The 288,358-nt window shown below is 48.7% G+C and overlaps 2 protein-coding genes and 1 long non-coding RNA gene across 6 annotated transcripts; all 3 read right to left on the bottom strand.

Moving 5' to 3' along the window:
* Window positions 1-46,473: 46,473 nt before the first annotated feature.
* Window positions 46,474-141,194, bottom strand: LOC146026860 (cytochrome P450 4B1-like). Its single transcript, XM_083157906.1, has 13 exons — window positions 141,020-141,194; window positions 140,763-140,980; window positions 127,200-127,344; window positions 95,177-95,221; window positions 93,813-93,940; window positions 86,471-86,595; window positions 84,058-84,209; window positions 82,565-82,671; window positions 79,364-79,554; window positions 69,940-70,073; window positions 56,638-56,702; window positions 53,103-53,185; window positions 46,474-46,813 (listed from the first exon to the last, which is right to left on the bottom strand). Exons 2-13 carry the CDS (start codon window positions 140,952-140,954, stop codon window positions 46,636-46,638), a joined length of 1,545 nt encoding a protein of 514 aa, XP_083014032.1. The 5' UTR covers window positions 140,955-140,980; window positions 141,020-141,194; the 3' UTR covers window positions 46,474-46,635.
* Window positions 141,195-150,869: 9,675 nt separating this feature from the next.
* Window positions 150,870-153,212, bottom strand: LOC146026859 (uncharacterized). The gene is made up of 2 exons (XR_014454561.1): window positions 151,957-153,212; window positions 150,870-151,833 (listed from the first exon to the last, which is right to left on the bottom strand). It is a non-coding gene; the product is annotated as an uncharacterized LOC146026859 (long non-coding RNA).
* Window positions 153,213-157,107: 3,895 nt separating this feature from the next.
* Window positions 157,108-257,122, bottom strand: LOC146026858 (cytochrome P450 4B1-like). Of its 4 annotated transcripts, XR_014454558.1 has the most exons (13): window positions 256,797-257,122; window positions 229,375-229,519; window positions 227,307-227,351; window positions 226,363-226,490; window positions 209,206-209,330; window positions 198,160-198,311; window positions 196,311-196,417; window positions 171,708-171,898; window positions 161,682-161,815; window positions 161,519-161,583; window positions 160,894-160,973; window positions 157,781-159,155; window positions 157,108-157,746 (listed from the first exon to the last, which is right to left on the bottom strand). XR_014454558.1 is itself a non-coding variant. In XM_083157904.1 (12 exons), exons 1-12 carry the CDS (start codon window positions 256,977-256,979, stop codon window positions 158,969-158,971), a joined length of 1,542 nt encoding a protein of 513 aa, XP_083014030.1. In that variant the 5' UTR covers window positions 256,980-257,122; the 3' UTR covers window positions 157,108-158,968. The 4 variants fall into 4 exon arrangements, 1 of the variants encoding a protein (XP_083014030.1); XM_083157904.1 differs by having other exon boundaries at window positions 157,108-159,155; XR_014454559.1 differs by lacking the exon at window positions 157,108-157,746 and having other exon boundaries at window positions 159,013-159,791; window positions 159,824-160,973; window positions 256,797-257,120.
* Between the last annotated feature and the right edge of the window lie 31,236 nt (window positions 257,123-288,358).

The following is a 288,358-nucleotide window of genomic DNA, read 5'->3' as shown; positions in this document are numbered from 1 at the left end:
CAGTATAGCTGTCACATCTAACTACACATAAACTGCTCTATTATGCTTCAATACTTACCATTTTTTATGTATCCACAGGACAATCACAACTAGGGCAACACCCCACAACATCATCACAAGTGGTTAAAGGAGATATGGAAATCATTCTACAGCCAGTGGACTCCTGGGCACCTGAGGAAGAAAGCATGCCGACATCACAAACTCAGAATGCTGCAAGTGTGGTGACCTCCAGTTGCGCCCGCAGGGGGGGTTCCCGAGTACCCGGAAACCCCCCAGGAGTCTAAGGATGCTAGGCTGAAAGCTGAGAGTCTCCTCTTTCCATGGGTACAAGAATTTTAAAAATCGGCCCTTGGGAACCGGAGATATATGACTTCAAAACAGTGGTCCCCATCCAAGCCTGTTAATTGCTCTTCCCAGTCAGATAAATTAAGGTTCTGTCTGACCTAAGGCCCCCATACACTATGCGATTTTGGTCCGATTTCATCCGATTTCGGCACTTTGTGGGCCGCGGGTGCGGTGAGCGCTGCTGACCTGTACTTACTTACACATAGCAGCAGCGGGGACGGGCAGTGCAGTGGCGGCTATTATATTTTTAAAATACTTGTCAAATGACCGGCCGCTCTCTGATTGGCTGAGAGCTCTCCGGCCAATCAGAGAGCGGCCGGTCATTTGACAAGTATTTTAAAAATATATTAGCCGCCACTACGCTGCCCGTCCCCGCTGCTGCTATGTGTAAGTAAGTACAGGTCAGCAGCGCTCACCGCTGGCGGCCCGCCCCCACCACCGCTGGCGGCCCGCCCCCACCACCGCTGGCGGCCCGCCCCCACCACCGCTGGCCGCCCCCCAGCACCACCGCTGGCGGCCCGCCCCCACCACCGCTGGCCGCCCCCCAACACCACCGCTGGCCGCCCGCCCCCACCACCGCTGGCCGCCCCCCAACACCACTGCTGGCCGCCCCCCAACACCACCGCTGACCGCCCCCCAACACCACCGCTGGCCGCCCCCACCACCGCAGCCACTGCTGCCCGCCGCCGCTGCCCGCCCCCACTACAGCCGCTGCCCGCCCCCACTACTCCTCACCGCCCTGCAGCTCCCCGGGTTTTTTTTAACATGGGATAAATCGCATGCGATTTATCCCATGTAAAAAATGGCACATCAACTGCCAAATTGTATGTGAGCCTCCCGGGGAGCTGCCGGGCGGCTCGCAGGTAAATTGGGTCCGACTTGTCCCTAGGACAAGTCAGCCTAATGTATGGGGGCCTTTAGAGTTTTTCTGAGGGAATATTCCAAAAGCTGGGACTCTCCCCCTTTGATGGACACTAGTAGCTTGTCTCTACTGTTCCCAAAATCAGAGATATCAGCCTTTTCAGCAGCTGGTTACTGCTCCAGCTCCACACACCTGGTATGTAGTTTTATATACTCGTTGGCAGATTGCTCTGCCTCCTGAACTCTGATCCCCTAGTCCCCAATACCATTTGGTAGGTGGGATCCTCTAGTTTTTATTTACATTAAAATCTAAGAAATCTATTCCCGGGTACTGGAGATATCTGCAGTCAAGCAAGCTGTCCTCCCACCAGAAAATTATGAATAATAAGCCCACTCCACTATACACCCCTCCACTGCGTATTAAACATCCTCTACCGCCCTGGAAGTTATGTATCAGGGCCCCTTCATTCAGCCCAATGTCCCCTTCTCCCACCCCATCCCCCACCATCTGTGCAGTAAAGGGGTAATTAGCAGGGGTGGATTTCGGGATGACGGTGCCCCTAGGCACAACAATAACGTCGTACCCACCCCCTGTCTATTATTTTTATTGATTACTTATAAGCACTCATTTGATAATAGCCAATATAATGGATTTATAAAAAAATCCACTAACTGACATGTTCTTTTATTATGAATACATATGTACTAAGTAGGAGAGTTTACAGGGGCAGAATCTGCCTGTCCTATCCATTTACACTATGTACGATGGATATTTTGCAGTTATTGGTACATTTTGAGCTAACAGTACTATCACATGCATCCAAGTGCCGCCCCCAAACATGTGCCGCCCCTAGGCACGTGCCTCACGTGCCTAATGGGAAATTCGGCTCTGGTAATTAGTGGAAATTACTGATCCAGGCCCTACATGCTGAGCGGTTGATATAATACCCCCTACCACCCGCGGGACATCAAAGCTTCCCCCACCCCTACCGCTGGAGGATCAGTAGGGGCCCCAATACATTGCTATAGCCAGGGGTCTAGACTGCTGTTATATATATATATATATATATATATATATAATCCCAAGTTCTGTGGTGTCACCAAGGGACCCAAATAGAACAGAGAGCGGCACTCAACGGATTTAGAAGAAAAATGTAATGATCAAGGTGGTACAAGTGGCATCATATGGGCATCATCGACGTTTCAAGGCAGGTCGCCTTTTCATCAGGATGCGCTCAAAGTGCATATAGTGCTGGGGTGTGTGAATAAAGCAGAGCATGCAGCTCTCTTACCTTTATATCCTAGCGGAACTGTATGTGTCTCTGACACGCCGACACTGCGTCTGCGGGTGTCGCTTCCGGGTGCCGCGGCTTAGCCCCGCCTTCCTGTGACGTGCGGCCGTCACCGTGGATACCATAGGAAGCGTCTGCTCCGTTTCTGCAGGGAGCGTGTCACTGTATAACAAACAAGCAAAACGTAAAAACTTTTAGGACCAACAAAATAGTTAGTTGGATAGTGTGTATCAAACAAAAAACTGGGCCGTTCAGCTACTGTTTGTATGTGAGTGCAATAAGTAATATTTAAAAAGAGATACGGTAAAAGCATATGTAAAAATGTGCACTGTATATATTTCAGTCAGATAGCGCTCTGACGATCACTATTGGCTAAGCACTATGTGGACTCATCGGCACTTATATTGTACATTTCAGTTATAGGTCACATAAATAACAATCATACATGAGAACGCAGTACGATGTAGCAATCATTTGTGAGAGGGCAGTACAGTGTAAGAGGACTTTTTTCACTTTTGTTCATACTATTTAAATAATCACATTCCAGGCTATCATTTCATTTAACCCATTGGGGGCTAATGAGTTCAATCTGAAGATCCAATGGGATTCTCTTTGTGACAATATTTTTTGCCTGTCACCCCCCCGGGACAGGGGAGGGACATGGTCAATGATTTGGCATTTCAGATCTGATAGTGTGTGTCCACAGGATTTGAAGTGTCTGGCTACTGGTTGGTGGATGTTTTTTCCTTGCAGGCAGGAGGTTATTGCAGAACGATGTAGTGCCATTCGCACTCTCAGATTGACTATGGTTTGTCCCACGTAGTATTTGCCGCATGGGCATACTATTATATAGATGATGTACGGGGTCTTGCAGTGTACTACATGCCTAATCTGGAACACTTTGCCCGTGGTAGGGTGTTGAAAAGTTGACCCTGATGTCACATGGCTACAAGTTGTACAGGAGGGGCATCTATAGCACCCGGGTTTCTTTGTTTGAACATTAAACAATGTAGGAGCTGGATTCTGTATTATATTGGTCTTAACCAGCATATCCCTCAGGTTGGGATGTGGAAAAAAGGAATAAATTCCTTTTAGGAGAATTGCGCTACAAGGTTTAGAGCAGCTGTCCTTATATCCCTCAGGTTATTTCCTCTTTTGTAGCTGGACATAATGGTTTTGTTTTTGAATCCTGGTAATTGGTTATCAACCTTGACCACAGGCCAGACTGCATTTAGTGCCCTGGGTAGCACTCTAGTGGCTGGACCATAGGTGATTACAAATGGTATTTTATTTGATGGATCTGAACGGGTCATCTGGAGCACTTCTGTTTTCTGTTTTATCAAATCGGCATGGTTGTACCCTCTTGCTGTAAATTTGGAGATCATCCTATCCAGTTCTTGTTGCAGCTTGGTGTTATCGCTATTAATACGGGCTGCTCTCAGCATTTGTGATTTTGGCAGACTCTTCTTTAGGGCCGGGGGGTGGTTGCTGCTGTGTATCAGGAAGGTATTTTGATCTGTGTCCTTATGAAAGACTAAAAAAATGTTTTTATGGACGCATTGGTTGATGGTGGGTCACACGAGGAGTTCATCAAAAAACACGCTCACTCATCTTTTGACCCACCATCAACCAATGTGTCCATAAAAACATTTGTAAAAATCATTGATGAATCAGTCCAGAGATTCGATATTAATTCGCCGAAAAACTGGTCTGATATGAACAAGAGGGAAACACAAGCCTTAAAAAATCTGTCTCAAAATTCAAGCATCACTATACGCCCCGCTGACAAAGGCGGGGCTATAGTACTACAGAACACAGATGCATACATAAAACACCTGAAAACCATAGTGGCTGACACCACGACTTACAGGAAACTGCCCGCAGATCCTACTAACACCTTCAAAAAGGAATTGGACATAGTTCTTACACAAGTGCACCAACGAGGCCACATCAGTAAAAAAGTGTTAAAAACATTAACCCAGGACGATCCTATAAGCCCGGTGATTTACACCATCCCAAAAGTCCATAAAGACCCGGTAAACCCCCCCGGGCAGACCCATTATCTCTGCCCGGGGGTCGCTATTTCAACCTATATCTCAATTCCTGGACTGTTTAATCCAACCATACATCGTGACGCAAAAGTCTTTCCTCAAGGATACAACACAACTACTCATGAAAATCAATGAACTACAAGATCTACCTCAACAAATCGCACTGTGCACTTTAGATGTCAAGAACTTATGCACGGTCATACCTCATGCACAAGCACTTTCAACTATGCCAACGTTTTTGCACAAAGTACACTTTTCAGCTTTGGATATACCCCTCTTCCTGGAACTTTTGGAACTGACCCTAACTAGAAATTATTTTATCCACAATGGCGCTTATCATCTTCAACTGTCTGGCTGCTCCATGGGGTCGAATGTTTCCCCGTCATTAGCGAACGTTTACATATTGGAGCAGGAAAATAATTTATTTTTTTCAAATACCACCATTAGCCAAGAGATCATCATGTACACCAGGTACATAGATGACCTGCTAATTATATGGGCTGGAACCAATGAAGCACTCATCAATGTGATCAATTACATCAACACATATGACCACCCAATAAAATTCACATACAATATAGACAACCACAAAGATGTCACACATATCTGGATGTCACAATTGAATGGGTCAACCACCAATTGGTAACGTCAGTCTTTCATAAGGACACAGATCGAAATACCTTCCTGATACACAGCAGCAACCACCCCCCGGCCCTAAAGAAGAGTCTGCCAAAATCACAAATGCTGAGAGCAGCCCGTATTAATAGCGATAACACCAAGCTGCAACAAGAACTGGATAGGATGATCTCCAAATTTACAGCAAGAGGGTACAACCATGCCGATTTGATAAAACAGAAAACAGAAGTGCTCCAGATGACCCGTTCAGAACTATTACAAAATAAAACTTCCAGAATAATATCAAATAAAATACCATTTGTAACCACCTATGGTCCAGCCACTAGAGTGCTACCCAGGGCACTAAATGCAGTCTGGCCTGTGGTCAAGGTTGATAACCAATTACCAGGATTCAAAAACAAAACCATTATGTCCAGCTACAAAAGAGGAAATAACCTGAGGGATATGCTGGTTAAGACCAATATAATACAGAATCCAGCTCCTACATTGTTAAATGTTCAAACAAAGAAACCCGGGTGCTATAGATGCCCCTCCTGTACAACTTGTAGCCATGTGACATCAGGGTCAACTTTTCAACACCCTACCACGGGCAAAGTGTTCCAGATTAGGCATGTAGTACACTGCAAGACCCCGTACATCATCTATATAATTGTATGCCCATGCGGCAAATACTACGTGGGACAAACCATAGTCAATCTGAGAGTGCGAATGGCACTACATCGTTCTGCAATAACATCCTGCCTGCAAGGAAAAAACATCAACCAACCAGTAGCCAGACACTTCAAATCCTGTGGACACACACTATCAGATCTGAAATGCCAAATCATTGACCATGTCCCTCCCCTGTCCCGGGGGGGGGGGGGGGGTGACAGGCAAAAAATATTGTCTCAAAGATAATCCCAATGGATCTTCAGATTGAACTCATTAGCCCCCAATGGGTTAAATGAAATTAAAGCCTGGAATGTGATTATTTAAATAGTATGAACAAAAGTGAAAAATGTCCTCTTACACTGTACTGCCCTCTCACAAATGATTGCTACATCGTACTGCGTTCTCATGTATGATTGTTATTTATGTGACCTATAACTGAAATGTACAATATAAGTGCCGATGAGTCCACATAGTGCTTAGCCAATAGTGATCGTCAGAGCGCTATCTGACTGAAATATATACAGTGCACATTTTTACATATGCTTTTACCGTATCTCTTTTTAAATATTACTTATTGCACTCACATACAAACAGTAGCTGAACGGCCCAGTTTTTTGTTTGATACACACTATCCAACTAACTATTTTGTTGGTCCTAAAAGTTTTTACGTTTAGCTTGTTTGTTATACAGTGACACGCTCCCTGCAGAAACGGAGCAGACGCTTCCTATGGTATCCACGGTGACGGCCGCACGTCACAGGAAGGTGGGGCTAAGCCGCGGCACCCGGAAGCGACACCCGCAGACGCAGTGTCGGCGTGTCAGAGACACATACAGTTCCGCTAGGATATAAAGGTAAGAGAGCTGCATGCTCTGCTTTATTCACACACCCCAGCACTATATGCACTTTGAGCGCATCCTGATGAAAAGGCGACCTGCCTTGAAACGTCGATGATGCCCATATGATGCCACTTGTACCACCTTGATCATTCCATTTTTCTTCTAAATCCGTTGAGTGCCGCTCTCTGTTCAATTTGGGTCCCTTGGTGACACCACAGAACTTGGGATTATATTACATTATTGAGGGCACCACGGTAGCTGATCTGTTTGTCCGGAGTGCCGAGCAACACCAGAATCTATATCTATATATCTATATATATATATATATGTGTGTGTGTGTGTGTGTGTATGTGTGTGTGTGTGTGTGTGTGTATATATATATATATGTATGTATATATATATATATATATATATATATATATATATATACAGAACAGGGACAGAGTGCGCTAAGAGTGAAAGTACACAACTTTTTCCACAATATAAAAAATTTAATAAAAACCAACAAAACGGCTTATACAAGATACAGTGTTTATACGGTCAAATATTGGAATCAATTGATGATATCTGTGGTGGTTCAATACAACAGCAGGCCCAACGCGTTTCGTCAACCACGTGACTTCATCAGGGGCATTAGGCAACTTGATTAACAAAGCTGCAGTTGCTCTAAAATAACAATAGAGTATATCAGAGAAAACTAAGAGAAAGACATGTATATCTCATTTTAGACTAAAGAAGAGTATCGAAAAGGAGAAAAGGAGGACAATGGAGAAGCAAAAATTGAAAACCAATACAGATTACTGTTTAAAAAAAGACACGTATCTTTTACAACAAAAAGTCATAGACTTACAATCATCACCGCCATACCGAAATGACAGAAATAAACCATTATCTATTTAAAGGATCAATTCATCAGGATCGAATAATAATCAAATATACAATAATACTAAATTTTATACCCAATTAAAAAGTTCACAATAGATACATAAAATATACATACAAAAATTACATATAGAGAGAATACATATAATACATATAAAACGGTACCTTCTTGCAGTGTCTCAAATTGACTGAACACAAATAATTAATGTAGACAGTGATCTAGATGGAAAAATATATACAGTCGGAGGATTAGATTTACTCCCCTTTCATGTTGTTGAAACCTTCACCATCACCAAAAAATGTGTGGATCATGTGTGGGATGGAAAAAATTAACACTTACATTCCACCCAATGACAGAGCTCTTGTCAATTTTTGTGGTCTAATTTTCAAAAGTCCCACTCAATTATAGATGCCAGCAACACAATACGATCAAAAATCCACTTAAAGAGTAAAATATAAATGTCCAATCTATAAGTGTACATACAAGAAAAACAATATAAGATCATGATTACTAGCAGGAGCTTTTAAAAATATCCATTAAATACTCACATAATACAGGGTAACCGGGAAAAAAGCTACTATGTATCCTAGCAGCCGAGTGAAAGCCTATACTGACAGATAGCTATATATAGGCCAGGACTCATGACGTCATATCCTGCCAATTAGTGAATGAGGAACTTCCTCAAAGAATACTAAAACGGGACGTTACCGGCCTCAGAAAAGAAAAAAAGGCCATTACTTACAGGGTATAAACTCTACCCTTAACCCCCCAAAGACTGGATGCCCAGGAGTGCGCTGTTTTAGGGTTAGAACGAACGGCGCGAACGGCGTGCGTTCCAAAGCGGCGCCATATTGGCTGAGGTGGAACGCAAATGCGTCCTCTCTGCGCTCATTGAAAATCGTCACAGCAAGAACGCTGTGCGTTCCAAAGTGGCGCCATATTAGTAGCAGTGGAACGCATAGCGTCTCCACAGCGCTCGTTGTATATATCCTATAGTATAGTTGGCCGCTTTCTACTACTAAAAACCGGACGCTCCCACAATGAGCTGTCCCCAACAATTCATACTAACAATAAAGAAAACGTGATAATGCATAATAATCTTAGAATGCGTTCCAAATCACCGCCATATTAGGCGTGCTTGGAACGCACAAACCGGATGTGAGGGGTGCACTGAAATCCCTAACCAGAATAAACATACAATTCATTCCCTCCTGATTAAAGTGATCCTAAAGCACAGTGATATCAAAATGGGAGAACTATACTAGGTCCTCATAAATGTAAATATATAATATAACTCCAATGGGACCCTATATCCAATTAAAAAAATATAGTTTAATGCATTATTAACCCTTATATTATCATGAAAAACCTTAATGTTCATATATTTAATGATATTTTGATGTGTTTATTTATAATTGTTTTTTTATTATTACTATTAATTTTATTTACTTTTGTTTCCTATTTAGTGCAAAAATATGTATAATAGGTATTTATTTTATATTTTAGTGATCTATATTCATTATAAACGTGTAGGGCTTTACGGTTTTAACCGTACCCTAATTAATTCCCCAGTGATTTATAGGATGTCTCATTATAGTGGTAAAAAAAAAAAAAAAAAAAAAGGGGAGGACGTCATGGAACAAAAATAACCATGAGGTGCCCAACGGGTGAACTCCTCTATGGTGGCCTTATTAAAAAAATATCCCTAGAAAAATTCTTAAATAAAAAGCTCATGCCAGTGAATCAACATCTTATTTCCATCGAGATCTTTAAGCCCTATTATGTTGAAAAATAATTACAAAAATAAATATACAAAGAGGGGCTTATATGTATAAAGACAAGGAAACAGAAGACAGGAAAAATAAAAGGAAGGAGTGGGGACTACAGGAAGGCCACTATGTCCACGCCCTCGTTCAGTCCTCTTGGTGTCAGAGAATTTAAGGAATAGATCCAAAAGCTTTCCTTCCTAATCAATTCCCGGCCTCTGTCTCCACCTCTAGGATTTAATGGAACATGCTCCAGAATGGTGAATTTAAAATTCTCTCGTGAAACCAAAGAATTGTGTTTCTCCAGGTAATGCCTGGGTAAGCTGTGTACTTTAACTTTGTTCCTGATGTTACGCATATGTTTTTGTATCCTCAATTTGATCTGTCTTATGGTCTTCCCGACATATATCAAATTGCAGCTACAGGTAATTTTATAAACTACATGATCAGAGTTGCAGGTCACCGCATCTTTAATTTTATACTCCCTGCCGTTTTCCAAAGTGTGGTGAAAAGGGGCTTTCTCCAAAAAGGGGCAACAAATACATTTGTTGCAAGGTAACGTCCCTGGTTTTTTATTCAAAAAATGGGCTACCTTTGGAGTAGAGGGGGGTAGTGGTTTCATTCTACTCGGAGCCAAAATTGATTTTAGATTTTTAGCACGTCGATAAACCAAATTAGGCCTCGAAGGTAGATGTGGACCAAGTACCGGATCGCGAAGGAGGATGGACCAGTGTTTTTCAAGCACTCTTTTGATTTGATAATTCTCGCAATTAAATTGCGTCACGAAAGGTCTGCTTTTAAATTCTTTTTGAGGTTTACTGGTTTTAGATAGTAAATCATCCCTCTGATGCGAAAAAGCTCTCACTCTAGCCTCTTCTATAAACTCCACTTTGTATCCTCTTTCTACAAAACGGTCAAAAAGTAATTGTGATTGGGACCAGAGCTCACTGTCGTCATTACAGTTACGCCTGATCCTCAAAAACTGTGCGTATGGCACACTATTCTTCCAAGCAGGAAAATGGCAACTCGTTGCGGGAATGAAACTATTGGCATCGACAGATTTAAAATGTGTGCGGGTGGAAATTTCTTTGCCTGGTATTCCTTCCAATTCCAAATCCAGATATTCAATTTTCGTGGGATTAGATTTAAACGTAAATTTAAGGTTGAAGTCGTTGTCATGTATATGTGACATGAAGTCCTCAATACTAGACTCATCACCATGCCAAATCAGCAGAAGGTCGTCTATGTATCTCTTGTACAAGATTATATTTGCTTCAAAACGGGATCCATAGACGAACTGTTCTTCCCAGGCACGCATATGGAGGTTCGCATATGCTGGAGCGAACTTCGTCCCCATAGCAGTGCCCTGTTGTTGAATGAAGAATTCATTATTAAACTCAAATAAATTATGAGTTAAAATGAACTTCATGCTGTCGACAAGAAAAGATATTTCGGAATCGGTATTTTTTGGGTCACTTCTTAGGATTTTTTCAACAGACTCCACTCCTTTATTGTGAGGAATTGACGAATAGAGGCCTTGCACATCAATATTGAGCCAACAGTAATCCATTGACCAAATTTTTCCTTTAAGCAACTGTAGAACAGAAGAACTATCTTTCAGATGAGAAATGTTTTGCATAACATAAGGTTGTAATTTCAAGTCAAGAAAGTGAGAAAGGTTAGCGGTTAGCGAATTGACTCCAGCTATTATGGGGCGTCCCGGAGGCCGGTCTTTATCCTTATGGACCTTCGGAATATGATAAAAAATGGGGAGTACTGGAAATCTTACATTGATATAATCAAATTCCTCCTTACAAAGTACCCCATTTTGTAGGCCTGAAAATAGGAGTGATTCCAGCTCACCTTGAAAGACCATAGAAGGATTAACAGATATTTTCTTATAGGTGGATTCATCACTTAGGATTTTCTCAGCCTCAATTAGGTAATCAGTTCTATCCTGAAGAACAACGGCCCCACCTTTATCCGCACTTTTGATAACTGTATTTTCATCATTCTTCAATGTTTTCAAAGCCTTGTTTTCTTGAGGATTTAAGTTTTTAGGCAGATGTTTATTCGGTTTTATAGTCCTGAATTCTTCACTGACAGCTTCATAGAAGATATTCAGGTGACTCCCTCTGGATTCCACCGGATAGAAATGGGAGATGGGGGCCACTAAGGGCCTATCTTCGGTGGCTTTGATGGCTTTGATAGCATTGGGTTGGGTCTTTAAAAAGTGACGCTGTACTGTGAGGTTTCTGATGTATTTATTCAGGTCAATAAACAGATTAAAATGATTTACATGGCTGTCTGGCGCAAATTTTAGGCCTTTATTTAGTAGCGTGCTCTCTTCAATAGATAGTTCTTTCGTTGAGTTGTTAATGACTCCGGTCCTGGTGGTGGTAGTACTGGACCTCTTTTCTTCTTTGGGGAGCCGCTTACCCCCTCTGCACCCTCTGGGTCTCCATTTAATCTGCGCTTGAGGCCATGTGGGGATTCTAGACGGGTATATAATTCTTCCCTCACGGTACGGTGGGGAGGGCCCGAATCCTGTTCCACATCTAAAAAATGTTTTTGATTTCGGTGAGGAGAAGGAGATCTGAATCTATCATTCCGCTGTTGTTGGTAGGAATCCTGATAGGATGGTACTCTATCTCTAAACCTTCTTCTTTGATGGTAATCATCCCTCTGATCTCGATACTCGTGTCTTCTGGGCCTTTCATTAAACCTTTCGGTCTGCCTATGACCATGATAATTATTGTGAAAATAATTTAAATTTAAAGGTCGATGAGTATTTTCTTCTCTGTCCCAGAATGGACCCCGTCTAGGTTCTCCCAATTTGAATTGTTATTTGCAGGGCGAAATCTTCTAGTTGGTATATCAGGGATCCTGTTTTCGTTGGGCCAAATATGTATGTGGCCATTGATATAATCCCTTTTGTCTCTAATGAACTTTTTTTGTTTCCGCTGGATGATTTCTTTTTCCAGGGTATCCAATTTCGACTGCAAATCTGATATATCCCTTTTGAATTCCTCACTTGAGTCAAATTTAACCAAAATGCCTTCAATTCTACCCATCTCACTTTCCAATGTTACTAACTCGGCTTTTCTTTCATTGATCAATGCTGTCATTAGTTTAGCCGAACACTCATCTAAAGTGGAGTTCCAAATTTTGAGGAAGGCTGGGTTGTCGATGCCATATGTTGGTGTTTTCTGAAGGTGTAAACCTCTCGGGATTCTATTAACCTCGAGGTATTTTTCCAGCGTGGCTATATCGTACCACCCTTTGAGTTCTTTAATGGCTAATTTCTCCAGAGCATTAAGGTGCCCGAAATAGTCATCTCCATCGTCCTCCATATCCAACTCGAACTCCTCTTCATCAAAAATGCTCTTCACATTGTAACTCCTTTTAGTTCTATCTTTGAACAGTGGCATATTCTAGCGGCAGCAGTTTTTGGGTGGCTAACAGAAAATAGAAACACAAAAGACAAAGATACCCAAAAATCTGCGCCCCAATACAGAACAGCAGCAACTCTGAGAGTCCCCCGTTAGCTGAGACCCAGAACAATAGAAATACAGAACAGGGACAGAGTGCGCTAAGAGTGAAAGTACACAACTTTTTCCACAATATAAAAAATTTAATAAAAACCAACAAAACGGCTTATACAAGATACAGTGTTTATACGGTCAAATATTGGAATCAATTGATGATATCTGTGGTGGTTCAATACAACAGCAGGCCCAACGCGTTTCGTCAACCACGTGACTTCATCAGGGGCATTAGGCGACTTGATTAACAAAGCTGCAGTTGCTCTAAAAATAACAATAGAGTATATCAGAGAAAACTAAGAGAAAGACATGTATATCTCATTTTAGACTAAAGAAGAGTATCGAAAAGGAGAAAAGGAGGACAATGGAGAAGCAAAAATTGAAAACCAATACAGATTACTGTTTAAAAAAAGACACGTATCTTTTACAACAAAAAGTCATAGACTTAGACTAACCAGGGACGTTACCTTGCAACAAATGTATTTGTTGCCCCTTTTTGGAGAAAGCCCCTTTTCACCACACTTTGGAAAACGGCAGGGAGTATAAAATTAAAGATGCGGTGACCTGCAACTCTGATCATGTAGTTTATAAAATTACCTGTAGCTGCAATTTGATATATGTCGGGAAGACCATAAGACAGATCAAATTGAGGATACAAGAACATATGCGTAACATCAGGAACAAAGTTAAAGTACACAGCTTACCCAGGCATTACCTGGAGAAACACAATTCTTTGGTTTCACGAGAGAATTTTAAATTCACCATTCTGGAGCATGTTCCATTAAATCCTAGAGGTGGAGACAGAGGCCGGGAATTGATTAGGAAGGAAAGCTTTTGGATCTATTCCTTAAATTCTCTGACACCAAGAGGACTGAACGAGGGCGTGGACATAGTGGCCTTCCTGTAGTCCCCACTCCTTCCTTTTATTTTTCCTGTCTTCTGTTTCCTTGTCTTTATACATATAAGCCCCTCTTTGTATATTTATTTTTGTAATTATTTTTCAACATAATAGGGCTTAAAGATCTCGATGGAAATAAGATGTTGATTCACTGGCATGAGCTTTTTATTTAAGAATTTTTCTAGGGATATTTTTTTAATAAGGCCACCATAGAGGAGTTCACCCGTTGGGCACCTCATGGTTATTTTTGTTCCATGACGTCCTCCCCTTTTTTTTCTTTTTTTTTTTTTTTTACCACTATAATGAGACATCCTATAAATCACTGGGGAATTAATTAGGGTACGGTTAAAACCGTAAAGCCCTACACGTTTATAATGAATATAGATCACTAAAATATAAAATAAATACCTATTATACATATTTTTGCACTAAATAGGAAACAAAAGTAAATAAAATTAATAGTAATAATAAAAAAACAATTATAAATAAACACATCAAAATATCATTAAATATATGAACATTAAGGTTTTTCATGATAATATAAGGGTTAATAATGCATTAAACTATATTTTTTTAATTGGATATAGGGTCCCATTGGAGTTATATTATATATTTACATTTATGAGGACCTAGTATAGTTCTCCCATTTTGATATCACTGTGCTTTAGGATCACTTTAATCAGGAGGGAATGAATTGTATGTTTATTCTGGTTAGGGATTTCAGTGCACCCCTCACATCCGGTTTGTGCGTTCCAAGCACGCCTAATATGGCGGTGATTTGGAACGCATTCTAAGATTATTATGCATTATCACGTTTTCTTTATTGTTAGTATGAATTGTTGGGGACAGCTCATTGTGGGAGCGTCCGGTTTTTAGTAGTAGAAAGCGGCCAACTATACTATAGGATATATACAACGAGCGCTGTGGAGACGCTATGCGTTCCACTGCTACTAATATGGCGCCACTTTGGAACGCACAGCGTTCTTGCTGTGACGATTTTCAATGAGCGCAGAGAGGACGCATTTGCGTTCCACCTCAGCCAATATGGCGCCGCTTTGGAACGCACGCCGTTCGCGCCGTTCGTTCTAACCCTAAAACAGCGCACTCCTGGGCATCCAGTCTTTGGGGGGTTATGGGTAGAGTTTATACCCTGTAAGTAATGGCCTTTTTTTCTTTTCTGAGGCCGGTAACGTCCCGTTTTAGTATTCTTTGAGGAAGTTCCTCATTCACTAATTGGCAGGATATGACGTCATGAGTCCTGGCCTATATATAGCTATCTGTCAGTATAGGCTTTCACTCGGCTGCTAGGATACATAGTAGCTTTTTTCCCGGTTACCCTGTATTATGTGAGTATTTAATGGATATTTTTAAAAGCTCCTGCTAGTAATCATGATCTTATATTGTTTTTCTTGTATGTACACTTATTGATTGGACATTTATATTTTACTCTTTAAGTGGATTTTTGATCGTATTGTGTTGCTGGCATCTATAATTGAGTGGGACTTTTGAAAATTAGACCACAAAAATTGACAAGAGCTCTGTCATTGGGTGGAATGTAAGTGTTAATTTTTTCCATCCCACACATGATCCACACATTTTTTGGTGATGGTGAAGGTTTCAACAACATGAAAGGGGAGTAAATCTAATCCTCCGACTGTATATATTTTTCCATCTAGATCACTGTCTACATTAATTATTTGTGTTCAGTCAATTTGAGACACTGCAAGAAGGTACCGTTTTATATGTATTCTCTCTATATGTAATTTTTGTATGTATATTTTATGTATCTATTGTGAACTTTTTAATTGGGTATAAAATTTAGTATTATTGTATATTTGATTATTATTCGATCCTGATGAATTGATCCTTTAAATAGATAATGGTTTATTTCTGTCATTTCGGTATGGCGGTGATGATTGTAAGTCTATGACTTTTTGTTGTAAAAGATACGTGTCTTTTTTTAAACAGTAATCTGTATTGGTTTTCAATTTTTGCTTCTCCATTGTCCTCCTTTTCTCCTTTTCGATACTCTTCTTTAGTCTAAAATGAGATATACATGTCTTTCTCTTAGTTTTCTCTGATATACTCTATTGTTATTTTTAGAGCAACTGCAGCTTTGTTAATCAAGTCGCCTAATGCCCCTGATGAAGTCACGTGGTTGACGAAACGCGTTGGGCCTGCTGTTGTATTGAACCACCACAGATATCATCAATTGATTCCAATATTTGACCGTATAAACACTGTATCTTGTATAAGCCGTTTTGTTGGTTTTTATTAAATTTTTTATATTGTGGAAAAAGTTGTGTACTTTCACTCTTAGCGCACTCTGTCCCTGTTCTGTATTTCTATTGTTCTGGGTCTCAGCTAACGGGGGACTCTCAGAGTTGCTGCTGTTCTGTATTGGGGCGCAGATTTTTGGGTATCTTTGTCATATATATATATATATATATATATATATATATATATATATATATATATATATGGGTACAAGAAAAAAGGGGACAGTCAGCGCCAGGTAATACAACAGGTGAGTGCGAGACTTGATGCTTACTCAAAATAAACTGGTCCCCCTACTGGTATTAAGGGGTGTCTGCTCAGGTCCTAAGAGAGACAGTGGTGTGCTGTCTCTATAGGTACGGGGTAAATGAGGAAAATATTTTTAGAACCCGGCGACTTCAGTTAATATAAATATGTATAAAAGTAGGCTGTATGTTAAAAATATTAATACATTTATTGGGTTATACAATAATACAATATATGAGGAAAAAATGGGGGTGGGGTATCTCGTTAGAGTAAAAAATAAAGAAACTTTAAAAGATAAATATGAAAAGTACAAAACAAAAAAAGGAAAGGGAAAATATCTCTTTAAAACCTATGTATCAAGATGATTGCGAATGTACAATAAGATCAAGGTAAAATAAATATATGGAATCGCTTAGCTTTTTAGTGTAGGGAGCAATAAGCTCAGAAGTTGCCCGACATGTTTCGTCTATGATAGACTTCCTCATAGACGAAACATGTCGGGCAACTTCTGAGCTTATTGCTCCCTACACTAAAAAGCTAAGCGATTCCATATATTTATTTTACCTTGATCTTATTGTACATTCGCAATCATCTTGATACATAGGTTTTAAAGAGATATTTTCCCTTTCCTTTTTTTGTTTTGTACTTTTCATATTTATCTTTTAAAGTTTCTTTATTTTTTACTCTAACGAGATACCCCACCCCCATTTTTTCTCATATATTGTATTATTGTATAACCCAATAAATGTATTAATATTTTTAACATACAGCCTACTTTTATACATATTTATATTAACTGAAGTCGCCGGGTTCTAAAAATATTTTCCTCATATATATATATATATATATATATATATATATATATATATATATATATATATATATATATATATATATATATATATATATATATATATATGTATATATGTGTGCAAATGGGGTTTTGACCCTGAAAGCGCTTCCAATTATACAAAGCGACTACCTCCACAAAATCTCCCCTGCTAGTGGGAGATGAAGACAGAAACCAGAAAGTGAAATGTGGAGGGCGCTACTGAGATTTCCACCACCTTGTCAAGTGCTCAAATTAGGCAGATAGACAATTTAACATTCTTAATGACAATTTATGAAAAATATGGATAAAATATTGACAATTTTTGATCTTTGATCTCTTCGGAGACGAAACGCGTTGTTGTCTATCATATGCGGTTTCAAAGATCAAAAATTGTCAATATTTTATCCATATTTTTAGTAAATTGTCATTAAGAATGTTAAATTGTCTATCTGCCTAATTTGAGCACTTGACAAGGTGGTGGAAATCTCAGTAGCACCCTCCACATTTCACTTTCTCATATATATATATATATATATATATATATATATATATATATTAGGTGATTCATTGCGCCCTACGGGCGCTCTTCACACCGTAGTAAGGGGCTGCGCCCCCTTAATTTGTGAACATTTGTATTGTGAGAAATATGGTTAGAATTGTATGACAGATGCCTGTATTGCAACTTCAGTTATAGGTGAAATGTGTTAAATAGAGAGCATATGATGTGGAAGGGGCTGTGTATTGTTTTGTTTAATTAAAAAGCGGTTACAGAGTAAGATATACATTGATAGTGTGGAGGGTACAGTGACATTTGTGGGTGTGGGGGGGGGCTGTGTGTGCATGTTGTTTAGGTGTGGGTGTGTGTGTGTGTGCAATAGTATAGTAGGGTGTTTTTGAGTCAGCGGCTCCCCACTGGCGGAGGTCACAACACAGGAAAACAGGAGGCTGGGTAGTGATAGGGGTGTGTGGGCATAATGTGGACTAAAGAGGAGGGTGGGAGATACTGTGCAGCTTCTGCCAGTGGGTGAGGGTCCAGTGTGGCAGTACAGGAGTACAGGATGGTGGCCCTGAGTCAGTGTCTCCTCCTACTGGGTGGGAGTTAGTGTCCATGAGAGCAGGAGGCTGGGCTATGAGGCATGATAGGGGCATGTGGGCAAAACAGCGTCAGCGACTCCCCAGTGATGGAAGTTACGGTTCAGGAGAGCAGGAAGCTGGGTAGTGATAGGGGTGTGTGAGTATACGGGGGACTAAAGAGGGGCTTAGAGGTGCCGTGAATTGTGGGAGGGGCGTGGGGGGTGCCGTGAATCAAGTGAGGGAGGGGGCGCAGGTGTCCGCGAATCGCGGGAGAGGGCGGGAGTCTGCAAAACGTGGGAGGGGGCGTGAATTGCGGGAGGGGGGGTTGCGAATTGCGGGAGGGGGGTGTGCGGGGGGGTGACGTGAATCGTGGGAGGGGGCGTGAATCGTGGGAGGGGGGGTGCGCGGGGGGTCTGTGAATTGCGGGAGAGGGGGGCACGGGGCGCGAAGAATCACCGTTGGTTATATATTCTTGTAGAAGGATGGTAGGATGTTGCTGTCATTCAGAATGCATTTACATAAACAGTAATAGTAGCAGTAAAAGATCTGACTTAAAACACCTACAGTAAAACAGAACAGGTGTTATATATTATACAAAGAATTGGTTGATGATGTGTAGGTTGACGTGCACATAGTTGTCACTGGAAAAAAATTGCTACAAGAAAAAATCAACACAGAAAGGTCAACACATGTAAATGTTGACATAAGTGTGGCACTTCCTTGGTGTCCATGTCAACACATGAGAATGAATATGAAAACTTTAAAAAAAGAAAAATAAATCTTCAAAAACTCATGTCAACCTTTTTCATTGTCGACCATAGCCGTGTCAGTGTTTTGCATGTGCCATTTAATCCTGGGGTGGCCGTGAATTGCGAGCGGGGGGTGGGGGGGAGGGAGGAGGGGAGGAGTGTCTGCGAATCACGGGAGGAGGGGTCGTGGGTGGATGCCGTGAATTGCGGGAGGGGGGGTCGCGGGGGGGTGTGGGTGCCGCGAATCGTGGGAGGGGGGATGCGGGGGGTTGCAGTGAATCGTGGGAGGGTGAGTCGTGGGGGCGGGGGGTTTGCCGCAATGACAGGAGGGGGGTCAGGGGGGGAATCGCGGTAGGGGGGGTCGCGGGCGGTACCGCAAACCGCGGGAGGGGGTGCCCAGGGGGTTGGTGCAAATCGTGGCAGGGGGGTTTGCGGGGTGTCACGGGGTGGGGCCGCAAATCGCGGGAGTCGCAGCGAATTGTGGGCGGTGTGCTGTGAATCGCGGGAGGGGGGTCGCCGGGGGGTGCAGCGAATCGCCACAAGAAAAAATCAACATAGAAAGGTCAACACATGTAAATGTTGACATAAGTGTGGCACTTCATTGGTGTCCATGTCGACACATGAGAATGAATATGAAAACATTGAAAAAGTGAAAAATAAATCTTCAAAAACTCATGTCAACCTTTTTCATTGTCGACCATAGCCATATCAGTGGTTTACATGTGCCATTTAATCGTGGGGTTGCCGTGAATGGGGGGGGGGGGGGGAGGTGCATACCTCCCAACATGACCCTCTCCCTATACATTGCTCTGTTTCTGGACTTTCTTCTTAATTTATGGATTACCATCACCTGTGCTTAAACACCTTTCTTATCAATTACCCTTTTTAAAACAGGTGATGACAATCATATATTAAGATGGAAGTCCACAAACAGAGCATTCTGGAGGTTATTCTGATCGGTGCGGCCAAACGTGCGTACGTTCACTATTAACGTACGATAGCCGTACGCGGCCGTTGGGGTTAAGTCCACCCACAAATCAGCCGCTTACGTACGGGCAGAAACAACGTAGAAGGGGAGTGGCGTACAACTGAGCGTACGGCAACGTACGCGGCCGGCCCAGCCCTTACACTCCGACAACTGGCGTACAACTGAGCGTATGCAGGTACATATATCACTTTTGGTGCTTGCTGATTGGTCTAAAAAATTGTTTGTTTGGTATTAACTTTATTAATCCTTCTTACATTAACAAACTGGATGCGAATAGAAACTTACGCGGACCGTTCCGATATACACAGACCAAAACCAACAGCAAGCATTCAATGTATAGAGAGGAACTGTATATACAGTGTGCGAAAAATAATACACGCAACCGTCTACTTATAAATACGCAGCTTAAAGGGGGCACAATACACCGATTTCCATGGAGAGCCGTACTGTATATACAGTGTGCGGAAAATAATACACGCAACCGTCTACCTTATAAATACGCTGCTTAAAGGGGCACAATGCAACATGTTGGTGTATGACAATTTCATACTCATTACATATGTAAGGAAAGCATTATAACGTGATGTTTTGAAATGTGACTCACAAAGCATACACGAACTCCAACAGATACCAGCTGACAACACTCATCATTGGAATGACAGGTGCACACATTTCACGCTGCAGAACACAATGCTCCACAACCTGTGTATGTGCATATACAGGTGATTGATCAGGTGCGTGGAGACCTGCGTAATTTAAGCGGCAATTATCGGCGGGAAATATCGGCGTAAATGAGCAAGTACATTGCGGGGAAAAATATACGCCCCCTTGTTCATGGCGGGAGATTAACATATAAATATTCAGTCAGATGCAGGCCACAATTGCTGCAAACACGTCTAGTTCAGACGATTCCGCAGCTGAGGACGCTCTCCAGAGAGCCAGAGCAGAATCCTTGCTTGAAAGGTTGAGGCAGAGGGAGCAGGAGAGGACAAGGAGGACCCAAGACCAAGCGGGCCCCTCAGTAACAGGCCCTGTTCAACCTCCACCAGCTCCACAAGGGCCAAGCAACCAGCCAGAACAAGAGGTTGCATCTCTCCAAACAGGTGTGACCCAGCAGGTGCATGGTGAGAGAACTGGGGCCACCAGAAAACAAGCTGCAACATCGAGGGTGAGGACTGAGCAGGATACCACCACCAGAAAGAGAAACCCTGCATTTGTAGAGGCCGAATTAAGAATTTTAGTGCCCAGAGCACGCGAATGGATTGAATTGCCAATCAGGAAGCCGGGTGCCAGTGCAAGGAGAAACCTTTGGGACAAGATAACAGAGGAAGTGAACCAGGTGTCACCAGTGGTCAGAGATTGGCAAGCGGTGAAGAAAAGGCAAGTGTGTTTGCCCCCCTGATAATGTCATATGTGTGTACATATGTTACATGTATGTTTGGAGAATAATAGAAAGGTGTGTTTGTAGATAGTGCTACACTTCAATGTCACATGTGAACACAACCATGTCTAATAACCCACATTGATATATGAAACATGCACCATTGGTGTGATGTGAGGTTATGGGCACAGTTCTGCTCATGTGAAGTATGTGATGGGACAAGAGAAAGTGTGTTTTTGAAAGAGTTGTTGTAAAGGTGCCCATACACGTTACAATTATTGTATACAATATTGTATACAATAATTGTAACGTGTATGGCCACCTTTACATGTTCCATATGATGCAACTGAAACAAGAATGAGCAAACTGTGCACATGTAGCTGGTGAGAAACTACACATCCCAGTATGCCATCCCATAGTTAAATGACTCCATAATAACCACACTGTCAAGCTATGGTGGAATGTGTAGTTTCACAACAGGTGGAGGTGCCTAATTTGGCCAGGGATGATGTCATTTCTGCATAGTGATCTATGTATGTGCATTTAGTGGCCTAATGAATGAGATGAGACACTGAAATGCCTCCTAATGGAGACATTAATGTGTGTGTGGGACACATATGGATAAAAAACATAAGATCACCCACACTAGGAAATGTAACGTAGTCATGATGTTCACTAGCACAGTGGTGCACATATCTCATGGTGATATTTGTATTTTTAAACTTGTAGGTGGACCGACTTCAAAAGTACACTGAAGAGGAAGATGACTGACCGGTGCAACCACAGCATGTCCACCGGGAGAGGTCCTATGCCCGATACTTTGGAGTATACCCCCCTGGAGCAGGACGCCTTGGACGTCATTGATATGGGCGAGGTCAGGGGGATCTCCAATATGGACAGTGAGCTCCCGGCGGAGGTCTTTGATGCTGCTTTTGATGGTAAGTGACAGTAATGCATTGTATTTTGAAAGAGAATTTTTAGTGCGTATGTGATGGTGACATTGTTTTCAATTATTATCCTAGCAGAAGCAGAAAGCCAGGATGTACCGGCAGCATCTTCCTCTGCAGAGCCACAGGTGGAGCAAGTGGTCCAGCCTCCACCAAGACGTCGCCCCCAGCCCCAGCCACAGGAGACATGGGATGAGAGCGTGTTGGTGATGCTGGAGAGGATCGAGCAGCAAGGGGTGGATGCTGCGATCCGTCAACAGCAGGTGGCGGAATTTCTGGCGGAGTGGAAGGCCACAAACAGGCTGCAGTGTGAGGCCTTGAACTGCATTAATGACACTCTGGCGGCTGGCATGCTAAGCATTGGCCAACACCTCAGCCGCCAGAATGAACTTCTTGCGGAGCAGCTGACCACCGCCAGGTCCCTAAGGGACAATTCCCCATCTGCTGGCCCACCCCAAGCTGCTCCCCAACCTTCCACCTCTGCTGACCCTCCTGTGTCCACTAGGGGAAGACGCCGCAAGCCAGCTGACCCAAAGGCCCCTGTCCCCAAGGCCCCATCTAAAAGGGGGAAAAAAGGGCCCAAATAATGAGACCTGGTTCACTTCCTCTGTGGTTGGACCCCAAATGTTTAAATTGCACTGGACATCCACTTCCTGAGTTGGCCATCGATCCATTTTCGTGCCATGGGCATTAAAGTTCTTATTTTGACCTCTACAAATGCAGGATACATTTTTGGTGGTGTGTATCTTGCTTAGTATTCACCCTGGTTGTTGCAGTATGTATTCTGGTGTCCCCATTTCTTTCACCATTGCATTTGCAGGGTAACACATGTTTGGAGATATGCAACCTCTTGTTCTGGCTGTTTTTTTATTTTTGTGTCTATTTGATTTGTTTATTTGATTTCTGACATTAAAGTGTTCACACTTTAAGCTGTGATGCTGAACAGCAAATAAATTTATTTTACAAATTAAATCAAAATTGTTGTATGTGTAATTTCTTGTGTGAAACAAATACTAGATTTATGTGTACTTACTGACCAGGGTATTTTTGAACATTTGTTGAAGTGTGGTCGAAGTTTCCCATGTGTAACCCTCTCCATGGCCATTCCCATGTTCCTATCCAACTTTTCCCTGCTAATTAGTTTGTGTCAGCACATGTGCAGAGCAACTTAATAGGTGAGAAAGCAGTTTGTGTGCAGGTGAGGTAGCTCCTACAGTAGTAGGTAAAAGCAGGTCCAGAACAATGCTTTCCTCATGGAGTGGGTGAGGCAGACAAACAAGGGTGAAAAGGTAAATTTGTGTAGGAATGCATATGTGTCCTCCCTAAAAAAAGATGTGTGAATGGGCCAAACATGATAAAATTGCTTGTGAACAAACATGTATAAGTTTTTACATATATATGATTTTAAAGTGTCATAAGCAGATGTAGGAATCCTTTGTTAGAGAGATGTGAGTGCAATAATGTTATTGGTGGCATCTTACATCCAGAGTGTAGTCAAATCCAATTCATAGCAGATGAGATAGTGGTAGAGTTCTGTATTTTGGGTACTATACAAAGATTGTGTGCAAAATAGTGGTCATGGGCTTAAAACATTGCTGAAACATCCTTTGTAGGTGTTAGATGTGGTTTATGTTATTGTATCCTAAATACAAAACCTATGTTTGTATTAGAGTGAACACGTTGACACATGTCGACTTGTGTAGATTGAGTGTGCTACTGTGTAAAGTCTATGAAAGCACGTAGTGAATGTGTCTAACTGTTTAGCAAATAGCTACCTTAGCATAAATAAGGAGGTCTTCAAAAGATTCTTACCTTAAATTAAACAAACCTTTAAATGTCGAGAAGTATAGAAAGATAACCTTCCAATGTGTTTGAGTGCTGTGTGTGGCTTGCAGGTAGTGAAATCATGGTTTGGACTTAATAGACTGCAGCATTGCTTATTACATTCAGGTGTATGTGTTTGAGTAGGAATCAGCGTTAATTAGCAAACTCAGCCGCACGCTGGCATGCGGTATCTGTAGGGGTGGTTTGAGATGGCGGTTGGCGGCCGCCTGTTTGGTGTCCGAAATGAACGGTGCCTTAGTCGATCGTGCGGTAGTAGCACCGCTCATTTTTGGTGCATACCCCCGTGTACGCCCATATTTACGCCCATTTTCCCTCATTATTTCGGCCGCTCCCCTCAACACGCCCCTATGCCGCCCCCAATACCCGTACACTCGCGTACAGGTTTTTTCGCACGTAGAGACCCGTCCGTAAGCGTTGGTGAGTGGTCGCGCCTGCGCATTGGCGAATGTACGCATGCGCAGATCATAAAAAACCCCGGGACGTACGCGTACGGCCCGGCCGCTCCAACCAGAATAAGGCCCTCTGTCCCTCCTGGAGAGGGTCATGTTGGGAGGTGTGGGGCGCTCACCTGGTGTGTATGGTGAGTAGCTCTGTCTTTGCTGTGTAACATGGAGAGGCAGAGGGTGTCTGGCACTGTGGGCTCACTGGGCTGGTTCTCTGTCATGTGAGTCAGTCATGTGAGTCAGAGGCTCCACCCAGCGTTACAGCTTCAGACACACTTTGAGTGACAGATGTAGCCAAATATATAACATATATATATATATATATATATTTATTATTATTATTAATATACATTTGGTACTGTATAGCTATAATACTTTAACTGACCTGGCATATACTGGGTCACCTAAGTGTCCATCTCCGTGCTTTGCTCCGCCCCTCTGGAAACCCACTTCTGAAAATCCTGCGTTTGCCCCTGACCCCAGCACAACCCACACCAACCACATCGAACCACACACCAATTACACCCACAGAAATTGCTAACTCATTGCATACTTTTAAAAATAGGCAGCTTGAGTTCATGGCGATGCAAAGTCACCAAATAGGCAACATCCAAGGCTACATTCGTAACTTGTTCCAACAAGTGAAAAGATTAGGCAGCAGTGCCCGTGTGGCTGTGGGCACACAAGTGCGGATGGCTAGTACCCTAGACACCCGTTTGTCCGAAACAAGTAATGGCATACAGAAGCACAATACTCATATTGCCACCCTTACTGAAACCATTATTGGGCAAAATCAAGCTCTAACTGCGCAAACAAATGCATTAATTGCTATGCAGGCGCAAATTACCCATATGGACCTCAATTTGGTTGGGGCACCTACCTCTACTGTTAGTAGTGTGTCCAGCACAGCAGTAAGTGGCTCGCCCACTTCTCCCCTACGTCGGAGTGTTAGGACCAAGGGGCGGCCTGGGCTCAGGCGCCAAGGGAGGGTGTGCGCGTGCTCAGCCATCCCAAAAATAAAGCCCTTTATAATGCATTTATTATCACATTTATGGGATAGTTTATACATGTATATTTTTGATAATTTGTTGACATTTTTCAAGTAAAAATGACATGCATCAAACTGAGGTGTCTGTGGTCAATTTTATTTACATATTTTGTGGCTATGCCAGAAAAGGTTTCATGCTATAGAAATGGTCAAAATGTCACCACTCCCTTACCTTGTAAGTGTAGTAGGTATACAACTATGGAGTTGCGGTCATGGGCCTCCAGTTGCTGTGGAAGTACACATTCCAGCATGATCTGGCACACCTTGCATACAATGGATTGCTTAAACAGTGCCAGGGCATGCTGGGATGTGTAGTTGATCAGCAGCTGCAGACCCATGAGTGTGATGCCACTGTTATATCCAAATGCAATAATGTACTTATCAGCATGCTGTCACCAAGGGAAACGTCAGGATGAATGATTGTCATCAACAGGCCTCTGACTACTCCCCTATATATTGATGAGAAAGTATGGTATTTGGGTCAGTTTATGCATGCACACTTACAGGCAAGGTACAGGGTAGGTAAAAATACACATTTACTTACCTGAGAAGTAGCGGCTGATGATCTCCATGCGCATCAGATTCCCCCTCTGCGTACCCCGTACTACCGTTGCCAAGGTAGTTTGAGCTTCCTGCACGACTGCTGCATCGGCATCCTCCACATAGGAAGGTTGGGCCAGGGCAATGTTGTGTAACATGCAGCAAGCCTGGACGATCATCACTACTTTTGCTGGATGGTAAAGCAGTATTCCTGATGACCTGTCCAAACACCTGAACCGACTTTTCAGCACCCCAAAGGTGCGTTCCACAACATTGCGGGTGGCAACATGTGAATCGTTATAGCGGTGCTGTGCAGGGCTTTCTGGGGATCGCAGAGGTGTCATGAGCCACGGAAGACACCCATATCCTGAGTCACCTTCACAGAAAAGATGCGGTCAGTGCAGTATATGGTAAGGTATGTGCATTGGGCTAACATGAGTAAGTGGGACAACAGCTATCAGCATATGTGACACACAATTAATGGGCATTGTAATGTTAATGAGGATTTAATGAAGTTGTGGGTACATTTCACAGACTATAGGGACACCACAGGAGTAGATATAGAAATAATTAAAAATGTCCTTACCAAGTAGCCAGCCCTTTGGCATTTGCTGTTCCTGGAATCGGTCCCAGAGGGCCGAGTGCCTCAGAATATAGGCGTCATGGCAGTTCCCCGGGTAGCCTGCAACTACACTTAGGATTTTGAGGCTGGCATCACATACCACCTGCACATTGAGGGAGTGGCTCCCACACCTATTGACATAGACGTGGCCCCTCACGTGCAATGCCCAAAGCCCAATGTGTGTGCAATCTATAGCTCCCAGCATGTTAGGAAAAACTGAGAGCCTACAGAAAGCCACCTTAAGGTCCTGCCACCCGGACTCACAACGTGGGAATCTGATGTATGTGCGCCACAACTTCTTTAAAGCAAGTAACACTTGAGTAAAATGCTTTGAGAAAGTGGCCTGTGATACCCCCAAGGCCCATGAGGTCACAGACTGAGTGGAGCCTGTGGCCAAGTAGTAGAGGGCACACATTAATTTCTGCATCCCAGACACTGCATAGTTTCCCCCCCCCCCCCCCCCCCCCGTAAGGGTCCAAATCATCTCTCACCTGCTCATATAAGTCCAACAGGTTATTGCGGTTCAGCCTAAACATCCCCACAACCTGTTGATCCGAGAGGGAGTCCAGGTACATCCTAGCACGATACCTATGTGAAGCACGCAGTACTCGGGGTACCTGGATCTGGTGCGCAGCTTCCTCCCTCCTCCTGCGCAGCTCCTCCAAATGGGCATAATCACATAGAGCCAACTCTAAACTACTCTGCAAAATCTCCATCTCTGAAACCCTCACAGGTGTCCTTAATGATGTTGGGGTATATGTGGCGGAGTTTCTGAGTAAAAATGAGGACACCTGTGATGAAATTAACCATTAGTGCACTTGACCAAAGTTAGTTGTGGGCCAAATCGCCAATCAGAACCTGGTCTGAAAAAAGTGCGATTTATATCGACCAAAAATATGCGATTTCCGTTTGCGCATGCCATTAAATAAGCGATTTGTATACTTTTCTGTGCGAAAACATCTAGATGCGAATTAAGTGCGATTTTTTTACCCACTTTTAGAAAGTGCGATTTATCGGCAAAAAAATGCGAAAAACGGGCCGTTGCGCACCCTATTAAATATGCGATTTGGCCAAAAAAATGCGAAAAAAAGAGAGATCACCGTTTCTATGTGAAAATATCGCAAAAAAACCAGAAATTGGCTCCTATTAAATGTCACCCTTCAGGTTCTGTCCTACTTATGCTGCTTTCAGGCCGCAAAACTGGCTTTGACCAGGTATTTTGAAACGTTTCTAAAAACGGGTCTGCCAGGTAAAGCCCCTTTAACACCGCATCTCTTAAACGGGATATTACCGTTTAAGTGCCGGTTTTTGACACTGGCAGACCCGTTTTTGGAAACTTTCCAAATACAGGATCAAAGCCAGTGCGGTCTTCAGCAACCCCCCCTCCCCCCCTGTAACACGCTGTGTGGCAGCGTGTTACAGTTTTAACACCCCCCCCCCCCAACCAATAGGGCTAACACACACACCCCCCCTCCCAATGTGTTTAAGAAAGCCCCCCCGAGCAGCCGGTACCTCGTGCCTTGCGGATCCCGGCTGTGCAGACTCCTGCTGCTTATAAGAAAAGTGACTTTCGGAAAATGCCTGGCAGTATCTCCGGTTCCCGGGGGGCTAGCGACGCGGGGCTGGACTCGTTGGAAAGCCCTGGCCATCAGCTACAAAATGGGCCTATTTGGAGAGTGGGCCTGGAGCTATAGCTCCATCAGGTCCATTGTTAATCCGGCCCTGTCCACGGCTAGCAGCAGCGCAGCACATCTATACAGCAGGCGGCGGGCTACAGGTTAATACTCGCGAGATGATGACATCATCATCTCGCGAGTGCGTCTGTCAGGCTGCGGAGGCAGTCCTGGCAGGCGCTGCGGCAGGTTGGGCACTGGGGACGTGAAGAGGCGGCGAATAGGGCAGGGAGGCTTTTTCTCCCGGAATCCAGGAAACTGAAAAAGACTCCTGGAGGGTTGCCTCCAAATTCGGGAGATTCCAAGAATTCCGGAAGAGGTGGCAAACCTACCTACCACCCCGGAAGTTATGTATCAGGACCCCTTCATTCAGCCCAATGCCCCCTTCTCCCACCTCATCTCCCACCATCTGTGCAGTAAAGGGGTAATTAGTGGAAATTACTGATCCAGGCCCTACATGCTGAGTGGTTGATATAATACCCCCTACCACCCGAGGGACATCAAAGCTTCCACTCATAGCACCCCCCACCCCTACCGCTGGCTGATCAGTAGGGGCCCCAATACATTGCTATGCCCAGGGGCCTACACTGCTGTATTATTATTATTTATATACATTCGGTCTATCTATAATACCTTAACTGACCCGGCATATACTGGGTCACCTAAGTGTCCATCTCCGTGCTTTGCTCCGCCCCTCTCTGGAAACCCTTCTGAAAATCCTGCGTTTGCCCCTGCGCAAATTGCCGGCCAAATATGCCTGGAAAATACACTCAGATCCATCATATCAGTCAGATCCATCATATCAGTCAGATCCGTGCAGACTGCAGTGTGTAAAAATAGAAGAAAAAAAAAACGGCGTGGGGTTCCCCCCCACGACCATAACCAGCACCAGGCTGAAAGAGCCGGGTCGGGTTTTAAAAAATCAGGAAACCGGCCACATAGGGCTTCGCTGTATTTTTTTAAACCAGCTCCAGGGCCAGTTATTTAACTATTTCTTTCTTCAGCGCAGATAACAGCTTCTGTAGGCTGTCCCAGTGCTACAGAGGCTGCTAGCGTCTTTGGCTCATGCGTCTCCATGCGCCAATCAGGGCTGAGCTATGCGTCTCCATGGAGATGCATCGGCCAACCACGCTAGCAGCCTCTGTAGCGCTGGGAAAGCCATAAATTTGCAAAAATCCCATCTTTGCATCTCATTACATGTAACCCTAAGTTTCACTGAAAGGCTAAAAATAAAGCCAGTGAATATTTGAGTTTACAATGGACAGACCGCAATCATTTCATATACACACCACAGACAACTTACCCCTGCAAGTGGTGGACATGGAACAGCAGCGGCAATACATGTTGTAATCTTGAAATTTTACTGTATTTTATTATTTCACCATTTTATTGAACATTATTTAAAGTTACATTTTATGTATCATTATTTGACTTTCAGTGTATATGAATAATTACCTTTTCTTGTTGTTAAGAGTACCTGGTGTGTGTTTGTGCCCCTGCTGTGCTGCTATGTCTCATACATGTGCTATAGCTTTACAGTACCTGGCGTGTGTGTGTGCCAAAGCTGTGCCGCTATGTCTCATACATGTGCCATAGCCTTACAGTACCTGGCGTGTGTGTGTGCCCCTGCTGTGCTGCTATGTCTCATACATGTGCTATAGCCTTACAGTATCTGGCGTGTGTTTGTGCCCCTGCTGTGCCGCTATGTCTCATACATGTGCTATAGCCTTACAGTACCTGGTGTGTGTTTGTGCCCCTGCTGTGCCGCTATGTCTCATACATGTGCTATAGCCTTACAGTACCTGGCGTGTGTGTGCCCCTGCTGTACCGCTATGTCTCATACATGTGCTATAGCCTGTGGAGCCTACAGGGTGATCCCTCTGTTTACGGAAACACCCTGTCATACCATCCTTTGGCTCCACCTCGCCATCTGGGTAAGGAGGATAGTACTATTTTCTCATTTGTCAGGAAAACCTACTATTTTTTGATGCTTGTAAATTTTAAAAAATTTTGATGTTTTAATTATGATGAAATAAAAGTCTTTTTAAAGGAACACCAAGTGCGCTAAGAGGTTTTTCTCCTATTATACACTTCCTGTATTTACCTTGGGTGTTTTGAGAAAACACCAGGAAGAAAAACCACAGCAGCAAAAAAGGGGGTGCGCAGGGGCACTCTAAGTTCATTTTTTCTTCTAGTACCTGACGTGTGTTTGTGCTCCTTCTGTGCTGCTATGTCTCATACATGTGCTATAGCCTTACAGTACCTGGCGTGTGTTTGTGCCCCTGCTGTGCTGCTATGTCTCATACATGTGCCATAGCCTTACAGTACCTGACATGTGTTTGTGCCCCTGCTGTGCCGCTATGTCTCATACATGTGCTATAGCCTTACAGTACCTGACGTGTGTTTGTGCCCCTGCTGTGCTGCTATGTCTCATACATGTGCCATAGCCTTACAGTACCTGGCGTGTGTTTGTGCCCCTGCTGTGCTGCTATGTCTCATACATGTGCCATAGCCTTACAGTACCTGACATGTGTTTGTGCCCCTGCTGTGCTGCTATGTCTCATACATGTGCTATAGCCTTACAGTACCTGGCGTGTGTTTGTGCCCCTGCTGTGCTGCTATGTCTCATACATGTGCCATAGCCTTACAGTACCTGACATGTGTTTGTGCCCCAGCTGTGCCGCTATGTCTCAGACATGTGCTATAGCCTTACAGTACCTGACGTGTGTTTGTGCCCCTGCTGTGCTGCTATGTCTCATACATGTGCCATAGCCTTACAGTACCTGGCGTGTGTTTGTGCCCCTGCTGTGCCGCTATGTCTCATACATGTGCCATAGCCTTACAGTACCTGACATGTGTTTGTGCCCCTGCTGTGCCGCTATGTCTCATACATGTCCTATAGCCTTACAGTACCTGGTGTGTGTTTGTGCCCCTTCTGTGCTGCTATGTCTCATACATGTGCTATAGCCTTACAGTACCTGACGTGTGTGTGTGCCCCTGCTGTGCTGCTATGTCTCATACATGTGCTATAGCCTTACAGTACCTGACATGTGTTTGTGCCCCTGCTGTGCCGCTATGTCTCATACATGTGCTATAGCCTTACAGTACCTGACGTGTGTTTGTGCCCCTGCTGTGCTGCTATGTCTCATACAGTACATGTGCCATAGCCTTACAGTACCTGGCGTGTGTTTGTGCCCCTGCTGTGCTGCTATGTCTCATACATGTGCCATATCCTTACAGTACCTGACATGTGTTTGTGCCCCTGCTGTGCCGCTATGTCTCATACATGTCCTATAGCCTTACAGTACCTGGTGTGTGTTTGTGCCCCTGCTGTGCTGCTATGTCTCATACATGTGCTATAGCCTTACAGTACCTGACGTGTGTGTGCCCCTGCTGTGCTGCTATGTCTCATACATGTGCTATAGCCTTACAGTACCTGGCGTGTGTGTGTGCTCCTGCTGTGCTGCTATGTCTCATATGTGCTATAGCCTTACAGTACCTGGAGTGTGTTTGTGCCCCTGCTGTGCTGCTATGTCTCATACATGTGCCATAGCCTTACAATACCTGGCATGTGTTTGTGCCTCTGATGTGCTGCTATGTCTCATACATGTGCTATAGCCTTACAATACCTGGCGTGTGTTTGTGCCCCTGCTGTGCTGCTATGTCTCATACATGTGCCAAAGCCTTACAGTACCTGGAGTGTGTTTGTGCCCCTGCTGTGCCGCTATGTCTCATACATGTGCTATATCCTTACAGTACCTGACGTGTGTTTGTGCTCCTGCTGTGCTGCTATGTCTCATACATGTGCCATAGCCTTACAGTACCTGACATGTGTTTGTGCCCCTGCTGTGCCGCTATGTCTCATACGTGTCCTATAGCCTTACAGTACCTGGTGTGTGTTTGTGCCCCTGCTGTGCCTCTATGTCTCATACATGTGCTATATCCTTACAGGACCCGGTGTGTGTTTGTGCCCCTGCTGTGCTGCTATGTCTCATACATGTGCCATAGCCTTACAGTACCTGACATGTGTTTGTGCCCCTGCTGTGCCGCTATGTCTCATACATGTCCTAAAGCCTTACAGTACCTGGTGTGTGTTTGTGCCCCTGCTGTGCCTCTATGTCTCATACATGTGCCATAGCCTTACAGTACCTGACATGTGTTTGTGCCCCTGCTGACATGTGTTTGTGCCCCTGCTGACATGTGTTTGTGCCCCTTTGTGCCCCTGCTGTGCCGCTATGTCTCATACATGTCCTATAGCCTTACAGTACCTGATGTGCATGTGTTTGTGTCCTTGCTGTGCCGCTATGTCTCATACATGTCCTATAGCCTTATAGTACCTGGTGTGTGTTTGTGCCCCAGCTGTGCTGCTATGTCTCATACATGTGCTATAGCCTTACAGTACCTGACGTGTGTTTGTGCCCCTGCTGTGCTGCTATGTCTCATACATGTGCTATAGCCTTACAGTACCTGGCGTGTGTTTGTGCCCCTGCTGTGGTGCTATGTCTCATACATGTGCCATAGCCTTACAGTACCTGACATGAGTTTGTGCCCCAGCTGTGCCGCTATGTCTCATACATGTGCCATAGCCTTACAGTACCTGACATGTGTTTGTGCCCCTGCTGTGCCGCTATGTCTCATACATGTCCTATAGCCTTACAGTACCTGGTGTGTGTTTGTGCCCCTGCTGTGCCGCTATGTCTCATACATGTCCTATAGTCTTACAGTACCTGGTGTGTGTTTGTGCCCCTGCTGTGCTGCTATGTCTCATACATGTGCTATAGCCTTACAGTACCTGACGTGTTTGTGTGCCCCTGCTGTGCTGCTATGTCTCATACATGTGCTATAGCCTTACAGTACCTGGCGTGTGTGTGTGTGCTCTTGCTGTGCTGCTATGTCTCATACATGTGCTATAGTCTTACAGTACCTGGAGTGTGTTTGTGCCCCTGCTGTGCTGCTATGTCTCATACACATGCCATAGCCTTACAATACCTGGCATGTGTTTGTGCCTCTGATGTGCTGCTATGTCTCATACATGTGCTATAGCCTTACAATATCTGGCGTGTGTTTGTGCCCCTGCTGTGCTGCTATGTCTCATACATGTGCTATATCCTTACAGGACCCGGTGTGTGTTTGTGCCCCTGCTGTGCTGCTATGTCTCATACATGTGCCATAGCCTTATAGTACCTGGAGTGTGTCTGTGCCCCTGCTGTGCCGCTATGTCTCATACATGTGCTATATCCTTACAGTACCTGGCGTGTGTTTGTGCTTCTGCTGTGCTGCTATGTCTCATACATGTGCCATAGCCTTACAGTACCTGACATGTGTTTGTGCCCCTGTTGTGCCGCTATGTCTCATACATGTCCTATAGCCTTACAGTACCTGGTGTGTGTTTGTGCCCCTGCTGTGCCTCTGTCTCATACATGTGCCATAGCCTTACAGTACCTGACATGTGTTTGTGCCCCTGCTGTGCTGCTATGTCTCATACATGTGCTATAGCCTTACAGTACCTGACGTGTGTTTGTGCCCCTGCTGTGCTGCTATGTCTCATACATGTGCTATAGCCTTACAGTACCTGACGTGTGTTTGTGCCCCTGCTGTGCTGCTATGTCTCATACATGTGCTATAGCCTTACAGTACCTGGCGTGTGTGTGTGCCCCAGCTGTACTGCTTTGTCTCATAAATGTGCTATAGCCTTACAGTACCTGACATGTGTTTGTGCCCCTGCTGTGCTGCTATGTCTCATACATGTGCTATAGCCTGTGGAGCCTACAGGGTGATCCCTCTGTTTACGGAAACACCCTGTCATACCATCCTTTGGCTCCACCTCGCCATCTGGGTAAGGAGGATAGTACTATTTTCTCATTTGTCAGGAAAACCTACTATTTTTTGATGCTTGTAAATTTTAAAAAATTTTGATGTTTTAATTATGATGAAATAAAAGTCTTTTTAAAGGAACACCAAGTGCGCTAAGAGGTTTTTCTCCTATTATTCACTTCCTGTATTTACCTTTGGTGTTTTGGGAAAACACCAGGAAGAAAAACCACAGCAGCAAAAAAGGGGGTGCGCAGGGGCACTCTAAGTTAATTTTTTCTTCTAGTACCTGACGTGTGTTTGTGCTCCTTCTGTGCTGCTATGTCTCATACATGTGCTATAGCCTTACAGTACCTGGCGTGTGTTTGTGCCCCTGCTGTGCTGCTATGTCTCATACATGTGCCATAGCCTTACAGTACCTGACATGTGTTTGTGCCCCTGCTGTGCCGCTATGTCTCATACATGTGCTATAGCCTTACAGTACCTGACGTGCGTTTGTGCCCCTGCTGTGCTGCAATGTCTCATACATGTGCCATAGCCTTACAGTACCTGGCGTGTGTTTGTGCCCCTGCTGTGCTGCTATATCTCATACATGTGCCATAGCCTTACAGTACCTGACATGTGTTTGTGCCCCTGCTGTGCCGCTATGTCTCATACATGTCCTATAGCCTTACAGTACCTGGTGTGTGTTTGTGCCCCTGCTGTGCTGCTATGTCTCATACATGTGCTATAGCCTTACAGTACCTGACGTGTGTGTGTGCCCCTGCTGTGCTGCTATGTCTCATACATGTGCTATAGCCTTACAGTACCTGACGTGTGTTTGTGCCCCTGCTGTGCTGCTATGTCTCATACATGTGCCATAGCCTTACAGTACCTGGCGTGTGTTTGTGCCCCTGCTGTGCTGCTATGTCTCATACATGTGCCATAGCCTTACAGTACCTGACATGTGTTTGTGCCCCTGCTGTGCCGCTATGTCTCATACATGTCCTATAGCCTTACAGTACCTGGTGTGTGTTTGTGCCCCTGCTGTGCTGCTATGTCTCATACATGTGCTATAGCCTTACAGTACCTGGAGTGTGTTTGTGCCCCTACTGTGCCGCTATGTCTCATACATGTGCTATAGCCTTACAGTACCTGGAGTGTGTTTGTGCCCCTACTGTGCTGCTATGTCTCATACATGTGCTATAGCCTTACAGTACCTGGAGTGTGTTTGTGCCCCTGCTGTGCTGCTATGTCTCATACATGTGACATAGCCTTACAATACCTGGCATGTGTTTGTGCCTCTGCTGTGCTGCTATGTCTCATACATGTGCTATAGCCTTACAATACCTGGCGTGTGTTTGTGCCCCTGCCGTGCTGCTATGTCTCATACATGTGCTATATCCTTACAGTACCCGGTGTGAGTTTGTGCCCCTGCTGTGCTGCTATGTCTCATACATGTGCCATAGCCTTACAGTACCTGACATGTGTTTGTGCCCCTGCTGTGCCGCTATGTCTCATACATGTCCTATAGCCTTACAGTACCTGGTGTGTGTTTGTGCCCCTGCTGTGCCTCTATGTCTCATACATGTGCCATAGCCTTACAGTACCTGACATGTGTTTGTGCCCCTGCTGTGCCGCTATGTCTCATACATGTCCTATAGCCTTACAGTACCTGGTGTGTGTTTGTGCCCCTGCTGTGCCTCTATGTCTCATACATGTGCCATAGCCTTACAGTACCTGACATGTGTTTGTGCCCCTGCTGTGCCGCTATGTCTCATACATGTCCTATAGCCTTACAGTACCTGGTGTGTGTTTGTGCCCCTGCTGTGCTGCTATGTCTCATACATGTGCTATAGCCTTACAGTACCTGACGTGTGTTTGTGCCCCTGCTGTGCTGCTATGTCTCATACATGTGCTATAGCCTTACAGTACCTGACGTGTGTTTGTGCCCCTGCTGTGCTGCTATGTCTCATACATGTCCTATAGCCTTACAGTACCTGGTGTGTGTTTGTGCCCCTGCTGTGCCTCTATGTCTCATACATGTGCCATAGCCTTACAGTACCTGACATGTGTTTGTGCCCCTGCTGTGCCGCTATGTCTCATACATGTCCTATAGCCTTACAGTACCTGGTGTGTGTTTGTGCCCCTGCTGTGCTGCTATGTCTCATACATGTGCTATAGCCTTACAGTACCTGACGTGTGTTTGTGCCCCTGCTGTGCTGCTATGTCTCATACATGTGCTATAGCCTTACAGTACCTGACGTGTGTTTGTGCCCCTGCTGTGCTGCTATGTCTCATACATGTGCTATAGCCTTACAGTACCTGGCGTGTGTGTGTGCCCCTGCTGTACTGCTTTGTCTCATAAATGTGCTATAGCCTTACAGTACCTGACATGTGTTTGTGCCCCTGCTGTGCTGCTATGTCTCATACATGTGCTATAGCCTGTGGAGCCTACAGGGTGATCCCTCTGTTTACGGAAACACCCTGTCATACCATCCTTTTGGCTCCACCTCGCCATCTGGGTAAGGAGGATAGTACTATTTTCTCATTTGTCAGGAAAACCTACTATTTTTTGATGCTTGTAAATTTTAAAATTTTTTGATGTTTTAATTATGATGAAATAAAAGTCTTTTTAAAGGAACACCAAGTGCGCTAAGAGGTTTTTCTCCTATTATACACTTCCTGTATTTACCTTGGGTGTTTTGAGAAAACACCAGGAAGAAAAACCACAGCAGCAAAAAAGGGGGTGCGCAGGGGCACTCTAAGTTCATTTTTTCTTCTAGTACCTGACGTGTGTTTGTGCTCCTTCTGTGCTGCTATGTCTCATACATGTGCTATAGCCTTACAGTACCTGGCGTGTGTTTGTGCCCCTGCTGTGCTGCTATGTCTCATACATGTGCCATAGCCTTACAGTACCTGACATGTGTTTGTGCCCCTGCTGTGCCGCTATGTCTCATACATGTGCTATAGCCTTACAGTACCTGACGTGTGTTTGTGCCCCTGCTGTGCTGCTATGTCTCATACATGTGCCATAGCCTTACAGTACCTGGCGTGTGTTTGTGCCCCTGCTGTGCTGCTATGTCTCATACATGTGCCATAGCCTTACAGTACCTGACATGTGTTTGTGCCCCTGCTGTGCTGCTATGTCTCATACATGTGCTATAGCCTTACAGTACCTGGCGTGTGTTTGTGCCCCTGCTGTGCTGCTATGTCTCATACATGTGCCATAGCCTTACAGTACCTGACATGTGTTTGTGCCCCAGCTGTGCCGCTATGTCTCAGACATGTGCTATAGCCTTACAGTACCTGACGTGTGTTTGTGCCCCTGCTGTGCTGCTATGTCTCATACATGTGCCATAGCCTTACAGTACCTGGCGTGTGTTTGTGCCCCTGCTGTGCCGCTATGTCTCATACATGTGCCATAGCCTTACAGTACCTGACATGTGTTTGTGCCCCTGCTGTGCCGCTATGTCTCATACATGTCCTATAGCCTTACAGTACCTGGTGTGTGTTTGTGCCCCTTCTGTGCTGCTATGTCTCATACATGTGCTATAGCCTTACAGTACCTGACGTGTGTGTGTGCCCCTGCTGTGCTGCTATGTCTCATACATGTGCTATAGCCTTACAGTACCTGACATGTGTTTGTGCCCCTGCTGTGCCGCTATGTCTCATACATGTGCTATAGCCTTACAGTACCTGACATGTGTTTGTGCCCCTGCTGTGCTGCTATGTCTCATACAGTAGATGTGCCATAGCCTTACAGTACCTGGCGTGTGTTTGTGCCCCTGCTGTGCTGCTATGTCTCATACATGTGCCATATCCTTACAGTACCTGACATGTGTTTGTGCCCCTGCTGTGCCGCTATGTCTCATACATGTCCTATAGCCTTACAGTACCTGGTGTGTGTTTGTGCCCCTGCTGTGCTGCTATGTCTCATACATGTGCTATAGCCTTACAGTACCTGACGTGTGTGTGCCCCTGCTGTGCTGCTATGTCTCATACATGTGCTATAGCCTTACAGTACCTGGCGTGTGTGTGTGCTCCTGCTGTGCTGCTATGTCTCATATGTGCTATAGCCTTACAGTACCTGGAGTGTGTTTGTGCCCCTGCTGTGCTGCTATGTCTCATACATGTGCCATAGCCTTACAATACCTGGCATGTGTTTGTGCCTCTGATGTGCTGCTATGTCTCATACATGTGCTATAGCCTTACAATACCTGGCGTGTGTTTGTGCCCCTGCTGTGCTGCTATGTCTCATACATGTGCCAAAGCCTTACAGTACCTGGAGTGTGTTTGTGCCCCTGCTGTGCCGCTATGTCTCATACATGTGCTATATCCTTACAGTACCTGACGTGTGTTTGTGCTCCTGCTGTGCTGCTATGTCTCATACATGTGCCATAGCCTTACAGTACCTGACATGTGTTTGTGCCCCTGCTGTGCCGCTATGTCTCATACGTGTCCTATAGCCTTACAGTACCTGGTGTGTGTTTGTGCCCCTGCTGTGCCTCTATGTCTCATACATGTGCTATATCCTTACAGGACCCGGTGTGTGTTTGTGCCCCTGCTGTGCTGCTATGTCTCAAACATGTGCCATAGCCTTACAGTACCTGACATGTGTTTGTGCCCCTGCTGTGCCGCTATGTCTCATACATGTCCTAAAGCCTTACAGTACCTGGTGTGTGTTTGTGCCCCTGCTGTGCCTCTATGTCTCATACATGTGCCATAGCCTTACAGTACCTGACATGTGTTTGTGCCCCTGCTGACATGTGTTTGTGCCCCTGCTGACATGTGTTTGTGCCCCTTTGTGCCCCTGCTGTGCCGCTATGTCTCATACATGTCCTATAGCCTTACAGTACCTGATGTGCATGTGTTTGTGTCCTTGCTGTGCCGCTATGTCTCATACATGTCCTATAGCCTTATAGTACCTGGTGTGTGTTTGTGCCCCAGCTGTGCTGCTATGTCTCATACATGTGCTATAGCCTTACAGTACCTGACGTGTGTTTGTGCCCCTGCTGTGCTGCTATGTCTCATACATGTGCTATAGCCTTACAGTACCTGGCGTGTGTTTGTGCCCCTGCTGTGGTGCTATGTCTCATACATGTGCCATAGCCTTACAGTACCTGACATGAGTTTGTGCCCCAGCTGTGCCGCTATGTCTCATACATGTGCCATAGCCTTACAGTACCTGACATGTGTTTGTGCCCCTGCTGTGCCGCTATGTCTCATACATGTCCTATAGCCTTACAGTACCTGGTGTGTGTTTGTGCCCCTGCTGTGCCGCTATGTCTCATACATGTCCTATAGTCTTACAGTACCTGGTGTGTGTTTGTGCCCCTGCTGTGCTGCTATGTCTCATACATGTGCTATAGCCTTACAGTACCTGACGTGTTTGTGTGCCCCTGCTGTGCTGCTATGTCTCATACATGTGCTATAGCCTTACAGTACCTGGCGTGTGTGTGTGTGCTCTTGCTGTGCTGCTATGTCTCATACATGTGCTATAGCCTTACAGTACCTGGAGTGTGTTTGTGCCCCTGCTGTGCTGCTATGTCTCATACACATGCCATAGCCTTACAATACCTGGCATGTGTTTGTGCCTCTGATGTGCTGCTATGTCTCATACATGTGCTATAGCCTTACAATACCTGGCGTGTGTTTGTGCCCCTGCTGTGCTGCTATGTCTCATACATGTGCTATATCCTTACAGGACCCGGTGTGTGTTTGTGCCCCTGCTGTGCTGCTATGTCTCATACATGTGCCATAGCCTTATAGTACCTGGAGTGTGTCTGTGCCCCTGCTGTGCCGCTATGTCTCATACATGTGCTATATCCTTACAGTACCTGGCGTGTGTTTGTGCTTCTGCTGTGCTGCTATGTCTCATACATGTGCCATAGCCTTACAGTACCTGACATGTGTTTGTGCCCCTGTTGTGCCGCTATGTCTCATACATGTCCTATAGCCTTACAGTACCTGGTGTGTGTTTGTGCCCCTGCTGTGCCTCTGTCTCATACATGTGCCATAGCCTTACAGTACCTGACATGTGTTTGTGCCCCTGCTGTGCCGCTATGTCTCATACATGTCCTATAGCCTTACAGTACCTGGTGTGTGTTTGTGCCCCTGCTGTGCTGCTATGTCTCATACATGTGCTATAGCCTTACAGTACCTGACGTGTGTTTGTGCCCCTGCTGTGCTGCTATGTCTCATACATGTGCTATAGCCTTACAGTACCTGACGTGTGTTTGTGCCCCTGCTGTGCTGCTATGTCTCATACATGTGCTATAGCCTTACAGTACCTGGCGTGTGTGTGTGCCCCAGCTGTACTGCTTTGTCTCATAAATGTGCTATAGCCTTACAGTACCTGACATGTGTTTGTGCCCCTGCTGTGCTGCTATGTCTCATACATGTGCTATAGCCTGCGGAGCCTACAGGGTGATCCCTCTGTTTACGGAAACACCCTGTCATACCATCCTTTGGCTCCACCTCGCCATCTGGGTAAGGAGGATAGTACTATTTTCTCATTTGTCAGGAAAACCTACTATTTTTTGATGCTTGTAAATTTTAAAAAATTTTGATGTTTTAATTATGATGAAATAAAAGTCTTTTTAAAGGAACACCAAGTGCGCTAAGAGGTTTTTCTCCTATTATACACTTCCTGTATTTACCTTGGGTGTTTTGGGAAAACACCAGGAAGAAAAACCACAGCAGCAAAAAAGGGGGTGCGCAGGGGCACTCTAAGTTCATTTTTTCTTCTAGTACCTGACGTGTGTTTGTGCTCCTTCTGTGCTGCTATGTCTCATACATGTGCCATAGCCTTACAGTACCTGGCTTGTGTTTGTGCCCCTGCTGTGCTGCTATATCTCATACATGTGCCATAGCCTTACAGTACCTGACATGTGTTTGTGCCCCTGCTGTGCCGCTATGTCTCATACATGTCCTATAGCCTTACAGTACCTGACGTGTGTTTGTGCCCCTGCTGTTCCGCTATGTCTCATACATGTGCTACAGCCTTACAGTACCTGGTGTGTGTTTGTGCCCCTGCTGTGCTGCTATGTCTCATACATGTGCTATAGCCTTACAGTACCTGACGTGTGTGTGTGCCCCTGCTGTGCTGCTATGTCTCATACATGTGCTATAGCCTTACAGTACCTGACGTGTGTTTGTGCCCCTGCTGTGCTGCTATGTCTCATACATGTGCCATAGCCTTACAGTACCTGGCGTGTGTTTGTGCCCCTGCTGTGCTGCTATGTCTCATACATGTGCCATAGCCTTACAGTACCTGACATGTGTTTGTGCCCCTGCTGTGCCGCTATGTCTCATACATGTCCTATAGCCTTACAGTACCTGGTGTGTGTTTGTGCCCCTGCTGTGCTGCTATGTCTCATACATGTGCTATAGCCTTACAGTACCTGGAGTGTGTTTGTGCCCCTACTGTGCCGCTATGTCTCATACATGTGCTATAGCCTTACAGTACTTGGAGTGTGTTTGTGCCCCTACTGTTCTGCTATGTCTCATACATGTGCTATAGCCTTACAGTACCTGGAGTGTGTTTGTGCCCCTGCTGTGCTGCTATGTCTCATACATGTGACATAGCCTTACAATACCTGGCATGTGTTTGTGCCTCTGCTGTGCTGCTATGTCTCATACATGTGCTATAGCCTTACAATACCTGGCGTGTGTTTGTGCCCCTGCTGTGATGCTATGTCTCATACATGTGCTATATCCTTACAGTACCCGGTGTGTGTTTGTGCCCCTGCTGTGCTGCTATGTCTCATACATGTGCCATAGCCTTACAGTACCTGACATGTGTTTGTGCCCCTGCTGTGCCGCTATGTCTCATACATGTCCTATAGCCTTACAGTACCTGGTGTGTGTTTGTGCCCCTGCTGTGCCTCTATGTCTCATACATGTGCCATAGCCTTACAGTACCTGACATGTGTTTGTGCCCCTGCTGTGCCGCTATGTCTCATACATGTCCTATAGCCTTACAGTACCTGGTGTGTGTTTGTGCCCCTGCTGTGCTGCTATGTCTCATACATGTGCTATAGCCTTACAGTACCTGACGTGTGTGTGTGCCCCTGCTGTGCTGCTATGTCTCATACATGTGCTATAGCCTTACAGTACCTGGCGTGTGTGTGTGCTCCTGCTGTGCTGCTATGTCTCATACATGTGCTATAGCCTTACAATACCTGGCATGTGTTTGTGCCTCTGCTGTGCTGCTATGTCTCATACATGTGCTATAGCCTTACAGTATCTGACGTGTGTTTGTGCCCCTGCTGTGCTGCTATGTCTCATACATGTGCCATAGCCTTACAATACCTGGCATGTGTTTGTGCCTCTGCTGTGCTGCTATGTCTCATACATGTGCTATAGCCTTAAAATACCTGGCGTGTGTTTGTGCCCCTGCTGTGCTGTTATGTCTCATACATGTGCTATATCCTTACAGTACCCGGTGTGTGTTTTTGCCCCTGCTGTGCTGCTATGTCTCATACATGTGCCATAGCCTTACAGTACCTGGCGTATGTTTGTGCTCCTGCTGTGCTGCTATGTCTCATACATGTGCTATAGCCTTACAGTACCTGGAGTGTGTTTGTGCCCCTACTGTGCCGCTATGTCTCATACATGTGCTATAGCCTTACAGTACCTGGAGTGTGTTTGTGCCCCTACTGTGCCGCTATGTCTCATACATGTGCTATAGCCTTACAGTACCTGGAGTGTGTTTGTGCCCCTACTGTGGCGCTATGTCTCATACATGTGCTATAGCCTTACAGTACCTGGAGTGTGTTTGTGCCCCTGCTGAGCCGCTATGTCTCATACATGTGCTATAGCCTTACAGTATCTGACGTGTGTTTGTGCCCCTGCTGTGCTGCTATGTCTCATACATGTGCTATAGCCTTACAGCACCCGGTGTGTGTTTGTGCCGCTATGTCTCATACATGTGCTATAGCCTTACAGTATCTGGAGTGTGTTTGTGCCCCTGCTGTGCCGCTATGTCTCATACATGTGCTATAGCCTTACAGTATCTGACGTGTGTTTGTGCCCCTGCTGTGCTGCTATGTCTCATACATGTGCTATAGCCTTACAGTACCTGGTGTGTGTTTGTGCCCCTACTGTGCCGCTATGTCTCATACATGTGCTATAGCCTTACAGTACCTGGAGTGTGTTTGTGCCCCTGCTGTGCCGCTATGTCTCATACATGTGCTATATCCTTACAGTACCCGGTGTGTGTTTGTGCCCCTGCTGTGCCGCTATGTCTCATACATGTGCTATAGCCTTACAGTACCTGACGTGTGTTTGTGCCCCTGCTGTTCCGCTATGTCTCATACATGTGCTATAGCCTTACAGTATCTGACGTGTGTTTGTGCCCCTGCTGTGCCGCTATGTCTCATACATGTGCTATAGCCTTACAGTATCTGACGTGTGTTTGTGCCAATGCTGTGCTGCTATGTCTCATACATGTGCTATAGCCTTACAGTACCTGGCGTGTGTTTGTGCCCCTGCTGTGCCGCTATGTCTCATACATGTGCTATAGCCTTACAGTATCTGATGTGTGTTTGTGCCCCTGCGGTGCTGCTATGTCTCATACATGTGCTATAGCCTTACAGTACCTGGTGTGTGTTTGTGCCCCTACTGTGCCGCTATGTCTCATACATGTGCCATAGCCTTACAGTACCTGACATGTGTTTGTGCCCCTGCTGTGCCGCTATGTCTCATACATGTCCTATAGCCTCACAGTACCTGGTGTGTGTTTGTGCCCCTGCTGTGCCTCTATGTCTCATACATGTGCCATAGCCTTACAGTACCTGACATGTGTTTGTGCCCCTGCTGTGCCGCTATGTCTCATACATGTCCTATAGCCTTACAGTACCTGGTGTGTGTTTGTGCCCCTGCTGTGCTGCTATGTCTCATACATGTGCTATAGCCTTACAGTACCTGACGTGTGTGTGTGCCCCTGCTGTGCTGCTATGTCTCATACATGTGCTATAGCCTTACAGTACCTGGCGTGTGTGTGTGCTCCTGCTGTGCTGCTATGTCTCATACATGTGCTATAGCCTTACAATACCTGGCATGTGTTTGTGCCTCTGCTGTGCTGCTATGTCTCATACATGTGCTATAGCCTTACAGTATCTGACGTGTGTTTGTGCCCCTGCTGTGCTGCTATGTCTCATACATGTGCTATAGCCTTACAGTACCCGGAGTGTGTTTGTGCCCCTGCTGTGCTGCTATGTCTCATACATGTGCCATAGCCTTACAATACCTGGCATGTGTTTGTGCCTCTGCTGTGCTGCTATGTCTCATACATGTGCTATAGCCTTAAAATACCTGGCGTGTGTTTGTGCCCCTGCTGTGCTGTTATGTCTCATACATGTGCTATATCCTTACAGTACCCGGTGTGTGTTTTTGCCCCTGCTGTGCTGCTATGTCTCATACATGTGCCATAGCCTTACAGTACCTGGCGTATGTTTGTGCTCCTGCTGTGCTGCTATGTCTCATACATGTGCTATAGCCTTACAGTACCTGGAGTGTGTTTGTGCCCCTACTGTGCCGCTATGTCTCATACATGTGCTATAGCCTTACAGTACCTGGAGTGTGTTTGTGCCCCTACTGTGCCGCTATGTCTCATACATGTGCTATAGCCTTACAGTACCTGGAGTGTGTTTGTGCCCCTACTGTGGCGCTATGTCTCATACATGTGCTATAGCCTTACAGTACCTGGAGTGTGTTTGTGCCCCTGCTGAGCCGCTATGTCTCATACATGTGCTATAGCCTTACAGTATCTGACGTGTGTTTGTGCCCCTGCTGTGCTGCTATGTCTCATACATGTGCTATAGCCTTACAGTACCCGGTGTGTGTTTGTGCCGCTATGTCTCATACATGTGCTATAGCCTTACAGTATCTGGAGTGTGTTTGTGCCCCTGCTGTGCCGCTATGTCTCATACATGTGCTATAGCCTTACAGTATCTGACGTGTGTTTGTGCCCCTGCTGTGCTGCTATGTCTCATACATGTGCTATAGCCTTACAGTACCTGGTGTGTGTTTGTGCCCCTACTGTGCCGCTATGTCTCATACATGTGCTATAGCCTTACAGTACCTGGAGTGTGTTTGTGCCCCTGCTGTGCCGCTATGTCTCATACATGTGCTATATCCTTACAGTACCCGGTGTGTGTTTGTGCCCCTGCTGTGCCACTATGTCTCATACATGTGCTATAGCCTTACAGTACCTGACGTGTGTTTGTGCCCCTGCTGTTCCGCTATGTCTCATACATGTGCTATAGCCTTACAGTATCTGACGTGTGTTTGTGCCCCTGCTGTGCCGCTATGTCTCATACATGTGCTATAGCCTTACAGTATCTGACGTGTGTTTGTGCCAATGCTGTGCTGCTATGTCTCATACATGTGCTATAGCCTTACAGTACCTGGCGTGTGTTTGTGCCCCTGCTGTGCCGCTATGTCTCATACATGTGCTATAGCCTTACAGTATCTGATGTGTGTTTGTGCCCCTGCGGTGCTGCTATGTCTCATACATGTGCTATAGCCTTACAGTACCTGACTACTGTTTGTGCCCCTGCTGTGCTGCTATGTCTCATACATGTGCTATATCCTTACAGTACCTGGTGTGTGTTTGTGCCCCTGCTGTGCTGCTATGCCTCATACATGTGCCATAGCCTTACAGTACCTGGCGTGTGTTTGTGCCCCTGCTGTGCTGCTATGTCTCATACATGTGCTATAGCCTTACATGACCTGGCGTGTGTTTGTGCCCCTGCTGTGCCGCTATGTCTCATACATGTGCTATATCCTTACAGTACCTGGTGTGTGTTTGTGCCCCTGCTGTGCCACTATGTCTCATACATGTGCTATAGCCTTACAGTATCTGACGTGTGTTTGTGCCCCTGCTGTACTGCTATGTCTCATACATGTGCCATAGCCTTACAGTACCTGGTGTGTGTTTGTGCCCCTGCTGTGCCGCTATGTCTCATACATGTGCTATATCCTTACAGTACCTGGTGTGTGTTTGTGCCCCTGCTGTGCCGCTATGTCTCATACATGTGCCATAGCCTTACAGTACCTGACGTGTGTTTGTGCTCCTGCTGTGCTGCTATGTCTCAGATGGTGCTATAGCCTTACAGTACCTGGAGTGTGTTTGTGCCCCTGCTGTTCCGCTATGTCTCATACATGTGCCTTACAGTCCTGGATTGAACCTGACTGGATATGAAAGTTATTGAGGTTCCTATCACTACAAAAAGAAAGACCGGCACAAATTACAGGATTTTAATGTATATAATTATACAGTACGATGTCTATACAATTACACAGTGCGGCATGTATACAGTTATACAATGCGATGTGTATACAATTATACAGTGCGACGTGTATGCAGTGCGACATGTATACAGTTATACACAACAGTCTGGGAGGTTCAGGTTGTTCTCTGTACTCTCCTCAGATTCAGGTGAATGCCGTTCAAAGAGCGCAGCACTAACTGAGGGATTTTCAATGGTTCTTTTTCAGGACATGGACTCAGCGCAAATCTCTGTAATGTCAGCGCGATGGCGACTTTCATCTCATTCATGGCAAAGTTCTGTCCAATGCAGTTCCTGGGAAGTAGGATACAGAGGTTATAGTATACCCATACCCTCCAACATCTTAAGGGCAAAAAACGGTACACATTAGGAAAGGGGCGTGGTCAATGTGTAAAGGGGCATGGTAATGGGAAAGTGTTGTATGTGTGGCCACGCCTGCTTTCTGACCCCCCCCCCCCATTAGATATATATATATATATATATATATATATATGAACTTTCCGTTCGAATCCCTTTCTCTGATCTCATCCCGGTGACACAGCTCAACATTGGGATGTAGGAGGGTCCGAAGGAGCCAGGCACCTATGCTAAAGACTTGAGGCAGGCTCCTCCCTCCTGCATCCCGGATATCTTCAGTTTCAACTTCTAAAGCCCACTAGGATTCAGTACAACGCCTGAACATATCAATATAGTGGCGTAACAATAGCACCGCAGCCCCCGCGGTCGCGGGGAGGTGCAGTGTAAGTGCGGGTGCCGGGGGGCTGCGGTGCTATGGTAACGGTGCGGTGGGAGCTGGGATGCCTGTCAGCGCTGCAGCGGTCCCGGCTCCCGTCCTGGCTTCATTCTGATGAAATGAAGAATGGACCATCATAAAATGTCCGCCCCCATACAGCAGACAGTTCTCTGAAACTGTCTGCTGTATGGGAGCGGACATTTCGCAATGGTCCGTTCTTCATATCAGAATGAAGCCAGGACGGGAGCCGGGACCATAAACGTACCATAAACGTACTACTACTACTACTATTGATCTGTAGGGAAGATTCCTCCCTGGACCATAGACCCTGCAACCTTGAGCTCAGAACCACCGCTTCCCAACCTCGGAGACTGGCATCGGTGGTAACCACCAGCCACTCCCAGGACAGGAGAGAGCGTCCCATCTGAAGAGACTCCACGTCGGTCCACCACATCTATGAAATTCTCACCTCTGTCGTCAGCAGAACTTTTTCCATCTTCATGGTTTTGGGATTTCCTGACCAACACTCCAGTATGTTCCACTAGAACAGTCTGGAGTGGAACCTGGCGTATTGTAGCAACTCTAATGTCGCCACCATTTTCCCCAAAAGTCTTGAACAAAGACAACGTGGCAGATATACTGTCCACCTGTAAGATGTTCTGTACCAACGTACGAATGTCCTTGGCTTTTGTGTCTGTAAGAAAAACCCGGTGTGAGTGTCTAGAAGCACTCCCAAAAATTGTAGTCTGTTATGTTGCCCTGGCTTGGGCACCAGGGATAATACGGGTTCCAGACGAAGAGATGATAAGGCGTGAGCCCACAGCCGGGACCGCCGGTTAGGACGGCAACAGCGGGTCCTACACTCTCTCTGTTGAGTCCCCGAGGCAGGTGGCAAACCCCTGCGGAGCTAGGCTTCACCTGTGGCCGCCGCATTCGAAGGAGCGAGTTAAGCCCGCTCCGACCCCGATGCAGCCAGGTCTTATGTGGTGACAAGCGGTAAGCGACCGCCACGGGGAACACTCAAGAGGATAAGCTGACTACTGGTCCTAACTGGAAACTGGCCCCTAACTGCCGGCACCAGGCCAAGACGGGGAGTGCGACCTAGTCGCAGACACCAGCGGATAGAAGGGAGTCCCCGAGAATACTCCAAAGGGACCGTGACTCCCAAAGCAGGGATCTGGAAGAACGGTGACACTCCTGCCTAACAGAACACTAATGGCAGACGGGGGCCAGGGAACACATACATAAGGACGGGGACAAGGAAACAAAGAAGATAACAAAGGACAGTCCCACGGAGGGGCTGGCCACGGAGGGCCAGAGAACCAAGGAAGATAAAGACCAGAGCTCCACTGGAGCACTTATGTGACCCACGAAGATGGAGACAGTGGGTCCGCTGCAGGCTCACAGGCTGATGGAGGAATACAGCAGAGGAGTCCGGTGAAGTGCTGGAAACGAGGGATCCACAGGAACAAACAGCTGACAGGCTGGGAGACAAGACAGGCTGCAATGGAGATCTGCAGCCAGGAGAACTGGGACCAAGGACCCAGGGGACCGGAGAGAAGCTAATAGCAACAATAGCAAAAAGCTATAACCGGCGTCTGTGCCCAGCAGACGCCGGCTATTTATTCAAATCTCGCGCCGCCTGACTGACGTCAGGCGCGCGCGTTGCTGGCTGCCGGGCGGAAGCTCGGGGACGTTGCCTAGCAACGCCCCGACGCTTAGCCTCCGAGCGAGGCTTGGGACGCTGCTAGGCAGCGTCCCCCGCCGCGTCAGATGACGCTGCGTCTGCAGCGTCTGATGACACTGTGCTCGCCGTCCGTCCGGGTGCAGGGACACCCGGACGGCGTGCAACATAGTCTTTGCGTGGAAACCAGATTGGACTTCTTCAAATTCAGAAGCCAATCATGGCTCTGTAAGAACTGAATAGCTACCGACAGATTCCTTTCTAATCTTTCTGGCGAATCTGCCTTGAAGAGCAGGTCGTCCAAATATGGGATGATCACCACCCCCTGAAGTCTGAGCGCAGCTGCCATTACTGCTCTTATTTTTGTGAACACTCTTGGAGCTGTTGCCAGTCCGAAAGGTAGAGACCGATACTGCAGATGTAGATCGCCTATCGCGAAATGCAGTAAAGATTGATGTTCTTCACAAATAGGAACATGCAGATAAGCGTCTTGAATATCTAACGATGCCAGAAACTCTCCCGGCTCCAGGCTGAGACGTACCGATTTCAAAGACTCCATCTTGAAGTGATCCACCCATAAATTAAGGTTTAAAGACTTTAAATTGAGAATGGGGCGAAAAGACTGATCTGGTTTTGGTACTAAGAACAGGACTGAGTAAAAGCCCCTTCATTTGTTCTTTTTGAGGTACAGGTACCGCTACACCTTTGCTGACGAGTCCTCGCCGCCCCCAAAAGGGCTTGTCTGAGGCGAGCCTCCCAGGACGTAGGAAGAAATCTCTTTGGAAGAACTCCCTTCAGATTGATCTTGTATCCCTGGGAGATCACATTGAGCGCCCAGGGATCCTGACAGGACCGTGCCCGTCCCTGTACAGCAAAAGGCGACCGACCCCCCCCCCCCCCCACTCAGGGCAGGGAGCATCCAGCCCGTCAAGCGGAAGGTTTTACCTCACTTTTGGAAGCCTGCTTTCTAGAAAAGGCGCCAAAACGGGATCTGCGACCTCCTACCTTTTCCAGCGGGAAACCTGCCCCTAACTGAAGAACCTCTGGTCGCTGCACCTCCTCTAAAGGAGGGATGAAAGGACTGCCGAAATGCAGAAAACCTAGAAGAGCTGTGTTTTCCAAAAGATAACGGTAAGAGAGTACTTTTACCCCCAGGGGCCTGCTTGATAAGATTTTCCAATTCAGAGCTAAAAAGCAATTCCCCTTTAAAGGGAAAAGACTCTAAAAAATATTCAGAATCATTATCAGCGTCCCACGCCTTAAGCCACAAGGCCCTCCTGGCTGTAACCGACATGGCAGACACCTTGGAAGCCATTTTGACTCCTTCTCCTGCTTCGCAGGTGTACTCAGCTGCCACTCTCAGTTTTTCAGCCAATGCAAATTCCTCAGAATCCGGCTGTAAAAGAGAACACAAGGTGGACGCCCAAGCAATCATAGCTTTAGAAACCCAGGCTGAAGCGATTACTGGTAAAGCCCACACCTTCAAAAATGGCTTTTAAACAGCCCTCCAATTTTTTATCTACAGGGTCCTTAAACACTGCTCCACCTTGAACTGGCAAACTGTAGCCTTGGACAGCCTAGCCACAGGAGCATCCACTAGAGGTATGGCGTCCCACACTTTAATGCGGTCCTCTGGTAATGGATATAAAGACAGAAACTTTTTGGGCATAATACACTTTTTATCCAGAGTTTTCCAAGCTCTGCTCAATAATTCCTGCATATCCTCGTCTGAAGGAAAAGTGACCGCATCTCTGCGCTGTCTTTTATATACCCCCTGAGGAGGGGCCTGGTCCCCCTCAGACAAGTTTAAGGTCTGATTAACTGCTATGATCAAATCATCCACACCTGGGATAGAGACCTCCTCCCCAAAAGCAGCAGCACCCTTTCATTAATGTTAAAACACACAGTGCAATTAAGTTAGGCTTCAGTACCAAGGCAATATATGCAGTGTACTTGGCTGTCTGCTGCAAGACCCTCCATGGTCCCGGGGATGGTGTCGCCTCAGGGAATCCAGACACTCTGTAGCAATGAGAAATCTCTCCTCTCAGCTCCATGCAGTGCAGATAGAAAGGCGCCTAACAGCAGAGTGAGGGAAGAGACCAAGTCTCTGCTGCAGCGGGGAGAACCAGGTTTTGGCACCTAAACTCCCCCTGCAAGCCGCTCCCACTGAGGATTCCTCTAATCCTGTGACTCCCCTACTTAAGGGATCACATGGATGTGCCAAATAGATGAGCTCCTGTACCTGGCTGCAGCTACCGAGGAGTTCAGCCAGGAAGCCCTTTCCAAAATGGCATGCACCATCGTGGGTTTGCCCGTTACACAAGATCCCCCCCTATACAGGGAGCCGGCTCCGGGGTCCCCCAGGGAGAAGTGCTGCACTGAGAGACCAGTGTGCAGGGAGCTGGCAGGACGTGCTCACACTGTGCCTGCCCTAACTAAGTGTAAAATTTATATAAAAACAAACCCCCTAGCTAGTTCTCTCTGTGGCTGCTCCAGCAGCCCTTCAGCATAACACCCACTCCGGTGGGCACCTAAAACGAAACTGAAGATATCCGGGATGCAGAGGGGAGGAGCCGGCCTCTCAAGTCTTTAGCATAGGTGCCTGGCTCCTTTGTTACCCTCCTACATCCCAATGTTGAGCTGTGTCACCAAGATTAGTGAAGAGAAATATTTATTACACATCAATAAGAGAGGGAGTGGGGCTAACAGTTTCAATAGCACTGAATACAGGAGATAATATTATATATATATGGCTTATTGTCTGAGGGTGATAGGTCATAAGGACATTCAAAATGTGTAACAGTGCCCCCATGGTGAGCCTCACTCACCATTCCCCACCACGGAGATCGCACTGCCGCCGTGTCTGGAAATTATAAATGCGCATGCACGGCAGCCAAAATTGTATGGACAAAAGCCCCTAAGTGCGGAAGCGGTGGCGTGGGCTGCGTAGTGCATACTGACGAAGCGCTTGCTGCCGGGACTGCAAGGGAGCACTGGGACCGGGCAGAATCAGAGGTGCCCCAGGAATCGTCTGAAGACCGGTACATTCGGAACATTCGGTACATTTATTTTTAGCCGGTTCAGTCTGTTAAAAAAATGGTACTGTACCGGCTTAATCGGTACAGTTGGAGGGTATGTATACCCTGTGTTATTATGTCCATTATGTCCCCTATCACACAGCAAGGGGCAGCTACACGCAGTGCCGGCAGCCATTTTGTGAGCTGCACTTATATTGGTAATTCTAGCACAGTCACGATAGGCTGCGGAGCGATGGGTTCTGGTGGGGTCGCTGTATCAGAGAGAACGTTGGGTTACGTGGGGGTCGCTGTATCAGAGAGAACGTTGGGTTACGGTGGGGGTCGCTGTATCAGAGAGAGCGATGGGTTCTGGTGGGGGTCGCTGTATCAGAGAGAGCGTTGGGTTACGTGGGGGTCACTGTATCAGAGAGAGCGTTGGGTTACGGTGGGGGTCGCTGTATCAGAGAGAGCGATGGGTTCTGGTGGGGGTGGCTGTATCAGAGAGAGCGTTGGGTTATGTGGGGGTCGCTGTATCAGAGAGAACGATGGGTTCTGGTGGGGGTCGCTGTATCAGAGAGAAGGTTGGGTTATGTGGCGGTCGCTGTATCAGAGAGAGCGATGGGTTCTGGTGGGGGTCGCTGTATCAGAGAGAGCGTTGGGTTATGTGGGGGTCGCTGTATCAGAGAGAGCGACGGGTTCTGGTCGGGGTCACTGTATCAGAGAGAGCGATGGGTTCTGGTGGGGGTGGCTGTATCAGAGAGAGCGTTAGGTAACGGTGGGGGTCGATGTATCAGAGAGAGCATTGGATTATGGTGGGGGTCGCTGTATCAGAGAGAGCATTGGATTATGGTGGGGGTCGCTGTATCAGAGAGAGCGTTGGGTTACGGTGGGGGTCACTGTATCAGAGAGAGCAATAGGTTCTGGTGGGGGTGGCTGTATCTGAGATAGCATTGGATTATGGTGGGGGTCGCTGTATCAGAGAGAGCAATAGGTTCTGGTGGGGGTGGCTGTATCTGAGATAGCATTGGATTATGGTGGGGGTCGCTGTATCAGAGAGAGTGATGGGTTCTGGTGGGATCACTGTCTCACAGGTGATGGAACAACTACTGTAGCACGTGTTGGATGGGAGTGGCTTAGAAGGAACGGTACCTCGGTCCGGCTGAAAAGGGAATGAAGCTGTAGGCGTTCCTGTTGGATGTATTCTCAGGCGAAAATCTCAGAGGGTCAAAAACCTGCAAATAACACATGAATATCACCAGATATGGGAATAACAATCCTTAAGCTACGTACGAAGCAGAACTGAATTTATGAAGCATGTGAAACACAGGATGTAATTGGCAGCATGCATGTAACAGTGAGTACAAACAGAAATCGGTGCAGTCTGAATGGATGCGAGAAAAGCACTAAAGCTTTGGAGAGTGATACAGTGAAGAGAGAAAAAGCCTCCACCTATTAGATACTTAGGAGCTGATTGGTTGGTTCTTTTTTTCTCTCCATTTTACCTTTCTCCAAGGCTTCGTAGATCTGACCCATAAATGCCACTTGTAGGATATATAATCAGTAAATCAGATCAGCTCTTACGCGCATTTCGCAATCAGTGGTTGTCCGTCAGCAATACCCCAAAATTTATCACAGTTATAGTTTATGAATACCCCCCTTCACCCCACCAAAAAGAGGGTAAAGTTATTTTGCCTGATTTAGACCTTATCGCACAGTGTCCGATTATCAATACACTGTACATGCGTGTGGTTCACAGTACAGATGCGTGGGGCCGTCCTGCGATCAAATCCTGCAACTATTTCTGTGCGCTGGCCGTTCACAAGGAGATTGACAGGGAGTGGGCGTGTGTGGGAGGAGACAGGGAGTAGGTGTGTGGGAGGAGACAGGGAGTGGGCGTGTGGGTGAGGAGAAAGGGAGTCTGCTTGTGTGGGAGGAGACAGGGAGTGGCATGTGTGGGAGGAGACAGGGAGTGGCGTGTGGGGGAGGAGGCAGGGAGTGGGCGTGTGTGGGAGGAGACAGGGAGTGGGCGTGTGGGTGAGGAGACAGGGAGTCTGCTTGTGTGGGAGGAGACAGGGAGTGGCATGTGTGGGAGGAGACAGGGAGTAGGTGTGTGGGAGGAGACAGGGAGTGGGCGTATGGGTGAGGAGACAGGGAGTCTGCTTGTGTGGGAGGAGACAGGGAGTGGCATGTGTGGGAGGAGACAGGGAGTAGGTGTGTGGGAGGAGACAGGGAGTGGGCGTGTGGGTGAGGAGACAGGGAGTCTGCTTGTGTGGGAGGAGACAGGGAGTGGCGTGTGTAGGAGGAGACAGGGAGTGGCGTGTGGGGGAGGAGGCAGGGAGTGGGCGTGTGTGTGAGGAGACAGGGAGTGGCGTGTGTGGGTGAGGAGACAGGGAGTGGGCGTGTGGGTGAGGAGACAGGGAGTCTGCTTGTGTGGGAGGAGACAGGGAGTGGCGTGTGTGTGAGGAGACAGGGAGTGGCGTGTGTGGGTGAGGAGACAGGGAGTGGGCGTGTGGGTGAGGAGACAGGGAGTCTGCTTGTGTGGGAGGAGACAGGGAGTGGCGTGTGGGTGAGGAGACAGGGAGTCTGCTTGTGTGGGAGGAGACAGGGAGTGGGCGTGTGGGTGAGGAGACAGGGAGTGGCGTGTGTGGGAGGAGACAGGGAGTGGCGTGTGTGGGAGGAGACAGGGAGTGGGCGTGTGGGTGAGGAGACAGGGAGTGGCGTGTGTGGGAGGAGACAGGGAGTGGCATGTGGGGGAGGAGGCAGGGAGTGGGCGTGTGTGGGAGGAGACAGGGAGTGGGCGTATGGGTGAGGAGACAGGGAGTCTGCTTGTGTGGGAGGAGACAGGGAGTGGCATGTGTGGGAGGAGACAGGGAGTAGGTGTGTGGGAGGAGACAGGGAGTGGGCGTGTGGGTGAGGAGACAGGGAGTCTGCTTGTGTGGGAGGAGACAGGGAGTGGCGTGTGTGGGAGGAGACAGGGAGTGGCGTGTGGGGGAGGAGGCAGGGAGTGGGCGTGTGTGTGAGGAGACAGGGAGTGGCGTGTGTGGGTGAGGAGACAGGGAGTGGGCGTGTGGGTGAGGAGACAGGGAGTCTGCTTGTGTGGGAGGAGACAGGGAGTGGCGTGTGTGTGAGGAGACAGGGAGTGGCGTGTGTGGGTGAGGAGACAGGGAGTGGGCGTGTGGGTGAGGAGACAGGGAGTCTGCTTGTGTGGGAGGAGACAGGGAGTGGCGTGTGGGTGAGGAGACAGGGAGTCTGCTTGTGTGGGAGGAGACAGGGAGTGGGCGTGTGGGTGAGGAGACAGGGAGTGGCGTGTGTGGGAGGAGACAGGGAGTGGCGTGTGTGGGAGGAGACAGGGAGTGGGCGTGTGGGTGAGGAGACAGGAAGTGGCGTGTGTGGGAGGAGACAGGGAGTGGCGTGTGTGGGAGGAGACAGGGAGTAGGTGTGTGGGAGGAGACAGGGAGTGGGCGTGTGGGTGAGGAGACAGGGAGTCTGCTTGTGTGGGAGGAGACAGGGAGTGGCGTGTGTGGGAGGAGACAGGGAGTGGGCGTGTGGGTGAGGAGACAGGGAGTGGCGTGTGTGGGAGGAGACAGGGAGTGGCGTGTGTGGGAGGAGACAGGGAGTGGCGTGTGGGGGAGGAGGCAGGGAGTGGGCGTGTGTGTGAGGAGACAGGGAGTAGGGGTGTGTGGGAGGAGACAGGGAGTGGGTGTGTGGGGGAGGAGACAGGGAGTGGGCGTGTGGGTGAGGAGACAGCAAGTATGTTTGTGTGGGAGGAGACAGGGAGTGGGCGTGTGGGTGAGGAGACAGCAAGTATGCTTGTGTGGGAGGAGACAGGGAGTGGGCATGTGGCTGAAGAGACATGGAGTATTCTTGTGTGGGAGGAGACAGGGAGTCTGCTTGTGTGGGAGGAGACAGGGAGTGGTGTGAGGGGGAAGAGGCAGGGAGTGGGCATGTGTGGGAGGAGACAGGGAGTAGGCGTGTGTGGGAGGAGACAGCAAGTATGCTTGTGTGGGAGGAGACAGGTAGTGGGCATGTGGCTGAAGAGACATGGAGTATTCTTGTGTGGGAGGAGACAGGGAGTGGGCATGTGGGTGAGGAGACAGGGAGTCTGCTTGTGTGGGAGGAGACCGGGAGTGGCGTGAGGGGGAAGAGGCAGGGGGTGGGCGTGTTTGGGAGGAGACAGGGAGTGGGCGTGTGTGGGAGGAGGCAGCGAGTATGCTTGTGTGGGTGAGGAAGCAGCGAGTGGGCGTGCGGTGGAGGAGGCAGGGAGTGGGCGTGCGGGGGGAGGAGGCAGGGAGTGGGCATGCGGGGGGAGGCAGGGAGTGGGCGTGCGGGGGAGGAGGAATGGAGTGGGCGTGCGGGGGAGGAGGCAGGGAGTGGGCGTGCGGGGGAGGAGGCAGGGAGAGGGCGTGCGGGGGAGGAGACAGGGAGTGGGCGCACACATCCACACGCGCGGCGCACACATCCACACGCGCGGCGCACACATCCACACGCGCGGCGCACACATCCACACGCGCGGCGCACACATCCACACGCGCGGCGCACACATCCACACGCGCGGCGCACACATCCATTTGCAAAGTGGGTTTTCACTGGAGCGGGTGGAGGCTGAACTGATCCCTGGCCGTACCAATTCGTGGCCCTGCGATCAGGTCTGAATCAAGCCCATTGTAAGACGCAGCCTCAGTACCTCTGGGTCGTCCCACATGCTGGGATTTCTGTTAATGCAGAATATACTCAGTAACACGGTCGCACCTATAATGGGACAAAACCAAAATTAGTTACAGCGCAGGCGGAGACGGGAATCTGGTCATTATCATACATCAGTAGCTGTGTGTGTGTGTGTATATATATATATATATATATATATATATATATATATTATACACACACACATACACAGCTGTTATTCTGCATTGGCTACAGCAGCGCTCAGCCTTGGGCATGTGTCTGTGTATATATACAGTATATAAGCCTAGTATATATGTTCAGACCTTGGGTGTGTATATACAGTATATAGGCCTAGTATATACGCTCAGCCCTTAGGCGTGTGTGTCTGAGTGTATACAGTATATAGGCCTAGTATATATGCTCAGCCCTTAGGCGTGTGTGTATAGATACAGTATACACGCCTAGTATATACGCTCAGCCCTTAGGCGTGTGTGTGTGTATATATATAGTATACACGCCTAGTATATATGCTCAGCCCTTAGGCCTGTGTGTGTATATACTATATATACAGTATACATGCCTAGTATATACGCTCAGCCCTTAGACGTGTGTGTATATATACAGTATACACTCCTAGTATATATGCTCAGCCCTTAGGCCTGTGTGTGTATATACAGTATACACGCCTAGTATATACGCTCAGCCCTTAGGCGTGTGTGTGTATATATACAGGATACACGCCTAGTATATACGCTCAGCCCTTAGGCGTGTGTGTATATATACAGTATACACGCCTAGTATATACGCTCAGCCCGTAGGCCTGTGTGCGTATATATACAGTATACACGCCTAGTATATACGCTCAGCCCTTAGGCGTGTGTGTATATATACAGGATACACGCCTAGTATATACGCTCAGCCCTTAGGTGTGTGTGTGTATATATACAGGATACACGCCTAGTATATACGCTCATCCCTTAGGCGTGTGTGTGTATATATACAGTATACACGCCTAGTATATATGCTCAGCCCATAGGCGTGTGTGTATACATACAGTATACATGCCTAGTATATACGCTCATCCCTTAGGCGTGTGTGTGTATATATACAGTATACACGCCTAGTATATATGCTCAGCCCGTAGGCGTGTGTGTATATATACAGTATATAGGCCTAGTATATATGCTCAGCCCTTAGGCGTGTGTGTATATATACAGTATACACGCCTAGTATATACGCTCAGCCCTTAGGCGTGTACCAGGGGATCAGTGAGGAATCAGTAAAATACTGTTATACAGGTAATGTCACAGATTACACATGTACTGTATATAGCCCCCTCCCCCATTCTCCCCCTAAGGCACACACAGCCCTGCTGACCACAGACGGCCCATACCTGGGCCCTGTACTACTGTACATTGTGGCCCCAGAGATTCTGCATATCTTCTACCAATACAAGTTACTGTACAGGTAACGTCACATTCATCCGTGTTCACATCTCATTATTAGTAACAACACTCAGTGCAGGCAGAAGCCGTCAATGAGACAGTGACAGACATCGACTCAGCCGTCCATGAGACTGTGACTGACAGCGACATCAGCCGTCCATGAGACTGTGACTGACAGCGACTTCAGCCGTCCATGAGACTGTGACTGACAGCGACTTCAGCCGTCCATGAGACTGTGACTGACAGCTACTTCAGCCGTCCATGAGACTGTGACTGACAGCTACTTCAGCTGTCCATGAGACTGTGACTGACAGCGACTTCAGCCGTCCATGAGACTGTGACTGACATCCACTCAGCCGTCCATGAGACTGTGACTGACAGCGACTTCAGCCGTCCATGAGACTGTGACTGACATCCACTCAGCCGTCCATGAGACTGTGACTGACATCCACTCAGCCGTCCATAAGACTGACTGACAGCGACTTCAGCCGTCCATGAGACTGTGACTGACATCGACTCAGCCGTCCATGAGACTGTGACCTGACAGCGACACAGACGTCCATGAGACTGTGACTGACATCCACTCAGCCGTCCTTGAGACTGTGACTGACAGCAACTTCAGCCGTCCATGAGACTGTGACTGACATCCACTCAGCCGTCCATGAGACTGTGACTGACAGCGACTTCAGCCATCCATGAGACTGTGACTGACAGCGACTTCAGCCGTCCATGAGACTGTGACTGACAGCGACTTCAGCCATCCATGAGACTGTGACTGACATCCACTCAGCCGTCCATGAGACTGTGACTGACAGCGACTTCAGCCGTCCATGAGACTGTGACTGACATCCACTCAGCCGTCCATGAGACTGTGACTGACAGCGACTTCAGCCGTCCATGAGACTGTGACTGACATCCACTCAGCCGTCCATGAGACTGTGACTGACAGCAACTTCAGCCGTCCATGAGACTGTGACTGACAGTGACTTCAGCCGTCCATGAGACTGTGACTGACAGCTACTTCAGCCGTCCATGAGACTGTGACTGACAGCTACTTCAGCCGTCCATGAGACTGTGACTGACAGCGACTTCAGCCGTCCATGAGACTGTGACTGACAGCAACTTCAGCCGTCCATGAGACTGTGACTGACAGCAACTTCAGCCGTCCATGAGACTGTGACTGACATCCACTCAGCCGTCCATGAGACTGTGACTGACAGCAACTTCAGCCGTCCATGAGACTGTGACTGACAGCTACTTCAGCCGTCCATGAGACTGTGACTGACAGCGACTTCAGCCGTCCATGAGACTGTGACTGACAGCGACTTCAGCCGTCCATGAGACTGTGACTGACATCCACTCAGCCGTCCATGAGACTGTGACCTGACAGCGACTTCAGCCGTCCATGAGACTGTGACTGACAGCGACTTCAGCCGTCCATGAGACTGTGACTGACAGCTACTTCAGCCGTCCATGAGACTGTGACTGACAGCGACTTCAGCCATCCATGAGACTGTGACTGACATCCACTCAGCCGTCCATGAGACTGTGACCTGACAGCGACTTCAGCCGTCCATGAGACTGTGACTGACAGCGACTTCAGCCGTCCATGAGACTGTGACTGACAGCGACTTCAGCCGTCCATGAGACTGTGACTGACATCCACTCAGCCGTCCATGAGACTGTGACTGACATCCACTTAGCTGTCCATGAGACTGTGACCTGAGAGCGACACAGACGTCCATGAGACTGTGACTGACATCCACTCAGCCGTCCATGAGACTGTGACTGACATCCACTCAGCCGTCCATGAGACTGTGACTGACAGCGACTTCAGCCGTCCATGAGACTGTGACTGACATCCACTCAGCCGTCCATGAGACTGTGACTGACAGCGACTTCAGCCGTCCATGAGACTGTGACTGACAGCGACTTCAGCCGTCCATGAGACTGTGACTGACAGCGACTCAGCCGTCCATGAGACTGTGACTGACAGCAACTTCAGCCGTCCATGAGACTGTGACTGACAGCAACTTCAGCCGTCCATGAGACTGTGACTGACAGCAACTTCAGCCGTCCATGAGACTGTGACTGACAGCAACTCAGCCATCCATGAGACTGTGACTGACAGCGACTCAGCCATCCATGAGACTGTGACTGACAGCGACTTCAGCTGTCCATGAGACTGTGACTGACAGCAACTTCAGCCGTCCATGAGACTGTGACTGACAGCAACTTCAGCCGTCCATGAGACTGTGACTGACAGCAACTTCAGCCGTCCATGAGACTGTGACTGACAGCAACTTCAGCCGTCCATGAGACTGACTGACAGCTACTTCAGCCGTCCATGAGACTGTGACTGACAGCAACTTCAGCCGTCCATGAGACTGACTGACAGCAACTTCAGCCGTCCATGAGACTGACTGACTGACAGCGACTCAGCCGTCCATGAGACTGTGACTGACAGCGACTTCAGCCGTCCATGAGACTGTGACTGACAGCGACTTCAGCCGTCCATGAGACTGTGACTGACAGCGACTTCAGCCATCCATGAGACTGTGACTGACAGCGACTTCAGCCGTCCATGAGACTGTGACTGACAGTGACTTCAGCCGTCCATGAGACTGTGACTGACAGCGACTTCAGCCGTCCATGAGACTGTGACTGACAGCGACTTCAGCCGTCCATGAGACTGTGACTGACATCCACTCAGCCGTCCATGAGACAGTGACTGACAGCGACTTCAGCCGTTCATGAGACTGTGACTGACAGCGACATCAGCTGTCCATGAGACTGTGACTGACAGCGACTTCAGCCATCCATGAGACTGTGACTGACAGCGACTTCAGCCGTCCATGAGACTTTGACTAACAGCGACTTCAGCTGTCCATGAGACTGTGACTGACAGCGACTTCAGCCATCCATGAGACTGTGACTGACAGCGACTTCAGCCGTCCATGAGACTGTGACTAACAGCGACTTCAGCTGTCCATGAGACTGTGACTGACAGCGACTTCAGCCGTCCATGAGACTGTGACTGACATCCACTCAGCCGTCCATGAGACAGTGACTGACACCGACTTCAGCCGTCCATGAGACTGTGACTGACAGCGACTTCAGCCGTCCATGAGACTGTGACTGACATCCACTCAGCCGTCCATGAGACAGTGACTGACAGCGACTTCAGCCGTCCATGAGACTGTGACTGACAGCGACTTCAGCCGTCCATGAGACTGTGACTGACAGCGACTTCAGCCGTCCATGAGACTGTGACTGACAGCGACTTCAGCCATCCATGAGACTGTGACTGACAGCGACTTCAGCCGTCCATGAGACTGTGACTGACAGTGACTTCAGCCGTCCATGAGACTGTGACTGACAGCGACTTCAGCCGTCCATGAGACTGTGACTGACATCCATTCAGCCGTCCATGAGACTGTGACCTGACAGTGACTTCAGCCGTCCATGAGACTGTGACTGACAGCGACTTCAGCCGTCCATGAGACTGTGACTGACAGCTACTTCAGCCGTCCATGAGACTGTGACTGACAGCGACTTCAGCCATCCATGAGACTGTGACTGACATCCACTCAGCCGTCCATGAGACTGTGACCTGACAGCGACTTCAGCCGTCCATGAGACTGTGACTGACAGCGACTTCAGCCGTCCATGAGACTGTGACTGACAGCGACTTCAGCCGTCCATGAGACTGTGACTGACAGCGACTTCAGCCGTCCATGAGACTGTGACTGACAGCGACTTCAGCCGTCCATGAGACTGTGACTGACATCCACTCAGCCGTCCATGAGACTGTGACTGACATCCACTTAGCCGTCCATGAGACTGTGACCTGAGAGCGACACAGACGTCCATGAGACTGTGACTGACATCCACTCAGCCGTCCATGAGACTGTGACTGACATCCACTCAGCCGTCCATGAGACTGTGACTGACAGCGACTTCAGCCGTCCATGAGACTGTGACTGACATCCACTCAGCCGTCCATGAGACTGTGCCTGACAGCGACTTCAGCCGTCCATGAGACTGTGACTGACAGCGACTTCAGCCGTCCATGAGACTGTTACTGACAGCGACTCAGCCGTCCATGAGACTGTGACTGACAGCAACTTCAGCCGTCCATGAGACTGTGACTGACAGCAAATTCAGCCGTCCATGAGACTGTGACTGACAGCAACTTCAGCCGTCCATGAGACTGTGACTGACAGCGACTCAGCCGTCCATGAGACTGTGACTGACAGCGACTCAGCCATCCATGAGACTGTGACTGACAGCGACTTCAGCTGTCCATGAGACTGTGACTGACAGCAACTTCAGCCGTCCATGAGACTGTGACTGACAGCAACTTCAGCCGTCCATGAGACTGTGACTGACAGCAACTTCAGCCGTCCATGAGACTGTGACTGACAGCAACTTCAGCCGTCCATGAGACTGACTGACTGACAGCTACTTCAGCCGTCCATGAGACTGTGACTGACAGCGACTTCAGCCGTCCATGAGACTGACTGACAGCAACTTCAGCCGTCCATGAGACTGACTGACTGACAGCGACTCAGCCGTCCATGAGACTGTGACTGACAGCGACTTCAGCCGTCCATGAGACTGTGACTGACAGCGACTTCAGCCGTCCATGAGACTGTGACTGACATCGACTTCAGCCATCCATGAGACTGTGACTGCCAGCGACTTCAGCCGTCCATGAGACTGTGACTGACAGCGACTTCAGCCGTCCATGAGACTGTGACTGACATCCACTCAGCCGTCCATGAGACAGTGACTGACAGCGACTTCAGCTGTCCATGAGACTGTGACTGACAGCGACTTCAGCCATCCATGAGACTGTGACTGACAGCGACTTCAGCCATCCATGAGACTGTGACTGACAGCGACTTCAGCCGTCCATGAGACTGTGACTGACAGCGACTTCAGCCGTCCATGAGACTGTGACTGACAGCGACTTCAGCCGTCCATGAGACTGACTGACAGCAACTTCAGCCGTCCATGAGACTGTGACTGACAGCGACTTCAGCCGTCCATGAGACTGTGACTGACAGCAACTTCAGCCGTCCATGAGACTGTGACTGACAGCGACTTCAGCCGTCCATGAGACTGTGACTGACAGCGACTTCAGCCGTCCATGAGACTGTGACTGACAGCGACTTCAGACGTCCATGAGACTGTGACTGACAGCGACTCAGCCGTCCATGAGACTGTGACTGACAGCGACTCAGCCATCCATGAGACTGACTGACAGCGACTTCAGCCATCCATGAGACTGTGACTGACAGCGACTTCAGCTGTCCATGAGACTGTGACTGACAGCTACTTCAGCCGTCCATGAGACTGTGACTGACAGCGACTTCAGCCATCCATGAGACTGTGACTGACAGCGACTTCAGCCGTCCATGAGACTGTGACTGACAGCGACTTCAGCTGTCCATGAGACTGTGACTGACAGCGACTCAGCCGTCCATGAGACTTTGACTGACAGCGACTTCAGCTGTCCATGAGACTGTGACTGACAGCGACTCAGCCGTTCATGAGACTGTGACTGACAATGACTTCAACCGTCCATGAGACTGTGACTGACAACGACTTCAGCCGTCCATGAGACTGTGACTGACAGCGACTTCAGCCGTCCATGAGACTGTGACTGACAGCGACTTCAGCCGTCCATGAGACTGTGACTGACAGCGACTTCAGCCGTTCATGAGACTGTGACTGACAGCGACTTCAGCCGTCCATGAGACTGTGACTGACAGCTACTTCAGCCGTCCATGAGACTGTGACTGACAGCTACTTCAGCCGTCTATGAGAGACTGTGACTGACAGCTACTTCAGCCGTCTATGAGAGACTGTGACTGACATCCACTCAGCCGTCCATGAGACTGTAAATGACATCCACTCAGCCGTCCATGAGACTGTGACTGACAGCGACTTCAGCCGTCCATGAGACTGTGACTGACATCCACTCAGCCGTCCATGAGACTGTGACTGACAGCGACTTCAGCCATCCATGAGACTGTGACTGACAGCGACTTCAGCCATCCATGAGACTGTGACTGACAGCGACTTCAGCCGTCCATGAGACTGTGACTGACAGCTACTTCAGCCGTCCATGAGACTGTGACTGACAGCGACTTCAGCTGTCCATGAGACTGTGACTGACAGTGACTCAGCCGTCCATGAGACTGTGACTGACAGCGACTTCAGCCGTCCATGAGACTGTGACTGACAGCTACTTCAGCCGTCCATGAGACTGTGACTGACAGCGACTTCAGCCGTCCATGAGACTGTGACTGACAGCTACTTCAGCCGTCCATGAGACTGTGACTGACAGCGACTTCAGCCGTCCATTAGACTGTGACTGACAGCTACTTCAGCCATCCATAAGACTGTGGAAAAATAGCTACATTGGTATATTCATTACCTCCACCCCTGTGTCAAGGATGCCGTGTGATAATTTAAACACACAGCCCTCCGATCCACAGATAGGGGGAGGAAAGAAAAAACAAAAAAAATTAAAATCGGGCGCACAATATAGAACAAAATAAAATAAACGGTGTCAAATCATTAAGGTGTCACCTGCAGCTCTCAGCTGAGGACTTCGTGTCACTCAAGAAATTCAAAGATATTGTTTTTAAACACAGTGGGTGAAATTTAATAGGATGAGAGATTCAGAAAGTGAGAGATTTGGTAAGAAATCTCCAGTTTTTCTAAAGCGGCAATCACTTACACTGCAAAACCATTTTGATTTTGCAGTGTAAATGATTGCCGCTTTAGAAAACCTGGAGATTTCTTACCAAATCTCTCACTTTCTGAATCTCTCATCCTATTAAATCTCACCCTATATGTTTTAAGAGAGCGCACATATGACACCTATATATTTTGTAAACACTGGTATTATTTATTAATCTATCACGTAAAATTCAACATGAATAAAAAATCACAATTAAAAAGAAACCAGGAAAAGTGGTGAGAGGTATTATCCAAGCACAAATGGACTTCAATAGTGGACACAGTCTCTGAAGTGGGACGATTATTAGCAATCACAGAGTCCATGCAGCGATTTGCTCCAATAGGCAGGCGCCACACAATTAATCTGATAGTACTGATACTTCCAATTAGTTATAATTGTAACTTCCGTTATGATGTTGTAACATTGTGCACAATTCCTTCAGTAATTAATAGACCCAGTCTTGTGGATATGGTTATAAATAGGTAATACTAGCCATTTGGAATGATGTTATAAACATACCAAGCCCGATTTGTAGGAAGCCACAGGGGACCAACAGACGGTGATTTGTAGTCCTTGGTCGCAGGGGACCACATGGGATAGGTGGGCGGAGGGTTGCTGTGGGATATGCAGACTGCAGCGTGAGACCAGCTCACTTCCAACTGCGTCTGCGAGTAGTCTTGTTACCACTGCTGCCTTATATTCTCCCGTTCCTCCGCAATAGTACCTGTGTGGATTCACCGATGCTGAGGCAGATGTTAGCCGGGTCCAATGCGTGTGGCTAAATACAGATGATGATCTGCCAATAGTTATAGTCCATACCACAACTAACAATTCCTTGGTATTTTAGTGGGTCTTGACGCGTTTCTCCGCCGTGTATTTTGGCAGTTTCTTCAGAAGATTTGGACTCTGGATACCAACACTCATTCCCCTTGAACCAGCGACTCCTCTTGCCCCCCCACGGACCCACCACATATCCTGCTGGCACCCCATAACTGGATGTACAAATTGGGATAACCACCACCTGCTGATTTCTGGAGCCTTCTTTCCGAGAAGTGAGGTATTTCCATCTTGCCCACCAGTGGAACCAAAGATCAAGGTCTCCAGCAGGGAAAATTGGACACCCACATGTACCAGCTGAATCCGGATCCCCCCCCCCATATCCCAGCCCCCCTCTCATCATCCCACGTGGGGACTACAAACATGTAACAAGTGGAGAGCACCATCCAGGAACAAGCGGGACTCACTTAAGTATCCATTGTCCTTATAAAGTCATTAATTAACAACAAGCGGTTTGCTGTATGCCCTTCATCATTTATCCTAAGTGCAATATATTCTTTTTTTATGTGTAATTTTATGCGCATTTATATTAATTGTATTTTTATAATTATTCTTATTTTATGTGATAATTAAATGAATTTATTTTTTGTGATACCCAATTGATCAAATTTATTATTAACTATAACTTTATCCAATCTATCTAATTTTCAGAGTACACAAACGAAATAAGTGACACTCGGAGGCTGGCAAGTGGTGAAGATAACAGGAATATTTATTCCTTGTGCAGGATTTTTCAGAGTATATAATTTTCAGAGTATATATATTGATTTAATTTTTTGAGCGCTCCACAAACCCCCCCCCATTTTTTCACTTCAGAGATTGTGTCCAATACCTCTCACGACTTTTCCTTGTTTCTTTTTAATTGTGATTTTTTATTCATGTTGAATTTTACGTGATATATTAATAAATAATACCAGTGTTTAGAATATATATAGGTGTCATATGTGCGCTCTCTTAAAACATATAGGGTGAGATTTAATAGGATGAGAGATTCAGAAAGTGAGAGATTTGGTAAGAAATCTCCAGGTTTTTTTAAAGCGGCAATCATTTACACTGCTAAACCAGTTTGATTTTGCAGTGTAAATGATTGCCGCTTTAAAAAAAACCTGGAGATTTCTCACCAAATCTCTAATTTTCTGAATCTCTCATCCCATTAAATCTCACCCAAGGGGTGACATTCTATGCTTGCACATAAATGCGCATGTTTTTTTTGCGCACCACATCGCTGCAAATCGCACTTTTTAAATTCGCACTTTTCTGTCAAAATTCGCATATTTAATGTGATGCGTTTTGAAAAGTGCGAAGTGGTGCAATTTGCGGCAAATTGGTGCGCTGTCTTTAGTCCTGAAAATGTGCGATTTTCATGTCTGAAAATCGCACGTTTTCAGGAAAGCGCAAATAAAAAAAAATAAAAAACGAGCACGGGGTCCCCCGCCCGAGCATAACCAGCCCCGGGCTCACTGAGCCTGGTGCTGGTGACATAAAATCAGGGTCCCCGACAAATAGGGGTCTTCTTGATTTCATGAAACCAGCACCAGGCTCAAGGTCCAGCGCTGGTTCCCAAAATACGGGGGACAAAATGACTAGGGGTCCCCCGTATTTTAAGAACCATCACCGGACACAACCAGCCAGCAGGGTAATGCCATAGCGGGGGGAAACTTATTATATAAGCTCCCGCGGCCAAAGCATTAACCCCCTGGCTGGTCAGCATGGGCAGGGGTCCTGGGGAAGTGGGGACCCCCCCAAATGAAGGGGTCCCCCCCCTCCAGGACTTACCAGCCCATGCTGATAGTCCGGGGCTGTCCCCGATGCCCCTGGGCGGTGGGCATCGGGCTGATGGCTTGTGTAAAAAAAAGAATAAAAACTATTGTTTTGTACTGGCGAACTATGAGTCCCAGCAAGCCTACCCCGCATGCTGGGACTTGGAGAACCACAAGTCCCAGCATGCGGGGCATTAAAGGGCCCGCTGGCACTTGTAGTTCTGCAGTACAAAAAATAGTTAACAAAAAACACACTGACACACTGTAAAATAAAAGTTTAATACACACAAAACACACACACACTGATACTTACCTACCTTGAGCCCGTAGGTCGGTCCCTGGATCCTGGGTCCGGGCTCCGGGGCTCCAGGGCAGAAGAGTCAGGTTCCGGGGCCTTGGTCCTGGTTCCAGGGCTGGTCCTGGGGTTCCGGGGCTCCTGGGCTGCAGAATCCGGGGTCCGGGATCCGAGGTAGTCCCCAGGGGTACCTAAGGAAGGAAATCCTACTCACCTGGTCCCCGGCGACGACCTCGGCATCCTCTCCGGTGACAGAGCTGCTCCCATCTGGTACCCGGCTCGCAGGACTTTGACAGGCGCAGAGATGTTTCCTCCTCGGCGTCTCTAGTCAGAATGATTTCTGGCCAATCAGGAGCCGAAAAAGACGGCTCCTGATTGGCCAGAAATCATTCTGAATACAGACGCCGAGGAAGAAACATCTCTGCGCATCTAGAGCAGAGATGTTACTTCCTCGGCGTCTCTAGTTAGAATGATTTCTGGCCAATCAGGAGCCGACTTTCTCGGCTCCTGATTGGCCAGAAATCATTCTGACTAGAGATGCCGAGGAGGAAACATCTCTGCGCCTGTCAAAGTCCTGCGAGCCGGGTACCAGATGGGAGCAGCGCTGTCACCGGAGAGGATGCCGAGGTCATCGCCGGGGACCAGGTGAGTAGGATTTCCTTCCTTAGGTACCCCTGGGGACTACCTCGGATCCCGGACCCCGGATTCTGCAGCCCAGGAGCCCCGGAACCCCAGGACCAGCCCCGTAACCAGAACCAAGGCCCCGGAACCGGACTCTTCTGCCCTGGAGCCCCGGAGGCCGGACTCAGGATCCAGGGACCGACCTACGGGCTCAAGGTAGGTAAGTATCAGTGTGTGTGTGTTTTGTGTGTATTAAACTTTTATTTTACAGTGTGTCAGTGTGTTTTTGTTAACTATTTTTTGTACTGCAGAACTACAAGTGCCAGCGGGCCCTTTAATGCCCCGCATGCTGGGACTTGTGGTTCTCCAAGTCCCAGCATGTGGGGTAGGCTTGCTGGGACTCATAGTTCGCCAGTACAAAACAATAGTTTTTATTCTTTTTTTTACACAAGCCATCAGCCCGATGCCCACCGCCCAGGGGCATCGGGGACAGCCCCGGACTATCAGCATGGGCTGGTAAGTCCTGGAGGGGGGGGACCCCTTCATTTGGGGGGGTCCCCACTTCCCCAGGACCCCTGCCCATGCTGACCAGCCAGGGGGTTAATGCTTTGGCCGCGGGAGCTTATATAATAAGTTTCCCCCGGCTGTGGCATTACCCTGCTGGCTGGTTATGTCCGGTGCTGGTTCTTAAAATACGGGGGACCCCTAGTCATTTTGTCCCCCGTATTTTGGGAACCAGCGCCGGACCTTGAGCCTGGTGCTGGTTTCATGAAATCAAGGGGACCCCTATTTGTCGGGGACCCTGATTTTATGTCACCAGCACCGGCTCAGTGAGCCCGGGGCTGGTTATACTCTGGCGGGGGACCCCGTGCTCGTTTTTTTTAAATTTTTTACAACAGAACCCTGCATGGAACATTGCGATCTGTGCAGGGTTCTGCCTATTTCGCATAACAGACCCTGGTCTGAAATAGCTGCGCTAATTAGACACCTAAAAAGTGCGATGTGCAAATGCGCATTGCATTAAATAAGCGAGTTGTATACTGTTCTGTACGAAAACATCTGGATGCGATAAAAATGCGAATTAATCTCGCACTTTTACTCAGCATACCTTAACGCACATAATATGCGATTTCAGTCCCTTAGCGCATCCCATTAAATTGGCGATTTAATGGAAAAATGCGATATCGCCATTTTGTGGTCTAATTAACGCCAAAAAACGCAGATCTCATGCCATAGAATGTCACCCATTAGGTTTAAAAACAATGTCCATGAAACTGTGACTGACAGCGACTTCCTATTGCAAGTCCTACCTACCAGTCACCCACAGTCCCAATGAAATGTGTTCCCTCCCTCCGGGACTGCCAGTCCGGGCTGCGACAGGCAGAGAGCTGGTTTCCTGTAGAACATCAATCTCCCTGCCATACCGCGCTGCCCTAGCTGACTCCTTTGGTATGCAGCCCCCTGTTACCGGGAACAACGGCTGTCCCATCTCTCCCCCCAGGTGCTATTGACAATGGCGAGAGTAACCTTTACCTAGAGACCAGCGCTGAAACCTAACATGAAGCATTATATTGTAGGTCATATGTATATAGACATAGTGACTGACCTTTGGGCAGGCTCCGCCCATCGCAGAAGGTGATTGGCTGGTTGAGCTCACGGGCTATTCCCGGTACCGGTGGATAGAGGCGCATGCTCTCCTTAATGCACATGGTGGTGTACGGCATCTTCCCCAGATCCTCCCTGCTCACACACAGGACAAATAATGTTATATACAGTACATATATATATATATATATATATATATATATATATAGTAGAAGAGGTGCCTCGTTACCAGTCTGACCCTAGAGGGACACTCCTGGTATTAGTGCAATGAGGCTGTGATAAAGGACACCTGTGAGGTAGCACACAGGGCTCTTCCCCAATCTGTCACATACTGGCCTCTGGCTGCTCTACGTCCTCTGTGCTACAGAATTACTCATTATTTGCACTGGCATCCCCTCCACCCAGCTTCCTGACCTAGGCTATGCTTCTTACCCGTGCTTGTTACCTGCCTGCCCTGACCTTGGCTAAGCTTCTTACCTGTGCTTGTTACCTGCCTGCCCTGACCTTGGCTATGCTTCTTACCCTGTGCTTGTTACCTGCCTGCCCTGAGCTTGGCTGTGCTTCTCACCAGTGCTTGTTACCTGCCTGCCCTGACCTTGGCTGTGCTTCTTTTTTTTTTTTAATAACGTTTTTATTTCATTACACATTTTCAAATATACAAGACAGTAAACCATTATACATACATCACTTACATAAACGAGAAAAAAAAAGAAAAAAAAAAAATACTCCATAGACACTAATAAAACAGAACACCAGACGCTCACACATAAAGTCATAGCAACACTTCATAGTACTAAATGCTTAGGAGTGCCTTCCCCTCCCTCAATGTTTATTCCTCCACATATAGGCCTACCCATATCTTCTAGATTATAATTTAGATACCTCCCTGCTCGCCTAACCCCCTCTTACCCCCGGGCTCGCGCCTCAATTCCCACTCGGGCCCATATTCTCCCTTGCCCTCCTGAGGGTCCAGTCTCTGCCCGCTCTACACCGCAGTTTGCCAATGAAAGGGGGGGAGGGAAAGGGATAGAGATAGAGAGGCCAAACACAGGATCACAAAAAAAAAAAAAAAAAAACCAGTGCCCTGGTGTGTTCCCTATCAAAAGAGGTTGCCTAGTGAGGCCCCATTACTGATGCCTCCCCATCAAGTATGGGGGTTTGTGTCGATTACCCTTAGGGTTAAAAATAAGTGACTCCCTACCCCCCATTCACTAAATCCACCCCCCGCCCGCCCTCTCCCCCTGACAGCAGAAGTACACCTGTTACTACCCTTGTGTAATGGCATAGTCTGTGCCCGCCAATAATGGTACCACCGAACTATGCTTCCCTACTCAACGTCAAGTCGAAACCTATGTGCCCGTGAGTCCTTTATGTGAACGTGCATATTAATTCAGTTCATGTATATATAGGGGCTCAACCTCCGACCTCTACAGCAGTCCGAGGTCACCCCGTGCCCTTACCCTACCTACAGTGATTCTAACCGCCAAAAAAAAAAAAAACCCTGTAATTACCTCTCCTCCCTCCCCCCTCCCTCCCCCCTCTACACATTAGTCCCCTCCCTATTACTGACTTTATATAATCCTGATCTATTCCAGGGGCCCCAGATTCTCTGATACTTATCGAGCGTCCCTCTTAATGCATGCAGGTACTTTTCGTGTTCACTGGTCTGATTTATCAGGTTAACCCATTCCCCATGACATGGAGCCAGTGGGGACAACCAACGTCAGGCTAATATCACCTTAGCGAGGGCCACTAGATTTCTAGCCAAATACCTCATCTCCCCATTAATTGCAACATCCTTCCAAATCCCTAAAATCAAATTATTTTTACTTAACCCCACTCTCGGTACCCCCAATAACACAAGGGTTTCCTTTATTTCCCCCCAGAACCCACACACCACTCTACAGCTCCATATTAAATGATCAAATGTGGCCGGCCTACCCCTACATTTGGGACATCCGTCTGATGCGGACTCAGAGAATTTCTTCATTTTTACCGGGGTAATGTAAATCCTATGGAGGATATTGAATTGGACCTGTTGTGTCCTCATTAGGTTGGTCGAGTGCCGGGGACTTGCCAACGCCACCCTCCACCCACTATCGTCCAGCTGGGGAATATCCTCCGACCATTTAGCACGGAGGGCCCCCAGATCCTCAGATTGAGAGAAGGACTGGAGGTACCGGTACAACTTGGACAAACGCTTCCCTTTAGTAATTTGCTTTAAAAAAACTTTACATGGAGCCTCCTCCATCACCCACGCGACTGGTCTACCGCCCTGCGACAACACACTTCTTACTTGCAAGTATCTGAAAAATACTTCTTTGGGTATGCTAAACTCTGACTGCAACTGTGAAAAGGATTTTAATATCCCGTCCTGGCACCATTGTCCCACATTAGTAATTCCGATTACCCGCCATATTTTCCCACCTTGTTGTTCTTTAAGTTCCCTCATTCCTGGCAAAGAAAAGATAGGGGTGTCTGGGTCCATACCCACTGTGTTTGTTAGTTTACTGGTCCATCTCCAAACCCTAACCGACTGGCTAATCAGGGGGGGGAGATCCCGACGAAGCCCGTTCACAAATAATCTTTGTAAAGGCGAATAGTCTGGATCCACCCTCTCCACCAGGCTTCGTAGCTCGTCAGTAACTTCCTCCTCTTTGACCCAGGCACAGATTTGAACCAACTGGGCGGCCATATAATAAAGTTTAAAATCTGGGAGAGCCAGACCACCCCTTTCCCTATCCCGGGCCATAATTTCCAGTCTAACTCTTGGACGTTTTTCTCTCCATATAAAGGAGGAGACAATACTCTTAATTTTCCTAAAGTGTTCATCCTGTATAAAAACAGGGGAATGTTGAGCAATATACAAGAACTTTGGCAGTATAGCCATCTTGACCAGGTTCACACGGCCAATTTGTGAAATCTGGAGCCGTGCCCAGCTTCTGCACTTCATTCTGAGATCATTAATAAAAGGGATGAGGTTGTCAGGGATGAAATCAACTGAGTTACTTGCTACCACTATTCCCAGATATCTAAATTTCTCCACCTGATTTAGCTGTACATCTAACATTGGCCTTGACACTTCTTTTTTCCCTAGCCACATAAAGTTAGATTTACCCCAGTTCATTGCGAGCCCAGAATAACCCCCATAGTCCTGAATTAAATTTATCACCCCCGGCAGATCTCCAGGATCCGCCAGCCCCACCAAAAGATCGCCCGCATACAACGAAACTAGGTTCCTACGGGGCCCCCCTCCCCCATACCCTCCCCCCAGGGCCGCCCGAAGGGCGCAAGCCAGGGGCTCCACCACCACTGCGAACAGCAGAGGAGATAGAGGACACCCCTGGCGCGTACCTCTGGAGAGAGAGAAGAGGGGAGATGTATACCCATTAATGGACACTCTAGCTTTAGGATCCCGATACAGCAATGATATCCGTTTGATAAACCTTTCCCCAAACCCCAATGCCCGCAACACCCCCCACAGAAATGGCCATTCGACTGAGTCGAACGCCTTGTTCGCATTGAAAGATGCGAGCAAGGCGTCCGATCCCCCCAGCTCCACACCCTGAAGATAAGTATATGCCCTTCTAAGATTAATCATAGTGGATTTTCCCACCATAATCCCAGTCTGATCCGGGTGGACCACCTGGTGTATTACTGTCTGAAGTCTGGTTGCCAAAATCTTGGCATATATCTTTGCATCTGCCGTTATTAACGATATAGGCCTGTATGAGTCCACCCGATTAGGATTTTTCCCACTTTTAGGGATCATTATAATTGCTGCCTCAGTCATTGACTGGGGGATACTTTCCTCATCTTCCATCTGCTGGAATACTTTCAGGAGGCGAGGACCCAGATTATTTATAAACTTCTGATACACCTCCCCGGGAAGACCATCCAGGCCGGGGGCTTTACCCCCTGGAAAAGAATTGACCGCCAACTTCACCTCCTCTAATAACAGAGGTGCCTCCAGAATGTCACTTGCTGCGGGCTCCAGACTAGGAAGGTCAATACGGGCCAGGTATTCCTCAATTTCCCCTATGCTCCGATTTAGTTTGGACCTATAAACCTCCTCCAGGTGAGTGGAAAAAGTTCTGTAATATCAGGGGTCTTGGTTACTTTTTCGCCATTTTCTAACTCAATCATGGGAATAGTATTGTGGGGATTCTCCTGCTTCATTAAATGGGCCAGGAATTTCCCAGTACGGTCAGAGTTTGCATACCACTTATGTGCCCCAAACCCCAGCCTACGACACGTTACTTCTTGAAGATACTCTACCCATTCTTTCTGAGCCAAAAGCCAATCAGACCTGGCCACATCTGTTTTATCCCGCAAAAATACATTCTCCCGGTTGATCATTTTAGCCTCTAATTCTTTTACCGTTTTACGATTCAAAGTTTTTAAAAAAGCTATTCTTTTAATCACAACTCCTCTCAGATAGGCCTTAAAGGCATCCCAGACACTGTTATTAGGGGCGGACCCGTCATTGCCCTCGAAGTACTCCTCAATTATGGTCTCTATCCCACCTTGGTCACCCATTTGCTCAAGCCAGTAGGCCTGTAATTTCCAGTACTTGAACCCTATCGGGGTCTCTAAGTCCAATTCCATTATCACCGGGGAGTGGTCGGAGATCCCTCGAGCTTTATAATCAACATGCCTGATCTTAGTGAGGGCTTTATCTGACACGAGAATCAGATCGATCCGGGAGAACGATCTGTGGGAGGGGGAGTAGCAAGAAAACTGCTGAACCTCAGGATTCCTCAACCGCCAGGGATCTTTCCACCCTATTTCCTCGATGAACTCAAAAAACCTATTACCTTCCCTGTCTATATCCTTCTCTGACCTGTTCCATCTATCCAACCGAGGTTGGAGGACCTTATTAAAGTCCCCCAAACAAATTACTAAATTTTCGGGAAAGGAAGTTGCAAATTCCACCGCCAGTCTTACTACATCATAGGAGAATGGGGGCGGAATGTACACAGTCAAAATACAGAACCGCACATGCTCAATAGCACACTCCAAAAATATAAATCTTCCCCCCCTGGTCAATCTTTACACATCCTACTTCAAATACCACAGTTTTTTTAATGAGGATCGCTACCCCACGGGAGGAGGAGGAAAAGGGGGCTTGAAAGATATGTCCAATCCATGGACGTTTTATGGATCCCACCCGTTCCTTCGTCAAGTGGGTCTCTTGTAAACATATTATGTCAGCATCTAGGCCCTTACACTGCTTCAATACAAGAGCTCTTTTAATCCTACAGTTCAGGCCTCTAACATTCCAGGTCAAGAATTTAACCATTTAGAACACGTCAAACATGACAAACCACAATTTACCATTATCAGATCCTCTACAACTAGAGCCCGTTACCCCACTTGACCCAGCCTGGAGTACCTGGCACCGTAAGACCAACTTGACGGAGGATTTAATCTTAAAGTTGCTATGACTAAGAGCAAAGACATAAAAAAAAAAAAAAAACACATACACAAACACACGGACAATCCCCCCATCCCCCCCCCCTCCCTGTATACCCAACCCCCCTGGTATACCTAACTCCCTACTCCCCATCCACACAGTATCCCACCCCTACCCCAAATACATGCGCCCCGGGGGGCAATTTACTAATGACCACCAAAGAAGCCCGCCCCCCCCCCCCCCTTAACACCCCACTCCACAACATTCAGGATTTATATATGGTGGCGGACGAGAGCTAACAAAAAAAAAACAATAAAGAAACACAGAAAATAAGTAACAGTAATACTAATAGCTCTCGTCCGCACCCCCGTTCCCCTGTTTTTATTTCACAGGAAATGCTCCTCAAAAATATTTAATCAAGGCATTATTCAAGGCATCCATACGGAATGTACTCAGGGCCTAACGCACTCTACCCTGGGACCTCATCCGCATTCCGCAGAGCCCTATACACTGGTCTTGGCACAGACTTATCCCAAACTGTATATGAGAAAAAAAAAAAAAAAAAAAAATAACAATAGCAGTATAGGGATAAAAAAGCATAAAGAAACAAAAAAACCACATTATCAGCTTGCTAGGACCTGTTTCCTTCCAGGGTAGGTGACATCAAGCCACCTAGCCGCCTCCCCGGGAGTGAAAAAAAATTTCGTAGCCCCATCCGCCATAACTCTCAATTTGGACGGATAGAGCATGGAATATTTCAGTTCCAGCTCCCTCAAACGGATTTTTATATCCCTAAATTTAGCCCGGTCCTTCTGGATCTCTAGGGGAAAATCCGGGAAGGCAGCAATCCTACTACCATTATAGACAAAGTCCTCCTTGTCCCTGGACAGCCTTAGGACCGTATCCCGGTCTTTGAAGTTTAAGAATTTAGCAATTAAAGTCCGATGTGGACCTCCCGGAGGGGGGGCCCGCCCGGGAACCCGATGGGCCCTCTCAATGGCGAACTGGGCTGAAAAAACCTTGTCCCCAAATATCTGTAGCAGCCAGTCTGTAAGGAATTTCTCTGGAGCTGCACCCTCTACCCTCTCTTCAAACCCCAGGAAACGGATATTATTCCTTCGAAGACGACCTTCCATGTCCGACATTTTATACCGTATTTCAGAAATTTGGCCACACATGGATTTAACCTGGGTCTGTAATGGGCCGACCAGGTCCTCTACAGCTGAGATTCTGGTCTCGGCCTCAGTTACTCTCTCACGCAATAATTGAGCATCGTTCCTAAGCAAGGAAATATCAGACTGGACCTTGCTAATCTGTTCACCCAGGCGGGTCTCACATGTATTAATTGCCTCAAGCACTTGTTGCAACGTGACTTCAGGGACCACCGGGTTTTTGCTCTCTTTGGTAGGGGTAGAAAGTGGAGTACTAGACTGCAACTGAGAGCTGTTCCCCGCCTGAGAACGAGCATATTTCTCCAGCCTCGCTGCAGCGGCTGTCTGACCCGTTTTCCCCATGTTTGCCCTTAATTCAGCCACCTGGCGTTGTCTCACAGGTGCCGGAGCCCCCCCCTGGATCAATCTGAATGGATTTTTAGTTCTTGCAAGAGTAAAGTCCCGGCTAGGATAAGGGTGTGCCCCCTTTTTACACGGCCAGCAAACTGACTTCGGGTAGAATGTAGCACGTCACACTTTTACCCCCTTGCTCCAAATGTTATTTGCCTCTGGGGATACCCTAACCTTGGGCAGCCCCTCAATCTACTCAGGCCAGGAGCCACTTCAGGGAAAACCACCGGCCCGATCCACCGTCCACCACTTCCACCCACAGTCCACGCAACAGTCCACAGTGTGTTCCCACCCCGCTCCCAGTCACCCACCCAAGGACCGGGCAGGGGACCGAGTGTGGAAGGGGCTAAACAAGCCCAGCCTGTCCAATTCTAGGCTGGCAGTATAGGGCCCTGAAAGTAATTATAAGCCCAGAGTACCTCCACAAGCTGCAATAGAAATCACCGCTGTTCCTGGACAGAGAAATCTTGCTCGCCGCTTCCTCCCTGCTCCTTCTGGAATAGTAGTGCGGCCTGAACGGAGGTCCTTTGCTGTGAACAATAGGCCCCGGTGTCTGCGCCTCTCACCCGCAGGCTCCCGGCGTCCCTGAACAGGCAGAGGGGGCAGCCCTCGTTCGCTGCGTCTCACACCCGCAGCAGCCGCTGGGCACCCCTCTCTCGCCCCTCTGTCTCCAGTCTCAGGAGCACTCTCTATCGGGCAGCGCTTCAGCCACGACTCCAAGGTCCCCTGCTTCGCGTCACCACGCGTCACAACGCTGGGCGCCCACTCACACCAGGCGCCACAGCGCTTCCGTCCAACAAGCGCCAGTCAGGAAAACAGGCGAGGGGACACAGCTCGCAGGAGCCCGGAACAGAACCTTTTCCTGCACAGACGGTGAGCTGTAGTTTTACCCAGGAGTAGGGTAGTTTCAAGCCTTTCAAGCAGCGATTACAAACACTAAAACGGAGCAGTCTCCATACACGTGGAGTGGTGTGCCCGGAGGAGGACAGGCGCGCGCTCTCACTCACGTCCTGCCGTGGTCACGCCCCGTCACACCGCCTTGGCTGTGCTTCTTACCCATGCTTGTTACCTGCCTGCCCTGACCTTGGCTATGCTTCTTACCTGTGCTTGTTACCTGCCTGCCTTGGCCTTGGCTATGCTTCTTACCCGTGCTTGTTACCTGCCTGCCCTGACCTTGGCTATGCTTCTTACCTGTGCTTGTTTTCTGCCTGCCCTGACCTTGGCTATGCTTCTTACCTGTGCTTGTTACCTGCCTGCCCTGACCTTGGCTAAGCTTCTTACCTGTGCTTGTTATCACCTTGCCAAGGGCTTAGCTATGCTTCATAAATGTGCCTGTTATCTGCCTGCCCTGACCTTGGCTATGCTTCTCACCTGTGCTTGTTACCTGCCTGCCTTGGCCTTGGCTATGCTTCTAACCTGTGCTTATTACCTGCCTGCCCTGGCCTTGGCTATGCTTCTCACCTGTGCTTATTACCTGCCTGCCCTGGCCTTGGCTATGCTTCTTACCTGTGCTTGTTACCTGCCTGCCCTGACCTTGGCTATGCTTCTCACCTGTGCTTATTACCTACCTGCCATGACCTTGGCTATGCTTCTCACCTGTGCTTGTTATCTGCCTGCCCTAGCTATGCTTCTTACCTGTGCTTTTCATCTGCTTGCCCTGGCCTTGGTTATGCTTCTTACCTGTGCTTGTTACCTGCCTGCCCTGACCTTAGCTATGCTTCTCATCCGTGCTTGTTATCTGCCTGCCCTGACCTTGGCTATGCTTATTACCTTTGCTTGTTATGGCCTTGCTCTGGGCTTAGCTATGCTTCCTAAATGTGCCTGTTTTCTGCCTGCCCTGACCTTGGCTGTGCTTCTTACCCGTGCTTGTTATCTGCCTGCCCTGATTTTGGTTATGCTTCTCCCCCGTGCTTGTTACCTGCCTGCCCTGACCTTGGCTATGCTTCTCACCCATGCTTGTTATCTGCCTGCCCTGGCTATGCTCCTTAAATGTGCTTGGTTTCTACCTGCCATGACTTTGGCTATGCTTCTTGCCTGCGCTTTTACTCTGTCTGCACTGAGCTTGGCTATGCTTCTTGCATGTGCTCTGCCTGCCCTGACCTCAAACTATTGTTATTTTATGTATACAGTGCAGCAATAGAGCTTACAGTCTATTATCACACATACAGAGACTATTTTTATCCTCCCCAGCTTGGGGAGGAAACCAAGAAACTTAAAGGAGTTTGACTTGGGCAGTACACCTGTCCAAATGTAATGTAGGTGTCCTAAGGCGAGCTCAGGGAGGGCAGAAACATCCCTTGAGCCCTTCATGCAATCTCCACACAGATCTGGTTGAAATAGAAGTCAGAGCCCCAGTACTGTCATACAACAATTCTAGCCACTGTGCCACCGTGCTTGGAAAACAAGACAGTTTTTATCCTTTGAAAACAGAAAGGGCGGATTCTCACCACTCCACGGTGTTCCTCTTCCCCAGGACCTCTCGGATCTCCTCACGGCATTTCTCCTGGTGCTCCGGGTACTTGGCCATACAATATAAGATCCAGGAGATGCCGCTGGCTGTGGTATCATGACCCTCAAACATGAATGTGTCCACCTCCGCCCGAAGGTCCTCATAAGACAGGCCCTGACCGTTCTCATCCTGGGCAAATATAGAGAACATGTACAGTAAGAACAGCTCACTCCTATGTACCCACTGTACCCTTGAAGGCCAGCTCACACATGTACCCACTGTACCCATGAAGGCCGAGCTGGCCTTCATGGGTACAGTGGGTACATGTGTGAGCTGGCCTTCAAGGGTACACATGTACCCACTGTACCCATGAAGGACAGCTCACACATGTACCCACTGTACCCATGAAGGCCAGCTCACACATGTACCCACTGTACCCATGAAGGCCAGCTCACACATGTACCCACTGTACCCATGAAGGCCAGCTCACACATGTACCCACTGTACCCATGAAGGACAGCTCACACATGTACCCACTGTACCCATGAAGGCCAGCTCACACATGTACCCACTGTACCCATGAAGGCCAGCTCACACATGTACCCACTGTACCCATGAAGGACAGCTCACACATGTACCCACTGTACCCATGAAGGCCAGCTCACACATGTACCCACTGTACCCATAAAGGCCAGCTCACTCCTATGTACCCACTGTACCCATGAAGGCCAGCTCACACATGTACCCACTGTACCCATGAAGGCCAGCTCACACATGTACCCACTGTACCCATGAAGGCCAGCTCACACATGTACCCACTGTACCCATGAAGGCCAGCTCACACATGTACCCATGAAGGCCAGCTCACTCCTATGTACCCACTGTACCCATGAAGGACAGCTCACACATGTACCCACTGTACCCATGAAGGACAGCTCACACATGTACCCACTGTACCCATGAAGGCCAGCTCACACATGTACCCACTGTACCCATGAAGGACAGCTCACACATGTACCCACTGTACCCATGAAGGCCAGCTCACACATGTACCCACTGTACCCATGAAGGCCAGCTCACACATGTACCCACTGTACCCATGAAGGACAGCTCACACATGTACCCATGAAGGACAGCTCACACATGTACCCATGAAGGACAGCTCACACATGTACCCATGAAGGCCAGCTCACACATGTACCCACTGTACCCATGAAGGCCAGCTCACACATGTACCCACTGTACCCATGAAGGCCAGCTCACACATGTACCCACTGTACCCATGAAGGCCAGCTCACACATGTACCCACTGTACCCATGAAGGCCAGCTCACACATGTACCCACTGTACCCATGAAGGACAGCTCACACATGTACCCACTGTACCCATGAAGGCCAGCTCACACATGTACCCACTGTACCCATGAAGACCAGCTCAAACATGTACCCACTGTACCCATGAAGGCCAGCTCACACATGTACCCACTGTACCCATGAAGGCCAGCTCACACATGTACCCACTGTACCCATGAAGGACAGCTCACACATGTACCCACTGTACCCATGAAGGCCAGCTCACACATGTACCCACTGTACCCATGAAGGCCAGCTCACACATGTACCCACTGTACCCATGAAGGCCAGCTCACACATGTACCCACTGTACCCATGAAGGCCAGCTCACACATGTACCCACTGTACCCATGAAGGACAGCTCACACATGTACCCACTGTACCCATGAAGGCCAGCTCACACATGTACCCACTGTACCCATAAAGGCCAGCTCACTCCTATGTACCCACTGTACCCATGAAGGCCAGCTCACACATGTACCCACTGTACCCATGAAGGCCAGCTCACACATGTACCCACTGTACCCATGAAGGCCAGCTCACACATGTACCCACTGTACCCATGAAGGCCAGCTCACACATGTACCCATGAAGGCCAGCTCACACATGTACCCACTGTACCCATGAAGGACAGCTCACACATGTACCCACTGTACCCATGAAGGCCAGCTCACACATGTACCCACTGTACCCATGAAGGACAGCTCACACATGTACCCACTGTACCCATGAAGGCCAGCTCACACATGTACCCACTGTACCCATGAAGGCCAGCTCACACATGTACCCACTGTACCCATGAAGGACAGCTCACACATGTACCCATGAAGGACAGCTCACACATGTACCCATGAAGGACAGCTCACACATGTACCCATGAAGGCCAGCTCACACATGTACCCACTGTACCCATGAAGGCCAGCTCACACATGTACCCATGAAGGACAGCTCACACATGTACCCACTGTACCCATGAAGGACAGCTCACACATGTACCCACTGTACCCATGAAGGCCAGCTCACACATGTACCCACTGTACCCATGAAGGACAGCTCACACATGTACCCACTGTACCCATGAAGGCCAGCTCACACATGTACCCACTGTACCCATGAAGGCCAGCTCACACATGTACCCACTGTACCCATGAAGGACAGCTCACACATGTACCCATGAAGGACAGCTCACACATGTACCCATGAAGGACAGCTCACACATGTACCCATGAAGGCCAGCTCACACATGTACCCACTGTACCCATGAAGGCCAGCTCACACATGTACCCACTGTACCCATGAAGGACAGCTCACACATGTACCCACTGTACCCATGAAGGACAGCTCACACATGTACCCACTGTACCCATGAAGGACAGCTCACACATGTACGTTGGGAACTTCTCACATACATGTGCAATAGGCTCGGCATCTATACACTTGCGTTTTCGGGGGTTGCCACAAATATTGAGAACCACAAAATGTACCTGTAGGATTCTATGGGGGATGCAATGGTGCCCAATATATCAATATCGGGCAGCATCACATCAGGTTCCAGGGCTACCGGCATCCTGGGATGGCAGTAGCCCATTGTAGCCTAGCAGATGCACACGGCAGTGTGGTCAGCACTACCCTCGCATACGCAGACCCCCTGGTACCCAGCTGAGCGCATCACAGGGATGGGCTCCTTTCAGAGATATATCCATACAGTAGGATCCGCCCACATCGCATTGTGTACATGATGCTTCTTAATCCACTAATCTCTGCGCTCCTGGACTTTAGAAATGGCGCCATCTTGTGTTTATGTGAGGTAGTGGAGCGGCCAGGGGAATAAGGCCTGTACTTCATACCTTGGCATATAACAAAATGTCTAGAAAGTCCAGATGCCGCTTCTGCTGGATCTTCTCCAGCTCCGTCTCCTGTTTAAGAGATTCCTGTCTCTGTTTAATGACGTTATCTATAATGAAGAAAGTGAGGCGAAAGTATCAGTACCATGCAGTTGTACGGAGTCACTGCTATAGGGCCCCAGGGTCCTGCAATACCCGGGGTCTCTCCTGGGCATAGCACACGCTGAGGAGCCGCATTGCCAGACCCTACGCCAGAGTGTGCTATGGGGCATGACGATACAGCATCCTGACAGCTTACCAAGGCCGCCATCATTGGTGAACCGCATGGACTTCAGTCCCAGGATGACTCATCCCTGAACTAAGCCAGGCCGCTAGCGCACTGAAGCTCGCATATGGGCCATGGACAGACTACAGCACAGACTGACAGCATGATAAAGGTCATTTACATGGTACATGGAAGTGGCAGCCGCCAGAGTGTCCTTTACAGCCACAGAAGGAGCCGCTCTCATTCCGTCGGGGTCTGGCGGTCGGATCGCCAACCTCCAGCCCCCAGAAGGTGACTGAGTGTATAGGGATACATGTATCTGTGCTAGGGATGGCCATTGACTATTGATGTTCCCAAAACATTGATGGTCGGGACCTAGTGCTCGATGTTTTGGGCATCGATAGGCGAGGGTCAAATAGTTAGATGCCATCGATGGATGGCATCCGATGGCGATTATTTTGAATTTTTTTTACCCTGCTGGCTGCTGGCCAGTTGCCCGGATATACCACCCTCTCCAAGTCCGACTCCGAGTCCTAGACTGTCTCTGACTTACTCTGAACTTAGCGAATTGATGAATGATATCATGTGGCGCAACGGCACTGGGGGCTTGAAGTTGGTTGTGCGCGTGCGCACACTGGTGGTGGTGCGTGCGCAGCTTCCGCCTTTCCTTTCCTTGGCTCGGCCGGGAGACGTCCGTGACGTCACACAGTTTGACTGGACGGAGGAGTCGGCCGGTGCGTGCGTATGCGCAGAAGAAAACCTTATTCAGCGCGTCTTAGTAAAATTCTATCGCGCATGCGCAGAGGAACGGGGCGGGCGCCGGGAGGTGCGCACATGTAAGCGATGGTGGGAACCATCGATGGCTGGCGATAGAATGGTTTATAGCCATCAATGGTTCTGTCCAAAAATGCCATCGATGACAAGCATCGATGGGGTATGCGTCGATGGCCATCCCTAATCTGTGCTCAGTAGCAGCGCCGAGGGGAAAGCAGGACTCCGATACTATAGGGGACGTGACCATGTCCCATTGTTATCCTCGGGACCCCCTGCTGGCACTCCTCCAGGGGGGCAGAGATGCTGAGAGCCCCTATTAGCACCATCTTGTTACCCCAAATCCTTTTCTGTTTTTCCTAACCCAGAGCTGCGCATCTCATCATATTGTACAAGAACTTATTATATTGCTTCCAAACCTATGAGTCCATGAGAAGAAGAGAACTGGGCCCATACTCACACGTGTGCTGGTGAACGGTTTTCAGCGCTCTACGGAAGCGGTACCCGTGTGGGCTCAGGTAGTAGATGAGGTCATTGTGGTACGGGAAGCAGCGGGCTCGTTGACCCACCAGGAAGGACAGCTCGTACACTGCATTAATGTAATCATTTTTACTGCACAAAGACACAAAGAAGCAGAATTAACGTTTCCCTGAATTAGGGATGTCAGGTGCCAAAGCTGGTAATAGGGGCACTGGGTCAGTATATAATAACAGCCGCCATATGTGCACCAACGTAAGGGCGCCTGGCCGGGCAGTGCGTATCCCCTAACAATAAAATCATTATTGTGTTTCCTTCGGATCCCGGATAATAAGTGTTCTGCAATAGGGATAGACAAGGAGCGACATAAGTGTGATAGTGTATAAGTTATATAGAGATTGTACAGATGAAGCTTTGCCAGGTTCCTACACCGTGAGATGTATCCAGCATCAGCTCCAGTACACTACATTGTTGTATATTTGTGGGTGTTTATGTACCGGTAAATGTATATCGATGAATTTATTTATTGAGGAACATTTTATGTGATGTAACTGTCCGGTACCCGCTGAGGGATACATTACATGAATAAAGAAAACTTATTCTAAAACCTGTACAATTATTGGGTCTGGGGCTGGGTTCCCCTCACCTCTCTGCAGGGCAGAAAATGAAGGTATTCCTGTGTAGCCTGACTGAGCCCCATCTGCACCACAGGATGCGATAGGTGGGTGTGACATTCAGCATGACCTAACAGGAAAATGGTGTAGTTCCACAACAGCTGGAATGAGTCACTTCTCCCTGTCCTAGAGCATCACACTGCTGACGGAACATTGGCCCTTATTCAGATCTGATAGGCAAAACCATGTGCACTGCAGCTGGGGCAGATGGATCAGGTGCAGAGAGAGTTAGATTTGGGTGAGGTGTGTTGAAACTGAAATCTAAATTGCAGTGTAAATATAATGCAGCCAGTATTTATCCTGCACAGAAACAAAATAACTCACACAAATCTAACTCTCTCTGCACATGTTACATCTGCCCCACCTGCAGTGCACATGGTTTTGCCCATTTTGAGAACAAATTTGGGTGCTTGTGTATTATCAGGGTGCCCGATGTAATGTAAATCGTATTCGATATCGCATCCGATATATCGGCCGATTTGCGGCCGATTTTTGGCCGATTCGTTCTTCAATGCGATTTAGTGGCCGATTTGTGTCCGATTTTCGGCCATTTCCTGACGATTTGCATGCTATTCCATCCTTGCACACCCCCAGGTACTATGCGATGGTATGTGATGGTATGCGATGCGATGCGATTTTCTGGAAAATGCCCCTGATTGTACAATTAAATATCGCATATCATTGCATGCCAGCAAGTGGCATGTGATGCGATTCGCAATGTTAAATGCACCTCCATTGTCAACGACACCCCCACTATCAACGCCAACCCGTAGCATGGCGAGCGCAGCGAGCCCGCGAGGGGCAGCGGTAGGCATCCTCCGACCTTTTCATACCCCCACTATCCACGTTGGCGTGGGTTCATCTTAGATAGTGTGGCGAGGGCAGCGAGCCACCGAGCCCGAAGCGTGGCGAGCGGACGCTGATTACTTTACATGTATTCCGCGTCCGCTCGCTACACTATCTAAAATCAACTCCACGCCGGCGTGGAGAGTAGGGGTATGAAAAGGTCGGAGGACGCGTACGCCGCCCCTCGCGGGCTCGCTACGCTGCGGGTTGGCGTTGATAGTGGGGGTGGCATTGACAATGGGGGTGCAATTAACATTGTAAGCACCCACCAGGGTGCTTGTACAATTAAAAATCAAATCGCATGGCATGCAACGCATGCCGCTATATTGCATGCGATGCGATGCACTACGATGGAAATCGGGGGTGTGAAAGGTATGCAATGATGGAACAGCATGCAAATCGTCCAGAAAACGCAAAAAATCGGCCGAAAATCGGCCAAAAATTGGCCGCAAAATCGCATCCGATTTTTCAGCCGATTTTCGGCCGATTTCACGGGCGCCCTGATAATACACAAGTACCCAAATTTGTACTGAAATCAGATCTGAATAAGGGCCAATGTGTGAGGACTTAATGTCAGGTACCAACCATGTACCTACCACATATCCATGTCCCTACCATGTACCAACCACATACCCAACACACGTACCCACCACGTGCCTACCGTGTACAAAACACGTCCCTACCAAGTATCTACCATGTACCCAACCACGTACATACCACATACCCAACAACTTACCTACAACATACCAACCACGTGACTACCATGTAGCAACCAAGTAGCAACCACATACCTACCATGTACCCAACCACGTACCTAACCACAACCCCAACCACGTACTTACCATTTACCCAACCATGTACCCACCACGTACCTACCTGTCATTCTGGCAGTTGCTCTCGTAACTGAAGGCACATTTCATAATGGTGTCCAGGGTCATGAGACTGACGTAATGGAAGAGTTCCACCGGCTTCTGATTGGGGACCAGCTTCTCCCATTTATCCTACAGAAGATGCAATATCAATAAAATGTTACATCACCACATTTAGGATGCCATCATTGTCAGGATCACCATCAGGCGGCTTAAGGAACCCATGGGGACGCGCAATCCACCTGTCATTTTTCCCATCTTTTTATTCATATGTATGGCGCCATATGCAACATAGGGGTAGATGTATGAAGCAGTGATAAGAGAGAGGGTACTACCAGCTCCTAACTGTCACTTTTTATTTTCAAAATTGTTTTTATTGCAAAGAATGAAATATAATTAACGGAATCATTGAAGAACAGTGTACAATGCATACATTTTCAATTATCTTTCCATACAATCAGTAGTGAATACGTCTACAACTAAAATAACAAAAAGAGAAAGGGGGTGTCAGGATCTGATCAGGTGATGGATCAAATAAATCATGCCTCCAATTATTATGTCAGAAGAAGGTATTTCATGTAGTCTGTTCATGAAATCATGTCTTCTGTTATATTACGTGTGAAATCAATGTATTTCTTCTGTACTGGTGAACTATTGGTGACCCAGGGAGGTTGGGTCTGTATTCCCTCAGAGTGACCATCTGTAGAATCCTCTGAAGTTAAATTGTCAGATAAGATATGAGACCCCTCATAAACCATTTTCCAGAAGAGAGGTCAGAGATTTTCTCCCCCCTCCACTAAAGGTCTATTATCACATAAGGAATGGGGGTATCAATCACTTTGAAAACAGCAGACGAATTCTGCATGTACTGTAGAAGATACATTATCTAGGGACAAGTTCCAGCAGGGAAAGGGTCAAAATCCCAAGGATCCTGCAGATAAAATCGCTCTCTTGTCAATACAGATGTGTCCACATACATCTTGGCTTTTTTCTCAATTTGTCACAACATGTAAAACACGGTTTAGCTGTTTTTCCAAATGTAGCAAGTGGGTGGATTCTGAAAATTGTTTGCAACAGTAGAATTTGTATAAAGTAATAGATTAGAGGTGGAAATTTTTAGAAAAGTCACAAAGCGTGACTTTTGCAGAGTCCAAGGTGTGCCAAACCAAGATATATGTGGACAAATCTCTATTTCAGTGTTACTTCTTGGGGAAACAGCAAGCTGGCTGGAAGCGACCCGTTTGTTTCAGGTGGAAATTCCCCCCCACCCCCAAACACCCCCCCCCCCCCCCCCCCACTACAGGATTCGTACTCAGGTGTAAGATACATTTCTGTCATTTTTCCCTTTTTATTTTGTTTGAGGTGTACTTCTCTTGTGTGTACTTTTAAAATCTTTGTAACCATCTTGTAACCATTTGTATCCAAAGCTCTGCAGTACTTCTAAGAATAAATCATACAGTATATATTTCCAGTCTCTGAAGCCAACGGAGAGTGGTCCCCATTTTTATACTGCATTGTGTGGTCAGGTGCAAGCAAGGCGTACCTTGTGCAATTTTGAAAGCGCTAAATCAGGCTTTGCTGGTGGCAGTGTACATCATAGAGGGGACCCGTGTGTCCAAAGTGAACCCCAGTGACGGCCGGAGCTGCTCAGATTGATGTATCTGAAGAGGAGACCGGTGGCTCCGTGACATTTGGTGGCAGCAAATTATCTGCCAAATTTCCGCACTTTTCACTGATTAGAGGAGGTACAGACTAGGCAATTATCTGCCAGATTTTGTCTCAAATTTTGATCCACATACAGTCAGTGCAAAACTCTTAACACTGGTGAATCTGCAAAGAGGATTATTCGTTTTGATATACCAACAGTGCTACGATATATCTGATATCCAGTCTATATATTTGTATCCACTTAGCATTTTCAGCTCTTTGTAAACCAGAGGATTTGTGACTAACAGCTGCCAGACTCTCACCAAGTATATGCTAAGCTTATACTGTCAGCATCAAAAACTGACTAAAATTGTTAAACTAGACCTTAGTTAAATCATTGTTTTCAATTTGATTAAGCTTACATGTTGAGATTGTGATACTGGCACTTGATTTGTACTAATTGTGGATTGACACTTTGTTGGTGTCATTATATGTCTGATAGCCTATCTGTTCCTTTATAGCCAATACCATCTAGCCTGTTCAATTACAGTGTTTGCAATCTACGGCTACCAAAACTTTCAAATCTACCTGTGAGGCTTACAGACCATGCAAACCTAGCAAAAAATTCCTCAAGGTGTCACACTAGCCCCAGTCAGAACCATTCAGTACTGGCAACAATGGCGCCTAAGGTGCACTACTCATGAGGATACAAACACCATTTATTTCGATATCAACCCCCATTGTTGATAATCTACATTGGTGGCAACACTAAACAGTGGTTGCCTCAACCCCATTACCCTTCTTCCATTCCGGGGAAAGGATCAGCGTTCTCCTACTCTCTCATCCATCATTTGATACGATCAGTAGATGGTGGACAGCAGAAGTCAGGGTCCGCACTGTTGATACCAACCCACTACTTATGCCACAACCCTTCTCTTCAGTGCTCTCTCATCAGTTGCGTCAAAACTGAACCCCCTGCAATGCAGGTAAGCAACAGGGTGAACCATTGATGACGCCTCAGAAAGCAGAAGCACCCTACTTCAATTGAGCTACAATGTTGGTGACCCCCCAATTTTGCCAACACTACTACCATACGTCACTGGATCGCCTGAACCCGTCCCGATCTCAGTAGCTAAGCAGTGACCGGCCGGGCTAGTACCTGTGGGAAGACTCACTGGGAATACTCGGTGTTGTAATTATCAGGCAAGGAAGGGATCACCTTCTAGACTTAGCTCAAGCTGTCTATACTCTCCACTACTCTTGACCTCTTAATCTTTCTACCACTCCCATTCCCCAAAATATCCATAGTTGTGACCCAGTAATACTCGTCTGTTACGGAGGACAACACATTGTTTATTGGAATTTTTATTGTATAAATCAAGTGTGTCAAGCATCCATAAACCAATACCTGTATCAACTATCGTATTCATACATATTAGATAACCTATGAAAGGTAATGATTTTACAGGTGTGGTATACTCATATCTAAACATTGCGCTGATCTTTTGATCATTATCAAGGACCCACTTTTTGGCAATTAGCCATATTATTCTAACGCAAGGAATATTGTCTCTTTCTCTTTTTAGTAATAATCAGAATAAAAGTTAAGTTTTATTACACTAATTACTCAACTAACCACTAACTCATAATATTATTATATATACCTTTTTTCAAGTGTGCCCCAAAAACCTTACGTATGTTCCCTTGTAGTCACCCTCGTGACGCCCCCCCCTTTTTTTCAGTCTAACCACTGAACATCTTTTGGGAGCACCACCAACCTAACACTGCTAAGATTACCTGTAAGCAGTAAATATGTTGGTTATCTAACAAATATATTTAACATGTAACTCTATAGAAGTTACATAGTTACATAGTTACATAGTAGGTAAGGCTGAAAAAAGACTTGCGTCCATCTAGTTCAACCTGGTATAGATATCCATTGCTGATTTGGTAGGTTCTGGTATTTTACAGACAAATTATATTTCTTATTTGTACCCATGGATGTTTTTATCCAGTAAATGTTTGTCCAACTTTGCCTTGAACGCATTTAATGAGCCAGCCGTTACCACCTCTCTGGGAAGAGAGTTCCAGAGTTTGACTGTTCTGACCGTAAAGAAATTCTTTCTACTAGCTGAATGAAATCTTTTTTCTTCTAATCTATACTCATGCCCTCGCGTCCTAGATTCCTTTCTAGTAGAAAATAGGGTGTGTGACAGTTCCTTATATTGGCCCTTGATATACTTGTACATGTTGAGCATGTCCCCCCTTAAACGTCTCTTTTCTAATGTAAATAGTCCCAAATTGCTTAATCTCTCCCCGTAGCTTAAATTCTCCATTCCCCTAATAAGCTTTGTTGCTCGCCTTTGGACTTTTTCTAATTCTATGATGTCCTTTTTATAGTGTGGGGCCCAGAACTGTACTCCGTACTCTAGGTGAGGTCTCACCAATGCTTTATACAGTGGCATAATTACCCTTGAGTCCCTAGTTTCCATTCCCCTCTTAATACATGCCAGAATTTTGTTGGCCTTTTTTGTAGCTACATTACAATGGGCACTACATCCTAGATTGCTGTCTATTTGGACTCCTAGATCCTTTTCAAGTATGGAATTACCCAGTTCCTCTCCGCTAAGGTTGTAACTTGCACACTGGTTGTGTCTCCCAAGGTGCATAACCTTACATTTATCTACATTGAACCTCATCTTCCATTTTTTTGCCCACTCATCTAGAATTGCAAGATCATTTTGAAGCATGGTGACATCTTCTGGTGATTTGATGACTTTGCTAAGTTTTGTATCGTCCGCAAAGATGGATACATTGCTGAGTAACCCTATCCCAATATCGTTAATAAAAATGTTAAACAAAATGGGCCCCAAAACCGAACCCTGGGGCACTCCACTTAGTACCGGTATCATATCTGATACGGCACCATTCACAACCACTCTTTGTTCTCTATTACATAGCCAATTCCCTACCCATCTGCAGATATTTTCACCCAATCCTAGGTTCTCCATTTTATTAATCAATCTCTTGTGTGGGACAGTATCAAATGCTTTAGCGAAATCTAGGAAAATCACATCTACAGCATTTCCATTATCGAGGTTTTTGCTAACCTCTTCATAGAACCCTAGTAGATTAGTTTGGCATGAACGATTTTTCACAAACCCATGTTGGTTAGTACTGAGTAGACGGTGATGATCTAAATATTCCTGGATACCATCCCTTAAAAATCCTTCAAATAGTTTACCCACAATTGATGTTAAACTAACGGGTCTGTAATTAGCGGGATCTTCCTTTTTTCCTTTTTTGAATATTGGCACTACCTCTGCTATTCTCCAATCTTTTGGTACTATACCTGACGATAGTGACTTGCTAAAGATATAATGTAGGGGGGTAGCTAGTTCATCCCTTAATTCCATTAATACCCTCGGATGAATCCCATCTGGCCCTGGTGACTTATTTGTTTTGAGTTTGCTTAGCCTCAGTATTATTTCCTTCGGCGTGAAATCCACAATGAGATCTGGCTTATTTGTCCCGTTTGTGGTAAATGTTCGTTCCACAGTCTGCTCTCCCTTAGTAAATACTGATGAGAAGAACTCATTTAACAGTTTTGCTTTTCCCTTGTCCTCAGTAACACTTTTTCCACTAGTATCAGTTAGTGGACCTATGTTTTCCTTAATTAAACGTTTACTATTTATGTATTTAAAAAACTTCTTTGGGTTGGTTTTGCTTTCAGTGGCTATGCACTCTTCATATAATATTTTAGCTGCTTTGATTACCCCTTTACAAGTTTTGTTTGATTCTTTGTATTTTGCGAACGCCTCCTCATTCAAGTTATTTTTATAGAATTTAAAGGCTCTGGTTTTATTGTTGATAGCTGACCTTACTTCTTTGTCCAACCATGGTGGCTTTTTTTTGTTGAATTTACCTTTAGTTACTTTAGGAATGTATTCAAGCACCTTTTTTAGAGTATCCCACATTTCCTCTGCATTTTTTCCCTCCATAACCGTTTCCCACCCAATTCCTGTTAGGGCTTCCCTGAATAATTCAAAGTTCGCTTTTCTGAAGTTTAGTATTTTTGCAGATCCTTTTTGATGTAATTTACTGAAGTTGATTTCCAGTGAAACCATATTGTGATCACTATTCCCTAATTGTTCAATTACTTTTGTGTTTGAAACTAAGTCTGTGTTATTTGTTAATACTAAGTCCAAGAGCGCCTCATCCCGAGTTGGAGTTTCTACCGTTTGTGTAATAAACTGGTCTTTAAGTAAGCTTAAGAACCCATTGCTTCTTGCTGATTTACCTGTTTCGTTTTCCCAATCAATGTCAGGTAAATTAAAATCCCCCAAGTTTATGACCAGTGCCAATCCCTCCCGCTAATCAACTTAATCTCTTGGTTATACCCAATGGCACAGGATTGTGCATTGTGTCCTACACATCAGGCACATCAGATTTTGTCAGATAAATTGACTCAATCCACCTGAATTGGGTCAAATCTCACACATCTCACAAGTGTAAGGGGCCCTTTACACCTAAGTACGAATCTTGTTGTGGTATGGGGGGGGGGATTTCCACCTGAATCAAACGGGTCGCTTCCAGCCAGCTTGCTGTTCCCCCAAGAAGTAACACTGAAATATTGACAAGAGAGCAGTGTTATCTGCAGGCTCCCTCATCAAGCCCAACCTTGGGATGTTGACCCTTTCCCTCCTGGAACTTGTACCTAGATAATGGATCTTCTACAGTACATTCAAAATTCGTCTGCTATTTTCAAAGTGATTGATACCCATTCCTTATCCAGTGAGATGCATAACAGACAGGCTTCACTGATAAGAGATCTGCACTTTAGGAGAGAGACAATCTCTGACCTCTCTTCTGGACCATGGTTTATGAGGGGTCTCAGATCTTATCTGACAATTTAACTTCAGAGGATTCTACAGATGGTCACTCTGAGGGAATACAGACCCAACATCCCTGGGTCACCAATAGTTCACTAGTACAGAAGAAATACATTGATTTCACACATAATAATAACAGGAGACATGATTTCACGAACAGAGGGTTTGAGTAATTATGAATTATCAGCAATACTAAATGTAAAATAATGAGCAAATAAGAGATAACTTGTCTAGATGTATAAACAGTCATTTCTTATATATCTAGGTCTTCAATAAACAGGAGTACAGATAAAAACTCTAATGTGTCTGTCTTTTTCGCTTCCTCACTCCATTTTATTATTTTTTTATTATGAAGAGAAAAGATAGAGGTAACCTGTTATCAAAGTACACAACACGGCATTCACAAACATTTAATAAAAGAGAGGAAAAAGTGTAAGGGGAAAAGAAAATTCGAGGAAGGGGGAAAAGGAAAGGCTACGCGTGTCCGGAGAGACTGCCTCGCGTTATTAATGAGCTAACTGTCTCTTTTTGAACCCAGGCTGTTATTTAACAGTCAGGAGCTGATTGGCCGGTGATAGTACCAGACACTTTATCACTTCTCCTCCCTTATCACTGCTTCATACATCTACCCCTGAGTCTTGTTGGCCGTGCAGCATGGATGATGCCTCAGGTGACCTGCGGGAGGGCGCAGCACAGTGTACACATTCCCGATTCTCTGGATCATATCACATTAGCAGAATATACTGTGCCCATGTTATATATCTACATTGTAGCCCATGCGGTCACCAGCCACGCCAATTCTCTCCTTACCAGCATGGTGTTGGCGCAGTCTGACATCAGCCGGATATACGGCTTCAGGACATCGTAGTGGAAGGCCGGAGTCAGCAGCTTGCGGTGCTGGAACCACTTCTGTCCCGATAACACCAGCAGCCCCTTCCCTGGGGGGACATGTAGTAGTTAGGGCAGAGCAGTGCGGATATACAGTGACCTGAGCTGGACCCATAGAAGACACAGGGTTTAATATAAAGGTGGAAGTCCATCTATATGTAGGTGGACAAATGGACGCAACTTACATTTATTACTGCCTTGTGTGTGCAGGATGAGGGGCGGATATGTGCAAGCTCAGTACAGAACATATAAGTACATCACCCCCCCCCCCCCCCTGCGGCCCACCTACCCTTCCTATCCATTCCTTTCCATGTAATAAGGTTATATTCGCATCGCCCCACTCACAACAGGAAATAGAGAGATGAGGGCAAATCCCACCCCTGACCCAACAATTACACAAATTTGGAAAATAGAATTCCTTTGTGTGAATAATGTCTTCCTCAGCTGGTTCTTGTAATGCAGTATGATGTCCCCATTCTGTGCCCTGACATTACATTGTAGTATAATGGACAGACATTTCTTTCTGTATTAACAGCTTATAAGAGGGCACCAATAATGAAGCGGGCAGTGCCACGCTGTCTGTATTATATGGCGGACTCTGAGATACTGATGTACTATATTCCTGTCACTGGGATGATCTGTGAATTGTATGGGGGCCATATAAAAGCTCTTCCTGCATGGTTTCATGTAGATGCTATCTGCGCTGTATGGTGGTCACTGGGATGCTGACTGTATTGTATGCAGATCTCTGGGGGGTTTCTCTTTAATGACGGTCATGTGCAGAAGTACAGTCATGTGGATGCTATCTGCGCTGTATGGTGGTCACGGGGATGCTGACTGTATTGTATGCAGATCTCTGGGGGGTTTCTCTTTAATGACGGTCATGTGCAGAAGTACAGTCATGTGGATGCTATCTGCGCTGTATGGTGGTCACTGGGATGCTGACTGTATTGTATGCAGATCTCTGGGGGGTTTCTCTTTAATGACGGTCATGTGCAGAAGTACAGTCATGTGGATGCTATCTTTATTGGCAGATACTGGTATGTATCTTGGCTAAGGGTAACGGTGCGCTAATGTAATGTCCGTATCACATGTACACGCACACACATTCATTCTGGGGGCAATTTCTGACAGGAGCCATGTAACCCACCAGCTGTATATTTGGATTGTGGGAGGAAACCAGAGACCCCTGAGGAAACCCACGCAAGCACAGGGAGAACCCTGTGGGAATTGAACCCATGACCTCAGTGCCTGGGGGCATCACTATTCACCAACATATAACATACCGATCCATGGGGTGATGAAGTAATAGCCAATACTATCCTTGGGATCTATAGAAAGGAAACAATTGTATTATTAGAGCTGTTCCCGATACAGGGTGAGTATAACAATACCGCGGTCACAGATGTGGCGGACGTGTAGCGGTATATAGTGGATGGTGAGTATAACAATACCGTGGTCACAGATGGCGGACGTGTAGTGGTATATAGTGGATGGTGAGTATAACAATACCGCGGTCACAGATGTGGCGAACGTGTAGCGGTATATAGTGGAGAGTGAGTATAACAATACTGCGGTCACAGATGTGGCGGATGTGTAGCAGTATATAGTGGAGGGTGAGTATAACAATACTGCGGTCACAGATGTGGTGGACGTGTAGCTATATATAGTGGAGGGTGAGTATAACAATACTGCGGTCACAGATGTGGCGGACGTGTAGCGGTATATAGTGGAGGGTGAGTATAACAATACCGTGGTCACAGATGTGGCGGACGTGTAGCGGTATATAGTGGAGGGTGAGTATAACAATACCGCGGTCACAGATGTGGCGGACGTGTAGCGGTATATAGTGGAGGGTGAGTATAACAATACTGTGGTCACAGATGTGGCGGATGTGTAGCCGTATATAGTGGAGGGTGAGTATAACAATACTGCGGTCACAGATGTGGCGGACGTGTAGCGGTATATAGTGGAGGGTGAGTATAACAATACTGCGGTCACAGATGTGGTGGACGTGTAGCTATATATAGTGGAGGGTGAGTATAACAATACTGTGGTCACAGATGTGGCGGATGTGTAGCAGTATATAGTGGAGGGTGAGTATAACAATACCGCGGTCACAGATGTGGCGGACGTGTAGCGGTATATAGTGGAGGGTGAGTATAACAATACTGCGGTCACAGATGTGGCGGACGTGTAGCGGTATATAGTGGAGGGTGAGTATAACAATACCGCGGTCACAGATGTGGCGGACGTGTAGCAGTATATAGCGGAGGGTGAGTATAACAATACCGCGGTCACAGATGTGGCGGACGTGTAGCAGTATATAGTGGAGGGTGAGTATAACAATACTGTGGTCACAGATGTTGCGGACGTGTAGCGGTATATAGCGGAGGATGAGTATAACAATACTGCGGTCACAGATGTGGCGGACGTGTAGCAGTATATAGTGGAGGGTGAGTATAACAATACCGTGGTCACAGATGTGGCGGCCATGTAGCGGTATATAGCGGAGGATGAGTATAACAATACTGCGGTCACAGATGTGGTGGACGTGTAGCAGTATATAGTGGAGGGTGAGTATAACAATACTGCGGTCACAGATGTGGCGGACGTGTAGCGGTATATAGTGGAGGGTGAGTATAACAATACCGCGGTCACAGATGTGGCGGACGTGTAGCGGTGTATAGCGGAGGGTGAGTATAACAATACTGCGGTCACAGATGTGGCGGACGTGTAGCGGTATATAGTGGAGGGTGAGTATAACAATACCGCGGTCACAGATGTGGCGGACGTGTAGCGGTATATAGTGGAGGGTGAGTATAACAATACCGCGGTCACAGATGTGGCGGACGTGTAGCAGTATATAGCGGAGGGTGAGTATAACAATACCGCGGTCACAGATGTGGCGGACGTGTAGCAGTATATAGTGGAGGGTGAGTATAACAATACTGTGGTCACAGATGTTGCGGACGTGTAGCGGTATATAGCGGAGGATGAGTATAACAATACCGCGGTCACAGATGTGGCGGACGTGTAGCAGTATATAGTGGAGGGTGAGTATAACAATACCGTGGTCACAGATGTGGCGGCCATGTAGCGGTATATAGCGGAGGATGAGTATAACAATACTGCGGTCACAGATGTGGCGGACGTGTAGCGGTATATAGCGGAGGGTGAGTATAACAATGCCGTGGTCACAGATGTGGCGGACGTGTAGCGGTATATAGCGGAGGGTGAGTATAACAATACCGTGGTCACAGATGTGGCGGACGTGAAGTGGTATATAGCGGAGGGTGAGTATAACAATACCGCGGTCACAGATGTGGCGAACGTGTAGCGGTATATAGCGGAGGGTGAGTATAACAATACTGTGGTCACAGATGTGGCGGATGTGTAGCGGTATATAGCGGAGGGTGAGTATAACAATACCGCGGTCACAGATGTGGCGGACGTGTAGTGGTATATAGTGGAGGGTGAGTATAACAATACTGCGGTCACAGATGTGGCGGACGTGTAGCGGTATATAGTGGAGGGTGAGTATAACAATACCGCGGTCACAGATGTGGCGGACGTGTAGCGGTATATAGTGGAGGGTGAGTATAACAATACTGCGGTCACAGATGTGGCGGACGTGTAGCGGTATATAGCGGAGGGTGAGTATAACAATACCGCGGTCACAGATGTGGCGGATGTGTAGCGGTATATAGCGGAGGGTGAGTATAACAATACCGCGGTCACAGATGTGGCGGACGTGTAGCGGTATATAGTGGAGGGTGAGTATAACAATACCGCGGTCACAGATGGCGGACGTGTAGCGGTGTATATAGCGGAGGGTGAGTATAACAATACCATGGTCACAGATGTGGCGGACGTGTAGCGTTATATAGTGCGGGCACAGATGTGGCAGACGTGTAGCCGTATATAGTGGAGGGTGAGTATAACAATACCGCTGTCACAGATGTGACGGACATGTAGCGGTATATAGTGGAGGGTGAGTATAACAATACTGCGGTCACAGATGTGGCGGACGTGTAGTGTTATATAGTGGAGGGTGAGTATAACAATACCGCTGTCACAGATGTGGCGGACGTGTAGCGGTGTATATAGTGGAGGGTGAGTATAACAATACTGCGGTCACAGATGTGGCGGACGTGTAGTGTTATATAGTGGAGGGTGAGTATAACAATACCGCTGTCACAGATGTGGCGGACGTGTAGCGGTATATAGCGGAGGGTGAGTATAACAATACTGCGGTCACAGATGTGGCGGATGTGTAGTGGTATATAGCGGAGGGTGAGTATAACAATACTGCGGTCACAGATGTGGCGGACGTGTAGTGTTATATAGCGGAGGGTGAGTATAACAATACTATGGTCACAGATGTGGCGGACGTGTAGCGGTATATAGCGGAGGGTGAGTATAACAATACTGCGGTCACAGATGTGGCGGACGTGTAGCGGTATATAGTGGAGGGTGAGTATAACAATACTGTGGTCACAGATGTGGCGGACGTGTAGCGATATATAGCGGAGGGTGAGTATAGCGGTATATAGCGGAGGGTGAGTATAACAATACCGTGGTCACAGATGTGGCGGACGTGTAGCGTTGTATAGCGGAGGGTGAGTATAACAATACTGTGGTCACAGATGTGGCGGACGTGTAGCGGTATATAGCGGAGGGTGAGTATAACAATACTGCGGTCACAGATGTGGCGGACGTGTAGCGGTGTATATAGTGGAGGGTGAGTATAACAATACCGTGGTCACAGATGTGGCGGATGTGTAGCGGTATATAGTGGAGGGTGAGTATAACAATACCGTGGTCACAGATCTGGCGGATGTGTAGTGGTATATAGTGGAGGGTGAGTATAACAATACCGCAGTCACAGATGTGGCGGACGTGTAGCGGTATATAGTGGAGGGTGAGTTTAACAATACCGTGGTCACAGATGTGGCGGATGTTTGGCGTTATATAGTGGAGGGTGAGTATAACAATACTGTGGTCACAGATGTGGCGGATGTGTAGCGGTATATAGCGGAGGGTGAGTAAAACAATACCGCGGTCACAGATGTGGTGTACGTGTAGCGATATATAGTGGAGGGTGAGTATAACAATACTGCGGTCACAGATGTGGCGGACGTGTAGCGTTATATAGTGGAGGGTGAGTATAACAATACCGCGGTCACAGATGTGGCGGACGTGTAGAGGTATATAGTGGAGGGTGAGTATAACAATACCGCGGTCACAGATGTGGCGGACGTGTAGCGGTATATAGTGGAGGGTGAGTATAACAATACCGCGGTCACAGATGTGGCGGATGTGTAGCAGTATATAGCGGAGGATGAGTATAACAATACTGCGGTCACAGATGGCGGACGTGTAGCGGTGTATATAGCGGAGGGTGAGTATAACAATACCGCGGTCACAGATGGCGGACGTGTAGCAGTATATAGTGGAGGGTGAGTATAACAATACCGCAGTCACAGATGGCGGACGTGTAGCGGTGTATATAGCGGAGGGTGAGTATAACAATACCGCGGTCACAGATGGCGGACGTGTAGCGGTATATAGTGGAGGGTGAGTATAACAATACTGTGGTCACAGATGTGGCGGACATGTAGCGGTATATAGCGGAGGGTGAGTATAACAATACCACGGTCACAGATGTGGCGGACGTGTAGAGGTATATAGCGGAGGGTGAGTATAACAATACCGCAGGTCACAGATGTGGCGGACGTGTAGCAGTATATAGTGGAGGGTGAGTATAACAATACCGCGGTCACAGATGTGGCGGACGTGTAGCGGTATATAGTGGAGGGTGAGTATAACAATACCGCGGTCACAGATGTGGCGGACGTGTAGCGGTATATAGTGGAGGGTGAGTATAACAATACTGCGGTCACAGATGTGGCGGACGTGTAGCGGTATATAGTGGAGGGTGAGTATAACAATACCCCAGTCACCGATGTGGCAGACGTGTAGCGGTATATAGTGGAGGGTGAGTATAACAATACTGCGGTCACAGATGTGGCGGATGTGTAGCAGTATATAGTGGAGGGTGAGTATAACAATACCGCGGTCACAGATGTGGCGGACGTGTAGCGGTGTATATAGCGGAGGGTGAGTATAACAATACCATGGTCACAGATGTGGCGGACGTGTAGCGGTATATAGTGGAGGGTGAGTATAACAATACTGTGGTCACAGATGTGGCGGACGTGTAGCGGTATATAGTGGAGGGTGAGTATAACAATACTGCGGTCACAGATGTGGCGGACGTGTAGCGGTATATAGTGGAGGGTGAGTATAACAATACTGCGGTCACAGATGTGGCGGACGTGTAGCGTTATATAGCGGAGGGTGAGTATAACAATACCACGGTCACAGATGTGGCGGACGTGTAGCGGTATATAGTGGAGGGTGAGTATAACAATACTGTGGTCACAGATGTGGCGGATGTGTAGCAGTATATAGCGGAGGATGAGTATAACAATACTGCGGTCACAGATGTGGCGGATGTGTAGCGGTATATAGTGGAGGGTGAGTATAACAATACTGCAGTCACAGATGTGGCGGACGTGTAGCGGTATATAGTGGAGGGTGAGTATAACAATACCGCGGTCACAGATGTGGCGGACGTGTAGCGGTATATAGTGGAGGGTGAGTATAACAATACTGTGGTCACAGATGTGGCGGATGTGTAGCGGTATATAGTGGAGGGTGAGTATAACAATACTGTGGTCACAGATGTGGCGGATGTGTAGCGGTATATAGTGGAGGGTGAGTATAACAATACTGCGGTCACAGATGTGGGGGACCTGTAGCGGTATATAGTGGAGGGTGAGTATAACAATACCGCGGTCACAGATGTGGCGGATGTGTAGCAGTATATAGTGGAGGGTGAGTATAACAATACCGAGGTCACAGATGTGGCGGACGTGTAGCGGTATATAGTGGAGGGTGAGTATAACAATACTGCGGTCACAGATGTGGCGGACATGTAGCGTTATATAGTGGAGGGTGAGTATAACAATACTGCGGTCACAGATGTGGCGGACGTGTAGCGTTATATAGTGGAGGGTGAGTATAACAATACCGCGGTCACAGATGTGGCGGACGTGTAGCGGTATATAGTGGAGGGTGAGTATAACAATACCGCGGTCACAGATGTGGCGGACGTGTAGCGTTATATAGTGGAGGGTGAGTATAACAATACCGTGGTCACAGATGTGGCGGACGTGTAGCGGTATATAGTGGAGGGTGAGTATAACAATACCGCAGGTCACAGATGTGGCGGACGTGTAGCGATATATAGTGGAGGGTGAGTATAACAATACTGTGGTCACAGATGTGGCGGATGTGTAGCGGTATATAATTGAGGGTTAGTATAACAATACTGTGGTCACAGATGTGGCGGACGTGTAGCGGTATATAGTGGAGGGTGAGTATAACAATACCGTGGTCACAGATGTGGCGGACGTGTAGCGTTATATAGTGGAGGGTGAGTATAACAATACCGTGGTCACAGATGTGGCGGACGTGTAGCGGTATATAGTGGAGGGTGAGTATAACAATACCGCAGTCACAGATGTGGCGGACGTGTAGCGGTATATAGTGGAGGGTGAGTTTAACAATACCGCGGTCACAGATGTGGCGGACGTGTAGCGTTATATAGTGGAGGGTGAGTATAACAATACTGCGGTCACAGATGTGGCGGACGTGTAGCGGTATATAGTGGAGGGTGAGTATAACAATACTGCGGTCACAGATGTGGCGGACGTGTAGCGTTATATAGTGGAGGGTGAGTATAACAATACTGCGGTCACAGATGTGGCGGACGTGTAGCGGTATATAGTGGAGGGTGAGTATAACAATACTGCGGTCACAGATGTGGGGGACCTGTAGCGGTATATAGTGGAGGGTGAGTATAACAATACTGCGGTCACAGATGTGGCGGACGTGTAGCGTTATATAGTGGAGGGTGAGTATAACAATACTGCGGTCACAGATGTGGCGGACGTGTAGCGATATATAGTGGAGGGTGAGTATAACAATACCGTGGTCACAGATGTGGGGGACCTGTAGCGGTATATAGTGGAGGGTGAGTATAACAATACTGCGGTCACAGATGTGGCGGACGTGTAGCATTATATAGTGGAGGGTGAGTATAACAATACTGCGGTCACAGATGTGGCGGACGTGTAGCGGTATATAGTGGAGGGTGAGTATAACAATACTGTGGTCACAGATGTGGCGGATGTGTAGCGGTATATAGTGGAGGGTGAGTATAACAATACCGCAGTCACAGATGTGGCGGACGTGTAGCGGTATATAGTGGAGGGTGAGTATAACAATACTGTGGTCACAGATGTGGCGGACGTGTAGCGGTGTATATAGTGGAGGGTGAGTATAACAATACCGTGGTCACAGATGTGGCGGATGTGTAGCGGTATATAGTGGAGGGTGAGTATAACAATACCGTGGTCACAGATGTGGCGGATGTGTAGCGGTATATAGTGGAGGGTGAGTATAACAATACCGCGGTCACAGATGTGGCGGATGTGTAGCAGTATATAGCGGAGGATGAGTATAACAATACTGCGGTCACAGATGTGGCGGACGTGTAGCGGTATATAGTGGAGGGTGAGTATAACAATACTGTGGTCACAGATGTGGCGGACGTGTAGCATTATATAGCGGAGGATAAGTATAACAATACTGCAGTCACAGATGTGGCGGACGTGTAGCGATATATAGTGGAGGGTGAGTATAACAATACTGTGGTCACAGATGTGGCGGACGTGTAGCGGTATATAGTGGAGGGTGAGTATAACAATACCGTGGTCACAGATGTGGCGGATGTGTAGTGTTATATAGTGGAGGGTGAGTATAACAATACTGCAGTCACAGATGTGGCGGACGTGTAGCGGTGTATATAGTGGAGGGTGAGTATAACAATACTGCGGTCACAGATGTGGCGGACGTGTAGCGTTATATAGTGGAGGGTGAGTATAACAATACCATGGTCACAGATGTGGCGGACGTGTAGCGGTATATAGTGGAGGGTGAGTATAACAATACTGCGGTCACAGATGTGGCGGATGTGTAGAGGTATATAGCGGAGGGTGAGTATAACAATACCGCAGGTCACAGATGTGGCGGACGTGTAGCGATATATAGTGGAGGGTGAGTATAACAATACTGTGGTCACAGATGTGGCGGACGTGTAGCGGTATATAGTGGAGGGTGAGTATAACAATACTGTGGTCACAGATGTGGCGGATGTGTAGCGGTATATAGTGGAGGGTGAGTATAACAATACTGTGGTCACAGATGTGGCGGATGTGTAGCGGTATATAGTGGAGGGTGAGTATAACAATACTGCGGTCACAGATGTGGGGGACCTGTAGCGGTATATAGTGGAGGGTGAGTATAACAATACTGCGGTCACATATGTGGCGGACGTGTAGCGTTATATAGTGGAGGGTGAGTATAACAATACTGCGGTCACAGATGTGGCGGACGTGTAGCGGTATATAGTGGAGGGTGAGTATAACAATACTGCGGTCACAGATGTGGGGGACCTGTAGCGGTATATAGTGGAGGGTGAGTATAACAATACTGCGGTCACAGATGTGGCGGACGTGTAGCGTTATATAGTGGAGGGTGAGTATAACAATACTGCGGTCACAGATGTGGCGGACGTGTAGCGATATATAGTGGAGGGTGAGTATAACAATACCGTGGTCACAGATGTGGGGGACCTGTAGCGGTATATAGTGGAGGGTGAGTATAACAATACTGCGGTCACAGATGTGGCGGACGTGTAGCGTTATATAGTGGAGGGTGAGTATAACAATACTGCGGTCACAGATGTGGCGGACGTGTAGCGATATATAGTGGAGGGTGAGTATAACAATACCGTGGTCACAGATGTGGGGGACCTGTAGCGGTATATAGTGGAGGGTGAGTATAACAATACTGCGGTCACAGATGTGGCGGACGTGTAGCGGTATATAGTGGAGGGTGAGTATAACAATACTGTGGTCACAGATGTGGCGGATGTGTAGCGGTATATAGTGGAGGGTGAGTATAACAATACCGCAGTCACAGATGTGGCGGACGTGTAGCGGTATATAATGGAGGGTGAGTATAACAATACTGTGGTCACAGATGTGGCGGATGTGTAGTGTTATATAGTGAAGGGTGAGTATAACAATACTGCAGTCACAGATGTGGCGGACATGTAGCGGTGTATATAGTGGAGGGTGAGTATAACAATACCGTGGTCACAGATGTGGCGGATGTGTAGCGGTATATAGTGGAGGGTGAGTATAACAATACCGTGGTCACAGATGTGGCGGATGTGTAGCGGTATATAGTGGAGGGTGAGTATAACAATACCGCGGTCACAGATGTGGCGGATGTGTAGCAGTATATAGCGGAGGATGAGTATAACAATACTGCGGTCACAGATGTGGCGGACGTGTAGCGGTATATAGTGGAGGGTGAGTATAACAATACTGTGGTCACAGATGTGGCGGACGTGTAGCATTATATAGCGGAGGATAAGTATAACAATACTGCAGTCACAGATGTGGCGGACGTGTAGCGGTATATAGTGGAGGGTGAGTATAACAATACCGCGGTCACAGATGTGGTGGACGTGTAGCTATATATAGTGGAGGGTGAGTATAACAATACTGTGGTCACAGATGTGGCGGACATGTAGCGGTATATAGCGGAGGGTGAGTATAACAATACCGCGGTCACAGATGTGGCGGACGTGTAGCAGTATATAGCGGAGGGTGAGTATAACAATACCGTGGTCACAGATGTGGCGGATGTGTAGCGGTATATAGTGGAGGGTGAGTATAACAATACCGCGGTCACAGATGTGGCGGACGTGTAGCGATATATAGTGGAGGGTGAGTATAACAATACTGTGGTCACAGATGTGGCGGACGTGTAGCGGTATATAGTGGAGGGTGAGTATAACAATACTGTGGTCACAGATGTGGCGGACGTGTAGCGGTATATAGTGGAGGGTGAGTATAACAATACTGTGGTCACAGATGTGGCGGACGTGTAGCAGTATATAGTGGAGGGTGAGTATAACAATACCGCGGTCACAGATGTGGCGGACGTGTAGCGTTATATAGCGGAGGGTGAGTATAACAATACTGTGGTCACAGATGTGGCAGACGTGTAGCGGTATATAGCGGAGGGTGAGTATAACAATACTGCGGTCACAGATGTGGCGGACGTGTAGCGTTATATAGTGGAGGGTGAGTATAACCATACTGTGGTCACAGATGTGGCGGACGTGTAGTGGTATATAGTGGAGGGTGAGTATAACAATACCGTGGTCACAGATGTGGCGGACGTGTAGCGTTATATAGTGGAGGGTGAGTATAACAATACCGTGGTCACAGATGTGGCGGACGTGTAGCGGTATATAGCGGAGGGTGAGTATAACAATACCGCAGTCACAGATGTGGCGGATGTGTAGCGGTATATAGTGGAGGGTGAGTATAACAATACCGCGGTCACAGATGTGGCAGACGTGTAGCGGTATATAGTGGAGGGTGAGTATAGCAATACCGTGGTCACAGATGTGGCGGACGTGTAGCGGTATATAGTGGAGGGTGAGTATAACAATACTGTGGTCACAGATGTGGCGGACGTGTAGCGGTATATAGTAGAGGGTGAGTATAACAATACTGTGGTCACAGATGTGGCGGACGTGTAGTGGTATATAGTGGAGGATGAGTATAACAATACTGCGGTCACAGATGTGGCGGACGTGTAGCGTTATATAGTGGAGGGTGAGTATAACAATACTGTGGTCACAGATGTGGCGGACGTGTAGCGGTATATAGTGGAGGCTGAGTATAACAATACTGTGGTCACAGATGTGGCGGATGTGTAGTGTTATATAGTGGAGGGTGAGTATAACAATACTGCAGTCACAGATGTGGCGGACGTGTAGCGGTGTATATAGTGGAGGGTGAGTATAACAATACCGTGGTCACAGATGTGGCGGATGTGTAGCGGTATATAGTGGAGGGTGAGTATAACAATACTGTGGTCACAGATGTGGCGGATGTGTAGCGGTATATAGTGGAGGGTGAGTATAACAATACTGTGGTCACAGATGTGGCGGATGTGTAGCGGTATATAGTGGAGGGTGAGTATAACAATACTGCGGTCACAGATGTGGGGGACCTGTAGCGGTATATAGTGGAGGGTGAGTATAACAATACTGTGGTCACAGATGTGGCGGACGTGTAGCGATATATAGCGGAGGGTGAGTATAGCGGTATATAGCGGAGGGTGAGTATAACAATACCGTGGTCACAGATGTGGCGGACGTGTAGCGTTGTATAGCGGAGGGTGAGTATAACAATACTGTGGTCACAGATGTGGCGGACGTGTAGCGGTATATAGCGGAGGGTGAGTATAACAATACTGCGGTCACAGATGTGGCGGACGTGTAGCGGTGTATATAGTGGAGGGTGAGTATAACAATACCGTGGTCACAGATGTGGCGGATGTGTAGCGGTATATAGTGGAGGGTGAGTATAACAATACCGCAGTCACAGATGTGGCGGACGTGTAGCGGTATATAGTGGAGGGTGAGTTTAACAATACCGCGGTCACAGATGTGGCGGACGTGTAGCGGTATATAGCAGAGGGTGAGTATAGCGGTATATAGCGGAGGGTGAGTATAACAATACCGTGGTCACAGATGTGGCGGACGTGTAGCGTTGTATAGCGGAGGGTGAGTATAACAATACTGTGGTCACAGATGTGGCGGACGTGTAGCGGTATATAGCGGAGGGTGAGTATAACAATACTGTGGTCACAGATGTGGCGGACGTGTAGCGATATATAGCGGAGGGTGAGTATAGCGGTATATAGCGGAGGGTGAGTATAACAATACCGTGGTCACAGATGTGGCGGACGTGTAGCGTTGTATAGCGGAGGGTGAGTATAACAATACTGTGGTCACAGATGTGGCGGACGTGTAGCGGTATATAGCGGAGGGTGAGTATAACAATACTGCGGTCACAGATGTGGCGGACGTGTAGCGGTGTATATAGTGGAGGGTGAGTATAACAATACCGTGGTCACAGATGTGGCGGATGTGTAGCGGTATATAGTGGAGGGTGAGTATAACAATACCGCAGTCACAGATGTGGCGGACGTGTAGCGGTATATAGTGGAGGGTGAGTTTAACAATACCGCGGTCACAGATGTGGCGGACGTGTAGCGATATATAGTGGAGGGTGAGTATAACAATACTGCGGTCACAGATGTGGCGGACGTGTAGCGTTATATAGTGGAGGGTGAGTATAACAATACCGCGGTCACAGATGTGGCGGACGTGTAGAGGTATATAGTGGAGGGTGAGTATAACAATACTGCAGTCACAGATGTGGCGGACGTGTAGCGGTGTATATAGTGGAGGGTGAGTATAACAATACTGCAGTCACAGATGTGGCGGACGTGTAGCGGTGTATATAGTGGAGGGTGAGTATAACAATACTGCGGTCACAGATGTGGCGGACGTGTAGCGGTATATAGTGGAGGGTGAGTATAACAATACTGCGGTCACAGATGTGGCGGACGTGTAGCATTATATAGCGGAGGGTGAGTATAACAATACCACGGTCACAGATGTGGCGGACGTGTAGCGGTATATAGTGGAGGGTGAGTATAACAATACTGCGGTCACAGATGTGGCGGACGTGTAGCGGTATATAGTGGAGGGTGAGTATAACAATACTGCGGTCACAGATGTGGCGGATGTGTAGCGGTATATAGTGGAGGGTGAGTATAACAATACCGCGGTCACAGATGTGGCGGATGTGTAGCAGTATATAGCGGAGGATGAGTATAACAATACTGCGGTCACAGATGTGGCGGACGTGTAGCGGTATATAGTGGAGGGTGAGTATAACAATACTGTGGTCACAGATGTGGCGGACGTGTAGCGTTATATAGCGGAGGGTGAGTATAACAATACCATGGTCACAGATGTGGCGGACGTGTAGCGGTATATAGTGGAGGGTGAGTATAACAATACCGCGGTCACAGATGTGGCGGATGTGTAGCAGTATATAGCGGAGGATGAGTATAACAATACTGCGGTCACAGATGTGGCGGACGTGTAGCGATATATAGTGGAGGGTGAGTATAACAATACCGCAGGTCACAGATGTGGCGGACGTGTAGCGATATATAGTGGAGGGTGAGTATAACAATACTGTGGTCACAGATGTGGCGGACGTGTAGCGGTATTTAGTGGAGGGTGAGTATAACAATACTGTGGTCACAGATGTGGCGGATGTGTAGCGGTATATAGTGGAGGGTGAGTATAACAATACTGTGGTCACAGATGTGGGGGACGTGTAGCGGTATATAGTGGAGGGTGAGTATAACAATACTGCGGTCACAGATGTGGGGTACTTGTAGCGGTATATAGTGGAGGGTGAGTATAACAATACTGCGGTCACAGATGTGGCGGACGTGTAGCGTTATATAGTGGAGGGTGAGTATAACAATACTGCGGTCACAGATGTGGCGGACGTGTAGCGTTATATAGTGGAGGGTGAGTATAACAATACTGTGGTCACAGATGTGGCGGACGTGTAGCGGTATATAGTGGAGGGTGAGTATAACAATACTGCGGTCACAGATGTGGCGGACGTGTAGCGTTATATAGTGGAGGGTGAGTATAACAATACCATGGTCACAGATGTGGCGGACGTGTAGCGGTATATAGTGGAGGGTGAGTATAACAATACTGCGGTCACAGATGTGGCGGACGTGTAGCGGTATATAGTGGAGAGTGAGTATAACAATACTGCGGTCACAGATGTGGCGAACGTGTAGCGGTATATAGTGGAGGGTGAGTATAACAATACCATGGTCACAGATGTGGCGGACGTGTAGCGGTATATAGTGGAGGGTGAGTATAACAATACCGCAGGTCACAGATGTGGCGGACGTGTAGCGATATATAGTGGAGGGTGAGTATAACAATACTGTGGTCACAGATGTGGCGGACGTGTAGCGGTATATAGTGGAGGGTGAGTATAACAATACTGCGGTCACAGATGTGGCGGACGTGTAGCGGTATATAGTGGAGGGTGAGTATAACAATACTGCGGTCACAGATGTGGCGGACGTGTAGCGGTATATAGTGGAGGGTGGGTATAACAATACTGCGGTCACAGATGTCGGATGTGTAGCGGTATATAGTGGAGGGTGAGTATAACAATACTGTGGTCACAGATGTGGCGGACGTGTAGCGTTATATAGTGGAGGGTGAGTATAACAATACTGTGGTCACAGATGTGGCGGACGTGTAGAGGTATATAGCGGAGGGTGAGTATAACAATACCACGGTCACAGATGTGGCGGACGTGTAGCGGTATATAGTGGAGGGTGAGTATAACAATACCGCGGTCACAGATGTGGCGGACGTGTAGCGTTATATAGCGGAGGGTGAGTATAACAATACCATGGTCACAGATGTGGCGGACGTGTAGCGGTATATAGTGGAGGGTCAGTATAACAATACTGTGGTCACAGATGTGGCGGATGTGTAGCGCTATATAGTGGAGGGTGAGTATAACAATACCATGGTCACAGATGTAGCGGACGTGTAGCGGTATATAGTGGAGGGTGAGTATAACAATACTGTGGTCACAGATGTGGCGGATGTGTAGCGGTATATAGTGGAGGGTGAGTATAACAATACTGTGGTCACAGATGTGGCGGACGTGTAGCGGTATATAGCGGAGGGTGAGTATAACAATACCGCAGTCACAGATGTGGTGGATGTGTAGCGGTATATAGTGGAGGGTGAGTATAACAATACCGTGGTCACAGATGTGGCGGACGTGTAGCGGTATATAGTGGAGGGTGAGTATAACAATACCGCGGTCACAGATGTGGCGGACGTGTAGAGGTATATAGCGGAGGGTGAGTATAACAATACTGCGGTCACAGATGTGGGGGACGTGTAGCGGTATATAGTGGAGGGTGAGTATAACAATACCTAGGTCACAGATGTGGCGGACGTGTAGCGGTATATAGTGGAGGGTGAGTATAACAATACCGCGGTCACAGATGTGGCGGATGTGTAGCAGTATATAGCGGAGGATGAGTATAACAATACTGCGGTCACAGATGTGGCGGACGTGTAGCGATATATAGTGGAGGGTGAGTATAACAATACCGCAGGTCACAGATGTGGCGGACGTGTAGCGATATATAGTGGAGGGTGAGTATAACAATACTGTGGTCACAGATGTGGCGGACGTGTAGCGGTATTTAGTGGAGGGTGAGTATAACAATACTGTGGTCACAGATGTGGCGGATGTGTAGCGGTATATAGTGGAGGGTGAGTATAACAATACTGTGGTCACAGATGTGGCGGATGTGTAGCGGTATATAGTGGAGGGTGAGTATAACAATACTGTGGTCACAGATGTGGCAGACGTGTAGCGGTATATAGTGGAGGGTGAGTATAACAATACCGCGGTCACAGATGTGGCGGACGTGTAGCGGTATATAGTGGAGGGTGAGTATAACAATACTGCGGTCACAGATGTGGCGGACGTGTAGCTATATATAGTGGAGGGTGAGTATAACAATACTGCGGTCACAGATGTGGGGTACTTGTAGCGGTATATAGTGGAGGGTGAGTATAACAATACTGCGGTCACAGATGTGGCGGACGTGTAGCGTTATATAGTGGAGGGTGAGTATAACAATACTGCGGTCACAGATGTGGCGGACGTGTAGCGTTATATAGTGGAGGGTGAGTATAACAATACCATGGTCACAGATGTGGCGGACGTGTAGCGGTATATAGTGGAGGGTGAGTATAACAATACCGCAGGTCACAGATGTGGCGGACGTGTAGCGATATATAGTGGAGGGTGAGTATAACAATACTGTGGTCACAGATGTGGCGGACGTGTAGCGGTATATAGTGGAGGGTGAGTATAACAATACTGTGGTCACAGATGTGGCGGATGTGTAGCGGTATATAGTGGAGGGTGAGTATAACAATACTGTGGTCACAGATGTGGCGGATGTGTAGCGGTATATAGTGGAGGGTGAGTATAACAATACTGCGGTCACAGATGTGGGGGACCTGTAGCGGTATATAGTGGAGGGTGAGTATAACAATACTGCGGTCACAGATGTGGCGGACGTGTAGCGTTATATAGTGGAGGGTGAGTATAACAATACTGCGGTCACAGATGTGGCGGACGTGTAGCGGTATATAGTGGAGGGTGAGTATAACAATACTGCGGTCACAGATGTGGGGGACCTGTAGCGGTATATAGTGGAGGGTGAGTATAACAATACTGCGGTCACAGATGTGGCGGACGTGTAGCGTTATATAGTGGAGGGTGAGTATAACAATACTGCGGTCACAGATGTGGCGGACGTGTAGCGATATATAGTGGAGGGTGAGTATAACAATACCGTGGTCACAGATGTGGGGGACCTGTAGCGGTATATAGTGGAGGGTGAGTATAACAATACTGCGGTCACAGATGTGGCGGACGTGTAGCATTATATAGTGGAGGGTGAGTATAACAATACTGCGGTCACAGATGTGGCGGACGTGTAGCGGTATATAGTGGAGGGTAAGTATAACAATACTGTGGTCACAGATGTGGCGGATGTGTAGCGGTATATAGTGGAGGGTGAGTATAACAATACCGCAGTCACAGATGTGGCGGACGTGTAGCGGTATATAGTGGAGGGTGAGTATAACAATACTTTGGTCACAGATGTGGCGGATGTGTAGTGTTATATAGTGGAGGGTGAGTATAACAATACTGCAGTCACAGATGTGGCGGACGTGTAGCGGTGTATATAGTGGAGGGTGAGTATAACAATACCGTGGTCACAGATGTGGCGGATGTGTAGCGGTATATAGTGGAGGGTGAGTATAACAATACCGTGGTCACAGATGTGGCGGATGTGTAGCGGTATATAGTGGAGGGTGAGTATAACAATACCGCGGTCACAGATGTGGCGGATGTGTAGCAGTATATAGCGGAGGATAAGTATAACAATACTGCGGTCACAGATGTGGCGGACGTGTAGCGGTATATAGTGGAGGGTGAGTATAACAATACTGTGGTCACAGATGTGGCGGACGTGTAGCATTATATAGCGGAGGATAAGTATAACAATACTGCAGTCACAGATGTGGCGGACGTGTAGCGATATATAGTGGAGGGTGAGTATAACAATACTGTGGTCACAGATGTGGCGGACGTGTAGCGGTATATAGTGGAGGGTGAGTATAACAATACTGTGGTCACAGATGTGGCGGACGTGTAGCGGTATATAGTGGAGGGTGAGTATAACAATACTGTGGTCACAGATGTGGCGGACGTGTAGCAGTATATAGTGGAGGGTGAGTATAACAATACCGCGGTCACAGATGTGGCGGATGTGTAGCAGTATATAGTGGAGGGTGAGTATAACCATACCGCGGTCACAGATGTGGCGGACGTGTAGCGTTATATAGTGGAGGGTGAGTATAACAATACCGCGGTCACAGATGTGGCGGACGTGTAGCAGTATATAGCGGAGGGTGAGTATAACAATACTGCGGTCACAGATGTGGCGGACGTGTAGCGTTATATAGTGGAGGGTGAGTATAACCATACTGTGGTCACAGATGTGGCGGACGTGTAGTGGTATATAGTGGAGGGTGAGTATAACAATACCGTGGTCACAGATGTGGCGGACGTGTAGCGTTATATAGTGGAGGGTGAGTATAACAATACCGTGGTCACAGATGTGGCGGACGTGTAGCGGTATATAGCGGAGGGTGAGTATAACAATACCGCGGTCACAGATGTGGCGGATGTGTAGCGGTATATAGTGGAGGGTGAGTATAACAATACCGCGGTCACAGATGTGGCAGACGTGTAGCGGTATATAGTGGAGGGTGAGTATAGCAATACCGTGGTCACAGATGTGGCGGACGTGTAGTGGTATATAGTGGAGGATGAGTATAACAATACTGCGGTCACAGATGTGGCGGACGTGTAGCGTTATATAGTGGAGGGTGAGTATAACAATACTGTGGTCACAGATGTGGCGGACGTGTAGCGGTATATAGTGGAGGGTGAGTATAACAATACTGTGGTCACAGATGTGGCGGATGTGTAGTGTTATATAGTGGAGGGTGAGTATAACAATACTGCAGTCACAGATGTGGCGGACGTGTAGCGGTGTATATAGTGGAGGGTGAGTATAACAATACCGTGGTCACAGATGTGGCGGATGTGTAGCAGTATATAGCGGAGGATGAGTATAACAATACTGCGGTCACAGATGGCGGACGTGTAGCGGTGTATATAGCGGAGGGTGAGTATAACAATACCGCAGTCACAGATGGCGGACGTGTAGCAGTATATAGCGGAGGGTGAGTATAACAATACCGCAGTTACAGATGGCGGACGTGTAACGGTGTATATAGCGGAGGGTGAGTATAACAATACCGCGGTCACAGATGGCGGACGTGTAGCGGTATATAGTGGAGGGTGAGTATAACAATACCCCAGTCACCGATGTGGCGGACGTGTAGCGGTATATAGTGGAGGGTGAGTATAACAATACCGCGGTCACAGATGTGGCGGACGTGTAGCGGTATATAGCGGAGGGTGAGCATAACAATACTGCGGTCACAGATGTGGCGGATGTGTAGCAGTATATAGTGGAGGGTGAGTATAACAATACCGCGGTCACAGATGTGGCGGACGTGTAGTGGTGTATATAGCGGAGGGTGAGTATAACAATACCATGGTCACAGATGTGGCGGACGTGTAGCGGTATATAGTGGAGGGTGAGTATAACAATACTGTGGTCACAGATGTGGCGGACGTGTAGCGGTATATAGTGGAGGGTGAGTATAACAATACCTAGGTCACAGATGGCGGACATGTAGCGGTATATAGTGGAGGGTGAGTATAACAATACCGCGGTCACAGATGTGGCGGACGTGTAGCGTTATATAGTGGAGAGTGAGAATAATAATACTGTGGTCACAGATGTGGCGGATGTGTAGCGGTATATAGTGGAGAGTGAGAATAATAATACCGTGGTCACAGATGTGGCGGCCATGTAGCGGTATATAGCGGAGGGTGAGTATAACAATACCGCGGTCACAGATGTGGCGGACGTGTAGCGGTATATAGTGGAGGGTGAGTATAACAATACTGTGGTCACAGATGTGGCGAACGTGTAGCGGTATATAGTGGAGGGTGAGTATAACAATACTGCGGTCACAGATGTGGTGGACGTGTAGCGGTATATAGCGGAGGGTGAGTATAACAATACCGTGGTCACAGATGTGGCGGACGTGTAGCAGTATATAGTGGAGGGTGAGTATAACAATACCGCGGTCACAGATGTGGCGGATGTGTAGTGGTATATAGTGGAGGGTGAGTATAACAATACCGCGGTCACAGATGTGGCGGACGTGTAGCAGTATATAGTGGAGGGTGAGTATAACAATACCGCGGTCACAGATGTGGCGGACGTGTAGCAGTATATAGTGGAGGGTGAGTATAACAATACTGCAGTCACAGATGTGGCGGATGTGTAGTGGTATATAGTGGAGGGTGAGTATAACAATACTGCGGTCACAGATGTGGCGGACGTGTAGCGGTATATAGTGGAGGGTGAGTATAATAATACTGTGGTCACAGATGTGGCGGACGTGTAGTGGTATATAGCGGAGGGTGAGTATAACAATACCGCGGTCACAGATGTGGCGGACGTGTAGCGGTATATAGTGGAGGGTGAGTATAACAATACTGCGGTCACAGATGTGGCGGACGTGTAGCGGTATATAGTGGAGGGTGAGTATAACAATACCTAGGTCACAGATGGCGGACATGTAGCGATATATAGTGGAGAGTGAGAATAATAATACTGTGGTCACAGATGTGGCGGACATGTAGCGGTATATAGCGGAGGGTGAGTATAACAATACCGCGGTCACAGATGTGGCGGACGTGTAGCAGTATATAGCGGAGGGTGAGTATAACAATACCGTGGTCACAGATGTGGCGGATGTGTAGCAGTATATAGTGGAGGGTGAGTATAACAATACCGTGGTCACAGATGTGGCGGACGTGTAGTGGTATATAGTGGAGGGTGAGTATAACAATACCGCGGTCACAGATGTGGCGGACGTGTAGCGGTATATAGCGGAGGGTGAGTATAACAATACTGCGGTCACAGATGTGGCGGACGTGTAGAGGTGTATATAGTGAAGGGTGAGTATAACAATACAGTGGTCACAGATGTGGCGGACGTGTAGCGGTATATAGTGGAGGGTGAGTATAACAATACTGCGGTCACAGATGTGGCGGACGTGTAGCGTTATATAGTGGAGGGTGAGTATAACAATACTGCGGTCACAGATGTGGCGGACGTGTAGCGGTATATAGTGGAGGGTGAGTATAACAATACCGCGGTCACAGATGTGGCGGACGTGTAGCGGTATATAGTGGAGGGTGAGTATAACAATACCGCGGTCACAGATGTGGCGGATGTGTAGCAGTATATAGTGGAGGGTGAGTATAACAATACCGCGGTCACAGATGTGGCGGATGTGTAGCGGTATATAGTGGAGGGTGAGTATAACAATACCGCGGTCACAGATGTGGCGGACGTGTAGCGGTATATAGTGGAGGGTGAGTATAACAATACCGCGGTCACAGATGTGGCGGACGTGTAGCGGTATATAGTGGAGAGTGAGTATAACAATACTGCGGTCACAGATGTGGTGGACGTGTAGCGGTATATAGTGGAGGGTGAGTATAACAATACTGTGGTCACAGATGTGGCGGACGTGTAGAGGTATATAGCGGAGGGTGAGTATAACAATACCGCGGTCACAGATGTGGCGGACGTGTAGAGGTATATAGCGGAGGGTGAGTATAACAATACCGTGGTCACAGATGTGGCGGACGTGTAGAGGTATATAGCGGAGGGTGAGTATAACAATACCGCGGTCACAGATGTGGCGGACGTGTAGCGGTATATTGTGGAGAGTGAGTATAACAATACTGCGGTCACAGATGTGGCGGACGTGTAGCGGTATATAGTGGAGGGTGAGTATAACAATACCGCGGTCACAGATGTGGCGGACGTGTAGAGGTATATAGCGGAGGGTGAGTATAACAATACCGTGGTCACAGATGTGGCGGACGTGTAGAGGTATATAGCGGAGGGTGAGTATAACAATACCGCGGTCACAGATGTGGCGGACGTGTAGCGGTATATAGTGAAGGGTGAGTATAACAATACTGTGGTCACAGATGTGGCGGATGTGTAGTGTTATATAGTGGAGGGTGAGTATAACAATACTGTGGTCACAGATGTGGCGGATGTGTAGTGGTATATAGTAGAGGGTGAGTATAACAATACCGTGGTCACAGATGTGGCGGACGTGTAGCGTTATATAGTAGAGGGTGAGTATAACAATACCGTGGTCACATATGTGGCAGACGTGTAGCGGTATATAGTGGAGGGTGAGTATAACAATACTGTGGTCACAGATGTGGCGGACGTGTAGAGGTATATAGCGGAGGGTGAGTATAACAATACCGTGGTCACAGATGTGGCGGACGTGTAGAGGTATATAGCGGAGGGTGAGTATAACAATACCGCGGTCACAGATGTGGCGGACGTGTAGCGGTATATAGTGAAGGGTGAGTATAACAATACTGTGGTCACAGATGTGGCGGATGTGTAGTGTTATATAGTGGAGGGTGAGTATAACAATACTGTGGTCACAGATGTGGCGGATGTGTAGTGGTATATAGTGGAGGGTGGGTATAACAATACTGCGGTCACAGATGTCGGATGTGTAGCGGTATATAGTAGAGGGTGAGTATAACAATACCGTGGTCACAGATGTGGCGGACGTGTAGCGGTATATAGTGGAGGGTGAGTATAACAATACCGCGGTCACAGATGTGGCGGACGTGTAGCGGTATATAGTGGAGGGTGAGTATAACAATACCGTGGTCACAGATGTGGCGGACATGTAGCGGTATATAGCGGAGGGTGAGTATAACAATACCGCGGTCACAGATGTGGCGGACGTGTAGCGGTGTATAGTGGAGGGTGAGTATAACAATACCGCGGTCACAGATGTGGCAGACTTGTAGCGGTATATAGTGGAGGGTGAGTATAACAATACCGCGGTCACAGATGTGGCGGACGTGTAGCGTTATATAGTGGAGAGTGAGAATAATAATACTGTGGTCACAGATGTGGCGGATGTGTAGTGTTATATAGTGGAGGGTGAGTATAACAATACTGTGGTCACAGATGTGGCAGACGTGTAGCGGTATATAGCGGAGGGTGAGTATAACAATACCGCGGTCACAGATGTGGCGGACGTGTAGCGTTATATAGTGGAGAGTGAGAATAATAATACTGTGGTCACAGATGTGGCGGACATGTAGCGGTATATAGCGGAGGGTGAGTATAACAATACCGCGGTCACAGATGTGGCGGACGTGTAGCGGTATATAGCGGAGGGTGAGTATAACAATACTGCGGTCACAGATGTGGCGGATGTGTAGCGGTATATAGTGGAGGGTGAGTATAACAATACCGCGGTCACAGATGTGGCGGATGTGTAGCAGTATATAGTGGAGGGTGAGTATAACAATACCGCGGTCACAGATGTGGCGAACGTGTAGCGGTATATAATGGAGGGTGAGTATAACAGTACCGCGGTCACAGATGTGGCGGACGTGTAGCAGTATATAGTGGAGGGTGAGTATAACAATACTGTGGTCACAGATGTGGCGGATGTGTAGCAGTATATAGTGGAGGGTGAGTATAACAATACCGCGGTCACAGATGTGGCGGACGTGTAGCGGTATATAGTGGAGGGTGAGTATAACAATACTGTGGTCACAGATGTGGCGGATGTGTAGCAGTATATAGTGGAGGGTGAGTATAACAATACCGCGGTCACAGATGTGGCGGACGTGTAGCGGTATATAGTGGAGGGTGAGTATAACAATACTGCGGTCACAGATGTGGGGGACCTGTAGCGGTATATAGTGGAGGGTGAGTATAACAATACCCCGGTCACAGATGTGGCGGACATGTAGCGGTATATAGTGGAGGGTGAGTATAACAGTACCGCGGTCACAGATGTGGCGGACGTGTAGCAGTATATAGCGGAGGGTGAGTATAACAATACCGCGGTCACAGATGTGGCGGACGTATAGCGTTATATAGTGGAGGGTGAGTATAACAATATTGTGGTCACAGATGTGGCAGACGTGTAGCGGTATATAGCGGAGGGTGAGTATAACAATACCGCGGTCACAGATGTGGCGGACGTGTAGCGGTATATAGTGGAGGGTGAGTATAACAATACTGTGGTCACAAATGTGGCGAACGTGTAGCGGTATATAGTGGAGGGTGAGTATAACAATACTGAGGTCACAGATGTGGTGGACGTGTAGCGGTATATAGCGGAGGGTGAGTATAACAATACCGTGGTCACAGATGTGGCGGATGTGTAGTGGTATATAGTGGAGGGTGAGTATAACAATACTGCGGTCACAGATGTGGCGGACGTGTAGCGGTATATAGTGGAGGGTGAGTATAATAATACTGTGGTCACAGATGTGGCGGACATGTAGCGGTATATAGCGGAGGGTGAGTATAACAATACCGCGGTCACAGATGTGGCGGACGTGTAGCGGTATATAGTGGAGGGTGAGTATAACAATACTGCGGTCACAGATGTGGCGGACGTGTAGCGGTATATAGTGGAGGGTGAGTATAACAATACCTAGGTCACAGATGGCGGACATGTAGCGATATATAGTGGAGAGTGAGAATAATAATACTGTGGTCACAGATGTGGCGGACATGTAGCGGTATATAGCGGAGGGTGAGTATAACAATACCGCGGTCACAGATGTGGCGGACGTGTAGCAGTATATAGCGGAGGGTGAGTATAACAATACCGCGGTCACAGATGTGGCGGACGTGTAGCGGTATATAGCGGAGGGTGAGTATAACAATACCGTGGTCACAGATGTGGCGGATGTGTAGCAGTATATAGTGGAGGGTGAGTATAACAATACCGTGGTCACAGATGTGGCGGACGTGTAGTGGTATATAGTGGAGGGTGAGTATAACAATACCGCGGTCACAGATGTGGCGGACGTGTAGCGGTATATAGCGGAGGGTGAGTATAACAATACTGCGGTCACAGATGTGGCGGACGTGTAGAGGTGTATATAGTGGAGGGTGAGTATAACAATACAGTGGTCACAGATGTGGCGGACGTGTAGCGGTATATAGTGGAGGGTGAGTATAACAATACTGCGGTCACAGATGTGGCGGACGTGTAGCGTTATATAGTGGAGGGTGAGTATAACAATACTGCGGTCACAGATGTGGCGGACGTGTAGCGGTATATAGTGGAGGGTGAGTATAACAATGCCGCGGTCACAGATGTGGCGGACGTGTAGCGGTATATAGTGGAGGGTGAGTATAACAATACCGCGGTCACAGATGTGGCGGATGTGTAGCCGTATATAGTGGAGGGTGAGTATAACAATACCGCGGTCACAGATGTGGCGGATGTGTAGCAGTATATAGTGGAGGGTGAGTATAACAATACTGCGGTCACAGATGTGGCGGACGTGTAGCGGTATATAGTGGAGGGTGAGTATAACAATACTGCGGTCACAGATGTGGCGGACGTGTAGCGGTATATAGTGGAGGGTGAGTATAACAATACCGCAGTCACAGATGTGGCGGACGTGTAGCGGTATATAGTGGAGGGTGAGTATAACAATACTGTGGTCACAGATGTGGCGGATGTGTAGCTATATATAGTGGAGGGTGAGTATAACAATACCGCGGGCACAGATGTGGCGGACGTGTAGCGGTATATAGTGGAGGGTGAGTATAACAATACTGTGGTCACAGATGTGGCGGACGTGTAGCGGTATATAGTGGAGGATGAGTATAACAATACCGCGGTCACAGATGTGGTGGACGTGTAGCGGTATATAGCGGAGGGTGAGTATAACAATACTGCGGTCACAGATGTGGCGGACGTGTAGAGGTGTATATAGTGGAGGGTGAGTATAACAATACAGTGGTCACAGATGTGGCGGACGTGTAGCGGTATATAGTGGAGGGTGAGTATAACAATACTGCGGTCACAGATGTGGCGGACGTGTAGCGTTATATAGTGGAGGGTGAGTATAACAATACTGCGGTCACAGATGTGGCGGACGTGTAGCGGTATATAGTGGAGGGTGAGTATAACAATACCGCGGTCACAGATGTGGCGGACGTGTAGCGGTATATAGTGGATGGTGAGTATAACAATGCCGCGGTCACAGATGTGGCGGACGTGTAGCGGTATATAGTGGAGGGTGAGTATAACAATACCGCGGTCACAGATGTGGCGGATGTGTAGCCGTATATAGTGGAGGGTGAGTATAACAATACTGCGGTCACAGATGTGGGGGACCTGTAGCGGTATATAGTGGAGGGTGAGTATAACAATACTGCGGTCACAGATGTGGCGGACGTGTAGCGGTATATAGCGGAGGGTGAGTATAACAATACCGCGGTCACAGATGGCGGACGTGTAGCCGTATATAGTGGAGGGTGAGTATAACAATACTGCGGTCACAGATGTGGCGGACGTGTAGCGGTATATAGCGGAGGGTGAGTATAACAATACCGCGGTCACAGATGGCGGACGTGTAGCCGTATATAGTGGAGGGTGAGTATAACAATACTGCGGTCACAGATGTGGCGGACGTGTAGCGGTATATAGTGGAGGGTGAGTATAACAATACCGCGGTCACAGATGTGGCGGACGTGTAGCGGTATATAGTGGATGGTGAGTATAACAATGCCGCGGTCACAGATGTGGCGGACGTGTAGCGGTATATAGTGGAGGGTGAGTATAACAATACCGCGGTCACAGATGTGGCGGATGTGTAGCCGTATATAGTGGAGGGTGAGTATAACAATACTGCGGTCACAGATGTGGGGGACCTGTAGCGGTATATAGTGGAGGGTGAGTATAACAATACCGCGGTCACAGATGTGGCGGATGTGTAGCAGTATATAGTGGAGGGTGAGTATAACAATACCGCGGTCACAGATGGCGGACGTGTAGCCGTATATAGTGGAGGGTGAGTATAACAATACCGCGGTCACAGATGTGGCGGACGTGTAGCGGTATATTGCGGAGGGTGAGTATAACAATACCGCGGTCACAGATGTGGCGGACGTGTAGCGGTATATAGTGGAGGGTAAGTATAACAATACCGCGGTCACAGATGTGGCGGACGTGTAGCGGTATATTGCGGAGGGTGAGTATAACAATACCGCGGTCACAGATGTGGCGGACGTGTAGCGGTATATAGTGGAGGGTGAGTATAACAATACCGCGGTCACAGATGTGGCGGACGTGTAGCGGTATATAGTGGAGGGTGAGTATAACAATACCGCGGTCACAGATGTGGCGGACGTGTAGCGGTATATAGTGGAGGGTGAGTATAACAATACCGCGGTCACAGATGTGGCGGACGTGTAGCGGTATATAGTGGAGGGTGAGTATAACAATACCGCGGTCACAGATGTGGCGGACGTGTAGCGGTATATAGTGGAGGGTGAGTATAACAATACCGCGGTCACAGATGTGGCGGACGTGTAGCGGTATATAGTGGAGGGTGAGTATAACAATACCGCGGTCACAGATGTGGCGGACGTGTAGCGGTATATAGTGGAGAGTGAGTATAACAATACTGCGGTCACAGATGTGGCGGACGTGTAGCGGTATATAGCGGAGGGTGAGTATAACAATACCGTGGTCACAGATGTGGTGGATGTGTAGCGGTATATAGTGGAGGGTGAGTATAACCATACCGCGGTCACAGATGTGGCGGACGTGTAGCGGTATATAGTGGAGGGTGAGTATAACAATACCGCGGTCACAGATGTGGCGGACGTGTAGCGGTATATAGTGGAGAGTGAGTATAACAATACTGCGGTCACAGATGTGGCGGACGTGTAGCGGTATATAGCGGAGGGTGAGTATAACAATACCGCGGTCACAGATGTGGCGGATGTGTAGCAGTATATAGCGGAGGATGAGTATAACAATACTGCGGTCACAGATGTGGGGGACGTGTAGCGGTATATAGCGGAGGGTGAGTATAGCGGTATATAGTGGAGAGTGAGTATAACAATACCGCGGTCACAGATGTGGCGGACGTGTAGCGGTATATAGCGGAGGGTGAGTATAACAATACCGCGGTCACAGATGTGGCGGACGTGTAGCGGTATATAGCGGAGGGTGAGTATAACAATACCGCGGTCACAGATGTGGCGGACGTGTAGCGGTATATAGCGGAGGGTGAGTATAACAATACCGCGGTCACAGATGTGGCGGACGTGTAGCGGTATATAGCGGAGGGTGAGTATAACAATACCGCGGTCACAGATGTGGCGGACGTGTAGCGGTATATAGCGGAGGGTGAGTATAACAATACCGCGGTCACAGATGTGGCGGACGTGTAGCGGTATATAGTGGAGGGTGAGTATAACAATACCTAGGTCACAGATGGCGGACATGTAGCGATATATAGCGGAGGGTGAGTATAACAATACTGCGGTCACAGATGTGGCGAACGTGTAGCGGTATATAGTGGAGGGTGAGTATAACAATACCGCGGTCACAGATGTGGCGGACGTGTAGCGGTATATAGTGGTGGGTGAGTATAACAATACTGCGGTCACAGATGTGGCGGACGTGTAGCGGTATATAGTGGAGGGTGAGTATAACAATACCTAGGTCACAGATGGCGGACATGTAGCGGTATATAGCGGAGGGTGAGTATAACAATACCGCGGTCACAGATGTGGCGGACGTGTAGCAGTATATAGCGGAGGGTGAGTATAACAATACCGTGGTCACAGATGTGGCGGACGTGTAGCGGTGTATAGCGGAGGGTGAGTATAACAATACCGTGGTCACAGATGTGGCGGATTTTATAGCAGTATATAGTGGAGGGTGAGTATAACAATACTGCGGTCACAGATGTGGCGGACGTGTAGCGGTATATAGTGGAGAGTGAGTATAACAATACTGCGGTCACAGATGTGGCGGACGTGTAGCGGTATATAGCGGAGGGTGAGTATAACAATACCGCGGTCACAGATGTGGCGGACGTGTAGAGGTATATAGCGGAGGGTGAGTATAACAATACCGTGGTCACAGATGTGGCGGACGTGTAGCGGTATATAGCGGAGGGTGAGTATAACAATACCGCGGTCACAGATGTGGGGGACGTGTAGTGGTATATAGTGGAGGGTGAGTATAACAATACCGCGGTCACAGATGTGGCGGACGTGTAGCAGTATATAGCGGAGGGTGAGTATAACAATACCGCGGTCACAGATGTGGCGGACGTGTAGCGGTATATAGTGGAGGGTGAGTATAACAATACCTAGGTCACAGATGGCGGACATGTAGCGATATATAGTGGAGAGTGAGAATAATAATACTGTGGTCACAGATGTGGCGGATGTGTAGCGGTATATAGTGGAGGGTGAGTATAACAATACCGCGGTCACAGATGGCAGACGTGTAGCGATATATAGTGAAGGGTGAGTATAACAATACCGCTGGCACAGATGTCGGATATGTGGCGGTATATAGTGGAGGGTGAGTATAACAATACCGCTGGCACAGATGTCCGATATGTGGCGGTATATAGTGGAGGGTGAGTATAACAATACCGCGGGCACAGATGTCGGATGTGTAGCGGTATATAGTGGAGGGTGAGTATAACAATACTGTGGTCACAGATGTGGCGGATGTGTAGCGCTATATAGTGGAGGGTGAGTATAACAATACCGTGGTCACAGATGTGGCGGACATGTAGCGCTATATAGTGGAGGGTGAGTATAACAATACCGTGGTCACAGATGTGGCGGACATGTAGCGGTATATAGTGGAGGGTGAGTATAACAATACAGTGGTCACAGATGTGGCGGACGTGTAGAGGTATATAGCGGAGGGTGAGTATAACAATACCGTGGTCACAGATGTGGGGGACGTGTAGTGGTATATAGCGGAGGGTGAGTATAACAATACCGCGGTCACAGATGTGGCGGACGTGTAGCAGTATATAGCGGAGGGTGAGTATACCAATACCGCGGTCACAGATGTGGCGGACGTGTAGCGGTATATAGTGGAGGGTGAGTATAACAATACCGTGGTCACAGATGTGGCGGACGTGTAGCGGTATATAGTGGAGGGTGAGTATAACAATACCGCGGTCACAGATGTGGCGGACGTGTAGCGGTATATAGTGGAGGGTGAGTATAACAATACTGCGGTCACAGATGTGGCGGACGTGTAGCGGTATATAGCGGAGGGTGAGTATAACAATACTGCGGTCACAGATGTGGGGGACGTGTAGCGGTATATAGTGAAGGGTGAGTATAACAATACCGCGGTCACAGATGTGGCGGACGTGTAGAGGTATATATCGGAGGGTGAGTATAACAATACCGTGGTCACAGATGTGGTGGATGTGTAGCGGTGTATATAGCGGAGGGTGAGTATAACAATACCGCAGTCACAGATGTGGTGGATGTGTAGCGGTGTATATAGCGGAGGGTGAGTATAACAATACCGCAGTCACAGATGTGGCAGACGTTTGGCGGTATATAGTGGAGGGTGAGTATAACAATACTGCGGTCACAGATGTGGCGGACGTGTAGCGGTGTATATAGTGGAGGGTGAGAATAACAATACCGAGGTCACAGATGTGGCGGATGTGTAGCGGTATATAGTGGAGGGTGAGTATAACAATACCGCGGTCACAGATGTGGCAGACGTTTGGAGGTATATAGTGGAGGGTGAGTATAACAATACCGTGGTCACAGATGTGGGGGACCTGTAGCGGTATATAGTGGAGGGTGAGTATAACAATACCGCGGTCACAGATGTGGCAGACGTTTGGAGGTATATAGTGGAGGGTGAGTATAACAATACCGTGGTCACAGATGTGGGGGACCTGTAGCGGTATATAGTGGAGGGTGAGTATAACAATAACGCGGTCACAGATGTGGCGGACGTGTAGCGGTATATAGTGGAGGGTGAGTATAACAATACTGTGGTCACAGATGTGGCGGACGTGTAGCGGTATATAGTGGAGGGTGAGTATAACAATACCGCGGTCACAGATGTGGCGGACGTGTAGCATTATATAGTGGAGGGTGAGTATAACAATACCGCGGTCACAGATGTGGCGGACGTGTAGCGGTATAAATTGGAGGGTGAGTATAACAATATCGCGGTCACAGATGTGGCGGACGTGTAGCGGTATATAGTGGAGGGTGAGTATAACAGTACCGCGGGCACAGATGTCGGATGTGTAGCGGTATATAGTGGAGGGTGAGTATAACAATACCGCGGTCACAGATGGCAGACGTGTAGCGATATATAGTGAAGGGTGAGTATAACAATACCGCTGGCACAGATGTCCGATATGTGGCGGTATATAGTGGAGGGTGAGTATAACAATACCGCGGGCACAGATGTCGGATGTGTAGCGGTATATAGTGGAGGGTGAGTATAACAATACCGCGGTCACAGATGTGGCGGACGTGTAGTGGTATATAGTGGAGGATGAGTATAACAATACCGTGGTCACAGATGTGGCGGATGTTTGGCGTTATATAGTGGAGGGTGAGTATAACAATACCGCGGTCACAGATGTGGCGGACGTGTAGTGGTATATAGTGGAGGGTGAGTATAACAATCCCGCGGTCACAGATGTGGCGGACGTGTAGCGTTATATAGTGAAGGATGAGTATAACAATACCGCGGTCACAGATGTGGCGGACGTGTAGCGGTATATAGTGGAGGGTGAGTATAACAATACTGTGGTCACAGATGTGGCGGACGTGTAGCGATATATAGTGGAGGGTGAGTATAACAATACCGCAGGTCACAGATGTGGCGGACGTGTAGCGGTATATAGTGGAGGGTGAGTATAACAATACCGTGGTCACAGATGTGGCGGACGTGTAGTGGTATATAGTGGAGGGTGAGTATAACAATACTGTGGTCACAGATGTGGCGGACGTGTAGCAGTATATAGTGGAGGGTGAGTATAACAATACCGCGGTCACAGATGTGGCGGACGTGTAGAGGTATATAGTGGAGGGTGAGTATAACAATACTGTGGTCACAGATGTGGCGGACGTGTAGCATTATATAGCGGAGGATAAGTATAACAATACTGCAGTCACAGATGTGGCGGACGTGTAGTGGTATATAGCGGAGGGTGAGTATAACAATACCGCGGTCACAGATGTGGCGGACGTGTAGCGGTATATAGTGGAGGGTGAGTATAACAATACCGCGGTCACAGATGTGGCGGACGTGTAGCGGTATATAGTGGAGAATGAGTATAACAATATCGCGGTCACAGATGTGGCGGACGTGTAGAGGTGTATATAGTGGAGGGTGAGTATAACAAACCAAAGTCCAAATACACTCTTGCAAGTTCCACATCCAGTGAAGTAAGCAGGAGATGTTTTCCCAATAATTGTTTATTTTTCTTCACAGGGTTGTCAAGGTAAAAACGCTTGTAGAAAACCAACGCGTTTCGTCTCATAGAGACTTCATCAGGGAAATATTCGGATCTGTATAATATTTCCCTTTTTTATGTATATAGAGATGTTTTTCCAGGGTTTTTAATATAAGGACATAGTGTTCCTTGGACCTATATTAGGAATAAACAATAACTTCTGTTGATAGATTTGGCGTGCGCCAATTATTGTGGCCTATAACAGGTCTTAGTGTTCCTGTCAGCCGACTCATGAACGCAGTTTAAAAAGGTTAACCTAAAATGCGGATGATGATCCTTCATCCAATAAAAATATGCAAACAAATCTCCAATAGGACTTCTGATCGCTTCAGAGGGGCTGACTGGAGCACCCTAGCGCGGGCAATATACTATAAGATACATGGAATATAATAGCAGTGACTGAGACATGTATTCTTATTACAGTGAGCCCGACCTTGTGCGTGTATATATATATATATATATATACACACACTGCCACAGACCATCCCCCCAGCATCATACATTGTGTATGACACATGTGCCCAGTGCATACAGGGACACACAGGACCATACTCACCCTGGCGGGACAGAATAGCCTTGGCGTAGTCTGGGTGACAGATAAAGAGAGAGGCGAAGAAGTTCCCCAGCCACATGGGGAAGCCGTAATCGTACTGCTTGGCGTATGCTGCCACCTTGTCCAAGTCTCTCCCATCTTGTTTAAACTGTTAATATACAAGAAGAAAGCTGTAAATGCCAGCGTCAGCCTACATGTGCCCAATATACTGCCCATCACAGATGACAGACTGAGGGCACAGCATGGGCACCAGGAGTCTGACCTCAGGAGGACTGGATCTGGGCACAGCTACAGCCAGGGGCCACAGCTACAGGCCACGGTCATCTGCCCCTGCTGCCCCTGGTGTCCCCAAGCCTAAGAGGTGATCTAATATAAGGGAGACCCAGAGCCGTCTGTACCAGGTGACACAGATGGATCCCCCCCCCCCCCCCCATCGGGGCCCATGTGATGTCATTATACACATACAGTAGTAATAGAGCAATGACAGATACAGGCGCCATCAGTGTCACGTGCGTCTTACAGTATGTACCAAGTGTCCCTGACATTTTCTTAGGTGTATCCCTAACATGCGCATCCCCAACATATAATACAGGTCGGTCTGTCCTTTTGATGGTGTATCAGATACCCCAAAGCTGCACCTTGTCCTGGTAATCGGAACAGGTTAATTCAGACGCACACCTCTCCACTTTTGTCAGGCTGCCTCCACCCTATGGAATGCCCTTCCACACACAGTAAGACTCTCCTCCAGACTCTAAACTTTCAAGCGTTCACTGAAAACTCACCTCTTCAGGCAAGCCTATCACATTTATATACCGCACACATAACCCTCTGAGGTACTTATGTATTATACTAGGTGATTCATCGCACCCTACAGGCGCTCTTCACACCGTCGTAAGGGGCTGTACATAAGATGTACATTGATAGTGTGGAGGGCACAGTGACATTTGTGGGTGTGGGGGGGGTGCATGCATGTTGTTGAGGTGTGTGTGTGTGCGCAATAGTATAGTAGGGTGTTTTTGAGTCAGCGGCTCCCCACTGGCGGATGTCATGACAGAGGAAAACAGGAGGCTGGGAAGTGATAGGGGTGTGTGGGCATAAGGGGGACTAAAGAGGAGGGTGGGCGACACTGTGCAGCTTCTGCCAGTGGGTGAGGGTCCAGTGTGGCAGCACAGGAGTACAGGACAGTGGTCCTGAGTCAGTGTCTCCTCCTACTGGGTGGGAGTTCGGGTGCATGAGAGCAGAAGGCTGGGTGGTAAAGCATGATAGGGGAATGTGGGAAAACACAGGGTGAGCTGGTCCCCACTGGCGGAAGTTACAGGGCAGGAGAACAGGAGGCAGGACAGTGATAGAGGTGTGTGGGCATGATGGGTAGTAAAGATTTTGCACCCTGCCATTGATAGTAGTAAAATATCTCCCGACACCATAACAAAATTTGAAACTTGATCGGTTCTCCTTTGACATCGATGTAGGGAAACCATCTGGTTCTCCCACATCGGTGGCAAAAGTATTCAACATCGGCCATAAACCATCGATGATTTGAAAATCATTGATGGTCGATGGGCATCCCTAGAACTGGAGGAGGGTGGGGGACAGTATGCAGCTCCCGGCAGTGGGTGAGCGTCTCCTCCCACTGGGAGGGAGTGAGGGTGCATGAGAGCAGGAGGCTGTATAATAGTGGTTTGTGGGCAAGACATTGATAAAAGTTGTGGCGCTGGTGCAGAGGACCATGGGGACACTTCTGGCAGTGGGGGAACCTGCAGCGCGGCAGCCAGGGCCGGATTTCCCACCTAGGGGCGGCACCTGCTTGTGGCAGAACAGGATCCCCCATGCTGACGGGGGTACGTGAAATGCGGGAGCGGGGTCGCGGGGGTCCGCTGGGGGGGTGGAATTGCCGGAAGGGGGCGCGGGGGTCAGCGAATTGCGGGAGGGTGCGGGGGTCCGCAAATCGTGGGAGGGGGGGCATGAATCGCGGGAAGGGGGGTCCACAAATTGGGGAAGGGGGATGTGTGGGTCAGTGAATTGCGGAAGGGGGGGTTGTGGAGGTCCATGAATCGCAGGAGGGGTGCGGGGGGTGCTGTGAATAAAGGGAGGGGGGGCGCAGGGGGGGGGGGGGCGCGGGGGTCGGTGAATAGCGGGAGGGGGCATGAATCACGGGAGGGAGGGTCGTGGGGGGCTGCGAATCTCAGGAGGGGGGTGCGGGGTCCGCGAATCGCGGGAGGGGTCGCTGGAGGTGGAGGGGTGAATCGCGGGGGTCCGCAAATCGCGGGAGGGGGCGCTACGGGGGGTTCCGTGAATCGCAGGAGGGGACAGGGGTCCGCAAATAACAGGGGGGGGCTAGAGTTGTGGGGGGGCGCGATTTGCGGGAGGGGGGGTCGTAAATCACAGGCGGGGGGGTGCCATGAATCGCGGGAGGGGGAGGTGGCGGTGGTCCGCAAAGCGCGGGAGGGGGGTCACAAGGGGCCCGTGATTCATGGGAGGGGGGGTTGCGGGGGTCCTGCAGATCGTGGGAGGTCGCGGGAGGGGGGTCACGCGAATCGCTGGAGGGGGGGTGTCGCGGGGGTCAGGTGAATCGCGGGAGGGGGCGGGGCTTCACAAACCGCGGGGGGCTTCTAGAATTGCAGGAGGGGGGGTGAATTGCAGGAGGGGGGGTCGCAAATCGCAGGAAGGGGGGTGCCATGAATCGTGGGAGGGAGCGGTGGTCCGCAAATCGCAGGAGGGGGGGTTGAGGGGGTCCCACGAATCGCGGGAGGGGGGTTGTGGGGGTCCCGTGAATCTTGGGAGGGGGGCGCGGGGGTCCCATGAATCACGGGAAGGGGGGGGCGTCACGGGGGTCCCGCGAATCGCTGGAGGGGGGTTGGCGTGGGTCCTGCGAATCACGGGAGGGGGTCGCGGGGGTCCCGCGAATCGCAGGGGGGGTGCTGGCAGAGGGGGGCTCCTGTTGTGTATGCCGCTGGGCGGGAGCGTTAGCTACACAGGGGATAAGTGACAGATCTGGCTAAATATGTATGTATTATGTGCAGTATGCAGGGGCGGGCTGGGCCGGGGGGCAGGGTGCCATGTGCCCCCCAGGCCGCTTAGCCAGTCACTGGCTGCGGGCCACGCTGGTCACCATCCACCTCCTCTAGGCACAGGCAGCCCTCCTGCGCTGGCCGCGGCTTCCAGAACACGGCCCCGGCTACAGGAAAATGGCATGTCCTCAGTGCAGGAGGCCGGCGGCCATCTTCCTGTAGCCGCGGCCAGCGCAGGAGGGCGGCCTGGAGGAGGTGGATGGTGATCTAGCACGGCCAGCAGCCAGTGACTGGCTAAGCGGCCCAGGGGAGCAGGAGGGCTGTCTGTCCCGGACCCCCCAGCCCAGCAACAATGGTGAGTTGCTGGTGGGGGCACTAGTGTCTCCTCTGGCACTGTGGGGGGCATGTGTGTCTCCTCTGGCACTGTGGGGGCATGTATGTCTCCTCTGGCACTGTGGGGGCATGTGTGTCTCCTCTGGCACTGTGGGGGCATGTGTGTCTCCTCTGGCACTGTGGGGGCATGTGTGTCTCCTCTGGCACTGTGGGGGCATGTGTGTCTCCTCTAGCACTGTGGGGGCATGTGTGTCGTCTCTGGCACTGTGGGGGCATGTGTGTCGTCTCTGGCACTGTGGAAAGAAGGTGTGTCTCCTCTGGCACTGTGGGGGCATGTGTGTCTCTGGCACTGTGGGGGCATATGTGTCTCTGGCACTGTGGGGGCATCTCTGGCACTAAGGGGGCATATGTGTCTCTGGCACTGTGGGGGCATTTGTGTCTCTGGCACTGTGGGGGCATCTCTGGCACTGTGGGGGCATCTCTGGCACTGTGGGGGCATCTCTGGCACTGTGGGGGCATATGTGTATCTGGCACTGTGGGGGAATATCTGGCACTGTGGGGGCATATGTGTATCTGTCACTGTGGGGGCATATTTGGCACTGTGGGGCATATGTGTCTCTGGCACTGTGGGGGCATATCTGGCACTGTGGGGGCATATGTGTATCTGGCACTGTGGGGGCATATTATGTTTCTCTGGTACTGTAGGGGCATATGTGTCTCTGGCACTGTGGGGGCATATGTGTCTCTGGCACTGTGGGGGCATATCTGGCACTGTGGTGGCATATGTGTATCTGGCACTGTGGGGGGAATATCTGGCAATGTGGGGGCATATGTGTCTCTGGCACTGTGGGGGCATCTGTGTCTCTGGCATTGTGGGGGCATATGTGTCTCTGGCACTGTGGGGGCATATGTGTCTCTGGCACTGTGGGGGGCATATGTGTCTCTGGCACTGTGGGGGCATATGTGTATCTGGCACTGTGGGGGGAATATCTGGCAATGTGGGGGCATATGTGTCTCTGGCACTGTGGGGGCATATGTGTCTCTGGCACTGTGGGGGCATATGTGTCTCTGACACTGTGGGGGCATATCTGGCACTGTGGGGGCAAATCTGGCACTGTGGACATCACATTGTGCAGTGTAATGGGCATCATGGTATTGGGCGTAATGGGCATTACGGTGTGGGGAGCATTGGGTAATTGCCATCACAGTATGGGCATCAAGGTGTGCGGCATAATGTGTAATTAGCATCACAATGTGCAATCTGCAGGTACACAATACAATCAAGGTACAGGCCACGCCCCCTTATGATAGGCCACACGCCTAAATTTTCTGCGTGCCACCGGCGCGCACAAGCATTCAGCTTTCCAGAATGATGGGGGGTATGGGCCAGTGCTCTGGACTTGCCCCCTAGGCTAAAAGTTGCCAGCCAGCCCCTGGTAGTATGTATTTATGTATGTATTATCTATGTATGTATTATGTGTAGTATGTATTTATGTATTATGTGTAGTATGTATTTATGTATGTATTATCTATGTATGTATTATGTGTAGTATGTATTTATGTATGTATTATCTATGTATGTATTATGTGTAGTATGTATTTAGGTATTATGTGTAGTATGTATTATCTATGTATGTATTATGTGTAGTATGTATTTATTTATGTATTATGTGTAGTATGTATTTATGTATGTATGTATTATCTATGTATGTATTATGTGTAGTATGTATTATGTGTAGTATGTATTATGTGTAGTATGTATTTAGGTATGTATTATGTGTAGTATTTATTTATGTATTATGTGCAGTATGTAATTATGTATGTATTATCTATGTATGTATTATGTGTAGTATGTATTTATTTATGTATTATGTGCAGTATGCAATTATGTATGTATTATCTATGTATGTATTATGTGTATTATGTATTTATTTATGTATTATGTGCAGTATGTATTTATGTATGTATTATCTATGTATGTATTATGTGTAGTATGTATTTAGGTATGTATTATGTGTAGTATGTATTTATGTATGTATTATCTATGTATGTATTATGTGTAGTATGTATTTATTTATGTATTATGTGCAGTATGTAATTATGTATGTATTATCTATGTATGTATTATGTGTAGTATGTATTTATGTATGTATTATCTATGTATGTATTATGTGCAGTATGTATTTAGGTATGTATTATGTGTAGTATGTATTTATGTATGTATTATCTATGTATGTATTATGTGTAGTATGTATTTATGTATTATGTGCAGTATGTAATTATGTATGTATTATCTATGTATGTATTATGTGTAGTATGTATTTATGTATTATGTGCAGTATGTAATTATGTATGTATTATCTATGTATGTATTATGTGTAGTATGTATTTAGGTATGTATTATGTGTAGTATGTATTTATGTATGTATTATCTATGTATGTATTATGTGTAGTATGTATTTATGTATTATGTGCAGTATGTAATTATGTATGTATTATCTATGTATGTATTATGTGTATTATGTATTTAATTATGTATTATGTGCAGTATGTAATTATGTATGTATTATCTATGTATGTATTATGTGTATTATGTATTTATTTATGTATTATGTGCAGTATGTAATTATGTATGTATTATGTGTAGTATGTATTTATGTATGTATTATCTATGTATGTATTATGTGTAGTATGTATTTAGGTATGTATTATGTGTAGTATGTATTATGTGTAGTATGTATTTATGTATGTATTATCTATGTATGTATTATGTGTATTATGTATTTATTTATGTATTATGTGCAGTATGTATTTATGTATGTATTATGTGTAGTATGTATTTATGTATGTATTATCTATGTATGTATTATGTGTAGTATGTATTTAGGTATGTATTATGTGTAGTATGTATTTATGTATGTATTATCTATGTATGTATTATGTGTAGTATGTATTTATGTATTATGTGCAGTATGTAATTATGTATGTATTATCTATGTATGTATTATGTGTATTATGTATTTATTTATGTATTATGTGCAGTATGTATTTATGTATGTATTATCTATGTATGTATTATGTGTAGTATGTATTTAGGTATGTATTATGTGTAGTATGTATTTATGTATGTATGTATTATCTATGTATGTATTATGTGTGGTATGTATTTATGTATTATGTGCAGTATGTAATTATGTATGTATTATCTATGTTTGCCCATTTTTCGGTTATACATTTTGGGCAGCATTCTGCGCCATCTGCAATCACTGTATAAATTGTATGTTTCTGTATTTGCATACAGCTGAACGGTAGGATTACCCCGGTACAGCTTCCGAGCTGTACAGCGGAGACATAGCAGACAACAAATAGATAGCTGGATGCAGCTTGTAGCAGTCAGGTAACGGAATGTGGTTATAAGCCGGACTACGGCAGTGGTACCGATGGCGGCAGAAGCTGGGTACAGCTGGGAGCCGAACTGTCGCAGATGCAGAGTAGCGACTGGAAACTGGAGTCAGGAAAGTGTAAAATAACCATACAGGGTGCTCGGTATCAGAATGTGGCAGCGACTTCCTAGTCCAGGAGCTGAATCTTCATACCACTTGTATCGCACTGATTGGATGAATAGCCAGGCAGCAACTGTAATAGCAGGAATGGACTCTGAATGGGATAATCAGTGCATAAGGGGAGAGCTTACAAGACGTCACCAAACAGGCCACCAGGGAGTTAATGGTTCTCACAGGTGTGCAACAGACTGAATGTATGGCTGCAGGGGTGCAATGAGCAGCACACAGACTGAATGTATGGCTGCTGGGGTGCAATGAGCAGCACACAGACTGAATGTATGGCTGCTGGGGTGCAATGAGCAGCACACAGACTGAATGTATGGCTGCAGGGGTGCAATTAGCAGCACACAGACTGAATGTATGGCTGCAGGGGTGCAATGAGCAGCACAAAGACTGAATGTATGGCTGCAGGGGTGCAATGAGCAGCACAGAGACTGAATATATGGCTGCAGGGGTGCAATGAGCAGCACACAGACTGAATGTATGGCTGCAGGTGTGCAATGAGCAGCACACAGACTGAATGTATGGCTGCAGGGGTGCAATGAGCAGCACACAGACTGAATGTATGGCTGCAGGGGTGCAATGAGCAGCACACAGACCGAATGTATGGCTGCAGGGGTGCAATGAGCAGCACACAGACTGAATGTATGGCTGCAGGGGTGCAATCAGCAGCACACAGACCGAATGTATGGCTGCAGGGGTGCAATGAGCAGCACACAGACCGAATGTATGGCTGCAGGGGTGCAATGAGCAGCACACAGACCGAATGTATGGCTGCAGAGGTGCAATGAGCAGCACACAGACTGAATGTATGGCTGCAGGGGTGCAATGAGCAGCACACAGACTGAATGTATGGCTGCAGGGGTGCAATGAGCAGCACACAGACTGAATGTATGGCTGCAGGGGTGCAATGAGCAGCACACAGACTGAATGTATGGCTGCAGGGGTGCAATGAGCAGCACACAGACTGAATGTATGGCTGCAGGGGTGCAATGAGCAGCACACAGACTGAATGTATGGCTGCAGGGGTGCAATTAGCAGCACACAGACTGAATGTATGGCTGCAGGGGTGCAATGAGCAGCACACAGACTGAATTTATGGCTGCAGGGGTGCAATGAGCAGCACACCGCTGAATGTATGGCTGCAGGGGTGCATTTAGCAGCACACAGACTGAATGTATGGCTGCAGGGGTGCAATTAGCAGCACACAGACTGAATGTATGGCTGCAGGGGTGCAATGAGCAGCACACAGACTGAATGTATGGCTGCAGGGGTGCAATGAGCAGCACACAGACTCTCACTGAATGTATGACTACAGGCATAGGCGCCGAAACCATGGGTGCTCCGGGGCCCGAGCACCCACGGAAGGTGAGGAGCACCCACGGCACGGGCCACAGCAGCGGGGTCCCAGCAGCGGATATACTGTCATCAGCGGGGGTCCCTGTGGCGGATGGGAACTAGTAGTGGTATTAATACTGCTGTTAGTTCCCATCTTCCGCAGGGACCCTGCTGCTGACGGCATATCCACTGCTGCTGGGACCCCGCTGCGGCGCTGCTGCTCCCGGCCTCCAACAGCGAGCAGCGGGTGGGTCCGGGGGTGGGGGGTGGTAGTGTGGGGGTGGTGGTATTGCGGGGGCGTGGGCAGTGGCGTAACTATGAATTGCCCCCCCGCCATTAATGGGGGGGGCGCCCCCCCTCCGCAGCACCCCCCCTCCCCCATCCCCCGCCCGCAGCCTTACCTGTCTTGCTGCCGCTGGTCCTGGCTCCCTTGCTGGCTTCATTTATCTGCTATGGAGACTGACCAACACAAAATGTCCGCCCCCATACAGCAGACAGTTTCAGAGAACTGTCTGCTATATGGGGCGGACATTTTATTGTGGTCCGTCTCACTAGCAGAAGAACTGAAGACAGGTAAGGCTGCGGGTGGCATTACAGTGCCGCCTGTTCATACTGTGCCACATTACAGTGCCCCCTGTTCATACTGTGCCACATTACAGTGCCCCCTGTTCATACTGTGCCACATTACAGTGCCCCCTGTTCATACTGTGCCCCCTGTTCATACTGTGCCACATTACAGTGCCCCCTGTTCATACTGTGCCACATTACAGTGCCCCCTGTTCATACTGTGCCACATTACAGTGCCGCCTGTTCATACTGTGCCACAATACAGTGCCCCCTGTTCATACTGTGCCACATTACAGTGCCCCCTTTTCATACTGTGCCACATTACAGTGCCCCCTGTTCATACTGTGCCACATTAGAGTGCCCCCCTGTTCATACTGTGCCACATTAGAGTGCCCCCTGTTCATACTGTGCCACATTAGAGTGCCCCCTATTCATATTGTGCTATGTTAGAGTGCCCCTGTTCATACTGTACCACGTTAGAGTGCCCCCTGTTCATATTGTGCCACGTTAGAGTGCCCCCTGTTCATATTGTTCCACGTTAGAGTGCCCCCTGTTGATATTGTGCCACGTCAGAGTGTCCCATGTTCATACTGTGCTATGTTAGAGTGCCCCCTGTTTATACTGTGCTATGTTAGAGTGCCCCCTGTTCATACTGTGCCACATCAGAGTGCCCCCTGTTCATACTGTGCTATGTTAGAGTGCCCCCTGTTTATACTGTGCCACGTTAGAGTGCCCCCTGTTCCTAATATGCTATGTTAGAGTGCCCCCTGTTCATACTGTGCTATGTTAGAGTGCCCACTGTTTATACTGTGCCACGTTAGAGTGCCCCATGTTCATACTGTACCACATTAGAGTGCCCCCTGTTCATACTGTACCTCGTTAGAGTGTCCCCTGTTCATACTGTGCTATGTTAGAGTGCCCCCTGTTCATACTGTGCTATGTTAGAGTGCCCCATGTTCATACTGTGCTATGTTAGAGTGCCCCATGTTCATACTGTGCTATGTTAGAGTGTCCCCTGTTCATACTGTGCTATGTTAGAGTGTCCCATGTTCATACTGTGCTATGTTAGAGTGCCCCATGTTCATACTGTGCTATGTTAGAGTGCCCCCTGTTCATACTGTGCCACATTAGAGTACCCCCTGTTCATATTGTTCCATGTTAGAGAGTCCCCTGTTCATACTGTGCCACGTTAGAGTGCCCCCTGTTCATACTGTGCTGTTAGAGTGTCCCATGTTCATACTGTGCTATGTTAGAGTGCCCCCTGTTCACACTGTGCCACGTTAGAGTGCCCCATGTTCATACTGTACCACATTAGAGTGCCCCCTGTTCATACTTTGCTTTGTTACAGTGCCCCCTGTTCACACTGTGCCACGTTAGAGTGTCCCCTGTTCATACTGTGCTATGTTAGAGTGTCCCATGTTCATACTGTGCTATGTTAGAGTGCCCCCTGTTCACACTGTGCCACGTTAGAGTGCCCCCTGTTCATACTGTGCCACGTTAGAGTGCCCCCTGTTCATACTGTGCTATGTTAGAGTGCCCCCTGTTCATACTGTGCTATGTTAGAGTGCCCCCTGTTTATACTGTGCCACGTTAGAGTGCCCCCTGTTCATACTGTACCACATTAGAGTGCCCCCTGTTCATACTGTACCACATTAGAGTGCCCCCTGTTCATACTGTACCACGTTAGAGTGTCCCCTGTTCATACTGTGCTATGTTAGAGTGCCCCCTGTTCATACTGTGCTATGTTAGAGTGCCCCATGTTCATACTGTGCTATGTTAGAGTGCCCCCTGTTCATACTGTGCTATGTTAGAGTGTCCCCTGTTCATACTGTGCTATGTTAGAGTGCCCCATGTTCATACTGTGCCACGTTAGAGTGCCCTCTGTTCATACTGTGCTATGTTAGAGTGCCCTCTGTTCATACTGTGCTATGTTAGAGTGCCCCCTGTTCATACTGTGCTATGTTAGAGTGCCCCATGTTCATACTGTGCTATGTTAGAGTGCCCCATGTTCATACTGTACCACATTAGAGTGCCCCCTGTTCATACTGTACCACGTTAGAGTGTCCCCTGTTCATACTGTACCACGTTAGAGTGCCCCATGTTCATACTGTGCTATGTTAGAGTGCCCCATGTTCATACTGTGCTATGTTAGAGTGTCCCCTGTTCATACTGTGCTATGTTAGAGTGTCCCCTGTTCATACTGTGCTATGTTAGAGTGTCCCATGTTCATACTGTGCTATGTTAGAGTGCCCCCTGTTCATACTGTGCCACGTTAGAGTGCCCCCTGTTCATACTGTGCCAAATTAGAGTGCCCCCTGTTCATATTGTTCCATGTTAGAGAGTCCCCTGTTCATACTGTGCCACGTTAAAGTGCCCCCTGTTCATACTGTGCTATGTTAGAGTGCCCCCTGTTCACACTGTGCCACGTTAGAGTGCCCCCTGTTCATACTGTGCCACGTTAGAGTGCCCCCTGTTCATACTGTACCACATTAGAGTGCCCCCTGTTCATATTGTTCCATGTTAGAGTGTCTCCTGTTCATAGGGTGACCAACCGTCCCGTTTTTGCCGGGACTGTCCTGGTTTTCAATAGTGAAATCCCGCGTCCCGGGGGAACCCATGCCGGGACGCAGAAAGTCCCGGGTTTTGATCCCTCCGCGTGCAAACAATTACCGGCGCAGCCGCGCAGCATAAAAATGAGTGTGAGGGGGTCAGGGGGAGGGGAGGGAACTCTTACGCCCACCCTCCGGCCTCCCGCTTCCTTGTTATTGGTTATTTAGCCACCCGTGACCCGGCCGGACACCTCCCACACACTCCCCATATAAAGCTGTGCTGCGCATGCTGGGGTGGGGCAGGCGCGCAAGAAGACGGAGATGGACCACGGCGCGTAGACTCCCGTCCGTCACCACCACCGCCCGGGCCACGCCACGACTCGTGGCCCACGAGCCGAGGAGAGACGCGGCAGCGGGTCACCACTCGCACCGTCCACCGCATCTGAGACAGCGCAGTGCAGTGCGTGGACTCCTGGAGGGAGAGCGAGGAGACTGAGTGAGTAGACTCTGGCCTACTGCGGCCTACCCTCGCTCGCTGCTCGCTCGTGAGTCGTGCTTCCTGTCAGTGTGCTGCTGCTGTGCTGAGCGGCTCGCCTCAGCCTGAGCCTGTGTGTGAGACTCTCACACTCACAGTGAAAGTGAGAGTCAGAGAGTAGTCTAGTAGGCCTGGCCGCCTCGAGGAGGACGTTCCAGTCAGTCGGCTGCAGTGTGCAGTCTGGCCGCGGGCCGCGGCGCCCTCCTCCCTCTCTCCCCAGCCCAGTCCCCCCAGTGGGGCCCCCCCGGGCCGTTACACTGTAACGGAATGGAAATAATCCCCTTATATTTATTTTATTTCATTCAAGTGTCTTATATAGCAGCATCTTATTAGTGCAGCAGAGTGTCTTGTTATATTAGTGCAGCAGATTCCGTTACAGCGTCTTATATATAGTGCAGCAGATTCCGTTGCAGTGTCTTATATAGCGCAGCAGATTCCGTTACAGTGTCTTATATAGCGCAGCAGATACAGTTACAGCATCTTATATAGCACAGCACATCCCGTTATAGTGTCTTATATAGTGCAGCAGATTCCGTTAGTGTCTTATATAGCGCAGCAGATTCCGTTACAGTGTCTTATAGCGCAGCAGATTCCGTTACAGTGTCTTATATAGCACAGCTGATTCCGTTACAGTGCCTTATATAGCGCAGCAGATTCCGTTACAGTGTCTTATAGCGCAGCAGATTCCGTTACAGTGTCTTATATAGCGCAGCAGATTCCGTTACAGTGCCTTATATAGCGCAGCAGATTCCGTTGCAGTGTCTTATATAGCGCAGCAGATTCCGTTACAGTGTCTTATATAGAGCAGCAGATTCCGTTACAGTGTCTTATATAGCGCAGCAGATACAGTTACAGCATCTTATATAGCACAGCACATCCCGTTACAGTGTCTTATATAGCGCAGCAGATTCCGTTAGTGTCTTATATAGCGCAGCAGATTCCGTTACAGTGTCTTATAGCGCAGCAGATTCCGTTACAGTGTCTTATATAGCGCAGCAGATTCAGTTACAGTGTCTTATATAGAGCAGCAGATTCCGTTACAGCGTCTTATATAGCACAGCAGATTCCTTAGTGTCTTATATAGCGCAACAGCTTCCGTTACAGTGTCTTATATAGAGCAGCAGATTCTGGTACAGTGTCTTATATAGTGTGCAGCATATCCCGTTACAGCGTCTTATATATAGCGCAACAGCTTCCGTTACAGTGTCTTACCCGACATTCCGGGCGGGGCGCGGCGGTTGGTGCGCGCGCGCGGGGGGGTGTCGAGCCCGCCCAGACCTGTCCCGGGTTGGGCCATTGGAAAGTTGGTCACTTTACCTGTTCATACTGTGCCACGTTAGAGTGCCCCCTGTTCATACTGTGCTATGTTAGAGTGCCCCCTGTTCACACTGTGCCACGTTAAAGTGCCCCCTGTTCATACTGTGCCACGTTAGAGTGCTGTCCTCTTATAATATCCACTACACACTCATCTCACTCATAAGAGGCAGAATGCAGCAAGTCTTTGCATGTATACCGGCATCTAGTAACACCGTATGCAGGAAGAACTTGGCAATTGGAAAAAGACGGCTGTTTCGGTTTAGGACCCGTAGTCTTATCTGCACATGCATGTGCGCCACCGGGGATAGGTCATTTACAAACAATACCCAGAATAAACAGCCCAGATGGGCACTTACCTCATGGGCATTGCCGAGCAGCCAATGGCGCTGTGGACCTGGGTAATCAGAGAACGTTCTGCGCAGCTCCTGCCACCTCAGGAACAGCTTAGAGGCTTTGTACAGCAGGTACAGGACACACAGCCAGACCGCCCAGTGACAGAGCTCAGGGACGCTCAGGGACAGGAGCCCGGACAGCATGGAGGGGGCCATTCCTGGGGTGCACGCTGCTGCACTGCCTGGGGAGCACGCTGCTGGGGTGCACGCTGCTGCACTGCCTGGGGTACACGCTGCTGCACTGCCTGGGGTACACACTGCTGCACTGCCTGGGGTACACACTGCTGCACTGCCTGGGGTACACACTGCTGCACTGCCTGGGGTACACACTGCTGCACTCTACACACACAGGGACATAGCAGTGTGACAGCTGCAGCCAAAGGAGAGGACAATGTACAGAGTAGGAGGAGAGGAGGCTGCCAGGGGGGGAAGAGGGTGTGGTCACACACACACACACGTCAGGGAGAGGACAACGTACAGAGCAGGAGAGAATGCAGCCAGGGTAGGATATAGACACACATACTGTACACACACATACTGTACACGCACATACCGTACACACACACATACTGTACACGCATGGACGGCTAGCTCCTAAGGGTGTGAGCAATACCTCAGCCACCTGCAGGCTTTGCAGCAGACACAGGTGTGAGTGGTGCAGGTACAGCCCCTGGTTGGATGCACCAGGGCCGTCTTAACAGCAGTGTGGGCCCCTGGGCAAAGCAATGCACTGGGGCCCTTACCCATTCTCCCCTAGGGGTGGGGGGTGCTGTCAGCAGCAGCTTTGATGTCCCACTGGTAGCAGGGGTTGCTCTATCTTCCATTCAACATGTAGGACCTGGAGCAGTAACTTCTGCTAATTACTCCTTTACTGCACTTCTAGGACTTCCAGGGAGGTAGGGGTGTTTTATATGCACGGGAGGGTTGGATAATGGAGTGGGCTTAATATTCATCATTTTCCGGTGGAAGGGCAGCTTGTTTGACTGCAGATATCACCATTATCTGGAAATAGATTTCTTAGCCTAGTATAAAAACCTAGAGTCCCAACTTTCAGGAGGTGCTGGGGACTTGGGTATCAGAGATCAGGAGCCAGAGCAATCCATTGACAAAAATATAAACTGTACACCAGACGTTTGGAGCTGGAGCAGGGACCGGCTGCTGGAAGGCTGATATCTCTGGTTCTGGGCATGATAGAGACAAGCCGCTAGTGTCGTCAGAAAGAGGAGAGTCCCAGCTTTTGGAATATAAAAAACTCTAAGGGCAGTATTCAATGTCAAATATTCTCCGTGCATGGCGAGAGATTTTTTCTCTCGCCATGCACTCTCCGTGTTCCGGAGCCTCCTGCTCCCCCTATTCAACGTGTTAAAGACTCGCCGCCACTCGCGGCGAGTCTTAACCCCTGCAGCGGACGAGCGTCCGCGGCAGGGAGCTGTCAGGGAGCCGGGGGACGTAGCAGCCAAGAGAGATTAAAGTCTCTCTTGGCTGCTGCAGGGGATATGGGGTGGGGAGCAGGGCTCCCCTGGACCCAGGCAGCACAGGCTGCCCCCCCTATAGCCAGCGGGGGACCCAGTATTACGTGCATCGGGTGCAGTGAATATATGAATATCTAATGAGCGGCTCGAGCGCTCCGGCCCCCTGCTGGCTGCACTGTGTAAAAAAAAAAAAAAATGTAAAAAAATATTTTTTTTACAATTAAATATATATTCATGTGCTATAGGCACATGAATAAAAATAACATGGCCCTTCACAGAAAAAAAAAACTGATTTTTTGACACCAAAATTAAAAAAAACACCCTTTTAGTTTAAAAGTTCACATTCCTGCTCTCCATCAAAAGATGGAGAATTTCTACACGGAGAGAGACGGCGAGAATCACTTAGAAAGATGGAGAATATTTCACATTGAATAGGGTGGCTCGCCTTTGGAGAAAAAAAACCTCTCTCCACCGCGTGAAAAGCACAAACTCTCCAGAAATCACAGCGAATTTTTCTCATTGAATACTGCCCTAAGTCAGAGAGAACCTGAGAAATATGACTGGGAATTGCAATTAACAGGTAGGATGTGGACTGCTATTTTGAAGATGGATATCTGCAGTTCCCCAGGGCCGATTTTCCAAATTCTGGTATCCCCGAAAAAAGGGGATCCTCAGCTATCAGCCTAGGGCCCTTATACACCTGGGGCCCCTGGGCAAGTGCCCATTAAGCCCATACGAAAAGACGGCCCTGGGATGCACCTGGCACCGGGTGTGGTATAGCACACCGACAGTCAGGATTCCGGCAGTCATTAGCCCGACGTTGGAATCCCGACTGCCAGAACTCAGACAGCGGGGAGAGCGACAGTGTCAGGGAGAGAGGAAGAGAGAGCGACAGTGTCAGGGAGAGAGGAAGAGAGAGCGACAGTGTCAGGGAGAGAGGAAGAGAGAGCGACAGTGTCAGGGAGAGAGAAAGTGACCATGGGGGAGATTCTCTAAAACAGAAATGCGGTAAAAACCCCGTTATCAGGGTTTTTACCACATTTTGAGATGCACGGCGGGTTTTTGCTGCGGGGGGTATCGCCAGCAAAAGCTTTAGCTAAACACACAGAAAAGAATACCAAAAAGTTTTCAGATATTTTTTCTTGTAGAAATGACCATTAAAACAAGAATTCACATAAGGTTATGTTGCATTTATAGCGGCGGCATCACATCAATACTGTATACTGGGCCGAGTGAGAAGAAATATCACATGGATTCATATAGGGAATCCAGTATCATATGGGGCAATGCCAGTACCAAGAATTGCGCAATTTCCTAAAATATACTGCGACGGATGTTATATAGAAATAGTTTGAAACAAGCAATGAAGCTTAGACACGCCTACGTGTGGAACATGGCACATGCTTAATGTCATGCCACCTTCCAGTGCCACCTTCAGCTACAGACAATCTCCCTGAAACCTGACAGATTGCCATGTACTGTCCATAGTCTAATTACAGACTCTGCGCACCTGAGGGCGTAGTCATGTGGCTGATTCTGATTTACTGGTTTAGAGTCAGGGTGGTGCCGTACGGGCAGCTGAGTAAGGTGCTGATATTGCAGTTACATGGGCATACACCAGTCTGTGTGCCTATGTATCCGAATGCAGAGTACGCCCGGGGCCGGTAGAAAGCCCCCCCCCCACATGGTGCAGCTGTACATCAGATTGGAGGACAGATATCCCTGGGTCCTAGTGGCCAGCATCTATGCACACTGCTTTCAAACAACTTTCACCCTAATAATGCAGAGGATTTTGGCGACACCCAGTGCATTAACCTACACCTCTCACCACACACTCCGCACCTCTCACCCACACTGGCAAACGGTCCGCGCCTGACACCCGCACTGACACACACTCTCTGCCTCTCACCACACTCTCCGCACCTCTCACCTTCACGGACACATGCTCCGTGTCTGACACCTGCACTGACACACTCTCCACGCCTAAGACCTGCACTGACACACTCGCGCCTCTCACTCGCACTGACACACACTCCATGCCTGACACCCGCACTGACACACACTCTCTGCCTCTCACCTGCACTGACACACACTCCACGCCTCTCACCCACACTGACGCACACTCCACGCCTCTCACCTGCGCTGACACACTCTCTGCGCCTGACACCCACACTGACACTCTCCGCCTCTCACCTGCACTGACACACACTCCGAGCCTCACCCACACTGACACACACTCCACGCCTCTCACCTGCACTGACACACTCTCCGCGCCTGACACCCACACTGACACTCTCCACGCCTCTCACTCGCACTGACACACACTCCGAGCCTCACCCACACTGACACACACTCCACGCCTCTCACCTGCACTGACACACACTCCGAGCCTCACCCACACTGACACACACTCCACGCCTCTCACCTGCACTGACACACTCTCCGCGCCTGACACCCACACTGACACACTCCGCGCCTCTCACTCGCACTGACACACACTCCGTGCCTGACACCCGCACTGACACACACTCTCTGCCTCTCACCTGCACTGACACACACACCACGCCTCTCACCCACACTGACGCACACTCCACGCCTCTCACCTGCGCTGACACACTCTCTGCGCCTGACACCCACACTGACACTCTCCACCTCTCACCTGCACTGACACACTCTCCGCGCCTGACACCCACACTGACACACTCCATGCCTCTCACTCGCACTGACACATACTCCGAGCCTCACCCACACTGACACACACTCCATGCCTCTCACCTGCACTAACACACTCTCCGCGCCTGACACCCACACTGACACACTCCACGCCTCTCACTCGCACTGACACACACTCCGAGCCTCACCCACACTGACACACACTCCACGCCTCTCACCTGCACTGACACACTCTCCGCGCCTGACACCCACACTGACACTCTCCACGCCTCTCACTCGCACTGACACACACTCCGTGCCTGACACTCACACTGACACACTCCACGCCTCTCACTCGCACTGACACACTCTCCGCGCCTGACACCCACACTGACACACTCCACGCCTCTCACTCGCACTGACACACACTCCGAGCCTCACCCACACTGACACACACTCCACGCCTCTCACCTGCACTGACACACTCTCCGCGCCTGACACCCACACTGACACTCTCCACGCCTCTCACTCGCACTGACACACACTCCGTGCCTGACACCCGCACTGACACACACTCTCAGCCTCTCACCCACACTGACACACACACCACGCCTCTCACCTGCGCTGACACACTCTCTGCGCCTTTCACCTGCACTGACACACTCTCCGTGCTTGACACCCACACTGACACACTCCACGCCTCACTCGCACTAACAAATTCCCCCTCTCACTCCACACTGACACATTCTCCACGCCTCTCACTCGCACTGACACACTCCGTGCCTCTCACTCTCACTAACACACTCCGTGCCTCTCACTCCACACTGACACACTCTCCATGCCTGACACCCGCAGTGACACACTCCGTGCCTCTCACCTGCACTGACACACGCTCCGCGCCTGACACTCGCACTGACACACTCTCGATGCCTGACACCTGCACTGACACACTCCACGCCTCTAACTCGCACTGACACACACAGGCGGAGCGCGCCTGAGACCCACACTGACACACTCTCTGCGCCTAAGACCTGAACTGACACACTCTGCGCCTCTCACTCGCACTGACACACTCCACGCCTCTCACTCACACTGACACACTCTCCATGCCTGACACTCGCACTAACACACACTCCACGCCTGACACTTGCACTGACACACTCACAATGCCTGACACCTGCACTGACACATACAACAATTTTGTGTAGATCCACTGGCGAGTTTACAAATATATATCACTTACACAATGTGCTAAGGTATATTCTTTAGAGTCTCTGTGATCTAAAAGAAACTCAAAAGGAGAAAGACCATAGTGCAATAATGTCTGAAAAAGAGGCTGATTTGGTATTTATTCAATGCACTCACATTCAGATAGATTTTGTATGCATATCAATAGGTCTTTTCCATCCACTCCAATCTTCCACATGAAATGTCCCTGTGGACTTGATGAGAGGTATATATAGTGCAGAGATGTTTTTCAACAGTAAAAAATGTAACACTTTATTAGATACACTCACATGCGGTAGATAAAATCAAGCAGAAAACCCCTCAGGGTAGTAGGATCCCAGAACTGTGCCCAGGAACATGCAGGTCCTTCAAAACAGCCGGCCAGCGGTGGATGTCGGAAAGTGCAGCCCCTCTCTTGCGGCCTCAGGACAGGATCCGTTCGGTGGTGTTCACTCGGCTCAAGCGCGCTTTCGGGCAAGTGTGCCCTTCCTCAGAAGCGTAGTGGACACCATCGGACGGGGCCTTCTTATACCCCCCCCCCCCACACACACACACACAATTACAGATTTACATCAGCTGCAAAGAATCCGGTCTCCCGGAAGCCGTGCTCCGGTCTCAGAAGCCGGGAGGGACGTCGCAGGCATCACATACATGTCCCTCCGTCAGTTTCCTGGCTGTGGAACGCAGATTTATTTCTTCCGGAACGCACCTCCATTATTATGACATAGTTCGTGTTCAGTCCCATCTTTAATTGAGTCCGATTTGAATGGAATATCACAAATAACGGAGCATGAATTCATTCAAGACAGCTCACAATATGCAATCCATATTTTTGAGGATGTATAAAAAATATATAAAAAAACATATCAGTTACACATATAACAAAGGAATTTTCTATATTTACATAACGCAAATCTAAGATAATATATTACATCGATGTGATGCGCAACATCGATATATAGAATTTTTTTTAAAGGAGAAAATATATTTTAAAAGGAAAAATATATACATATATAAAAGAGGAACATAGCAGAAAATAGACCATATTAGGAAAAAGGTTCATGGCTACAAAAACCACTTAAGTTCGAACTCACTGTTCAAACCTAGTGGCACTAAGGTATGCAATTTATATATCCATTCCATTTCCGTCCTTGCTAGTCTGGAAGCTAAATTGTTATAACGCCAGCTAGGACTGATGGTCTGGATCCCCCAAAAAGTTTTTATACACCCGGGATTCGAGCCATGTACCTTTTTGAAGTGTGCAGACACCGTGTGATTATCCAAGCCTTTTTTGATGTTATATATATGTTCCGCTAAGCGGACTTTCAAGCATCTCGTAGTCTTGCCTACGTATACTTACCCACAATTGCATTCTATGGCATACACCAAATTTCTTGTGTTGCAGGTGATGAAGTCTCTTATGGGGTATTTTTTGCCTTTTACTGTAAATTATTTTATCTTGCTTGTGCCTTTCGTAGTTCGACACATCAAGCAAAGACCACAGTGATGGAAGCCCTGGCTTCTTTCACTGCTCCTTTTTGGTACTTCCATTGCACTTTTTACTACGGTATCCTTAATAGTTTTGGATCGCTGATAGATAAAGCCTGGATAATTAGGTAATTTAGGGCCCAAAATTGGGTCCTTCTGAAGAATTGGCCAGTTTTTCCTGAAAATATGTCAGAGTCCATCCAGTCATGGAGTTCAGTCACCTGCGGCACAGGACGTGCATCAGGCTGAGGAGACGTAGGTCCCTGCTCTACCTGACAGACAGCCCCCAAACTGGGGAGGACACCGGCCCATAGGGGTAAATGTAGTGGGCGGAGACTTGCAGGTGGTTCTGCCCATGTTTTGGGACAATCATTAATAGTCTTGCTGCATTCCGGGTATAGGTAACTCAGCCAGCATGGCATCCCTATAGAAACCTATGGGGGTGTGGCTGGCAGCCAGGGGCGGGCTGGGCCGGGGGGCAGGGTGCCATGTGCCCCCCGGGCCGCTCAATCTATTGTGTGCGGGCCGCCTGTCTGTTTCTGAGGCTGCTGCTGCAGCCACGGCTAACCAGTCTCCGACTGGTCTTCGGAAACATGGCCGCCGCCTCCTGCACTGAGGACGTCTAGGACGTCTAGTGCAGGAGGCCGCTACAGAGAGTGGCTGTGGACTCTGAGGAGCTCAGACCTCTGTGGCTGCCAGCAGCTGCTGCGCCTGTATCACACTGCATTACAGGCAGCAGCGTGGACAGCACAGAGGATCCCTCCCTTCTCCTGCTCAGCGTCCCTGTAGGGAACGAAAAAGGGGCGGGGCTAACGGCCGGAGGGGGCGGAGCTACACCACTGTGAAGGAGATGATGAGCTGCCAGCCTGAAGTGCCCCTGAACCAGGTATGTAAAATGTGAGTGTACTTTAACTGGTGTGGGCATGTGTACAAGCAGCGGTACTAGTGTTGGCAAGTGGTGTGGGCATATGTACAAGCAGCGATACTAGTGTCGGCAAATGGTGTGGGCATGTGTACAAGCAGCGCTACTAGTGTCGGCAACTGGTGTGGGCATATGTACAAGCAGCGCTACTAGTGTCGGCAACTGGTGTGGACATATGTACAGGCGCGTTACTAGTGTCGGCAACTGGTGTGAGCATATGTATAATCAGCGCTACTAGTGTCGGCAACTGGTGTGGGCATTTGTACAAGCAGCGCTACTAGTGTCGGCAACTGGTGTGGGCATATGTACAAGCAGCGCTACTAGTGTTGGCAAGTGGTGTGGGCATATGTACAAGCAGCGATACTAGTGTCGGCAAATGGTGTGGGCATGTGTACAAGCAGCGGTACTAGTGTCGGCAACTGGTGTGGGCATGTGTACAAGCAGCGCTACTAGTGTTGGCAAGTGGTGTGGGCATATGTACAAGCAGCGATACTAGTGTCGGCAAATGGTGTGGGCATGTGTACAAGCAGCGCTACTAGTGTTGGCAACTGGTGTCAGCATGTGTACAAGCAGCGCTACTAGTGTCGGCAACTGGTGTCAGCATGTGTACAAGCAGCGCTACTAGTGTCGGCAACTGGTGTGGGCATGTGTACAAGCAGCGCTACTAGTGTTGGCAAGTGGTGTGGGCATATGTACAAGCAGAGATACTAGTGTCGGCAAATGGTGTGGGCATGTGTACAAGCAGCGCTACTAGTGTTGGCAACTGGTGTCAGCATGTGTACAAGCAGCGATACTAGTGTCGGCAAATGGTGTGGGCATGTGTACAAGCAGCGCTACTAGTGTCGGCAACTGGTGTGGGCATATGTACAAGCAGCGCTACTAGTGTCGGCAACTGGTGTGGACATATGTACAGGCAGCGTTACTAGTGTCTGCAACTGGTGTGGGCATATGTATAATCAGCGCTACTAGTGTCAGCAACTGGTGTGGGCATGTGTACAAGCAGCGCTACTAGTGTTGGCAACTCGTGTGGGCATATGTACATGCAGCGCTACTAGCGTCGGCAACTGGTGTGGCATATGTATAATCAGCGCTACTAGTGTCGACAACTGGTGTGGGCATTTGTACAAGCAGCGCTACTAGTGTCGGCAACTGGTGTGGGCATTTGTACAAGCAGCGCTACTAGTGTCGGCAACTGGTGTGGACATATGTACAGGCAGCGTTACTAGTGTCGGCAACTGGTGTGGACATATGTACAGGCAGCGTTACTAGTGTCGGCAACTGGTGGGGGCATATGTATAGGCAGCACTACTGCTGTTGCGTCTGGTGTCGGTGTGGGTGTTACGTATAAGCAGCACTACTACTGTCAGAAACTGGTGCGGTTGTTATGTATAGGCAACGCTACTATTGTCGGCAACTGGTGTGGGTGTTACGTATAAGCAGCGCTACTACTGTCAGCAACTGGTGTGGGCAGTATGTATTAGTTGTGATACTACTACTGTCGGCAACTGATGTGGACGTTATGTAAAATATAAGTTGCGCTGCTACTGTCGGTAACTATGTGCAATATATATATATATACAGCGCTACTACTGTCGGTAACCCTGGGCCATTATGTAGTCATATGCAGGTGTACTCGGGGCATTGCGTGGAGCATAATGTGTGTCGTAATATCATATGGGCATTATGGAGTGCAGCATATTGTGTAAGGGGCATTACGCTGTGTGGCATAATACATAATGGGCATTACTGTGTGTGGTATAATGTGTTATGGGCATTACGATGTTATTAGTACTTTTATAGGGCCACGCCTCTTCCCCATGAAAAATCGCTCCTACATTTTGCCGCGCGCCTTCGGCGCGCACTCTCCTATTTTTTGTGTAGTGGTGGGGCAAGCACCAATTTCCTTTCTGGCACAGGGTACCAAAGTGGCTAGTAATGCTACTGGTTCTGGCATAACTAGCCAGGGAGAGCATCCTGTGGGGCTCCTGATATTATACAGGGGAGCAGCCTGTGGTGTCCTATTATTGTTTTTTTTTTTATTAATACATATACGAAAAACCTCCATTTAACGATACGCTGTTACTTATGGGCCGGTGCTCTGGACTTGCCCCCCAGGCTAAAAGTTGCCAGCCAGCCCCTGCTGGCAGCGGGTATCAGAGATAACTGTGGGGCCCTTCATACATGAGGGGTACTTCATAATGCAACTAACCCCCCCCCCCCCACCCCCCACCCCAAAAAAAAAAACACCAATAGCCATGCGCGGATGATGTGATGCGGAGCTGGACGCTTGTACTGATTACACAACAGCGATACAACAACAAAACAGATTTATTTATTGACAAACAATTATAAAAAATGATCGGACCATAATATCCACGTATAGGAAACCGGTGGCGCAAATTGTGTCAGTAGTGTGTCACGTATCCTGTATAATGGCAGTATGCCACGGAGCGTCCTCAGCGTGGTCCCAGAATAGTGTCCATCACAGAAGGAACAATGTACATGAAGCATCAGTTACAGTGTGTCAGTCAGTGTGGTACCTACGGGGCCCGGGGAGCTGGTGTCAGTGTGTGTACCCCACCTACAGGGCCCAGGCGTCAGCGTGTGTACCCCACCTACAGGGCCCGGACGTCAGTGTGTGTACCCCACCTACAGGGCCCGGGCATCAGCATGTGTACCCCACCTACAGGGCCCGGACGTCAGTGTGTGTACCCCACCTACAGGGCCCAGGCGTCAGCGTGTGTACCCCACCTACAGGGCCCGGGCATCAGCATGTGTACCCCACCTACAGGGCCCGGGCGTCAGCATGTGTACCCCACCTACAGGGCCCGGATGTCAGTGTGTGAACCCCACCTACAGGGCCCGGGCGTCAGCATGTGTACCCCACCTACAGGGCCCGGACGTCAGTGTGTGTACCCCACCTAGAGGGCCCAGAGAGCTGGTGTCAGCGTGTGTACCCCACCTACAGGGCCCGGGGAGCTGGTGTCAGTGTGTGTACCCCACCTACAGGGCCCGGGGAGCAGGTGTCAGTGTGTGTACCCCACCTACAGGGCCCGGGGAGCTGGTGTCAGTCAGTGTGGTACCTAAAGGGCCTGGGGAGCTGGTGTCAGCGTGTGTACCCCACCTACAGGGCCCGGGGAGCTGGTGTCAGTGTGTGTACCCCACCTACAGGGCCCGGGGAGCTGGTGGCAGCGTGTGTACCACACCAACAGGGCCCGGGCGTCAGCATGTGTACCCCACCTACAGGGCCCGGACGTCAGCGTGTGTACCCCACCTACAGGGCCCGGGGAGCTGGTGTCAATGTGTGTACCCCACCTACAGGGCCCGGGGAGCTGGTGTCAGTGTGTGTACCCCACCTACAGGGCCCGGGGAGCTGGTGGCAGCGTGTGTACCCCACCTACAGGGCCCGGGCGTCAGCATGTGTACCCCACCTACAGGGCCCGGGAGCTGGTGTCAATGTGTGTATCCCACCTACAGGGCCAGGGGAGCTGGTGCCAATGTGTGTATCCCACCTACAGGGCCCGGGGAGCTGGTGTCAGTGTGTGTACCCCACCTACAGGGCCCAGGAGTCAGCATGTGTACCCCACCTACAGGGCCCGGGCGTCAGCATGTGTACCCCACCTACAGGGTCTGGACGTCAGTGTGTGTACCCCACCTACAGGGCCCGGAGAGCTGGTGTCAGCGTGTGCACCCCTCCTACAGGTCCTGGGAGCTGGTGTCAGTGTGTGTACCCCACCTACAGGGCCCGGGGAGCTGGTGTCAGTGTGTGTACCCCACCTACAGGGCCCGGGGAGCTGGTGTCAGTTTGTGTACCCCATCTACAGGGCCCGGGGAGCTGGTGTCAGTCAGTGTGGTACCTACAGGGCCTGGGGAGCTGGTGTCAGCGTGTGTACCCCACCTACAGGGCCTGGGGAGCTGGTGTCAATGTGTGTACCCCACCTACAGGGCCCGGGGAGCTGGTGTCAGTGTGTGTACCCCACCTACAGGGCCCGGGGAGCTGATGTCAGTGTGTGTACCCCACCTACAGGGCCAGTGGAGCTGGTGTCAGCGTGTGTACCCCACCTACAGAGCCCGGGGAGCTGGTGTCAGTGTGTGTACCCCACCTACAGGGCCCGGGGAGCTGATGTCAGTGTGTGTACCCCACCTACAGGGCCTGTGGAGCTGGTGTTAGTGTGTGTACCCCACCTACAGGGCCCGGGGAGCTGGTGTCAGCGTGTGTACCCCACCTACAGGGCCCGGGGAGCTGGTGTCAGTGTGTGTACCCCACCTACAGGGCCAGGGGAGCTGGTGTCAGTGTGTGTACCCCACCTACAGGGCCCGGGGAGCTGGTGTCAGTGTGTGTACCCCACCTACAGGGCCAGTGGAGCTGGTGTCAGCGTGTGTACCCCACCTACAGAGCCCGGGGAGCTGGTGTCAGTGTGTGTACCCCACCTACAGGGCCCGGGGAGCTGATGTCAGTGTGTACCCCACCTACAGGGGAAAAGGGGGTAGGGTGGTGACCTGTGCGCACTATTTTACTCTAGGAATATTTGCAGCCCTCTGTTACCAATTTTAAGAGTAACACCGACTCTTAGATGGATATGGAAAAAAGGGGTTTGGGTAAACAGGCTAGGCGCAAAATATTTCCAAAGTGGATATGTGAATGATCTGGACCCACAGTTGGGAGTATTTACCAGAACAAAGATTTATTTTACATAAAATTTACAATTTAAAAGTGCAAATGCAGAAGTCAGATATTACAAAGTGCAAGTGCAGCAACAGTACATTTGATAATTTCCAAAGTGAAAATGCATAAATATTTCAAAGTGCATTAACAATGGATACGACGGGGAAATCTGATGTCTTATCTCACCATTCCAGGGAAGTGCGGTGGGCTGGGTGCTAAAGATGGTAGGTCCCGGGTAGCAGGAATGAAAGCACCACCGCACAGGCTTTGGATGGGGATACACAGATGTAACAGCAGAGTCCTCCCGTCAGAGCGTTGGCATCCTCATAACATGTTTCGGAATCAGGTTCCTTCTTCAGATGTGGATGCCAGCACACTGAAGGACAGGGTTTTTATACCATAGGTAATTGGCTAATCCAAATCACCTGTACAGCACACCTCCGTTTTTCCGGAAGTGACATTTTACAAGGCGTGCACTACAGATTCTTTTCCCTGTATGTGTAAGGGATACAAGTCCTCCGCATTATAGTTCCGCTTTCATGCGGACATGAATGGACAGAGTAACATAGGATGTTTGCGCAGCGTCTTTTAGTGTTCAAACCCGGAAGTTACGTCACCGGATGTGACGTTTTGCGTTCCAAGGCGCTTCCTGTTTGCGTTCCACTGCGACTTATTTCACTCTCAGATAACAATACATGATTTTCACATTAAGAGTTGGCGATTCTTGTTTATATTGACACCGGTGACTTTACATCCTTCAATGTAATTCATACATATAACGGAACTTTCAGCTTCATTAGGGTATTTCTTGTGAATCCCAAGTCTCCATTTTGGAAGCTGGCAGGACAACATATTCGGGCAAAACGTCCTCTATGGCCACATCTATAATCTAAGCCCTACTTCATTCAGGCTAAGTCCATCCCTGATGTGGCCATATATGATGTGCAGTTCCGATTGATTCCATATAAAATGAATAAATAGATAAAACAAATGATTAAAAAGCAGATAATACATATATATATATAATACTAAACGAAATCAAATTAATCTAAAAACCACTTAAGCTCAAAATCGATATTGAGACCATGTGGTGTGAGGGTATTTAAATTAAAAATCCAGCGCATTTCATTCTGGGCGAGAATTTTCTCCACATTTTTCTCTTTCCAGGAGTTTTTTGCGACTTGGATTCCTAAAAACCTTTTAATATGTTTTTCATTACTGCCGTGTTTTACTTTGAAGTGCTCTGACACTGAATGGCTCATAAGGCCTTTCCGGATATTGTATATGTGTTCGGCAAGCCTCACTTTTAAGTTTCTGGAGGTCTTGCCGACATACACAAGGCCACAAGAGCACTCCAAAAAATAAATCACGTTTCGTGTATGGCAGGTGATGAAATCCTTTATTTTATAAGTTTTTTCATTAATCTTAAATTCAGTATATTTCCTCTCAATGTTGGTTCTTGTGGTGGTTTTGCACATTGTGCACTCCCCACATCTGTGAAAACCAACATTTCTAGTACTGGGGGTTTTTTCTATAAGAGCACTCCGTACTAATTGATTTTTTAGAGATTTGGCCCTCCTGTAGATAAAAGATGGTCTTTTAGGTATTTTTTCACCAATCACAGGGTCATCTTGAAGAATTCTCCAGTTTCTTTTTATGATATTTTCTAGTTTTTTATGATGACTCCCATACTGACTGATGAAAGACCATTCCGTTTTATTATCTTGGGCTACTTTATTTTTTTCTATTAGCAGAGTGCTTCGGTCAACCTTTTCTAATTCAACCAAGGCTCTGTCTAAATTTTGCTCTTGGTAACCCTTCTGTTTAAAACGATCTTTCATATCCCCAATTTCTTTTTGGAGAATAATTGGGTCTGCACAGTTCCTTTTTAGCCTCTTAAATTGACCCAAAGGTCAATGGGTCAATTTAAGAGGCTAAAAAGGAACTGTGCAGACCCAATTATTCTCCAAAAAGAAATTGGGGATATGAAAGATCGTTTTAAACAGAAGGGTTACCAAGAGCAAAATTTAGACAGAGCCTTGGTTGAATTAGAAAAGGTTGACCGAAGCACTCTGCTAATAGAAAAAAATAAAGTAGCCCAAGATAATAAAACGGAATGGTCTTTCATCAGTCAGTATGGGAGTCATCATAAAAAACTAGAAAATATCATAAAAAGAAACTGGAGAATTCTTCAAGATGACCCTGTGATTGGTGAAAAAATACCTAAAAGACCATCTTTTATCTACAGGAGGGCCAAATCTCTAAAAAATCAATTAGTACGGAGTGCTCTTATAGAAAAAACCCCCAGTACTAGAAATGTTGGTTTTCACAGATGTGGGGAGTGCACAATGTGCAAAACCACCACAAGAACCAACATTGAGAGGAAATATACTGAATTTAAGATTAATGAAAAAACTTATAAAATAAAGGATTTCATCACCTGCCATACACGAAACGTGATTTATTTTTTGGAGTGCTCTTGTGGCCTTGTGTATGTCGGCAAGACCTCCAGAAACTTAAAAGTGAGGCTTGCCGAACACATATACAATATCCGGAAAGGCCTTATGAGCCATTCAGTGTCAGAGCACTTCAAAGTAAAACACGGCAGTAATGAAAAACATATTAAAAGGTTTTTAGGAATCCAAGTCGCAAAAAACTCCTGGAAAGAGAAAAATGTGGAGAAAATTCTCGCCCAGAATGAAATGCGCTGGATTTTTAATTTAAATACCCTCACACCACATGGTCTCAATATCGATTTTGAGCTTAAGTGGTTTTTAGATTAATTTGATTTCGTTTAGTATTATATATATATATGTATTATCTGCTTTTTAATCATTTGTTTTATCTATTTATTCATTTTATATGGAATCAATCGGAACTGCACATCATATATGGCCACATCAGGGATGGACTTAGCCTGAATGAAGTAGGGCTTAGATTATAGATGTGGCCATAGAGGACGTTTTGCCCGAATATGTTGTCCTGCCAGCTTCCAAAATGGAGACTTGGGATTCACAAGAAATACCCTAATGAAGCTGAAAGTTCCGTTATATGTATGAATTACATTGAAGGATGTAAAGTCACCGGTGTCAATATAAACAAGAATCGCCAACTCTTAATGTGAAAATCATGTATTGTTATCTGAGAGTGAAATAAGTCGCAGTGGAACGCAAACAGGAAGCGCCTTGGAACGCAAAACGTCACATCCGGTGACGTAACTTCCGGGTTTGAACACTAAAAGACGCTGCGCAAACATCCTATGTTACTCTGTCCATTCATGTCCGCATGAAAGCGGAACTATAATGCGGAGGACTTGTATCCCTTACACATACAGGGAAAAGAATCTGTAGTGCACGCCTTGTAAAATGTCACTTCCGGAAAAACGGAGGTGTGCTGTACAGGTGATTTGGATTAGCCAATTACCTATGGTATAAAAACCCTGTCCTTCAGTGTGCTGGCATCCACATCTGAAGAAGGAACCTGATTCCGAAACATGTTATGAGGATGCCAACGCTCTGACGGGAGGACTCTGCTGTTACATCTGTGTATCCCCATCCAAAGCCTGTGCGGTGGTGCTTTCATTCCTGCTACCCGGGACCTACCATCTTTAGCACCCAGCCCACCGCACTTCCCTGGAATGGTGAGATAAGACATCAGATTTCCCCGTCGTATCCATTGTTAATGCACTTTGAAATATTTATGCATTTTCACTTTGGAAATTATCAAATGTACTGTTGCTGCACTTGCACTTTGTAATATCTGACTTCTGCATTTGCACTTTTAAATTGTAAATTTTATGTAAAATAAATCTTTGTTCTGGTAAATACTCCCAACTGTGGGTCCAGATCATTCACATATCCACTTTGGAAATATTTTGCGCCTAGCCTGTTTACCCAAACCCCTTTTTACCCCACCTACAGGGCCTGTGGAGCTGGTGTTAGTGTGTGTACCCCACCTACAGGGCCCGGGGAGCTGGTGTCAGCATGTGTACCCCACCTACAGGGCCCGGGGAGCTGGTGTCAGTGTGTGTACCCCACCTACAGGGCCAGGGGAGCTGGTGTCAGTGTGTGTACCCCACCTACAGGGCCCGGGGAGCTGGTGTCAGTGTGTGTACCCTACCTACAGAACCCGGGGAGCTGGTGTCAGCGTGTGTACCCCACCTACAGGGCCCGGGGAGCTGGTGTCAGTGTGTGTACCCCACCTACAGGGCCAGGGGAGCTGGTGTCAGTGTGTGTACCCCACCTACAGGGCCCGGGGAGCTGGTGTCAGTGCGTGTATCCCACCTACAGGGCCTGGACGGCAGCGCGTGTAAGCTACCTATAGGGCCCGGACGACAGCGTGTGTACCCCACCTACAGGGCCCGGACGTCAGCATGCATACCCTACCTACAGGGCCCGGACGTCAGCGTCTGTACCATACCTACAGGGCCCGGACGTCAGTGTGTGTACCCCACCTACAGGGCTCGGACGTCAGCATGTGTACCCCATCTACAGGGTCCGGACGTCAGTGTGTGTACCCCACCTACAGGGCCCGGACGTCAGCATGTGTACCCCACCTACAGGGCCCGGGGAGCTGATGTTAATGATGGGCGCACACACACACCCCACGCCATTGTCTGAATCTGACAATATCCTCAGCGACTTGCATGTATGTATCAATATGTACAATTACAATATGTATGTGGACAATATCGGGCAGTGTCTACAGTCAATATCGTTCTTCCGCGGCACTGATGATATAATTACCGATATCAGGAATCGTCCAGTGTGAACCCAGATCTCAGTGTTGGGATGGAATCTGCACTTATTGCCCCTCTCTATGTTTGGGGGCACCCCGTTAGTAATCATCTAATTGGAGAACACGGAATGTCAGTTACTGGAACCGTTCCCGGCCCGGCGTCCTGCTGTGTCTGTTATATAGAACTGAAGGGTGATAGAAAGGACGTCATTGTGTTTGCGCAGCGGGAACCGTGACATGTGCCACAGGCTCCCATCACAGGCCAGCACCTGGAGAAGAGGACGGTAATCCGGGGTAGGTATAAAGGGTCAAGCAGGGGGGTGGCCAACTGCCAGCTCCTCCGCAGTGACAGGAGCCAGGTGCTGCACATCACGCAGCGGGAACCGTGACATGTGCCGCAGGCTCCCATCACAGGCCAGCACCTGGAGAAGAGGACGGTAATCCGGGGTAGGTATAACGGGTCAAGCAGGGGGTGGCCGAGGCAGTTACACCCAACTGACAGCTACTCCGCAGTGACAGGAGCCAGGTGCTGCACATCGCGCAGCGGGAACCGTGACATGTGCCGCAGGCTCCCATCACAGGCCAGCACCTGGAGAAGAGGACGGTAATCCGGGGTAGGTATAACGGGTCAAGCAGGGGGTGGCCGAGGCAGTTACACCCAACTGACAGCTCCTCCGCAGTGACAGGAGCCAGGTGCTGCACATCGCACAGCAGAGTCTCCATGGACAGACCCGGGAATGCTGCACATGTATGCAAATGAAAAAGGGGGATGTCCCGTAATTTCACGCCCCATTCCCATGACATTTTTGGTCACATGCACTTTAGCACACCAGGTGTCACCGCCCCCCCCCCCCCCCCCCGGTACCGCTGTGTATTACATTATCATTTCATGGCTAGGGAGATTAAGATGAATTATTCCGGTTCTGTGTTACAGGATCAGATCGCCTCCGCGCCCTTATTGCTTATTATTAGCAGCTGCGCCGGGCGCACGGGGATCAGCAGCGGATTAGCTCCAGTTTTTCGCGGGGTCCATTTTCTCCAGATTCAGGTGGACGCCGTTCACAGATCGTAATATAAGCTGAGGTTGTTTTAGTGGTTCATTCTCCGGGTCCGGGTGTAACCGAAACCGCTGCAATGTCAGAGCGATCGCCACTTTCATCTCATTCATGGCGAAGTTCTGTCCGATGCAGTTCCTGGGAGCGAAAGAGCAGAGCATGTTATACACGGAGGCGGCATATGTGAGAAGCAGGACTGGACGCCTGGCGGCGGCGTATGTGAGAAGCAGGACTGGACGCCTGGCGGCGGTGTATGTGAGAAGCAGGACTGGACGCCTGGCGGTGTATGTGAGAAGCAGGACTGGACGCCTGGCGGCGGTGTATGTGAGAAGCAGGACTGGAAGCCTGGCGGCGGTGTATGTGAGAAGCAGGACTGGACGCCTGGCGGCGGTGTATGTGAGAAGCAGGACTGGACGCCTGGCGGCGGTGTATGTGAGAAGCAGGACTGGACGCCTGGCGGCGGTGTATGTGAGAAGCAGGACTGGATGCCTGGCGGCGGTGTATGTGAGAAGCAGGACTGGACGCCTGGCGGTGTATGTGAGAAGCAGGACTGGACGCCTGGCGGCGGTGTATGTGAGAAGCAGGACTGGAAGCCTGGCGGCGGTGTATGTGAGAAGCAGGACTGGACGCCTGGCGGCGGTGTATGTGAGAAGCAGGACTGGACGCCTGGCGGCGGTGTATGTGAGAAGCAGGACTGGACGCCTGGCGGCGGTGTATGTGAGAAGCAGGACTGGATGCCTGGCGGCGGTGTATGTGAGAAGCAGGACTGGACGCCTGCAGCATATGTGAGAAGCAGGACTGGACACCTGGCGGCGGTGTATGTGAGAAGCAGGACTGGACGCCTGGCGGCGGTGTATGTGAGAAGCAGAACTGGAGGCCTGGCAGGAACGCGTGGGAGGGTCCTGTACATGTATACTAGGTGCTACTGTACCTTCCGCCGGCGGAGAAGGGCAGGAACGCGTGGGAGTGTCTATATTACCGTGACTGAGTGCGGCTTTCGCTGCGGCCTGTACATGTATACTAGGTGCTACTGTACCTTCCGCCAGCGGAGAAGGGCAGGAACATGTGGGAGTGTCTATATTACAGCGACTGAGCGCGGCTTTCCCTGCGGCTTGTACATGTATACTAGGTGCTACTGTACCTTCCGCCAGCGGAGAAGGGCAGGAACATGTGGGAGTGTCTATATTACAGTGACTGAGCGCGGCTTTCCCTGCGGCCTGTACATGTATACTAGGTGCTACTATACCTTCCTCCGGCGGAGAAGGGCAGGAATGCGTGGGAGTGTATATATTACAGTGACTGAGCGCGGCTTTCCCTGCGGCTTGTACATGTATACTAGGTGCTACTATACCTTCCGCCGGCGGAGAAGGGCAGGAACGCGTGGCAGTTTCTATATTACAGTGACTGAGTGCGGCTTTCCCTGCGGCCTGTACATGTATACTAGGTGCTACTATACCTTCCGCTGGTGGAGAAGGGCAGGAATGCGTGGGAGTGTATATATTACAGTGACTGAGCGCGGCTTTCCCTGCGGCTTGTACATGTATACTAGGTGCTACTATACCTTCCGCCGGCGGAGAAGGGCAGGAACGCGTGGCAGAGTCTATATTACAGCGACTGAGCGCGGCTTTCCCTGCGGTCTGTACATGTATACTTGGTGCTACTGTACCTTCCGCCGGCGGAGAAGGACAGGAACGCGTGGGAGTGTCTATATTACAGCGACTGAGCGCGGCTTTCCCTGCGGCCTGTACATGTATACTAGGTGCTACTATACCTTCCGCTGGCGGAGAAGGGCAGGAATGCGTGGCAGTGTCTATATTACAGCGACTGAGCGCGGCTTTCCCTGCGGCCTGTACATGTATACTAGGTGCTACTATACCTTCCGCCGGCGGAGAAGGGCAGGAACGCGTGGGAGTGTCTCTTGGTCTGTTCTGGGGAAAACCTCAGGGGATCAAAGACCTAAATACAAAAACAATATGTTAGCTTATATATCATCATATGTGACGTATCCTTGTTGGATCAGGCAAATACTCTACAATTGATCATTTCATATGTGGCCACTGGGGGTCCCTGTTCTCCGCAGGTGATCTGTGCAGTGATAGGCTGCACATATATTTGCCATATTTATCATGGTTACATGCCAGGACCCTGTATGGGGTGTGAGGAAGAGCTGGTGATGCCCCATTACAGGATGGCACACTGTGGAGATCATCTGCCGAATATGGGGCCCATTCCAACATATTTGTTCGGGTCCAAATTGCCACCCCCCCCCCACGATGGTCAGCGTGTGGCGCCTGCACCCACCCCCACCCCTGTGAACGACTCTTAATATGTAGGTGCAGGGCATGTGAAAGGCGCCTCATCCTGCCCACCCTGGCCTGGGGTGCAGAGTTGCCTTGCACCAGCCCTGACCTTTTCATGTCGACATTTTGACCATTTGCCCTTTCCAATGTCAACCTTTTGACCCTGTGGTGCTATTGCCTGTTGGGGTGACCTGTCATTACCTCTGGGTCTTCCCACACGCTGGGGCATCTGTTGATAGAATAGATACTCAGGAGAACCACAGCACCTGCAGGTATGATGATGTATGATGATAGGGTACGGGACATGTTATATTATACAGTCATACATATTACACGTATGAGCTTTAATTATTCAGTGACTGACCTTTGGGCAGGCTCCGCCCATCGCAGAAGGTGATTGGCTGGCTGAGCTCGCGGCCCACTGCTGGTACCGGTGGATAGAGGCGCATGCTCTCCTTAATACACATGGTGGTGTACGGCATCTTCCCCAGATCCTCCCTGCTCACACACAGGACAAATAATATTATATATATATATATATATATATATATATATATATATATGTAAACAGTTTAAATAAAACTGAATGAAACGTCTCTAGCAGACTGTACTGCTCATTATTACATTTCTAACGTTGTCCGAGTGCCGCACCTCTATCTCCTATATATATATATATATATATATATATATATATATATATATATATATATATATATATATATATATATATATATATATATATATATATATATAAATTAATTTTTTTAATTAGTCTTATTGTGGTCACATTCTCTCATGCACCATGTTTTAACTAAGATTCCATAGCTTATGTTAACCATTTCCCTAGATGATTAGTGACAGGTGTGTTAGTAGCTGCTCACCTATAAAAGCAAAGTGTGCTGTGAGCGTCAGACCAGATAGCATGCCTGGAATCAAACATTGATGTGATAGCTATGTTACGATGCCTTGGCCTGGGTACCAGGGACAATGCGGGATCCAGGCGGAGAGATAACAGGGCGTGAGCCCACAGCCGGGACCACCGGTTAGGACGGCCACAGCGGATCCTACACTCTCTCTGTTGAGTCCCCGAGGCAGATGGCAAACCCCTGCGGAGCTAGGCTTCACCTGTGGCCGCCGCGTTCAAAGGAGCGAGTTAAGCCCGCTCCGACCCTGATGCAGCCAGGTCTTATGTGGGGACAAGGGGTAAGCGATCGCCACGGGGAACACTCAAGAGGATAAGCTGACTAAAGGACCTAACTGGGAACAGGCCCCTAACTGCCGGCACCAGGCCAAGACGGGGAGTGCGACCAAGTCGCAGACACCAGCGGATAGAAGGGAGTCCCCCCAAAAAACTCCAAAGGAACCGTGACTCCCAAAGCAGGGATCAGGATGAACGGTGACACTCCTGCCTAACCAGAACACTAGTGACAGTCGGGGGCGAGGGAACAACTACCAAAAGACAGGGACAACGAGACAAAAGAGGATAACCAAGGATAAACCCACGGAGGGGTTAGGCCGCGGAGGGCCAGGGAACCAAAGAAGGAAAAGACCTGAGCTCCACTGGAGCACTTACGTGACCCACGGAAGATGGAAGCTGTGGGTCCACGGCAGGCTCACAGGCTGAGGATGGAATACAGCAGAGGAGTCCAGGGAAATGCAGGAACACAGGAATCCAAAGGCAGACAGCAGCTGACAGGCTGGGAGACCCGGAGGACTGCAGCAAGGACTAACCACAAAGGATGCTGGGACCAAGGACCCAGGGGACCGGGGAGCAAAGCACACTGCTAGAGTAAGCAAAAGCTATAACCGGCGTCTGTGCCCAGCAGACGCCGGCTATTTATTCAAATTTCACGCCGCCTGACTGACAACCCTTTCCCACCAGGTTTATCTGGGAATTGATGAAAAAAGGCCCTCCTAAGGTTGGGCGAATGCAAATCTCCATCGGAAACCCAGGACCTCTCTTCGGGACCAAATCCCCTCCAGTGTACCAGAAACTGCAAGGAACCTCTCACAAGTCTAGAATCGAGGATCTTTTCCACGCGGAACTCCTGTTGCCCCTGCACCATCACTGGGGCGGAGCCATTCCTCAGTCTGCGAGGAAATCTCTGTGAAAACACCACTGGCTTAAGAAGCAAAGCATGAAAGGTACTCGAAATCCTGAGGGACTTAGGTAAAGCAAGACGGAATGCTACCGGATTAACCCTCCTGACAATCCGAAAAGGCCCAATGAATCGAGGCCCTAACCTTGCTGATGGTTGGTGAAGCTTTATATTACGGGTGGATAGCCACACCCAGTCACCAACTTTGAAAGAGCAAGGCCGTCTGGATTTGTCAGAGAATACCTTCTCTCTGAAAGAGGCTTCTTTAAGGGCCAAGTGGACTTTCCTCCATATGACTTTGAGGCGAGAGGCAGCTGTCGAAGAAGAGCCAGGGGCATTCGGTCCCAGAGAATTAGCCCGTGGATGGAATCCGTAGACTGCAAAAAAGGGCGACGTCTTAGAGGCCGAATGATGTGCGTTATTATACGCAAATTCGGCTAACGGCAGGACACTAACCCAGTCATTTTGAAGTTTGGAAACAAAGACCCTCAGATACTGCTTAAGAGACTGATTAAGACGCTCTGTTTGTCCATTGGCCTGTGGATGGAATGCGGAAGTGAGGCTGATCTTAACCTTCAAGGCAGCACAAAACATTCTCCAAAACTGAGCCACAAACTGTGGACCCCGGTCGGACACAATATCACTGGGAAATCCGTGCAAACGAAAAATGTGCTGAAGGAATAGCGTGGCCAGTTCTTTAGCCGAGGGTAACTGCCTTAAAGCCACGAAATGCGCCATCTTAGAAAATCTATCGACGACGACCCAAATGACTTGACAGTGTGATGAGACTGGAGCAAAGAGATAACTAGTCCAATACGCTGGGCCTCGGATGAGAATGAGCGTGTCTTGAGCCGAAAATACAACTTGCAGCTCTCACGAAAATTAAAAAAGGTTTTGCGGTCTCCAGAGAACCGATCAGGCAAGTTCATTTTGGGATCTGAACCCCCTGCGTCTGGAGGCCGCGTCCTCTGCTCTTGGGACGCTACCTTCAAGGACAACTCCCGGACCATCTGAGTAAGCCCTTGAAGCTGATCAGAAAACATCTGGGAAGGGGTACTCATAATACCAAATGACACAAATAACTACCCCTCCTGGTATTAGACAGAGGAGACCTGTCTTTATTCGGGCCGGTTATAATGTTACGATGCCTTGGCCTGGGTACCAGGGACAATGCAGGATCCAGGCGGAGAGATAACAGGGCGTGAGCCCACAGCCGGGACCACCGGTTAGGACGGCCACAGCGGATCCTACACTCTCTCTGTTGAGTCCCCGAGGCAGATGGCAAACCCCTGCGGAGCTAGGCTTCACCTGTGGCCGCCGCGTTCGAAGGAGCGAGTTAGGCCCGCTCCGACCCCGATGCAGCCAGGTCTTATGTGGGGACAAGGGGTAAGCGATCGCCACGGGGAACACTCAAGAGGATAAGCTGACTAAAGGACCTAACTGGGAACAGGCCCCTAACTGCCGGCACCAGGCCAAGACGGGGAGTGCGACCAAGTCGCAGACACCAGCGGATAGAAGGGAGTCCCCAAAAAACACTCCAAAGGAACCGTGACTCCCAAAGCAGGGATCAGGATGAACGGTGACACTCCTGCCTAACCAGAACACTAGTGACAGTCGGGGGCGAGGGAACAACTACCAAAAGACAAGGACAACGAGACAAAAGAGGATAACCAAGGATAAACCCACAGAGGGGTTAGGCCACGGAGGGCCAGGGAACCAAAGAAGGAAAAGACCTGAGCTCCACTGGAGCACTTACGTGACCCACGGAAGATGGAAGCTGTGGGTCCACGGCAGGCTCACAGGCTGAGGATGGAATACAGCAGAGGAGTCCAGGGAAATGCAGGAACACAGGAATCCAAAGGCAGACAGCAGCTGACAGGCTGGGAGACCCGGAGGACTGCAGCAAGGACTAACCACAAAGGATGCTGGGACCAAGGACCCAGGGGACCGGGGAGCAAATCACACTGCTAGAGTAAGCAAAAGCTATAACCAGCGTCTGTGCCCAGCAGACGCCGGTTATTTATTCAAATTTCGCGCGGCCTGACTGGCGTCAGGCGCGCGCGTTACTGGCCGCCGGGCGGAAGCTCGGGGACGTTGCCTAGCAACGCCCCGACGCTTAGCCTCAGAGTGAGGCTTGGGACGCTGCCCGGCAACGTCCCCCGCCGCGTCAGATGACGCTGCGTCCGCAGCGTCAGATGACACAGTACTCGCCGTCCGTCCGGGTGCAGGGACACCCGGACGGCGTGCAACAAGCTATGTGTATTGTAGCCATTTTCAGCGATAGTGTTAGGACCTGCAGATAGGTGGGGTCCCGTGAAGGAGGCTGCAGGCTTAAATGCATTGATCAATTCATGAACCAAATCTCCACTATTTATTATCAGTTAATTTAGTTTGTGCAGAGCCCCTACAATGTCTGTTTAAACAATGTGGTCACAAGCCATAGGGCACCCCAAAACTAGGAAAGGTGAGTGCCGATGTTAAGTGTATATATTATATATATATATATATATATATATATATATATATATATATATATATATATAGGTAGAGGTGTAGGCCTGGCACTCCTCCAGCAGCATAGGTTACCCAGGTGCCTTCCGGGATGGCAAGGTACAGATTGATAGAAGAGACAACAGCGGCACTCTGGGAATTTTTTTGAAAAACCTATATTTAGCAAAAAATAGCTTCCAACGTTTCGGGGTATATGACACCCCTTTGTCAAGGATAATTGTGCAATAATGTGCACAATTATTATTGCACAATTATCCTTGACAAAGGGGTGTCATATACCCCGAAACGTTGGAAGCTATTTTTTGCTAAATATACATTTTTCAAAAAAATTCCCAGAGTGCCGCTGTTGTCGCTTCTATCTATCTATCTATCTATTTATATATATATATATATATATATATATATATATATATATATATATATATAATTATTTTTTTCTTTTATTTATTTATTTATATTTTAGGGCGGAGTGAAAAAATTGAAATTGAGAAATTCAAAATCGGCTAGTGTGGAAAAGTTGTAACTTGACCTGAATAAGAAACGTACAAAAGCATTTTGATCTGAGTCAACATCTTTTGTTCTGGTGAGAGACCTAAAGTTTCACTTTTTAGGTGAAAATAATGAAACATATGAAGGGGTGTGGTATAAATACCCGACGGTCGGGATTCAGATGTCGGAATCCCGACTGCACAGCGGGGGGAGCGCAATGAAGCCCCTTGTGGGGTCGCTGAGCTCGCCACGCTGCGGGCATGGTGGCTCATGTCTTATACCGCTTTCACATTGCCAAAATGTTTTAAAACCCGGTAGTTTGAAACGGTATATAAAACGGGTCTGAGCCTTCACATTGCAGTAGATTACCATTTTAAATACCGTTTAAGTACCATTCACATCAGTAAACCGGTTTAATCCCCTGAACACGTTTCAAGGCAGAATGCAGGGGACAGCCTATCACAGGTCTGTAGTCTGTTGTTATTACTAAATACCGTTTCAGAGCCATTCTCACTGCATAGAAAATGGCTCTGAAACGTGTAGGACTCTGCTTTTTAAATGTTTTGAAATACTGGTTATCTTTAACCGGTAAATCAACTCTGGCGCTTTCCCACTGCAGCCTTAAACGTGTTGAAATGTGCAATATACCGTTTAACAAGTGCGGTGTGAAAGGGGGATTAGAGTGGTTCATTAATATACTTTAGCATAGTAAGAGAGAGTACGAGCTTGTCCTAATGCAAAGTGACTGACTTTGGCAGGAGAAAAAATCCCTGATAATTGACGCATTTTCATGGTCACAATTGTGAATATTGTGTGTTTTCTCCTGAACGTGTTTATAATAGAAGAAGCACAAATACCCTAAATGGAATTTCAGTGACACTGTGTGAAATATAACACTGCATAATGGCCCTTAATCAGACCTGATCGCAGGACAAATTTGTTCTCAAAATGGGCAAAAAAATGCTGCACTAGGTGGGGCAGATGTAACGTGTGCAGAGAGAGTTAGATTTGTGTGAGTTATTTTGTTTCTGTGCAGGGTAAATACTGGCTGCATTATTTTTACACTGCAATTTAGATTTCAGTTTCAACACACCCCACCCAAATTTAACTCTCTCTGCACATGTTACATCTGCCCCACCTGCAGTGCAGCTTTTTTTGCCCATTTTGAGAACAAATTTGTACTGCGATCAGATCTGAATAAGGGCCAAAAGGCAGTGACACAACAGTTCACAAAAAAAGCCCCATTACCTTTTCACTGGTAATGTCCGACCAACCTTCTATATCACAGGACATTAGCACATATGGAGTAAAGCTGATTATATTTTTCGCAACCTTATATGAAGTTAGGAATGTTTTGTGATAGTAATGCCAATCAAGTATAAAAAAAAATCCCTGCACTGTTTTTTAAATCTTTTTTGGAGCACTGTGAGTGCACTATGTTTTGTCTTATCAATAACAGTGTTTTGCTAATTCCATCCCAGTGAGGAGGTAATTTATGCTGCTCTCTTTGCAGTGCATATACAAAGATAGACAATCCTGTGTACATAAGAAATAACTGTTGCAGTCTGTTATTGAAAAACAGTAACTGTTACAATAATGTAGCTTTCACATCACACTTTTAAAACGGTATATTGCCGTTTTTTTGCCTTTAAAAACGTTTAAGGCTGCAGTGTGAAAGTGTCATAGTTGAAATACCATTTAAAGTTAACTGGTATTTCAACACGTTTAAAAAGCAGAGTCCTACCCGTTTTAAAGCCAATTCAGAGCCGTTTTTTGTGCTGTCTGAATGGCACTGAAATGGTATTTAGTAAAAAATAAAGGTTAGAGCACTGTGATAGGCTGTCCCTTGTCTTGTGTCCCTTCCCTGAACCAGGAAATAAGCTGTGGGTAGAAACGTGTTCAGAGGTTAAACGGCTTGACTGGTGATGTGAATGGTACTTAAACGGTATTTTTAAATGGTAATCTGCTGCAATATGAACACTAGACCCGTTTAAAATACCATTTAAAATTACAGTTTTTCAAAACGTTTCAAAATGTTTTATGTGATGTGAAAGCTACATAAGTATTACAAGTAAAGCTGTGTACACACCATTACAGTGTAAACCGTCTAATGTATCATTTTAGATATCACTTCTGTTTATTGACAGAAAAACAGTTTTGCATCCCCTATGCTGGGAACATGATTCGGCTGCATTACGGCATATAATTATGCCAAAGATTAGCCAATATATTAACAGTTAAATACGTTGAAGTGTATTTTCAGACTGTTTTTCAGACCAATTCATTTTTAAAATAAACTGCCACAAGTAAAGACAATAAACAGAAGTGTATAAAATCCTTCACCTGAAGAACAGAGTGTAATACATTGTTACTGACCTTACTGGAGCATTCAGTAAAGAGTTTGTTGGACATTAGAAGACACTGACAGGGCTTAAAGTGCAGGGCTTAATGTGGTCCCCCTCCTAGACCAGTGTCATGGAATTTGTGCCCTACCTCCCATAAAGGGACACTTTACCCGGATGTAGTGCCCTTGATTCATATTAAATCACACAGTAGTGCCCCTTATACACATAATGTACACAGTTGTGCTACTTATACACATCTGTCTTTGTCACTCCAGCAGCTCACTGTCCATGTTCTTCAGTAGCTCCATGCCCTGTGTCCCTCCAGCAGCTTCCCCACCTCTTTGTCCCTCCAGCCCTCTATCACCCTGTCTTCAGCATGCACAGAGCCTGCTCCTCTTAGTGGCACTTCTTCACTTCAGTGGCGGTGATGGCATGACATCACATACGCCTTGCCAGAAGAAATATCTAGGACAGGCTTTTCTGTTGGAATTACTGTTCAGGGCTGTGATAGAGGTGGAACTCAGTTCCCTCTACCATTAGAGGTGGTGGAACTCACTTCCACCCAGTTCCCCCTCACTTTAACCCCTGGACACAGGTGTGCATTATACTATTAAGAGCAAACAAAAAGTTTTTTTTCTTGGTCACTTTAATTACAGAGCATTCTCTCCAAAAAAAAAAAGTTCAGGAGAAAACACCATATTCACAATTGTGACCATGAAAAATGGGTCAATTATCAGGTATTTTTTCTCCCGCCAGTCAGTCACTTTGCACTAGGACAAGCTCGTACTGTTTTTTACTATGCTAAAGTATATTAATGAACCACTCTAAGACATCCTGACATAATATAACTAGATCGGAGCTTCTTCATAGGTTTCGTTAATTTTAGCTAAAAAGCAAAACTTTAGGTCTCTTGCCAGAACAGAAGATGTTGTCTCAGATCAAAAAGCTTTTGTACGTTGCTTATTCAGGTCAAGTCACAACTTTTCCACACTAGCCGATAAGGTGCCCACAGACGCTACAATTGTACTGTGCTATGCGTTTTTGTCTGTACAATGGTTCTATACAATTTTTCTTTCAGCTTGCGATGCAATGTGCACTTGGATGCATGCGATGTGATGTGATGAACCCATGTTTGTAATGTTAAATTTCAGATGTAGTCTAAAAAGTACGTGCAGCACGTACTTTTTTAGACATACAATTTTAGACATACAGCATCGCAGAAGCCCATAAACACCATCCAATAATTGTACATAAGATGCAATTTGTGCTTAAAAAGTACAAAACGCATTCGATAATTGATGCGTCTGTGGGCACCTATACTGAATTTCTCAATTTCAATTTTTTCACTCTGCCCTAATATATATATATATATATCTTTCTTTCTCTTTTGCACAATCACTGATGCACTTTCGATGTCCGTCCTGATGAATAGGCTGACAAGCCTTGAAACGTTGATGTAATGTGACAACGATTTGTTTTTTTTGTACCACTAAAAATGTATCTACAAGCCCAGAGAGTGCCGCTCATTATTCCCAGGGTAACCTGGGGTAGTTGTGGTCTGCATATCAAAATTCTGTGAAGGCACCCCGGCAAGTGTACCTTTATCCAACAACAAACCTGGATATATATATATATACACACACACATAAACACACACACACACACACACACACATACACTGTACATACATATAGTATATATAGCCGAAGAGGTGCCTCGTTACCAGTCTGACCCTAGAGAGACACTCCTGGTATTAGTGCAATGAGGCTGTGATAAAGGACACCTGTGAGGCAGCACACAGGGCTCTTCCCCAATCTGTCACATACTGGCCTCTGGCTGCTCTACGTCCTCTGTGCTACAGAACTACTCATTATTTGCACTTGCATCCCCTCCACCCAGCTTTCTGACCTCGCCTATGATTCTTACCTGTGCTCGTTACCTGCATGCCCTGACCTTGGCTGTGCTTCTAACCTGTGCTTGTTACCTGCCTGCCCTGACCTTGGCTATGCTTCTTACCTGTGCTTGTTACCTGCCTGCCCTGACCTTGGCTATGCTTCTCACCTGTGCTTGTTAGCTGCCTGCCCTGACCTTGGCTGTGCTTCTAACCTGTGCTTATTATCTGCCTGCCCTGACCTTGGCTGTGCTTCTTACCCTGTGCTTGTTACCTGCCTGCCCTGACCTAGACTATGCTTCTTACCCGTGCTTGTTACCTGCCTGCCCTGACCTTGGCTGTGCTTCTAACCTGTGCTTATTATCTGCCTGCCCTGACCTTGGCTGTGCTTCTTACCCTGTGCTTGTTACCTGCCTGCCCTGACCTTGGCTATGCTTCTTACCCTGTGCTTGTTACCTGCCTGCCCTGACCTTGGCTGTGCTTCTAACCTGTGCTTGTTATCTACCTGCCCTGACCTTGGCTGTGCTTCTAACCTGTGCTTGTTACCTGCCTGCCCTGACCTTGGCTATGCTTCTTACCCTGTGCTTGTTATCTGCCTGCCCTGACCTTGGCTATGCTTTTTACCCATGCTTGTTATCTGCCTGCCCTGGCTATGCTCCTTACCTGTGCTTGTTATCTGCCTGCCCTGGCTATGCTTCTTACCTGTGCTTGTTATCTGCCTGCCCTGGCTATGCTTCTTACCTGTGCTTGTTATCTGCCTGCCCTGACCTTGGCTGTGCTTCTTACCCTGTGCTTGTTACCTGCCTGCCCTGACCTTGGCTATGCTTCTTACCCTGTGCTTGTTATCTGCCTGCCCTGACCTTGGCTGTGCTTCTAACCTGTGCTTGTTATCTGCCTGCCCTGACCTTGGCTGTGCTTCTAAACCCACCTGGTTGGAATAGAACTCTTAGCCCCAGCACTGAGATGTGGCCATTCTAAGCACTGTCCTACCATGCTAGGCAAACAAGCCCTTTAAACATTATCATTTATAAAAAGAAAGGCCGGCGGATTCTCACCACTCCACGGTGTTCCTCTTCCCCAGGACCTCCCGGATCTCCTCCCGGCATTTCTCCTGGTGCTCCGAGTACTTGGCCATACAATATAATGTCCAGGAGATGCCGCTTGCTGTGGTATCATGCCCCTCAAACATGAACGTGTCCACCTCTGCCCGCAGGTCCTCATCAGACAGGCCCTGACCATGCTCATCCTGGAAATGAAAGTGTTGCTCGTCAAGTGTCTGGTCCAATAAATAATGACCTCACCATCATCTTTTCTGCAGTCCCCTGTTGTGATAATATAATTATCCATTATCTGGCACCACAAGGGGTCTCCCGAGCATACAGTGCATACAAGTGCAGTGCATACAAGTGCAGTGCCTCATATAGTTCATACAAGTGCAGTGCCTCATACAGTGCATACAAATGCCGTGCCTCATACAGTGCATACTAGAGCAGTGCCTCATACAGTGCATACAAGTGCAGTGCCTCATACAGTGCATACTAGTGCAGTGCCTCATACAGTGCATACTAGTGCAGTGCCTCATACAGTGCATAATACAGTGCATACAAGTGCAGTGCCTCATACAGTGCATACAAGTGCAGTGCCTCATACAGTGCATACAAGTGCAGTGCCTCATACAGTGCATAATACAGTGCATACAAGAGCAGTGCCTCATACAGTGCATACAAGTGCAGTGCCTCATACAGAGCATACAAGTGCAGTGCCTCATACAGTGCATACAAGTGCAGTGCCTCATACAGTGCATAATATAGTGCATACAAGTGCAGTGCCTCATACAGTGCATACAAGTGCAGTGCCTCATACAGTGCATACAAGTGCAGTGCCTCAAACAGTGCATACAAGTGCAGTGCATACAAGTGCAGTGCCTTATACAGTTCATACAAGTGCAGTGCCTCATACAGTGCATACAAGTGCAGTGCCTCATACAGTGCATACAAGTGCAGTGCCTCATACAGTGCATAATACAGTGCATACAAGTGCAGTGCCTCATACAGTGCATACAAGTGCAGTGCCTCATACAGTGCATACAAGTGCAGTGCCTCATACAGTGCCTACAAGTGCAGTGCCTCATACAGTGCATACAAGTGCAGTACAGTGCATACAAGTGCAGTGCACTCATATAGTGTATACAAGTGCAGTGCCTCATACAGTGCATACAAGTGCAGTGCCTCATACAGTGCATACAAGTGCAGTACAGTGCATACAAGTGCAGTGCACTCATACAGTGCATACAAGTGCAGTGCCTCATACAGTGCATACAAGTGCAGTGCCTCATACAGTGCATACAAGTGCAGTGCCTCATACAGTGCCTACAAGTGCAGTGCCTCATACAATGCATACTAGTGCAGTGCCTCATACAGTGCATACAAGTGCAGTGCCTCATACAGTGCCTACAAGTGCAGTGCCTCATACAGTGGATACAAGTGCAGTGCCTCATACAGTGCATACAAGTGCAGTACAGTGCATACAAGTGCAGTGCACTCATATAGTGTATACAAGTGCAGTGCCTCATACAGTGCATACAAGTGCAGTGCCTCATACAGTGCATACAAGTGCAGTACAGTGCATACAAGTGCAGTGCACTCATACAGTGCATACAAGTGCAGTGCCTCATACAGTGCATACAAGTGCAGTGCCTCATACAGTGCATACAAGTGCAGTGCCTCATACAGTGCATACAAGTGCAGTGCCTCATACAGTGCCTACAAGTGCAGTGCCTCATACAATGCATACTAGTGCAGTGCCTCATACAGTGCATACAAGTGCAGTGCCTCAAACAGTGCATACAAGTGCAGTGCCTCATACAGTGCATACAAGTGCAGTGCCTCATACAGTGCATACAAGTGCAGTACAGTGCATACAATGCAGTGCACTCATACAGTGCATACAAGTGCAGTGCCTCATACAGTGCATACAAGTGCAGTGCATACAAGTGCAGTGCCTCATACAGTGCATACAAGTGCAGTGCCTCATACAGTGCAGTGCCTCATACAGTGCCTACAAGTGCAGTGCCTCAAACAGTGCATTCAAGTGCAGTGCCTCATACAGTGCATACAAGTGCAGTGCCTCATACAGTGCATACAAGTGCAGTGCCTCATACAGTGCATACAAGTGCAGTGCCTCATACAGTGCATACAAGTGCAGTACAGTGCATACAAGTGCAGTGCCTTATACAGTGCATACAAGTGCAGTGCATACAAGTGCAGTGCCTCATACAGTGCATACAAGTGCAGTGCCTCATACAGTGCATACTAGTGCAGTGCCTCATACAGTGCATACAAGTGCAGTACAGTGCATACAAGTGCAGTGCACTCATATAGTGTATACAAGTGCAGTGCCTCATACAGTGCATACAAGTGCAGTGCCTCATACAGTGCATACAAGTGCAGTACAGTGCATACAAGTGCAGTGCACTCATACAGTGCATACAAGTGCAGTGCCTCATACAGTGCATACAAGTGCAGTGCCTCATACAGTGCATACAAGTGCAGTGCCTCATACAGTGCCTACAAGTGCAGTGCCTCATACAATGCATACTAGTGCAGTGCCTCATACAGTGCATACAAGTGCAGTGCCTCAAACAGTGCATACAAGTGCAGTGCCTCATACAGTGCATACAAGTGCAGTGCCTCATACAGTGCATACAAGTGCAGTGCCTCATACAGTGCATACAAGTGCAGTGCCTCATACAGTGCATACAAGTGCAGTACAGTGCATACAAGTGCAGTGCCTCATACAGTGCATACAAGTGCAGTGCATACAAGTGCAGTGCCTCAAACAGTGCATTCAAGTGCAGTGCCTCATACAGTGCATACAAGTGCAGTGCCTCATACAGTGCATACAAGTGCAGTGCCTCATACAGTGCATACAAGTGCAGTGCCTCATACAGTGCATACAAGTGCAGTACAGTGCATACAAGTGCAGTGCCTCATACAGTGCATACAAGTGCAGTGCATACAAGTGCAGTGCCTCATACAGTGCATACAAGTGCAGTGCCTCATACAGTGCATACTAGTGCAGTGCCTCATACAGTGCATACAAGTGCAGTGCCTCAAACAGTGCATACAAGTGCAGTGCCTCATACAGTGCATACAAGTGCAGTGCCTCATACACTGCATACAAGTGCAGTGCCTCATACAGTGCATACAAGTGCAGTGCCTCATACAGTGCATACACGTGCAGTACAGTGCATACAAGTGCAGTGCCTCATACAGTGCATACAAGTGCAGTGCCTCATACAGTGCATACAAGTGCAGTGCCTCATACAGTGCATACTAGTGCAATGCCTCATACAGTGCATACAAGTGCAGTGCCTCAAACAGTGCATACAAGTGCAGTGCCTCATACAGTGCATACAAGTGCAGTGCCTCATACAGTGCATACAAGTGCAGTGCCTCATACAGTGCATACAAGTGCAGTGCCTCATACAGTGCATACTAGTGCAGTGCCTCATACAGTGCATACAAGTGCAGTGCATACAAGTGCAGTGCCTCATACAGTGCATACAAGTGCAGTGCCTCATACAGTGCATACAAGTGCAGTACAGTGCATACAATGCAGTGCACTCATACAGTGCATACAAGTGCAGTGCCTCATACAGTGCATACAAGTGCAGTGCATACAAGTGCAGTGCCTCATACAGTGCATACAAGTGCAGTGCCTCATACAGTGCAGTGCCTCATACAGTGCATACAAGTGCAGTGCCTCATACAGTGGATACAAGTGCAGTGCCTCATATAGTGCATACAAGTGCAGTACAGTGCATACAAGTGCAGTGCACTCATATAGTGCATACAAGTGCAGTGCCTCATACAGTGCATACAAGTGCAGTGCCTCATACAGTGCATACAAGTGCAGTACAGTGCATACAAGTGCAGTGCACTCATACAGTGCATACAAGTGCAGTGCCTCATACAGTGCATACAAGTGCAGTGCCTCATACAGTGCATACAAGTGCAGTGCCTCATACAGTGCCTACAAGTGCAGTGCCTCATACAATGCATACTAGTGCAGTGCCTCATACAGTGCATACAAGTGCAGTGCCTCAAACAGTGCATACAAGTGCAGTGCCTCATACAGTGCATACAAGTGATGTGCCTCATACAGTGCATACAAGTGCAGTGCCTCATACAGTGCATACAAGTGCAGTGCCTCATACAGTGCATACAAGTGCAGTACAGTGCATACAAGTGCAGTGCCTCATACAGTGCATACAAGTGCAGTGCATACAAGTGCAGTGCCTCAAACAGTGCATACAAGTGCAGTGCCTCATACAGTGCATACAAGTGCAGTGCCTCATACAGTGCATACAAGTGCAGTGCCTCATACAGTGCATACAAGTGCAGTGCCTCATACAGTGCATACAAGTGCAGTACAGTGCATACAAGTGCAGTGCCTCATACAGTGCATACAAGTGCAGTGCATACAAGTGCAGTGCCTCATACAGTGCATACAAGTGCAGTGCCTCATACAGTGCATACAAGTGCACTGTCTCATACAGTGCATACTAGTGCAGTGCCTCATACAGTGCATACAAGTGCAGTGCCTCAAACAGTGCATACAAGTGCAGTGCCTCATACAGTGCATACAAGTGCAGTGCCTCATACAGTGCATACAAGTGCAGTGCCTCATACAGTGCATACAAGTGCAGTGCCTCATACAGTGCATACAAGTGCAGTGCCTCATACAGTGCATACAAGTGCAGTGCCTCATAGTGCAGTGCAAACATACCAAGACAAGGTGCATACAAAATATAGTACACATAAAAGACAAAAAAACAATACATCCAGTACATGGCATCAATAACTACACGTATGTGCACATGCAGTGACTGTGACTAGGAATCAGCACTGGTTCAGCCAGAGTCAGTGGAAGCAGCAGGCTCTGAGCAAACAACAGCAGAAATAATAGTATGGCAACTGTATAAGGACACAGGTAAGGAAAGGAGGAGATGAGGGAGAAAGGGGGAGGGGGCAGTTAGACAGGTGAGTCAGAGGGGGCAAAATGGATGGATTAGGTTTAGGATGAGAAATGGAAGGCTATGATACTGACAGGAGCTGACAGACCATTTGTATAGTTGGAGAGACCTAGAAGGAGAGAGTTCCAGTGGTAGGGAGCACCATAGAAAACATCCTGGGTGTGGGAGGATATTGGGAAGGGAGTTGCTGGTCATTGGCAGAGGGAAAATGGCAGCCAAGAATGGAGAGCAAAGAAGATGAATAATGTATCATTTAGTGTTAAAGACCTGTAACCATATGCGGATATCTATACCTGCATCTATTGTATGCATATGGGAAATAGCGAGGAGAGTCGCAGATGAGTAACAGGTGGGTGTTTGTGACCGGATGCCTGCCCTTACGCTCTGGCTACGCCCTTCGGGTCCACAGATGGTGGTTCCTGGTCTCACGGGACCTGGCCAATAGGGGAGTCCCTGTTACCATCAGGATATCGCTGCCACCACCAGGCTTCTACTTAGGTGACGCCTGGAACCACCGTTACCTCCTCAGGCCCAACGCTGGCCCCTGAGTACTACCTGCTGGAGTGTGTGCGTCGACCCGCTGCTGACTGGTTCCCTGCTGGTCACGGTCCAGACCTCTGCTTCGGTTGCTGGCAGAGCGGAACTCGGAGACGCTGGACGCTATGCCCAGAACAGCCAGAGAACGGAATTATTGCAATAATTCTGTTGGACGCAAGATGAAAGTAGTCGTCTTGGGCAAAAGATGGTTTATTTGCTAAAATATAAGCTCTTAAAAGAGCCCTCTCCTAGATCTCTCTAGGAGGCACAGCATACAGATGTTACAGCATTCAGATACAGGCAGATGCACAAAATACACAGGGCAGCCGCCCTCTTTTTATGCTACTCCAATACACATTACCACAGGGGATAAGCCCACCCTGTGGTCTCCAACCAATCAGCTTAAGTGCCCTAGACGTGCATGCACTGGGTACATCCACACTCTGCTTTGTCCTTACGGACAGTGATTACTCCTCTCAGCCAGGGCCGGCGCCACCACTAGGCAAATCTAGGCATTTGCCTAGGGCGCCAGCCACTGGAGGGCGGCACTTCGCCCCTCGTCTCTCGCATGGAGGCTGCAGGGGTGTCCGTGCCGGGTACCTGCGGCACTGTGTGATCTGGCGGCGGGGTCCCTGCAGTGATGCGCACTATCCGGCAGCCAGGTGGCGGCGCGGGAAGCGCTGCTGGGTTTGACAACATTTTGCATGCTGATTGGCTGAGATTCAGCCAATCAGCGTGCGGCGAGTTTTCAAACCCATCAGCGCTTCCCGTGCCGCCACATCACTGCAGGGACCCCGCCGCCAGATCACACAGTGCCGCAGGTACCCCCCGTAGGCACCGGGGCACCCCACCCCCCCTCGCCTGGGGCGCTCCGGTGCCTTGCACCGGCCCTGCTCTCAGCCACATTCAACCTGGGGGCCCAGGTACCACCCAGTCTGTCTGGCTAGGGGGAAATTTTCCCTCCAAAACATACTTCCAGGAGCCTGCCAAGGAACCAGCTAAACACCTCTAGCCCAGACGTAAGCTCCAGCAATGGGCAGCCCTGATCCCCTGTCCGGGTCTACTGCCCACTGACGGAGAGCCCCAAGGAACCACTCAGCTTGTTAGAAAGCTGATGTTCTCTGCTACCTTCCCTGCAGCTCCCAGCTTGGAGGCTGTCTGGGAAAGCATTCCATTTTTGGGGTAAAGAGTGGGGGGAACCCAGCAGCCCACACAGCACCTGGGACACAACAGTTACAGTAAGTGCTCTTTTCCTTTAAAATACATTTAAAGCACACGTGTTATTCTGTACACACTGAGCCTTTGCACTGCACAGGCTCCAAAAGCCACACAACACCTTTTAAATACATTTACAATATTATAAATTGTCTTATGCCTGTGCCCAGCACAGGCTTCATTGCCCTGCAACACTGCAGCATGGGACGTGTAGTCCCAGCTCAGTGCCTACACATATAATTTACAATATGTGCTTTTTACTTTGTACTTGTGCCCCAGCACTGGGATCCTTGAGCCCTGCAACCCAGGAAAGCCATCGACACTGGGCTGGTGTCCCTGCTCCCCCCGCTGGTGCCACATGCCAGGAGCCAGAGGATCCGGACTCCCAGCCTTGGCTGATGGATGGGCACCGGAGCCATGGCGCCCACAACAAATACAACAGGCAGGATTATTTTTTACACCATTGACGCCTAGCGCCGCCGAATATATTTTTTAATTTGGCGCCAAGCGCCCGTTGTCCAAGATGGCGCCACGGCACAGAGGGTTAACCCCTTCAGTGTCGTGGTGGCCATTAACCATGTGTGCCAGGCTCTCCGGCCACACTTCTCCACCACATTCAAGCGGGAAACTAGAGGGCCATGTCCCAACAATTTGGCTCCTAGTCCCGCAGTCCATTTGGGGTTACTGGGAGTGCCTGGGGGTGTTGGCTCCAGCGTAGACAGTTCATCCAGATTACAGTGGGTCTGTCCTGGTTGGTGTACAATGTCCCAAATGTCACCATCAAGTTCAAGGCTCCACCACAACAGTCTATCTGTTTCCCCCAAGGTAGGTTTCAAACCTCCATCAGGTGGGTGCTCCTCCACCACTGTACCAGTTGCACCATCTGCGCCAAAGCTGGTCTGCTGCATACACAATTGCCACCCAGTGTGTCCAAATTGTGGCATACCCCACCTCCCACCATAGCAGTATCCTGCTCACACAAGCCAGAGAGTGCTCCTGCCCATATGGCTCCTCCTGGCTCAGTACAGCTCCCAGTCCATGAAGTGACGCAATAGTCTGTACCACAATGTCCTGGTAATAAATATGCATCATCAGCACTGGAGCTAGTACCAGAGCCTCCTTCAGCGACAGGTGTACAGTCTACTGTCTTAGGAAGACCCGCCCTAGTCACTACTGTAAGGGGCGTCACTACCAAACTAGAGTCAGGGACAACCGGTCTGTAGGGCCTTACAGTTTCTAAAGTCAGTACCTGTCTGGGGGTTGTGGGCCGGGGACAGCCACTGGTCGCCTCTACCTTCACTGGTCTGGGCCTACCACTGTCTCCTCCCACACTATCCCCCAGGCACTGCACCTCTGTCACTTCTCCTGGTCACCCATCTGCACTAACTGTCAGACCTCCCCTCCTGTCCTTCTCAAAGGACCTATGTCTCAGGGAATTTGCCCTGTCTGGTTATCCCCTTCTACCTTCCTGACTATCCAGGGCCTGAACCCTTTCCGCCAGGGCACACTCCCTGCCCCCACCCCATCAAGGCCGCTGCGAGCTTGGCACCTGGAGCCTGCCAGGGATGAGTCAGAGAGTTGAGCCTCCATAACCACCTGCCAGTGGCCCAAACTTTCTTCTAAAGGGGGACACTCTACAGGGGGATCTAGGTTGGGATTTCTAGGGTCATTCTGGTTGGGGTCAGTCATGTAAATGTCTGTGTGGTCACTCATACTCACCGCCGGAGTTGGCTAACCACTAGGAACAGGAGCATCGCTGGGCACCTTCACAGGATACAACAAGCTGGCACACACATCCTCTGCGTTTCTAGGGGATGTAGGCACACCAGAGGCAAAAGGCATGCTGGGGAGATGCACTGAGCTAGCCACTGTGGTCTGTTCCTCTGGGCTGGTTGATGCTGTGGTTGGCTGTGCTGGCAGTTGTCTGGATGCTGGGGTCTGTTCCTCTGGGCTGGGCTGGGCTGTGCAGGTGTCGATGGTAAGGACGGTAGTCTGGCAGCTGGACTCCAGGCGATGGCGTTCGCAAATGTGGTAACGATTCTACCACCAAGATCATTCCCCAAAACTAAATCTGTTGGGAGGCCATCCATGACAGCAATGTCTCGCAACTCTGGACCAGCCCCCTAGTCCATGTAGACTCTGGCCATGCGTACCTCTCGCTCCATTCCATCTGCCATTGTAACTTTGGCAGTGTGACCCTGCAATACTGCAGCAGGATCAATAAGCCGGGGTCTCACCACAGTAATTGAGGTCCCAGAGTCTCTCAGGCCTTCTCCCTGCAGGGGCCCCACTTGGACCGGCTGCAGGTGCCACCACATATTTTGTAGAGGCCACTTGGCCATGCAGGTGACTCTCTCCTCTGAGTTCACCTGTTTCCCGCCACACTCCATTTGACTGACTGGAGGGGGTAAAGTCTCGGTGGGCTCATCTCCACGGGTTAAGCAAGCAAGCCGGGCTCCAGCACTCCGATTTGCAGGGCAAATCTGTGGTGCCTGCAGTCCTGCATCCTCAGATGTCCGATTTCCCCACAGCTGTAGCACTTCTTGACCAGGCTGATTACTTGCAGGGGCGCTGCGGGGCAATTGCTGGCCAAAAGCACCCGGGATTGGAAGGTGCATGTTTTGGGGGTAGTGTGCTGAAGAGGGGTGTCCCCCTGGTTGTACAGTACTTTGGAGTGGGCTTCAACTTGGGCGTTTCAGCCCCTGTGACCTAATTGTCACATACTTGTCCGCTAGCTGGGTAGCCATCTTTATGGCTCCCGATCTAGCACCCACTCCTTCACTTCCTGGGCACACCTGCGGTAGAACTGCTCCCTGCAGATCAGGTCAACCAGTGTGTCCCATGTCGTGGCCTTTGATTTCTTCGCCCACTTCACCAAGTACTGCCGCAGCTGGGTGGTAAACTGCTCGTGGGTGCTGCCAGGATTCTTAGGCAAGTGCCAGAACTTTTCCTGTAGGACTCAGGAGTGATAAAAAAGTGTTGGAGGAGGGCCTTGGCGACAACATCATAGTCCCCACAGTCCTCAGTGGCCACTCCTTGATAGGCCTCCAAGGCCTCTCCATGCAGGGTGGGCACAAGGTGTCTTACCCACTCCTGTTTGGGCAAATCATGGTGTTTACAGGTCCCCTCAAAAACTTGCAAATGTCCATCAATGTTCCCATCACTGTTGGCAAGCTTGGCAAACTGAATACGTCCTGCTTGGGGGGTAGCATGGCCTGTGGTGCCCGATTCGCATGCCACATCTGAATGATGATCAAGCCCTGGGACGCGGGGGTCCTGGCCCTGCTAGGGAATATTGGGAAACATGGCTGCTGCTAGAGGGGACGGGGCTTGTGAGTCTCACCTCTTGGACACGGTCACCATCAGCGTGCTGCACCTCCTCCCGACTCGACTCCTCCAAGCTCATGTTATGATCCGCCTCCAACGGATCGGTGTTATGTACTATTCACATTTTCTGTGTGTAGTTCATGTTCTCCCTGGGTTTATCTCAGCCTGTGTGTGTGTGTACTCGCTAGTGGCATCCAGTGGTCAGCCTGGGCCACTGCAGGTTACTTTCAGTACTGTGTGTTCTGGACTCAGGTGTCTTGATTAGGCTCCTAGCCTGCAGTGCACACCTTTAGGCAATGTGTAATCAGCACCACATTGTGCTCTCTATATAAACCCTCTGGTTATTCAGTCCCACGCCGGTTATAGCTTATGTACCTCAGGGTCTCAAGTGTTCCTGGTTCCCAGTCTTCCGTTATTCCTGGTTCCTGTTCCCAGTCATCCTGCATCCTGTCGTTGATTCCCAGCTGTGTCCTCCATCCAGTCTCCTGTCCTCCCGGTGTCCGTGTGTCGTCCTTTATCCGTCTCCCGGTCCCTGCAGCTCCTGTTGGTCTTTGTGGGATTCCTTCTCCAGCGTGGTGCTTCTTTCGGCTGGTTCCCTGCCTTGTCCGCAGCATCTCAGCTCCAGCTAAATTGATATCCCTCGGTTTCAGATAAGTTGGGAGATTCCCCCTCTTTGTCTCCTTACTAATCATTTGCTTATTGTGTCAGCGTATAGTGTATTGTTACACCTGTCAGCAGTACTCATTGTGTCAGCGTATCGTGTATTGTTACACCTGTCAGCAGTACTCATTGTGTCGGCGTATCGTGTATTGTTACACCTGTCAGCAGTACTCATTGTGTCAGCGTATCGTGTATTGTTACACCTGTCAGCAGTACTTATTGTGTCAGCATATAGTGTATTGTTACACCCGTCAGCAGTTCTTAGTGTGTCAGCATATCGTGTATTGTTACACCCGTCAGCAGTTCGTAGTGTGTCAGCATATCGTGTATTGTTACACCCGTCAGCAGTTCTTAGTGTGTCAGCATACTGTGTGTGGTTACACCTGTTAAGCATTAGCACAGCGGGTTCCTGTTTAGAGTGCTATCCACTGGCACCCCTCTCCGCAGGGCAGGGTGGTCCTCGCCTCTTTGTTTGTTAGATAGGTTTCCCCTTGTTCATCACTGGCCTTGGCGTGTGTGTTGTCCTAACATAAGACCAGGTGGCATCGAGGTGGGAGCCTGACTAACGGGCTCCCACGAACGCGGCTATTATTGGTGAAGCCTAGCACCCCGCACACACACACGTCAACTCCATCTGAGTACAACGGAGGTAGGGTAGGCGAGATCTCCCTGTTCCTAACATTATAACCGGCCATACAGCACTCTGGAGCTGGGTTCTGCCCTCTCAGTCCAGAGATTTCCGCCCGTGTCAGTTTTTTGCCCGTGTCAGTTTTTGGCCCGTGTCAGTTTTTGGCCCGTGTCAGTTTTTGGCCCGTGTCAGTTTTTGGCCCGTGTCAGTTTTTGGCCCGTGTCAGTTTATTCTTGTATCAGTTTTTTCTTGCTGGTGTATAAACTTGCATGGCCATATCATGCAGGCCATGCAAGAGTCATTAGCGGCTCTAAATTTGGCATTCAATGCCGTAAAACCTGGGCAGTGGGAGATTTTGCAGCAGTCTCTTCTGCAGCTGCAAAGACTCATCACTGATATTTTTCTGATCCTCCCAGAGGTCACTGGGGTTCGTTCAGCCCCTAATGAGGCCCTGCCTAGGGAAGTATTAGGCAGCAAGTCCTCAGACCCAGAGGGTCAGGTAAAGCATAGAAGTTATCTACGGCCGAAGCTTCCGTTAGAGGAGCGTCAGCGGCGTAGAAACCTTAATCTATGCTTATACTGTGGAGATTCTGGCCACTTCTTGCAGACGTGTGGCTTGCGTAATTCCGGTGGTGCCGACAGGGTATCTCCTCTGGCCAGGTCTGAGCAGGTTGTCAGATCTAAGCCTGTCTCCACTGTGGCAGAGGAGCTCTCTGCCGAGTCTCCCAGTAAAAGCACTCTGCCTTTTTCTACTGGTTCCAGTGCTGATGTTTTAATGACCAGGGAGTCAGAGTTGCAAACCCTTGAAGGGAAAACCCAGGTGATTGACTCAGATACCGGGGGCCCGCTGAGCCAGTCTGATGCCGGGGGCCCGCCGAGCCGGTCAGATGCCGGGGGCCCGCCGAGCCGGTCAGATGCCGGGGGCCCGCCGAGCCGGTCTGATGCCGGGGGCCCGCCGAGCCGGTCTGATGCCGGGGGCCCGCCGAGCCGGTCTGATGCCGGGGGCCCGCCGAGCCGGTCTGATGCCGGGGGCCCGCCGAGCCGGTCTGATGCCGGGGGCCCGGAGGCCGCAGCCCCGAGTGGGGGCCCGGAGGCCGCAGCCCCGAGTGGGGGCCCGGAGGCCGCAGCCCCGAGTGGGGGCCCAGAGGCCGCAGCCCCAGAAGGGGTTCAAGTTGGTGTTGCCCCAGAAGGGGTTCAAGTTGGTGTTGCCCCAGAAGGGGTTCGAGTTGGTGTCGCCCCAGAAGGGGTTCGAGTTGGTGTCGCCCCAGAAGGGGTTCAAGTTGGTGTCGCCCCAGAAGGGGTTCAAGTTGGTGTCGCCCCAGAGGGGGTTCAAGCCTGTGTCGCCCCAGAGGGGGTTCAAGCCTGTGTCGCCCCAGAGGGGGTTCAAGCCTGTGTCGCCCCAGAGGGGGTTCAAGCCTGTGTCGCCCCAGATGGGGACGCTGTCCATCTAGTCCCTAAGAGGGATTCTGATTGTCCTGTCTCTGAACAGAGTTCCAGCCATGTCGGTAACATGGAGGGACCATCTGTTGGTCTTTTTGTTGTTGCCCAGCCAGAGTTTCACTATAGTGCTGCCCACTTAGAAGTGCATCACAGTGGTGATCAGCCAGAGACTCATCATAGTGCTGCCCAACCAGAAAGACCATCAGACTTGGAAGAGGTCATAACCTCTAAGGGGGTCCCTAAAGTCTCAGCCTCAAGGGCCATAATTCCAGCTATACAGACCAGTCAGTTAGCTGATAATGAAGTTACTGTTGATGCTTTGAACGATATCTCTACATCTATAGTTTTTGATGGGGACCTAACCCAATTTGTTGCGCTCACTAACCATTTTATCACTATTTTGGAGTCCAGACCATTTTTAGGTATCTCTTCAGATAATGTGGTGCTCTATTTAATTTACTGCTTCAGAGGTGAACCTTTCAAATGGGCGTCCAAATTTATTGAATCTGAGGATCCCATTCTTAAGAATCTCCCAGCATTCAGTGATGCTGTATTGAAAAAATTTGGTCCCAATAAAAGTGGTTCACCTGCCTCTGGACTGACCATCTTCTCTGCAGAGACTCCATCATGCATAGGAAAGTCAGTACAAAAGTCCCAGCCCATAGCTATGGTCGCTGGGTGTGCTCGTTTTAACAGGAATGCCCCTGGAATCTTAGCTTTTACAGCAGTGGAATCCAGGCTTGATTCTGTCTTGAATTCCGATTCAGAGATCGATGGTTGTCCAGTGTCTACTCAATCTGTCAAGAGTCCTGCCTATGTTCAGTCATGCGATACCACTTCTTCTCCAGTGCCAAATGTTACCAAGATTGAAACCATAATCCTTCCCTTAGATGCGGACTCCAACTCAGATTACAACTCTGAAATCGATGAAATGCCTTTAGTTGAGGGTACCGTTAGTTCAGACAATATTTTTGGTATTACTGTGTTTACTCCCAGGCAACCTGGGAAGAAGAAGAAGAAGAAGAAGTCTTGTCGGAGACATTGAGTCTGTTTTTGTTCTTGGTTCCCCTTGATCAAGCTGGGGTGTCCGGGGTCCACCTTTTTTAGGGGGGGGATTCTGTTATGATCCGCCTCCAACGGATCGGTGTTATGTACTATTCACATTTTATGTGTGTAGTTCATGTTCTCCCTGGGTTTATCTCAGCCTGTGTGTGTGTGTACTCGCTAGTGGCATCCAGTGGTCAGCCTGGGCCACTGCAGGTTACTTTCAGTACTGTGTGTTCTGGACTCAGGTGTCTTGATTAGGCTCCTAGCCTGCAGTGCACACCTTTAGGCAATGTGTAATCAGCACCACATTGTGCTCTCTATATAAACCCTCTGGTTATTCAGTCCCACGCCGGTTATAGCTTATGTACCTCAGGGTCTCAAGTGTTCCTGGTTCCCAGTCTTCCGTTATTCCTGGTTCCTGTTCCCAGTCATCCTGCATCCTGTCGTTGATTCCCAGCTGTGTCCTCCATCCAGTCTCCTGTCCTCCCGGTGTCCGTGTGTCGTCCTTTATCCGTCTCCCGGTCCCTGCAGCTCCTGTTGGTCTTTGTGGGATTCCTTCTCCAGCGTGGTGCTTCTTTCGGCTGGTTCCCTGCCTTGTCCGCAGCATCTCAGCTCCAGCTAAATTGATATCCCTCGGTTTCAGATAAGTTGGGAGATTCCCCCTCTTTGTCTCCTTACTAATCATTTGCTTATTGTGTCAGCGTATAGTGTATTGTTGCACCTGTCAGCAGTACTCATTGTGTCAGCGTATCGTGTATTGTTACACCTGTCAGCAGTACTCATTGTGTCGGCGTATCGTGTATTGTTACACCTGTCAGCAGTACTCATTGTGTCAGCGTATCGTGTATTGTTACACCTGTCAGCAGTACTTATTGTGTCAGCATATAGTGTATTGTTACACCCGTCAGCAGTTCTTAGTGTGTCAGCATATTGTGTATTGTTACACCCGTCAGCAGTTCTTAGTGTGTCAGCATACTGTGTATGGTTACACCTGTTAAGCATTAGCACAGCGGGTTCCTGTTTAGAGTGCTATCCACTGGCACCCCTCTCCGCAGGGCAGGGTGGTCCTCGCCTCTTTTTTGTAGATAGGTTTCCCCTTGTTCATCACTGGCCTTGGCGTGTGTGTTGTCCTAACATAAGACCAGGTGGCATCGAGGTGGGAGCCTGACTAACGGGCTCCCACGAACGCGGCTATTATTGGTGAAGCCTAGCACCCCGCACACACACGTCAACTCCATCTGAGTACAACGGAGGTAGGGCAGGCGAGATCTCCCTGTTCCTAACAGCTCATGAGCGCCATCCTCATTACGCTTACAGTTGCTTTCAAAGGGATCTCCACACCCTTATCCCGACACATGATCTCGAAGTCATCCTTCAACATTCTTCTAAAGTCTGCCATCTTGCGCGTTCACCTTGCTGCAGTTACTCCTCCCTGAGTAACTCAGCTTCTTCAATCAGGTGACCAAAAAGCCGACTGGGATATCCCACCACTTGGCACCAATTTCTGTGACCAGACGCCTGCCCTTACACTCTGGCTACGCCCTTCGGGTCCACAGATGGCGGTTCCAGGTCTCACGGTACCTGGCCAATAGGGGATTTCCTGTTATTGTCAGTAACCGCCTGTTACTGACTCCGCCCAATAGGGATATCGCTGTCAACACCAGGCTCCTACTTAGGTGACACCTGGAACCACCATTACCTCCTCAGGCTCAAATGCTGGCACCTGAGTACTACCTGCTGGAGTGTGTGCGTCGACCCACTGCTGACACACCCCTGACTGGCATCGGTTGGTTCCCCACTGGTCACAGATCAGACCTCTGCTTCGGTTGCTGGCAGAGTAGAACTCGAAGACGCTGGGTGCTATACCCAGAACAGCCGGAGAACAGAATTATTGCAGTAATTCTGTTAGTTGCAAGATGAAAGTAGTCGTCTTGAGGCAGTAGATGGTTTATTTGCTCAAATATAAGCTCTTAAAAGAGCCCTCTCCTAGATCTCTCTAGGAGCACAGCATACAGATACAAGCAGATGTACAAAATACACAGGGCAGCAGCCCTCTTTTTATGATACTCCAATACACATTACCACAGGGGGTAAGTCCCCGAGACGTGCATGCATTGGGCACATGCACACTCTGCTTTGTCCTTATGGACAGAGGGGAGTGGTTACTCCTCTAAACCACAGCCGACCTGGGGGCCCAGGTACCGGTCTGTCTGGCTAGGGGGAAGGTTTCCCTCCAAAGATTCCAGGAGCCTGCAAGGGGACCAGCTGAACACCTCTAGCCCAGACGTGAGCTCCAAAGATGGGCAGCTCTTCATTCCCCTGCAGCACTGCAGCATGGGACATGTAGTCCCAGCTCAGTGCCTGCCCATATCATTTACAATATGTGCTTTTTACTTTGTTCTTGTGCCCCAGCACTGGGCTTCTTGAGCCCTGCAGCCAAGGAAAGCCATCCTGCCTGCAGGGGATCCTTGACAATGGGCTGGCTGGGGGCTCCCTCTCCAGTACCTGGAGGCAGCGTGGCACCACTGCCATCTCCTGCCCCCTGGCATGCCAGGGGTTAACTCTGTTGCTTCGCTGCAGCCGCTGGAGCTGACCTGGGGCTGCAGCGCACCCTGCCTGTGGCTGACTCCCCATCTTGCTGCCCCCCAGGTGCCCGGAGGTAACACAGCACTGCCTCCCACCTCTGGGTGCCGGGGGCTAAGTGCACCTCTCTGCAGCCGCTGGAGCTGACCCAGGGCTTCAGCGCAACAGCATCCCTGCTCCCCCCGTTAGGTAGGAAGCCTCTCCTAGTGGTGTGGAGTCTCTTATGGTAGGAAGTCTCTCCTAGCTGTAGGAAGCCTCTTATGGTGGGGAGCCTCTCCTGATTGTGTGGAACCCAACCTAGCTGTAGGAAGCCTCTTATGGTAGGAAGTCTCTCCTGATGGTGGGGAACCCCACCTAGCTGTAGGAAGCCTCTTATGGTAGGAAGCCTCTTATGGTAGGGAGCCTCTCCTAGCTGAAGGAAGCCTCTTATGGTAGGGAGCCTCTCCTAGCTGTAGGAAGCCTCTTATGGTAGGGAGCCTCTCCTAGCTGTAGGAATCCTCTTATGGTAGGAAGCCTCTCCTAGCTGTAGGGAGCCTCTCCTAGCTGTAGGGAGCTTCTACTAGCTGTAGGGAGCCTCTTATGGTAGGAAGCCCCTACTAGTGGTGTGGAGCCTCTGATGGTAGGGAGCCTCTCCTAGCTGTAGGGAGCCTCTTATGGTAGGAAGTCTCTCCTAGCTGTAGGATGACTCTTATGGTAGGAAGCCTCCCCTAGTGGTGTGGAGCCTCTTATGGTAGGAAGCATCTCATAGATGTAGGGATCCTCTTATGGTAGGAAGCCTCTACTAGTGGTGTAGAGTATTTTATGGTAAGGAGCCTCTCCTAGTGGTGTGGAGTCTCTTATGGTAGGGAGCCTCTCCTAGCTGTAGGAAGCCTATTATGGTAGTAAGCCTCTCCTAGTGGTGTGGAGACTCTTATGGTAGGGAGCCTCTCCTAGCTGTAGGAAGCCTATTATGGTAGTAAGCCTCTCCTAGTGGTGTGGAGACTCTTATGGTAGGGAACCCCACCTAGCTGTAGGAGGCCTCTTATGGTAGGAAGCCTCTCCTAGCTGTGGGGAGCCTCTCCTAGCTGTAGGGAGCCTCTTATGGTAGGAAGCCCCTACTAGTGGTGTGGAGCCTCTTATGGTAGGGAGCCTCTCCTAGCTGTATGGAGCCTCTTATGGTAGGAAGACTCTCCTAGCTGTAGGAGGACTCTTATGGTAGGAAGCCTCTTCTAGTTGTGTGGAGTCTCTTATGGTAGGGAGCCTCTCCTAGTGGTGTGGAGCCTCTTATGGTAGGGAGCATCTCATAGAAGTAGGAAGCCTCTACTAGTGGTGTAGAGTCTTTTATGGTAAGGAGACTCTCCTAGTAGTGTGAAGTCTCTTATGGTAGGGAGCCTCTCCTAGCTGTAGGAAGCCTATTATGGTAGTAAGCCTCTCCTAGTGGTGTGGAGTTTCTTATGATAGGGAGCCTCTCCTTGCTGTAGAGAGCCTCTCCTAGTGGTGTGGAGCCTCTTATGGTAGGGAGCCTCTCCTAGCTGTAGGGAGCCTCTTATGGTAGGGAGCCTCTCCTAGCTGTAGGGAGCCTTTTATGTTAGGAAGCCTCTGCTAGTGGTGTGGAGTCTCTTAAGATAGGGAGCCTCTCCTAGCTGTAGGGAGCCTTTTATGGTAGGAAGCCTCTCCTAGTGGTGTGGAGTCTCTTATGGTAGGGAACCTCTCCTAGTGGTGTGGAGTCTCTTATGGTAGTGAGCCTCTCCTAGCTTTACGTAGCCTCTTATGGTAGGAAGCCTCTCCTAGCTGTAGGGCGCCTCTTATGCTAGGAAGCCTCTCCTAGTGGTGTGGAGCCTCTTATGGTAGGGAGCCTCTTCTAGCTGTAGAAAGCCTCTTATGGTAGGGAGCCTCTCCTAGCTGTAGAAAGCCTATTATGGTAGGGAGCCTCTCCTAGCTGTAGGGAGCCTCTTATGGTAGGGAGCCTCTCCTAGCTGTAGGGAGCCTCTTGTAGCTGTAGGGAGCCTCTTATGCTAGGAAGCCTCTCCTACTGGTGTGGAGCCTCTTATGGTAGGTAGTCTCTTCTAGCTGTAGGAAGCCTTGTATGGTAGGGAGTCTCTCCTAGCTGTAGGAGGCCTCTTATGGTAGGAAGCCTCTCCTAGTGGTGTGAAGTCTCTTATGGTAGGGAGCCTCTCCTAGCTGTAGGGAGCCTCTTATGGTAGGGAGCCTCTCCTAGCTGTAGGGAGCCTCTTATGGTAGGAAGCCTCTCCTAGCTGTAGGGAGCCTCGTATGGTAGGAAGCCTCTCCTAGTGGTGTGGAGTCTCTTATGGTAGGGAACCTCTCCTAGTGGTGTGGAGTCTCTTATGGTAGGGAGCCTCTCCTAGCTTTACGTAGCCTCTTATAGTAGGAAGCCTCTCCTAGCTGTAGGGCGCCTCTTATGCTAGGAAGCCTCTCCTAGTGGTGTGGAGCCTCTTATGGTAGAGAGCCTCTCCTAGCTGTAGAAAGCCTCTTATGGTAGGGAGCCTCTCCTAGCTGTAGAAAGCCTATTATGGTAGGGAGCCTCTCCTAGCTGTAGGGAGCCTCTTATGGTAGGGAGCCTTTCCTAGCTGTAGGGAGCCTCTTGTAGCTGTAGGGAGCCTCTTATGCTAGGAAGCCTCTCCTACTGGTGTGGAGCCTCTTATGGTAGGTAGTCTCTTCTAGCTGTAGGAAGCCTTGTATGGTAGGGAGTCTCTCCTAGCTGTAGGAGGCCTCTTATGGTAGGAAGCCTCTCCTAGTGGTGTGAAGTCTCTTATGGTAGGGAGCCTCTCCTAGCTGTAGGGAGCCTCTTATGGTAGGGAGCCTCTCCTAGCTGTAGGGAGCCTCTTATGGTAGGAAGCCTCTCCTAGCTGTAGGGAGCCTCTTATGGTAGGAAGCCTCTCCTAGTGGTGTGAAGTCTCTTATGGTAGGGAGCCTCTCCTAGCTGTAGGGAGCCTTTTATGTTAGGAAGCCTCTGCTAGTGGTGTGGAGTCTCTTAAGATAGGGAGCCTCTCCTAGCTGTAGGGAGCCTTTTATGGTAGGAAGCCTCTCCTAGTGGTGTGGAGTCTCTTATGGTAGGGAACCTCTCCTAGTGGTGTGGAGTCTCTTATGGTAGTGAGCCTCTCCTAGCTTTACGTAGCCTCTTATGGTAGGAAGCCTCTCCTAGCTGTAGGGCGCCTCTTATGCTAGGAAGCCTCTCCTAGTGGTGTGGAGCCTCTTATGGTAGGGAGCCTCTCCTAGCTGTAGAAAGCCTCTTATGGTAGGGAGCCTCTCCTAGCTGTAGAAAGCCTATTATGGTAGGGAGCCTCTCCTAGCTGTAGGGAGCCTCTTATGGTAGGGAGCCTCTCCTAGCTGTAGGGAGCCTCTTGTAGCTGTAGGGAGCCTCTTATGCTAGGAAGCCTCTCCTACTGGTGTGGAGCCTCTTATGGTAGGTAGTCTCTTCTAGCTGTAGGAAGCCTTGTATGGTAGGGAGTCTCTCCTAGCTGTAGGAGGCCTCTTATGGTAGGAAGCCTCTCCTAGCTGTAGGGAGCCTCTTATGGTAGGGAGCCTCTCCTAGCTGTAGGGAGCCTCTTATGGTAGGGAGCCTCTCCTAGCTGTAGAAAGCCTCTTCTGGTAGTGAGCCTCTCCTAGCTGTAGAAAGCCTCTTATGGTAGGGAGCCTCTCCTAGCTGTAGGAAGCCTCTTATGGTAGGGAGCCTCTCCTAGCTGTAGGAAGCCTCTTATGGTAGGGAGCCTCTCCTAGCTGTAGGAAGCCTCTTATGGTAGGGAGCCTCTCCTAGCTGTAGGAAGCCTCTTATGGTAGGGAGTCTCTCCTAGCTGTAGGAAGCCTCTTATGGTAGGGAGTCTCTCCTAGCTGTAGGAAGCCTCTTATGGTAGGGAGCCTCTCCTAGCTGTAGGAAGCCTCTCATGGTAGGGAGCCTCTCCTAGCTGTAGGGAGCCTCTTGTAGCTGTAGGGAGCCTCTTATGGTAGGGAGCCTCTCCTAGCTGTAGGGAGCCTCTTATGCTAGGAAGCCTCTCCTACTAGTGTGGAGCCTCTTATGGTAGGTAGTCTCTCCTAGCTGTAGGAAGCCTCGTATGGTATGGAGTCTCTCCTAGCTGTAGGAGGCCTCTTATGGTAGGAAGCCTCTCCTAGTGGTGTGAAGTCTCTTATGGTAGGGAGCCTCTCCTACCTGTAGGGAGCCTTTTATGGTAGGAAGCCTCTCTTAATGGAGTGGAGTCTCTTATGGTAGGGAGCCTCTCCTAGTGGTGTGGAGCCTCTTATGGTAGGGAGCCTCTCCTAGCTGTAGGGAGCCTCTTATGGTAGGAAGCCTTTCCTAGCTGTATGGAGCCTCTTATGCTAGGAAGCCTCTCCTAGTGGGTTGGAGCCTCTTATGGTAAGAAGTCTCTTCTAGCTGTAGAAAGCCTTTTATGGTAGGCAGCCTCTCCTAGCTGTAGAAAGCCTCTTATGGTAGTGAGCCTCTCCTAGCTGTAGAAAGCCTCTTATGGTAGTGAGCCTCTCCTAGCTGTAGAAAGCCTCTTATGGTAGGGAGCCTCTCCTAGCTGTAGGAAGACTCTTATGGTAGGGAGCCTCTCCTAGCTGTAGGAAGCCTCTCATGGTAGGGAGCCTCTCCTAGCTGTAGGAAGCCTCTTATGGTAGGGAGCCTCTCCTAGCTGTAGGACGCCTCTCATGGTAGGGAGCCTCTCTGATGCATGCTTATGACATGATGATATTATATTGTAAGTGTTATAGTATACATCTAGCTACGCATATTGCGCTGCATTATGGGCAGTACACGAGTTTATCAGTGTATAACAGCGTCGTTTCACACGTACGGTTGCACAGGATGGGAATATTCTGCACAATGGATAACTTAGGTTTTAGGCAAGTACGTTAGATATTATAATATGATAACATTGGGGGACATTTACCAAAATGGATTCGTAGAAAAAAGGTGTATTCGTAGGGAGAAATACACCTTTTTTTTTACGAATTTGTATTTTCGGGATTTACAATCCCAAAAATACAACAATTCGTAGTCCTAAAGATGGAACATTCGTATTTGTATTTACAAATACGAATGTCTACACCATCGATAGGATACGACAGAAATCACCATTCAAAAGGAATGGTGATTCCTGATTTACTAAGCAGCCGTACTGAAAATACGGCTGCTAAGTGGTGTGAAACACCCACGCAAATACGACAGAAAAATAGAACACCATTTTCCTGTCGTATTTGCTTTAAGCCTGCACGGATCAGTCAGATCCGTGCAGGCTTCAGTGTAAAAAAATAGAAAAATTAAATAAATAAAAAAAAAAAACGGCGTGGGGTCCCCCCCCCAGCTGTAACCAGCACCAGGCTGAAGGAGCCGGGCCGGTAATAAAAAATCAGGGAACCCGACAAATAAGGGTTCCCCGATTTTTAACAACCAGCCCCAGGCTCCAGGTCCGGGGCTGGTTCCCAAAATACGGGGGACAAAATGACTACGGGACCCCCGTATTTTAAGAACCAGCCCCAGGCCAAACCAGCCAGCAGGGTAATGTCACAGCCTCCCCAGCAAGCTGGGACTTGGAGAACCACAAGTCCCAGCCTGCTGGGCATTAAAGGGCCCGCTGGCACTTGTAGTTCCACAGTTAAAAAAATAGTACAATAAACACACTGACACACATGAAAAATAAAAGTTTAATACATACAAAGCCCACACATACTAATACTTACCTATCTTCTTTCCGTAGGTAGCCCTGGTCCTGTGTCGTCTTCTGGTCCTCCTGTGTCGTCTTCTGGTCCATATCGACGTCGCTGTCGATGTCGGCGATGGCGTCCCCGTCCGGATCCGACGAAATCCATGGAGGAAGCTGTGGAAGGAAACCATACTCACCTGTCCCAGCGCGACGTAGTCCAGGTAAGGGTCTTGGCAAAAAAACAAACTGAACACCCGAAACCAGACCGGACAGAGGGAGCCGCTCGGTGTTTGTGTACATTGTGCGGCTCCGCCTCCCGAATGCCGCTATTGGCCGCCTTGCGGTCTAGCGGCTCCTGATTGGCCGCTAGGCCGCAAGGCGGCCAATAGCGGCATTCGGGAGGCGGAGCCGCACAATGTAAACAAACACCGGCTGTGACATTACCCTGCTGGCTGGTTTGGCCTGGGGCTGGTTCTTAAAATACGGGGGACCCCTAGTCATTTTGTCCCCCGTATTTTGGGAACCAGCCCCGGACCTGGAGCCTGGGGCTGGTTGTTAAAAATCGGGGAACCCCTATTTGTCGGGTTCCCTGATTTTTAATTACCGGCCCCGGCTCCTTCAGCCTGGTGCTGGTTTCGGCTGTGGTGGGGACCCCACGCTGGTTTTTTTTTTTATTTATTTAATTTTTCTATTTTTTTACACCTTGCAGCCTGACTAATCCGTGCAGACTGCCTGTACGAATTCGTATTAGCGGCCGTATATATGTGCCGCTAATACGAATTGTTACACCATCGGAGGGTTACAAAGCAGTCGTATCTGTCTGCTTTGTAATTTCCCCTCCAGAACACGACTTTGCATACGACTAAAACAGTCGTATGCAGCCGTAGGGGAAATACCAATACGAAAAACTAGGTTTTTCATATTGGTAAATTTCCCCCATTGTGTGAAGGGATTGTATATAATGTAATGCACATTCTCAGCTAAGCTTCAGAGTACCTCTGCCCTGAGCAGGGCCGGATTAACAATGGGCATGATGGAGCTACAGCTCCAGACCCATTTTGTAGCTGAGGGCCAGGGCTTTCCAATGAGCCAGGCCCCGCATCGCTAGCCCCCTGTGAACCGGAGATACTGCCAGGCAAAACTGGAACGTTTTCCCCATAGGTTAACATGGGACCCACTAATTCCGACCCGCACCCGGTTCCAATGGCTGCCAGTTTCCCCCTTCAGCATCACAGAAGCTCAGTCGAACCCAAATCGCTGGTCCTTCAATCTGATACCAGGCTGGTCGATATGGGTTCATTGGTTCTAGAGATATAGGGGCAGATGTATTAAGCTTTAACAAGAGATAAATCCAAGGTTGATAAAGAGAGATAAACGTCCAGCCAATCACCTACTAACTGCCATGTTACAGGATGTGTTTGAAAAAAGTCAGTTAGGAGCTGATTGGCCGGACGTTTTTCTCTCCTTATCACACTTGCATTTATCTCTTGTTAAGGCTTAGTACATCTGCCCCTTAGCGGGTAAACCGTTTTTTTTCATTTCTGAAATGTAATTTTATGGATGTTCATGTTGTTTTAGGACAGATTTCTCTGGAACCAACCGACCCAGTTTCATAGTGTTTGGCATAATACGTAATGGACATTATGGTGTGTGGCTTAACATGTAATGGGCATTATGGTGTAAATGTTTAATGCGCGCCTTTGGCGCACAATGCCCCTGTTTATGAAGCATATTGTGCATTATTGCTCAATCTGTTTGGTATAGTGTGTATTTTGGCTCAATCCATGTGGCTCATAATGTGTAAGAGGCAAGTACAGTATAAGGGGGTTACTATCGTGTTGCATGATTTGTATATGGTGTGGCAAACTTAGGTGACCACATAAAAGGTGCTGACATATTGTCTACCAAGTTTCGGCTTTCAGTAATTTTTTATGACTGGAGTGCCGCCTCACCCCGCAAGTATCTGAGGACATCGGCATCCTGCGGGTGCATCATTGGAGGGCACCCGCCAATATATCTCCCTGCATTTTTCCTATGCCAGCCCCCTGCCTTTTCCAGGCATAAATAATTAGTTGAAAGTATTTAAACAAATACAGACACACCCATGAGTAGACCACCCAAACAGAACACTGGTCACGCCTCCCAGATTATTAGATGCTGGCCACAACCTTTATTATTGGCAATAATAGGCCCTTGATCATTTTCAGCTCCAGGCCCATTTAGACCTTAATCTGGCACTGGCCCTGAGTGACGTTCAAACACAGAAAGCGGCATGGTGACCGTCACACAGGAAGCGTCATGGTGACCGTCACACAGAAAGCCACATGGTGACCGTCACACAGAAAGCGACACGTGACCGTCACACAGAAAGCGACACGTGACCGTCACACAGAAAGTGACACGGTGACCATAACACAGGAAGCAACATGGTGATGGCCACACAGGAAGCAACATGGTGACGGCCACACAGGAAGTGACATGGTGACGGCCACACAGGAAGTGACATGGTGACGGCCACACAGGAAGTGACATGGTGCATACACAGTACCTTAGCGCAGAGGAGGATATCCAGGAAATCCAGGTGTCTTTTCTGCTGGATCTTCTCCAGCTCTGTATAATCCTTCAGGGATTGTTTCCTTTCTTTAATGACTTGATCTGATGGTAAACACATGAGTGAATGGGAGACTCTTCAACCATCACCAAACATTTTGGGGTATATGCTCAAGTTGAAGATTATGCCTCTGCTGCTCCCCTTCAGTGGAACGCGCTCCCTCGCTCTATTTAACTCACCCTTCAAATGGGCACTGAAAACCCCCCTATCCATGAAAGAATAACCTCAAACATAACCTAGTCCTGAGGCTGCCCCTTCAACCTCCTGCCGTACCTTTCCACTGCAAAACCTAGTCCTGAGGGGGCTCCTCCAACCCCCTGCCGCACCCATCCACTGCATAACCTAGCCCTGAGGCTGCTTCCACAACCCCCTGCCGTACCCATCCGCTAGATAACCTAATCCTGAGGTGACTCTTCCAAAAACCTGCCGTACCCATCTGCTGCATAACCTAGTCCTGAGGCTGCCCCTCCAACCCCCTGCCGTACCCTTCCGCTACATTACCTAGTCCTGAGGCAGCTCCTCCAAATTCCTGCCATAACCATTCACTGCATAACCTAGTCCTGAGGCTGGACCTCCGACCCCTTGCCATACCCTTCTGCTGCATAACCTAGTCCTGAGGCTGCTCCTCCAAACCCCTGCAGTACCCTGCCGGTGCACAACTTAGTCCTGAGGCGGCTCCTCCAACCCCCTGCCTTACTCTTCTGTTATACACAGGTGAGCGGAAGAGTAAGGCAGGGGGTTGGAGGAGCCGCCTCAGGACTAAGTTGTGCACCGGCCCCCTGCCATACACTTCCGCTGCATAACCTAGTCCTGAGGCGACCTCAGACCCCCTGCCGTACCCTTCCGCTGCATATCCGTCTCCTGAGGCGGCTCCTCGAACCCCCTGCCGTAATCTTCCGCTGCATAACCTAGTCCTGAGGCGACTCCTCTATAGCACAGCCTGCTCACCTGTATAACACAGCCTGCTCACCTGTGTATAACAGAGCCTGCTCACCTGTATAACACAGCCTGCTCACCTGTGTATAACAGAGCCTGCTCACCTGTATAACAAAGCCAGCTCACCTGTGTATAACAGAGCCTGCTCACCTGTATAACAAAGCCAGCTCACCTGTGTATAAAAGAGCCTGCTCACCTGTATAACACAGTCTGCTCACCTGTGTATAACAGAGCCTGCTCACCTGTGTATAAGAGAGTCTGCTCACCTGTGTATAACAGCCTGCTCACCTGTGTATAACAGAGCCTGCTCACCTGTGTATAACAGAGCCTGCTCACCTGTGTATAACAGAACCTGCTCACCTGTGTATAACAGAGCCTGCTCACCTGTGTATAACAGCCTGCTCACCTGTGTATAACAGAGCCTGCTCACCTGTGTATAACAGAGCCTGCTCACCTGTGTATAACAGCCTGCTCACCTAGGCATAACAGAACCTGCTCACCTATGTATAACAGAACCTGCTCACCTGTGTATAACAGAGCCTGCTCACCTGTGTATAACAGCCTGCTCACCTGTGTATAACAGAACCTGCTCACCTGTGTATAACAGAGCCTGCTCACCTGTGTATAACAGCCTGCTCACCTGTGTATAACAGAGCCTGCTCACCTGTGTATAACAGAGCCTGCTCACCTGTGTATAACAGAGCCTGCTCACCTGTGTATAACAGCCTGCTCACATGTGTATAACAGAACCTGCTCACCTGTGTATAACAGCCTGCTCACCTGTGTATAACAGACCCTGCTCACCTGTGTATAACAGAGCCTGTTCACCTATGTATAACAGCCTGCTCACCTGTATGCTGATGCGCCGTCTTCAATGCTCTTCTGAAGCGGAAGCCATGGGGGCTCAGGTGGAAGATGATGTCATTATGATAGGGAAGGCAGCAGAATCTGTAATCTGCCAGATAGGTGAGGTCATAGACGGCCTTGATGTAAGCACTTTCACTGCAGGGACAGAGGAGGGAGAGGATGGGAGAACTAATATATTACTGAACGAGTAGTGAGGTGGTCTGGGAGGTTGTGCACGATGTGGGAAAACCCGCCCCCACTGCTTCTGGTAGCATGTCACAAGTGTTGGTACGTGTGTGTACAGCTGGCGGTAGTACGGCACACATGTAACTATGCCCACCAGTCACTGACCAGGGTATCCAGTCAGATCTAACTCAACACCACCATCTTATATGTAACCGCTAGACCTGACAGCACCGCCATCTTATATATAACAATCAGACCTGACTCAGCACCACCATCTTATATGTAACCGCCAGACCTGACTCAGCACCGCCATCTTATATGTAACCGCCAGACCTGACTCAGCATAGCCATCTTATATGTAACCACCAGACCTGACTCAGCACAGCCATCTTATATATAACCACCAGACCTGACTCAGCACCGCCATCTTATATGTAACCACCAGACCTGACTCAGCACCGCCATCTTATATGTAACCACCAGACCTGACTGAGCACCGCCATCTTATATGTAACCACCAGACCTGACTCAGCACCGCCATCTTATATGTAACCACCAGTCCTGACTCAGCACCGTCATCTTATATGTAACCAGCAGACCTGACTCAGCACCGCCATCTTATATGTAACCACCAGACCTGACTGAGCACCGCCATCTGACATGTAACCAGCAGACCTGACTCAGCACCGCCATCTTATATGTAACCACCAGACCTGACTCAGCACCGCCATCTTATATGTAACCACCAGACCTTACTGAGCACCACCATCTGACATGTAACCACCAGAGCTGACTAAGCACCGCCATCTTATATGTAACCACCAGACCTGACTGAGCACCGCCATCTTATATGTAACTACCAGACCTGACTCATCATCTTCATCTTATATATAACACCAGACCAGACAGCACCGCCATCTTATATATAACCACCAGACCTGACTCATCATCTCCATCTTATATAGAACCACCAGACCTGACTCAGCACCGCTATCTTATATGTAACCACAACACCTGACTCGGCACCGCCATCTTCTATGTAACCGCCAGACCTGACTGAACACGCCATCTTATATGTAACCGCCAGACCTGACTCAGCATAGCCATCTTATATGTAACCACCAGACCTGACTCAGCACAGCCATCTTATATATAACCACCAGACCTGACTCAGCACCGCCATCTTATATGTAACCACCAGACCTGACTGAGCACCGCCATCTTATATGTAACCACCAGACCTGACTCAGCACCGCCATCTTATATGTAACCACCAGACCTGACTCAGCACCGCCATCTTATATGTAACCAGCAGACCTGACTCAGCACCGCCATCTTATATGTAACCACCAGACCTGACTGAGCACCGCCATCTGACATGTAACCAGCAGACCTGACTCAGCACCGCCATCTTATATGTAACCACCAGACCTGACTCAGCACCGCCATCTTATATGTAACCACCAGACCTTACTGAGCACCACCATCTGACATGTAACCACCAGAGCTGACTAAGCACCGCCATCTTATATGTAACCACCAGACCTGACTGAGCACCGCCATCTTATATGTAACTACCAGACCTGACTCATCATCTCCATCTTATATATAACACCAGACCAGACAGCACCGCCATCTTATATATAACCACCAGACCCGACTCATCATCTCCATCTTATATAGAACCGCCAGACCTGACTGAGCACCGCCATCTGATATGTAACCAGCAGACCTGACTCAGCACCGCCATCTTATATGTAACCACCAGACCTGACTCAGCACCGCCATCTTATATGTAACCGCTAGACCTGACTCATCATCTCCATCTTATATAGAACCACCAGACCTGACTCAGCACCGCCTTCTGATATGTAACCAGCAGACCTGACTGAGCACCGCCATCTTATGTGTAACCGCCAGACCTGACTCAGCAACGCCATCTTATATGTAACCACCAGACCTGACTCAGCACCGCCATCTTATATGTAACCGCCAGACCTGACTGAGCACCACCATCTTATATGTAACCGCCAGACCTGACTGAGCACCGTCATCTTATATGTAACCAACAGACCTGACTCAGTACCGCCATCTTAAATGTAACCAGCAGACCTGACTCAGCACCGCCATCTTATATGTAACCGCCAGACCTGACTGAGCACCGCTATCTTATATGTCACCACCAGACCTGACTCAGCCCCACCATCTGATATGTAACCAGCAGACCTGACTCAGCACCGCCATCTTATATGTAACCGCCAGACCTGACTGAGCACCGCCATCTTATATATAACCACCAGACCTGACTCAGCACCGCCATCTTATATGTAACCGCTAGACCCGACTCAGCACCGCCATCTTATATGTAACCACCAGACCTGACTCAGAACCGTCATCTTATATGTAACCACCAGACCTGACTCAGCACCGCCATCTTATATGTAACCGCCAGACCTGAATGAGCACCACCATCTTATATGTAACCGCCAGACCTGACTGAGCACCACCATCTTATATGTAATCACCAGACCTGACTCAGCACCGCCATCTTATATGTAACCGCCAGACCTGACTCAGCACCGCCATCTTATATGTAACCGCCAGACCTGACTGAGCACCACCATCTTATATGTAACCACCAGACCTGACTGAGCACCGCCATCTTATATGTAACCACCAGACCTGACTGAGCAACGCCATCTTATATGTAACCACCAGACCTGACTCAGCACCGCCATCTTATATTTAACCACCAGACCCGATTCAGCACCGCCATCTTATATGTAACCACCAGACCCGACTCAGCACCGCCATCTTATATGTAACCACCAGACCCGACTCAGTACCGCCATCTTATATGTAACCACCAGACCCGACTCAGCACCACCATCTTATATGTAACCAGCAGACCTTACTCAGCACCGCCATCTTATATGTAACCGCCAGACCTGACTGAGCACCGCCATCTGACATGTAACCACCAGACCTTACTCAGCACCGCCATCTTATATGTAACCAACAGACCTGACCGAGCACTGCCATCTTATATGTAACCACCAGACCTGACTCAGCACCGCCATCTTATATGTAACCGCTAGACCCGACTCAGCACCGCCATCTTATATGTAACCGCCAGACCTGACTGAGCACCGCCATCTTATATGTAACCACCAGACCTGACAGCACCTCCATCTTATATATAACCACCAGACCTGACTGAGCACCACCATCTTATATGTAACCACCAGACCTGAATGAGCACCGCCATCTGATATGTAACCAGCAGACCCGACTCAGCACCGCCATCTTATATGTAACCGCTAGACCCGACTCAGCACCGCCATCTTATATATAACCACCAGACCCGACTCAGCACCGCCATCTTATATGTAACCACCAGACCCGACTCATCATCTCCATCTTATATGTAACCACCAGACCTGATTCAGCACCGCCATCTTATATGTAACTGCTAGACCCGACTCAGCACTGCCATCTTATATGTAACCACCAAATCTGACTCAGCACCGCCATCTTATATGTACCCACCACACCTGACTCAGCACCGCCATCTTATATGTAACCACCAGACCTGACTCAGCACCGCCATCTTATATGTAACCACTAGACCTGACTCAGCACCGCCATCTTATATGTAACCACCAGACCTGACTCAGCACCACCATCTTATATGTAACCACCAGACCTGACAGCACCTCCATCTTATACGTAACCACAAGACCTGACTGAGCACCACCATCTTATATGTACCCACCAGACCCGACTCAGCACCGCCATCTTATATGTAACCACCAGACCTGACTCAACACCGCCATCTTATATGTAACCGCCAGACCTGACTCAGCACCGCCATCTTATATGTAACTGTAACGATCAGATCAGGTGATCGATCAAATTAACGTATGCCTCCTGTTATGATTATCTGTCCGGTGAATGTATGTCTGATATTGGTGTAATAGTTATGTCTCCTGTAAGTATTGGAATCAGGACATGTCTTGTATGTAAACTGTAGGTGACCCTGGTCTAAGTTTGAGGCCTGTATTTCCTCAGTGTGACATCTGTGGACTCCTCCGGAGTCAGGATGTAAGATAAGATCTGAGCCCCTCATAAACCATGGTCCAGAAGAAGAGGTTAGAGTTTGTCCCCTTCCTTAACATCTCTTATCAGTGGGTCTGCTATGCAAGGAAAGAGGATCAATCACTTTGAAAACAGCAGACTGTACATTGCCAGGGACCTTCCACACTCCTTCAGCATGGAAAGAGTGGAATCCCAAGGGTGGGAGGGATGAGGGAGTCTGCAAGGTATAACTAAGACCCTTCTCCCTATAGTCAGTGTCACTACCTGGGGGTCTAGCAAAACAGGCTGTAGGCGACGAGAGATTTCTTGTGGAGGACCCCCCCACGTCAGGATCTGTATTTAAGTGTAAGATAGGTTCTGTCATTTTTTTCTTTTTATTTTATCTCTGAAATTTGCATTTAATCATTGTGTGTACTTTTAAAATCACTGTAAAATCTTGTAACTATTTTCTAAAGCTCTGTAGTATTTCTAGGAATAAATAATACATTCTCAGTCCTGGTTCTGTGTTCTTAAGACTCATTAGCCTCAAGAGAGAAAGGCTGGAAAACGTTACCATTGTTATCTTGTATTGTGTGGTCAGGGGCGAGCCAAGCCGCCCCTTGCGCAGTTTCAGGCGCTAAAATCAGGTTTTGGCTGGTGGCAGTGTACCTCAAGAAAAGGACCCGAGTGTCCTGAGTGAACCCCAGTCACGGCCGGCGCTGCTCAGATTGACGTATCGGAGCAGGCGACCGGTGGGTCCGTGACATTTGGTGGCAAGCGGTGGGGTGGAGAATTCATTTTTCTCTTTAAGAACTTAAGTGAGTGTGGGTAGAATTTTGTGAGAAATACCCACATCACCAGAATCAGAACTCAGAGCTTTACTATAGTTTTAAAAGTCACACAGTGGATGCAATTTCTGTTCCCTCCCTTCTCTTGTTTTTCTTTCCTATCATTTTATTTGACAAGTGTGAGACTCCGGATGGCTGATTACCAGCAGATGAGGAGAGATGACCTGGCGGTCGTGTGTGTGCGGAGGAATATCCCTTGGTCTGGCCAGAGTAGAAAACGTATGATTCAGGCACTAGTGGATGCCGATCGGACTCTAGCTGCTGGAGGAAACCAGTCCATGGACAATCCTACCCCAGGGGCTCAGTCAGCACTGGACAGTACAAACGATGCCGTGCCAGGGTTAAACCCTTCTGCTGGACCCAGCAAGTCTACACTGCAGAGCGACCTTCTAGCTGCTAGCAGGCAATTGAAGGATGTGAACCCCGTATTCGCTTTGCAGCTGGTGCAGTTCTGCCAAGGCATTGTCGACAGAGAGGCTGCGGAGCGCAAAGCCATTGTCGACAGAGAGGCTGCGGAGTGCAAAGCCAGACGAGAGGCTGAGGAGCGCAGAGCCGAGCTAGAGGCTGAGCAGCGCAGAGCCGAGCTAGAGGCTGAGGAGCGCAAAGCCGTACGAGAGGCTGCAGAGCATCAAGCCGAGCGTGAGTACCAGTTGGAACTGGTGAGGCTCAGGGGGCTGATCGCTGTTGGTGAACCAGTGGAGGATGATACAGGGCATCATGATGGCGAACCTTTACGTGAGACTTTATCTGCCGTGGCTACTGAGTTAGCAGGAGATGGGCTTCGTACTGAACTTTTACTGTCTGCGGAAGTAAATAATGTGTTGGATCATGGTGTGGACTCTGTTATCAATCATGGGGAGCCTAACAAGGGACAGAGGTCCCAAATGACCGCTGACGCGAATTTCACCGGACCGCGTCATGCACAGTTCCCTGTCTTGGAAGCAGACAGAGGAAGCCAAGTGAGTGTCAGCTTGGTTGTGAGTAATGAGCTGGCCCTGGACACTACAGCCGATGCTCAGAGAGGTGACATCTCCGCTAGCACCAGGGAGACTGTAGGATGTGTGGCAGTCAGGGAGACTGCAGAGTACCAATCCCCTACAGCACCAGAAGAGCCCAGTGAGTATTCTGACCCATATGGTGATGATTATCCGTTTAGGCTTATGAGCCCAGAAGAACTCACTACAGAATGTCAGCTGCAAGGTATCTCCTGCCCCAACAATTCCCGCTGGGAGATGATCAAGCGGCTCACCCGTGCACGAAATGATGAGCGCAATGTTTTCGGCATGTATCGCGGTGAGTTTCTAACCTGGGGTCCCGATGCGACTCCTTGGTTACTGCTGAGAGACCTGACGGACTGTTTTGAAATAGCGCAGCAATATGCTTATGATTGTAAAAAGCTCGATACTCCATGGTGGAAAGAGCAGTGCCGCTGGGCAGAGGCTGAAAGGAATCGCCTGGAACAGCTTCTATCACCAGCTATGGAACCAACGACACAGCCTACCGGGGTTTCCCTCATGGACATGGTACCCGGGCCTGCTACAATCGGTGTGGAACCTGTTCCAGAGACCTCACATCACAAGGTCCAGTTTAAACTGCTGGAAGATGTGAGCAGCATGTTCCCTCCCGTTGCTCCAGATTTGTTGCCGGAAGCGGCTGGCTGCATAGTGAAAGTATGCAGGGGAGAGACTATGTCGGAAATAGGAATGGGACTTTCTGACTGTATGCACACAAGTATGTGTGGGACTACTGATGTGGGACTTTTATTAACTCCACACATATCTGTCGCTAACCCTTCTGAACCATATGATGCATCTCAGGTAGTATGTAACCATGCTGAACATTGCAATGTTGTTATTTTGTGTGAAGCCCCTGGGATGATCTGCGATAGTGCCGTACCTTCGGTACAGGTGGAGGGTGAGTTAGAGACAGGTATAGTGGGTAATCCTTGCCAGTTTGTGGGGTTAAATGAATGCCCTAATCCAGTTGGGAATGAGACACCCTCACTCACCAGTGGTAGGAGTGCTGCTGGTGATGTCATTAGGGTTGCTGTGCTAGACGTTAACCCTGTTCTTCCAGTGATGTCTGGTTGTGACATGGTGCCATGGGACGCTAACTGCACCAATGGGACAGATCTGAGTTGGTTGCAGGCAGAGCATGTACCTGCCAATAAGTTACTGGTGACAACATGCTCAGATAACCCCATTCCTGCTCAGAGACAATGGGACCCAGATATAGAGTTTTTGCCACGGTGCAATTGTAAGCCAGCAGGATGGGCCCCATGTGTTGTGGAAGATGCACAGGCTAATTTGCAGGTATTGCAGGATGTCTCCCCAGGTTATGATATTGATGTTACTGTTGATAATGTGATGTCTTGCGCTACTGTGGGAAATGTGGTACCAGGTATAATAAGTGACCCGGTGGGTCCTGTGTGCACTGTAGAACTGTCAGATAGGGAGAGAGTGTCCCTTACTGCAGCTTTCCCCCCAAACCCCCCTCCTTCCTGTAGACACACAAACACAGATACAGGAACACAGCAGGGGTTCCCTCCAGACACTGAGAATCCTCCAGAGAGTGCATTTTTCCAGCATCACTGGATAACGGATGCCTCTCCTGAGAACCTCAGTGGCACCACCCCAGCCACAGAACCTGCGGGTCTGGGAGGGAAGGTCAGGCTCAGGAAGGTGTCCTGGACTGCCATGGAAAGCTTGGCTTTCCACGCAGAACTGAGAATCGACCCTGCACAGGCTGCCCCATACCTGGGAAGTGGGGAAGATACCCCTGGGTACAGTGAGAGGGTTGTGTCAGGAATAGAGCCAGTGGCTAGTAGGGAAGCTGCTGTGTGTAACCAGAAGGGTGGGAGGGCCCGTGAAGCACAGGTAAACTCAGCTCCATTAACCTCAGAAAAGCTGAGCTGGGATGTTCCCAAGACAGGGGACAATGACCTGCTGGTATTCCCCCTTGCAGAAACGTGCCCCCCTTCACAATTCACACACACAGACAAAGAGGGAGAATCTCCTCACAAAAGGATGAGGTGTGAGGTGTTGAGTGAGTGGACCTTCCCCCCAGTGAAGGGGAGGGGGGGTCAGTCAGCTCAGGAGAGGTGCTGGGAAGACATGTTTAAGTCTGTATATAGTGCTGGGAGAATGCCCCACACCTGTGGTATAGTTAAACGTGCCGAGTTACGAGTCCCAGGGGGATGGCCGTTTGGGGTGTGGCGAAATGGTCTGGTACTGATCTCAGTGAGTAAGGCCAAACTGCCAGCTGCAGGGGAGAATCCGTGCCCAGGAGTCCGACGCACAGCTGTGGTGGGCTGTGTCAATATCAGCCGGGATGGACACAGCTCCCACTATATCAGTGTGCTCACAGACTATGGGTTCGAGGACACCTGTGTGCTTTTAGTTTGCCATCTCCTGCGAGAGGGACAGGGACTATGCCCATTGCCCACCCTAGCCACGGCTATGGCGTCAGGTGGTGCCAGGACAGACGTCAAGTATAGTGAAGTGTTAGTACAGATCCCGCAGAATCAGTGGCAGTCTGTCTCAGCACAGAGACCACTGCTACCTGTCCAGGTGATGTAGTGAATAGCGCACTGAGGAGATGGTGACGTGGGTCACCACCTCTGTGCGCCATTTTAAAAGGGGGAGGTGTAACGATCAGATCAGGTGATCGATCAAATTAACGTATGCCTCCTGTTATGATTATCTGTCCGGTGAATGTATGTCTGATATTGGTGTAATAGTTATGTCTCCTGTAAGTATTGGAATCAGGACATGTCTTGTATGTAAACTGTAGGTGACCCTGGTCTAAGTTTGAGGCCTGTATTTCCTCAGTGTGACATCTGTGGACTCCTCCGGAGTCAGGATGTAAGATAAGATCTGAGCCCCTCATAAACCATGGTCCAGAAGAAGAGGTTAGAGTTTGTCCCCTTCCTTAACATCTCTTATCAGTGGGTCTGCTATGCAAGGAAAGAGGATCAATCACTTTGAAAACAGCAGACTGTACATTGCCAGGGACCTTCCACACTCCTTCAGCATGGAAAGAGTGGAATCCCAAGGGTGGGAGGGATGAGGGAGTCTGCAAGGTATAACTAAGACCCTTCTCCCTATAGTCAGTGTCACTACCTGGGGGTCTAGCAAAACAGGCTGTAGGCGACGAGAGATTTCTTGTGGAGGACCCCCCCACGTCAGGATCTGTATTTAAGTGTAAGATAGGTTCTGTCATTTTTTTCTTTTTATTTTATCTCTGAAATTTGCATTTAATCATTGTGTGTACTTTTAAAATCACTGTAAAATCTTGTAACTATTTTCTAAAGCTCTGTAGTATTTCTAGGAATAAATAATACATTCTCAGTCCTGGTTCTGTGTTCTTAAGACTCATTAGCCTCAAGAGAGAAAGGCTGGAAAACGTTACCATTGTTATCTTGTATTGTGTGGTCAGGGGCGAGCCAAGCCGCCCCTTGCGCAGTTTCAGGCGCTAAAATCAGGTTTTGGCTGGTGGCAGTGTACCTCAAGAAAAGGACCCGAGTGTCCTGAGTGAACCCCAGTCACGGCCGGCGCTGCTCAGATTGACGTATCGGAGCAGGCGACCGGTGGGTCCGTGACAGTAACCGCTAGACCCGACTCAGCACCACCATCTTATATGTAACCAGCAGACCGGACTCAGCACCGCCATCTTATATGTAACCGCCAGACCTGACTTAGCACCGCCATCTTATATGTAACCACCAGACCTGACTCAGCACAGCCATCTTATATATAACCACCAGACCTGACTCAGCACCGCCATCTTATATGTAACCACCAGACCTGACTCAGCACCGCCATCTTATATGTAACCGCTAGACCCGACTCAGCACCGTCATCTTATATGTAACCACCAGACCTGACTCAGCACCACCATCTTATATGTAACCACCAGTCCCGACTCAGCACCACCATCTTATATGTAACCGCCAGACCTGACTCAGCACCGCCATCTTATATGTAACCGCTAGACCCGACTCAGCACTGCCATCTTATATGTAACCACCAGACCTTACTCAGCACCGTCATCTTATATGTAACCGCCAGACCTGACTCAGCACCGCCATCTTATATGTAACCACCAGACCTGACTCAACACCGCCATCTTATATGTAACCGCCAGACCTGACTCAGCACCGCCATCTTATATGTAACCGCTAGACCCGACTCAGCACCACCATCTTATATGTAACCAGCAGACCGGACTCAGCACCGCCATCTTATATGTAACCGCCAGACCTGACTTAGCACCGCCATCTTATATGTAACCACCAGACCTGACTCAGCACAGCCATCTTATATATAACCACCAGACCTGACTCAGCACCGCCATCTTATATGTAACCACCAGACCTGACTCAGCACCGCCATCTTATATGTAACCGCTAGACCCGACTCAGCACCGTCATCTTATATGTAACCACCAGACCTGACTCAGCACCACCATCTTATATGTAACCACCAGTCCCGACTCAGCACCACCATCTTATATGTAACCGCCAGACCTGACTCAGCACCGCCATCTTATATGTAACCGCTAGACCCGACTCAGCACTGCCATCTTATATGTAACCACCAGACCTGACTGAACACCGCCATCTTATATGTAACCAGCAGACCCGACTCAGCACCGCCATCTTATATGTAACCGCCAGACCTGACTCAGCACCGCCATCTTATATGTAACCACCAGACCTGACTCAGCACAGCCATCTTATATATAACCACCAGACCCGACTCAGCACCGCCATCTTATATGTAACCACCAGACCTGACTCAGCACCGCCATCTTATATGTAACCACCAGACCTGACTCAGCACCGCCATCTTATATGTAACTATCTAATAACTGTGAAATGTTGTTTGTATGATGGGATAGCTGTACTTCTGGAGTCCTGACGATTCTCCGGTACCTACCTGTCATTCTGGCAGTTGCTGTTGTAACTGAAGGCGCATTTCATAATGGTGTCCAGGGTCATGAGGCTGACGTAATGGAAGAGTTCCACCGGATTCTGTTTGGGGACCAACTTCCCCCATTTATCCTGAAACAATGAGAGGTTATGAAGAGAATGGAGCCATTCATACGCTGGTCACTGACATGAGGAGGGAACGTGCTGGAATGTTATTCCCAGTAATCACCAGTAAAAGCTAAAATTGGGGGGGTCGGATGGGGGTAGGGATAATGGGCTGCAGCCTTTTTGCAAAAGGAAATCCTGGCTGGGACCTCATTAGTCTGAGGGTCTATTGTGCCATCTCATTGAGGTTGGTGGGGGCTGTGGAGAGTTTAGGGGGGAATGGGGCAGCACACTGAGTGACTGATGGAGGAACGGTACCAGCCCAGGCCAATGCAGAGTGTACACACACAGACACACCACAGTTTGTGTGTTTGTCTCGGTTGTGAGATTGTGTCCCGTCCTCTTACTTCATACAGCTTATTGGGTACTTATATGTTAGTTGGGCGCCCACTCAGCTATTTGCTTAATTTTCCGCGTCCCCTCCTGGGGCTCGCTATGCTCACCACACTATATAAAGTCAACTCCATGCCGACATGGATAGTGGCAGTATGAGCGTACTAACTATAGTGGGCGCCTAACTAACATCTAAGTACCGCTCATTGTCTGTAGGTCAGAGGATTCGGCATCTATCATTCCCAGTCTTCCTGTGCCCTGCTCTCCGTCCCACATTAATCATGGCTAATTCAGGCCTGATCACATGGCCATGAATTAGTATGGTGGCCGATTATCACTACACTGCGCATGAGTATGGCTGGTAGTACACATGTCCTGCGATGAAATCCAGCTACCTTTTCATTCACAAGCCGTTTGCAAGGTGACTGACAAGAAGTGGGCGCCTAGGGTGTGTGACGTCAGCACCAGGCCAGATATACCTGTATTAGGGGAGGGTGTGTGATGTCAGCACCAGGCCGGATATACCTGTATTAGGGGAGGGTGTGTGACGTCAGCACCAGGCCGGATATACCTGTATTAGGTGAGGGTGTGTGACGTCAGCACCAGGCCGGATATACCTGTATTAGGGGAGGAGCTGTGTGTTAGCTGAGCTCCTGACTTCCAGAGTAGGCCGAAAAGCCTGGGACTTGATTAGGGGATTTATCCCCAGTGCTATGGAGCCTCCTGGGGCTGCTGCCCAGGAGAGCCCCCCGGCTGCCGGGCCCAGTCCGGGCCTAGCCCCAATGCCATCGGGGGCAGGTAGCCGAAAGGGGGTTTTGGTGATGACTAAGGGGGAGAGCTCGGGACGGGCCCCTCTGAGTGATTCAGATGAAAGTTCCAGCTACTCGGATGGGCAAGATCCTGTGAAAGCTTCTCAAGTCAGCTTGATCCTACCCAGCGGAAGGCCGCTTATCCCCCCACCTAAGCTACAGCCTGTACTGGTTTTGGCCTCAGTGGCAGGTGAGCCCCAAGTGCCTGCTGCAGGACCCCCAGGTGGCAGAGAACTTTCCTGCGGGAGTGGGTCGGCTGTGATGGATGCCGGGCCCACAGTGTTTGGAGAAATGCCTAGTGTGACCAGTGACTCTAAAGGTACATATGCGGAGAATATGGCTTTATTGGTGGGGGAGGAGAAGGATGGCGCGCTGCCTGTGAGTACTGACTCTAACAAGTCTGTGGCTGTTGATGCTAATGTAACTGCGGTGCTTGTGCCCCTTACTATGGTACCTGCTGCCCAAGTGCAGGCTGAGGTGGAGCTGACTTCAGGGCCCGAGATGGCGGCCGGTCCGGCGCAAGTGGAGAGGAGTGAGGTGCAGGCTGTGGAGAATGGTGTGAGACCTGCGGCCCCGGAGAGGAGTCTGACCGGCGGCGATGCGCTGGCGTCCCTGTCTGCAGATGCGGCCAGCTCGCGGGTCTCGGCGGGTGACGTCAGAGAAGGAGACCGAGCGAGCGGGGAGGCGGCATCTGCGGCTGAAGTTCAAGCGGCTGACGAAGTGAAGCAGGCGGCAGGGAGGGTGTCTGATGGCTCCGTGGATGCGGCGGGAGGAGGCTGCGAGGTGGCGCCTGTGAGCCCGGGCCGTGTAAGTAAAGATGGTGCCGGGTGTAGTTGGTCGGCGGGTGACGTCACCGCCCCCGAGCCGGCTCTGAAGTCTGTGTGTGATGGCGGGGGTACTCTGGCGGGGGAGGAGGGTGCCCAGAGAGCCCTGGAAGTAGGGGTCATAATAAACTGCCCAATGACTCCTGCAATTGCCGTGAGGCAGTGTACTGTGCCTGCATCAGAGAATGATGTACAGTGTGCAGTGTCTGATAAAGGGGAGCTGGTGAATGGAGATGCCAGCACAGGGGAGGGGGCTGGTGCAGCCGTTGCCATGGAGATAGGCCAGCCTGTGGATGAGACTTTTGTGTGTATACAGGACTTGCAATCCAGACTGCTGACTCTGGAAACTAGGTCTATTAGACTGCTGAACAAAATTACGATTAAAAAGAAGGATAGGAACAACGCCTTCAGCACCAAGAGACCGGTGCTCAATGCGTTGATCCAAGAACTGCAAACGGAATTAAAAGTTAACAATAATGAGAAGGATGTACTGAGATTAAGAATAGCTGAACTACAGGGGAAAGAAGTGGCAGAGAGCGCGGAACTTCCCCCTAACAGGGGGTCGGATGTGGTGGAAACGGGATCGGAAGGGGAGAACTCTCTCTATGACCACATCAGGGTACTGGAGGGGGAGGGAGTGCCGGGTCCAGTATCACAATCAGAGGAGATGGAGGTCCAGCCCGCGGTTAAAGGGGTAATAGTTGAGACCGTGTTTGGGGACAAAGTTAGGATTGAGGGTACGGGCGATGGTGCCACTGTTAAGGAAAAACAGAAGAAAGGGGAAGGTGAAAGGCGATTGACTAGGGGTGCCGGTGGACCCAGTATGGCGGTACGGGTGGTGCCTCCTGTGCGCACTGTGACCTCAGCGGCTCCTGTGGCCCCTGCGGCACCGGTGTCTTCTGTAGCACCGGTGGTAGTGCCGCCTGTGGTTTCTTACGCTGGAGTTCTGTCTGCAGGTCCGGTGCGTGTGGAGACATCCAGGCCCAAGCCTACGTGGGGACAGCCGGCAAAGAGGAGGAATGCCGTCCAGTTAAAGTGGGTGACAGAGGGACTAACTCCCACCTCTGCGGATGTTCTGGATAGGCTCTTTCTTCTGGGCTTTAAGAAAGAGGATTTCTTTGCATGTATACACCCGGTAGGCGCCCCTGAGTTTGATATCAGCTTCATGACATACTACGGTTTACAAAAGTTCTGGTCCAAGTGGGGGGAGGTGAAGCATAACGACTGGTGGAATAAATTTAAGGCCTATGCCATAACTAGACAAGAAAGAGTTAAAGTGAATGTACTCGTTCGGAATGAGTCCCTGAGCCCATCGGATATTTGTTTCTGGCTGCAGAGGCATGGGGCGAAGCTTTTGTCCCCTTTAGAGAAGGTTCCAGGGGCTAGGGATGTGTGGGGTGGAGCATGGGCGGTCTATGCAAATTTAAGGGAAGGTTGCCACATACCGTCAGCTGCATTCATAGGCAAGGATAGGGTGCAGTGCTTTTACCCCGGTCAGCCCAGAGAGTGTCACAGGTGTGGGGACTTTCGCCACTATAGTCGTGACTGTCCAAGCCAGAAGTGTTCAAGATGTAATAGCCTCGGGCATTTGGCCAAAGATTGCGACAAAATAGTTTGTAATTTGTGTGGGGATGATGGCCATGCCTTTTCTAGCTGCCCGATGGCTTTCCACAACACCTCTTTAGACAGGGAGATGGAGGGGGCGGCAGTGGAGGTGGAGGGTGGGCTGGTGGGGGCTCCGTCGGTGGTGTCGGCTGGAGTCGTGATCCAGTCGGGCCTTTCCGTGGGGCCCCAACAGCCCAATCCTGGCCCCCTGTCGGCTCTGACCTCCCAGTTGCAGAGGGTGGTGGAGGGACCCTCTGGTGTGTCTGATAGGGTGGTGGCTCGGAAGAGCGGAGTGGAAGATGCCCCTTTCCAGCTGGTGGGGAAAGGGAAGGGGAAGAATAAGAAGGATAAGGCGGACAAGCAGATTAGCCTGTCAAACAGCTTCTTCTCCCTGGCAAGTGAAGAGGAGGCAGAGGGGGAAGGGGATGTGGTGAAAGAGGCGGACGGCGGTCTTGTGCTGAGGCCAAAGAGGCAGAGGCTGAGAAAGAAAAGAAAGGTGGATGAGCAGCCCAGCCTTGCCCAGGAGAAAGCAAACATGGGGGTAGAGCCCTTTGTCCTGAAGTGTAGGTCCTTCCTGAAAAATACCGCTTCTGAGGTTCCGAAAAAAGTATGCACGGTGGAGGACTTGGCGCCTCAATTGAGGGCGGATGAGGTGGAGGATGTGCTGGTGGAGCAGAAGGTAACGGGAACGGTGGTTCAGCTGGGACAGGGTGGCGGCCAGGTAGGCGTCACGGGGCCTCCCCTGTCTGGCGCTGTCCCCGATCCGGATCCCGGTGGCTCTAACCTCATCGGTCCTCATGTCGACCCAGGTCCTCCCGTGGTGGTCGACAACACTCCTCGAGGTGTACCTCTGGGGGCATCGCTGGCTCAGGTGTCTGGGGGCGGTGTTCCTGACAAGGGGGTTCTTGAGGAAGTCAAGAAGGTTGTCGAGGTAATAGAGGTGGTGGAAGACGATATCCTGCCAATTGTGGAGGAGGAGGATGTCTGCCCAGGGGTCAGTGTTAAGAGGTGGGGGTCGGATGAGGACCTTCAGGAAAAGCGTGTGAAGAGGAAGTGATCTGGTCCCTACGCTCGGTGACTCTGAAGGATGGCTCCCCGGCCCATAAGGTTTGCCACACACAATGTGGCATCTATCTTGTCCGTGCGTGCTCGGCAATTAGCTTATGATTTTTTCAATTCTTTAAATGTAGATTTTGTTTTTTTGCAGGAGACCAGATTGAGGCGGCTCGCGGATATTCACAAGGCAAAAACCGAGTGGAGACGTGGGCCGTCCTTCTGGTCTCTGGCTGCCGAGCCGTACGGAGGGCTGGGGATTCTTTTTACCACCGAAGTTACCATCCAGCGAGTCATCGAGGTACAAGTAGGCAGGTGTATGGTTTTGGATGTCAATCTGAAGGGGCACGACCTGAGGCTTATTAATATCTATGGGCCCCAGACTAAGTGGGACAGGAAGTGTCTTTTCAGAGAGATAAAACCGTATCTCTTCGTAGCCCGGCAGATAGTCTTTGGCGGTGATTTTAACACCATAATTAGGCCCAAAGACAGGGGAGGGTCAAGGGCTACTCTGGGCTACGACTCCCTCTTTCTAGTGAGTATGATTAGACAGTCGGGTCTGGTGGATGTGCACGTTCGACACTCCCCAGACCTCACGGGGTTCACCTATCATAGAGGTAGTTGTAGGAGTAGAATATATAGGGTTTTTGTTAAGGAGAGCTCGAAAACCTCGGTTCCCAAGCTGAGGCCGGTAGAGTTCTCCGATCACGTTTGTCTGTGTGTGTCCTTGAACGCCTCAGAGTCCCCTCAGAAAGGCCGGGGCCTTTGGCGCTTGAACTCCAAACTCCTTGAGAGGGAAGAGGTTAGACAGTCCTTCAGAGACTTCTTTCAATCTCAGGAGTCACTTTTGGAGGCGGGTTGGAACAGGTCTGAGTGGTGGGAGGTATGTAAAAAAAGGACTCGCAGGTTTTTTCGCGACCTCGTAGCCAGAGAGAACTTGGTCAGGAACCGTGTCTACTGTGCCTTGAGAAAGAAATTAGATTTCCTGATCTCTGAGCAGGGTGATGGTGGGGAAATCTCCCGGGTGAAAGCTCAGATGAAGGAGTACCAGTACAACCGATATGCTTCTTTGATTTTGGAAAGGGATTATGGGAAATACCACTCGCCTGATCCCTACCAGAATTGCAGGAGTTCGGTTGACTGTAAGGAGGTGAGAGGGTTGTATGATGGCCAGGGCGTCCTCCGCGAGGATCGGGAGGGCATCCTGGGAGTTGTGCAATCCTTCTACTCCGACCTTCTATCTGAGAAGCCGCCTATCAGAGAGAAGATGGAACGGTTTCTTTTGGAGACGCCAGGTCTCGAGAGTCATGGTAGTGCTCTTGACTCCCTTGGTGAGGAGATAACGGTGGACGAGGTCAAAAAGGCCATAGGCTCCTTGTCTATGAAAAAGGCCCCGGGTCCGGATGGGTTAACCTCCGAATTCTTTAAGTGTTTCTGTGACCTCTTGGCCCCTCGTCTCGTGGAAGTATTTAATGAGTGCCTGGGTGAGGGCCTGCTCCCTCCTTCCATGAGATTGTCTGCCCTTATCTTGCTCTCCAAGGGGAGGGACCCGTCCCGTGTTGAGAACTGGCGCCCATCGCCCTTCTCGATACGGATAGGAAGATTCTGGCAAAGGTGCTCTTTAACAGACTGATGGAGGTTTCCGAGTCTTTGCCTTCTCAGCACTGCACTGTGAAAGGCAGGAGCACTTTTAGTGCTGTCCTTGGCATCCGGGAGGCCATGGAGCGGTGCAGGGCTGAGAAGTGGGGAAAGTACCTGCTGGCGTTGGATCAGGCAAAGGCTTTTGACAGGGTAAACCACGAATACCTGTGGGCTCTACTGACTAGGTATGGCCTCCCAGTGAGGGCGGTAAATTGGCTGCGGGTAATCTACAGGCAAGCCGAGAGCTTCCCTCTTGTGAATGGTTGGGTAGGTCCGACCTTTTCAGTGAATTCGGGTGTTCGGCAGGGCTGCCCTCTAAGCCCCCTCCTGTATGTCTTTGCCATCGACCCCTTCATTAGAAGGCTGGAGGTTGGCATTGTGAGGGGAGTCCAGCTGAGCCCGGAGCATTCGCTGGAGGCAGTGGCCTACGCGGACGATGTCACCGTCATCCTGTCGGATCCGTCGGAGGCGGATGCGGTGGTATCGGCCATCCAGGAATACTCGATGGCGTCGGGTTCCTTGGTCAATCAGGACAAGAGTGAGGTTTTCTGGATGGGGGAGGAGGGCCAGGAATTTGACCTTCCGGATGGTCTCCCCCGGGCGAGCCAGGTGATCAAAGTTTTAGGCATCGAATTTGGCCCGGGCGATTACGCCACGCGAAATTGGGATTCCAGACTGGTAGAGGCCGGCCAGAAGGTAGAGCGCTGGAAGAGGTGGAAGCTGTCTCTCAGGGAAAGGGTGGACCTGATCAAGACTTACCTGATCCCTGTGTTCTTGTACGTCAGCTATGTGTGCCTTTTGCCAGAGTCGAGATGGGCAAAGATTTATGCTTTGTTTTTTCAGATGCTCTGGGGAAACAAACTGAATCTGATCAAGAGGACTGTCACCTACAGGTCGAGGAGGGAAGGAGGCCTGGGTATGGTCAACCCAGTGCTATTCTTTTTGATGACCTTTATTAAATTACATCTGTCAAGCCTCCAATTAGAGGCTCCTCCTCGATGGGTAGAAGGTTTCAGAGTCTGGGTGTCTCCTTTCCTCAACGCATGGTTAGAGGGAGGGTGTGTTAAAAGTCTGCGAGTCCGCCGTGGATACCTCCCGGCCTACGTGGCTCCTGTCTTGAAAGTGACAAGGCGGTGGGGCCTGGAAGCGGGAACAGTCAAAGGTTCTTCTAGAACGGAGCTGGAGAAGAAGGTTTTGCAGTCCCACTTCCGGGAACAGCTGTCACTGAGGGACTGCCCGGGTAATTTGTCATCGGAGGGGCTGGCCCTTGTTAATTCTGGGAGGATCCCTCTGAAATATCAAGACATTGCCTGGCTTTCCTTCCACGGGAGGCTTTACGTGAGGGGAAACCTGAAGCATAGAAATGCCGATGATCGTGGTTGTCCACGGGAGGAGTGTCTGGGGGAGGAGGAGACTATGGACCATTTCTTGCTCAGGTGTCCCTTCAATGTGGAGGTTTACAAGGGTGTTTCCAGGGCCTTGGGAATCCCGTGCCTTTCGGGGCTCAGTTACCCGGAGTGGGCCTATGGGGCGTTCAAGCATCCGGGTCGGTTTGAGTTATCCACTTTGTTCTTAGTCAGCATAGTTGTTAGATATTTCACGTGGAATGCACGGTGTCAGGTATCCATTAGGCAGAAAGTCCTCCCCTGTGTGGTGGTGGTTACTGACATTTTGCACGAGGTGTGGAAATTGAGGGATCTGGAGAGACGCCGGATGGAGGCCGGGAGATGGGCCAGGCTGTGGCGCCATCTTCAGCCCCCTTGAGTGGGCGGCTGACTTACGGTAGTCTCTCTGGCTTGTGGCTTTGCTATCCTTTCACTCCCTTAGATGTGCATTACACAAAATATGCGGTTTTACATATACCTGTAGCACCAGATCATTTCCTCTTGCATGCAGTTGTAAATACCGCATGTAAATAAGTTTGTTGTGTTATGTGATATTGTATGATGCATTATGTTTCCAGCTGATGTATTGTGTATTATTCATGTGAAAAGCCCGCTTTTCTTTTCTTTTAAATTCTAAGACCGTTGTAAGTGGACTTTATACGGTCTTTTCATGGACAATGTTTTTACTCAAGAAAGGGGGCTCATGTATAATCGCATGTACTTGTTTTTCTGTATGAAATGTTTATGTCTTTCTGTTGCAAGTTCTAAATAAAGAAATATTACCTGTATTAGGGGAGGGTGTGTGACGTCAGCACCAGGCCGGATACACCTGTATTAGGGGAAGTTGTGTGACGTCAGCACCAGGCCGGATATACCTGTATTAGGGGAGGGTGTGTGACGTCAGCACCAGGCCGGATATGCCTGTATTAGTGGAGGGTGTGCGACGTCAGCACCAGGCCGGATATACCTGTATTAGGGGAGGGTGTGTGACATCAGCACTAGGCCGGATATGCTTGTATTAGGGGAGGGTGTGTGATGTCAGCACCAGGCCGGATATACCTGTATTAGGGGAGGAGCTGTGTTGCTGAGCTCCTGACTTCCAGCGTAGGCCGAAAAGCCTGGGACTCGATTAGGGGATTTATCCCCAGTGCTATGGAGCCTCCTGGGGCTGCTGCCCAGGAGAGCCCCCCGGCCGCCGGGCCCAGTCCGGATCTAGCCCCAATGTCATCGGGGGCAGGTGGCCAAAAGGGAGTTTTGGAGGTGCCTAAGGGGGAGAGCTCGTGCTGGGCCCCCCTGAGTGATTCGGATGAAAGCTCCTGCTGCTCTGATGGACAAGAACCGGTGAAGGCTTCTCAAGTCAGCCTGATTCTGCCTAGTGGGAGGCCGCTTATCCCCCCACCTAGGCTACAGCCTGCAGTCGTTTTGGCCCTGGTGACAGGTGAGCCCAAAGTCCCTGTTGCCACAGGGCCCCCGGTGGCTGAAGACTTCCCTGTGCCTCAGGGGCCTGTGATGGTGGATGTCCCTGGTGCCGGGCCCACGGTGGTTGGGGAAGTGCCTAGTGAGAACAGTGACCCCAAAGGAGCATCTGCTGGGTATGTTCCTTTACCGGAGGGAGAAGAGGAGGATGGCGTGCTGCTGGTGTCTACAGACTTTAATAAGCCTGTGTGTGGAGGTGTCAGTGAGCCTGCGGTGCTGGGGTCTCTTACCGTGGAGCCTGCTGCCCGGGTGCAGGCTGAGGAAGTGCCGGCTTCAAGGCGCGAGGTGGCGGTCGGCCAGGCGCCTGTGGCGAAGAGTGAGGCGCAGGCTGGCGTGGACGGTGCCCCAGAACATCTCCTGTCTGGCGGGGAAGCGCTGGCGTCCCCGTCCATGGATGCGGACAGCTCGCGGGTCCCGGCGGGTGACGTCAGCGGGGGTGAACGAGCTGTCGGGGAGCCGGCGCCGGCGCCCGAAGATGACGCGGCCAGCTGTGCGCAGCAAGCAGAGGGGATGGAGGTCGATGGCGGCTCCGGTGAGTAAAGATGGCGGCGGCCAGCGCTGTTTGGTGGGTGACGTCACTGCCCCTGTGCTGGCTCTGCAGTCAGTCTGCGGTGACGGGGGGGCTCTGGCGGAGGAGGTGGGCGCCCAGGGTACCCCTGGTGTGGGAGTTGTGCCGAACTGTTTGAAGTCCCCTGAACTTGTCATACTGCAGGTCACTGTGCCTGCGCTGAGGTGTGTTGCTGGGTCTACAGTGCCTGTTAATGAGGAGCTGGTGAATACTAATACCAGTGCAGGGGGGGGGGGGGGCTGGTGCAGCTGTTGCCATGGTGAACTGTGTTGTGCCCACATTGGAAAGTGACATTCAGTGTATAGTGACTGATGGGGGGGAGCTGGTGAATACAGTGCATGTCAGCACAGGGGAGGGGACTGGTACAGCTGTTACTATGGACATAGACCAACCTGTGGAAGGGACTTCTTTGTGTATACAGGACTTGCAGTCCAGAGTGCTGGCTCTGGAAACTAGGTCTGTTAGGCTGTTGAACAAAATTATAATTAAAAAGAAGGAAAGGAACAACGCTTTCAGCACCAAAAGACCGGTGCTTAGTGCACTGATCCAAGAGCTGCAGGCAGAGTTGAAAGTTAGAAATGATGAGAAGGATGCACTGAAATTAAAAATTGCTGAACTGCAGGGGAAAGAGGTAATGGAGTGTGCGGGGCTCTCCCCTAACAAGGGATCGGATGTGGTGGAAATGGGAATGGAGGGGGATTACCCTCTCTATGACCGCATCAGAATGTTGGAGGAGGGGGTTGTGCCAGGTCCGGTATTGCAGTCAGTAGAGATGGAGATCCAGCCTTCAGTTAAAGGGGTAACAGTTGAGACCGTGTTTGGGGACAAAATTAGGGTTGTGGATGCAGGTACTGATGTCGCTGTTAAGGAAAAGCAAAAGAAAGGGGAAGGTGAAAGGCGGAGAGTTGGAGGTGCTGGTGGGCCCAGTATGGCGGTGCGTGGGGTGTCTCCTGTGCGCACTACGACCTCAGTGGCTCCCGTGGCCCCTGCGGCGCCGGTACCTCCCGCAAAGCCGGTGGGGGTGCCACCCGTGGTTTCCTACGCTGGGATTCTGTCTGCGGGTCCGGTGCGAGTAGAGACAGCCAGACCCAAGCCTACATGGGGACAGCCGGCGAAGAGGAGGAATGCTGTTCAGTTAAAGTGGGTGGCAGAGGGGTTAACTCCTACCTCTGCTGACGTCCTGGATAGGCTATTCCTCCTGGGCTTCAAGAAGGAGGACTTCTTTGCATGTATACACCCGGTAGGCGCCCCGGAGTTCGATATCAGTTTCATGACATACTATGGCTTACAGAAGTTCTGGTCCAAGTGGGGGGAAGTGAAACATAACGAATGGTGGAATAAATTTAAGGCCTTTGCCATAACCAGGCAAGAAAGGGTAAAAGTAAATGTACTTGTCCGGAATGAGTCCCTGAGCCCCTCGGATATTTGTTTCTGGTTGCAGAGGCATGGGGCGAAGCTTTTATCCCCTTTAGAGAAGGTCCCGGGGGCTAGGGATGTGTGGGGTGGGGCATGGGCAGTCTATGCGAATTTAAGGGAAGGTTGCCACATACCATCAGCTGCATTCATAGGCAAGGATAGGGTGCAGTGCTTCTACCCCGGCCAGCCTAGAGAGTGTCATAGGTGTGGGGACTACAAGATGTAATAGTCTCGGGCATGTGGCTATGACAAAATAGTTTGCAATTTGTGTGGGGATGATGGCCATGCCTTCTCTAGCTGCCCGATGGCTTTCCACAACACCTCTTTAGATGGGGAGATGGAGGGGGCGGCAGTGGCGGTGGAGGGTGGGCTGGTGGGGGCTCCGTCGGTGGTGTCGGCTGGAGGCATGGTCCAGGCGGGCCTTTCCGTGGGCCCCCAGCAGCCTAAACCCGGCCCCCTGTTGGCCCCGACCTCCCAATCACAGAGGGTAGAGGAGGGACCCTCTGGTGTGCCTGACAGGGTGGTGGTTCGGGAGAACGGAGCGGAAGATGGCCCTTTCCAGCTGGTGGGGAAGGGGAAAGGGAAGAATAAAAAGGTTAGGGTGGATAAGCAGATCAGCCTGTCAAATAGTTTCTTCTCCCTGACAAGTGAAGAGGAGGCGGAAGGGGAGGGGGATGTGGTAAAAGAGTCAGACGGCAGCCTTGTGTTGAGACCGAGGAGGCAGAGACAGAGGAAGAAAAGGAAGGTGGATGAACAACCCTGTCCTGTCCAGTAGAAGGCAAGCGAGGGGGTAGAGCCTTTTGTTCTGAAGTGTAGGTCCTTCCTGAAAAAGGGCGCCTCTGGGGCTCAAAAAAAAGTGTGCACGGTGGAGGACTTGGCACCTCAATTGAGGGTGGATGAGGTGGAGGATGTGCTGGTGGAGCAGAATGTAACGGGACCGGTGGTTCAGCTGGGACAGGGTGACGGCCAGGTAGGCGTCACGGGGCCTCCCCTGTCTGGCGCTGTCCCCGATCCGGATCCCGGTGGCTCTAACCTCATCGGTCCTCATGTCGACCCAGGTCCTCCCGTGGTGGTCGACAACACTCCTCAGGGCATACCTCTGGGGGCATCGCTGGCTCAGGTGTCTGGGGGCGGTGTTCCTGACAAGGGGGTTCTTGAGGAAGTCAAGAAGGTTGTCGAGATAGTAGAAGTGGTGGAAGATGACATCCTGCCGATTGTGGAGGAGGAGGATGTCGGCCCGGGGGTCAGTGTTAAGAGGTGGGGGTCGGATGAGGATCTTCAGGAAAAGTGTGTGAAGATGAAGTGATCTGGTCCCTACGCTCGGTGACTCTGAAGGATGGCCCCCCAGCCCATAAGATTTGCCACGCACAATGTGGCATCTATTTTGTCCGTACGTGCTCGGCAGTTAGCTTATGATTTTTTCAATTCCTTAAATGTAGATTTTGTTTTTTTGCAGGAGACCAGATTGAGGCGGCTCGCGGATATTCACAAGGCAAAAACCGAGTGGAGGCGTGGGCCGTCCTTCTGGTCTCTGGCTGCCGAGCCGTATGGAGGGCTGGGGATTCTTTTTAACACCGAAGTTACCATCCAGCGAGTCATCGAGGTGCAAGTATGCAGGTGTATGGTTTTGGATGTCAATCTGAAGGGGCACGACCTGAGGCTTATTAATATCTATGGGCCCCAGACTAAATGGGACAGGAAGTGTCTTTTCAGAGAGATCAGAGAGATAAAACCGTATCTCTTCGTAGCCCGGCAGATAGTCTTTGGCGGTGATTTTAACACCATAATTAGGCCCAAAGACAGGGGAGGGTCAGGGGCTACTCTGGGCTACGACTCCCTCTTTCTAGTGAGTATGATTAGACAGCCGGGTCTGGTGGATGTGCACGTTCGACACTCCCCAGACCTCACGGGGTTCACCTATCATAGAGGTAGTTGTAGGAGTAGAATAGATAGGGTTTTTGTTAAGGAGAGCTCGAAAACCTCGGTTCCCAAGCTGAGGCCGGTAGAGTTCTCCGATCACGTTTGTCTGTGTGTGTCCTTGAACGCCTCAGAGTCCCCTCAGAAAGGCCGGGGCCTTTGGCGCTTGAACTCCAAACTCCTTGAGAGGGAAGAGGTTAGACAGTCCTTCAGAGACTTCTTTCAATCTCAGGAGTCACTTTTGGAGGCGGGTTGGAACAGGTCTGAGTGGTGGGAGGTATGTAAAAAAAGGACTCGCAGGTTTTTTCGCGACCTCGTAGCCAGAGAGAACTTGGTCAGGAACCGTGTCTACTGTGCCTTGAGAAAGAAATTAGATTTCCTGATCTCTGAGCAGGGTGATGGTGGGGAAATCTCCCGGGTGAAAGCTCAGATGAAGGAGTACCAGTACAACCGATATGCTTCTTTGATTTTGGAAAGGGATTATGGGAAATACCACTCGCCTGATCCCTACCAGAATTGCAGGAGTTCGGTTGACTGTAAGGAGGTGAGAGGGTTGTATGATGGCCAGGGTGTCCTCCGCGAGGATCAGGAGGGCATCCTGGGAGTTGTGCAATCCTTCTACTCCGACCTTCTATCTGAGAAGCCGCCTATCAGAGAGAAGATGGAACGGTTTCTTTTGGAGACGCCAGGTCTCGAGAGTCATGGTAGTGCTCTTGATTCCCTTTGGTGAGGAGATAACGGTGGACGAGGTCAAGAAGGCCATAGGCTCCTTGTCTATGAAAAAGGCCCCGGGTCCGGATGGGTTAACCTCCGAATTCTTTAAGTGTTTCTGTGACCTCTTGGCCCCTCGTCTCGTGGAAGTATTTAATGAGTGCCTGGGTGAGGGCCTGCTCCCTCCTTCCATGAGATTGTCTGCCCTTATCTTGCTCTCCAAGGGGAGGGACCCGTCCCGTGTTGAGAACTGGCGCCCCATCACCCTTCTCGATACGGATAGGAAGATTCTGGCAAAGGTAACAGACTGATGGAGGAGGTTTCCGAGTCTTTGCTTTCGCCTTCTCAGCACTGCACTGTGAAAGGCAGGAGCACTTTTAGTGCTGTCCTTGGCATCCGGGAGGCCGTGGAGCGGTGCAGGGCTGAGAAGTGGGGAAAGTACCTGCTGGCGTTGGATCAGGCAAAGGCTTTTGACAGGGTAAACCACGAATACCTGTGGGCTCTACTGGCTAGGTATGGCCTCCCAGTGAGGGTGGTAAATTGGCTGCGGGTAATCTACAGGCAAGCCGAGAGCTTCCCTCTTGTGAATGGTTGGGTAGGTCCGACCTTTTCAGTGAATTCGGGTGTTCGGCAGGGCTGCCCTCTAAGCCCCCTCCTGTATGTTTTTGCCATCGACCCCTTCATTAGAAGGCTGGAGGGTGGCATTGTGAGGGGAGTCCAGCTGAGCCCGGAGCATTCGCTGGAGGCAGTGGCCTACGCGGACGATGTCACCGTCATCCTGTCGGATCCGTCAGAGGCGGATGCGGTGGTATCGGCCATCCAGGAATACTCGATGGCGTCGGGTTCCCTGATCAATCAGGACAAGAGTGAGGTTTTCTGGATGGGGAGGAGGGCCAGGAATTTGACCTTCCGGATGGTCTCCCCCGGGCGAGCCAGGTGATCAAAGTCTTAGGCATCGAATTTGGCCCGGGCAATTACGCCACGCGGAATTGGGATTCCAGACTGGTAGAGGCCGGCCAGAAGGTAGAGCGCTGGAAGAGGTGGAAGCTGTCTCTCAGGGAAAGGGTGGACCTGATCAAGACTTACCTGATCCCTGTGTTCCTGTACGTCAGCTATGTGTGCCTTTTGCCAGAGTCGAGATGGGCAAAGATTTATGCTTTGTTTTTTCAGATGCTCTGGGGAAACAAACTGAATCTGATCAAGAGGACTGTCACCTACAGGTCGAGGAGGGAAGGAGGCCTGGGTATGGTCAACCCAGTGCTATTCTTTTTGATGACCTTTGTTAAATTACATCTGTCAAGCCTCCAATTAGAGGCTCCTCCTCGATGGGTAGAAGGTTTCAGGGTCTGGGTGTCTCCTTTCCTCAACGCATGGTTAGAGGGAGGGAGTGTTAAAAGTCTGCGAGTCCGCCGTGGATACCTCCCGGCCTACGTGGCTCCTGTCTTTAAAGTGACAAGGCGGTGGGGCCTGGAGGCGGGAACAGTCAAAGGTTCTTCTAGAAGGGAGCTGGAGAAGAAGGTTTTGCAGTCTCACTTCCGGGAACAGCTGTCACTGAGGGACTGCCCGGGTAATTTGTCATCGGAGGGGCTGGCCCTTGTTAATTCGGGAAGGATCCCTCTGAAATATCAAGACATTGCCTGGCTCTCCTTCCACGGGAGGCTTTACGTGAGGGGAAACCTGAAGCATAGAAATGCCGATGATCGTGGTTGTCCACGGGAGGAGTGTCTGGGGGAGGAGGAGACTATGGACCATTTCTTGCTCAGGTGTCCCTTCAATGTGGAGGTTTACAAGGGTGTTTCCAGGGCCTTGGGAATCCCGTGCCTTTCGGGACTCAGTTACCCGGAGTGGGCCTATGGGGCGTTCAAGCATCCGGGTCGGTTTGAGTTATCCACTTTGTTCTTAGTCAGCATAATTGTTAGATATTTCACGTGGAATGCACAGTGTCAGGTATCCATTAGGCAGAAAGTCCTCCCCTGTGTGGTGGTGGTTACTGACATTTTGCACGAGGTGTGGAATTGAGGGATCTGGAGAGACGCCGGATGGAGGCCGGGAGATGGGCCAGGCTGTGGCGCCATCTTCGGCCCCCTTGAGTGGGCGGCTGACTTACGGTAGTCTCTCTGGCTTGTGGCTTTGCTATCCTTTCACTCCCTTAGATGTGCATTACACAAAATATGCGGTTTTACATATACCTGTAGCACCAGATCATTTCCTCTTGCATGCAGTTGTAAATACCGCATGTAAATAAGTTTGTTGTGTTATGTGATATTGTATGATGCATTATGTTTCCAGCTGATGTATTGTTGTATTATTCATGTGAAAAGCCCGCTTTTCTTTTCTTTTAATTCTAAGACCGATGTAAGTGGACTTTATACGGTCTTTTCATGGACAATGTTTTTACGCAAGAAAAGGGGCTCATGTATAATCGCATGTACTCGTTTTTCTGTATGAAATGTTTATGTCTTTCTGTTGCAAGTTCTAAATAAAGAAATATTACCTGTATTAGGGGAGGGTGTGTGATGTCAGCACCAGGCCGGATATACCTGTATGTCTGAGCCTGCAATGACTGGTGCCCAGTGTAATAACCATCGATGGTGAGACTGTTTTGATGGGTTTGGACGTATTCCAAGGGCAAACATCGCATCAGGGAGCTACTACAAGGCTACGTCATGTTACAGGAACCAAGGTCATCCATTTTGTGGGTGCAGTACACAGGGCCGCCGAAAGGGGGTTGCTGTGGGTAAAGCTGTCCCGGGCCCCGGCCTCTGGCCGGACCCCGGCAGCTCATTTTGCCTACTGCAACCCCCCCCCCCCAATGCCTCCACTGTGCTGTGTGTGCTGCGCTCGGTGCACAGGATGCTGGCTTTTGAACCAAACAGAGCGGCTGCTGGTACCATTAGCCAATCAAAACGGCTGCCGGTACACGAGCTCTGATTGGCTGCATTGTAAATGGCCGCAGGCATCGTGCATTGAAGAAGCCTGTGCTTCGGGCCATTCAGCAGGAGGGCATGTGGGAGCAGGAGTTGGGTGGTAAGTGAAGTGAAGGGGGGAGAGATAGGCCGAAATCAGTCCCGGGCCCCGAAATTCCTAGTGGCAGCCCTGGTATTACAGATGCCTCCATAACAGCTGTGTACAAAGGCCCAGCTACCAAGTCCACCAAGTGCAGGCAGCGCCGTCATCCCGCACCGTGCACCCTGCACACCTCAGGGGGTGAGGGGAGAATCCGTCAGGGGACAGAGCAGAGATGGAAGGGGAGGTAATTACCAGCATGGTGTTGGTGCAGTCGGACATCAGCCGGATATACGGCTTCAGGACATCGTAGTGGAAGGCCGGAGTCAGCAGCTTGCGGTGCTGGAACCACTTCTGTCCCGATAACACCAGCAGCCCCTTCCCTGGGGGGGGACACACGTAGGACAGACACGTTATTATACAGGATCATGTAGGGATGGGCGGAAGTCTAATACGGAATTGCCAAATACTGTGATACATGGAGTCAGCATGTGCGCACACCCATATGTACCGGCCCCCCTCTGTATAACGCTGCGCAGCCCCACCCCACCCCCACACCGTCTGGCGTCCGTAGCCCGGCAACCAGGGTACAGGATAGGGGGAGCCGGATCTGCTCTCAAATACATTGTACTCCAGACATCAGAGACGGACGCGGACCTGTCGCCATCTTGTATCATACCTGGCCCGTCCAGGCCCACGTCAGCCAAGCACGCCCCAAGTGACCAGTCCATCCGCCTGACTGCGGCACAGTGCCACTCTCCCAACATGAATCACACCAAAAAGTGGCAGTTTTTCTACACGTGAAATGTACACGGTAACATACATGACCGCTGCGGCTATATACAGGTACACAGTAATATGAAGCCTTTACACTTAGGGCACGATTCAGATCGGTTCGCTGGGCTGCGAGTGCTGCAGGTCCCGCCCGCCCATGTGTACGGCTGTGTATCCGTTCCCAGCTGTGCACATAGAGGGGGTCCATGCGTTATCACTCACCATCGGATGGTCTCCCCCTGTCTGATGACATCAGAACCCCCCCCCTTCCCCCCAAACAGCCGCAAGCTGTCAGTCACCTCGGATACAGATGTCCGATAATCGTCATGGCGGTACATTCGCAGCCCTGCCTGCAGTTCTGAATTGGGCCCTTAGTATGAGGACAGTTGTGATGTCACCACGATATGATATATTATATTACGTACCGATCCAGGGAGTGATAAAGTAGTAGCCAAAGTTTTCCTTGGGATCTGTGGGAAGAGGAAGCCGAGTGTCAGGATAATGAGCAACGTCAGTATTATCAGCGGGCGTACGGCCTATCAACCCTATGGACATGGTGGACATGCAGCGGACCGACCACTGAAATAGGTCAACATGGCTAAGGTCGACACCAGCATTAGTTCATCAATGGCAAGGTCGACATTAGTTTTACCCCTTTATTTTCAGCCGACATGTGCCGACAGGCGGTATTTCATGCCCTACCATCTACGGTGTGGTGGCACAATGTAATGGTGTGCCCGATGCATGGCGTCTATAGCTAGCCACGCGAGGGGACGTGGTGTCCATGTTGACTATGGCTTCTATGGGGGATGCGATGCTGTCCGATGTATCAACATCGGAGGTATCAACATCGGAGAGCATCCCATCGGATCTGATCCATTCAGAGATGGCGGCAGCCCATTGTAGCTGACCGACATGCCAGTGTCCCCCACACCGGGCAGAGAAGTCCGCAGGTACGGGCACCTCTAGCCGCCCCTGTCCCTGCCCGGACATAAATTCGCCTGTTAGGATGACATATTGCCAGGCGGTCCTGGGCGATAGATCCCGCACACATCGTATTGTATATGCCACCTTATAGTAAATGGGCCCCACACACCCCTTTATTTAGGGCTCACATTTCACAGCACTCTTAGGCCCCCATTTACCACGGAATATTACCGCCCAGGATCGCATTGTAAAATGCGATCATTTCGCCCCAATGTATCACCTGCTGTGCGCAGGGACAGGGCTCTGAAAGGAACCCGCCCCTGCGATGCCGGAAGCCGGGGGGTCTGCGCATGCGCGGTTATGCGCTGACCCCCCGGCGACCCCTGTGACCGCACTGCCCCGCTCGGCAGTGCGATATGCACCCATAGGCTACAATGGGCTATCGCCATATCAGAACGGCGATAGCCCAGGGGGTGCGATCAGTGGCGTAACTTTATCACCGCAGCCCCTGCCACCTCGGGGGGGGGGGGGGGGGGCGCTGTGCATATGGGGGTGCCGGGGCTGCGGTGCTATAGTTACACCTCCCCCCAATCCCCCGCAGGCTTACCTATTTCGCTGGTCCCGGCGGCTCTATTCTTCTGCTGAGGACCACCACAAAATGGCCGCCCCCATACAGCAGACAGAAACTGTCTGCTGTATGGGGGCAGCCATTTTGTGGTGGTCCTCAGCAGAAGAACGGAGCTGCCGGGACCAGCGCGAAAGGGGCCTTATTCTAGTTCACTCTTTCTGACAAAATCCTTCTTAGATGGACAAAACCATGTGCACTGCGGGTGGGGCAGATGTCACATGTGCAGAGAGAATTAGATTTGGGTGGGGTTTTACATCAAAGTGAGATCTATATTGCAGTGTAGAAATAATGCAGTCAGTATTTACCCTGCACAGAACAAAATAACTCCCCCAAATCTAATTCTCTCTGCACATGTTACATTGCCCCCCTGCAGTGCACATGGTTTTGTCCATCTAAGAAGGATTTTGTCAGACAGAGTGAACTAGAATAAGGCCCTAAGGGGCACATTTATCATGATCGAATTTACAATGCGATCTGGGCGGAATATTACCGCCCAGGATCGCAATGTAAAATGCGATCAGATCACTGGGATGTATCATCCCTGGCACTGCAGGGACAGGGCATCCGAAAGGGTATCCTGCTCGGGCAGTGCGATGTGTAGCCATAGGCTACAATGGGCTATCGCCATATCAGAATGGCGATAGCCCAGGGGTGCGATGCCGGGCTTCCCGATGTTGATACATCGGGCAGCTTCGCATCCCCCATAGAAACCTATGCGGTCCCCCTATGATACATTTAGTGGATACTTAGTATTTGCGGCTAAACCTGAAAACGTGCGTTTATAGTTAGTGTAAATATAGTTTGATAAATGGGCCCCTGAATGACAGCATAGATAAATAATAGGAGGGCATGCAATGCTATACTGGGCCAGGGCACCAAACCGTCCCCTTCCCGCTCTATACAGAATGCGCCCCAGTGGCTGATACACCCGCTCTTACCCTGCCTGGACAGAATGGCCTTGGCATAGTCAGGATGGCAAATAGTCAGCGTTGCAAAGAAGTTCCCCAGCCACAGGGGATAGGCGTATGGATACTGTTCAGCGTAACCTGTTAAAACTTCCAGGTCTCTTCCGTCCCCATGGAACTGCGGGAGAAAGACACAATGGCGGAATTATAATCCCAGTACAATAGTATCTGCCCTCTCCTGTGTACTATACGTGTATCCCCAATACAGAACTATATGTCTCCGGCTGATGGTCCTCTTACTCCAAATCCTGAGCTGAGCCACGGGGGGGGGGGGAACACACAGCGCTAAGCCACAGGGGGGGAGGGTACACACAGCGCTGAGCCACGGTGGGGGGGGGGGTGGTGGTACACACAGCGCTGAGCCACGGGGGGGGGGTACACACAGTGCTGAGCCACGGGGGGTACACACAGCGCTGAGCCACGAGGGGGGGTGGGGGGTGGTGGTACACACAGCGCTGAGCCACGAGGGGGGGGGTGGTGGGTGGTACACACAGCGCTGATCCACGGGGGCACACACAGCGCTGAGCCACGGGCAGAGAAGGGGGATTTACCGGCATAACGTGCAACAGGGGCTCTACCTGGATGATCCTGCATCCCGCCTGGGGCCGGCAGGGTCCCCCTGGTGAGGGGAAAAGGTGCAGTTGGGAGTCCCCCCCCCCCCCCCTGCGACCCACTGCTCTGCTTAGTATGCTGCGCACAGAATATATTCACTGCAGAGAAGGGATGGGGCCATGGTCAGCAACTCCCACAGCACAGGCCATACCCCCAACAATGGTGAAGACAGGGGGCATGGCCTCATGGGAGCACCGCAGGCATAGATCACACCCCTGACTGGGAGACCACGCCCTCCTCTATTGCCACCACTGGGAGGATAGATCACACCCCCTGACCGGGAAGACCACGCCCTCCTCCATTGCCACCACTGGGAGCATAGATCACACCCCCTGACCGTGAGACTACGCCCTCCTCCATTGCCACCACTGGGAGCATAAATCACACCCCCTGACCAGGAGACCACGCCCTCCTCCATTGCAACCACTGGGAGCATAGATCACACCCCCTGACCGTAAGACTACGCCCTCCTCCATTGCCACCACTGGGAGCATAAATCACACCCCCTGACCAGGAGACCACGCCCTCCTCCATTGCCACCACTGGGAGCATAAATCACACCCCCTGACCAGGAGACCACGCCCTCCTCCATTGCCACCACTGGGAGCATAGATCCACCCCCTGACCGTGAGACCACGCCCTCCTCCATTGCCACCACTGGGAGCATAGATCACACCCCCTGACCTAGAGTATCGATGGAGGAACACAGATGGAGCCAGGCAGTACTGCTAGTCTCTGGAGTGCACAGGAGCAGGACAACATGGAAGGTGCTAGAATCAAACAACCATACAGGGTGGAACAATCATAGCAATAGTCATTTTATTAGTTCTTACCCAGGATCCTTATAGTAACCAGTGAGCGTGATTGGCTGGAGTTATCAGCTGGAGAGCAGGTCACAAGGGATTGGCTCAAGAGACACCGTGGACTGGACTAAACATGGCTGCACCCATCATGCTTGCAGCAATGGTGGTGTGGAAGCCGCGGGGAGCTGAGACTGTCAGACATGAAGGGCTGGGTGAGCTGTATAGCCACAAGGAGAGTGACACCGGGTGATCGCAGGATTGCTGCACTGTGCATGGAACGCAAACATTGCTGATGACAACAGGACACTATAGCATTTGTTTAGTAACTGGATCGTGACATCAGAGAGGGACGTTTGGGGCTGAAACCCAGAAGTCCAGGGAGGGGCAGCCAATGAATTTCCAATTGCAAATATAAGCACATATATCCTATTAGTAGCGGAACGATGTGCACCGGGATGTACCGCCAGTGGTAGCGTTATCCCCCAGGTCTCTCAGCAGGGCCGGATTAACAATGGGCCTGATGGAGCTATAGCTCCAGGCCCACTCTCCAAATAGGCCCATTTTGTAGCTGAGGGCCAGGGCTTTCCAAAGAGCCCAGCTAGCACCACGGGAACCGGAGATACCGCCAGGCAAACCTGGAACGGTTTCCCCATAGAATAACATGGGACCCGCTAATTCCAACTCCCACCCGGTTCCAACGGCTGCCAGTTTCCCCTCCGGCATCACAGAAGCTCCAGGTTGATCTCAAACCCAAATCGCTGGGCCTTCAATCTGATACCTGGTCCATATGGGTTCATTGGTTATAGAGATATTGCGGGGAAACCAATTTTTTTTCATTTCTGAAATGTAATTTCATGGCTGTTCATGTTGTTTGAGGACAGATTTCTCTGGAACCAAACGGCCCAGTTTCACGGGACCAAAATCATTCAAAGCCAACATGTTCCAAAGATATAGCTAGTTGTTTAAAGGGGGCGGGGTGGTTTTCTCTCCTCCTCACACCAGAAAATGCAGGGACTAGGCTGGTGTAAAAGGGGCCAGTCCGGGAATGTCCCTGCATGATCCTTGAACCATATTCCTGGGTAAATCCCTGCATTTTCTGGTGTGAAAGGGATATTATTTCAAATAGCCAGGACATGCAGTGCTCTGAATACAGCCGGGGAGCCCTCTGCTCTCTACCCGGCTGTCATTTCTGCCCGGCGGCGACTGTCCACCAGTTACCACAAGCATGTATACCCCCTTGGTAATGAGCATGTAATCCCCCATGGCAACGAGCATGGAACGCCTGGCAATGAACATGGAACCCCTGGCAATGAACATGTAGGTAAGCAACACTTATGTAGCATAATTTTTAATAGGCATTATGGTGTTTGGCATAATATGTAATGGAGATGATGGTGTGTGGCTTATTAAGTAATGGGCATTATGGTGTAAATTTTTAATGCACGCCTTTGGCGCGCAATCCCCCTATTTATGAAGTATATTGTGCATTATTGCTCAATCTGTTTGGTATACTACAGCATGTCCAAACTATGGCCTCCAGCTTTTTTGACAAGTCCCATCATGCATTGCCACAGTTTTGCTATTAGAGAATGCTAAAACTATGTCAAGGCATGCTGGGACGTGTAGTTTCACAACAGCTGGAGGGCCACTGTTTGGACATGCCTGGAATAGTGTGTATTTTGGCTCAATCCATGTGGCAAAATGTGTACAGTATAAGGGGGTTACTAATGTGTTGCATGATTTGTATAAGGGGTACATGGTGTGGTAAACTAAGGTGACCACATAAAAGGTGCTGAAATGTTGTCTACCAAGTTTCGGCTTTCAGTATTTTTTTTATGACTGGAGTGCCGCCTCACCCCGCAAGTATCTTAGGACATCGGCGTCCTGCGGGTGCACCTTTGGAGTGCACCCGCCAATATATCTCCCTGCATTATTCCTATGCCAGCCCCCTGCCATTTCCAGGCATATATAATTAGTTGAAAGTATTTACACAAATACAGACACACCCATGAGCAGACCACCCAACCAGAACACTGGTCACACCTCCCACATTATTAGGTGCTGGCCACAATCCCTATTATTGTGCATAATAGGCACTTGATCATTTTCAGCTCCAGGACCATTTAGACCTTAATCTGGCTCTGTCTCTCAGTGTGTGCCGGGATGTACCGCCAGTGGTAGCTTTATCCCCCATGTCTCTCAGTGTGCACTGGGCTATACTGCCAGTGGTAGCTTTATCCCCCAGGTCTCTCAGTATGCGCTGGGATGTACCGCCAGTGGAAGCTTTATCCCCAGGTCTCTCAGTGTGTGCCAGGATGTACCGCCAGTGGTAGCGTTATCCCCCAGATCTCTCAGTGTGTGCCGGGATGTACCGCCAGTGGTAGCGTTATCCCCCAGGTCTCTCAGTGTGTGCCGGGATGTACCGCCAGTGGTAGCTTTATCCCCCAGGTCTCTCAGTGTGCGCCGGGATGTACGGCCAGTGGAAGCTTTATCCCCCAGGTCTCTCAGTGTGTGCCAGGATGTACCGCCAGTGGTAGCGTTATCCCCCAGATCTCTCAGTGTGTGCCGGGATGTACCGCCAGTGGTAGCGTTATCCCCCAGGTCTCTCAGTGTGTGCCGGGATGTACCGCCAGTGGTAGCTTTATCCCCCAGGTCTCTCAGTGTGCGCTGGGATGTACCGCCAGTGGTAGCGTTATCCCCCAGGTCTCTCAGTGTCTGCCAGGATGTACCGCCAGTGGTAGCGTTATCCCCCAGGTCTCTCAGTGTGCACCGGGATGTACCGCCAGTGGTAGCTTTATCCCCCATGTCTCTCAGTGTGCACTGGGCTATACTGCCAGTGGTAGCTTTATCCCCCAGGTCTCTCAGTATGCGCTGGGATGTACCGCCAGTGGAAGCTTTATCCCCAGGTCTCTCAGTGTGTGCCAGGATGTACCGCCAGTGGTAGCGTTATCCCCCAGATCTCTCAGTGTGTGCCGGGATGTACCACCAGTGGTAGCGTTATCCCCCAGGTCTCTCAGTGTGTGCCGGGATGTACCGCCAGTGGTAGCTTTATCCCCCAGGTCTCTCAGTGTGCGCCGGGATGTACGGCCAGTGGAAGCTTTATCCCCCAGGTCTCTCAGTGTGTGCCAGGATGTACCGCCAGTGGTAGCGTTATCCCCCAGATCTCTCAGTGTGTGCCGGGATGTACCGCCAGTGGTAGCGTTATCCCCCAGGTCTCTCAGTGTGTGCCGGGATGTACCGCCAGTGGTAGCTTTATCCCCCAGGTCTCTCAGTGTGCGCCGGGATGTACCGCCAGTGGTAGCTTTATCCCCCAGGTCTCTCAGTGTGCACCGGGATGTACCGCCAGTAGTAGCTTTATCCCCCATGTCTCTCAGTGTGCACTGGGCTATACCGCCAGTGGTAGCTTTATCCCCCCATGTCTCTCAGTGTGCGCTGGGATGTACCGCCAGTGGTAGCGTTATCCCCCAGATCTCTCAGTGTGTGCCGGGATGTACCGCCAGTGGTAGCGTTATCCCCCAGGTCTCTCAGTGTGTGCCGGGATGTACCGCCAGTGGTAGCTTTATCCCCCAGGTCTCTCAGTGTGTGCCGGGATGTACCGCCAGTGGTAGCGTTATCCCCCAGGTCTCTCAGTGTGTGCCGGGATGTACCGCCAGTGGTAGCTTTATCCCCCAGGTCTCTCAGTGTGCGCCGGGATGTACGGCCAGTGGAAGCTTTATCCCCCAGGTCTCTCAGTGTGTGCCAGGATGTACCGCCAGTGGTAGCGTTATCCCCCAGATCTCTCAGTGTGTGCCGGGATGTACCGCCAGTGGTAGCGTTATCCCCCAGGTCTCTCAGTGTGTGCCGGGATGTACCGCCAGTGGTAGCTTTATCCCCCAGGTCTCTCAGTGTGCGCTGGGATGTACCGCCAGTGGTAGCGTTATCCCCCAGGTCTCTCAGTGTGTGCCAGGATGTGCCGCCAGTGGTAGCGTTATCCCCCAGGTCTCTCAGTGTGCACCGGGATGTACCGCCAGTGGTAGCTTTATCCCCAGGTCTCTCAGTGTGCGCTGGGATGTACCGCCAGTGGTAGCGTTATCCCCCAGGTCTCTCAGTGTGTGCCGGGATGTACCGCCAGTGGTAGCTTTATCCCCCAGGTCTCTCAGTGTGCGCTGGGATGTACCGCCAGTGGTAGCGTTATCCCCCAGGTCTCTCAGTGTGTGCCGGGATGTACCGCCAGTGGTAGCTTTATCCCCCATGTCTCTCAGTGTGCACTGGGCTATACCGCCAGTGGTAGCTTTATCCCCCAGGTCTCTCAGTGTGCGCTGGGATGTACCGCCAGTGGTAGCTTTATCCCCCAGGTCTCTCAGTGTGCACCGGGATGTACCGCCAGTGGTAGCTTTAACCCCCAGGTCTCTCAGTGTGCCGGGATGTACCGCCAGTGGTAGCTTTATCCCCAGGTCTTTCAGTGTGCGCTGGGATGTACCGCCAGTGGAAGCTTTATCCCCCAGGTCTCTCAGTGTGTGCCGGGATGTACCGCCAGTGGTAGCGTTATCCCCAGGTCTCTCAGTGTGCGCTGGGATGTACCGCCAGTGGTAGCGTTATCCCCCAGGTCTCTCAGTGTGCACCGGGATGTACCGCCAGTGGAAGCTTTATCCACCAGGTCTCTCAGTGTGTGTCGGGATGTACCGCCAGTGGTAGCTTTATCCCCCAGGTCTCTCAGTGTGCGCCGGGATGTACCGCCAGTGGTAGCTTTATCCCCCAGGTCTCTCAGTGTGCGCTGGGATATACCGCCAGTGGTAGCTTTATCCCCCAGGTCTCTCAGTGTGCGCGGGGATGTACCGCCAATGGTAGCGTTATCCCCCAGGTCTCTCAGTGTGCACTGGGATGTACCGCCAGTGGTAGCTTTATCCCCCAGATCTCTCAGTGTGTGCCGGGATGTACCGCCAGTGGTAGCGTTATCCCCCAGGTCTCTCAGTGTGTGCCGGGATGTACCGCCAGTGGTAGCTTTATCCCCCAGGTCTCTCAGTGTGCGCTGGGATGTACCGCCAGTGGTAGCGTTATCCCCCAGGTCTCTCAGTGTGTGCCAGGATGTACCGCCAGTGGTAGCGTTATCCCCCAGGTCTCTCAGTGTGCACCGGGATGTACCGCCAGTAGTAGCTTTATCCCCCATGTCTCTCAGTGTGCGCTGGGCTATACCGCCAGTGGTAGCTTTATCCCCCCATGTCTCTCAGTGTGCGCTGGGATGTACCGCCAGTGGTAGCGTTATCCCCCAGATCTCTCAGTGTGTGCCGGGATGTACCGCCAGTGGTAGCGTTATCCCCCAGGTCTCTCAGTGTGTGCCGGGATGTACCGCCAGTGGTAGCTTTATCCCCCAGGTCTCTCAGTGTGTGCCGGGATGTACCGCCAGTGGTAGCGTTATCCCCCAGGTCTCTCAGTGTGCGCTGGGATGTACCGCCAGTGGTAGCGTTATCCCCCAGGTCTCTCAGTGTGCACTGGGATGTACAGCCAATGGTAGCTTTATCCCCCAGGTCTCTCAGTGTGTGCCGGGATGTACCGCCAGTGGTAGCTTTATCCCCCAGGTCTCTCAGTGTGCGCTGGGATGTACCGCCAGTGGTAGCGTTATCCCCCAGGTCTCTCAGTGTGCGCCGGGATGTACCGCCAGTGGTAGCGTTATCCCCCAGGTCTCTCAGTGTGTGCCGGGATGTACCGCCAGTGGTAGCTTTATCCCCCAGGTCTCTCAGTGTGTGCCGGGATGTACCGCCAGTGGTAGCGTTATCCCCCAGGTCTCTCAGTGTGCGCGGTGACAGGTGACTGACGGAGATGTCAGTGATACAGTGTCATGTGCTCACTGATTATATCTGGTGAGGGTAAAGTCCACATTATCCGGCTGTGGATGTCACTGAGTGCACACAAAGCTCAAACTCCACACAGATTACACTCGCCGAGAGACTTCCACACACCACCAGGATGTCACATACACAATGATACACAATACACCATGATACACCACACAGATTACACTGATAACTGGCCGAGAGACATCCACACACCACCAGGATGTCACATACACAATGATACACAATACACCATGATACACCACACAGATTACACCAGGGCTGGGCAACACCGGCCTTCCAGATGTTGATGAACTACACATCCCAGCATGCCTTGCATCAGTTTCAGCATGGCCACATAGCAAAACTAATCAGAATCAGAATCAGAATCAGAATCAACTTTATTGGCCAGGTGTGCTTGCGCACACTCGGAATTTGTTGTGGATATACAGTGCAGCATCAAGCAGGGATGAAGGGGGGGGGGGGGGAAGAGGCATTACATAGGTTACAGACACATTTCATGCTGGCAACACATGCTCATCGAGTAGCACAGCTGTACAGCAGGGACAGTACAGTATACACAGAGAATATGTACCCGCCAAGCTGCACAGCGCCTAGGCAGCCAATCAGCGGCGCCACTGGTCGCTGCAGCAGCCAGGTAGGTGACAATATAAGCAGGGACAGTACAGTGTCACACAGAGAACATATACCCACCAGGCTGCACAGCGCCTAGGCAGCCATCCGCGGCGCCACTGGTCGCTGCAGCAGCCAGGTAGGTGACAATATAGGCAGGGACAGTACAGTATCGCACAGAGAACATATACCCGCCAAGCTGCACAGCGCCTAGGCACCGCACAGCCAGGTAGGTGACAATATGAGCAGGGACATTACAGTATCACACAGAACATATACCCGCCGAGCTGCACAGCGCCTAGGCAGCCATCAGCGGCGCCACTGGTCGCTGCAGCAGCCAGGTAGGTGACAATATAAGCAGGGACAGTACAGTGTCACACAGAGAACATATACCCCCAGGCTGCACAGCGCCTAGGCACCGCGCAGCCAGGTAGGTGACAATATAAGCAGGGACATTACAGTATCACACAGAACATATACCCACCAAGCTGCACAGCGCCTAGGCAGCCATCAGCGGCGCCACTGGTCGCTGCAGCAGCTGGGTGGTAACAGTATGAGCAAGATACCGCAGTTATAGCAGGGACAGTACAGTTTTCACACAGGGGAACCACAGGGTACACAGGGGGTTACATATGCTGATTGCACAGATCCTAGGCAGCCATTTGCGGCGCCAGCTTCCTGTAGGGGAACAGCGTGGAGAGCCAGCAGGGGGGAGAAAGAGTCACTGGGGCCTGATGGAGTCAGTGGGGCCTAGGGCTGGAGTTGGGCCCTCCCTGGCTTGAGTTCCAATGGACCAGACGTCCAGACGTACCTCCTCCCTGGAGGGCGACGCCAGAGGCATAAAATGTCTTCTACAGCCTCTGGTGCTGGGGATCAGCAGCCGGGGCCTGCGGCCTGATCGCTTCTCATGTGAGGGTCAGCCGGGCGCCGGGGGGGGGGCCGCAGCCGTCTTTGTGATCATACCGCCAGGTCCTCCCTCCTGGGCCCTGAGTCACCAGCGTCTTCCCGGGGGCCAGCTCCGTGCCGCGGGTGTCTTCGGCGGCGGCGGTGGTATTTGATCCGTCTGTGATCGGAAGCTTCCCTTAGCTTCCCTGGCGCTGACCTCGCAGTAGAGGTCACGCTGCTGTGTATCGTACGTCGTGCCGGGCCTTGGCGGTGCGGCCGGGAGGGTGGACACCGTGCCGTCGGAAGCCGGGTAGCTGCCGCCAGGTCACCTTCCCTCTTCCCCTCCGTCCTCCCTCGTCTGCGTCTCCCCGCTGCTCTGGGGGCCGGGGATGTAAGCTCCGGTGGATGGGAGCTCGCGTGTGTGCGACCATCCCCGGCCCCGAGGATGCAAAGCATCCTGGGATGTGTAGTTCATTAACATCTGGAGGGCCGGTGTTGCCCAGCCCTGGATTACACTGACAACTGCCGAGAGACATCCACACACCACCAGGATGTCACATACACAATGATACGCAACAATACAACGATACACAATACACAAGGATGAAGAATGTATTTGATCAGATTTCAGTAATAAATGTACATCTCCCCATGGAATCTAGAAAGAAGATTTGATGCTTTGCGCTGCTGTAAAGTTACGTGGCCAATAGCTGCTAAATAAAAATGATGAAACCGGACACACTGTATAGTATAACCTTTTATAAAAAATATCAAAAATATAATGACAATTTACACCAAAAATACATAATACATACAATAAAATGAAATAAAATAAATTAAATTATAGAGCTCTTAATAGCGCTTTAGATTTGTGACTAGCACTTAGAAGTACGGGGTCTCCAGCAGCAAGTGAGATGAACCAACGTATGGTGAGCTGTTCTTTCTAATAGCAGTGGAATAAGCTGTTGGGGTCTCTGTGTTAGTACAATTAGAGCCGGTATATATTTGTAGACAGTTCTTTTAGCATGTATGGTGACACGCAAAAAACAGTTGTGATGGCCAGGAGGTCAATCACCGGGTGAAGCAGATAGGGTAAGTAGATCCTTGTATACTCACAGAGTGTACCCCGCCATATGACAAATGGCTGGTGTGCTTTTGTGCGCACCCACTGGTGCCGGCATATATCTCACCCACTTAGTTGTTAGGAGCGGGGAGCCGGTCAGAGTGTAATCACCGCGGATGGAAACGGGCGTCCGTACTGCTAGTCGGTATTTAAGCTGGTCTGGGTCAGCGCAGCTTTTTCAGCGTGTTAGATGCCCGCCGGCTAGAAACAGACTGGAGACTCCACTGAAGAAATGAATGACGTCAACGCGTTTCGTAACCTCGATGCACAGGAAACTTTTTCAAGACGGATACCATTCAGCTGTCCTGCGTGCTATTTAAAGGCTGACATGCCTTATATTGGTCTCTATTATTCAATCATTAGTCATTAAGCAGTTACTATACGTAAAATCAGTGTGTCCGGTAATATAGTCCTAAATTCAAAATCGTTATAACATCTTATATCTATTGTCAAAAACACACTTATAGTTTAGTTTCCTTATTTATTCCGATAGTTCATAGAGAGCTTAATTCGATTAATAATTCCAATTGTTTACATAAATGAGCCATTAATAAGGGGAACACCTGTTCACAGTTTTCTATTTAGCGAGAGACAATTCAACGATCTAATCTGGGAGTCAGAGACATCATTTGTATTCATTTATAATGGATTCTTTGTAAATGATTTATTTATTTCTACCAAAAGCTGACCTTCACAGTTCTCACACCACACTTCACACTTACAATAGATTTTAATATACTGTGTCATATAATAATATCCACAAAGCATACTTGCCTACTTTTATCTTCACCTTTCCGGGAGAAGCCCGGAGAGGCAACACATCAGGGGGGCGGGAGCAAGGCTGACATCACTTGGCCCCGCCCCCCATGACGAAAACCTCCGTGATTCGCGGGCCGAGAGGGAGGGGGCGTGGCTTAAATGCCGCGAAATGACGCGAAATGCCGCGATCGCGTCATTTAAGCCCCGCCCCCTCCCCGCGTACCAGCGATTTCATGTAATTTTAACCAGCGGGCAAGGATGGAGCGGGGCAAATCCCAGAATGCGGGAGACTTGCCCACCTTCCCGGGGGGCCGGGAGAAGGACCCGATTTCCGGGAGGCTCCCGGCCATTCCGGGAGGGTAGGCAAGCCTGCCACAAAGCTTATACAGTATATCTCTTATATATTTGGCTACATCTGTCACTCAAAGTGTGTCTGAAGCTGTAACGCTGGGTGGAGCCTCTGACTCACATGACTGACTCACATGACAGAGAACCAGCCTAGTGTGCCCACAGTGCCAGACACCCTCTGCCTCTCCATGTTACACAGCAAAGACACAGCTACTCACCAGACACACCAGGTGAGCGCCCCATACCTCCCAACCTCTCCAGGAGGGACAGAATGCTCTGTTTGTGGACTTCCATCTTAATATATGATTGTTATCACCTGTTTTAAACAGGGTAATTGATAAGAAAGGTGTTTAAGCACAGGTGATGGTAATCCATAAATTAAGAAGAAAGTCCAGAAACAGAGCAATGTATCCCTCCTGGAGAGGGTCATGTTGGGAGGTATGCTCCTCCCCCCCCCCCCCCCCCATTCACGGCAACCCCACGATTAAATGGCACATGTAAAACACTGACATGGCTATGGTCGACAATGAAAAAGGTTGACATGAGTTTTTGAAGATTTATTTTTCACTTTTTCAATGTTTTCATATTCATTCTCATGTGTCGACATGGACACCAATGAAGTGCCACACTTATGTCAACATTTACATGTGTTGACCTTTCTATGTTGATTTTTTCTTGTGGCGATTCGCGGCACCCCCTGGCGACCCCCCTCCCGCGATTCGCAGCACACCCCTTGCAATTCGCGGCGACTCCCGCGATTTGCGGCCCCACCCCGAGACACCCCGCGACCCCCCCTCCCACAATTTGCGCCAACCCCCCGGGCCCCCCCTCCCGCGGTGCGCCCCACCCCCCGCGACACCCCCTACCGAGATTCCCCCCCCCTGACCCCCCTCCTGTCATTGCGGCAAACCCCCCGCCCCCGCGACTCACCCTCCCACGATTCACTGCAACCCCCCGCGTCCCCCCCTCCCACGATTCGCGGCACCCACACACCCCCCGCGACCCCCCCTCCCGCAATTCACGGCATCCACCCACGACCCCTCCTCCCGTGATTCGCGGACACCCCTCACCTCCTCCCTCCCCCCCACCCCCGCTCGCGATTCACGGCAACCCCAGGATTAAATGGCACATGCAAAACACTGACACGGCTATGGTCGACAATGAAAAAGGTTGACATGAGTTTTTGAAGATTTATTTTTCTTTTTTGAATGTTTTCATATTCATTCTCATGTGTTGACATGGACACCAATGAAGTGCCACACTTATGTCAACATTTACATGTGTTGACCTTTCTGTGTTGATTTTTTCTTGTAGCAATTTTTTTCCAGTGACAACTATGTGCACGTCAACCTACACATCATCAACCAATTCTTTGTATAATATATAACACCTGTTCTGTTTTACTGTAGGTGTTTTAAGTCAGATCTTTTACTGCTACTATTACTGTTTATGTAAATGCATTCTGAATGACAGCAACATCCTACCATCCTTCTACAAGAATATATAACCAACTAGGTGATTCATCGCGCCCCGTGCCCCCCTCTCCCGCAATTCACGGACCCCCCGCGCACCCCCCCTCCCACGATTCACGCCCCCTCCCACGATTCACGTCACCCCCCCGCACACACCCCCTCCCGCAATTCGCAACCCCCCCTCCCGCAATTCACGCCCCCTCCCACGCTTTGCAGACCCCCGCCCTCTCCCGTGATTCGCGGACACCTGCTCCCCCTCCCTCCCTTGATTCACGGCACCCCCCGCGTCCCTCCCACAATTCACGGCACCCCTAAGCCCCTCTTTAGTCCCCCGTAAACTCACACACCCCTATCACTACCCAGCTTCCTGCTCTCCTGAACCGTAACTTCCATCACTGGGGAGTCGCTGACGCTGTTTTGCCCACATGCCCCTATCATGCCTCATAGCCCAGCCTCCTGCTCTCATGGACACTAACTCCCACCCAGTAGGAGGAGACACTGACTCAGGGCCACCATCCTGTACTCCTGTACTGCCACACTGGACCCTCACCCACTGGCAGAAGCTGCACAGTATCTCCCACCCTCCTCTTTAGTCCCCCTTATGCCCACACACCCCTATCACTACCCAGCCTCCTGTTTTCCTGTGTTGTGACCTCTGCCAGTGGGGAGCCGCTGACTCAAAAACACCCTACTATACTATTGCACACACACACACCTAAACAACATGCACACACAGCCCCCCCCCACACACCCACAAATGGCACTGTACCATCCACACTATCAATGTACATCTTACTCTGTAACCGCTTTTTAATTAAACAAAACAATACACACACCCTTCCACATCATATGCTCTCTATTTAACACATTTCACCTATAACTCAAGTTGCAATACAGGCCATCTTTCATACAATTCTAACCATATTTCTTATATACAAATGTTCACAAATTAAGGGGGCGCAGCCCCTTACGACGGTGTGAAGAGCGCCCGTAGGGTGCGATGAATCACCTAGTATATATATATAAGGCTAGCAGAGTATATGTGACATGGAGGAGGGGAAGAGAGAGTTTAGAGGCGAAGGCTTATATTACCTAAGTATAATCAGAATCGGTATTTTATTTAAAGATGTTATGATAATGTAATATATATCTTAAATTCATTTCAATTTATATCTCACATATGGTGATGAGATGGATCCACCAGAAAACCAAGACATAAAAGATGCTTGTTAGGGGTGGGTAACCAACTCATCACCTGGCAGAAACAACATTTATGCTCACATTAGATTTTATTCTTTCCCAGATATACAACTATGCATAAAATAAAACGTAGAGGCTCGTCAGGAATCATAAAAAAATCAAGAAAATTCAGTGTATACTTAATCAGAAGGGTCCAATCCATGTAAGGCACAATAAAATTTGTATACAAATAAGAAACACATTAGAACTGTGTATATATATATGGGCTAATGCTGGCCCATAAAAAGACAATATTAAAATAAATCCCATAGTACATTATAATGAAAGGAATTCTCCTAAGTCAGGTAGGGGGTGGGGAGATCTGCAAACCGGCGATGTCACATAGATGCGCACTGCTGGTAGATAACTGTCTCACCGTCCCGCACGGGACACAGGTACAAGTCACTATTAAACATTATTTCTTGTAGCACCACTTGAAATAGACGACAAAGTCAAGAGCTTCATTTAGACCTTGTGGATTTAGGGTCTCCAACTTAAAGATCCAAGATGTTTCAGCAAGACACAACCTTTTAAATCTGTCGCCTCCTCTTTTTGTATCAATGATATGTTCTATTGCTGTAATTGAGAGACCATTCGGGTTACCTTCATGTTTGTCTGAAAAGTGACGGGGATACTATGATTTCTTATCTTCTTTATTATGTTGTTCCTGTGTTCCCTGAACCTACATTTAATACTACGTGTTGTTCGACCCACATATTGTAATTTGCATTGGCATTCTAAAACATACACCCAGTAGGTGGTGTCACAGTTCATAAAATGTTTAATTGGGTATATTTTTGTATTAAAAGAGGAGGTTATTGTGTTTTTCTTATTTGTCATATGTTTGCAAGTTAAACAAAATTTTTTATTGCATTTAAAGCTCCCATTAGGTTTGGGTGGGAGCCAGGTTTGTTTTTTATCTAATTGTAAAGATGGCAGAAGGCTTGGTGAGATAAGATCTTTAATATTTCTATTCCTTTTAAAAGTGATTCTTGGTGTAGTTAAGAAACTTTGGAGAATTTTGTCGTGATTGAGGATCTCAAAATTATTGCGTAGAATTTTCTTAATTTGATTCGATTTAGTATTAAATTTAGACACAAAATTTATTGTATTATCTTGCGCCAAACTAATTTTCGTTTTTTTTGGTTCTAAAAGACTATTTCTTTGAATTCTATTAACACTGACTGAGGCCTCCATCAGTAATTCTTCTGGATAGCCTCGTCTCCTAAAGTTATTTATCATTAGTTGTGATTGGCGTTGATAATCAATTTCTAAAGTGCAGTTACGACGTAGTCTTAATAGTTGATTTTTAGGAATATTTTTGATCCAGGGCTTGTAGTGCCCGCTTTCAAAATGTAAATAATTGCTGGTTCCTACTGGTTTCAGATAGTTAGAGGACACCAATGTATCATTTTGAATTGAAAATGCAATATCCAAGAAGTTGACAGAGGTGTAACTAAAAGTGTGAGTAAATGTGAGGTTAAAAGTGTTGGAATTTAGGAAATTAACAAAATCGGAAGCCAGTTCGTGACCACCTCTCCATCTGATGAAGAGGTCGTCAATGAAACGGCCATAGAGGACCAGATTCTCTCTATATGGACCGCCCCATATAAGTTGATCTTCTAGGCGGCCCATATAGAGGTTTGCAAAACTGGGTGCAAATCTGGTCCCCATGGCCGTCCCAAGTCTCTGTAGAAAGTGGGTGTCTTTAAAAATAAAATAGTTGTGAGTGAGTATAAATAATAAAGAATCCAAAATAAAGTGTTTTTTTGTGATAGAAGTGTTGGTGTCAGAATTAAGATAGTGATTAATGGCTTCCAAACCTAAGTCGTGAGGGATATTGGTATATAGTGCTTGGACATCTAGGGTGAGGAAGCCCCACCCCTTTGTCCATGCTAGTCCAAAAGTTTTATTTAGAATATGGGTAGTGTCTTTAATATGTGAGGGGAGTGAGGTGACACATTTCTGGAGGTGTGAATCAACAAAATGTGACAGGTTAGAAGTCAAAGAGCCTACACCTGAAATAATTGGTCTCCCAGGAGGTGATGTGAGATTTTTGTGAATTTTGGGTAAAAAATAAAATGTTGGAGTGATGGGGTGATATGGAAATAAAAATTGTGATTCCTCCCTGGATATTGCATTATCAATTATTGCTTTATCAAGCAGATTCTTAAATTGGGTTTGGTACATGGCGGTGGGGTTTGATGGCAGTTTGGTATAGTATTTCTCATCATTAAGTTGTTTATAGGCCTCTGACAGGTAGGCTTCTCTCTCCATCAGAACTACCCCCCCCCCCCCCGCCTTTATCCGCCTGTTTCACAACTAAAGATAAATCCTTTTTTAGTTTTGACAGTTCCATCCGTTCATTTTTAGTTAAATTATCATTTTTATAAGGAAAATTTCTATTCTTTTTATTTTTGTGATTACTGGTTTGTTCACAAAGTTACTTAAAGTCATCTAGTGTTTTGTTATAAAAAATGGTTATTGCTGGGCTCTTATGCTCTAATGGAAAGAAGTTAGATTTTTTCTTAAAAAGAGGTTTATTATTAGTGCTCGTGGTGGTATTAATGTTAAACATTTCTATTTCAGTGGGATGGTTTTCATCCATAAGGGCTTCAAGAGTTGAGAGGCATGTCAAATCATCCTCCTCAAGAATTATTGGTGAATTTGTATTATCCGGGCCAGTTTTATTGAGATCTTTGGTGCACATCCATTCATTCTAATAAGCGCCAGGATTGTGTGGCTCTTGAGTGGCTCATAACCTCTCCTGAGCTACACACCTCCCCCATCTCCCCATGGAATGTCTGGCTTATTCATAGGGAAAGTATTGGCCTAGACAAACAAATGAGGCACGTAGATTTACTGATAAGATGTATTCCAGCAGCCCCTGACAGATGACGGACCTCACCTCAGGGGGGTCTCAAGAGAAACGGAAGCCCATTTGCAGCCTGCTCCAGCAGGGCCCCTCCCAGTGCCGGGGGCCACGCTGTGTAGTAGGGTCTAAACACTAGAGAGCTCAGATCCCTTGACGCATGTGCAGATTGCCAAAAGTATGGCCGCCGCCCCATTCTCCCCAGGATTTTAGCAGAGCTCCTGTCGCCACCACTGGACTCCATTACAAAAGTAGGTGCAGTGTGGGCCCCCTGCCACATTGCACCCATTACAGATACACCACTGCCTAAGCTGCTGGGCTGACACAGATAGCTGCAGAGCAAATCCCGGAAGACCATTGAGTGCCTTCCTCCAGAGTCCAGACCAGTGAGTGCCTTCCTCCAGAGAGTCCAGACCAGCGAGTGCCATCCTCCAGAGAGTCCAGACCAGCGAGTGCCATCCTCCAGAGAGTCCAGACCAGTGAGTGCCTTCCTCTAGCGAGTCCAGACCAGTGAGTGCCCTCCACCAGAGTCCAGACCAGTGAGTGCCTTCCACCAGAGTCCAGACCAGTGAGTGCCTTCCACCAGAGACCAGACCAGTGAGTGCCTTCCTCCAGAGAGTCCAGACCAGTGAGTGCCATCCTCCAGAGAGTCCAGACCAGTGAGTGCCATCCTCCAGAGAGTCCAGACCAGTGAGTGCCCTCCACCAGAGAGTCGAGACCAGGGAGTGCCTTACTCTAGCGAGTCCAGACCAGTGAGTGCCTTCCTCCAGAGTCCAGACCAGTGAGTGCCTTCCACCAGAGTCCAGACCAGTGAGTGCCTTCCACCAGAGTCCAGACCAGTGAGTGCCTTCCACCAGAGAGTCCAGACCAGTGAGTGCTATCCACCAGAGAGTCCATACTAGTGAGCTCCTTCCTCCAGAGAGTCCAGACCAGTGAGTGCCTTCCTCCAGAGAGTCCAGACCAGTGAGTGCCTTCCTCCAGAGAGTCCAGACCAAGCCAGTGGATTCAAACCCATGCTCTCAATTTGACCCTCTCAGCATCTCATCCCCTTCTTCAGTCTCATTACTTTCCCCTGCATCTCACTACCATCCTCAGCCCCGTCGTCACCATCCTCAGCCCCCTCATCACCTTCCTTAGCCCCCTCATCACCTTCCATCAAAGCCTGCCACAGAGCAGATGGGACGATGCGAGGAGACATGACATGTGATGTCACTGCCATTTTACCAACTGCAGGTGCGTGTTCAGTCCAGGCCGCATCTGGGAGTAGTCCAGCTCTGGATGGCCCAGGCTACAAGGGAGCTCTGAAGTTTTCAGCACCTGGAGCTCATGCTCCACTGGAACTGCTCTTGCTATGCCCCTGTCTTTGCAGCCGAGCAGTGCTGAATTGATGAAGTGGTTAAGTAACCAGCAACTTGTGCCAAATCGGATTCTTAATTATTGAGGGCCACCTGACCCTCATGAGGATCAGGCCTCATGAGGAGCAGACCGCTCTCCCATGCATGAACCCGCTGACCCGGTACCCCCTGCACTAGAAATCCAATCACTGTGTCCCACACATTTATCATATGTTATCTCTGAGCTGCATCTTCATGTATAATATACTCTGTTTTTCCTGTACACATGACCGTCCTGCGGGATTAGCAGAACTCCCTGGCTGGGATACAGCAGAGATATCATCTCAAACACAAGAACCGAGCCAAAATACACATTGTACCATTGTACGTTATTACTACTGCAAATAATAATACTAACGATAGTAATACACATTGTGCCTACATTATTACTACTACTACTTGTGCTGGGTTACTAAGTACACGTTCTCACATTTATTGAGCCAATGTTTAGCGGGGGTTAGTACCCCTTGAGGTGGCCACTTACACATCTACACATAGAAATACATTTCACATTAGAGTCCTGAAAAGGACTAATATATTGTATAATTCGCACACAGAGAGCGCGTCCGTACAGCTGTTATTCCGACGTACGTTTCGCAAATCTTTTTCAGGGTTGCCCGCTAAACATTGGCTCAATCAGTGAGAACCTGTACTTAGTAACCCAGCACAAGCAAACAATGGGACGGTAACTCCCTCTGCTCTGATTATATGGTAACATACGGCACTCGTATCATTAACTCCTCGGTCTGGCTTAGTGGGTAATATTATAACTGCTCAATGGAGTAATAAGTTCCAATCACTTCAATTAAATCTAGAGCCAATACAGTGGTAATTGACCACGGGACACCAATTCCCGCAAGATTGGATAGTGCGTACGATACTCCCCAATGTTGGGGGATCAATCTTGAACACCAATAAGGGGTGATTTATTCCCTAATGGGATAATAATACACTCCTTACCAATAAATTGGTCTCTAGGAAGTATTAACACAGACCCTAAGGGGTACAAACCCCCCGCTCAATACTGGCTTAGCAAACGAGGACGTATACTTAGTGATTCAGTGTGAGCAAACAATGGGACATTGACTCCCCTTGCTCAAATCAACTGCCAGTAAACGTGACTCATTGTATTAACTCCCTGGCTCCGTCCCAGTGGTTAAATAACACAACCTTTAATAGAGTAATCTACAATCAATTCTATTTGATTCTAAAACCACAAGAGTGGATGATTGACCAGGGGACATTGATATTTGCATATTGGATAGTGTGTACGCTACTCCCCAATGTTGGGGCACTAAATAATCAATACCGGTACTTGTGAGTTATCCGGGCTGCCGATTTTTTCATCGCGCCCGAAATCGGGGGCATCGCGTCGGTCGTGGCCGTTATAAGGAGCCGCGACGCGATGCCCACGATTTCCCATAGACAGTAATGTTAAAAGACGCGATGGACCCGATTTCCGACACGATTTCCCATAGACAGTAATGTTAAAAGACGCTCGAGCGCAGCGAGCCCGCGAGGGGCGGCGGTACGCGTCCTCCGACCTTTTCATGCCCTACTATCCACTAGGGCGTGGAGTGAGAATAGAATAGTGTGGCGAGCGCAGCGAGCCACCGAGCCCGAAGCGTGGCGAGCGCAGCGAGCCCCGCGAGGGGACGCGGACACCTTCACAGGTATCCGCGTGCCCTTGCAGGCTTCACAGGTGTCCGCGTCCCCTCGCGGGGCTCGCTGCGCTCGCCACGCTTCGGGCTCGGTGGCTCGCTGCGCTCGCCACACTATTCTATTCTCACTCCACGCCCTAGTGGATAGTAGGGCATGAAAAGGTCGGAGGACGCGTACCGCCGCCCCTCGCGGGCTCGCTGCGCTCGCCACGCTTCGGGTTGGCGTCAATAGCGGGGTGGCGTTAACGGTGGTGGGGGGCCATGAAACATTTTTTTTAAAAACATATTGCCCAATTTCACATTGTAATTTTATTTTAACATTGCTGTCTATGGGAAATCGGGTCCATCGCGTCTTTTAACATTACTGTCTATGGGAAATCGTGGGCATCGCGTCGCGGCCCCTTATAACGGCCACGACCGACGCGATGCCCCCGATATCGTGTCTTTTAACATTACTGTCTATGGGAAATCGGGGGCATCACGTCGCGGCCCCTTATAACGGCCACGACCGACGCGATGCCCCCGATTTGGAGCTAAATCGTGGGCATCGCGTCGGTCGGGTGTCCTTAAGTTAACCAAACTTAAGGACAAAATCGGCAGCCCGGATAACTCACAAGTACCTCAATACCTATAAAGAATGGTCTATTCCCATGATTAGGATAACCACAGTACGCACACTGCCAGCAAATTGGTCTTGAATAAGGAGTAACATAAACTCCACACTGAGCCAATAATTCAGTGGTGGGCTCACACACTACACACCCTCGTACATCTGATACCACAGATATCTCTCCCCAAATTAGGTGACTACATAGCAACCTGTTGAGGGAACAAGAAGGGAACCCACTGTGACACAATCCATTTAAGAGGAAGGTCACATACAGGGACTCCGTATGTGCAATTTTAATCTGCACTTTGTTCACATTCTTTGTGTATATGTTATACAGTATGTAGTCTGTCATATTTCGCAATGTAATTCATCTTGAATAAAAGGTATATTTTAATGTATGTTTTCTTCTATATGGTGCACCACACTGTGACAAACCAAATCCTGTCCCCTGTACATTTCATGTTCTTTGTCCGTGGTAGCACACCCCTGCAATGTTAAAAGTAACTAAACTCAGCGAATACTAACGCATGGGGGCCATCCTCATATCAACCTATAGCTCTTTAGGGTCCTGTGCGAGTGAACCCCAAAAATCCCCCAGTGTACTACTAATAATACACATTGTACTTACAGGTGCAGCGCATGATAGCCCCTCAAACCCCCGGCGCCCACACGTAATCAGCGCCTCCCCGCGACCGCGGGGCTATTGTTACACCGCTGATCCTGCAGCTTCGTGGATGCTATTTGGAAAGAAGAGGACGCGATCTACACCGGAGGACCCTGGTATGGATTCCTTCCACAGGTACCCTAATTGGATTTCTCCAGGACCATCGGATGGCCCTATGTGCCAAGATAGGTAAGTATCTGTCTGTATGGGCTCCAAATGTAATACAAGTTTTATTGTTCTGCTATGTGTGTATTTATTTAAGTATTGGTTCTGCTGTGGAACTAAGAGTCCCAGAAAGCCCATTAATGGGCCGCATGCTGGGACTTATGGTTCTCCAACTTATATAAAACTTCTCCCCCTGGGCTGTGACTGCTTGGGCCTATCGCTGGTACACAAAATATTCAGCTCAGGCGGGAGGGGGGGGGCGTGCGCAGACGCACACTGCTTTCTCGCTGGGGGGTGCCGACCGCACACTGTCCCTGATGGCTCGGGCGTGGGGGGTGCGCACTATCACTTCCACCCTCCCTCCCTGCTCCGCACTATCACTCCCACCCTCCCTCCCTGCTCCACACTATCACTCCCACCCTCCCTCCCTGCTCCGCACTATCACTCCCACCCTCCCTCCCTCCCTGCTCCGCACCACTAATATGCTTGATGGGGAGGGGGGCCCCAGAGATATCAGTGTATGTGGCACCATAATTTCTGTTGCCGGGTCTTGGAAGCGGGTGGGGGAGCTGGTGGTGCCTTGAATTGAAAATATCGGCGGGAAGCTGAGAGCGGGTTGCTGCACAGTTCTTTCCCCGTTGGTAACGAGCAATTTCAGTCCACCCTTGGCATCAAGCATGTAGGTAAGTGGCACTAATGTGTCAAATGTGTAATGGGCATTACAGTGTGTTATATAGTATGTAATAGGCATTACGGTATGTTATATAGTATGTAATGGGCATTACGGTGTGTTATATAGTATGTAATGGGCATTACGGTGTGTTATATAGTATGTAATGGGCATTACGGTGTGTTATATAGTATGTAATGGTCATTACGGTGTGTTATATAGTATGTCATGGGCATTACGGTTTGTTATATAGTATGTAATGGGCATTACAGTGTGTTATATAGTATGTAATGGGCATTACGGTGTGTTATATAGTATGTAATGTGCATTACGGTGTGTTATATAGTATGTAATGGGCATTACGGTGTGTTTATATAGTATGTAACGGGCATTACAGTGTGTTATATAGTATGTAATGGGCATTACGGTGTGTTATATAGTATGGTAATGGGCATTACGGTGTGTTATATAGTATGTAATGGGCATTACGGTGTTATATAGTATGTAATGGGCATTACGGTGTGTTATATAGTATGTAATAGGCATTACGGTGTGTTATATAATATGTAATGGGCATTACGGTGTGTTATATAGTATGTAATGGGCATTACGGTGTGTTATATAGTATGTAATGGGCATTACGGTGTGTTATATAGTATGTAATAGGCTTTATGGTTTGTTATATAGTATGTAATGGGCATTACGGTGTTATATAGTATGTAATGGGCATTATGGTGTGTTATATAGTATGCAATGGGCATTACGGTGTGTTATATAGTATGTAATGGGCATTACGGTGTGTTATATAGTATGTAATGGGCATTGCGGAGTGTTATATAGTATGTATGGGCATTACGGTGTGTTATATAGTATGTAATGGGCATTACGGTGTGTTATATAGTATGTAATGGGCATTACGGTGTGTTATATAGTATGTAATGGGCATTACGGTGTGTTATATAGTATGTAATGGGCATTACGGTGTCATATAGTATGTAATAGGCACTGTGGAGTGTTATATAGTATGTAATGAGCATTACTGTGTGTTATATAGTATGTAATGGGCATTACGGTGTGTTATATAGTATGTAATGGGCATTACAGTGTGTTATATAGTATGTAATGGGCATTACGGTGTGTTATATAGTATGTAATGGGCATTACGGTGTGTTATATAGTATGTAATGGGCATTACGGTGTGTTGTATAGTATGTAATGGGCATTACGGTGTGTTATATAGTGTGTAATGGGCATTACGGTGTTATATAGTATGTAATGGGCATTACGGTGTTATATAGTATGTAATGGGCATTACGGTGTTATATAGTATGTAATGGGCATTACGGTGTGTTATATAGTTTGTAATGGGCATTACGGTGTGTTATATAGTATGTCATGGGCATTATGGTGTGTTATATAGTATGTAATGGGCATTACGGTGTGTTATATAGTATGTAATGGGCATTACGGTGTCATATAGTATGTAATGGGCACTGTGGAGTGTTATATAGTATGTAATGGGCATTACAGTGTGTTATATAGTATGTAATGGGCATTACGGTGTGTTATATAGTATGTAATGGGCATTACGGTGTGTTATATAGTATGTAATGGGCATTACGGTGTGTTGTATAGTATGTAATGGGCATTACGGTGTTATATAGTATGTAATGGGCATTACGGTGTTATATAGTATGTAATGGGCATTACGGTGTTATATAGTATGTAATGGGCATTACGGTGTGTTATATAGTATGTAATGGGCATTACGGTGTGTTATATAGTATGTAATGGGCATTACGGTGTGTTATATAGTATGTAATGGGCATTACGGTGTGTTATATAGTATGTAATGGGCATTACGGTGTGTTATATAGTATGTAATGGGCATTACGGTGTGTTCTATAGTATGTAAAGGGCATTACGGTGTTATATAGTATGTAATGGGCATTACGGTGTTATATAGTATGTAATGGGCATTACGTGTGTTATATAGTATGTAATGGGCATTACGGTGTGTTATATAGTATGTCATGGGCATTACGGTGTGTTATATAGTATGTCATGGGCATTACGGTGTGTTATATAGTATGTAATGGGAATTACGGTGTGTTATATAGTATGTAATGGGCATTACGGTGTTATATAGTATGTAATGGGCATTACGGTGTGTTATATAGTATGCAATGGGCATTTACGGTGTGTTATATAGTATGTAATGGGCATCACGGTGTTATATAGTATGTTATGGGATTACGGTGTGTTATATAGTATGTAATGGGCATTACGGTGTGTTATATAGTATGTTATGGGCATTACAGTGTGTTATATAGTATGTAATGGGCATTACGGTGTTATATAGTATGTAATGGGCATTACGGTGTGTTATATAGTATGTAATGGGCATTACGGTGTGTTATATAGTATGTAATGGGCATTACGGTGTGTTATATAGTATGTAATGGGCATTACAGTGTGTTATATAGTATGTAATGGGCATTACGCTGTGTTATATAGTATGTAATGGGCATTACGGTGTGTTATATAGTATGTAATGGGCACCACGGTGTTATATAGTATGTTATGGGGATTACGGTGTGTTATATAGTATGTAATGGGCATCACGGTGTTATATAGTATGTAATGGGCATTACGGTGTGTTATATAGTATGTAATGGGCATTACGGTGTGTTATATAGTATGTAATGGGCATTACGGTGTGTTATATAGTATGTAATGGGCATTACGGTGTGTTATATAGTATGTAATGGGCATTACGGTGTGTTATATAGTATGTAATGGGCATTACGGTGTGTTATATAGTATGTAATGGGCATTACGGTGTGTTATATAGTATGTGATGGGCATACGGTGTGTTATATAGTATGTCATGGGCATCACGGTGTGTTATATAGTATGTAATGGGCATTACGGTGTTATATAGTATGTAATGGGCATTACGGTGTGTTATATAGTATGTAATGGGCATTACGGTGTGTTATATAGTATGTCATGGGCATTACGGTGTGTTATATAGTATGTCATGGGCATTACGGTGTGTTATATAGTATGTAATGGGCATTATGGTGTGTTACATAGTATGTAATGGGCATTATGGTGTGTTATATAGTATGTAATGGGCATTACGGTGTGTTATATAGTATGTAATGGGCATTGCGGTGTGTTATATAGTATGTAATGGGCATTACGCTGTGTTATATAGTTATGTACTGGGCATTACAGTGTGTTATATAGTATGTAATGGGCATTACAGTGTGTTATATAGTATGTAATGGCATTACGGTGTGTTATATAGTATGTAATGGGCATTACGGTGTGTTATATAGTATGTAATGGGCATTACGGTGTGTTATATAGTATGTACTGGGCATTACGGTGTGTTATATAGTATGTAATGGGCATTACGGTGTGTTATATAGTATGTAATGGGCATTACGGTGTGTTATATAGTATGTAATGGGCATTACGGTGTGTTATATAGTATGTAATGGGCATTACGGTGTGTTATATAGTATGTGATGGGCATTACGGTGTGTTATATAGTATGTGATGGGCATTACGGTGTGTTATATAGTATGTAATGGGCATTACGGTGTGTTATATAGTATGTGATGGGCATTACGGTGTGTTATATAGTATGTAATGGGCATTATGGTGTGTTACATAGTATGTAATGGGCATTACGGTGTGTTATATAGTATGTAATGGGCATTACGGTGTGTTATATAGTATGTAATGGGCGTTACGGTGTGTTATATAGTATGTAATGGGCATTACGGTGTGTTATATAGTAAGTAATGGGCATTATGCTGTGTTATATAGTATGTAATGGGCATTACGGTATGTTATATAGTATGTAATGGGCATTACGGTGTTATATAGTATGTAATGGGCATTACGGTGTGTTATATAGTATGTAATGGGCATTACGGTGTGTTATATAGTATGTAATGGGCATTACGGTGTGTTATATAGTATGTAATGGGCGTTACGGTGTGTTATATAGTATGTAATGGGCATTACGGTGTGTTATATAGTATGTTATGGGCATTACGGTGTGTTATATAGTATGTCATGGGCATTACGGTGTGTTATATAGTATGTCATGGGCATTACGGTGTGTTATATAGTATGTAATGGGCATTGCGGTGTGTTATATAGTATGTAATGGGCATTACGCTGTGTTATATATTATGTAATGGGCATTACGGTGTGTTATATAGTATGTAATGGGCATTACGGTGTGTTATATAGTATGTAATGGGCATTACGGTGTGTTATATAGTATGTAATGGGCATTACGGTGTGTTATATATTATGTAATGGGCATTACGGTGTGTTATATAGTATGTAATGGGCATTACGGTGTGTTATATAGTATGTAATGGGCATCACGGTGTGTTATATAGTATGTAATGGGCATCACGGTGTGTTATATATTATGTAATGGGCATTACGGTGTGTTATATAGTATGTAATGGGCATTACGGTGTGTTATATAGTATGTAATGGGCATTACGGTGTGTTATATAGTATGTAATGGGCATTACGGTGTGTTATATAGTATGTAATGGGCATTACGGTGTGTTATATAGTATGTAATGGGCATTACGGTGTGTTATATAGTATGTAATGGGCATTACGGTGTGTTATATAGTATGTGATGGGCATTACGGTGTGTTATATAGTATGTAATGGGCATCACGGTGTGTTATATATTATGTAATGGGCATTACGGTGTGTTATATAGTATGTAATGGGCATTACGGTGTGTTATATAGTATGTAATGGGCATTACGGTGTGTTATATAGTATGTAATGGGCATTACGGTGTGTTATATAGTATGTAATGGGCATCACGGTGTGTTATATAGTATGTAATGGGCATTACGGTGTGTTATATAGTATGTAATGTGCATTACGGTGTGTTATATAGTATGTAATGGGCATTACGGTGTGTTATATAGTATGTAATGGGCATCACGGTGTGTTATATATTATGTAATGGGCATTACTGTGTGTTATATAGTATGTAATGGGCATTACGGTGTGTTATATAGTATGTAATGGGCATTACGGTGTGTTATATAGTATGTAATGGGCATTACGGTGTGTTATATAGTATGTAATGGGCATCACGGTGTGTTATATAGTATGTAATGGGCATTACGGTGTGTTATATAGTATGTTATGGGCATTACGGTGTGTTATATAGTATGTAATGGGCATTACGGTGTGTTATATAGTATGTTATGGGCATTACGGTGTGTTATATAGTATGTAATGGGCATCATATGTGGCCTTATGTGTAATTGGCATTATGGTATGTGGCTGTATGTGTAATGGGCATTACAAAGTTCGCTAAAATGTGCAATGGGCATTACGGTGTGTGGTATAATGTTGGGCCGTACCCCCTTTTCACTGCGCAGGAGCCTCACCTACTACAAATTATTGGAGAGGGCGTGAAACATGCCCTTTCTCCGGGCGCCGTGGCACCTAGCTACACCACTGTACATTGCAGTCTACATTATTACTACTACTACTACTACACATTGTATCTACATTATTATTATTATTATTATTCCTATTACAATCAGGTGTTATTATTACTATGATTTTGCACCAGTATGCAGGCTACCTCGCGTACACCTTACCTCGTGGGCATTGCCATACAGCCAGTGACGCTGGGGACCTTGGAATGGTCTGAGAGCTGTGATAAGCTGCCTCCATGTCAGGTACAGCTTGCAGGCTTTGTACAGCAGACAGAGGGCACAGAGCCAGGCAGTCCAGTGACAGAGCTCAGAGAAGCTGTACGGCAGCAGCACAGGTACACCCATGACTGGGAATACAACACAGACAGCCTCATGTAGGTCTGTGTCACCTATTATACTGGAGTGTGGGGGAGGAGGACCAGCACTACTGTCCGTGTACAGAGGAGGGAGGGACAGAGGAGGGAGGGGGGAGCAGCAGTAACACTGTACAGGAACCAGCACTACTGACAGTGTACAGAGGAGGGAGCAGCAGTAACACTGTACAGGAACCAGCACTACTGACAGCGTACAGAGGAGGGAGGGACAGAGGAGGGAGGGGGGGCAGCAGTAACACAGTACAGGGACCAGCACTACTGACAGTGTACAGAGGAGGGAGGGGGGAGGAGGGAGGGAGGGAGCAGCAGTAACACTGTACAGGAACCAGCACTACTGACAGTGTACAGAGGAGGGAGGGACAGAGGAGGGAGGGGGGGCAGCAGTAACACAGTACAGGGACCAGCACTACTGACAGTGTACAGAGGAGGGAGGGGGGAGGAGGGAGGGGGGGAGCAGCAGTAACACTGTACAGGAACCAGCACTACTGACAGCGTACAGAGGAGGGAGCAGCAGTAACACTGTACAGGAACCAGCACTACTGACAGCGTACAGAGGAGGGAGGGACAGAGGAGGGAGGGGGGAGCAGCAGTAACACTGTACAGGAACCAGCACTACTGACAGTGTACAGAGGAGGGAGCAGCAGTAACACTGTACAGGAACCAGCACTACTGACAGCGTACAGAGGAGGGAGGGACAGAGGAGGGGGGGGGGGGGAGCAGCAGTAACACTGTACAGGAACCAGCACTACTGACAGCGTACAGAGGAGGGAGGGACAGAGGAGGGGGGGGGGCAGCAGTAACACTGTACAGGAACCAGCACTACTGACAGCGTACAGAGGAGGGAGGGACAGAGGAGGGGGCGGGGGCAGCAGTTACACTGTACAGGAACCAGCACTACTGACAGTGTACAGAGGAGGGAGGGACAGAGGAGGGAGGGGGGGAGCAGCAGTAACACTGTACAGGAACCAGCACTACTGACAGTGTACAGAGGAGGGAGGGACAGAGGAGGGAGGGGGGAGCAGAAGTAACACTGTACAGGGACCAGCACTACTGACAGTGTACAGAGGAGGGAGGGACAGAGGAGGGAGGGGGAGCAGCAGTAACACTGTACAGGAACCAGCACTACTGACAGCGTACAGAGGAGGGAGGGACAGAGGAGGGAGGGGGGCAGCAGTAACACTGTACAGGAACCAGCACTACTGACAGCGTACAGAGGAGGGAGGGACAGAGGAGGGAGGGGGGCAGCAGTAACACTGTACAGGAACCAGCACTACTGACAGTGTACAGAGGAGGGAGGGACAGAGGAGGGGGGGGGCAGCAGTAACACAGTACAGGAACCAGCACTACTGTCAGTGTACAGAGGAGGGAGGGACAGAGGAGGGGGCGGGGGCAGCAGTAACACTGTACAGGAACCAGCACTACTGACAGCGTACAGAGGAGGGAGGGACAGAGGAGGGGGCGGGGGCAGCAGTAACACTGTACAGGAACCAGCACTACTGACAGCGTACAGAGGAGGGAGGGACAGAGGAGGGGGCGGGGGCAGCAGTAACACAGTACAGGAACCAGCACTACTGACAGCGTACAGAGGAGGGAGGGACAGAGGAGGGGGCGGGGGCAGCAGTAACACAGTACAGGAACCAGCACTACTGTCAGTGTACAGAGGAGGGAGGGACAGAGGAGGGGGGGGGGGGGAGCAGCAGTAACACTGTACAGGAACCAGCACTACTGACAGTGTACAGAGGGGGGAGGGACAGAGGAGGGAGGGGGGCAGCAGTAACACTGTACAGGAACCAGCACTACTGACAGTGTACAGAGGAGGGAGGGGGGAGGAGGGAGGGGGGGAGCAGCAGTAACACTGTACAGGAACCAGCACTACTGACAGCGTACAGAGGAGGGAGGGACAGAGGAGGGGGGGGGGAGCAGCAGTAACACTGTATAGGAACCAGCACTACTGACAGTGTACAGAGGAGGGAGCAGCAGTAACACTGTACAGGAACCAGCACTCTTGACAGTGTACAGAGGAGGGAGCAGCAGTAACACTGTACAGGAACCAGCACTACTGACAGTGTACAGAGGAGGGAGTAGCAGTAACACTGTACAGGAACCAGCACTACTGACAGCGTACAGAGGAGGGAGGGACAGAGGAGGGGGAGGGAGCAGCAGTAACACTGTACAGGAACCAGCACTACTGACAGCGTACAGAGGAGGGAGGGACAGAGGAGGGGGGGGGGGGGGGGAGCAGCAGTAACACTGTACAGGAACCAGCACTACTGTCAGTGTACAGAGGAGGGAGGGACAGAGGAGGAGGAGGGGGGGGGAGCAGCAGTAACACTGTACAGGAACCAGCACTACTGACAGCGTACAGAGGAGGGAGGGACAGAGGAGGGGGCGGGGGCAGCAGTTACACTGTACAGGAACCAGCACTACTGACAGTGTACAGAGGGGGGAGGGACAGAGGAGGGAGGGGGGGGGCAGCAGTAAAAGAGAATGAGCTGCAAATAGCAGCGAATGAGGATAAAAACTTATAGTGGTAGGTGGTAGTGCGGCGCTCCGTTACTGAAAATTCTACAGTTTGTTTAATAAGAATGTCGTTCTTTATTTGCAAATAATAATTTGTACATATATCAGTTGGCCTTTTCAATACACTGTCCTGTCACTGTGGGCTGGAATAGTGTATTCCTTCAAGGTCACACGTGTGATCAGGGGCGGATTTAGGGGTCAGGCCGCCCCTAGGCACAACTCTTTTGGCCGCCCCCATCCCCCTTTCTAGGCGTGAGGGGGGCTGGGGGAGAGATAGGGGTAGATAGAGGGAAAGAGAGGAGACAAGAGAAGAGAGAAAGAGTTAGAGAGAGGTGGGGCAGGTGGAGAGATGAGAGAGACAGGTATGTGAGGAGTGAAAAATAGAGAAGAGGACTTGGGGGAGATAGAGGAGGAAGAAGAGAGCACAGGGGTTTGGATCCCATCCCACCCATCCCCCCACAGTACACAGTAGTATTGGTCGCACTACTTTGTACCTGAAAGCCATGGCAGCACAGGGTCGCTGGGGTCACTCAGAGTCACCGGGTCTTCCTTCGCCAGCTCATTTTCTCCCTCTCACCAGCGCTGATGGGGGACCATGGAACGGAGCGTGCGATGCTGGAGGGAGGGGGGAGTGCGGGGAGGTGCTGCTGGCGGGAGTACACTGGGACCGCACTGCAGGGTGAGCATGGGACTGGGGCAGTGCTGGAGGGGGCGAGGGACTCAATATACTGCCTCTGTCTGTGTCTGTGCCTGCGGTGCTGGAGGGGACTGCCCGCAGTAATATATTGAAAAAAACTTGAACAGGTGCCGGGGAGGGATTGTCAGCTGCCGCCCATAATAGGTGCCGCCCCTAGGCCCGTGCCTCACGGGCCTAATGACAAATCCGTCCCTGCGTGTGATATGGGGATATATGTACGGCACATGCACACTGTGCCTGAATCACATGTATTACACTTCAATGCAAGTATTAAAATACATGGCAATGAACAGGAAAAAAAATCTATATATAGAAAAAGTAAAAAACAATGCAAAAAATGGCAAAAAAATATATGTAGCATAAATTGTCTGTCCAATAAATTGTAGGGTGTGTACACTGATTGATTGTGTACACACTGATTCCGGGATTCCTGAAGGAAAGTATATGTATATACACAGTCTAGCAATGTGAAGCAGTCGAGCGGCGTCCCGCTATTTGTAATCCTCTTATGGTGATGAGTCTTTGAAAGTTAAATGGTGGTACCTGTATGCGCCGATTCGTGTTCAGGAGCGGCTTTCCTTGGGAGCTGGCTGGTAATCACAGGGTCCCAGACTTGGGTGTTACGTCTGTCTCCTATGTGGCACCGGCAGCTCCGCGTGGAACACGGCTAACCGGGCTGCAGTGAAAGCAGACGCTACTCCCTGTCTGGCTGAGGTATCGCGGCTCACCGTTTCCGGATTGGGGTCCTTTGCGGTGACCGCTTCGCCTCTTAGACAGGACCCTGCTGGATCGGCCTGTTACCCCTCCTATAGATACTCACCACTGCCGGTACACTCGATTCCTGTCAGTCTCTCTCAGCTCTCCGTTGCGTAGCAGCGTGTGCACCCGCCGTACGCTTCACCGTGGGATCCTGTCAGATGTTGATTGCTTGGTTCTCTGCAAGTGTAAGTTACCACTGGTGTGAACCCTCCAACGCGTTTCGGCTTATGCCTTCTTCTAGGGAGATGGATTGTGGAGTCAGTGTTGTTGTTTAAATGTCCCTCCATTTCGCTCATCTTTTTTCTGATTGGTTAATGTTTCTGGGTCTCTGATTGGTCCTCAGGGCTCTACATTCTGCAGCAGTCTTTTGCTGGTTATCTGTCTCACTTCTGTATCACACTGGTTATAAATGTCTTATTGTCTGTCTTGGTAAACATTATATCTAATTGCAAGAATCAATTTGAAACAATGATGTATACAATCAATAGAAAATGTTTCCTGTCTGCTCCGATTTTTCTTGCAGAGTTAAATCTTTGCTTGCTGGATTCTGGTTTCTCTTACTGTGGTTTTAAACAGAATCAGTATTGGTTCTATTGGTTTCTTTTTAAGGAAGCAATTAGGTTGTTTATATATTTCTGGTTACAACGTGACTTTGAATTATTCTATGGTTTTTAGTGTTTTAATTGTTTTAATTGGGTGTTTTCCAGCTTGCTTGCGCCTCCCACCTCTTCTCCTGAGTCCCACTATTTTTTCCCAACTGTAGCTTTCACCTCATTGTCTAAGTTTTATCCCCGCGGTCTCAGTGTTTTTAGCTCATATATGTACCTGAGTTCAAGTTTATTTATTTTGTGTATGAAATCTCCTCCCCTCCAGTTGTTCTTGACCTCTTCAATTCCTATAAATTTTAGTGTACTTGGGTCACCATTGTGGTGATCATAGAAATGTTTTGATAGGTTATGTTCCTCGTTCTTTTTATTGATGTTCCGAATGTGTTTGTTAATTCTTATTTTTAGGGGTCTCGTTGTCCGTCCCACATATTGCTTATTGCAGCCACATTCTAGCAAGTAGATCACCCCTTTGCTAATTGCAGGTGATTCTGTTTTTTATTTTATATGTTTCCTGGGTTGATGCGGATTTAAAGATTGTTACTGGTTGGGTGGTTTTTTGTTTTTGGTTTGTGCAACCTATGCATGCTCCACACTAATAGAAGCCTTTGTTGGATTCATTTTTGTTGAGGGTTGACTGAATTTGTTTTTTGGGGGGAATGTGGTTCTTTATCAATTTCTGTTTTATGTCAGGGGCTTTTCTGTATACTATTCTAGGTCTTTCTGGGAGGATGTCTGCAAGTGTCTCATCTTGTAGTAATAGTGGCCAATGTTTTTTATAATGTATTGTAATTGTTTCGATTCCTTGGAGTATTGGGTGATGAATAGTACCTCTTGGTCTATTTTGTTGTTTTTTTCTATATATTTTAGGAAAAAACAACAAAAAACAACAACAAAACAAACCTTCAAAATCATCTTCGATGAACCAGGCCGACTCAGTTCAACTGCGACAGAGATCCTTCGCTTACGTCAAGGTTCTAGTACAGTAGGACAGTATCTAATACAATTCAAGATATTGGCAGCTGAATTGGCCTGGAATGAGGAGGCCTTTTTTGCAGCCTTTATGATTGGGCTCTCTGACAAAATCAAGGATGAGCTTGCGGCAAGAGATTTGCCTTCCAGATTAGAGGACCTGATCTCTCTTTGCACAAAAATTGATCTAAGACTCAGAGAGAGAACTCAAGAGAGGAATCGAACCACTCCCAGTTCATCTTTTCATGTTTCTAAACCTCAACCACCACCAGCAGAGGAACCTATGCAGGTTAACCGCTTCAAATTGACTCCAGGTGAACGCAAACGTCGTCACAATTAACGTCTCTGTCTCTACTGTGCCGATCCCCAGCACTCCGTTGATTCTTGTCCAAAGAAACCGGGAAAACGCCAGAACCTAACCTGTAAGAGAGGGCAGGTTAGGGGTTGTTATCACCTCTCCAAAAAATTAGACTCTATTCTTCAAGTATCGTTGCAAGTCAAACATCAGTTCAGACAATTGCCGGCTCTCCTAGATTCTGGAGCAGCAGAAAGTTTCATCACCACTGATGTTGTCAAGCGTTGGCATCTACCTACCACCCCTCTCCAGCGTCCGGTTTATCTTACCGCTGTAGACGGAAGCCGTATACTAGGTGAGACTGTCCCTCTGCAAACTCAACCACTAACTTTACAAGTCGGACTGCTACATTTTGAAAACATTTGGTTCTTTGTCATTCCCAAGTCCTCCTACCCAATTGTGTTGGGTCTCCCCTGGTTACGTGCCCATAATCCCAGTATTAATTGGGTAACATCCCAGGTCCAAGCCTGGGTGCCACTTGTACCAAGTCATGTCTCAAATCCGTGGCACCTACACGTCAAGTCTCCCTTCAAATTCCTGAAGGGTTACCGACTCCTTATCTGATGTTTTCTGCAAAAAAGCTACTGATAAATTACCTCCTCATCGTCCATGGGACTGTTCAATCGATCTAATACCAGCAGAGAACCCTCCTCGAGGTCGCACTTACCCTTTGTCCTTGCCTGAGACACAGGCTATGTCCGAGTATATAGATGTTTTCTGCAAAAAAGCTACTGATAAATTACCTCCTCATCGTCCATGGGACTGTTCAATCGATCTAATACCAGGAAAGAACCCTCCTCGAGGTCGCACTTACCCTTTGTCCTTGCCTGAGATACAGGCTATGTCCGAGTATATAGAGGAAAACCTAGCTAAAGGGTTTATCCGTCCCTCTTCCTCCCCTGATGGAGCCAGCTTCTTTTTTGTCAAGAAAAAGGATGGAGGGTTACTACCGTGCATCGATTATCGAGGGTTAAACGAAATTACCATCAAAAACCATTACCCATTGCCTCTCATCACAGAACTTTTTGACAGGATCAAAGGGGCTACCATCTTTTCAAAATTAGATCTCCGAGGAGCTTAGAACCTAATTCGCATTCGTGAAGGAGACTGATGGAAGACCGCTTTTAATACTACAGATGGACACTACGAATACCTTGTTATGCCTTTCGGCCTCAGTAATGCACCAGCGGTTTTTCAATCTTACATGAATGAACTTTTTCGTGATCTTCTGTGCAAGCATGTTGTGGTTTACCTTGACGATATCCTGATATTTGCCAATAGTCTTCAGAAACATCGAGAGATTGTCAAGGAAGTGCTTTCTCGCCTCAGGAAGAACCTCCTTTTCTGCAAATTAGAAAAATGTATCTTTGAGGTCTCATCCATACCCTTCTTGGGGTATATCGTATCAGGCTCCGGTCTGGAGATGGATCCAGCTAAAGTTGAAGCAATCCAGACATGGACTCATCCTCACACCCTCCGAGGGGTTCAGAGATTCCTCGGATTCGCCAACTATTATAGAAAGTTCATCAAAGGCGTTTCTACTATTATAGCTCCAATAACTGCTCTTACTCAAAAGGGTGCCAAGCCCTCCAAATGGGATTCAGAGGCTTCTAAAGCTTTTACCCTGCTCAAAGAAAAGTTAATCTCAGCACCAGTTTTGGCCCAACCAGACGTCAGTTTACCCTTCACCCTGGAAGTCGGCGCCTCTGCTATTGGCGTGGGGGCTGTGCTTTCCCAGACTAATACTGACGGACAGTTACATCCATGCGGTTTCTTTTCTAAGAAGTTTTCCCCAGCTGAACAGAACTATGCTATTGGGGATCAAGAACTGCTAGCTATCAAAATGGCCTTAGAGGAGTGGCGGTATCTACTCGAGGGGGCAGCTCATATCATTAACATCATCACTGATCATAAGAACTTGCTATACTTGAAAAATGCTCAGTGTCTCAATCCTCGACAGGCCAGATGGGCGTTATTCTTTTCCAGATTTAATTTTAAATTGTCTTTTTCTGCTGGAGCAAAAAATCGCAAGGCAGATGCTCTGTCTAGGTCGGGGGAGACTGAAGAGGAGTCCAAGTTATATGAGGGAAGTCCAATTATTGATCCTCTCGCTTTTGCTGCTACAACTGTACATGCGTCAATTCCCCCAGGTAAAAGCTTTGTTAAACCTAGCTCAAGGAAGGAAATTCTGCGTTGGGCTCATGATTTTAAATTCTCAGGTCATCCGGGGATTCAGAAGACCTACGAATTCCTTTCTCGAAGGTACTGGTGCCCTGCCCTGAAAAAAGATGTTAAGGAATATATTGCTTCCTGCCCTCATTGTGCCGAACATAAGTCCTCCCATTTAGCTCCAGTTGGTCCATTGATGCCACTCTCTATTCCTCAGGGTCCGTGGGCCCATTTGTCAATGGACTTCATTACCGACCTTCCATCATCTGATGGTTATACCACCATATGGGTGGTCATAGATCGATTTTCTAAAATGGCTCATTTCATACCGCTTCGTGGGTTACCATCAGCTCCAAAATCAGCAAATCTTTTCATCAAGGAGATCTTCAGAACCTACGGGCTACCGAAAGAAATAGTTTCAGATCGAGGGGTACAGTTCGTCGCAAAATTCTGGCGAGCTCTATGTAAAGTTCTCAAGATTCAACTTAACTTCAGCACAGCCTACCATCCTCAATCTAACGGCCAAACGGAGAGAGTCAATCAAGATGTAGAGACTTTCTTACGTTTACATGTTTCATCCTCCCAGGAAGACTGGGTCAAGGTGTTACCATGGACCAAGTTTGGTCATAATAATCAGTACCACTTATCTTCTTCTTCTACACCTTTCTTTGTGAATTATGGCTTCCATCCTAGGGTCCCAGACTTCCAGCGGCTACCATCAACATCTGTTCCAGCTGTAGCGTTAACTCTCCATCAGCTTCGTCAGCATTGGAAGAAAGTCAGGAATTCATTGTTGAAAGCTTCACAGAAATATAAGACATTTGCTGATAGAAGAAGAAGAGCTATTCCCACATTGAGAGTGGGTGACAAGGTATGGCTGTCCACTCGTAACATTTGTCTTCATGTACCATCAATGAAATTTGCACCCCGTTTTATCGGTCCTTTCCCGATAATACAGATCATCAATCCAGTTGCCTATAAGTTAAAATTACCACATTACTTAAGGATTCCGAATTAATTTCATATTTCATTGCTTAAACCTTTAGTATTAAACAAAATCCATGCTGCTCTTCCCAGGACTTCCAAAGTTTTTACACACAGGGGCATTGAATATGAGGTGGCCCAAATTCTGGACTCTCGTATTAGGTACAAGTGCTTACAGTACTTGATCAATTGGAAAGGCTATAGGCCTGAAGAGAGATCCTGGACCAATGCGTCTGAAGTACACGCCCCCAAAATGATACGGGACTTCCACAAGAAATTTCCAACTAAACCCAAGAGTGTCCTGGGGCCACTCGTAAAGGAGGGGAAGCTGTCACGACCACCATCTCAGCTACCCTGGCTCCCTGTGCTGTCCCGGTCAAGACCTCTGACATGCTACCCTCTGTCTTGGCGCTCACCTCCGCTGCTGATACCCATGCTGGCTGTCTGCGTTCTGACACTCTGTCACCACCAGGTGACAGCTGTGGTGTGCAGTCTCCTGCTGTGCAGGCTCTGGGTGGCGTGGGGCATGGGCCACCATGATGGTGTCCGTGTCATGTTAGGCCTCTGGCTAGGAAGCGCCGGCTGCAGCGCCTCCGCGTATATTCTCCGCCAGCTGGTTTCTGTCGTCGCATCTGGCGGCGGCCATCTTCTTGGTTGCTACAGCCTATGCTACGCGGCTCCAACGCGTGAGGTCACACTCGCAGCCAATCACCGCTCAGCTCTACCCTTAAAGTCTGACTAGCCGGGCCAGACCGGCAGTCAGTACAATGATGTCTACCCGCTAACATCATTGGTCACTCCTGGCTATCCCTGTAGTATCCACTACAGCTCTCCTTCGCATCCTGGTGAAAGTCTTCGCTGATCTCCCTGCTGATCATCCACTGCGCCACCATATCATCACGGAACCCTCTGCCGCCTATTAGGATAGGTCAAGGTTAATCCCCCAAAGGGTGTCATCTTCTTCCTTCATTCCTGACGGTTATTATCTGTGGTCGCATCCCTGGTCCTGCAGCTACGATCTCACTCAGCACAGATTCAACTGGACTTCATCTTCCAATCCTTCACCCAATCATCCAATCCTTCATCCAATCATCTAATCCTTCATCCAATCATTCAACAATCCAATTCTTCATCCAATCATCCAATCTTTCTTTCAATCATCCAATCCTGCAATCATCCAATCATTCAACTTCTCAATCATCTTCAAGCTCTCCAATAAGTACTGTTTATTATTGTCTTCTTTCAGTTTATCAATATCTACAGTTATTCTTTATGCCATCATTCATATCTTGTACCACAGGGATGCAGTCAAAATCCCGAATGGGTCAAAATACCGACAAGGACAAAATCCTGACATGGACAAAATCCCGACATTTAAAATCCCGACGGTCAAAATCCTGACATTTAAAATCCCGACAGGGTCAAAATCCCGACATATAGAATGTACAAGTGAAACAGTCTACATGCCTTTCGGTCGACAGGTGCGAGGTCGACATGGGTTTTTTCACTGTTTTTTTAACCGACATGGTAGGCACAGTATTTCATGCCCTACCATCCACTACGACGTGGTGGGAGAATAAAATAGTGTGCCGAGCGCAGCGAGGCACCGTGCCCGAAGCATTGCGAGCGAAGCGAGCGATGCGAGGGGCTGCAGTTCACTTGCAACTGTGTCCATGTCGACCTCGCACCTGTCGATCGAAAGGCATGTAGACTGTTTCACCTGTACATTCTATATGTCGGGATTTTGACCCTGTCGGGATTTTAAATGTCGGAATTTTGACCCTGTCAGGATTTTAAATGTCGGGATTTTGTCCATGTCGGGATTTTGTCCATGTCGGGATTTCATACTGAATCCATACCACAGTATCTTTATTAAAAGAGGTTTAATTTTATCCAATTGCTTCACTGGAATCTGTCGTTCATGCAACAGCCCTACATTAAAGCACCCAGCCTCCGTTACACTCCAGCTGGTGCTTCACGAAACTTGACATCTACATATGTAACCAGCTGCAGCCAGCAAAGAGCGGGTTTCTAGGGAAGGGATAATAGTATCAGAGGATCGGCGATGCCTCACATCAGGCGTATTACTATCTAGGGTGCAAGAGGCAACAACATTGCAATCTCCGCCTACTATAAGGGGTTGGCCTGCAAAGGTGGTTAGTTTGGTATTAAAGGATGCAGAGAAGTCCCGGGAATTGGCATTGGGTGCATATGTTGAATAAACCTAGGAAGATCCATTAATAATTGCATTCACAATAACATATCTGCCATGTAGATCTGCGTCAACTGATAACATCTTATAGTCAAATCATTCCTCACAAGGATCCCCCCCAGCCCCTCGTTATGTAGAATTAGAAGATGCTGATAGGCAAAAATGGGTACAATTTGAAACGGAGCAGTGTCCAGTTATAAACCTGTAGACCTAAATCGGAGGCCAGCATGGACAGTAAGGCCTTCAAGGAACTGCGGCTAGGCCGAAGTGGTGCGAGATTCACAGGTAACTGGAGGGAGTGCAACTGGTATGAAGTGTGTCCTTAGGCCGCTTACAACTTGGAAGTGCTGAGCAGTAGTAACACCCTGCAGGCCAGTACCATCGTATGGTCAGCTGACAGGTGGGAAGTGTAGTGGGTTAACGTTCCATCCAGCATAGCACAAGACATCCTGGGCTTCGGAATCATGGCGGGTAACTCAATCAGCAGCTGCTGCAGGTATATGGCCATCTTGGAAATTGGGGACAGAGGGGCCGGAGGGGCCGGCCTGTTCAGACAGGTAGTTGGCATCAGAGGCAGAAGTAAAATTTCTGGTGTGTAACCTTCAATCAGCCTTAGACATGCTGGGTATAAGAATAAAAATTTCCTTTGGATCTAAATAGCGTGGCACAAATTGGGGTGAACTCTTTATGGGCACGCGTCACCTCAGCCGAGTAATCTTGAAAAATAAATATCTTAGCATTGTCCCACATGAGGTCGCGTTGCCTCCTGGAGGCCGCCCATATTCCTTGTGCAAGAAGAAGTTGAGGCATCTGAAAATGACCACTCTGGGTCGGCTCTCACCTGCTGGGCCCAGGCGATGAGCCCGTTCAACCACTGTATCCTGGCACTGATCCGATATCTGTGGCATTTCAGGCAGGGAAATGTGAAGGAATTTATATAATTTGACCCTTTGGGATTCATCCAAATCTACAACCCGCAGGTTGTTCCTTCTTGCTCCAAATTGTCACTCTTATTCTGTAACCCATGATATGAAGTTTGGAGATGAGGAGGTTTTAAGTGTGGAAACATCATGGAAAGGTTCCTCTACTCTGCTCTCAGCGGTGTGACATCCTGTATAGCGAGATTAAACGTAGCTGTCATCCATTAGTGGGGCCATAGTCTCCTGAATAGGTGCTCACAGGGGAAGCGGCTGAGAGGAATGCACCTGTGTGCCTGGCTGGGACAGTGTGACATGGTGGGGCTCATGCTTGGCGGCCATGTTGGATTTAGCCTGCCCTTTGGCAGCGCAGCTTTACTGTGTCCCCCTCGGCATCTGCTGGGAGAGAAACCTTTCCATCCCCCACCGGAGCTGTACCAGAGTGCGGGGAGAGAGGTTTGACAGGTCCTGCAGAGGTATGTGCGGCTGAAGAGTCGACAGGAACCGGGACTTGTGCCGCGGCCTCCTACATCGGGATGGAAGTCAGCTCATTGCATCTTATTTTAGGCGTCAGACATTATTTGTACACTTCTATCTGATGTCTCTCTGCAGAACAACCATTTGTAGTGAATGAGCAGCTGACGCGTTTCGCTCTTAGATTGTTGCCCAGGGAACCTATGTTGGGATTGTTAAATTGACATCGACCAAATTAAGGCAGACATGCAACCACGGAAGGTCGAAACATGGAAAAGGTCAACATGGCTAAGGTCAACAGGTCGACATCAGCATTAGGTCGACAATGGGAAGTTCAACAATCAAAAGGTCAACAAGATTTTTTCACTTTTTTTGGCCTGACAATCGACACTGACAGCATAAAAGTGCACCGCTACACTCAGCCACCGTGCCCTAGCGCACCGCTACACTCAGCCACCGTGCCCTAGCCCACCGCTACACTCAGCCACCGTGCCCTAGCGCACCGCTACACTCAGCCACCGTGCCCTAGGGCACCGCTACACTCAGCCACCGTGCCCTAGCGCACCGCTACACTCAGCCACCGTGCCCTAGTGCACCGCTACACTCAGCCACCGTGCCCTAGCGCACCGCTACACTCAGCCACCGTGCCCTAGCGCACCGCTACACTCAGCCACCGTGCCCTAGCGCACCGCTACACTCAGCCACCGTGCCCTAGCGCACCGCTACACTCAGCCACCGTGCCCTAGTGCACCGCTACACTCAGCCACCGTGCCCTAGTGCACTACCACCTGTCAGCAAATGTCAGTAAAAAAAAAGTGAAAATTTTTTGACTGTCGACCTAATGCTTGTGTTGACCTTTTGACCCTGTTGACCTTATTCATATGTCAACCTAAGCCCTGATGATCTTCAGTGGTCGATGCAACGACTGTATACCCATTGGTCATGGTTTGATCTCAGGGATGGAGCCCCAATAACACAATAAGAGTGTGAGCCTGAGGGAGACAGCGCCCTGCACTGGGATGGACGTGCCCTGGAGCCTGAGGGAGACAGCGCCCTGCACTGGGATGGACGTGCCCTGGAGCCTGAGGGAGACAGCGCCCTACACTGGGATGGATGCACCCTGGAGCCTGAGGGAGACAGCGCCCTGCACTGGGATGGATGCACCCTGGAGCCTGAGGGAGACAGCGCCCTGCACTGGGATGGACGTGCCCTGGAGCCTGAGGGAGACAGCGCCCTGCACTGGGATGGACGTACCCTGGAGCCTGAGGGAGACAGCGCCCTGCACTGGGATGGACGTACCCTGGAGCCTGAGGGAGACAGCGCCCTGCACTGGGATGGACGTGCCCTGGAGCCTGAGGGAGACAGCGCCCTACACTGGGATGGACGTGCCCTGGAGCCTGAGGGAGACAGCGCCCTGCACTGGGATGGACGTACCCTGGAGCCTGAGGGAGACAGCGCCCTGCACTGGGATGGACGTGCCCTGGAGCCTGAGGGAGACAGCGCCCTACACTGGGATGGACGCGCCCTGGAGCCTAAGGGAGACAGCGCCCTACACTGGGATGGACGCACCCTGGAGCCTGAGGGAGACAGCGCCCTGCACTGGGATGGACGCACCCTGGAGCCTGAGGGAGACAGCGCCCTGCACTGGGATGGACGCACCCTGGAGCCTGAGGGAGACAGCGCCCTGCACTGGGATGGACGTGCCCTGGAGCCTGAGGGAGACAGCGCCCTGCACTGGGATGGACGTGCCCTGGAGCCTGAGGGAGACAGCGCCCTGCACTGGGATGGACGCACCCTGGAGCCTGAGGGAGACAGCGCCCTGCACTGGGATGGACGTGCCCTGGAGCCTGAGGGAGACAGCGCCCTGCACTGGGATGGACGTGCCCTGGAGCCTGAGGGAGACAGCGCCCCCTGGCACTGGGATGGACGTGCCCTGGAGCCTGAGGGAGACAGCGCCCTGCACTGGGATGGACGTACCCTGGAGCCTGAGGGAGACAGCGCCCGGCACTGGGATGGACGTACCCTGGAGCCTGAGGGAGACAGCGCCCTGCACTGGGATGGACGTGCCCTGGAGCCTGAGGGAGACAGCGCCCTGCACTGGGATGGACGTGCCCTGGAGCCTGAGGGAGACAGCGCCCTACACTGGGATGGACGCACCCTGGAGCCTGAGGGAGACAGCGCCCTGCACTGGGATGGACGCACCCTGGAGCCTGAGGGAGACAGCGCCCTGCACTGGGATGGACGTACCCTGGAGCCTGAGGGAGACAGCGCCCTGCACTGGGATGGACGTGCCCTGGAGCCTGAGGGAGACAGCGCCCTGCACTGGGATGGACGCGCCCTGGAGCCTGAGGGAGACAGCGCCCTGCACTGGGATGGACGCACCCTGGAGCCTGAGGGAGACAGCGCCCTGCACTGGGATGGACGTACCCTGGAGCCTGAGGGAGACAGCGCCCTGCACTGGGATGGACGTACCCTGGAGCCTGAGGGAGACAGCGCCCGGCACTGGGATGGACGTACCCTGGAGCCTGAGGGAGACAGCGCCCTGCACTGGGATGGACGTGCCCTGGAGCCTGAGGGAGACAGCGCCCTGCACTGGGATGGACGTACCCTGGAGCCTGAGGGAGACAGCGCCCTGCACTGGGATGGACGCACCCTGGAGCCTGAGGGAGACAGCGCCCTACACTGGGATGGACGTGCCCTGGAGCCTGAGGGAGACAGCGCCCTGCACTGGGATGGACGTACCCTGGAGCCTGAGGGAGACAGCGCCCTGCACTGGGATGGACATACCCTGGAGCCTGAGGGAGACAGCGCCCTGCACTGGGATGGACGTACCCTGGAGCCTGAGGGAGACAGCGCCCTGCACTGGGATGGACGTGCCCTGGAGCCTGAGGGAGACAGCGCCCTGCACTGGGATGGACGTACCCTGGAGCCTGAGGGAGACAGCGCCCTGCACTGGGATGGACGTACCCTGGAGCCTGAGGGAGACAGCGCCCTGCACTGGGATGGACGTACCCTGGAGCCTGAGGGAGACAGCGCCCTGCACTGGGATGGACGTACCCTGGAGCCTGAGGGAGACAGCGCCCTGCACTGGGATGGACGTACCCTGGAGCCTGAGGGAGACAGCGCCCTGCACTGGGATGGACGTGCCCTGGAGCCTGAGGGAGACAGCGCCCTGCACTGGGATGGACGTACCCTGGAGCCTGAGGGAGACAGCGCCCTGCACTGGGATGGACGTACCCTGGAGCCTGAGGGAGACCGCGCCCGGCACTGGGATGGACGTGCCCTGGAGCCTGAGGGAGACAGCGCCCTGCACTGGGATGGACGTACCCTGGAGCCTGAGGGAGACCGCGCCCTGCACTGGGATGGACGTGCCCTGGAGCCTGAGGGAGACAGCGCCCTGCACTGGGATGGACGTACCCTGGAGCCTGAGGGAGACAGCGCCCTGCACTGGGATGGACGTGCCCTGGAGCCTGAGGGAGACAGCGCCCTGCACTGGGATGGACGTACCCTGGAGCCTGAGGGAGACAGCGCCCTGCACTGGGATGGACGTACCCTGGAGCCTGAGGGAGACAGCGCCCTGCACTGGGATGGACGCGCCCTGGAGCCTGAGGGAGACAGCGCCCTGCACTGGGATGGACGTACCCTGGAGCCTGAGGGAGACAGCGCCCTGCACTGGGATGGACGTGCCCTGGAGCCTGAGGGAGACAGTGCCCTGCACTGGGATGGACGTAGCCTGTGATGAGGAAATATCTGGGGCTTGTACTGTGGACTTTGGTGCATATAGAGCTAATTATTACATAGTGTTATCGGTTTTATTGCTGTTCCCTAATGTACAGCGCTGTTTACTGAGGACGTTACGTAATATATAAGTGTACATGTAGGGAGGTCGGTATCTGTCATATTATCAGTAACTAGGTCGGAGATCAGAATCCTCTTCTCTGAGGCGGTGACTGATTATGTGCCGCAGCCTAGACCGCCGAACAGAAGGGGCGGTGACCATCAAAAGACTGAATGGCTGCAGGACATAAGGGGCATCGGTACTTGTTTAATTTCATGGCGTCTGATATATTGGATGCCATATCGGCCGATATATCGGCCGATATATTGATGCGATCCGATGCAATTTTTTTACCTGTTCATAACTCCACTATCCACTACGCATGGAGTTGATTTTATAGAGTGTGGCGAGTGCAGTAATCCGCATCCCTCGTGGGGCTCGCTACGCTCCCCACGCTTCGGAATCGATGGCTCGCTGCGCTCACCACACTATATAATATCAACTCCATGCGTAGTGGATAAGGGGGTTATGAACAGGTAAAAAATTGCATCGGACCGCATCGATATATCGGGCGATATCGCATCCGATATATCGGGCACCGTAAAACTAAACAAGTACCGGGGCATCAACCGTCACAGGACAGAAGGGGCATCAACCGTTGCAGGGCATAAGGGGCATCAACCGTCGCAGGGCATAAGGGGCATCAACCGTCGCAGGACAGAAGGGGCATCAACCGTCGCAGGACAGAAGGCAAGCCTATCATATTTAAGTTCTACACGCATAACCCTCTGAGGCACTTATGTATTATATAGCTTCCCTTCTGGACTTGTAACTTGGTGGAACTGCTCTGCTATTACTGGTGCCTATTTCAAAAAGAAAGAAGAGAAGTGTCTCTGTGTGGTGCACCACACAGAGACACTTCTCTTCTTTCTTTTTGAAATATGCTCTTCTCAGTGTCCAGTGGTAGCACACCCTCCTGAAAATAATAAAGTGGAAACACCCACCTAATTGTACTGAGGGTCCATCTACACCATTATATAAAAAAAAATTGTATAGATCCAGTGCGACTGACCTCCTCCCGTACCCCCATCCCTGTTTTCGAATCTATTACTGGTGCCTGTCCTTGTGTTTCCCTCCTATGTCCCTATAGATTGTAAGCTTGCAGCAGGGCCCTCCTACCTCCAAGTCTGTCTGTTGTTACCCAGTTTGTTTTATAACTGTCTACTATTGTAAAGCGCAACGGAATCTGCTGCGCTATATAAGACACTGTAACGGAATATGCTGCGCTATATAAGACGCTGTAACGGAATCTGCTGCGCTATATAAGACACTGTAACGGAATCTGCTGCGCTATATAAGACGCTGTAACGGAATCTGCTGCGCTATATAAGACGCTGTAACGGAATCTGCTGCGCTATACAAGACACTGTAACGGAATCTGCTGCGCTATATAAGACACTGTAACGGATTCTGCTGCGCTATATAAGACACTAGCGGAATCTGCTGCGCTATATAAGACACTGTAACAGAATCTACTGCGCTATATAAGACACTGTAACGGAATCTGCTGCGCTATATAAGACGCTGTAACGGAATCTGCTGCGCTATATAAGACGCTGTAACGGAATCTGCTGCGCTATTTAAGACGCTGTAACGGAATCTGCTGCGCTATATAAGACACTGTAACAGAATCTGCTGCGCTATATAATACACTGTAACGGAATCTGCTGCGCTATATAAGACGCTGTAACGGAATCTGCTGCGCTATATAAGACACTGTAACGGAATCTGCTGCGCTATATAAGACACTGTAACGGAATCTGCTGCGCTATATAAGACACTTAATGGAATCTGCTGCACAATATAAGACACTGTAACGGAATCTGCTGCGCTATATAAGACACTGTAACGGAATCTGCTGCGCTATATAAGACACTGTAACGGAATCTGCTGCGCTATATAAGACGCTGTAACGGAATCTGCTGCACTATATAAGACACTGTAACAGAATCTGCTGCGCTATATAGGACACTGTGACGGAATCTGCTGCGCTATATAAGACGCTGTAACGGAATCTGCTGCGCTATATAGGACACTGACGGAATCTGCTGCGCTATATAAGACGCTGTAACGGAATCTGTTGCGCTATATAAGAGACTGTAACGGAATCTGCTGCGCTATATAAGACGCTGTAACGGAATCTGCTGCACTATATAAGACGCTGTAACGGAATCTGCTGCGCTATATAAGACGCTGTAACGGAATCTGCTGCGCTATATATAAGACGCTGTAACGGAATCTGTTGCGCTATATAAGACGCTGTAACGGAATCTGCTGCGCTATATAAGACGCTGTAACGGAATCTGTTGCGCTATATAAGACGCTGTAACGGAATCTGCTGCACTATATAAGACGCTGTAACGGAATCTGCTGCGCTATATAAGAGACTGTAACGGAATCTGCTGCGCTATATAAGACACTGTAACGGAATCTGCTGCACTATATAAGACGCTGTAACGGAATCTGCTGCGCTATATAAGACGCTGTAACGGAATCTGTTGCGCTATACAAGACGCTGTAACGGAATCTGTTGCGCTATACAAGACACGGTCAATAAATAAATAATAAATAAATAAGGGGCATCAATTGTCTCAGGACAGAAGGGGCATCAACTGTCACAGGACAGAAGGGGCTGCGCCCGTAGCAGGACAGAAGGGGCATCAACCGTCGCAGGACAAAAGGGGCTGTACCCGTAGCAGGACAGAAGGGGCATCAACCGTCGCAGGACAGAAAGGGCATCATCCGTCGCAGGACAGAAAGGGCATCATCCGTCGCAGGACAGAAAGGGCATCAACTGTCGCAGGACAGAAGGGGCTGCACCCATCACAGGACAGAAGGAGCTGCACCCATCACAGGATGGAAAGGGCTGCACCCATCGCTGACAGAAAGGGCTGCACCTGTCGCAGGACAGAAGGGGCATCAACCATCGCAGGACATAAGGGGCTGTACCCATCGCAGGACAGAATAGGCCGCAACAGTCGCAGGACAGAAGGGTCATCAACCGTCGCAGGACAGAAGGGGCTGCACTAGTAGCAGGACAGAAGGGGTGGTGACCATCGCAGGACATAAGGGGCTGCACCCGTTGCAGGACAGAAGGGGCTGCACCCGTCACAGGACATAAGGAGCATCAACCGTCGCAGGACAGAAGGGGCATCAACCGTCGCAGGACAGAAGTGGCTGCACCATACTTGCCGACTTTTCAATGTCCCTCTTCGGGAGAACAATTATTGGCATCATAGCCGTCAGCGTTTTGGGATGCCGACATGGAACAAAGAGAATGTCATCTACACTGGAATAGGGGAGTATTATTAATTTCTGTTACAGGTACCCTATCTATTCTACTGGACCGAAGGCCTTCATGGGATGAAGGTTAGAATATGTATGTATGTATGTAAGTAAGTATGTAAGTGGGTATGTATGTACATGGGCATGTATGTATGTGTGTAAGTTGGCATGTATGTATGTGTGTAAGTGGGTATGTATGTATGTATGTATGTATGTGTGTAAGTGGGCATGTATGTGTGTAAGTGGGTATGTATGTATGTATGTATGTATGTGTGTAAGTGGGTAGGTATGTATGTATGTATGTATGTATGTATGTGTGTATGTAAGTGGGCATGTATGTGTGTAAGTGGGTATGTATGTATGTATGTATGTATGTATGTATGTATGTGTGTGTGTAAGTGGGTATGTATGTATGTGTGTAAGTGGGTATGTATGTATGTGTGTATGTGTGTAAGTGGGCATGTATTTATGTGTGTAAGTGGGTATGTATGTATTTATGTGTGTAAGTGGGTATGTATGTATGTTTAATAAAGTTTTACTTTCAAAGTGTGTGTGTGTGTACTGTGGTTATTGTAATATTTGTACCAGCGGGCAAATTAATTACTTGTGGTTATCCAATTAGCGTGGTTATCCAATTAGCAACATGCAGGGGAGTCTTGTAGGGACCTGGGTGATCGGGATAGCCCCGGGTCCTTGGGTGTTTTTAATGGGGGTTCCACTCACCCAGGGACCCCAACCAAGGCTGACTAGTTGGGGGGTAACAAAGAATATACACCGTACCACCTTGGTGGGGCGGGGTATACAGGCGCTTGGAGGTGGGTTATTTGGCAAGCTGCTCACACCATGGGGAGATCAGCCCCCCAAAAAAGGGGAAGAATTGGAAAACAAACAAATGGTGGAGCGCTAACACAAAATAGAATTTGACCAATTGGGTATAACAAATATTTTATTTACTAAAATGGTATACAGATTTTTTTAAAAAGCAATTGCATTTTCCATAGTACAATATAATAAAGTGCACAGCCTATTGGGGAACATATAATTGCATGAATGCAGTAGGGAATATCTCACTTGTTCCTAGATACGCTCTCCTGGGATGGGTATCACGATCTCCCACATCAATTGAAACTGGTTTGGCGGGTGTCCATAAATCTGCTGGAGTTAGTTTGAAAACCTGGTCCAGATGGTATAGGACCTTGAATGATATGTCCTTGGTAGGTGACTCCAGATGTAGTAGCAGGTGGTGGTTTCCCTTAGAATGTCCAGTAAATGTCCAAACAAATGGGCCGGTGAGATAAAGGAAAGCTGGTCCAAGTTGAGATCTTGTTGTGTTCCCAAAGTGATAGGCTGTAGACACTTGGACTGACGCGTTTCGTCGTCCACAGACAACTTTTTCAAAGGTATACTGTGATGTCCCAAGTCAGGGTTTATATACCTCTACACAGGAAGTAAAACATTTGACCTTTCATTTCATTACCCAATTGGTCAAACATAAATAAAGAATAAAAAACATGATTTATACATTACATAACTTAATAATAAGTATTGATCAATAGGAGGCAGTCTGTCAGGTAAAATAATATCAGAATGACATAATATAAAGATCTATAAACCACTTTCTAAAGGTATCAGCGTTGCACATCCGGTTGTTGGAACGCACGCCGCGTCCAACTTCCGGTTTCTGTGGAACGCACATCGTAATATACAATCTATTAAGGATGGATGTGTATAGATTCATATACTTGTTATTTTGTACGGCTGCAGTGAGAGCGTTATTATGGCTCGTCTTGTGTATCGGAGCCTACTGCGTAGGTTACTCCGATGTTTAGATGTTTAAGCTGGGATTTCCGGCTTCCGGCTAGTGTCAAATGACGCCGGGGTGCTTTTACCGGGACTTCCGGCTTCCGGCTGATGTAAACATGAAGCCGGAGTTTCCGGCCGCTGGCATGAACTGTCACAGTTTCGGACAGAATTACTGGACGTACTTAGCGTTTCCTGTAATTGGAACGCATTTTGAAGTTCTATATCCGGATATCAGCGGATTTTTTGTCATTAAATAGCACAGCTCGTACATTGACATTATAACATTCTATGTATAATATAAGTCTGTTTACATTATTGTTAAAGGATGTTACAGTATTTTTTATTATTATAAACAAACAGATTCTTAGATGAGAAGACGTGAGGCTGGTTGTCATAGTAACGTTGCGTTCAATATCATTCGAATCAATGCAATTAGAGAAATTTATAAGGCAATTTATATGTGCTGTTGAGACATAAATATAATTAAAAAAAATATGCATATATATATATATATATATATATCTGCAAGTAAATTGTCATGATGACTCTAGATATTTACAAATAGAAGGAGAGGGAGAAGCGATGAGATAAGTATCGTAACCCAGGGTTATGGTAAACAAAAATAAAGTTTAGCATATATCCTGGGTTAAATACAAAAGATTATAAACAATATAAATTAAAGTAGAAAGTAGCATAAAGTAGATCTAATTTACTAGGTTTCTACTATACTGAATTAGGAATGTGGAGATTTTCTGTATATGCAACAGTGTTCAGTCTAAACGTTTCCAAAAATATTTTGTTATTGTTGAACATATTATTTCCCTACATTATTAACATTTGTATATATGGCAATGGAACCAGAAAGGCCAGGGACTAGCAAGAGGAAAGGGCTGGAAGATCATCTATTTAGTTATCAGCATTAATCATAAGTAGTTCAAAGTTCACGCTAGAGTATAGTGTGGAGGAGGAGGCATTGGGTTGTTCTGATCACAAGCACACATTAAGTTCCACTTGGTCATTTAATCCTTCTGGGTGGATAGAGTTCATTTTGTGCATCCAATATATTTCTTGGCGGCAGAGGGTGGTAAAGCGATCTCCACCTCGCTTAGTGCTTTGAATATGCTCCAACCCTACAATTTTTAAACACTTAGGATCACTGTTATGATGTATGAGATAATGTTTAGAGACACTATGGTTTGTTTTTTTGTTTATAATGTTACGTCTATGTTCTAAGAAACGGGTTTTTAATGTCCTAGTTGTACGTCCTATGTAGTTTATGTCACAGGAACATGTTAACATATATATGACAAATGCTGTCTCACAATTAATAAATGATCTGATCTTATAAGATTTTTTATCCGCCATGATTATACTCTGTTCTTTGTTCTGAATGTGTGAGCATGTTATACATCTGGTCTTATTGCACCTAAAGCAGCCAAGAATAGATTTGGATAGAGCATCTAACCAATTGGTATTTGTGTTTTCCTCACCCTTGAAAAAACTCGGTGCCAACATATTTTTTATTGTTTTATTTTTCTTAAAAATAAATTTGGGGCCTTTAGGGAGTTGGTCCCTCAGTATAGGGTCGCATTTTAACAGATTATAATTTTTGTTAATGATATGTTTAATTTGATGTGATTCGCTATTATATGTGGAGATAAAGGGAATCTCATTATTGTCCTGCTTATCTTGTGTATCTTTTTGGTCCCTCCTCTTTTTGGGGATAAGTAATTGAGCTCTATCCAATTTTTCTGCATCCTTAAATGCTTTATCAACCAAACTTTTGGGGTACCCCTGTTCTAAGAACGCTTTGGTCATATTAATGCCCTGTTCTCTGAAGGAGAACGCAGGAATTGACCCCAAGGAATATTTTTCTTCCAGGGGGGGTAATGTGCACTCTGGTAATGGAGATACTGTATGAATTTGTGTTGACCTCTTTATTGTAATTTGAGGTATGGATCTTATTGTCCATAATGGTAAGGGTTATGTCTAAATAGTTCATCTGAGTTGGGTGGTAAGTGTGTGTAAATGATAAATTAAAAGAATTAGAATTCAAATAAGTGACAAATGAAAGTGCTGAATTTTCATCCCCATCCCAAATCAAGAATAAATCATCTATATAACGGCCATAGAGGACCAGGTTCGCCCCATGCCCGCCCCCCCCCACAAGCTGGTCTTCGACCATGCCCATGTAGAGGTTGGCGTAGCTGGGGGCAAATCTGGTCCCCATGGCCGTCCCCATCACCTGTAAATAATAAGTGTCATTAAAAATACAATAATTATGTTGTAAAATAAACTGAATAGAATCTAAAAGAAACGTGATGTGAGTATCACTGAGATCCCCATCAATGATTAATCTATTTGATATTGCTTTAAGACCCAAGTCATGTGGAATATTTGTGTATAGACTTGAAACGTCTAATGTAAGGAAGGCATAGCCTTCTTTCCAATTAACATCCTGAATCAATTTGAGAAAATGTTGGGTGTCTTTGATGTTGGATCTCAGTGATTGCACCCGTGATTGTAAAAATGAATCAACATAAGCAGAGAGATTGGCTGTGAGGGAGTGAATGCCAGAAATAACAGTCCTCAATATCTCTCTGAAATTTTCTGCATTTAGTCTCCATTAGAGAATTATGGACTATAAAGGGGGGGACATAAGGGCTTATAGGAAAAGAGCATTTCAATCAGAAAGGAGTAGGGATCAGCCGGTTTACTCTAACCAGAGGGAATTTACCCATAACAGACCCAATAGTGACAGATATGAAGGGTCAAAACACAATTACAGGAGAGACAATAGGGGTCAATACAACTCCCCAGTACAAAGGCCAAATTATCAAGCACAGATAAACCACACACCCAGAAATGGATCCTATTTAGAAGCCAGACCCAAAACCACTCCTAGAATTTCTTATAGAGATCACAACTCCGGGGGTTTTTTAGAACCCCCACAACATCAATCCAATCAGAAGGAGGCGAGATGGGAACTGGTCACCAGGAATCCCAACAAAAAAAGAAGGAATTCAGATTTAGAGGAGGAAGAGGAGGGAGAAAGCTTCGCCTTAAAAAATTAAGATCAATTAAAGATAGAGAAAGTGTAAAGAAAAAACAGGTGTTTAATTTGTCTTCTAGAACCCTCAGTAGAGGGGAAATCCAAATTTTAGAGAAAGGCCTGAAGTTTTCCCCCTCCACACCTCCCAACCTCTTTATACTGTTTGTCGAACTCAATCTATTTCTCAGAACACTCTGTAGGAAAAAATATTTTGCTACTAAAAAGATCAATAGTACAGGTGAACCAGCCTTCCCGATCATACTTGATCAGGAGGATGACCAAACATTACGAGAACTTGAAAGCCTATTAGAGGAAAATAATTCACCGAATAAATTTATCTTTAATTTAGATAGAGATCGGAAAGAGTTCAGAAAAAGATCTGAATTCTACCCTATCAGATCAAAAGGAACCGCCCTCGACACCTTTTATAAAGTGACCATGGAGGATTTTAAGACTCTATGCCTAAAAAACTCCGAAAAAACCCACAAAAGAGATAATCTCAAGAAGGAGGAAAGATTAGCCCTGACTAAATTACAGAAGGACCCCAAAATAATAATTAAGGAGGCCGACAAGGGGGGGGGGTGTGGTAATCCAGGACACATCCGATTACTTATCAGAGGCCTACAGGCAACTTCAAAATACTACACACTATATAAAATTACAACAGGACCCCACAAATGAATATAATAAGATTCTAAAAACACATTTGGATAAAGCACTAATGGAGAATATTATCTCCAAAGATGAATTCAAATTTATTTTTGTAGATCACCTCACTACCCCCACTTATTATCACTTACCAAAAATTCATAAATCACTCACCTCACCTCCTGGGTGCCCTATTATTTCTGGCATTCACTCCCTCACTGCCAATCTCTCTGCTTATGTTGATTCATTTTTACAATCACGGGTGCAATCACTGAGATCCAACATCAAAGACACCCAACATTTTCTCAAATTGATTCAGGATGTTAATTGGAAAGAAGGCTATGCCTTCCTTACATTAGACGTTTCAAGTCTATACACAAATATTCCACATGACTTGGGTCTTAAAGCAATATCAAACAGATTAATCATTGATGGGGATCTCAGTGATACTCACATCACGTTTCTTTTAGATTCTATTCAGTTTATTTTACAACACAATTATTTTATTTTTAATGACACTTATTATTTACAGGTGATGGGGACGGCCATGGGGACCAGATTTGCCCCCAGCTACGCCAACCTCTACATGGGCATGGTCGAAGACCAGCTCGTGTGGGGGGGCGGGCATGGGGCGAACCTGGTCCTCTATGGCCGTTATATAGATGATTTATTCTTGATTTGGGATGGGGATGAAAATTCAGCACTTTCATTTGTCACTTATTTGAATTCTAATTCTTTTAATTTATCATTTACACACACTTACCACCCAACTCAGATGAACTATTTAGACATAACCCTTACCATTATGGACAATAAGATCCATACCTCAAATTACAATAAAGAGGTCAACACAAATTCATATCTCCATTACCAGAGTGCACATTACCCCCTCTGGAAGAAAAATAAACATTGGGGTCAATTCCTGCGTTTACGCAGGAATTGTTCTAATCTTTCCTCCTTCAGAGAACAGGGCATTAATATGACCAAAGCATTCTTAGAACAGGGGTACCCCAAAAGTTTGGTTGATAAAGCATTTAAGGATGCAGAAAAATTGGATAGAGCTCAATTACTTATCCCCAAAAAGAGGAGGGACCAAAAAGATACACAAGATAAGCAGGACAATAATGAGATTCCCTTTATCTCCACATATAATAGCGAATCACATCAAATTAAACATATCATTAACAAAAATTATAATCTGTTAAAATGCGACCCTATACTGAGGGACCAACTCCCTAAAGGCCCCAAATTTATTTTTAAGAAAAATAAAACAATAAAAAATATGTTGGCACCGAGTTTTTTCAAGGGTGAGGAAAACACAAATACCAATTGGTTAGATGCTCTATCCAAATCTATTCTTGGCTGCTTTAGGTGCAATAAGACCAGATGTATAACATGCTCACACATTCAGAACAAAGAACAGAGTATAATCATGGCGGATAAAAAATCTTATAAGATCAGATCATTTATTAATTGTGAGACAGCATTTGTCATATATATATGTTAACATGTTCCTGTGACATAAACTACATAGGACGTACAACTAGGACATTAAAAACCCGTTTCTTAGAACATAGACGTAACATTATAAACAAAAAAACAAACCATAGTGTCTCTAAACATTATCTTATACATCATAACAGTGATCCTAAGTGTTTAAAAATTGTAGGGTTGGAGCATTTTCAAAGCACTAAGCGAGGTGGAGATCGCTTTACCACCCTCTGCCGCCAAGAAATATATTGGATGCACAAAATGAACTCTCTCCACCCAGAAGGATTAAATGACCAAGTGGAACTTAATGTGTGCTTGTGATCAGAACAACCCAATGCCTCCTCCTCCACACTATACTCTAGCGTGAACTTTGAACTACTTATGATTAATGCTGATAACTAAATAGATGATCTTCCAGCCCTTTCCTCTTGCTAGTCCCTGGCCTTTCTGGTTCCATTGCCATATATACAAATGTTAATAATGTAGGGAAATAATATGTTCAACAATAACAAAATATTTTTGGAAATGTATAGACTGAACACTGTTGCATATACAGAAAATCTCCACATTCCTAATTCAGTATAGTAGAAACCTAGTAAATTAGATCTACTTTATGCTACTTTCTACTTTAATTTATATTGTTTATAATCTTTTGTATTTAACCCAGGATATATGCTAAACTTTATTTTTGTTTACCATAACCCTGGGTTACGATACTTATCTCATCGCTTCTCCCTCTCCTTCTATTTGTAAATATCTAGAGTCATCATGACAATTTACTTGCAGATCATATATATATATATATATATATATATATATATATATATATATATGCATATTTTTTTTAATTATATTTATGTCTCAACAGCACATATAAATTGCCTTATAAATTTCTCTAATTGCATTGATTCGAATGATATTGAACGCAACGTTACTATGACAACCAGCCTCACGTCTTCTCATCTAAGAATCTGTTTGTTTATAATAAAAAAAATACTGTAACATACTTTAACAATAATGTAAACAGACTTATATTATACATAGAATGTTATAATGTCAATGTACGAGCTGTGCTATTTAATGACAAAAAATCCGCTGATATCCGGATATAGAACTTCAAAATGCGTTCCAATTACAGGAAACGCTAAGTACGTCCAGTAATTCTGTCCGAAACTGTGACAGTTCATGCCGGCGGCCGGAAACTCCGGCTTCATGTTTACATCAGCCGGAAGTCCCGATAAAAGCACCCCGGCGTCATTTGACTCTAGCCGGAAGCCGGAAATCCCAGCTTAAACATCTAAACATCGGAGTAACCTACGCAGTAGGCTCCGATACACAAGACGAGCCATAATAACGCTCTCACTGCAGCCGTACAAAATAACAAGTATATGAATCTATACACATCCATCCTTAATAGATTGTATATTACGATGTGCGTTCCACAGAAACCGGAAGTTGGACGCGGCGTGCGTTCCAACAACCGGATGTGCAACACTGATACCTTTAGAAAGTGGTTTATAGATCTTTATATTATGTCATTCTGATATTATTTTACCTGACAGACTGCCTCCTATTGATCAATACTTATTATTAAGTTATGTAATGTATAAATCATGTTTTTTATTCTTTATTTATGTTTGACCAATTGGGTAATGAAATGAAAGGTTAAATGTTTTACTTCCTGTGTAGAGGTATATAAACCCTGACTTGGGACATCACAGTATAGCTTTGAAAAAGTTGTCTGTGGACGACGAAACGCGTCAGTCCAAGTGTCTACAGCCTATCACTTTGGGAACACAACAAGATCTCAACTTGGACCAGCTCTCCTTTATCTCACTGGCCCATTTGTTTGGACATTTACTGGACATTCTAAGGGAAACCACCACCTGCTACTACATCTGGAGTCACCTACCAAGGACATATCATTCAAGGTCCTATACCATCTGGACCAGGTTTTCAAACTAACTCCAGCAGGTTTATGGACACCCGCCAAACCAGTTTCAATTGATGTGGGAGATCGTGATACCCATCCCAGGAGAGCGTATCTAGGAACAAGTGAGATATTCCCAACTGCATTCATGCAATTATATGTTCCCTAATAGGCTGTGCACTTTATTATATTGTACTATGGAAAATGCAATTGCTTTTTAAAAAAATCCGTATACCATTTTAGTAAATAAAATATTTGTTATACCCAATTGGTCAAATTCTATTTTGTGTTAGTGCTCCACCATTTGTTAGTTGGGGGGTAATTCCATGTCCACGGGGATCACTGGCCCAGTGCTTGTTCTTTACATACTGGGGACCTGATGGAAATGTTCTCCTGTATTTTAGAACCAGCTCAAAGAGCTCAGGACTAGATATGCTTAGGAGGGGGGAACCCACAGGGGGGTTTATTATTCATTTGTAAATCTTTCTATAAATCTCGCTGATCTCACTCACGGATCTCTCTGATCACACTGATCTCCCAGATCTCTCTGATCTCACTCACGGATCTCTCTGATCACACTGATCTCACAGATCTCTCTGATCTCACTCACGGATCTCTCTGATCACACTGCTCTCCCTCAATGATCTCCCAGATCCCGCTGATCTCACTCACGGATCTCTCTGATCACACTGATCTCCCTCAATGATCTCCCAGATCTCACTCACGGATCTCTCTAATCACACTGATCTCACAGATCTCTCTGATCTCACTCACGGATCTCTCTGATCACACTGATCTCCCTCAATGATCTCCCAGATCTCACTCACGGATCTCTCTGATCACACTGATCTCACAGATCTCTCTGATCTCACTCACGGATCTCTCTGATCACACTGATCTCCCTCAATGATCTCCCAGATCTCACTCACGGATCTCTCTGATCACACTGATCTCACAGATCTCTCTGATCTCACTCACGGATCTCTCTGATCACACTGATCTCCCTCAATGATCTCCCAGATCTCGCTGATCTCACTCACGGATCTCTCTGATCACACAAATCGCACAGATGTCTCTGATATTACTCATGGATCTCTCTGATCACACTGATCTCCCTCAATGATTTTCCAGATCTCACTCAGGAATCTCACTGATCTCACTCACGGATCTCTCTGATCACACTGGTCACACGGATCTCATTGATCACAAGGATCTCATTGATCACACTGATCTCTCTGATCATACGGATCTCATTGATCACAAGGATCTCATTGATCACACGGATCTCACTGATCACCAGGATTATTATTATTATTATTATTATAATTTTATTTATAAGGCGCTACAAGTGTTTCGCAGCGCCGTACATAGGAACAATACAGGGAGACAAAGCTTGGCATAACATTGAATACATAACAAAAATACCATACAAATAAAGAGCACCACAGTTCAATACACATTACAGCTTAAATGTAAGTAGTGAGGACCCAATCAACATACAACTAGAGGCTTGAGGCCAATGATGGAGATGAGTATGCAGACAAAGATGGTCACTGAGGGCGGGATGTTGTAACATCCGCGCCCATTATCGCCGGCTACCGCATTATTAGTAACGGCATATGCTATAACATATGCCGTTATTCATGCAAGGGACAGCTCTTGCGGTAAGAGCTGTCCCTTGCGATGCGGTGCCGGCGCTGGACTTCCGGGTCTGTGACCCGGGAGTCCATCTGCGCATGCGCAGACCCCGGCGCCGGCCGCAGGGCACGCTGGGAGGGATCCGTGACGGATCCCTCAAACAGCGCTGCGGTAAGAAGCCCATAGGCTTCTGCAGGGATTCGCCAGCTTTAGCTGGCGATTCCCTCCGCAGCGCTGACACTGCGGAGGCGCCATATAGCATATAGAGATGCGGTAGAAACCCCGAAAACGGGGTTTTTACCGCATTTCTGCTATATAGCATCCCGCCCTGAGTGTTGGAGTAAAGGAGAGCTGTGAGTGACATGTGAAGAGAAGAGGGCTTTGACAACAGGAGGGAAGAGGGCCCTGCTCAGAGGAGCTTACAATCTAGTAGGAAGGGGAGACAGACAGATTACAAGAGGTGCAAGCGAGTGGGTGGTGGTTAGATAGCAGGATGTAAACAGGCAAGGGGTCGGAGAACCAGCTGGTTTATGCAGTGGAAGGGTACGCTTTGATGAATAGGTGAGTTTTCAGTGCCCGTTTGAAGCTTTGCAAGGTCGGGGAGAGTCTAATGGAGCGAGGGAGTGCGTTCCACTGAAGGGGTGCAGCACGGGCAAAGTCCTGTACTCTAGCATGGGAAGCAGTGATCAGGGTGGAGGAGAGACGACAGTCGTCAGCCGACCTTAGAGGGCGGGAGGGTGTATGAATGGAGATGAGGTTAGAGATATATGGAGCAATGGAATTAGAGATGACCCTGTATGTGAGTGTGAGGTGTTTGAAGAGGATTCTGTAGGGGAATGGAAGCCAGTGCAGATTTTGTTGAAGGGGAGTGGCAGGATCTCTCTGATCACAAGGATCTCTCTGATCACAAGGATCTCATTGATCACAAGGATCTCACTGATCACAAGGATCTCACTGATCACAAGGATCTCACTGATCACAAGGATCTCATTGATCACAAG

Source organism: Crinia signifera, chromosome 8 (genome assembly GCF_055691185.1).
Source record: "Crinia signifera chromosome 8, ASM5569118v1, whole genome shotgun sequence".
NCBI lineage: Eukaryota > Metazoa > Chordata > Amphibia > Anura > Myobatrachidae > Crinia > Crinia signifera.
This window is presented reverse-complemented; position numbering and strand designations above follow the sequence as displayed.

Excerpts from the sequence above, each read along its gene's own strand:
- LOC146026860 (XM_083157906.1), bottom strand. The coding sequence starts at position 140,954 with ATGGCCCCCTCCATGCTGTCCGGGCTCCTGTCCCTGAGCGTCCCTGAG. Across the intron at positions 86,596-93,812 it reads ACTGCGCCAACACCATGCTG|GATAAATGGGAGAAGCTGGT; the intron begins GTAAGGAGAGAA and ends CATCTTCTGTAG. Across the intron at positions 56,703-69,939 it reads TGGGCGGAGCCTGCCCAAAG|GTGCGACCGTGTTACTGAGT; the intron begins GTCAGTCACTAT and ends GTCCCATTATAG.
- LOC146026858 (XM_083157904.1), bottom strand. The coding sequence starts at position 256,979 with ATGGGTGTACCTGTGCTGCTGCCGTACAGCTTCTCTGAGCTCTGTCAC. Across the intron at positions 196,418-198,159 it reads GACGGCGCATCAGCATACAG|ATCAAGTCATTAAAGAAAGG; the intron begins GTGAGCAGGCTG and ends GTTTACCATCAG. Across the intron at positions 171,899-196,310 it reads ATATCCTCCTCTGCGCTAAG|GATGAGCATGGTCAGGGCCT; the intron begins GTACTGTGTATG and ends TTTCATTTCCAG.